General features: G+C 42.6%; 2 protein-coding genes across 16 annotated transcripts; both read right to left on the reverse strand.

Annotated features, from left to right (window-relative positions):
* Nucleotides 1-22,517: 22,517 nt before the first annotated feature.
* Nucleotides 22,518-33,578, reverse strand: NXNL2 (nucleoredoxin like 2). The gene is made up of 2 exons (XM_074954054.1): nt 33,046-33,578; nt 22,518-23,054 (listed from the first exon to the last, which is right to left on the reverse strand). Exons 1-2 carry the CDS (start codon nt 33,345-33,347, stop codon nt 22,886-22,888), a joined length of 471 nt encoding a protein of 156 aa, XP_074810155.1. The 5' UTR covers nt 33,348-33,578; the 3' UTR covers nt 22,518-22,885.
* Nucleotides 33,579-58,636: 25,058 nt separating this feature from the next.
* Nucleotides 58,637-182,395, reverse strand: SPIN1 (spindlin 1). 15 transcript variants are annotated; one of them, XM_074953114.1, is made up of 9 exons: nt 182,111-182,280; nt 124,021-124,124; nt 106,541-106,639; nt 96,324-96,431; nt 95,344-95,574; nt 81,137-81,185; nt 68,355-68,608; nt 66,905-67,138; nt 58,637-61,858 (listed from the first exon to the last, which is right to left on the reverse strand). In XM_074953114.1, the coding sequence occupies exons 5-9, from the start codon at nt 95,393-95,395 to the stop codon at nt 61,659-61,661; spliced, it is 789 nt and encodes a 262-aa protein (XP_074809215.1). In that variant the 5' UTR covers nt 95,396-95,574; nt 96,324-96,431; nt 106,541-106,639; nt 124,021-124,124; nt 182,111-182,280; the 3' UTR covers nt 58,637-61,658. The 15 variants fall into 15 exon arrangements, with proteins under 15 accessions (XP_074809215.1, XP_074809214.1, XP_074809221.1 ...); XM_074953113.1 differs by having other exon boundaries at nt 96,324-96,434; XM_074953120.1 differs by lacking the exon at nt 96,324-96,431 and having other exon boundaries at nt 95,344-95,478; nt 182,111-182,281.
* Nucleotides 182,396-288,358: the final 105,963 nt, after the last annotated feature.

Below are 288,358 nucleotides of genomic sequence, written 5' to 3' on the forward strand. Positions count from 1 at the left end.
CTCACTTAATGCTTTCCTGGACTCTGCCACTGAATGCCTCCATGCATTAAGTTGTGCCCTATCAGTGTGGGAGGACTGCATGAGCTCGGAAAACATGTCATCATGAGTGTGGTTTTTTTGCCTTTTAATCTGAGATAACCTCAGAGACAGAGATGATAGGGGGAGTCATAGAAACGTTTGCACCTGCGGGGGGATGAAAAGGGGGAGTAAAATTTAAGATGATACATTTCTGAGAACAAAAGGGAGACTCTCACAGTGAATCAAGCAATTCACAGCAGACAGCACATGTATTTTAGGTACAAGGTTGCATTTTGCCTTTTATATTTAGCGCCTGCCGATATGGTGACACATCACACACGGCTGGGCAACAGAATTCGGTTTCCAGGCAGCCACAGTAAGCCAAAGGGTACGCGGGTTTGGCTTCAATGCCTTCATAACATGGGGGAATATTTTCAAACTGCAGTGCCTTCCTTTCCCATAGCAAGCAATGCCGGTTGGGTTTGCCATTTAAAAGGAGGGGCTGTGGTTTTCAGGTGAATGTGCAGCACACACATTGCCCCACCCCTCTGTGTGGCTATTTGGGATGATCCCTTCCCCCCTCCCACACACTGCATGGCTATGGGATGATCCCTTTTAGCCAAGCGCAAACATCCCAGCATGAGCGGGGTCCTTTTACTGTTCTCTTACAAAAATTCCCCTGTTTCAACCAGGTGACCATGAATGATATCACTCTCCTGAGGCTAACGCAGAAAGACATAGAATGAATGTTGCTTGAATGCGACCAAAACTCAGGACCATTTGCTGCCATGCTTTGTGCTGCAATGATTCCAAACTACTTGCTACTGGCTTGGCGTGGTAAAGTGTCCTACCGTGGAGGACAAAATAAGGCAGCCCTCCCCAGAAACCTTCTGCAAAGGCTTTCAGAGTACCTCCAAGAGAGCTTCATGGAGATGTCCCTGGAGGATTCCCGCTCCATCCCCAGACACGTTAACAGACTTTTCCAGTAGCTGTATTGGCTGCGAATGCATCCCAAGTCTTCAGAACAAATCAAACATTAAACACTATTGCTTTTGAACACTGTACTGTAGTTACAAATGTGCACTCACCAGAGGTGCCTTCTCCACCTTCAGGGTCGGGGATCCTGCCTTGGGAAGGTATTGGCTCCAGGGTGATGAAAAGGTCCTGGCTGCCAGGGAGAACGGATTCACCGCTTGCCTGCTGCGCATTCTCCTCCTCCTCCTCTTCCTCATCCACAAAATCCTCCTCCGTGTTGCATGAGACTCCCCCCTTGCAGGTGTCCATGGACAGTGGTGGGCTAGTGGTAGGGTCCCCCCCTAGAATGCCATGCAGCTGATCATAGAAGCGGCATGTATGAGGCTCTGACCCAGAGCTACTGTTTGCCTCCTTTGTCTTTTGCTAGGCTTGCCTGAGCTCCTTGACTTTCACGCGGCACTGCTGTGTAGCCTCTGTCCACCACGCCCTGTGCAATTTTTGGCACATATATTAGCATTTCTTCTTTTTGATCGGAGTTCGGCCTGCACAGATTCTTCTCCCCATACAGCAATCAGATCCAATATCTCCCGTTTGCTCCATGCTGGAGCTCGTTTGCGATTCTGGGGGGACTGCATGGTCACCTGTGCTGCTGAGCTCGCCACGCTGACCAAACAGGAAATGAAATTCAAAAGTTCCTGGGCCTTTTCCTGTGTATCTGGCTAGTGCATCGGAGTTGAAAGTGCTGTCCAGAGTGGTCACATTGGAGCACTCTGGGATAGCTCCCGGAGGCCAATACAGTTGATTTGTGTCCACACTACCCCAAATTCGACCCAGCAAGGTCGATTTTAGTGCTACTCCCCTCGCCAGGGAGGAGTACAGAAGTCAATTTTAAGTGCCCTTTAGGTTGACAGAACGGGGTTGTTTGTGTAGACGCAGTCATTATAAAATTGACCTAACGCGGCTAAATTCGACCTAACCCTGTAGTAGCAGCCGTGTTAGTCTGTATCTGCAAAAAGAACAGGAGTACTTGTGGCACCTTAGAGACTAACAAATTTATTTGAGCATAAGCTTTCGTGGGCTACAGCCCGCTTTATCGGCTGCATAGAATGGAACATATAGTAAGAAGATATTTATACATACAGAAATAGATTCTGTAGGGGAAATAGATTAAATTAGTGAAATGACCGAGCCATTATTTCCCCATGTTAAGTATCCTCACACCTTAATGTCAACTGTCCGAAATAGGCCATCTTGATTATCACTTCAAAGGTTTTTTTTTCCCCCTGCTGATAATAGCTCCTCTTAATGAATTAGCCTCTTACAGTTGGCATGAGTACTTCCACCTTTTCATGTTCTCTGTATGTATAAATATCTTCTTACTACATGTTCCATTCTATGCATCCAATTAAGCGGGCAGTAGCCCATGAAAGCTTATGCTCAAATAAATTTGTTAGTCTCTAAGGTGCCACAAGTACTCCTGTTCTTTTAACCCTGTAGTGTAGATCAGGGCTAAGGATCTGATTCTGTTAAGCATTTAATGCTCCTTGGAAGCTACTGCATATGCTTAGCTCCCATGAAGTTGAGGGCTCTCTGTATCTTGCAGGGCTGTTATGTGGTTTAGAAAAGCCAGTGGGGTTACTAAGGCTGCTATTTACAGACAAGGTCTGGATGCTGACACTTCCCTGAAAGATGTTAGGGTCTTTGAATTTGCAGATTCTGTTAACTCACAATGAGACTACCTGGGGCAGGGAGAAAGCAGAGAGAGAGAGAGAGATTTTGGTACTCTAAAAAAAAAAAAATTAGCACACTGAGGTGGCTTTTTAGCCTTCTGAACTCTGTCATGAGGCACATTTTCTCCCCCACTCCTCCCCCCCGCAAGGATTCAAATACCTTTCCCCAGACATACACCAGCCACATGTAGTTAGGCTGTTGGAAGTCAAGTCTGAAAAGTAGTTTGTTGTTTTAAACACACCTTCCTTAATGCCAATTGGCAGATGTTGAACCTTACTCAGATTGCATCTCTTAAGAGAACAATTTGTACATTACAGGACAAGAGGGGATTTATCTGGAAACATATGGAAACTATTTATGGATTGTATTGAGGGATCTGGAAATTAAACTATGGAAAATAAATCACACTACCCTGTTTTTTGGAAAGCATGCTATCTCATGAAGCCCATGAGCTGTGATCTGGCAATCTTGGCACTATGCTCACAGCATATAGGAGTTGGAAAGCAGACAAATCTCCTTCGCTTGGGATTCCCCTGGCCTTGTGGAGGGCACAAGGAGCACAGAGCCAATGTAGCCAGTTCCTCCTATACCTCCCTGCTTCCCTATCCCAAAATCCCTCTGGTGCCTGGGGGGAGGGATAGGGATGGACAGGACTGAAATGCACTGTGGTTCAGAAATCCCTCACTGATGGATGGCTCTCCTGGGAGATGTTACAAGCTGCCATACTTTACAATACCATCTGGTCTGCTCGAAAGTAATCTGACGTAGAACCAGCCCCAGAATCAGGGAGCTGTAGCTGGTTCCTTGCAGGGCGCAGCTGGGAAGCTAGTTTTCCTTTTTTCATGTCCGCTTGAGAAAGCGTAGACTCAGCACTAGAGCACCCTCTGGTGGCTGGGCATGGCATAGCAGTTCTCTCCTGTGTAGTGGCCCCTGCCACTAGTCCGTCAGGTTGCCTCTTCTTGTGACTTGGCCCTCCAGCCAGCTCACATTTTAGTCAAAAACCACCTTGAAATTAGAGGTTTCAGAGTAGCAGCCATGTTAGTCATCCGCAAAAAGAAAAGGAGGACTTGTGGCACCTTAGAGACTAACCAATTTATTTGAGCATAAGCTTTCGTGAGCTACAGCTCGCTTCATCGGATGCTTATGTACTCCTTTTCTTGAAATTAGAATCAGTGTGGACTATATTGATTTACAAGCCTCCGCTCCACTTCCTGACTGAGGGAAGGAACTGGGTGTGCTCCTTTAATGAGGTCATGAGCAGGACAGTTTGCTTGCAAATAGCATCCCAGCCAGAGGCCACAAGTTACAGGATATGAGCAAAAAAAGGGAGTCTCCCTGAATATCGGCGTGACTGCTAATCAAAGGAGTGCAATAAGAAGAGCTTTAACCTCTTGAGCAGCCAAGGTTGGAAGTGTTGGCAGGAGATAGATCTGTCCACCTCCTTTCTCTGCCAGGAGCAGCATGCTTCATCCTCTTCAACAAGAAGCCTGTAAATGCTGATGCTGCAGGGGCCAGGAGTCAGGGAAAGGAGCTAGCTCTCCTCTGTGGTTCCAGCAACCTCTCCACACCCAGCATAGCCCCTTAGAAATAGCCACTCAAGCCATCAGTAGTGCTCTCTTCCCCCTAGGACACCACGTCCTCCTAGGACTCTTTGAGCCAGACACTTAAATGGGGAGACAGTGGGAGAAAATGTCTGTTACTTAGGACAGTGTTCCAGTATGGACTCTTGCTGGGACTCTGTCTTGATACCAGAAAAGCAGCCCCAGCCTCCATCTTCCGTTAAGGGGTGGGGAATGCTGTTAAGAAACAAAACAAAAAAAACCCGCCACAACCCTAATTTAAACCATTACATTTCGAGTTTTAGAAAGAATCCTATCTGAGGTTTAACTTCCAATGCGCTAGAAAAAGTAAGATTGGAGCTAAGTGGACTGTCTAACAGATTGATGCACACACAAAAAAACAACATTCAAAGAAATTGTCCTTCAGTTCAACATAAAGAGCAGAATGAAAGCATGTTGGAAAAAATATCTATACTCATTGTCGTGGATAGTGGATGCCTAAGAAACTAAAAGGACAAAACATTGTACTAATAGCAGGTGTACATGCAAGTCAGGTGTATCTAAATCTGGTGTCCAATGGAAACAGAAAAATGAGAACTGGTTCTGCACCAGAAGTGACCTTTGAACTAATTCTGGTCTCTTTTTATTTACATAGAAGTTGCATTGATTTAATTAAAAGGCATGATATTAAATTCATGTAAGTAAATCAGTGCAATTTGTGTATAGGCCAGGTCTAAGAGATCTTGTCATCCTCACTCTGTGTGTGTGGATAATGCAGGGCAATGCAGCTGGAGCTGCACACCATCTAAATCATAACATTACCCAGTTCGATACCTTTCAGTAACTGTAGTGTTCCTTTAAATAGTTTGAGAGTCATCTAGTAGCCCTCATTGTCTCCTATGTTCCTAAAAGCTCAAGACACCTGCCAGAACAGCAGTGTGTATATGTAGCTAGGCCTTCCATGTTCTATATCATTATTAGTTATTTGGACCCCACCGTGCCTTTATGGTTCCTTCGTGTTATGTTGTTGTGTATAGAGCAAAAGACACAACAACTACTTATCTAAATTAAGATGCTATGGTGTTACTGTCGCTTTAAAATGAAATTATCAGTACAGTCAACGACTTCACATCCTACCTGCACATTTCCTACAGTGTGACTGACAACATGAGTATAGCTGGCAATATGTTACCTTTGCAGGAGTAAACCTATTCCCTTCCCCTTATCCTCTCTCTCTGCCTTCACCTAATCACCTTCTCTTTAATAAATAGACTTACGTAACCATAGGGGCTGACGGTGGTTGTACGCTGAAAATAGCATTCTTGTAGAAACCTAAAGCAGAAAAAGCAGACACATGAAGGCAGAAATTGATTTAGCAATTTTTAGCTAGACCATATATATATCACACCATTATTCTAATCCTTCTCTTTGCAGAAGAGGAAGTATCGTATTGGGATTAAATCACAAAACTGGGGTTCTATTCCTAGCTGTACCACCAATAACTTCAGAGGAAGTGTATAGAACGGCACAGTTGGAATGATCCATGCCTGTCTTCCCCTTCTGGCGGTCAGATTGTTACATGGGGTTGCATCCCTGATTGTCTTGGCTAATAGCCATTAATGGCTCTATCTCCAGGAACTTACCTAATTTGTTTTTGAACCCACTTATCCATTTGGCCATCATCTTCACCGTGGATGAAGTAAAGAATTTAACTGAAATTAACAAAATAAATAGCAGAAACAATCTTTACAAAAATCCCTACAGCATCTGCAATTTTCTCTTGCCCACAGACTTCCATTGGCCCTGCTACTTGCTAATTTCACAGTAAGAACAAAGATCTACTTTTCATTCCTCTGTTATACAAGTCCTCAGCGGGAAAAAATTTTGCTCCTATTGTTGCTGCTTGTATTGACTTGCTCTCATTCCCTGAGTATTACATTCTGTAGCACTGTTGGAAGATTTCCACTCGGTGCAAAATACAAAAAAGACCATAGTTCCACAGTTGCAATATTTGGGGTCTAGAATCCCAATTGCCAGGCATAATAATAAAAGTGGTGAGTCTTGGCCACTTGGTGTTCAGAGTAATCCTTACTTTAGAGTTCCAGCCAGTGGAAGTGACCCTGCATATTTAATCTACAATACTATGGCTAATGACAATGTAAAGTCCTGGGGACATGCCCTCTGTGCTCCTGACCAGGAATTTGAAACACTCAGAGAAGATTGCTCCTGGAGGATACCTCTCATGGTTTATACTGTCCCAAGTGCACAGAGGAGTGAAATTCCTGATGTGCAGAGGGTCAGCCCCTAAGCACTATACTGCTTAAGTCTCATTTAAACTGTTTTGAGAATTAAATGGGACGTACATGGTGAATAGGCCTCGTTCTGGTTCTTTGCACCAGGGACAATTTCCCCATAGAGGTCTAGTCAATGCTGTGTGAATATTCATGCAGTACAGACATGATCAGTAAAGCAGAGTTAGATGTACTCATTACCATATCTCTGTGCTTGGATCTAGAAACTTTCCCTTACCTGAGACATAGTAGTGACATCATCATCTTCCAGACATGTACATAATGAGCAGCACATCATTGTGCATTCTGAACTAGAGAGAAAATGGGGGGAATGAAATGAAAAGGGTAAAATGCTAGTTTTATACTAAACGTACCAGCACTGTCATAGCTCCCCCTCTGTCTTACAAGGCAGTCATCAGATTCCCTTGCTACAATAAACTAGAAGGCTGCTGAACAATTCAATTTATTCACATAGGAATCAGACTGTTACCTTGTAGAGCAAGGCTCAGTGATATTGCTAAATTTAAGAACACAAGAACAGCCATATTGTGCCAGACCAAAGGTCCATCAAGCCCAGTATCCTGTCTTCTGACAGTGGCCAATGGCAGGTGCCCCAAAGGGAATGAATATACAGGTTATCATCAAGTGATCCATGTCCTGTCACCCAATCCCAGCTTCTGGCAGACAGAGGCTAGGGACACCATTCCTGCCCATCCTGGCTAATAGCCATTGATGGACCTATCTTCCATGAATCTATCTAGCTCCCTTTTGAAGCCCGTTATAGTATTGGCCTTCACAACACCCTCTGGCAAGGAGTTCCAGAGGTTGACAGTGTGTTGCATGAAAAAATACTTTCTTGTATTTGTTTTAAACCTGCTACCTATTAATTTCATTTGGTGGCCCCTTGTTCTTGTATTATGAAAAGGAGTAAGTAACACTTCCTTATTTACTTTCTCTATACCACTCATGATTTTATAGACCTCTATCATATCCCCTCTTAGTCACCTCTTTTCCAAGCTGAAAAGTCCCTGTCTTATTACTCTCTCCTCATACGGAAGCTGTTCTATACCCTTAATCATTTTTGTTGCCCTTTTCTGAACCTTTTCCAATTCCAATATATCTTTTTGGAGATGGGGCAACCACATCTGCATGCAGTATTCAAGATGTGGGCATACCATGGATTTATATAGAGGCAACATGATACTTTCTGTCCTATTATCTATCCCTTTCTTGATGATTCCCAACATTCTGTTCACTTTTTTGACTGCTGCTGCACATTGAGGGGATGATTTCAAAGAACTATCCATGACTCCAAGATCTCTTCTTGAGTGGTAACAGCTAATTTAGGCCCCATCATTGTATTTCTTATCGAGAGTCCAAAACAAGGGACAAGTAATGTATGTGTTTATAGAACACATTTTTATTGCAGCAATTTGAAATCAGAATTAGGAGAATCAAAAAAATAAGAACATAAGAATGGCCATACTGGGTCAGACCAAAGGTCCATCCAGCCCAGTATCCTGTCTGCTGACAGTGGCCAATGCCAGGTGCCCCAGAGGGAGTGAACCTAACAGTTAATGATCAAGTGATCTTTCGCCTGCCATCCATCTCCACCTTCTGACAAACAGAGGCTAGGGACACCATTCCTTACCCATCCTGGCTAATAGCCATTAATGGACTTAACCTCCATGAATTTATCTAGTTCTCTTTTAAATCCTCTTATAGTCCTAGCCTTCACAACCTCCTCAGGCAAGGAGTTCCACAGGTTGACTGTGCGCTATGTGAAGAAAAACTTCCTTTTATTTGTTTTAAACCTGCTACCCATTAATTTCATTTGGTGGCCCCTAGTTCTTATATTATGGGAACAAGTAAAAAACTTTTTCTTATTCACTTTCTCCACACCACTCATGATTTTATAGACCTCTATCATATCCCCCCTTAGTCTCCTCTTTTCCAAGCTGAAAAGTCCTAGCCTCTTTAATCTCTCCTCATATGGGACCCGTTCCAAACCCCTAATCATTTTAGTTGCCCTGCTCTAAACCTTTTCTAATGCCAGTATATCTTTTTTGAGATGAGGAGACCACATCTGTACGCAGTATTCAAGATGTGGGCGTACTATGGATTTATATAAGAGCAGATATTCTCCATCTGATTCTCTATCCCTTTTTTAATGATTCCTAACATCCTGTTTTCTTTTTTGACTCCGCTGCACACTGCGTGGACGTCTTCAAAGAACTAACCACGACAACTCCAAGATCTCTTTCCTGGTTAGTTGTAGCTAAATTAGCCCTCCATCATATTGTATGCATAGTTGGGGTTATTTTTTCCAATGTGCATTACTTTACATTTATCCACATTAAATTTCATTTGCCGTTTTGTTGCCCAATCACTTAGTTTTGTGAGATCTTTTTGAAGTTCGTCACAGTCTGCTTTGGTCTTAAACATCTTGAGCAGTTTAGTATCATCTGCAAACTGCCACCCCACCGTTCACCCCTTTCTCCAGATCATTTATGAATAAGTTGAATAGGATTGGTCCAAGGACTGACCCTTGGGGAACACCACTAGTTACCCGTCTCCATTCTGAAAATTTACCATTTATTCCTACCCTTTGTTCCCTGTCTTTTAACCAGTTCTCAGTCCATGAAAGGATCTTCCCTCTTATCCAATGACAACTTAATTTATGTAAGAGTCTTTGGTGAGGGATCTTGTCAAAGGCTTTCTGGAAATCTAAGTACACTATGCCCACTGGATCCTCCTTGTCCACATGTTTGTTGACGCCTCCAAAGAACTCTAATAGATTAGTAAGACATGATTTCCCTTTACAGAAACCATGTTGACTTTTGCCCAACAATTTATGTTCTTCTATGTGTCTGACAATTTTATTCTTTACTATTATTTCAACTAATTTGCCCAGTACTGACGTTAGACTTACCGGTCTGTAATTGCCGGGATCATCTCTAGAGCCCTTCTTGAATATTGGCATTACATTAGCTAATTTCCAGTCACTGGGTACAGTAGCTGATTTAAAGGACAGGTTACAAACCATAGTTAATAGTTCCACAATTTCACATTTGAGTTCTTTCAGAACTCTTGGGTGAATGCCATATGGTCCTGGTGACTTCTTACTGTTAAGTTTATCAATTAATTCCAAAACCTCCTCCAATGACACTTCAATCTGTGACAATTCCTCAGATTTGTCGTCTTTAGTTGCTCCTTTTGTATCTTGATCATCCAGGGGCCCCACTGGTTGTTTAGCAGGCTTCCTGCTTCTGATGTACTTAAAAAACATTTGTTATTACCTTTTGCGTTTTTGGCTAGCTGTTCTTCAAACTCCTTTTTGGCTTTTCTTATTACGTTTTTACACTTAATTTGGCAGTGTTTATGCTCCTTTCTATTTACCTCACTAGGATCTGACTTCCACTTTTTAAAAGATGCCTTTTTATCTCTCACTGCTTCTTTGTGGAGTTTTGTGCAACTGTTAGATTTATTTTCAAGTCCTTGATATTTCATGGAAGAAATTAGAACTCTTCTGGGAAGCATTTTTTCTCATGAGCAATTACCTGGCATGAAATAAGATTAGTGTATCAAAGCAATTAGCTAAAATCTAGTGGTATTGTTTTAGCATTTTAAAATCTCAGCAGCCAGGGATAAGGTTCAAGCTTTGATTCCACAGCACCCTCAGATGATCTGTACAGAAAATGTTTGAAAAGAAAAAGGAATCATAGATCCCTCTCTCTTACATATGTCACAGATGAGAAAAGTGGAAATCTCTATCCAAGAAGTCCAAACAAATGATCAGATCTCCAAAGAGACTGGCTCTCTCGGCAATGTCTTTCAGCCCCTTGTTCTACACTTTTGTTACAATTACCTTCTGAGAGTGGATAGATTAAGTTAGTGGCATACAAAAATCTTCAGTGTTGCTCTCGATTTTGAAATACAAGTTCAATTTTTCAAGATGTACCAAAAGACTCCACTGAAGTCAATGGGATTGCACCAGTAAAACCCAGTATGAGTGAGAAGAGATTCAAGCCCATTGTTGCTATTTTTCTTTTCTTTTTTTGGCTAAAGATACTGTATGTTTGTTGTTATGGGCAATAGGTACAAACTCTAAGTATAAACAGTATATTGTCTGATCAATGCACGTTTGAGTTTAATTATTATTACATATATTTCACAAAAGAGTATACACATTTATGTTTCAAGTAGCCATAATAAAATGTTTATTGAAAGAAAAAAAGTCTATGGAAAATCAGTGTACATTCCTGGGAAGATATAGGGAAATGCTATAAAAATACATCTCAGCAGGAATAAACAACTTCTTTGAATAAGCATACTGTTGGATAATTGCAGAGTACTGACAATGTTGTAAGGCATAATGATGTATCACTTAAGCTCCGTCTCGTGAAACAACCTATTTCTAGTGGAACGATCTGAACTCAAGCTTTATTCAACCAAATATGTATTTCTACCTGTTTAAAGTGTATGTGTGCCTCCCCACAACTAGATTGTACATGGATTACAATGATAAACTTCAACCCATTTCCTAAATTTCATAATTCACAGATATGACATCACACAATAATTACGCTCCAGCACAGGGACTTGAACCTGGGTCTCCCACATCTCAGGTGAGTGCCCGACCAGTAGGCTCTTGGCTATTCTGGGGGTCTCTCTCTCTTTAGCCAAAGAAAGTTTAATTGGAACCAATACCTTCTCAGGACATTTTTGACTTTGGCTAAGCTGCATTTTTTTTTTAAAAAAAAAAATAGTGTTGAAAAATTCCTGACCAGCTGAGAGATTGAGGGTACTAGAGAATGAAGCATTATTCATCCCCACAGAGATGCTGAGAGAGAAGCAAAAGAAAGCCACGGACAAAGCCAGAACAAGAACTAGGAACGTGGCCCTAAGAAAAGGCTAGAGAGAGGAGAAGCTTTTGGGCTCAGTGGTGGCTGAAGAGGGACAGGGAACTATGAGCAAAGAGACTGCCTCCTGCAGTTTGATTCCTACAGTGTTCAGGGAAACAGGACTTCATGTACATTCTTTGTAAATGGACAGGATTGCATCAGGGAAATACCTGACTCCATCACCAATTTCTCCTAACAGAAACAACCTGCTAGACCTTGAATTATGGCTAACTGTTCACATCAAAAGGTGGTAACATTAAGTATATTTGAAATGTCATGAAACAGCTTGATTTCTCCTTTAAATGCATGCTTTTCTCTTGCCAGTGTCCAAGGCCCTGAAGGATTAATCCCAAAACATGAACATGAGGAATGAAAAAACACAAGGAAAAGCAAAGGCTATGCCCTAATAACCAGCATGCAACTGCTGAGCTAGTCAAATTCTCCACCTTAGCTGAAATGATATCGTGTCTAGCAAAGGATAATGCCTATTGGGATTAAAATTAAGTGTTTTATTGTTCTTGAAAAAATAGTGTGTCACATTTGGGATCGCTTCCTCAGATAAGTAAAAACTAAAGGATTATGTAATCACTAAAATCAGCTTGGGATATAGCAACAGGTCATTTGTTACAAAGTACAGCCCTCAAACAGGAATGCACCCTGGCATTCACAGAAGGCACTTGATTGTTACAGTTTGGAGTATGTTCATCTTTCTTTGAGTTCTAAAAATGCAAATATGCCAGTGTACTTTCAGTACAGCCTCCAGTCACCCCAAAGCTTCCTGTTACTGTTCTGTTTTAGCAGTGTTCTGAGTGGGACTGGAAATAAATACATCAAACTAATAATCTTCTCCCAAAGGTCAAATGTGTCAAATCTTTTTAAAGCAAATCTGGTAAGACGATTACAAATGATTCCCAGATTTGTGACTACGGAACATTCTACCTGGCCTCCGAGTTCATCTAATCAGTTACTCTGAGGCTAATCCAAAGTACAGCACGGTACAGATTGCAGAGACATGGAATGAGATGCACTTAGTTTGCTAAAAGAAAAGGAGTACTTGTGGCACCTTAGAGACTAACAAATTTGTTTGAGCATAAGCTTTCGTGAGCTACAGCTCACTTCATCGGATGCATTCAGTGGAGCTTATGCTCAAATAAATTGGTTAGTCTCTAAGGTGCCACAAGTACACCTGTTCTTTTTGCGGATACAGACTAACACGGCTGCTTCTCTGAAACCTGTCATTATGCAAGGCACTTAGTTTGCTGTATTTCTTTATTCGATGCTGTTTATATTATAAAAAATAAGTATCCTATACTTTCGATCTATAATAGTGACATTCAGTTAAATACATTTCTCCAAAATACATCTATATTAGGATGAACATAATGCTGGTGAACGGAGAGAGATTGAGGGTATTAGAGAATGAAGCATTATTCAACCCCACATGAGGCACAGGACTGACAATGGCAATGCATGCTTCCCTGAAGAACCATGTCCAAGAGTCCCAGCCCTGACCTAGAGGGATCACCAACTCAGGGTTGAGGCCCAGAATAGGTTTCTCCAGGATTGAGATGGTCATTCGTTCATTTTCCATACCCAGCCAGTCACTGGCCTCTCCGAGGTAGCCCGAACTGATCCCCTTAGGAAAAACGGGTGACTTTGGTGTGGTGGACACATCACCTAGACACGGGGCACATCTACATTAGGGATTTTTGCACTTGTGTAACCTACACTCATGAAGATACCAGGGTGCAAGCCCCCCGTGTGGGGGAATAAAAGTGGTATGGCTTGGTGCTATCTAAGCAGTTTTGGAACCTCCAAAGCACTCTACACACAATCAGTCCTCAGAACACACAAGTGTTGTTAGCCCCATGTGACAGACAAGGAAACAGCAGCTGAGAGGCTGGGTGACTTGCCCAAGGGCACAGACGTGTGGCATGTCAAAGTCCAGCTCAGAACTCAAGAATTTCATACTCAGAACAGGTTTCAGAGTAGCAGTCATGTTAGTCTGTATCTGCAAAAAGAAAAGGAGGACTAGTGGCACCTTAGAGACTAACCAATTTATTGGAGCATAAGCTTTCGTGAGCTACAGCTCACTTCATCGGATGCATTCAGTGGAAAATATAGTGGGGAGATTTATATACATAGAGAACATGAAACAATGGGTATTACCATACACACTGTAACAAAAGAGTGATCACTTAAGGTGAGCTAAAAGAAAAAAAGAAAAGGAGTACTTGTGGCACCTTAGAGACTAACCAGTTTATTTGAGCATGAGCTTTCGTGAGCTACAGCTCACTTCATCGGATGCATAGCATATCGTGGAAACTGCAGAAGACATTATATACACACAGAGACCATGAAACAAAACTTCCTCCCACCCCACTCTCCTGCTGGTAACAGCTTATCTAAAGTGATCATCAAGGAGGGCCATTTCCAGCACAAATCCAGGTTTTCTCACCCTTCCCCCCCCCCCCCCACAGACACACATACAAACTCACTCTCCTGCTGGTAATAGCCCATCCCTCTTTGAAACCTCTCTTTATAATGCGCATGATAATCAAGGTGGGTCATTTCCAGCACTAATCCAGGTTTTCTCACCCCCCCCCACACACACCCCCCTCCAAAAACCACACACACAAACTCACTCTCCTGCTGGCAATAGCTCATCTTACAATGTGCAGGGGGGGGGGTGAGAAAACCTGGATTAGTGCTGGAAATGACCCACCTTGATTATCATGCGCATTATAAAGAGAGGTTTCAAAGAGGGATGGGCTATTACCAGCAGGAGAGTGAGTTTGTATGTGTGTCTGTGGGGGGGGGGGGAAGGGTGAGAAAACCTGGATTTGTGCTGGAAATGGCCCTCCTTGATGATCACTTTAGATAAGCTGTTACCAGCAGGAGAGTGGGGTGGGAGGAAGTCTTGTTTCATGGTCTCTGTGTGTATATAATGTCTTCTGCAGTTTCCACGATATGCTATGCATCCGATGAAGTGAGCTGTAGCTCACGAAAGCTCATGCTCAAATAAACTGGTTAGTCTCTAAGGTGCCACAAGTACTCCTTTTCTTTTTACGAATACAGACTAACACGGCTGTTACTCTGAAACCTGTCATTAAGGTGAGCTATTACCAAGCAGGAAAAAGGGGCGGGGGGGGACCTTTTGTAGTGATAATCAAGATGGGTCATTTCCAGCAGTTGACAAGAATGTTTGAGGAACAGAGGGGGGTGGAGGGGGGGAATAAACATGGGGAAATAGTTTTACTCAGAACACACCTTTCAATGTTGAAATCTGACAGAGATAAACAGTGACCAAAAGTGGTCACTATTGGACGGCTGTACACTGGCCTATGAAATGAGATGCTGAGGTGCTCCCATCTTACGGCTTGTTTACACTGCCCCACATTTCGGACTTTGAGGGTGTGAATAACAATGCACAACAACTCCCCCGTGTGAATACTGCAGGTATGAACTAAAAGGTCCCTAAGTTCACATTTCTTCTTCAGACAAGACCACATTAATGTGAACTAGAAACCCTTTAGTTTGCGCCCACATGGGGGAGTTACAGGACAGCACATTGGTGCACACTGCTGTACATACCCCTGCAGCCTGAACTGTGGGGCACTGTAGACATGCCCTTAGTGAACAGATTATCTCAGGCAAAAGCTACCATCCCAGTTTACACTGTCTTGTTAGTAGAGAGGGCAGGGACTGGAGCATGGAGCATTGGTGAGCATAAGGATTATGCTGATCCTCCCACTGCAAGAGGTGACCCTTTCAAGCATAGGTTGAAACACCTTGATATGAGTATTGCACTGCCACTGTCTGCGCTTTAATTGTTCAGCAGAAAGAGAACTTCAGTTTCCCATGCTCTCGACCACAAAACAAGTTGAATCAGTAAAAGCCCAGAGATTCTAGGATTTTGATCCAGGCTGATCACTGAGTCACTCTGACCCGAGACAAATTATTCTATCTCCTTGTGCCTCACCAAACCCTGCTGGAAAACTGGATTTTTAACAAGCAGAAGTTCCCTAAAAAAGCCCAGGTGGCTGTCAAAGGGGTGCTTCCTTGTGTAAATAATTTCTTTTAAAAAGAACTTTGATCTGAGCATAACACTGCTGATACAACTCTGTCTAACAGATCTTTACGTAGGAATTGTGTAGTTATATTGTCGTCATCAGAAAGACATTCTTTCTGGAAGATTTTGTTCTGTGTACAGTCAATGAATCAATTTAAACCATTTCTTATTCAAAAACCACTGTTTTATTGTTTTGTGGATCCGGGAGTCTACCTACAGGCTGGGCAAACCTTAGTAGGGGTTAGCTGACAAGTGTCACTAGAGTCAATTTAGTATCGGCACAGTCCAAACCATTTCCTGTGCAGCACATGCACCAGCTTACAACATCCCTGAGCAGTTTTCTCTGTCTACTTGAGATGCCGGCACATGCTTGAGGGTTCACATCTGGATTCCCTCTGCTACAGCAACACTTGTGATGAATTACTCAAAACTGCATTCAAACCATTTACGTGGGAATTTACTATGGTGCTTAAATTTGGGTTTCAGTTCAGGCGAGGAGGGCCTTACCTTAGCAACCTCCGCAGCCTGCAGTGCACACCCCCTGCAAACATCCATACCCCACTTAAAGTGAAAGGAAAGCAACAGGTAGCCATTCGTGTTTCCCAGTACATCTCCCTTCATATAGCAGAGTGGTTGCTTTGAAATAATTTAAACAAAATGGAGAAGATGGAGAGTGTAAATCCCGCTCTATCAGGGATTCACCCATCTACACATTTTTCTTCATGGCACTCAACAGCGAGACTTTAAGGTCACCCACATATTTATGCACCAAGTAACATCTAAAACCCTTCATCCACGCACAGTACAGATAACTGCTTGAGTTAACACTTTTCAACATCAGCAGTTGAAAAGCAGCGCAATCACACTATGAACAAAAGCAACACATCCTGCAATCTGACAGCTGCACTCACCTGTGTTGTGGAAAGGGGAATAGGAGGCTGAAAAAGGTTCCTTACTGATCAGATCCATGTGACCTAGACAAGCTCTCAACTATTCCTTATCACAAGAAAGCATCACTTCTTTTAGGTCTTGAGTTTTACTCCTTTCTACAGAGATCTGCTATTTCACGTTGTATTACTGTAAATCGAGATCAGAAATGAAAAAATAAACTGATATTTAAAATATATGTTGAAGACATTACATCATGTGAAGAATCTTTAGGTTTTGCCTATTTTGGATCTTTGTCTCACAGTCAAACACTAAAAATCACACATTTGGGCCTTCAGAGCTCATTTGTAAATCTGTAGTTTTCTATTTCCCATGGAAATGTACAAACTCCAATAAATGTCATTATTTTCTATCTAGGTATTTATTATGCACCCATCACTCTGGCATATGAATGGTAATTTTCTTCCCACGGTTTCCCAGGGAGTTTTCTAGATAAAAGGCCCAAAGGCGAAAATTCCTTCCAAAAATTTTAGTTATGTGAAGGAGTAAATACAGATCATTTTACTTCTCTCCTTTGAAGTTTATACACAGAACAAGCTTTCAAAATGTACATGAAACAGCCTTTTAAACGGGATACGATTAATCTTGGAAAGCAAAAAAACCCCAACCCTACTTTGGACCTGGTCCCAAAAGAAAAACATAACTTTTAGTCAAGTTTATATGGTAAAATTGGTGCTCTCTTTGTAGTGCCCAGGCTTTTGCACATATACACTACTGCTTTTTAGAAGAAAGAATGTTAGATCTACTCAGATATCTAGTGGCACACCTCAACAAGAGACTATAACTATGGTGACCAGATAGCAAATGTGAAAAAACAGGACAGGGGGTGGTGGATAATAGGCGCTTATATAAGAAAAAGTCCCCAAAAAAACGGGACTGTCCCTATAAAAGTGTGACATCTGGTCACCCTAAATATAAAAAGCTCATTGCTGTTGACAGCTAAATAAGTTCTCCTTTAGCCCAACTGAATGAGACCCATGGTTATGGAACTAGGTTCATGAGTTCTGTTTTTCCATACTTCACATGCAGTTAAGATGTCCACAGATAGATCCTGTTTGGCTGTTAGATTGAACTCATGCAAATGATAGATATGCAAGGACAAGCTTGGCCTTTACATGGGGAATAGGGGGAAGAGCAAACATTCAGTGCTGTGGTTCTTAGGTATGTCAGACCTACTGAAGGAATATGTTTTGTCCTTGTCCTCCTTGTCAAATAAATTGCTCTTCCCTTTCTAGCCTTTTATATATCCTAAAATATTGTTTTGAAAGAAATTTTCCATGTCTATTATACACCACCTTATTTTGCTTCCTTATGCAGCATTTTGAAACAGAGTGAAATCCAGTCCAGAATCAGTGGAAGAATGCACATCATTAGCACTGACTCTGTCAGTTCTTTCTTGGGTCATTTTATTGTTATTTTTCAATCAGTTATTTTAGTCTGGCTTTATATTTTCCCTCTTTAGGATTACTTTAGATTGCATCATGGACCACATTTTGGCACATGAAATCTGCCAGATTAAAATGAAACATGGTAATCTTCTGCAGCAATAATCTTCAATGATTACATATGCCACCTAGACCTGTTACAAAGACAATGTCCTCCAGTTAGGCCCTCATTCACCAAAGCACTTAAGCATGTGCTCAAATCTCATTGACTTCAATGGGACTTAAGCACATGTTTAAAAGTAAGCGTGTACTTATGTAGTTTGCTGAACTATGGATTGATATGCCAACACTACTAGTAGAATACATTTATTTTATTTATTCCAGATTCTAATTTCTGAGAGAATGGCTATTTGTATAGGCAACTTTCCAGGTACCACAATGTTTTATACCCATTTCATTTCTGTTAATTTTCAAATGTCTGGTTTTATATTTCCCTGATCAGCCAGTTTTGACCATTTGCAGTGATGACATTACAAGAGAAAAGTGGGACAGAAGTATGAGTCATTTTTGCACAGCACAGATGACTGTTGCTGTTGGATCATATTAAAGAAGTTCTGTATTAAAATCACAAATGAGTTTGATTCCCCATAGTTTAAATTCCAGGGTATTACTAATTAAGAGGTCTCTTGGTTTTTGGTATTGTTTCTCTCCCTCTATGTGTGAAACTTGCAAGCTGCTAATTGCGTTAGTACATTCTAAGACAGAGTCTGTTCTCAAAGCAATTCTTTGTAATAACAACTACTCACACAGAGAAAGACTCAAAGTAATACTCTGTAACAACAGAAACAACACCCAGAGACTCCCTGCCTTTTTGTTGTATTCATCTCGCTTTGTTAACAATTGTGATTAAAATAGAGATAGAGGACGTATGTGGATGGATGCTTGGTGTGGATAATAACTGAATGATCAGGGAGGTGCCAGCCTAAGAATCCAGTGTCCATCGGCTGAAGAAGGCGTCAAGTGGAAATAACCAGAGGACCCCCAGAGGGCAGACTGGAATCCACCCAACAGCTTCAAGAATGGGAGAACCAAAGAACAAGATAACATCTAGCAGCACGGAGCCGTCAGGAATGTGCTATCTGCTGATTGATTCAGCAACAGCATGATGAAGCAATTCCCATAGACTGGCATAGGAAGAAATTCCTATAAAAATGGACTCTAGAAAGTGAGAATTTTGGGGTCTGATTCTGCAAACCAACTTCCAGGAGCATCAGATGAGCATCTGACAAGGCCCTGCTCCCTCCTCATGTCCAGGCCACCTGGCCAGTGCTTGACATGAGCAACTCTAAGGCTGGTAACTGTGATAACAACCTTGCAGAACGTGTGTGTGTGTGTGTGTGTGTGTGTGTGTGTGTGTGAATGAATGTGTGAATAAATATGAGATTGAATGGAATGTTATAGCTATAACTAACTGCTTACTATGATTCTTTCTGTATTCACAATAAATGTGGTATTTTGCCTTTTCCCCTTTAATAAGATCCTGCTGGTTTTTATTTTATTGGTATAACATTGCTATCTAGAAGATATATACACATAAATTAAACCCTAGAGGATGCTAACAGGTTGGTATCTGCAAACAATAGAAGGATCCTGTGACAAACTGTATTATTCAATATAGACATGGTTTTGGCTTGTTGTGGCAAAAGGTGACAAAGAAATCAAGTCCTTGAAGATTTAGAAATTAATCCATGTTCCTCTCCATCAGTTGACATTGCCAAAAGGAGGGGGATGAGGAGAAAGAGTCACTGTTAGTCTTAGACATCCTAAAGAAACCAATTATATTCTAAATGTGTCTACTAAATGCATGGCAAAGAGATATCTTCTGAAAGATCAAATTACAATATCGACAGGCAAATATTCCAGATAAGAATCTTATTAACATAATGGAGCATTATAATGTAACACTACTTCTCTCATTAAAAATCCTCACACAATATATACACAACAGCAACTCTTAAGAAGGAACTAAAAATACTGAGATGTGCAGTGGAGTTTCGGGGCATTGGAGGGTGAGGTGGGGGGGGATTGAGCTCAGCTAATGAAAGATGAGCAAGAGATTCACTGTAGACCTCAAACGCTGATTTCACTTGCATTTGTATTGTTTACTTCATTAGTGAATCTATCACTCTTTTCCTCTGAGCTCTATGCTTTGCTTCTTTCCAAATGATATGTTCAGTGGTCACAAGAGAGCCTGCAGCACTGATTTGTTTGAACATAAATGCTAGTTCTTCTTCCTCAGAATTATATTATGGATCAACTCATAATGCTTGTATATCAGCATACAAACCTTGCCATTTTTTTGCTCGTGAAATGTGGTTGTAAATTGCGTAATAACTAGAGACTGTACAAGATTGCTTAACACGTGTTGTGCCGTAAATTGGCCCATAAATCAGCTACTAATAAAGAGTAATATTCTGTCTAATCCCAGCAGAGCCTCACCTTACCTCAGTCAGTTTTTCGTTAATTTCCTTTTGAGTGAGTAATTATCTATCAATAACATTCATGCTACTGCATATAACTGTATCAGAAAACAGTATCATTCCTTCTCATCAAGAAACAAAGCTGGCCACCAATTAATATTCATGGCATTTCACCACAGAAAAAAGGAAGAACGGTAGAAAAATTGTTAACAAATGCAAGACATACTTAAAGTTTAGGTTTAAAGCAAAAACAAAGGTGTAAAAAATCCATGATTTCAAGTATAACATGCAAATGAGTTTAGTCCCCTATCAATATATGAGGGAATGACACATACGGCTTCCTCTGTAGCCTCAATGCAAGTTATTCCTTTAACTTCTCTACGTATAGTAGGAGCTGTTGAAGAGAGTGTATTGCACTATGCTATTTCCCTTTACCCCATATTTCCTATATTTGGAACATGAAATACCATGACAAGCATAACGAACACAAGCAGGGGTGGTAATTATTTTTTTTAAGGCACTCAACATACTGATGTGAGAATACAGTGGACCCCACAGGGCAGGAGTCCATATACTTCTTTTTAATACTTCTTCTACTTCATCACAATTCTATTCCTGTTAACTCCCATCTGGATTTTAATTTGAGACTGGATTGGGGGACACACTGATTCAGCAGCCCATTTTACCACCCCCATTCAATGCATTATTCACTGGCCCCCTAAAAGAATCGAATTTTAAGTAGTGTAAGTCTTTCATTTACATATAGATGCATATATTGTACACAGAGTCAGGCAACCAAATGGCCATCTACCTTGAACTGAACATGAAATCTAAATGAGGAGATACCCATTAGGCTACAACTGGTGTCTGTGCCATTAGGAGTTGCCCCATATTTCAGGCAACATAACTGTATAATACGTAAGGACTGGAAACATTTTCTATTAATGCCTTTTCAGTTTCTGATTGAACTGTTATTTCAAACTACATTCATCATTAACTGGTCACAGAACAGCAGGTAGTGCTTGCATAAAGGACTTTCCAAAAAACTCATTCATAGCTCAGTATTCTTTAGAAGAGCACTCAACTATGAACTAACTGGTTAGATAGTGAAGATCAGAAGCAGGCTGCAGTATTGCCTAATATCACCTCAAGAACCCAGCTCTCAGAGCCTCTGACTCACAAAGATAACTTAATCACCTCATTGAGCTAACATTGTTTTTCTACTCAGTATCTTTGGAGCTCGTTTCATGGCTTATTTTTGAGGACTAGATACGAACCCTCCCAGATTACATACTCTGAGGAGAAAACATCATTTCTTCCATTACAAGAAAATGAATCAGCAAGTTCAACAAATATTAAATATTACTCCCATCTAACTCCTTCCTGTTTATAGCATGGTAAATTTAGCTTTCCAAATATTCATGCATGTTTATGGTAACTGTGTATATTTCATTTAGAGAATGGGCTTGAGAGTCCTGCAGGCAAAGTGCCTCATTTTCTGTGAATTACCTCTTACCCTGACAGATGTGCTTAACAATCCTCATCCACATCTGCAGTTCATCCAGAATTGGGCTCATAAGGCCTAAAGGACAGATTCTCCTCTCCTACCAGTTTTGCATGGACTCTGCTGCATGTAACTCTGCTGAAGTCAAAGGTTTACACTGATGTACATGATGAAAATCAGATCCATAGTTTTATGCTCTAAATACTAGACACCAGCCTGCTTAGCATCTTTGTTTAACATGGCCACTTCACCTATATATCCACTGCCTTTCTCCTCCTTTCCGCCACTCCTCTCCCCATTGCAAACACACAAAACACTGATATATTTTAGAAAGCCTGATTGTGAATTGGAGATGTTGACTCTCACTACGGTATTGGGGAAAAAAATCTGGGGATAAGAAAATGGAGAGGAAGACTGTAAAGTGTAAAGAAACCCACTCGAAGCATAGACAAAAAGGGATTTCTTATTCATGGGCAAACAGTGCACCCGATTTAACAGCCATATCATTTTCTGTTCAGATTTACGTGTAAGATATCAAAGGAGACATCTGAAGGCATGCAATGCATAAATAGTACTTTATTAAAGCAAGTATACTTCTGTTTTATCCATAAATATAAATTATGTGCTAATCACCAGAAAAATCTTGTGGTTGAGAAAAATATGTATTTTTTTTACCTGTACACATCTGCAAAAATAAAACATTTGCATAGATTTCACAGGGCTGCCCTTCTATCTGTCTGGAAGAGCCCTACAACACACAACTCTTGAATATTATTACGAATGCTTTGGTGGTCATACTAACTGTAGTAAACAAGACAACACGAATAAAATGATAAGTGCATTTATTCTGAACTATGTTAGCCTATTGGCATATTGCTTTCTATAGTTTGGAATAAAATTAAATGGCTCCTAATCAATAACGCCCTTTGTTCTAACCAAAAAAGTTATAGTTTGGGAACTCTGCAAGTTCCCCCACAAGCTTTGTCTAGCTGTCTTGCTTGTATCTCCCAATTTTTGTTCAGTTAGAAAAATTCTGAAAGACATCTGCCCCCTCGAGCCAGTTTCGGAAGCAGCTTAGCCCTCTTTCTTTGATCTGTTTCCTTCCCTTGTCAGTAATGACTTCTCCAGTTTGTTTCACAATCACCAGTTTGGGAATGGCCGTTATATTGTATTTCTTCTTCAAATCACTGGAAACAAAACACAAAGTTAAACACGCTGTTAGAAACATTTCAGGAAGCCGTCAAGTATTTTTAAAGGAGTAGTCTACGTAATACAAACTGAAAACACACACACAAGGGGTGAGATTCTGTGCTGCATCTCTTAGAGGTGCAAATACAGAACTTGCAACATAGGGAAAGCTTTAGCCCTCTTTGCACCCTCAAGATTCTGGGCTGCTCTGCAGCCCTGGAGGACCTAATCTAAGTTACAGCAGTTTCCCTTGGGCTTATATTTGGGCTGCAGTACTGCTTGGAGCTTCCATAAGCACGGCTTGCTCCAGTCTCACCCCAGCATGCCGTTGACTTACAAGAGGATCCTCAGAAGGCAGCCCTCTTCCACAGCATACAGGCAAGAGGGGAATTCTCTCTTAGCCAGAACAGTAATTCTTAGGACCTGTTATACTGCCCTGGCCCTTTTACTATTTTTGAAGCGGTTGGAACACTCAGGAGTTTTCATTCTCCAAGGTATAGTATAAATTAGCATTATACAATGATGGCTACTCCATTTCTCCTCACGAAGGGATATTAAACTGTGCCAATTTGTATTAATGAGACTTTAAATTCCTCATTGAAACAAATTTCATAATCCTTCATCATAAGGAAAGACTGTACTCTAAAAAGTACCTAAAATTAACCCAAAGTGACAGAATCTTTCAGTTTACACAGGAATTTAAGTGATACAACGATACAGACTGATGGCCAGCTGACCAAATCTGAGGAAATTGAAATCTAGTTACTACAATGTCCTTTTAACAAAAGGACAGAAAACCTACATTTCTAATATTCAGAGACACGGCAGATGTAGGGGTCCCTATAAATATATGCATTTTCACACAGGTGTCATCAAATTCCAGGAATAAAACTAGATTTGTGTGTGGATATTTTCTGACGTGAAGGATTAACAGCCACAGTGATTAAGGCTGCCTCCCAATCCAGTTGAGGCTGGACATCCCTACCCCCTGATAAAAATCAATGCTAGTTCCTTCCCCAGTGCAATGAATGTTGGTCCTCTCTTTCCCTCAATACAATCAGTGCTGGCTTGGCTCTTTGCTGCTACTGGCACCTGAAGGCTCTTTGCTTTGTTTTCTTTAAAGGAGTAGCAAGGCGCCTATGAGGGAGGGAGCTGAGTTACCCAGGAGCCAATGGTTGTTTGTGGGTAGGGGAGAGCCAAGCCAGCATCAAGTCAAGGAGAGGTGGAAAAGAGACAAACTGCAGAGCAGTGCAGGAAGCCACTTACTCTGTGGAACCCGAAGCTCTGCAGAGCAGCGAGAGCAAGGGATGGTTCCACTTTGTAGAAAGAGACAAGGACGGAAGAGGGGAGCCTGCAGAGATCCTAAGCTCCACTGAGCAAAGACAGGAGATGGCAGAGACACTGTGGCACTCCACAGCTCCTCAACAGCCCCATAATTTTAAATCACAAAAACGAAGACAAAAGACTGCATTACTTTGATTTAAGGTTGCTAGTTAACGGTAAAGTTGGAACCTATGTGTAACCATGGAACATCACAGTTAAAAACACATCTAAGCATTTAATGTAATGGCAAAGAACAGTTAAGTGAATGGAAAGAAATACTCAAGATATCCTCATGGAGGGTACCATCACTTAAGACAACTATATGCCTGTAAAATGCCATTTTATACACTCCAGGAACAAACATTTCTGCCAGCCATCTGCCCACCTTTTGTCTGCTGGACAGGCTTATTTATCATAACCTCAAATTTCTAATCTCTGGCACGAAATGAAAATGCAACACATACCACACATGTCAACTCTCTTCTCTCCTGGATAAAATAAATAAAATTAAAAACAAAGTAATATGCTGGCATGATCTGATGACAGGGTACTTTAAAGTCTGTGACCTAGATATTTACAGTGTATTGCGTAGAGGTATAGATGTGATCTCTTTCTAGATCAGGAGTGGGCAAACATTTTGGCCTGAGGGCCACATCTGGGTACGGAAATTGTATGGCGGGCCATGAATGCTCATGAAATTGGGGGTTGGGGTGCGGGGGGGGGGAGGGCTCTGGGGTGGGGCCAGAAATGAGGAGTTGAGAGTGTGGGAGGGGGCTCCAGGCTGGAGCAAGGGGATGGGATGCGGGAGGGGGTGAGAGCTCTGGCGTGGGGCCAAGGAGCTCGGGGCTGGGGCTGAAGGGTTTGGAGTGCGGGAGGGGGCTCCAGGAGGGGCCAGAGGTTGGGCGGCAGGGGGGTGAGGGTTCCGGCTAGGGATGTTGGTTCTGGGATGAGGCTGGGGGATTTGGGGTGCAGGAGGGTGCTCTGGGCTGGGACCGAGGAGTTCGGAGAGCAGGAGGTGGATCAGGGCTAGGGCTGGGGCAGGGGCATGGGAAGAAGTCAGGGGTGCAGGCTCGAGGCTGCCTTTACCTCAAGCAGCTCCTGGAAACAGCGGCATGTCCCTCCACCGGCTCCTATGCAGAGGCGTGGCCAGGTGGCTCTACGCGCTGCCCCGTCTGCAGGCACCGCCCCTGCAGTTCCAGGAAGCAGCAGTATGTTCCCCCTCCAGCTCCTATGCAGAGGCACATGGGCAGCCAGGGAGGCTGTGCATGCTGCCCCATCTGCAGGCGCCGCCCCTGCAGCTCCCATTGGCCGCAGTTGCCGGCCAATGGGAGCTGCAGAGCCGGTGCTTGGGGGGGGCGGGGGGCAGCATGCAGAGCCCCCTGGCTGCTCCTACACCTAGGAGCTGGAGCGGGGACATGGCGCTGCTTCTGGGAGCCATGTGGAGTGGGGCAAGCCCCCAACCCTGCTCCCTGGCAGGAGCTCAAGGACCAGATTAAAAGGTCTGATGGGCCAGACACGGCCTGTGGGCTGTAGTTTGCCCACCTGGTGTTCTAGACGGTGGGGTCTTCAATCCAAGTTGGGGAGGTGAATAAGGAAGATACAGTGAGATTTTCAACCTTCATAGAAAGGATGGTTGGGGCAGATTGGGATGTCTACCCCAAACTGGAATATCAGTGTGAGATCAGAGGTAACACAACCAATCACAAACCTGATTCTACAACTAATCTTCATTCAAAACAATGTCATTGGTCGTATGAGGGATACTGCACAGATGGTGGATTACTTGGCCCAACTGCCTCACCCCCTGCGACAAACATGGGCATTCAGCTGCTAATAAGATATAATGCTCTCTTTGTTCAGTGTTTCCAAGCACTACAACATCTGTACAAACTTATGGCACCTACACTTGACCAGACTGTAGGCTGCCACACATTTTACTAAATTGGCTGTAGCTATTTCTGACAATGATGCTTCATTACAAAAAATGCTTTTACTGCATAAGGTGTTTTACTCAACTACCTGTCTTTGTGTTTCCTAATTTTTCATCCATTATACCAAAGACTTCAGCAGATACCTCTGATTAAAGTGAACAATAATGAAAAATGAACTCAGTTTAATTCACCTAAGAGCAGAAAAGACTTCACAGACATTAATTATTTTTCAGTTTTTCTAAAATATAAAGCTAGTGCATTCACAGGGAGCACAAAGTTAATGGAAACAATAGCATGTATATACTATAATTCATAACAGGGAATTATAGGATATATTTCTCTCCATCTGGGAGGGTAGGACTTGTTACTCAAAAGACAGCTATCCTTGTAAATGATGGCAGTCTCACTAACCTTTATTAGCAGTGGTAAATAGAATAATGCACAGCTCCTGTTTATTCATACTATTTATTGTGTATTTCTAACAAATTTAAGAACTGTCTACATTATTAAATGTTACAGACATATCCTCAAGAGTATCACAAGTTAGGAGTCTAATTTCGACTGTAGGGGGCTGGACTCTAAAATTCCAAGGAAGGAATGGACAAGTTTTATTTCTGAGTTTTCTTCAGCTATCAACTCAATCACTTGCTTAAAAGTAAGTAAAGCCCCTCTTCCCCTTTCCCATGCATTCCCCCTTCTTCCCTCTCATGTGCATTTATTGCCTCATTCATACGTACTTATATCTGTCATTCTCTCTTCCCAGACCCATACACCTCATACCACAGTGAGGAGCTTAGTATAAATACATAGCTAGTTTTACCCCCTCCACCATTCTCTGTGTCTTCGGACCTTCCACCTTCCTTTTTTCAGGGACTTTTTGGGATCCTACTCTCCCCACTCCAAAGGCCTCAACTCTCAAAGGCCTCACACCAATTAAGGTGGACTGAATATGGAGTCAGTCAAAGCTGGCCTGCCATTTAGCTAGAGGGAATTGCCAGAAAGCAATGCAAACTGCTCCATCTCTCCAGGGGCAGAATAAGCTTTTCTACAGGTGTTTCAGGCCTGCTGACAAGTGGAACAAGAAACTTAACTACTGCATATTAAGACCGCAATCCTGCACTGTGATCCAGATGGGTACACTGCTGCACCCCCATGAAGTTTGCAGGGACACAGCACAGGCATAACAGTCTGCCCGTATGGATCACAATGCAAAAACAGGGCCTAATTTGTTGCTCCTACGTTCATAGAATCATAGACTATTAGGGATGGAAGAGACCTCAGGAGGCCATCTAGTCCAATCCCCCGCTCAAAGCAGGACCAACACCAACTAAATCATCCCAGCCAAGGCTTTGTCAAGCTAGGCCTAAGGATGGAGATTCTACCACCTCCCTAGTAACCCATTCCAGTGCTTCACCACCCTCCTACTGAAATAGTGTTTCCTAATATCCAACCTAGACCTCCCGCACTGCAACTTGAGACCATTGCTTCTTGTTCTGTCATCTGCCACCACTGAGAACAGTCGAGTTCCCTCCTCTTTGGGAACCCCCTTCAGGTAATTGAAGGCTGCTATCAAATCCCCCCTCACTCTTCTCTTCTGCAGACTAAATAACCGCAGTTCCCTCAGCCTCTCCTCATAAGCCATATGTCCCAGCCCCCTAATCATTTTCTGCATGCACAACATTCAATTCTGAAAAATTCTGCATTGCACAGTGGTGCAGAATTCCTCCAGGAGTAAAACACATAATCAGGAGTTATACTTTGTTGTTGCATACACCCCTACTTATGTCCTAATTCAGAGACATGTTTAAGATGCATAGTCCTGGGGGACGCTTGTGATCCTGCTTTGATTTTAAATTCTTGCACCTAAGAGACTACAGTAAGTAATGAGCTCACCAGATAAAATACTGTAATAATAAAGATATTATAGCACCTTGTTGCATGCTCCAAAAATGAGCAATTAAATTATTTATCTATAATTTCTAAACACCTAAAATAAGACACATTATGATTAAATATTCATACATGATTTATTAACACTTAACAATACTTCTTTGCTGTTTTTATATTAGCCACTTAAGACTCTTAATATGCACTAAGAGGATTTCAGAAAATATGACAAAACATCAGCCTTCCCAGTGCTCCCATGAGGAAGACGTAAACGTAATTCACTACCTCAATTTCCTCATCTGGAAGATGGACACAGATAAAGTGACTTGCTCATATCACAGAGCAAGACACGGAGTCAGGAAAAGAACCCAGATCTCATGATTGAGATGGGAGCTTTAATCACTAGACTTTCACCTTCCCATGGCACATGCTGAATGGCTTGTGGAATACAGAACCTTTCTCCTTTAGGTCACTGGTCTGAATCCAGCCAATGTTGGTAGCAACCAGATATTGTTACTACCTAGGGACTGTTCAGTAAAATTATATAAAATGACTTTGAGACCTCGATCTAGTTCTAAGTAGAAAGAAACCAGTATTACAAAACCACCACCAAAATTAGCATTACTTGGCAGTGGTCTCAACAGGCAGATCAAGGACTGAACAGGCAAAAATCAAACTACTCTCACCGCTAGAGAATGTTTCCCTCCAGGTCAACATCAACGCACACTGGCGAGGCAGTATGGGGAAACATACTATATGGGCTGTATTAGTGTATCGTTCTGTGGTTAGAGGAGTTCATTTCTTAGTGTCATGAATCACATGTAAACCATTCACTTTTTAAAACAACCTAGTCCTGGTTATATTATAATATAGCATCTAGGGGCCCCAATCAGAATTGGGATTGCATTGTGCTCATAGGTGCCGACTATGGGAAAAAAAATGGTGGGTGCTGAGCACTCACTGGCAGCCCCCCTACCAGAACATCCCCCTCCCCACAGCGCCTCCCTCTCCCTCCCAGCACCTACCGCCTGCTGTGGATCAGCTGTTTCGTGGCGTCAGGAGGGGCTGGGGGGGAGGGGGGAAGGAGCGAGGGAGCAGCGCACTTGGGGGCAGGAGCAGAACTGGGCGGGGACAGGGGGGGAGAGGCGGGAAGAAGCAGGGTGGAGGTGGGGCCTTGGGGAAAGGGGTGGAGTGGGGGCGGGGCCTCAGCAGAGCCAGGGGGAAGCACCCCCCAGCAGATTAGAAACTCGGCACCTATGATTGCGCTGGACACTGTATTAACATAGAGAAAGATAGTCCCTGACTCAAAGAGTTTACAGTCTAATTTAGGACAAGAGCCTACACGTGGCTGTAACAAAACAAACAAACAAAGGAGGGGAGAGTGAAAAGGATACTGTCCACTCTAAATATAGCCTAGCTATGCAAATGAGATCATCCGTTTGTGCACACAGAGTAGACCATCAAATTACTATTCACCAACAATGCAGGTATTCTATGTTTAATAAACAGAGTGGAACTTTCTTTATATGAATTCTATTCTAGCAAATTTCTACCTATAGTTCAAGTCCCAAATCATTCAATTAATTTCAATAGACTTTTGCTTCACTCTGCTTACAGTGACCCTTGGCTTCTCTATAAGCAGGTTCTACCGTGCTAGTGCTATTGGAATGCCACAAACCATCTACCAGATCAGTTTTGGTGTTGCATTCATAAAATAGTAACACAGCTCCATCCCCTTCTGCTCCGAGAGAGTATATGAGGAAAAGGAGACAAGAAGCCACCACTATCCCATGGAGATAGGGGTGAAGAGGAAATCCTGTTTCAGGGTCTTACTGCAGCTACTGCACAACAACTGTTTTCTCTATGATGTAGGCCTTGCATGAACATTGCATGAACAATGAAAGAAAATAGATGTAAGGAAACAGGGTTAACAATGGATAAAGCATGAATTCACAAATGGCTTCATAAATAATATGTAGCTAGTACATAAAGAAATATTAAGAAGAGGAGTACTGTGTGATAAGCTTGCAGCTTTGCTTTGCTTACTATCACACTTTGTAGTGCATGGATAGCTCATGATCTATATGGGGACTGGTTCACAAAATTAGTAAGCCAATCATAAAGCATGTAACGTGTGTGTTAAGTCTGTTTCAGAATCTGTGTATATTCTGATTTATAATTATGTACTCTGGAGTTGTGGTGCACCCTAACCCACACCCCTACACCTGAGCCTGATCACCTCAGGTGTAGCTTTATGAAATGCCAAATAAAAAGCCTCAGAGACAAGGCCAGATTCAAACCTAGTTTTTGGATTCCAGAGAACTGGATCAAGTGTTCTCCCAGAACTGGACGAGATGTTTCAGATAAGCCAAGTGGAAAAGGTCTTGGAGGGAATCCCAACATATAGAAGGGACGTTTTCTTTTATATACCCATCCCATTATTGCTACTCATTGTTCATAATATTGGGAGCCTTTATAGACACAACCCACCAGCTGTCCACATAGTTTTAGGCACTATGTCAATTAGACCTGCTCAAAGCAAAACCCACCAAGAGTTTTGCCATTGACTGTGCCTTGCCCTCCTGCAGGTTCACCATCCAACCTGCCTGTCTATTCAACATGTGAGAGTCAGGACTAGACAGAGTATTAAAATTTAGATAAATCTTTCTATCAGAAGTCCTAACAGAGCTCAGTCATTTTTGTTTTTAAAAACTGTGTTAACAGTTAAAATATATCATTGGTGTAATACTCTACATGATTTCAGCTCTCAGAATTCACCCCAATTTAAATTTCAATTACTTGTTATGCTTAAACCCTTCTAAATGTGGTGTCTTGTGGTATTGCTAGTTTAATACAGAAACATTAAAGCTCTCTGGAACTTTTAAAGAGAAAGACCTTAATTAGCCATGTTAGAGGCAAGAACTACTTTAGTTGTAGAATCTTGATGGAAACGGTGACTTGAAACAATCAGGTCAATTAATTAACTGCAGATAATATTTCCTTTGTTTAATAAATCAGCTACTTTTAAATGCAAAGCATGTTTTGATAAACTTTTAAAAATGTATCCAGCACTTTTAAAGTAGTTTTATTTAATCAAAAATTTAAATGCTGGTTTTCTGCATTAATTGAATTTGAATTTCTATTCAAATAGATCTTGACACAAATCACAAGTAAAAAATTAATCTAATACATAAGAAATGCATCATTCACCATTTTCTGGCATAATAAAAATATAAAAATAAATAACCTGAATAAAAATAAATTAAGCTATACAATTGCTTAAACAAATATATACAGATGTAGTGTATCCTCTGGGCTAGCAAAAAGGAGGACCAAATTTAGCGTAAATGCTATATTCAGTTTAAATTATATGTTTTAATAGTTACCAATTAATGAGAATAAGCATTTCTTTAGGAAAATAACTACAAAAGTACAAATGCAAAACACAATTAAAATTGACTATTTAAAACAAGTTTTCCGGCTTTCTGATTTAAATCATGATTAAAATTGATTATTTAAATTGCTTTATTTAAATCAATGCACCCTGTCATGATAGGAATAAGCCAATTAATCAAAGTAACATCAATCATCAGACTTGCAAGCTAACTTTAAAAGATCACTGCCACACTCCAGCAAACTTTACAAAATGTTACCAAAGACTTCTTTAAAAACAACACTGATATTTTTCTGAATTTCCTTTTTCTGGCCCCGTGTAACTAAACAGGTTAGTGCAGTCACAGTTCCACTGGGTGGAAAATTGCTACAACATGGAGCAGCAAAGACAGATACATTTCCAATGGATTATTTTTCATGGGAAATTTTTTTGTTTTGTTTTTTTGTTTAAATTGACCTGGCTACTGTGATACCTATGTCACTTTCCTCAGCTGATATAATTAGTTTAGAACCCTGTAAAGCACACCAGTTAAAATTTTTTTTTACCAAAATGCATTACCTTACATTTGTCTGTATTGAACTTCATCATGCTGTCCAGTCACCTAGCTTGTTTATGTCTCTCTTCCATTCCTCTCACTGTTCTCTGGACTGGAATAATCTAAATAACTTTGTGTCACCTTCAAAGTTGGCTATCTCACTACTCACTCCCCTTTCCAGGCAGTTAATAAATATATAAAACAATACAGGACCCGCAGGGAAGCCTTGAGGCACCTTGCTGTTAACCTTTTGCCATGATGAAAACTGATATTTTTTTCCCTAGAAACAAGGTGGGCGACCTTCTATTGCACCAACTTCGGTAGATGAGCGAGACAAGCTCTCTAACTACACAGAGCTCTTCTTCAGGGGTCCTGGTACAACTGGAGTGCTGGAGCATCTACTCTTGTTCTCTATTTATGTGGAAGAATTGGGGGACAAAAGCAAACACTGGCCTGATCCAGCAGGATCCAGGTTTTGGATCTGGTGCTGGGGTGCCAGAGTGTAGTATGGTCTGGGTTTCATCGGTGCAAGTCAGAACAGGGACAGTTCTTCTAGAGTTCCACCTTAGAATTTGGGGAATTGGGGCCCAAGATTGGCTGGGATCCAGCAGGACCCAGGTGCCCGCTCTGGGGGTTTGCAGCAGGGGCGCCACCAGACTGTGCCGGGGTCTAGGTGCTTTGGGCGCTAGAGGCACTTACACGTTCAGCCAGCGGAACTCGGGTGCAAACTTGGCACGTTCTAGCTTGGATTTAAACCCAGCCCGAAGCACCTGCTAGGGAATAGCAACAGCTCTGGTCCTGGCCATCCCACCCCCGGATCGCGTAGCTCCCCCAGGGCAGGGGGCTCCCAGCTGGCGGGTACCAGGCTGCTGCTGCTGCTAACCCCCTCGCGGCCTCTCGCCCCCTCCCCCAGCACTCACTGCTTGTAGGGGTCGTGGAAGGGCAGCGCCAGCCAGTCCCCGTGCATGTCGCGCATGTACTCGGCCATCTCCTCGGGGCTGCGGTCGGACGAGACGAAGACGATCTCGAACGGGGCCGGCGGGCGGGCGCCCTCCAGCAGCTCGCTGTAGAAGTCGCACAGGACGGGGGTGAAGTCCCGGCACGGGGAGCACCAGCCGGCCGAGAAGTACAAGCCCACGATCTTGTTCTGCAAAACCTCCTCGGGATCCACGGCGTGCCCGTCCCGGGTGAGCAGGGGCCGCCCGCTGAACACGTCCACCATCCTGCCCCCGGAGCGCGGCGCCGGCCGGGGCGGGGCGGGGCAGTCCTGCCCCTGAGCTAGGGGCAGGGCGCACGGCTAGGGCGGGCAACACTCTGCTCGGAGGGGCGAGGGCTTGGCTACGGCACGCGGGGGGCAGATTCCTTCCCGAGTGCCCGCGCCCGCATCTCCCCGCCCAGGCACCGGCGGGGGGACTCAGCTCTGCACGGAAGGCGCCGGCCCGGTCCCTGTCCGCTCGCTTCTTCCCTGCTGCCGCCGGCCGGCCGGCCCCCTCCGAGCGCCTCAGGGCTACTAAGGGAGAGAGAAGAGAGAGCGCGCGTTGTTATCCGGCACCGCCGCGGGCACAGGCACCCGAGCGCGGGCGGGCGGGACCCAGCCCTTCCCCCGGGGCGCAGGGAAGCGGGCCCAGAATGGTGTCCTCAGGAACCTGCCCCGCTCGGAAGCGCGCGCACAGCCCCGGGGCCGGGCAGAAGCGGTCACGGTCCCCGCGCAGCTCAGGCACAGAGCGAGAGCGGGAAGCACCAGACCCTGCCAGCCGCTGGCGGGACTCACGCTCCAGGCTCCGCCCTGGCTCAGCCTTTGGGGTCGAACAGGATTAAAAGCTGAACCGGCATCTTAGTGAGAGAAAAAAAAAAAACTCACCCTCGTGCAAAATCTCATTTCTTCTCCGCGCTCAGCACGGGACGGGGTGGCTGCACCCCTGCGCTGGCGGCCCCGGAGTCACAGCTACAGCGCCCGCAGCTCCCCTCCTTCCCCCTCTTCCCTGGAGCTCCCCCCGCCCCGCAACTGCCCTTAGAAACACTCGGCTCCTGCCCCTGACTGACAGCAACATTTGCCAACCGCTGCTGCTGACCGACACCCAGCGCTCACACACAAGCTGCTCTGGGCTCCGTTTCCCGTGTAGGGAAGACGCTACTTACAAATCCGAGGTTTCAGAGTAGCAGCCGTGTTAGTCTGTATTCGCAAAAAGAAAAGGAGTACTTGGGGCACATTAGAGACTAACAAATTTATTTGAGCATAAGCTTTTGTGAGCTACAGCCCTCTTCATCGGATGCATGCAGTGGAAAACGTCAGATGAAGAGGGCTGTAGCTCACAAAAGCTTACGCTCAAATAAATTTGGTAGTCTCTAAGGTGCCACAAGTCCTCCTGGTCTTTTTACAAACCCAACTCACTCTGGAAACAGAAAAGGCCCCCTTTTAAAGCACAGCCCTCTTCAAGTTCCATTGTAATGCCCCAATATTTCTTATTCACTCACCTGATAAACCAAAACCCCTAGACAAAACTTTGTCAGAAGAGGAACGAGCAATTTCTGGATGCCCTTTGGTGCTAGAATAACTTTCAAACAGTGTAGGGCTTGTGTTTCCTTAGAACTTCAAACTTTTCCCAGATCCACCCCCTCATTCTGTACTAAGGAACGGATGGTCTATGCGAGAGCCATGGAGAAGTTTGTGCATGCCAATTCTAGATGTGTGCATGCAAATCAGGTACTTACACATGGCCAGTCAGCTGACCATACACGTGCAAATACCTGATTTTGCAACACACACCTCTAGTGCTTGTGTGCATACACCTACATTTGAGCATCTGTCCCTAAACACCTTAACATTTGAGAACACTTTGGAAACATGTTCAATGTCTGAAAATTGTGCATCATGCTATTTTCTTCTAGTTTTATTATTATTATTAATGAGAGAGGGGGCCCAGGATCACATGTGCACACCTGGATCATCTCACATTTAAACAACATTTCCTTGTCTCCAGTTCAATTAGGACATATCCCAGTTTTGAATCCCACATCAGACAGTCAAACACAAACTAGAGAAGAGGTGCCTATACTGAGAGGAGTAACTTTGCATCCCATCCAGGGTGCCTGTTCAAGCTGCACCTTTCAAATACCCATTCTTTTATTAGACTTTTACATCAATGTCCAGTCAATCACTCTCTTTTCTTTCCCCCAACCAAAGACAAAATGGAAGTTATGCCCCAAAGTTTCAATACTGAATGGGTGCCTAAAGTTAGGTGGCTAATTCTGGATTTGGGCACCTAAGCAAAAATGGCCTGATTTTCGCAAAAAGCAACCTGGTAAAACAAACACTTTAACAGGAACTGGAGGTGCTCAGTACCTTTGAAAAGCAGGCCACTTTTGTTTAGATGCCCAAATCTGGAGGTGGGAGGCTAACTTTAGATCTCCAACACCTGACAATTTAGGCTCTAATTCCTAAAATTATATTAACAGTACACCATATTAAGTGTGAGATTTAATACACACAAAATTTAGTTTGGGGATTGGTCCTGCTTTGAGCAGGGGGTTGGACTAGATGACCTCCTGAGGTCCCTTCCAACCCAGATAGTCTAGGATTCTATGAAAAGGAAATCAAAAGTTCTGGCTCTCACAGGAAAGGTAATGCATAAAAATAAACACCATAAGCAGGAATACAACATATCAAAGTGGCCACCACTGCAGTCTTACCTTTTCAAACAGATAACATTCTCACAACACTCCGTATGTTGGAAATGCTGTGGGGATGTCTTTGCACATCTGTGCATATCAGATTTAGATTAAATCTCAGGAAAAACTTCCAAACTATAAGAACAGTAGGACAATAGAACAGACTGCCTAGGTAGGTTGTGGAAGCTCCTTCACTGGAAGTTCTAGGGTGACCAGACAGCAAGCGTGAAAAATCTGGACGGGGGGTTGGGGGGTAACAGGCACCTATATAAGACAAAGCCCCAAATATCAGGACTGTCCCTATAAAATCAGGACATCTGGTCACCCTAGGAGGTCCTCAAAAGGAGGCTGGATGATAGCCATCTGTCTTGGCTGGTTTAGACACAACAGATCCTGCATCTTGGCAGGGGGTTAGACTAGATGACTCCTGTGGTCTCTTCTAAGCCTTTGAATCTATAAGGGGGCTGAGCTGCAACTGCTGAATTTCTGCCATTTTCACATCCAAAATCTCAGCTGTTTTTCATTGAGTGTTTTTGCATTTTGCATATATAAATTTACAACAATAGCTTTACTGATATGAGTTCTCCTCCCTAGCACAACAGGGTGTATCAAGGAAGTAGTTAGAAATGATTGTCTAGTGTTATCGCCATTGCATCACTTCCTACCCTAGGGAGCACAGATGGATTTATTCAGTATTCTTTTGGTTTGACTGTAATAGCTGTTTTGTTATTATTGTTAAATTTTCAGACGCAGGATGAATCTGTTTTCCAAAATAAAAAAAAAATCTTTTTGGATTCTAGGAGGTAATATTTTCTAAGAAGGACCTTGGCCAAGTTAAATAATTTTAAAACAAAGATTCTTTAGAGGCCCAATCATGCAGGAGAAAACCTGATAGATAATTTCTGTTTACTCTAAAGTGAAGAGATGGGTTTGCAGGGTATTCTTTTAACACAGGTTTTTAAAGTGAATTTATTGGGAAGAGGTGAGATGTATGTTTTTGTTTTTATCCTGCTAAAACAGACAAATAAGATTAATAGATAAGCAACAATGAAATCAGGATGGCCATACCATACATACAAAATCAGGAGGTTACCTCAAGGACAGCCAAATATTGGGGTCACTGTGAAGGTTATACATTTTCTTGTTTGTATAGGACACCAAAAACTCTCAAGCCAGTACTGAATACTTAGATAAATAATTGAGTTTGTGTGTGTTTATGGAAGGTTTATGCTAAACAATACAAACCACACACTGAAGTGCAAGCTGTTTTGTTTCCCCTCTTGTAAAATATACAGAAAGCCTTTATACAGTGAATGTTTTGATTATACTATTTGGATATCATCCAACAAATTAATGCCTGATGTAAACTGTAGAATTATTCCACAGCTTGCACCTCTCAATCTTTTTCTCAGTCTCTTTGTTTGATCGTTCTGTAAATGGACATCATACTCTTTCAGATGCTTGATTTACCAATTATTTTTTAAAAAGAGTTAGGACTTAGTCCTGACCTGGCTGCTCAGCCACTCTCCCTAACACCCGCTATGGCTGTAGCAAGTGCTCTCTCTCTCTCTTTTTCTCATTCAGTTGACCCTAACCCTAACCCAGCCCAAGACTCAGCTATTACTAAACTGAAGTCTCTCCGAATGTGGGGTAGAAATGTTTTCAGGCTCAGTATAATACCGTTGCTTTAAAGTATATCCTGACTACATAAATTGTAAGCTCCTTGGGGCAGGGGCTTTCTTTTTGTTCTGTGTTTGTACAGCGCCTAGCACAATGGGGTTCTATTAAACAACAGATTCTATATATGCAGAAAATGGATCACTCTTTACACAGTTTGCATGTGGAAAAATAGTTATTCTTGGAACAAAAATGAGACTATTATATGCTTGGGCTGAATAATGGGTCAGTTGTTCCTGCTGATCCTAACATATGAATCAAAAGATCATCAATATACATTTCCAGCACCACATTTTGAGAACTAAGCAATTATATCTTGACTGTGGACACTTCTAATTTGTTCTGCTCAATGTAGTGCAACCTACATATGAGACATCAAAGTAAAAATCTGCTACAGCATGATCCTGACTTCTAAAATTTAATGAAATATGATAATTTAATTATTCTGATTGCCTCATAAAATACATCATCTCAATTCTGTGAACATTTCAGAGGCTCTCACACAAATGAACCTGATCACAAGTTAGATTAAAATAAAGATAATTGACCTAAGCGTACCTCATTCCACAAAAAGCAGGTACGATCATATTGTGTATAATGGATATCATAACTATTACAGAAACTTTACACATGGAAAAGACAACTTCATTTCAAGTTTTCCCCTCTATTGTTTGTTCTTTCCCTTTTTGGGGGTCTGTGTCCGACATGTTATAAGGTTTAGGTCACATTTGATTTATTGGAAGATTGAGAGCTATGCCCAATGAATATCAGATAGAGATTTAAACATTCGAAAACATAGCGTCACCTATAATAAGATGGAACACAGTCCGTAGTAATAGAACATGCATTTTCTAGAGATTTTTAGACATCTAGAGCCAATTTCTGGGTACCAACTATACAGTTTGAGCTATATAAACCACAAAGCTAGATATCTATTGAAGAGCAAATATAATTTATAGTACAGTAGAACCTCAGAGTTACAAACTGATCTGTCAACCACACACTCATTTGGAATTGGAAGTACACAATCAGGCAGCAGAGACCAAAAAAAAGAAAAGAAAAGAAAAGAAAGCAGCAAATACCATACACAACAGTACTGTGTTAAATGTAAACTACTGAAAAAAGGGAAAGTTTAAAAAGATTTGACAACGTAAGGAAACTGTTTCTGTGCTTGTTTCATTTAAATTAGGATGGTTAAAAGCAGCATTTTCCTACTGCATAGTAAAGTTTCAAAGCTATATTAAGTCAATGCTCAGTTGTAAACTTTTGAAAGAACCACCATAATGTTTTGTTCAGAGTTACAAACATTTCAGAGTTACGAACAACTTCCATTCCCTAGATGTTTGTAACGCTAAGGTTCTACTGTATGCGCAAACTGAGTTGAAACCAAGCAGTATTTTAAATATTTCTGGCGAGATTTCCTTTTTTCCCCTTTAGTTCTCTCAAAGTTCTTTCATTGGGCTGACCCAACGTTCTAGTTGAGAAAGGACAGACACACATCTCTCTCTGGAGGGTGCTACCATCACTTCTGGGTGGGAGAGAAAAGCAAGGTGGGTCTCTTTCAGAGCCTGAGAATGTCAGGGCAACTCCAAGACATAGTTTTGGTTATTACCATGGCAATTTTTTGGGAAACATGGTGGTATGTTCCTGATACTCTTCATCAAAGATAACTGCATTGGTTTGTATTATATAGATTTTAAACAAATGATGTTAAAGTCATTTTGATTTAAAGAGACCTTATCTCCTGACGTTCGCGTCCCTCCCTCCCTCCCATCTTTTATGTGTTACCGGAGCCGTGTAGCCCTCAACATACTATTGATAGAGCTGGTGCTTGTTTTCTACATGCCAAAGTTCACCCCTTTATAGCAAATGTAATCCACACTTGGCTGCAGCCAATCTTTTGCTTTGATAAGAGGTTTTAGATACACAAATTAGTCATCAGTGCAGTTTCTTTCCAAGCACTTATGACTAATCATAATAGCGGATTAGCACCACTATAGCGGAAAAATAATTTATTAGGTGGTTAGAAATGTTTTGAGTTCAAGCATAATCATTCTCTAGTTTTGTCAGACTCTTGACAACCAGGTATCCTACTTTTCTGACCATAAACCTCTAATCCTATAGGCATTACTACCTGCTTCCAGTGGAAAACAGAGTGATTTTAAAAGGAGAATTTGATAACATGAAGAAGGATGCATCCGATGAAGTGAGCTGTAGCTCACGAAAGCTTATGCTCTAATAAATTTGTTAGTCTCTAAGGTGCCACAAGTCCTCCTGTTCTTTATGAAGAAGTAGCTCTCCCATGCCATCCATGCTTCACTCCTCCACACTTCTGACCATCCTATTTTTTCCCATGTCCCTTTTACTCTTTCATCCCGAGCACAAAAGTGGGAACAATGGAGCAACTGATCAAGGTCGACATGCTTTTCTTGTGCTTCAAACAGCCCAAAGGGAGCTAAGCCTCCGAGACATACATTTCTTTCAAAGCCTCCAATCTGTCACACTGTCTCCACAGGAGATGGCTTGCGGTAGAGAATGGGCATCGTGGCCATGTGCCTTAGTAGCCTGGAGACAGACAAGGAAATGGAAGGAAAACCCTATGGATTTCAGGCTCTATGGGGGTGGTTCTGCTCTTGCCCATGCATCTAGCTGACCTGTCCGTCCAGCAACGGACACCACAATTTTCAGAGGTATCGTGAGGCCATTGGTTGGTGATCCCACAAACCCACAACCAACCCACCTCTGCAAGGTGGAAGAGGAGTGATTGCTGCTCCTTTTTGCATTGTCATGAGTGGGGAATAAATATTGTAGACTAACTGTTCTAACTCTTCACTCCTTTCTTCTGGTCACGCAGAACAGAGTTCCCACATTGCTGCCACATAAGTGGGGGGAAAAGAGGTTTGAGTTATCATGCACTCTACATACAAGTACCCGCATGAGCTAGCTGGTAAATAAGACATAATAAGCAGTAGAAGGAATTTAAAATTTGTAGCATAAGTAGCTAAGACACTTGGATGCTTTTGTTTTCAGAGTTCCACAACTGTAAATTGCTGGAGTTCTGTGTGCACAGACAGCAACCAGTTCGCTCTGAGAGCTGCAGCAGCCTAGATAGAGGAGAATCACTCATGAAAAATTGGCTTTGTTTTCTTTCATCTAAAATAAAAGTAAATTTGGATTGAACACAGATGGTTACTTTGTATGTATGGAAAACAAAGGGAACAACAAGGTAATTGTTTTAGATCTGGTCTGGAGGGCTGCGTGGCTCAGACCATCCTGTAGATCCATCTTGTTCTTTCTAAAAGTTGAGTTGAAAGTAAGGCTGTTGATTAATCGCAGTTAACTCATGTGATTAATTAAAAAAGTAATCACGATTAAAGAAATTAATCATGATTAATTAGTTTTAATCACACTGTTAAACAATACCAATTGAAATTTATTAAATGTTTTTGGATGTTTTTCTACGTTTTCAGATGTCATGATTTCTATTACAACATAGAATACAAAGTGTACAGTGCTCACTTTATATTATTTTTAATATAAATATTTGCACTGTAAACATTATAAAGAAACAGTATTTTTCTGTTCACCTCACACAAGTACTGTAGTGCAACCCCTTTGTTGTGAAAGTGCAATTTACAAAATGTCCTTTTTTTTTTGTTACATACCTGCCCTCAAAAACAAAACAATGTAAAACTTTAGAGCCTAGAAGTCCACTCAGTCCTACTACTTCTTCAGCAACTTGCCAAGACAAACAAGTTTGTTTACATTTACGGGAGATAATGTTGTCCACTTCTTATTTACAATGTCACCTGAAAGCAAGGTATTTATGTGCCAGATATGCTAAACATTCTTATGTCCCTTCGTGCTTTAGCCACCATTCCAGGGGACATGCTTCCATGCTGATGACGCTTGTTCAAAAAAATAATTCATTAGTTAAATTTGTGAGTGAACTCCTTGGGGGAGAATTGTATGTCACCTGCTCTGTTTTACCCACATTTTGACATATATTTCATGTTATAGCAGTCTCAGATGATGACCCAGCACATGTTGTCTGTATTAAGAACACTTTCACTGCAGATTTGACAAAACGCAAAGGTACCAATCTGAGATTTCTAAAGATAGCTACAGCACTTGACCCAAGATTTAAGAATCCGAAGTGCCTTCCAAAATCTGAGAGGGAGGAGGTGTGGAGCATGCTGTCAGAAGTCTTAAAAGAGCAACACTCCGATGCGGAAACTACAGAACCTGAACCTCTAAAAATCAACCTTCTGTTGGTGGCATCTGATTCAGAAGATGAAAATGAACATGCATTGGTTCCCACTGCTTTGGATCATTATCGAGCAAAACCCGTCATCAGCATGGACACACGTCCTCTGGAATGGTGCTTGAAGCATGAAAGGGCATACTTCAGGTGACATTGTAAACAATAAGGGGGCAGCATTATTGCCGGAAAATGTAAACAAACTTGTTTGTCTGGGCAATTGGCTGAACAATTAGTAGGACTGAGTGGACTTGTAGGCTCTTAAGTTTTACATTGTTTTGTTTTTGAATGAAGTTATTTTTTGTACATGGTTCTACATTTGTAAGTTCAACTTTCATGCTAAAGAGATTGCACTACAGGGCTTGTATTAGGGGAACTGAAAAATACTATTTATTTTGTTTTTTACAGTGCAAATATTTGTAATAAAAATAAAGTGAGCACTGTACACTAAGTATTCTGTGTTGTAATTGAAATCAATATATTTGAAAATGTAAATATCAAAAATATTTAAATAAATGGTATTCTATTATTGTTTAACAGTGTGATTAATCGCAATTAATTTTTTTAATCGCTTGACAGAGCTAGTTTAAAGTGAAATTAGTTAATTGATCTCAGCTCCTTATTGGCTGACCAATATTTCAGCTCATGAACCTCAACCATAGTTTGGACCAGCTTCGTATTCCCTTTACAAAAGGTTGTGATGACCCTCTAGCCAGTACATTGCAAGGTATTGACAACACAGTACTGAGTCACAAAAACTTAGCTTGCAACAACTTTTGACCTCAGTTGACTTTGAGTACAACTCTCCATGACATTAACATATGCTGGTACAAAGAGGTTTCATTTTCATTTACAGCCAAAACAGGAGACTGCGGTATTTATTGAATGATATTGACCTTTGTTCATGGCAAATATTGTCTGGGACTCTTCCCTTTTTATTTTCATTAAGGGCATTAACATTATTGCTTTACTTAGTTCTCTAATCCTCTCTCAGATTCATAATCATGGAGCTATTTATAGAGAGTCCCTGATCCTTCCTCAGGAGAATATGTTAGCTTTAGATGGAGATGACACTGCCTCCCTGAAAACTTGTAAACAATACCTGGTTAATGAAATCCTCTGGCAAATATCAGATTTTAACACAATTCAACGTAAGACACTTTCCACCCTAAAATGTGCCATTCAGATTTTTTCCCTACAGATATAAACATTGAATATTAAGTTGACCATATGGTGGGTGTTTTTGTTTGGTTTATTTTAACATAATGGCAAGTCTAATATTTTCAACTAATTCATACCACAGTGGGCATGATCCTGCTCCCTTGGAAGTCAATGGGAGTTATACCTTTAACTTCAATGGGAACTGGAACAGGCCCCAGGCTTGGGGAATGCAACAGGAATGTCAAAGTTATATTAACAGCTCGCCTCAGTAACATCTTATCTTAAATCCCATCTAAGACAGCAGTTTAAAGCCAAATCATCCCTCTGCTTGAACATAGAAGAAATGAAATGCAAGCAAATATTGGCCAAAATTGACTAAAAATTTCCTAAGCACAATGCACTTAAGTGGTATCATTCCCCTGCCCTTACATTTGTAAAACTACTGTTCCTATAAGATACACACACAAATTAAAGAACTAAGAAGTAGTACATGATGAAAGCATATTATATTTTACTCATAGTTCTTGTACTTTCTAAACATACCCTGCGCTCCCTCCTCCACCCTCTTTTTTGGCATCTCTTGCTGTGTCCCATGTAATAAAGGGCCTGATCCTGCAAACACTTTCAGTGCTTGCCTCTGCAAATAGCCCCTCTGAAGTCAACAGGACAGCTCACAGTAGTAAGCACTATGTCTGGTATGTAAGCAAAGGTTTACATGATTAGGCCATAGATTGTACATATCTCAGAACAGGGATGCATCTTTTTAATTTCCTTGCAAAGCAGCATGCAGTATATAGGAACACAGGATTGGGCATATTATGCATTAATTGGTAAAGCCATCCCAAAATGAGTGCCAATAAAATTTTTATGCCATGCCTCACTATGATGTATTTTGTACGAGTATTACAAAAAGGTATTTTAGGATTATTTAAGAGAGAGAATTAAAAGAATTTTTGGGATTTTTTCTGTACCACTCCACCTTTAAACTCAGGTGTTAGTTACCATGAGTTCAACTATACAGATCTCTCCAGAAAACATAAAAGTCTCTGAAGATAACTGAAAATAACTTTCCTACACTTAGAAATGTCACAACTCTGAAGGTTGTAATCTCATGGCCCTGTAAATTTAGGAGAAAGAACTGGAACTCCATCCACCCCACTGGCATAAAAGCTCCTGATTAGAGCTCTGCAGATAGCAAACTTTGAAGTTGTGTCCTATTTATATAATTGGTTTAGGACTTTCTGGGCCTGTGCAGGTGTAGATTTTGGCAGGAAGTTCACATTTGGAGGAAGAAGCACCTCTCTGGTAGGCTAATTTAGAAGATGATAAAAGACAGCTGTCTGAAGCTATTCAGAGGGTTCAGAACGTTAGAGTATGTGCCAAGCAAGAGAGTAGTTTAAGGTGAAAGCTCAGTACCTCCTCTGGTAGGAGACCAAGCCACGTGAATGTGGGCCCGTGCAATACGGGTGTAGCAAACTTCCAACACTGATCCACACACTGAGAAACCTGAGTAGTAGTATGTTTCAATTCTTCACTTCAGATCTAATCCATTGAAGTTGATGGGAGTCTATTGACTTCAACAGACATGGATCAAGCCCTTGGAGAGGTGTGAGTAATTGGAAAAGCAAACTTTTCTGTAGCAACTTTGGTTTGACAGTCAATGGGAACACCTTAACACACCAGCACAATATCAAAATGAAAGACTAGCAGCCACCTTGAAAAGACACTTGTCAAACAAAATAAATACTTAGAGAGTGGATTATAGCAGAGATTCTCAACCAGGGCTGGCTGGGGGTTGTCAGTTATGAATGGTGTAAGGGATCACAACCGCATTGCCCTTCCATATTGCTAAATGGAAGGAGAGCCCTGCCCAGATCCCAGCTAGATGGGAGCACGGGTTCTGGTATGGAAGAGGCAATCCCAGTATGGAAAAAGTTGAGACTCAATAAATTACAGAATACATAATGATATTTGATCAAAAACAAGACAGACAGGTCAAGTAATAATAAATAATATATAATAATACCACCACCATCTAGCTCTTATATAGCACTTTTCTTCTGTAAATACCAAAGCACTTGACAAAGGTCAGTATCATTATCCCTATTTTACAGAGGGGGAAAATGAACCACAGAGAAGAAAAGTTGTTTGCCCAAGGTTACACATCAGGCCAGTGACAGAGCTGGGAATAGAAGACAGGTCTTCTGAGTCCCAGCCCAGTCAGCCCGCCCACTGGTTCACAATGCTCTGAACAGAAACCACAGTACAGAGCAGAAAGACAAGGGAGATGGAAAATATAAAATTTTACTACAATGCAAAATAATATTTTAAATGAATGACATCTCTCATACAAAGTTCCCCACCCTATTTGTACATGCCATATCTTACATACTATTTCCCAGTTAGGGAAGAGGGGGAAGCCGGACATATACAGTGAATTTACTAGAGTCACTTTCTTGTCTAATGAGTACAAAGACATAGTGCCCTCTGAACATGAAACGGTAAACAACATATTAGTCCAATGTTCCTAGATAAAATAACTAGTGCAAAAGTTTTTTAAATTATGTCCCTTTCAGCCTTTTTTCAAACTGCGTGAGAGTAGCATACTGTATCCATAAAAGGCTAACAGCAAGTTAACTGGGTGTACATTCCCTTTCCCTGGAAAAGATAGATTTTTGGCCTCATCCTGTAGTTCTTACTCAGGGGGGAAAAAAATAATGTCAAATAAGGAATGAGCATGGACTGTAGGATTTGGCCCTTTACCAAAGTACTGCAGGATGGTAGAGCTGTTCAATGCATGTAAATCACATCCATTCCTTTTGAACAACAGATTTTCTGCAACTGTGATAGCACTACGGAATTTACTTTGCATCATCTCCTACATACTAACTTTACCCCAAAACATTGTTTGAAATTCAATAAAACAATTACAGAGGAAAAGAGATGTAAGGAAAGGGAGAAAAGAATGCTACTATAAAAATTTACAAACCATCTGGATTTGATATGTTGGAAGGAACAATTTTTTTTTAAACCAAAAAGAAGTATACATAGAGGCTAAATAAGCATGTAGCATACTTTTATAAAGCATAGTGAGACTCAGGACTGAATTTCAGAACTACTAATTAGTGTTTGAAATTACAGCATTGACTTTCTGAGCCTCAAGATAGCCTTGGGAAATTAGCTGAGGTTAGCACATTCTCCCTAGAGAAAATCTGGGCTAGTAAGGGCGTTTCGATAACGATGTCCTACGCTAATGTACATCAAGCTGCCAATTACTGTTAGGTATGCTAGACTTCAGAAGTGAAGAACGCTGATGCAATGAGCAGGTATGATTAGGGAGCAACTCGGAATGATTTAATACAGCCTTAGCATCATGGCAACAATGAAAAATGTGCGTGCCTGCAGCAATGGAAAAACACTGGCATAAAATTCTGCACAAGTTCATTTGCCTTCACTCATTCTCTTTTCCCCTCCACTCTTTGTCCTTATAGCAATTTGCTGTAATTTCTTTGTGATGTTATCATGTGATTGCGCCTAACTCTTCTCTGGTTCAGACACAGGGTCCTGCATTCCTAAAACTCTTTCTTGGACACAGTTTTGGAAAAGGGTGTGGTCTGATGGATACCTATGGGGGCAGGGGCATACGAGTTCTGAGAGGAAAGTTCTAGGTGTTTTAGAGATGGAGTTTTTCCTGGGGTTTGCTGCTTGTTTTGGTTGCATTGTTCCTTTAAATAATGCCACGGGTACCCAGAGTGATAGATGGGCTCCTTTTTAAGGTTGTTTATATAGTTTTATTTATAGCAAATGAGAATTTTGTCTGAGAAAGGATATCAGGATTGGCATAGGTGAGACCTTAAGGTAAATTAGTCCTTTCCTCTGCATTGTAGGACTGAATTTCATTTTTTCCTAATGGCTCACATTCTATATAGATTAATTTAAATTATGCAGAATATGACTATTTTGCTGCATAATCCAGAGCTCAATTAATATGCTTCCTATCAATTTAAAAAGCTTTTTGTTTTTTTTTAAAATATTCAAAGTATGGTTCTCTTTCCACTGTTTCTAAATCAGGTAATTTATCTGTTGAACTTTTTCACTGGGTCTTATATTTCTTAAATATATAGACTTAAGTCATAATCTCCCAGTTTTGCCTAACAACAGTTCATCATGTGTAGTGTCTGCATTTGCTGAACAATTAGGCTGGATCAGACAACTCAGTCCTCTCAGTAGGCCTTCTCAAATTAAACACTATGGGAAACATGGAAAAGAAAATACCTTGATAACCCGCTGGAGGGTAGTCCTCCCATGTAAATGAAGGCTGATGTGCTTGGATAGAGCTATGTAGAGAAGTCTGCTTCACTCCCTCCCCATTAAGAACATGTTGGTTATGCGTTCTGGTAACAGAAAAAGGCCTTTTGGCTCAACAGGTCTTCTATTTCTACATCTTTTCTTTTGTCTTTAAAAAAGAATTTTGGTGATGAGAGAGAGCAAAACCAAGTAGGTAATGATGTAATTTGCTAATTTCAGCAGATGAGGTGGTTATATTGTAGAACAAAAATGTGCACAGTGATTTAATTGGGGATCGGTCCTGCTTTGAGCAGCGGGTTGGACTAGATGACCTCCTGAGGTCCCTTCCAACCCTGATATTCTATGATTCTAAGATATACTCTAATTATAGTTAACATGTCTCTGGAATAGTCAAGACTGCTCAATGTCAAAATGTTTTCATCCTCACTACTAAATAAAAGGCTCACTTAATTGCAATTCAGTATCTTTACCTTCATTCGATGTGTTCGTTAGAGAAAATTTCCAATTTTAGGCAAGATGAGAATGAGTAACATCTTTCCAAATATTCAGTTAAGAAATGACCAGAACCCTTCAGGTCATGAAGGGGGGGAAAAAAAGAGATAATTTGCATTTAAGAATTTTCTTTAAAGAAATGTTTTCCTTAAGAACAGTTTGTATGTGTACATATATATATATAATTTATTATGATCCCTGGATGTTGAGAGTTTAGATTTCCCAATGATTAAATAATGAAGAAATGTGTTATTTCTCCACTGAGAGGCTAAATTTATAGAGCAAAGGCCATTTACTCAATTATTTGACAAAACTAATCCTGTTGAGAGAACGCATTTCGTGCAAAACAGTCTTCACAGATCCTAGGATTGTGATTAAGCTCTGGCTTCAAAGGAACATCAGATGAAGGACTAAAGCTATATCAAATAAATATTATCTCAAGTACGAAACAGTAAAATAAGATCATCACCAGATTTACTAAATTATTAAATCTTGTTAAATGGATTCTGCACATCATTTGTTGTTCTCATGGACAGTTAATAAACCTGCTAAAGGAATCATGCATTGTACCTCAGGGCAATATGTTCAAAGCATCTTTGCTATTTCATATGTGTATCCTGGGGGATGGGAGCAGGAGAACAGGGTGCAGTAAAAAACTGAGGCCAGTTCAGGATGCTATATTCAGTATTTCAGAAGGTCAAAGACCGTGTGTATTTTATAAGACCTCCATCAATACATTGTTAATACACGTACATCTCTACCTATCTATGTTTGCATATTGCCCCCATCACTGTAGAAATCTGAGCACCATCCCTCTGGGAGATAGAATTCACCATTGTAATACATTCCACCATGTAGCTTAGAAGTTCACCACCTATGAGTGACCATTTCAATAGGACCTACATAAAACAGTATCCATGATGGGTTTCCTTTGCTGTTCACTTTTCAAGTTAGATTAACTTTATAAACAATAAAAAGGTGAAGCTGTAACCTTTCCTTCCCTAAATAAGCACACCATTAACAACACTTTATATTGGAATGGTATTGCTTTAAGACAGAGGAGTACTCATATTAGGCAGAGTGGCTGGGGATGCTATGTGCATCACTCTGACCACAGGAGGTAGAGCAGAGACCAATCAGAGAGACAGGAGCAAACCAGCAGTAAGCGTAAATCCTCCTGCAGGATCATGGGGAACAAGAGTTTGGCTGTTGCAGGAAGATTTGGGAATGGAGTGAGCACTACTGGACTAGAGGATTGCTCCTCTGTTTTTATTGCGCCCTTCATCATCATTTGGTTGACTTTATTCACAGAAAAGCTATCATTGCCTGAACACTGATCTCTTGCAAAAATCTACCACTTTCTTGTTCTTGAGCATCATAGTTCTTCAAGTGAACTTAGATGGGATGGTGAACCTGATGTTAAGATTGGCCCTGTAGTTACACCATGGAAATTTAATGTGTTTGGGTTTTGGCAAAATAAAATAATAATAATTATAATGCAATAACTTTCTAGACAGTCTTTAGCAAGGCTTCTAGCTACTTCGGATGAGTTTATACTAATAAAAAAGGCAACAAAGTATTTAAAGACCTATTTTTGCAGAGCCCCAAGGAGAGAGGTGTGCTGCTTGAGGGGATGCCAAGCCTCCAAATAGCATTTGTAAGTATGCTTTTTAATTTGTATTTTTGGGGTAATTTTCATGCCTGGTTATTTATGGAGACATCAAAAAGTTCTGATGAATACAAGATGAAGAGAAAACAAACATGCTCAAGAGTAACAGGTATTGGATTGATTGCTTAAAATAAAGCAGTTGGTGGAGAAAGAGACCAAGCTGTCTCTGCAATACTGTCTTCTGCAAAGCTCACATTTCTGGCTGGAAAAACAAGCAGGAATTAGTGCTACTTGAAGCATCAACTGCTGTACTGTGCAGAAGCATGTGTTTTTGCAGGGAGGAGGTCTCTGTCACTGGCTATGCTACTGAGTGGGGGGCAGAGAGGAAGCCAGTGCAGTAATATGGAGGGAAAGAAAGCCTTTCCAGAGTAAACTAGGTTCCCTTCCCAGTGGACACACAGGATCAAGAGGCTGCACCCTCTGCCTCGTCTGCAAGCTGTCAGACCTTTCCACTTGAGGGGTGACTTAAGGTAATTTCCTGGGAGAAAATGTTTTGGACCCTTGTGTTGTAACTTGCTGTATCTGAAGCAGGTCAGGAAGACCATGTGATCCCAGCTCAAAAATAGTACATTTAAGTGTGACTATTTTTTCCCTAGTTATTTTTCTCCATTAGTTTTAATTATGCTGGTGGCAGGCTAGCAAGCTTACTCTAGCATCAGTGGGAGTTTCACAGCTATACATTTAATTTAAGATTTGCTTTTAGAGAAAGCAGTAAAAATAGTTACTTCTTATCAGTTCCAGATTTCAGAAATGACTACTTGTTTGATTCAAACATGCACCACAGTAATTTAGGACTAGATATTTTAATTATGGAATAATCTCTACAAAGATCACTCGACATTCCCATTACATCCCATGTTAAACAAAAGGATCCAAAACATATCACTTTTAAATAGAAAAAGTACATTTCAGCCATTTATAGCTGGGATATCTGTTAAAACACGTGCACTTTAAATGACTAACCTTGCTTTACAGTTAAGACACAATAAGGTCCCTTTGATTCCCCCTCCTGTGGTTGGGCTCAGACTTATACTGGGGAGAATGAGGGGCACCAATTATGTTTTGGGTTGACTTGACCATTAGGCCCTATCTATAGTATAATTGCAAGGGAATCAAGTTACCACAGAGTGAATAGTAGCAGGGCGGGCAGGACCTAGCAGCAGCGCCGTAACTGGACTAATGCTTTTAATTATTCTAGTTGCAGGGGAACAGTTAGATTCTATCTATGTTTCAGTTCTTAATTGTGCTGTCATGGGGTAAGCAGGGCCAGATGAAGACCAAGGCATGAAGACATCCTAAGGCATAGAATCCTGGGGTCACACAATGACATCAGAATCTCAGCTTTTTTTTTTTTTTTTTTTTTTTTTTAATGCCAGGTTTTAGCCTGTATGGCTGTGAAAAATGCTTGAAAACAAACCCAGCATAACTGCTGCAGTGATATTTGCCTGAGCCTGCAGACACCATGAAATGGTTCTGAATAAAATGCCCCTTCATCTTGGTGGTTAACTCTGAGACCTGCTGCTCTTGGGGTCCTATGCCAAGATCACCCCAGCAGAGAAATCTGAAGGGGACCTCAAGAGAAGTTGGGGTTGCAAATACCCCATAAAGGCTTTGTTGGGGTGGTGGTAGCAGGGCCACTTGCTAGTCCTCTGCTCAGGTGAGTGTGCGTGAGTTCTCTCTCTGGGATAGACCCCAGATTACCAGAAGGCAGGGAGTGATGGGATGGGATAGGGTAAGCCTCATTCTGCCCAAATAAGAGAGTGGTGGTGACTTCCTATGGCCCCAGCCACTGTCACCCCAAGCAGGAAAAGAGCCATGACTAGGGGCCCAAATTGTCCAAATCCAGCCTGGGGATTAAGGGGACTCTTGTGTTCTGATCAGGTGCTCTGCCCATTACTACTGAGCTATGGATGGGGCCGTTAATAGGTTGTCCTCTTTCTGACTTACCTGCTCCTTTATTCTCTCACTTGCCCCCAAGCTGGCAGTCACCGATCAGGCAGTTTAGAATTTTAGAGAACTCTAACACTTCCATTCCACTTCCTAATCTCTGTCCTGCCACAGAAATCCCTGTTAAACTGTCCTGTTTAATTCTATTTGTATTCAAGGCTGTTTCCAATCCAAAAGACAAAACAAGATGATTATATGTTGTTTATGGTACTTTTTCTAAATTTGACTTATTTTGTGTCTTACATATTTGCCTGCTATTTAACCTAACAGGTTTATGGGAAAATGTAGCAGAAATTTCAGTGACAGTGACGGCACACCCTTTACAGGATTTAAACTCAACTCCTTTGCAATATGATGCGGACCTTCCTCTCACATCAGACAACAGAGATCTAGGAAATGCAAGGTGTTATGCTGGAAGGTATTAATGGCTGTCCTTAGTCACAAACTAAGTTATGGCTAAAGGGTATACTCAGCACCCTTTATCAGGCTAAAAGGAAAGAGCAATTAAATGCCAGTTGGCATAATGATAGCTGAAACAGAAGCTACTGTTCAAGGCATTGACCAGCATGGCAAGGCCCGAGCAGCAGCTAAGCCATGTGGAAATAGTGTTAAAAGACAGAATTCAACTAGTCAAGTTAACAGTAAGTCTGTTCCATTACGTCTCTCTCTGTGATCACAATGCCAGGCAACATCACATACTGTTTGATAAAAGGTGATCATCAAACTTTTAAGCATCAAGCTCCACTTTTATCGAAGTCAATGAACTTACCTCATAACTGCCATGCTGCGTGCAGCTCCATATGTGAAATGTTTCACCAGTGATAAAGACGCAGATGCCCGCCTCAGTGACACATGTATGTGGGAGGCCAAAGCCTATTCTTTGCACCATGCGAAAAGGAAGGAGGGAAATAGGAGCAGCGAGGGGGCTGAAGCAGCTGAGCCTGGGAAACCTCAGAGATCAAGATGGAGAAGGAGGCAGGAACAGTCTCTTTAGGGATGGAGAACATGGAATAGCCTGGAGGGGTTATTAGCAGAGGGAGAACACGGGGAAGTTCTGGGGAGAGCCTGGAGTGATTGATTGAACTCAGATCCTGGAGAAACATCTCCCTTTTTGCCCCTGCTTCCCACTTCTCTCAGCATGTTCCCCTTTGAGCCTATCCCCTTATTCTGTCCCCTTCACTTCCCAGCTGGCTGCTACCTCCAGCAGCTCCACTGTGACTGTATGCACAGGGACAAGAGGAAGGGTTCTTCAGTGGTTAGTGCACTAGCCTAGAACTTGGGGGACTAGGGTTCAACTCCCTCTCTGCTTCCTCTGTTCAAATCCAAGCTTCCTGTGTGACCTTAGGCAAGTCACTTAGTACTTCCCCTTAAAGGTTTTGTGTGGACAAATACGTCATAAATTGAGAGGCACGACAGTAATGGGGCCCTGTAAGTACTGAAGATAGACAAAAGAGTTTAAGTGCTGACACCAGACCAGACCCATTAATTTAAACTGAATTAACAAGATTGTATGCCTCGTGGTAGCTTTCAGCATATGTTCCATGGCTTCTTCTCAACAGAAATATACAGGGACATGGCATTCTAGCTTGGTCCCAAGTTTTGCCATAAACAGCATGGCTACTTTTAAACTCCCTTACAAACCGTTTTTGTCTTTCCACTCACTGTAGCACGAGCAGACATTTGTCATGGGGTCCAATCACTGCTAGTGCACCTCCTCCTGGCTGTTCTGGGGATTAGCTCCTTCCAGGCCCAACCCCCAAACTCCATCTGCTGCTCATTTGCACGCCCTTGCTCTCTCTGTGACTCAGGGTGCTCTCTTCATGGCTTGGCCCTCCAACCAGGTCACTGTAGTCCTCCCCTTTCGGGGTATCAAAGTCTCTCCATCCAGAATGGCAGTCTTCCCTTCACTGGCCAGACCCTGCTGCTTCCCCAAGTGGTGGTAGGGGAACCTGAGTCTGCCTTCTACTCCAGATTTCCAGTGCAGGGACCTATGTCTAGCAGTGGCAACCTGCTTTCTCCCAGACCCTGTTGCTATTTTCCTGGACTCCTTCCTATGTCTTCTGGCTTCCCACATTCTGAGTTTACCAGCCCAAACTCCTTCCTCCCAGGGAGTAACTGAAGACTTCTTAACTCCATAGCCCCAAACACACCTCCCTTCTCCCAGGGAGGGACTGCAGACTACTTCCCTTGCAGCTTTGTTCTGCTGCCAACATCTTGGCTTTCTACTATCCCCACCTGTTCCATTTCAGCCATGCTCAATCATTCGTCTTTCCCCATCCATGCAGTCCATCAGGTTAATTAACTTAATTTAACCTGCTCTGCTTTGAGTGGGGTGGACACCCCATCACATATGGAGTGAATTTATACTATTATAACAATTATGCTATTGATCCGAGTGAATTCTTGGCAGGCACAGAATTAATACACCTGGGAAACGGTGCAAGACCCAGAGAATAGATGAACAAACTCATGTTGGTGGGACTCTCCACAGAGATAAAGAATTTTTTGAACCAGTTACTGAAAACACTATTCCTCGATGCAATGCACAATAACATACCACGAGCAAAAATAACTGTATGCTTCCCCTAGAAGTGAATTTGGTCAGCTGCTGCCATCCTTTCCTTAGAGTTGGGCATGTTCTTTGGGTTCCTGATTCTATCCTTTGTTTTGACCCTTTTAGGCTACAGGCCTACAGGCTTTTGTGGCAGATTTCTTGCTTATCAAGCAATGGCAGCTTATGGCTTTGACAGATGAGGTACAAACCCATAAGATATGTATTTCCGTACCCATCCAATCTATAATTTAATAGGTATTAAAAACTTACCTTCTTTACGGTGAAGAAGCAGCAGGCTGACCCAGGAGCTGGAACCGCCACTGGGCTTGGCAGGGGTTCCTCATGCATATGCAGGCATGCACTTACCCCTTGGGGAAGGGAGGCTGGGGAGGTGCAGGGCCTTTGCAGACCTGCCTAACTTAAATCCCACTATGGCCTCACCAAGCAGGGATTACCACGTTCTTATAAAGTGACTCCTGGGCATGGTAAATTGCCATGTGAACAAAGCAGCTTCTTGAGGCACTCTTAGCTATCCCAAGATTTGAGCCTCATGCAGTACTACATTCTTCAAACTTTCTGGCGGTGTGTTTTGCTACTGGAGGGAGTTGTGATATTTAAATCAAATCACAATTTGTCCTTAAATCTGTGTGTCTATCAATGCAATAAAAATATACAAAATGTACTTTGTAGCTTTTGGGAATTTTGTTAGATTTTGCCTCACCTGCCTGGGCTGATGAGTTGCCCATCAAGTACAGTAATATTTAGCTCTTTAGCATTTTCCCTCCATATATCTCAAGAGCACTTTCAAAAAGATAAGCCATTATTCTCATTTTACAGACAAGGAAATGAAAGCAACTTGCCCAGTGTCATACAGAAAACCAGTGGCAGAGATGAGAATAGGACCACTTTCCTAGTCTAGTGCTCTGACCACTGGGCCACGCTGACTCCCAAACAAGCTTTCTTTGGACATCATAGGTCACATGATGAACTCACATTTTACAAGTATTTCCTTAACATGATGTTTATAACAACGATTTTTTAAGAAGTTCTCCTTATTTTCTAATTGATCAAACTTGTGAAGAGATTTAAAAATATAAATTGATTCACATTTTCAAATGATTAAAATAAATACCTAGGGAAGAGTCAAATCATCAGAACACAGTGAAATCCACTCAAATGCCAAACTTAACAGACGTGCCTAAGTTACAAAAAACCTTTCATCACCACAAGTGGCAACTTCATTGGCGAGCAGGAATAGAATGGGTACATGTCCCTCATGTCCCAGGGAGATGGGTCCACAACTCAGCTCAAGGTGAGTACACCTTCATCTTTGGTCAGTGAATCTAATGGCTTTATACCAAATGCCCACTCAACTTCTCCTTTTTTGGTAGGTTAACAAACCTAGTGAATAAAAAAGCCACAGTCATTCAGGGCATCTGATACAACACTACAGGGCAGTGTGACAAGCAAACTTAAGTGAGATAATAGGGACACGCATTAAAAAATTCTGAGGGCTTGTCTACACAGAACTGTGCTAGTTTACACTTAAAATGTGCTATTAAATTACTGTAAAAGGCTGTGTGATACTCATTTCATTTGAGTGGCTTATTTTGGTTTAAATTACATCAATGTGAAACAGGTTTAAAAAACCAAAGTAAATGTTCACACAGAGGTTTGCACTTATTTAACCAAATCGCTTTTAATAAAACCAGTTGAAGTTTGGATGTAGAGAATGCCTAAGTAATGGTTAGTGTTAAGTTGAATGGAGATGTTCCCAGAGGTCTTACAAGGGTCAGGTCTTAGCTATAATTAATGACTTGATGGGTAGAGTACAGAGTATGCCAAATTATATCTATGTTTCTGTGCATTTGTTAATCTGCGAGAGATTGTTTTGTCGAATAAGATTTAAAATCTTTAAACCAGAACAATGGATTGAAATCAATAAAATTAAATTTAAAAATTTAGCAAAATTTCACATGCGGTAGGGAAGAATAATCAATCGTATCAAAATGGAATGGGAGATATTAACTTGACATCAGCTTATTTTGGCACTGGTTAGTGCCTTAACTGCAGTATATGTTATTTGGATTGTTTTTATACTCCAAATTTGGAAGAGAAATTAATGAAATTCAAAGAGAGCAACAACACTAATAAAATGATGAGAAAAGAATTTAAAGAAAGCTTACAGGAGTAGCAATGTCAATCTGAAGAAAAGTAACACAGGGAAAACAACTCTTTTCAAATATAAAATGGGATGTAAGAATAGACAGGGATCGTTCATTCTTATTTAGTCATCCACATCAAATTGGAGTTATGGGCATCAGCAAGGAAAACAAACAGAATTGACAGTGTGTCATGCCCAGTGAGATTACAGAATCACCATCACTGGAGAGAAGGCTGAATTAGACACATCTGTTAGATATGGCTGAAGAATTGAAATCTATCCTTCGACAAGACAGGAGGATGAAAAAAATCACTTTTGATTTCCTCAACTCCAAATGATTAGTCATTCCTCCTCAAAATTAGAGAGAGGCCATAAGGGGGAACAGCACAAAACTTAAACACCAGCTACTCCAATTCACTCCTCGCAAGCAACAATGGATTACCTGGTGTTTTTGCTGAAGTAATCAGTAAGGTAAATGTTAACAAGGATGCCATTTAAATGGCTATTAGGCTTTGAAGCAAACACATCAGAGCTAAACAGGAACAAATTATTCCTTTCTGAGATATTGTTTTAGAATGTTTGCAGACACATGAAGACAACCTTGCATCAGTGTAAAGCCAGTTCATACTTGGAAGGCTATCCTTCCATTCATAAGAGGTCTAAAAAGACCTTTAGCTACAGTTAAGCAGTTTTAGGTTCTGCAGAGAATACATAGAGCCCTACACAATATAAATGACTGTTTAGGGCTGTGATATCTGCATCTTCAATGTTTACACATTAAACAACTATTTGCTAGCTTTATGTATATTGCCCTCAGATGGATTAACACATCTGCCTTCCTGAGTATCATTCTCTCCCTCCCCAAAGTCTTAATCAGTTGTGTAAGGATGGTTGAAGGGACTTAGTACCATGAAGAGGGTTAACATTTCTGGGGAGCTGGCAGAGGGGAAGCTAAACAACCCCCCAGGAGTTCTGTAACTATCCACTCTGGAAGCAATTAAGCAGTTGGTTAAATGTGATGAAAAACGTAGAGTATCAAAGACACTGTATTTTAGTCCTGTAACTGGCTGCCTGATTATAAATATAATCCAGGGGTTTGAACTGGTTGCAATGGAACAGATAGTAAACATTAAAATAAGTCAATTACTTAAAGTAATTTTCACTCAGACTTATTTCTCAGGCAGCATAATCCAGTCAATAGAGCATAGGATGGAATCAGAAGGATCTGGGTGCAATTCCCAGTGCTGCAGCTAATTTGCTGTGTGACCTTGGGCTAGCCTCTTAATTAGCTTGGTATGAAAAGTTCATCCTTTTGAAAATCAAGCCAAATATTTGGATGCCCAAAGCGCTGAGTACCCAATAGCTCTCACTGACTTCAAAACGCATTCCTGTATGCTCAGCACATTTGAAAAACATCAGACCACTTATTTTAGGTGTCTAAAGATGGGCTTACAAGCTTACCTTTAGGCACCCTATTTTTTAAAAATATTGTCTTCACGTATACAGTGGGAATAATACTTACCCATCTTCATAAAGCTGAGGTGAAACATATTATGCCTATAATTGAAGCAGTTTCAAACCTCCAATTTTCAGTCTTTTTTGTGTTGTGAGTGAAATATAAATTCAAGTTTTATTTTCTTATTTAATTATGAATGTTGATTCAAAGCAGGCATGGAAGTAAGTGTCTACAAACTGACAAATGCTTCTGGAGTTCACAATTTCCGAGTCACTGCTTTTAAGAGTGCAAACTATAACGTGCACTGAAAATACAATAATTTACAGGCTCCTTCATGCATGTGCAGAATTCCCTTACACAGTGTTTTGAGAAAGTAAATTTAAGCACTATGCTTCACATCAATCAGATTTCATCTACTTTAAATGCCATCTTATCAACATTCATACCTACTTGGCAAAAGAGAGAAGAAAGATTTGTTTTAGCAAGCAAAGAGGTTTCAAATGGCAAATTATTATACCAGCATAAATGGCTCAAAGTCCTTTTTTAATTATAAAACTGAAGAAACTGCTTCTTCACAATTTTAGACCACACCACTACATTTTGCTCGTGAGAACAAAATTTACAGTCATAAGTTGCACATAAAGGGTTTATTTTAAATGTTTTAAGGATAGAGTTACATCATAATTATAAAAATTACTTACAGAATTAAGTAACAGATTTAAAGTGTTTATACTTCTAAATGCAGAGAACAGGGAACTGTCTACATTGTTCAAAATAAAATAAAAATAATGAAACCAAGCTCTAAAGATGAAGTCATTACCTAATTTTAAAATGTGAACACGAAGACCTTTGAACTATACACATACCAAGAACCATCCAAATTGCACTAATGATGTAAAATACAAAAAGCACAGCATTTTAAAGGAACAAGAAACTGTTTTAACTATAATTCTCCTTCCCTGTATTGATTGTAATTGCTGCTGTCCTCGAAGAAACCTTCAGTTTTAAAATGAATCAACTGAAAAAAGAAAAAAAAAAAAAAGACTTTTATGTATTGCGATTTATGAAGTTTAACAGGGTTTTCCCCAATGTACTCAGGTCTTTATGTTTTCTATTTCAACTTAATTTAGGGTTTGGCACTCAAAAGAAAAAATGTGGTGTTTTAGATTCAACTGTGATTTTATTTACTAGTGAACAGAATACATGGTCCCTTCAAATGCTGTGACACATACAACTGGAAAATTACCTTCTGTTGGCACTATGCTCGCCTCACCGGTGCATTTAGTCCTACTAACATCCATTAAAACAGCACAATAAGCAAATTCACAAAAACTGAACACAAAATAAAACAAAACAAAAACAAAAAACCTAAACATTTTTAACATGCAACTTTAGTTTGTTACATTGAACATTCTACCTTCTAAGCATGCAAAAAAGGATGGTCTGCATTTAAGATTTTTTTTTCTTTTTTAAATTTTACATGGCAGCCTGACATCATACACACACACACACGCACACACGCACACACAATATACAACAATACTACAGCAGGTAAATGAGAAAGGCCAATAACTTTTATACACAGATCCCGGCTTGTGCTGTGACAAGCCCCATGATAATTTTGGAAAGTAATGTTGAACCCCTAGAACAAGGAACCAACATTTAGTTACCAGGGTAACGCAAGCACTGCATGCAGATCTGAAACATGAGCCTAAAACAAAGCCCAAAGCAGAAGGGCAGGAAGTGGAATTAGTGTCAAGCCACAAAAAAGGTGATTTAAGCTATCAAAAAACAAAACAAAACCAAAAAAAAACCCAACCCAAAAACCAACAAAGCAACAGACAACAGGGGACACTTAAAAGGCCATAAAAAATTACAGATTATACTCCACTAATTGGCAGATTATGTGGTATATTAAAGTGGCTTGCAGAAAACCCACAAATGCAAGCCTTTAATGCTAAAAATGTTTCAGTAGACCTAAACTTCAAATATTTCAAAACAAACCTTGTTTTCCTCAGATGTATAGCCCAAAATTCACTGTACTACGTTATGCACGTATCCTGTGTATAATCAATACACTCACTCATTCTTGTGCCACAAATATCAACTTGGGCTCATGGAGCCAGGCTCAGCTTTGAGATTTACATGCAGGACTCTTAAGAGTCAATAGAAAACACATAACAGATCTGCAGGATGAAAACACTGTGTTGCAAATCTGCTCACTTTGTTCAAAAACACAAGGAACATTTATGATTCAGGTACTTAGTACTTAAGGACTGCATTGAGAAGCTATTCACTGAAAGACAATGGCCTGCCTTTGGTTGCCCATGATGAAATATTGGACATAATGCAATAGTAGCAATGGACAAAGAATTAAGGTACTGTATTTATATGGTGAGTATTTGTTATCATTCAACAGCATAATGAGGCACAAGCCTTAAGGCTAAAATATGAAGTCAGGCAAAAATGGATAGAAAGGGGCTTAAACCACTGAATCTTCAATGTCAAGGACATCCATAGTAGAGGTCATCTGGGCCTCAGATCTCTGATTAACAGCACCTTTTTCTAGTCTTCTGTGTAAGGTTGGGTATCTGGGTGTTCCCCCCCTCAACAGTGATAACTGGCTTCACATACTAGCCTTCTGTGAAGCAGTGCTTTCAAACTTGCAAAGCTCTGCCCTAATGTGACATGACAACTTAGTTGATGAACTGACCATTTTTGCCATTCTGATTACTTTTAAAAACTGCCAAATTTAAAAAACTACCTTGGTTTACAACTATCTTGCAAGATTAAAACCGTGAAAGGATTCTTCTGCTGTGGGCTGCTATTTACATCCACAATCTAATGCAGATGACCAAACCACTGAGGCTGCCTATAGCTTTCATTAGTTAGTACACCACTGGCATGCAGAACTCTAGTGTTCATTGAATGAAATTCACGTAACAGCATACCTCAAAGCGAGTACAACGTACACCACAAAAGGCGACAACAGGTTTAAGCTGTAGATGATTTGTCCGGACACTCGTAGAAAAGCCAGAAAGAAGAGCTAAGAAAGATGTTTTCTTGGGAGAAAATAATAATAAAAAAAAAAGGAATGCAGCAGACTGAGCAGAAGGCAACAAATGCTTCTCCTTCTCTAAAATAAGTCTTTAATGAAAGAGGACTGTTCTTTCATGAGGTTTTTGTCTTTACATGTAACAGATAAACTATTAGGCTTTTAAGTCCACACACAAACAACCAGGTTGCTAATTTTTATATTAAATGAGAGACTACTGATTGCCAATGTGTAGTCTAAAGATCTTTCTGAAGTAACATATAATGTTATGACTGTTGTGGCACCACGCACTTGGGTTTGTTAAGACGTGTGTATAACAAAAATACAACATTTAGAATTGAAGGCAGCCTTGTTTGGTTTAGTTTTACTGGTTCCTACAACTTGTAAATGTGGGCCATTAACCTGCATTTTCTAATGAACAGTTTATATAGATGATTAAACCTTTTATAGTTTAAAGCCTTTTCATTGAAAGGTGCAAGTCAAACATTTGATGTTGTACTGTCTTGTGTCTACTAAGATGCACAAATATTCCCATGTACTGCTATTTCTTAAAAAGCTACCTTGAAATAAGGTGTAGAAACACAGTAGATTGATGTTAATTGGGTTAGGCACTCCTTAAAACTGCACAAACCAACCATTTACCTTTTTTTGAAATCATCTCAACCCCAACCCTGAAAACAAGGACTGCCAGTAGCCAAGAAATTAGATTTAATGTTACATAAGAAGGCAATATTGAAAATATCAAACTACACTTGCATGTGGCAGTTGAACAGGTGAGTGCGAGGTTGAAGAAAAAGTTAAAGGCTATGAAAAAATTTTTAGATTAATGATTACAATACTAGATCAACTTTACACAGCTTGAATTTGCAGCTGTTTACTTTAACTCCCTCTCCCCAAAAATATAGTGACTTCCTTCAAGAAAAGGAGTTCCCTTTCACAAAATGTGTCATGTTCACACAAATTTGTTTGTATTATTCAGAACAATACAGTTTTGTTGGCAGAGATTGTGGGTTCGCAGGGACATTTAAGCTTTCATTAAACTGGAAAGCAGTCAAGTCTTTGTGTCTACAAATTTTACATTTAATAGTTCCACAAGTTTGGCAAAAGTTCACGATGATGTCTAAGATGTTTTCACCAAATCATAGACATAAATATGGAAATCATCATCAAACTTGATGAAATAGACAGAAGGTTTGGCTTCAACTTGATGAATGACCATGCCAGTCCTTTTAGAGCCATCTTCTTTGGCATATTCCACTTGTTTGCCTACCAGGCTGTCCACAACTTCACCTGGCTCCCGTTCTGCTGGAGGCGAATCATCTGTAACACAAAAATAAGATGTGTTTAGTTAGGAGTTTAAGGATTTTCAATCCACGTAACAACTGCAAAGATGTCTTCAGAATTTATTTAAATATCAGGAGTGGTGAGAAGAGATGAATTACATTGTTTGAGAAGAACATTTTAAAAGTTGTAGTCCATTCAGTCAAACAGAGTTCATCAGTTCCACAGTTTACAATTACAGGAAAAAATTTAATTAGGTAACACTGCAACCAGAATTTTAAGAAACTGAAATCTTATACTAGCCTCCTAGGCTTTCTGCATCTATTAGCTCCTGTGTAGGCACATGCACATAAAGCAAAGTAACAAATGAGGAAGTTCTTTGAGATGTGTGGTTCCTGTCTGTATTCCACTGTGGGTTACGCATGGAGACTGTGTGTCTGGAGCCAGAGAATTTGAAAGTAGTGTCTGTGTATGTGCCCTGGCTCACCTCATCAGTTCCTTCTCTACCATGAATCAGATAAGATCTGAAGCAGAGGGGAACGAGGGTGGGAAGAGGAATACAGATAGGGACCACACATCTTAAGAACCTCCCGTTACAGGTAAGTCTTTTCTTATTCCTGTCATGGTCCCTATTGTAGTCCACCGTGGGTGATGGACAAACAGTACCTAAACAGGAGGAAGGTGCGAGGATGTGGCCGGTATGGCTGAGCGGACTACCATTTTCCCACAGGAGGCATCAGCAGAATAATCCTGCACCAGTCTTACAAATGGGTGAATGGAACTCCACATAGCTGCTTTACAAGTGTCCAGGAGGGTGCCTCCTGAAGAGATGCTACCGTTGTTGATTGCGCTCTGGTGGAATGAGCTCTTAGCCCCAGCGTGAAAGGGGAGGGGTTTGAGAGCTGACAGAGTAGAATGCAGCCAGATATCCATTTGGAGATTCTCTAGGTGGAGGTGGCCTGCGCTCTGACTGTTGTTGATACAGAGACAAATAGTCACAGGGATTTCCTGATTGATTTTGTTCTCTGCAGGTAGAAAGCCAAGGCTCATCAAACATCGAGGGAGTGGAATCTGCAGTAGCGTGTGGTTTTGGGAACAACACAGGTAAATTAATGGACTGGTTAAGGTCAAATTCCAAAACTACTTTAGGGATGAATTTGGGGCGTAGATGTAAGGAAACCTTATCCTTATGGAATACGGTGTATGGAGGGGCAGCCATCATTGCTCCAAATTTCCCAACATTTCTTGCTGATGTGATGGCTACAAGAAAGGCAACATTCATGGAGCGGAAGGACATGGAGCAAGTAGCTAAAGGCTCAAAGGGGAGTCTTGTTAGCACTGAGAGAACAAGATTCAGGTTCCACTGGGGCGCAAGCCTCTGAGTAGGCGGGAAGGTTCTTACCAAGCCTTTCCAGAATCTATTAGTCAGTGGGTGTGCGAAACCTCAGTAGTCTTGAGAAGGTGAATGGTATGTACTGATTGCTGCCAAGTAGACTCATAAGGAACTGATGCAAGGAGCCATAACTCCCTGCACATGACAACAGCAGTTGCCATAACTCTAGAAGAGGTATCAGTGGCACTGACTGCAGATTGGAGGGTGGTCCTGGCTATCAGTTTGCTTTCGTCCATCAGAGCTAGGAAATGAGCTCTGTCAGTAAACTTCACAAACTTGCCATAGTTTAGGGAATCGTATTTAGCCAGCAATGCCTGGTAATTGGCTATTCTGAACAAGAGGCTGGATGATGAGAAGAACTTTTTTCCCAGTAGATCCAGGTGTTTATCCTCCTTGTCTGCAGGAGTAGACCTGGCATGTTGCTGTCTGGTCCTTTCAGAGATGGCATGGACCAACAACGAATTAGGAGCTGGATGAGACAACAAAAATTCTGCATCTTTAGCCAGCACATAACAATACTTCTCTGCTCCTTTGAGGGTAGGAGCACAGGTAGCAGAGGTGGCCAAACTGTGCTAGCTTGCTCCAGTATAGTTTTGTTAACAGAGAGAGCTATTCTCTTGGGTCCGGAGAGGTGCAGCATGATTAAGGGTTTGCCCTGGGAATTCTGGAGCTTACTCAAGGGGAACATGAAGCTCTCCAGCAACTCTGCAAAGAAGGTCCTGGAAATCCCTCTTCCTGAAGTCATTGGGGGGGGAGGGGGGGGAGAGAGAATGTATGTATGTATGGAGATGTAGAAGCAACCGCTTCATCTGGGGAAGATGATAGCAGTCTTGCTGGTTCTGGTGAAACCAGCACATAGTATTCTTCCTCCTATGTCAGATCCAGAGGTAGATCGGAGCAAATAGATGCAAGAATTAGGAGTGCAGGGAGTGATGCTGCACCCCCTGGCTTGAAATGGTTTCCATCATATACAAGGTTATAGTTTGGTTCAATGGCTCTCAGCACCCCAACTACACATATTGTTCCAGCATCCCTGATCGGAGCATTTCCTTAGAGATGAGGCAAGGGGTGACTCCCTAGTAAATCTGATAGACTCTGCAGGGTGGTACTGGTCCTGAGGCCCCCCCCCCACAATATGGACAGCAGGAGGGGTCAGTAAGTGGTCACAGGGGCCCCTGTAGCATGGAGTACCAACGGCTCTAAGTCAGATGAGGCAGAGGTTGTTCTTGAGCTTGTGTGGGTCTTTTGGGTAGTGGAGGATAAGTATGGTAAGCGAAGTTTCCAAACCTCAGGAAGACTGACTGTTCCTGGAAACACAGTGACAAGTACAAGAGGCTCCAACATCAAGCCCAGGAGATCAGAGTATCAGAACTCATTAACTCAATCTGTAACTATGAAAAGTATATACACCTTGTCTCCTCAGCTATGAGGTGGGGTGGCGGGGGAGGGGGGCGTAAAGGAGGGAGAGAAGGGAAGACATAAAACCATGGCCTCAGTCCAATAAAAAGCCATTTGTCAGAGCTGGGATCCTTTTCTGCCCTTAAACAGAAAAAAGGACCAGGGACATTTAAAATTGCTTTTGGTAGAACACAGATTTATTGATTCATGACCCCATTTCTGAAACAGTACCACTGACTTGTTTAGGAACAGGTACAATTACAGCTTCCATCGTCTGTGATTCATGCTGGTGGCGCACAGGTTTTTTTCCCCAGTGCCAGATGGAGAAGCTGGGTTGATCTGACAATTAGCATATCACTCCAAAGAGCCATAGGCTGTAACCATGAGTATATCCTGGTTGTTCAGGTACAATGACACTGGTGTGATACTGTCTACTAATAACTGTACCACATAGTTAAGAAGCCAATGAATGGATTCCAGCAATAATGTTTATAGAAAGCTTCATCCATCAAGGACTTCATCCATCAATGAACAACCCATTATAAAGTCAAAGCATCTGTCACAATTCATTCACCTAGGTAGAAGGGTAAAGGGGTCCACTCTTGAAAAAAATTTTTTTTAAAAGGAATTTTCCTGTTTGTTTTCTATATTTGTAATTCAATATTTTCTACCCTGGAAGACACTGTGAATACCTGGAGATCTACTATTAATATAACAGCACAAGAATCAAGAACCTCATTCACTGAAGGTGGGGGTATGTCATTTTTTTTCAGACTATTTAAAACACTGTTTTTTGTTTTTCCTCTGTCTCATTTTTAAAGATTCAGTACTTCTCTCCTTCAGTTAATGGAAGAGAAATCTTCTAGTACCCATCTGATGCTCCTTCCCCTTGCCAAAGCCACAGAGCAGCCAAGGGGGGAAAAGGGGAAAAAAATCAAACTAATAGTTTCACTGCTGATCATTTTAGCAGAAATGCTGAGCTAATATGCTTAATAATCATAGCTGGATGTAGGGGTATATATGCTACAGTGAAGTGAGGGAGACAATCTCTTTCCCCCCAAAGTTTATACAAAGTAACCTCTATTCCTGGCCAAGAGGGACACAAGAGATACAGCCCCCGCTTCTCCTTTTCCCTAGTGCCAAAAGCTTCAATTGCCACCTGAATCTAAAAAAAAAAATAAAAAAAATCCAAGACATACAATCGCCCCTCTACCTTCCTGGATTTCAAAAATCCGTCTCTGAAAACCTCCAGCCTCCCCTTGAATAACTCCTGTAACAGACATGGTCAATACGAAATCTGCACCACACAGAGCACAAAGTGGGGGCAGTGTAAAATGAAATTTAATCAAAAAGGGAATAATATTAAGACAAGGGTAATTTTTAATGAACTAACATTCAAGTCTTTTAGGGATGTTTAAAGAATTCCATTATATTCTTTTTATCATACCAACTTGCAAACAAACTGGTTGTTGTCATCTACAGTTACAGGGCTGAAAATTAAATTTAGGGAAAAACCTTCACGATGTGTGTGCATGTATGCTCATTTCATTGTGTATTATAATGTTTGAATGACACATGTGCACACACATCGTTTTCCCTTACCATCTTTCCTATAGTGCGACTGACTCAGAAACACACATACCAAAAGTCTTTAAGAGTTATCAACCAAAATTCCCATGTCCTGATATGATCATTTAAGAAAACAGTGTTTAATTGGGTGACAATGATTCTAATTTGTGTAAAATCCTTTGAAAGAAATTCCAAATTCCTTTGTTATACTTGCTGTATATCTGGTTTAGATATACAGACTGTCAAGGACTACAAGTGTTTTCCTACATGCATTGTTTCATTTTAACATGAACACTTATTTCTCTCTCCTCCGCTCCCCCAAAACACACACAACGTTTAATTAGTGTACATGAATTCATCTAGTTTCACTTTCACCCTTATGATCTGTTATATTTAGTTAAAAGGTAACACAATGGAACAAAAAAAGCCTAATTTTGCTTCCCCATCAAAACTGTGCTATGATTAAACCAATATTTTTGAGGGAGAATACCTATACACATGGAAAAGTGGATGGTGTTAGTATAAGCTAATACAATAACCATTTTATCCTTGTTTCAGATTACCACCATTTAGGAGTCATCCCTAATATTAAGATCATATGAATCTTTTGCAGTTCTTGCAGTTTGTCAGCTCTTTCATTTCAGTAAACAAACAAACCCAATGTCTATGGAAACTGAGCTGTCATTTTAGTTTTAGAAGGAAAAAAAACATACTAGCGTACTTACTGGAATCAGGCATAATGCGGAGGTCACCTTCTTTATAGTCATCTAAGAGCTGATACATGTACAAGACAGGATCCTTCTCATAAGTAATATAAAACCACGTGTTCATTATAGGAGCTCGAGCCAAGACCATCCCCCTCCACTCATCTTTTGAGCCATCCTCTGTTTCAAACATATGTTCCACAGCTTTGCCAATCATTGTGTCTGCCAGGTGGGCATCACTGATTCGAGATGAAGCTGAAATACGTACACAATATTGCATAAAATTCAGGACCACTTGGAAGCCTGCATACTACATCTTCCGTAGAAATCATAAAAAGGGCTTCATTCAAATTGTTTTCTTTACAAAATAGACAAAATAATTATATGATTTAACTGGTAGATATTTTTATTCTCTGGGTATATCCAGATTACAAAGATATGGAATTCTAGCTATGATTATTAACTAAGGGCTTGTCGACATTGTCAATTATTCTAGAATAGCTATTCCCGGTTAAATTCCATGTGTGGATACACTTATTCTGGAATAAGAGCATTCACACATGGAGCTAATCAGGAAATTAATCCACTTTAAACTCACACCCTATTGTATTCCAGATTAATTTTTATGTGTAGACAAGCCCTAACTCACTGCACTCAGACTACAGAAAAGTATAATTAGAAACACTAAGGAAAACCGATTGTGGGTTACAGAGCAGATGCCACAACATCTTTGTTTCTATTAAAAATAAACTTTTAGCAAAAGGGGTGAGGACTGATCATAAAATAGCCTTAAGAGTTTTCTACTGTCACTGAATTTTTTTCTTCTTGAAGCACTGCTAACTCCTTGCAGCCAATAAAAAAACTGATCTAGTTTGAGAGTCAGTGACAATTTGCATGAATTCTGAACTTTAATAAATGTTTCAGACATCCTACATGTTTTAAAAATTCAGACTGAGCTATTGAAAACAAAACACATTAATTCAATTATTTCATTTTTAAAGAAATTTCACTTTATTTTTATTACTTCTCAGGAAAGGCATATGAGAAACACTTAATACAGGACCATAGAATATGGAGTACAGCAAAGAAAATTCTCATGAAATTGAATTGTAAAATGTGAACTCTCACTCAGCATCAACAAATTAGCATTTAGCAGAAATATCAGTCTAAGCACTACATAAGCTTTTTAGAGAGCAGTCTTGGCTGTGAATAAGGTTGATCAATATTATATCATATATAAACATGCCGATTAGATGACTGACAATTTACAGTACTGAACTTCTATAGCACTCAATGTAATATAAAGATAAGTTATTTAATTTGTGAGAGTAAAATTCCCTCCTCACTCCAAAATAGGGAGAACATTTACTAATAAAAGTCCACAGACTTGACAAAATGCAATGCAGCAGTTCCATCCAGCATCCTGTCCAGAGCATGCAATATATATGTACATGCATCAAAAAGCACTTACCAACTCTGTCTGGAAGGACTTCAAGCGCTGACACTCTTTCATCTTTGTGCAGTTCTAGTCCATAGACGCAATCAAATCCATCATACTTAATAAGGTAGAGAGAAGGATTTACAGGAACCTGATCAAGAACTGTCCCCTTCCATTGTGTTACAGGTCCACTCCCTTCTTTCCATCCATGCTGTATTCTGCACCCTACAATATTTCTTCGGGGCTGAGAAATGGGTTTGCTAGGTCCCACGTTGTTTCGATGCTTTCTGTATATAGATACAAACAGGATTACGCTAGTGTGCAGAAAAATTTCTTTTATTCTGTTTATAACCCAATGTAGTTCAATGTTTTATTTTAATACAAGTATTCCTTATTTTTTTATTTAATACCTTTATGATTATTTAACAATGTTGGACACGTTATAATGTAGCTTGTATTATAGTGCACCTCTTTCTGAATAGGCCAAATTACTGTACTAATTGCCTTAAATTATCTAGGAAACACACTACTACAATGCTGAAAAGAAAAACTATGGTCCTGTGATCAGTTGCTATGCTGCCAAATAATTTAAAACTAAACAAGCTGGTCAAATTTTTGCCCAACAGATTTTCAGCAAAAATGCAGTTTTATCAAAATAAAAGTGTTTTGTAAGAACGTATCCATTTTAACAAAATTGACAGAAAAAGATCCAAAAGTTGCATTTCAATAGTGTTGTCTGAAATCATTTATTTTCTACTTTAACATTAAAATATTATATTCTGTATTACACGTCTGGGATGGTTTAGGTATACTTGGTCCGCCTCAACATGGGAAGCAGATTAGGGTGACCTTTCTAGGTCCGTGCCAGCCCTACATTTCCATGATCCTACATATAAAATATAATATAAAAAAGTTCAAACATTTCTTGAATCAAAACTCTGCTGAATTGAAATTTTTCTGAATTTTCAATTTGTGGGAAATTTTGAACTTTCAGATTTTTGCTCAGATTTGGAATGAAATTTTTTGAAATGTCAGAATTTCTTGCCAATTTAACTTCCTGAAAGCACAACTCACCTGTTTTAAAAGCTCAATTCAGTCATCAAAGGAAAGTTAATTAGAGCCATGCCTATATCTCCTATTAACAAGGCATCAATATTTGTCAGATGCTTAACTAATCAGAGGCCAATATGAAGGATGCCTCTCACACACAAGCAGGATAAGAAACAGCCATGAGCATTTGTTGGTCAACAGCTGTTTCTGTAGTAGTGTGTTTATGTATTTTCTCTGTTCTCCATGCCTATGCTGGAGTTCAAGTAACTTCTCAAACTATCAGTAAGTGCAGCATCACTTGAGAAGTGCTCATCAAATATGGGTGTAGCATGCCAACAAGAAAAGCACTCTTTTGATGTTCCTTTTCAGTACAACGCCACTAGGGTCAGATGCAAGGAAGGAGCAGTATGGAAGATTCTCCTTAGAGTGATCAGTGAGGACTAGCAATCTACTTCTGCTCCTCTCTCTGTCTCTCTCTTCAGTGGTTTATTCTTTCTTTATGGAACCTGCCACCAAAAACAAATAATTGCCAGCACAAACCACTTGCCACTGGTTAATATCACCAAGTCTTCCTCACGTTATGGTTGTGAGAGATCTTACTTTTGCTATCTGACAAAGTACCAAACTATAACTAGCAGTATTTAAACAGTTAAAAGTCTTATTTTTGTAATTCATTAAAACAAGTTAAGTGACCATTTATAGCATCTATGTAGGAACTATATAGTTACCAATATATTGTAGCAATTCTAAAGAGATAGAAATATAAGTATTAAATTATTTCATATATTTATTTTAGCTTGCAATAATCTGCACCATTAATATACTATTCACATAGCTATCACATTAAGATAAATTGTTTTTTCTTATGATAAACTTGAGATAATTTTAGTACAGTTTTAGAATAAATACTGTTTGCTGCAACCTTGCCAACTTCATTTAACCTGGAACAAATATTTACACAGCATTAATTATTAGAAACGGAATGTCACAAAAAGCAACCTATATCATTCCCAGAAAAAAGTTGGCAACAGTGTAAAGTATTCTCAGCAGTAGCGAGCAGCCTCTCAGAAAGGAAGGTTACTTACCTTACAGTAACTGAAGCTCAAGCTGCATAGTCCCTAATGGTATTTTTGCCCCAGGGACCAGAGACCAGAAGATTTTTCAGTAGCAAGGTCCATTGATCCAGGCCTGCACCCTACACCACCTTGTGCTCTGAATCAAGGGCATTAAGGGATGGTACAATCTGACCACCTCTCCAGTTCCTAACTCTACCCTGAATCAAGAGAGGATGTGAGAAGAGTGGAAGGAGGGTGGGTTGTGCAATACCCATAGGGACCAGACATCTCAGAGAACTCCAGTTACTGTAAGATAAGTAACCTTACTTTCTTCGAGTGCTGTTCCCTATGGGTATTCACTGCAGTGGACTCCCAAGCAGGACTCACTGGAGGAGGAGGGTGCAAGCAAATATGCTGTGCCATAGATCACAGGACAAAAAGTAGGCATCAGATGGTGAAACTTGAACAAGGGCTTGATGTCCAATAAAAACGTGACTCGAGCCCCAGGGTGCCAGTCTAAATATTTTTGAGATGAATTCTTTGCAGGGAAGGCCTGAGGTAGCTTGTGCTCTGGATGGGTGAGCCCTGACACTCTGTAGCGAAGGGGCGTTCATAATCCCATAGCCAAGGAGGATGCAGTCCAAAGTCTATTTACAGAGTTTTTGCAGAGACTGCTTCTCCTTTCATTCTCTTGGTGATGGAAACCAATAGTCTCAGCAACTTCCTAAAGGACTTTGTCCTTTACAAACAGATGAGAACTCTGCAGACATACCTGTTATGTGGGATTTGTAGAAGAAAATAGGCAATTTTGATTCAAGTGAAATTCAGAGGGAACCTTTGGATGAACCTCAGATGGAATCTGAAGGGGACTATCTCTGTGAAACACTGTATAGGGAAGGGTCCACCATGTCTGAATGCTTGAATGGTGGGCTGAGAGAACCAGGTTCGGGTTCTAGAGAGATGTAGGTTTTCATAAGAGAGAGAGAGAGAGCGTGTGTGTCTGTGTGCGCGCGCGAGAGAGAGATTCTGATAATACCTTTTAAGAATCTCACAGTTGTAGGATGGGTGAAAACCAAGCAGCTCACCACCAGAGGATGGAAGAAGTTAATAGCTGCTAAATATACTCACAAGGAATGAATAGATAGACCAAATGTCTTTAAGGACATATCTTTTACAGACTAAACAAACTCAATTTTTAAAATCTTCCCTCAGAGGTCATGTTTTCTAGACCTTTAATCATTTTTGTTGCTCTTCTCTGGACTTTCTCCAATTTGTCCACATCTTTTCTGAAATGTGGCACCCAGAACTGGACACAATACTCCAGTTGAGGCCTGATCAGCACGGAGTATAGAGGAAAAATTACTTCCCGTGTCTTGCTTATAACATTCCTGCTAATACATCCCAGAATGATGTTTACATTTTTTGCAACGGTGTTACACTGCTAACACATATTTAGCCTGTGATCCACAATGACCTCCAAATCTCTTTCTGCAGTACTCCTTCGTAGGCAGTCATTTCCTATTTTGTATGTATGCAACTGATTGTTCCTTCCTAAGCTGAGTACTTAGCATTTGTCCTTATTGAATTTCAACCTATTTACTTTAGGCCATTTGTCCAGAACATTTTAAATTTTAATCCTACCCTCCAAAGTACCTGCAACCCCTCTCAGCCTGGTATCGTCCGTAAACTTTGTACGTGTACTCTCTATGCCATTGTCTAATCACTGATGACTGTAGAGGGTTTCCTGCTGTTAAGGATGGTTTGGACCTCTTCTGAGCACGATCTCTCTAATCTCTTTGTCTATTCAAAAACCATGCTGCCAGATGGAGGGACCCTGGCTTGCAATGGTGGTTGTTCTGGCCTCTGTTCTGAGACCATTGATTCAGGAATGGTTGTAAGCATATGCATGGGTAAGAGGTACAGGGGGTCAGTCCGATATTTCAGCGTGCTCTTTGCTTTTGGTATGGTCAGTGCAGATACGTGCTCCCGTGAGCTCTAGACACACCCCTACATGGGTGCTGAGTCTGACTAGATGGGAGAGTAGGGGAGAAGCAGTCGTTTTCGTCAGGAACTTACAAGACTATTTATCCTGCTTCTTATGGGGACATTTACCCATACCCTCCTCATGTCTCTGTTTAGAGAAGTCCTCAGATCTGATCAAGGATCCTGAGCTAGGGAGTGCTAGTGCCGGAGGGGCACTACTTGGTAGCTCCAGTCGATGTGCCGGGGAGCTCAACATCCAGGATCAGATTGGGGACCCATGGAGAGCTCAATTAAATATCTGCAAAGCTAGAATTCACAAGACTGTCTAGTTCATGGGGGAAAGAATGGCAGTTCTCACACTTAGAAGGAATGTGTAATTCCCTGAGATAGTACAGGCATCTCGTGAGGATCACTAACCAGGAAGACCCAGAAGGCAAACAATTCATGCCACCCCTTACACACTCAGCTCAGAGCATGAGGTGGTGTAGAGTGCAGGCATGGACTGCTACTGAAAAATCTACCTGTCTGAGGTGCATGGAGCACATGCTCATCCCAGTGAATATCAATAGGGACCTGCACTCAGAACAAATAGTGCTTGGCAGAGATCCAAGAAATGACAGATAGCAGTGAGATCTGGAAAAACTGTTTATAGAATGCTTCCATCATTCTATAAGGTTGCTGAAGTAGGAAATGTACTGCTCCATCAGATACAATTATAACTATACATTCACTGGGAACTGCAATTCCTCTACAGTTTCTCTCACTCCAGCCTTGCATTCTCCACAACGAACTTCTTGATGGGCAGTATCTTCTTCATTTTCAGATTTCACTTTTGTCACAATTATATGCAGTCTTTAGCAGTATTTTCTAGAAAGGCTTTGAATGGCCACCTTGGCATCACAGATTATAACACATACATAACTTAAACCTTTTCCCAATTAAATACAGCAGAAACATGAAGTTCAGTATTTCATTTTTATAAGCAACTTTTCAAAACATGCGTGTTTAAGAGATATAACAGGTCTCTGCTAATTTCTCTTGTTAAATTTGCTTACTAAATATATCCACTACAATGTCAGCAATATTTCATTAGGAAGGTATCAGTGATGTGAAATTTGTTCCTGTACAATGAAAATAATCTGATTTTGTAAGCAATAAGTTTACTTCAACAGAGTCCCACGCTAAGTCATCTTTTGATTAACTGTCTGGTGAATAAGCTTAATTCTTTCTGAATGCTAACTGAAAAAAATCTATTAGGACAAGTGTTCAAAGAGACACTGCCAAGTTTAAATCATTTTAAACAAGTTTTCGAACATGTTATCAATACCTTAGAATTAAATTTGAATTTTTAAAAATATCTCCCCTGCATCATTTATGCTGTTTATGCTTTGCATTTCACTCATTTTAGACATAGTGAACCACTCTGTTTCAGTTTTGTTTATAGTCCGTTTCACTTTCTGGTCATAATGCATATAATGCTTCAATATTGGGACTGCAAATAATTCAGGGGGATATTTAAATAAAAACCGCTCGCTATTTTCAGTGAAATAAAGTTCCACAATCACTGTAACTTAAATTTTGGGCCTGAACTATCTTTAAAATAACCAACAAGCTTCTAGCTCATAGCTACTTTTAAACATATCACTGCCTAAAGAAAGCATCATGAACGCAAACTTACAAAGTAAAAGTGAACCAGTATCTCTTCCAAAAGATACTGAATTTAAGAATAACTATTTCCAAAGTGTTTTACACTCAAAGAGACGTCAAATAGTTTATTATACTGAGATTTACAATTTCAAATTAAGGTCATACATCAGGAAAATATTCAAGTCAATGAACAGATGTAATAACTTAATTCTAGTTTAGCGCTACTTAAAAAAAAAAAAGTTTTACAGTACAATTAAAGTTGTTTGGGTGCCCTAACTGTGCTTTTCCAAACCTTAACATATTTGGATTTTTAAAATTTAATCTTAACTCTCAATTTCCTTGTCTTATAATGCTTGTTTCTGGGGTAATTACAAAATCCCTGTAATATATTTTACCCTAAGTTAGTGATATGTATTCTCAACCTTAACTCCATTTTAACAGTTTGTCCCAGAATAGAGCCCAGAAATCTTAGTTCCTCCAACATGCTGATATCCATCAGATAATCATCTAACTCACTGGCAAAGTGTATCATGACCATCTCTACCAACCAGAACAAACAGAGCATTACAGATGAAAAAGTAGCTGTCTTTAGTAGAAGCATGCCACCCTGCTGAAACAGTAGCCTTCTTTATTCAGGGCCTGGATAGCTTCAATCCCATTGGAAACCTTCAGTCTCATAGTAAATTATGCAAAACTACAGCCATTATGAGTGAAGACATTCCCACCTTCTCCATTATATTCACAATCTTTAATAACTGTACTTACTTGGAACCTAACTTGAAATGAGTTATCTATTTCGAAGGTGTAAAAGTTAATAAAAATGAGCCATTTATTATCAAAAGCAATCTGAAAAAGTGAGATTTCTTCTTAACGGTTCAATTTTAAACTAAATTTTAACTCTAAGTACGCAATTTAGTTGAAAACTCCTGCAAGTTAAATCTTTATCCACCGGTTATCTCCTACAAATCTGTGGATGATGCTCTGTATTCTTTGTATATTATAAAGATGTTTACTCTTTCTTCAGTCCAAAACAAGTCCCACTTTGACGAAGGCGCTACCATCCCTCATTAGTATTGCTGAGAGTAGGCTGTCCTCTTAGAGATCCTCCTTGAAATATGACAGAGCCGGTACTTTGAGTTATCAAAGTGAAAGGTGAGAAGCACCACTATGATTGCTCTACTGCAACTGCTATACTTGCATTTCCTGTCTGCAGTTGTACTATAATGATGCAGAGGCACCTGTTGCAAGACACAATAATGATGTAAATACCTATGCCTTGTGTTACAACACTTGTTGCAATGCCTAATGCTGTAATGTAGCAAGCTGTCAGGCAGCCAAGTCCCAAACAATTAAGGGCTTTATAGAGGGCACTAGAATAGTATAACCTGATAGGTGACCAAAAAAAAAAAAAAAAAAAGGTAACTGGGGTGGTTTGCCCTGGAGATGAAAGGTCAAGTCCTAGCTAAGCACAGATAAAGTGCACTTTTGGCTACTGCTGCTACTTGATCATCTCACCATAGCCTAATACCTAATAAGATTCCTAGATTTTGCAGCTTGCTAATAAAAGTCAGAAAGAGGCCCCTCAGTCTAGGGATTTGTCCACAAACCTTGTTAATCCCTTCTTGATGTTTTCCCCAGCTAATCATCTCCATCTTGTAAGGCTTAAGCAGCCATTAACTGACATCATCCAAACCCTAGTCTTAGTTAGGCACCAGAAAAGTAAAAGGGGAAGTTATTTACCTATAGTAACTAGATTTCTTAGAGATGTGGTATTTACATGTGTTCCATTTTGAGTGCATATGCCCGATGTGCTGGAGAACAGAATGCTTTAGTCAGCAGTATCTGCTGATTGCACCTGCTCCCTTGATTACCTTAAGCCCTTCCCCCTCAAGTAGTGTTGCCAGTTTTGGTTGGACATATTCCTGGAGGTTTCATTATATGACATAATCTTTAATTACAGACTAGTCTTTAATTCCTGGAGACTGCAGAGCAATCCTGGAGGGTTGGCAACCCTATCCTCAATGCTATAAGGGTGGGTGGAGTGACCAACCGATTCTCAGTTCCTGCACCACTATCAAGAACAGACTATTAGACTTGTCAGTATCATGGAAAGGAGGGTGGGTTGTGAACACATGGAAATATCACTGAGTTTACTTAAGACTGCAATGCAACCCTCCCAAACTGGGCATCTGAACTAAGGAGTAATGGCTAGTGAAAGTATTACTCCAAGCAGCAGCCGTACAGAAAATCAGCTATGGGTATTTCCTTGAGATGCTGCAGAAGTGACCTTTGGTCTGGCAGAATATAACCTAACATGATCTGGAAGTTCTAAATTGGCCACCTCGTAACATACCTTTATGAAGTGTGGCACCCATTTAGATATTCTCCGAGTTGAGGGTGCCTGACCCCTGGATTTCTCGGCAATAAATAGCATAGGGGGCTGCCTGAATGGTTTTGTTCTAGTCAAATAAAATGACTTAGATATTAAGTCTTATATATCGTAGATAATATAACATATTTTATATGTTAACCAAATTCCCTTTAATGCTGTGCAACTATAAATTTAGTGCCCTCTTCCTATTGAAATTTCTCTGACCTTCAGTTGAACCTTAGTGGATAAAGGAAATATATATTCAATAATGGAATGTGTAATCTTTTCCCCTGTTTTTTCCCCTTACCTTGCTAACATAGCCCATATGTCCAGGAAGGAACCCTTGGAAACTAATAAGGATATCTATTATTATAGAAGTGTGTTATAATAAACCAGCCTGATTAATTGATATGAGGTTCTTGTAATCTAATTATGTTCTCTGATAAGAGGTATTTGTTATCACAGATATTTTCTGTGATTTATCAAATGACCCACTGAAAGACGTTTTTAACTCATTAGGCTTGTTTCAACAGGTATTCTTAAAAATGATTGCAATAGAAATCCCTTTAGTTTATCAATCATGTAAACTGCGATATCAAAAGAAATTCCATAAGTAATTAGGTAAATTGAAATATTAAAAACAAAACACATGGTTTTGGGGAAAGTAACTTTTCCCTCCCTGCAAAGAAATTTCTTTGTTTCACATCTTATAAAGGAAAGTTTTGGGTGTTAGTTTGGGAGTGAATAAACTGGCATCGTTCTGCCAGTTACAATGAGAAATGTAGTCTTCATAGACAAATGAAGTAATGAGCATTAGTCTAATGGCTCCAATGGAGGTTCCATCAGGCTAGTAAGCCTCACATTATGATTCCAAGATGGAGGGGGCTGTCTTATTGAAGGAAAAGCTCTAAAAATACCTTTCACAAACTTTAACAAGTATGAGAAAAAAACTGGATGGTCTTGAATTGGGGGAGGATATGCGGAGATAGCGAACACATAATAAGCTTAACAACAAACGAGAGGTTTATAAGGATAATAGATATTGAAGGATATGAGAGACTGATGTCTCTTATGGAGAAACATTATGCTGGTATGCCCAGGATGAAAAACGATCCAAGTTTGCAGTATAATTTGTCCTTGTGGATTGCCTTCTGCTCTGAATCCATATGTTGCATATATCACCAGAACAAGTCTTCTCCAAGTCTGTTAGCCAGACAGTTTCCATGCCATGAGGTGTAGTGACAACAAATCTGGATAAATGTTTTCCCTGTTATGAGTAATTAAGTCTAGTAGAAGTGGTAAGTGATATTGGCAATATCGAGAATTTCTGATTTCTGTGAAACAGTCATGCGTGGACCAATCTAGAGCTATTAGGATGATTGAGGCCTTCTCCTGTTTGAATTCCTTAAAACATATGGGATCAGAGGAATTGGGAGATAAGTGTATAATAGACCGTGAGTCCAAGGGATTATGAAGTTATCTCTTTGAGAACCCAGACTCTCGTCCCTCCCTGGAATAAAACGCTTTGCATTTCTTGTTCTGTTCAGTGGCAAACAGATCTGATTGAAAATGGTTTGAAATTGAAACTGATTTTTTTATGAACCATTCATGATTCTGAGAAAAATGCCTACCTGGATGCTCTACCTGCCAGCATGTTGTATAGGTCTGTAAGATGCACTGCAGTTAGTGTTATGTTGTGCCAGATACACCAGTTCCATAGAAGGACTGCTTCCCTGCACAAGAGCATTGGTTTGGTTCCTCACTGTTTACATAAAACATCACGGTGGTATTGTCAATTCTTACCTGTACACTCATCTTTGATATGAGGTAGAAAGGCCATGTATCAAGCTTTATTGCTCTGAGCTAAAGGGTATTGGTATGAAGGCATGCCTCTCTGACTCCATTGATCCTGTACTGTAAATGTTGTTGAGATGGGTTCCCCAACCCAACAAGGAAGAATCAGTCACTACTGACTCGTGTAAGGTGCTGGGAAGAACGATGTGGATCTTTCCATGAGCTGAGGGAGTTCATAACTCCTTAAGAGATGCTTACCCCATATCTGTTTTGTCAACAGCACGGAAATGGACAATCCAAAAACAGTCTTGACCACAATGAAAATGCAGTCTGGTCAATAGGGTCACAAGTGTACATGAAGCCATGGGACCTAAAAGCTGGAGACATATCCTTCTTGTAGTACATGGATTTTTATTAAGTTGATTGATCAACTCTATAATGTTCTTGAATCTGGTTGTGACAGGCATTCCATGGAGGTTTGAGCATTGAGTAGAAGCCCAATAAATTCTATCTTGTGTGTTGGGATTAAATGAGATTTCCACATTCATTCTCTGTCCCAGTTTGGAGAGCAGATGTACGAGGAAATCTGGTCTTTTGTGTGCTTTTACCCTACACTATATAGATTTCACAGGGAAGACCAGCGTTTCCCAAATAGGGGGTCCTGACCCAAAAGAGAGTTGCAGGGGGTCATGGTAGTGCCACCCTTACATTTGCACTACCTTCATAGCTGGGTGACCGGAGAGTGGTGGCTGCTGACTGAGGGCCCAGCTCCGCAGGCAGCAGCGCAGAAGTAAGGGTGACAATACCATACCATGCCATCTTTACTTCTGTGCTGCTGATGGTGGCAGCTCTGCCTTCAGAGCTGGGCTCCCAGCCAGCAGCTGCCACTCTCCAGCTGCTCAGCTCTGAAGGCAGTGCTGTCACCAGCAGCAGTGCAGAAGTAAGGGTAGCAGTACTGCAACCCCCCTTACAACTCATTTTTGCGACCCCCTTACAACTCATTTTGGGGTCAGGACCCCTACAATTACAACACTGTGAAATTTCAGATTTAAATAGCTGAATCGTGAAATTTACAATTTGTAAGATCCTATGACTGTGAAATTAACCAAAATGGACCGTGAATTTGGTAGGGCCCTACCAATAATATATTCTTTTTCTTGAACAGTCTGAGCTGGTAGCTCTACAAAGCTTCGGCAGACCATTCAGCAGACTAATTCTTGAAATGACTTATAATCATCTAATGAAGACGTCTGAGGAACAGTCAGCCTCATTCTGTGAAGAAGATAGAATATTCTCTGGGAATGTTTCAGAAACTTGTTGCTGAAATATATGTTCATGCAGAAACTGACGAAGAAGAGAGTCCGGTTCAACAATACTTGCAGATTGCTGTGGTTGCTTTTGCATGACAGGCAGATCTGGGTGTGAATGAGATTTAACCCTGGAAACTGAAGCTGAGGAATATTTTGATTTAGGATATGACCATGGCGCCAGCGAGGCCAAGCAGTCTGTCCATATGGATAAAATGAGAGTGGCCAGGATGGAGGAGTACCAGCTAGGGTCTTTGAACTAACATGCCTATATTTTCCCACGCCTGACCTGACTAGCAAACATATATGGGTCATAGAAAGGTACCACCTAAAAGGTAAGAGAGTGAAACATCCCCACTATCAGAAGACGAATACCCATCCTCCTGTAAGGTGGGAGGCTGCCCCTGAGGTGCTCAGAGAATTACTCACTGAATGGCCTTATCAAAACTATCATCCTTAGAAAGCATACCAGCTGACAGAAACACCTAATAAGGGGGAGTCAGGCTGCAGGGAAACAGCCAAAACACTGTGTACTTTGTACATTCTGTTTGCATATAAAAATCAAAGAGTCCTGCCCAAGCTACTACTAATTTTTAGTTCTGTGATCCATTCCTCTATCTGTTTGAACATTGGATGGAACACCGAGGAACACATTTGAATGTATTTAAGAAATTATTAATGATAACCAGCAACCTTGGATTGTCACATACTATTTTGTAGAAGAGTGTACACTGAAAAAGAATGAACCGGTTTTTGCACTTAGAAAAAATGTTTAATAGTCATAAAATGCACCTGCACTCAGTTTTTGTCTTTGAAGTGTCCCATCAGAAAACTAGCCAGACCCAATCTATTTAGCTGTTAAAAACAATGAGATCAAACATGTCCAGACTATACCTTCTCCTCCCTCAGAATAGCTCTTTCCATCATCTACTCCCTCTTAAAATCACAAGGTGAACAACAAATTAATTCCCTTTTTCTGGGAGTGATGAGTGTGTGGAGGGTGATGAGATACCCCTAACAAAAAATAAAGCATCCTTATAAAAGTGTTGAATTATTCTCAATCACCGCATTTGAAAAAATACATATGGGAAATCTCCATGACAAAAATGTATTTGAAATGAAATTACTGAAACACAAGTAGTAATAAGAAATCTATTATATGTCTGAGGTTATTTTCCAGATGCAGTTATCATTAAAAATACTTGATGAGAATAGCTTTATACTGACCTAGTCACAACGTACCACTTAGGCAATGAAGTTACTACAGTCTTTCCTTGCCACTTCCCTCTCCCTAAAGTCTTCAAGCAATTTATACCATTTTATTCACATGATCTTGTTTCTCAAGTGATGGTGCTATTCAAACATAAGTAAGTTTAAAGAGCAAGCCTTTGAGCAAAAGCAATGTAGAAAACAAATGTATATCTGCCAGTGGATATATATTACCTGAACACAATCCCACACTGTTCGTAGAACAAAAAGTAAAGGCTGGAACAGCAGTAATAAGAACAGAAACACATATTTCTAACAACGTAATTCTGGGTAACAAACCCTACACTGGGAAGTACGAACAGTTGAAATTTATAAAAATAAGTTTTAGAAATCGCTTACTTGTGAGAAGTTCTCTTCTTCATCATGCTGGCAGACACTCCTGCATGCCCTGTAACAGAGAACACAGCACATAAATGACTGAGAAATGAACATATTACGTTCATGCAGAGTGCTAAGAAAGGCTGCTGTTTTGAATGCCAAGATGTAGATGAAGTGCTGCAATTCTATGGGAGTTAAATATCGAACAAAAAAACCCCCCAAGAATGTAAGTATTCTGAATAAAAATCCTAGAATTAATATACTTCTGGAGCTAAACTTGCATGAAATACACTTTTAATTTCTACTCAGATGTCAGATTAAAACAGATAGTGGTTGTGGTCAAGATCACCTGTATGTTCAAATTCCAAACACAACAACGGTGAGGGAGATTCCCACACTGGAGCCATTCTTTTAAGTGACAAATCTGAGGAACTGTCCCAGAATGAGGTGTCAAGAGAAGTAGTTTTGGAACAAACTGATAAATTTATCAGTAATAAGCAATTAGGACCAGATGGTATTCACGTAAGTGTTCTGAAGGAACTCAAATATGAAATTGCAGAACTACCAGCCATGGTATGCAACCTATCACTTAAATCAGCTTCTGTATCAGATGACTGGAAGATAGCTAATGTGACGCCAATTTTTAGAAGAATCTCCAGAGGCGATCTGAGCAATTGCAGGCCGGTAAGCCTACTTTCAGTACGAGGCAAGTTGGTTGAAACTATAGTATAGAACAAAGTGATCAGATACCTAGATGAACACGATTAGATGGGGAAGAGTCAACACAGCTTTTGTAAAGAGAAATCATGCCTCACCAATCTATTAGAATTCTTTGAGTGGGTCACCAAACATGTGGATAAGGGTGATCCAGTGGATATAGTGTACTTGGATTATCAGAAAGCCTCTGACAAGTACTCTAAGCAGCCGTGGGATAAGAGGGAAGGTCCTCTAACAGATAAGTAACCGGTTAAAAAGACAGAAAATAAAAGTAGGAATTTCATGATATCATTTTTAAGAAATCGTAAGCAATTCAGAAGTGGTACAGACAGAATGCCCAATTCGCCACTGCCTCTATGGCTTAATACACTGTCGTAAAACCAGTATAAAAAACCTACACATGTGTTTCCTTTGAGGGTGACTGCCACACATTTGTTCTCTACCTTTTTCATCGCCTTTCCTGAAAGACTCCAAACTATAAGCAATTCCAAAACAATTTAACATTTAACTTTCAAAATCGGCACAAGTGAAAGGCTGTAACCATCTGATTGATGGATCCATCATTTCCTAAGCTCTTTACTCCTGAGGAGAATTCTGCACCACTGCGCATGTGCAGAATTTATGTCCCCTGCAGATTTATTTGCTTCCCTGCAGATAAATTACTTTCTGACGGGGAAGGCACAAAAGCAGTCATGCGGCCCTCCCCAGCGGTATGTTTTGGGTGCTCCAGGAAGCCAACAGAGAGGTAAATCACTGTGGGGCAGGAGGCAGGACTGGGGAAGACTGGGCTGGTGGCTCCTACCCTGCGCTGGGCTGGGGAGGATGGGGCTTCCTCTTCCCCTGCATGGCATCTGGGGCTGGGTCAGACCCACCCCCATATTACTCCCCCGGCTGCAGGAAGCTCTGCAAACTCCCCTTCTCTCCACCCCCCGATTCCTGCACCCATCATTTCTCAGCTGCAGGGGGAAGAATCCCTGTGCAGGGAGCTGCTCCCACATTCGCCCGACCTCCGGGCATCCAGACGCCTTCATACCCATACCCTCCCGCCGAGCCTTACCCACCACACTCAAAACCCCCCTGATGAGCCCCACTCCCCCTATTCCTGAACCATCCTGACAAGCCACCCGCACCTGGATCCCCACCCCACCTAGCGCCAACCAGTTGCACCTGGATCCCCACCCCACTGAGCCTCTTTCCCCCAGCATCTGGGCCCCAAACTGAACCCCCGCACATCCAGACTCCCCTGCCGAGCTCTATCCCCAACACACCAACTCCCACCCCCTGCAGCATCCCATTCCTGTTGCATCCAGAACCCGCAACAAGTCCTGATGCATCAAGATCCCACCCCCAGATTCCCCCACTGAGCCACCCGCACCTAGACTGCCCCACTCAGAACCCTCTTAACCCACACCTGGATCCAGTCACATTAAGCCCCACCACACCTGAATCCTGCCTTGCTGAGTGTGCCTGCCCACACAGAGGGGCAGGGCCCTAGGGTGTTTCTGGGGCAGGCCAGGTCCTTGCACTCTGTCAGGGTTGGGTGCAGCCTCACTACTGAGTCCATGTCCCAGGGAGGAGCTGCACAGTGATCTCCCACCTCTGTGCAGCCAGTGGCCTGTTCTCTCCAATTCCATGCTGGAGCCTCCACATTTATTTGACAAATAAAATTCGCAGAATTTTAAAATATTGTGCGCAGAATTTTTAATTTTCTGGGGTAGAATGCCCTCAAGAGTAGCTACTGGAGGAAGAATTCTCAGTATTTACAGCCATTCTCCATTTACAGCATTTGGTTTTATCCTTACATAAATAAGACCAGAACCACTATTAGCTTATTACTATAATGTTATCAGTCTGTCTGAATCTTTTGTTGTTCAACTGAATTAGGGAAGTTACAGTTGCTAAACTACCTAATCTTAACTATCAAAATATATCCTGAGTTCTGCTAGCATCTTGCAGACTTTCATAGTGTTGAACAAGTTTCAGAGTAGCAGCCAACTATTTGGGGAGAAAAACACTTGAAACCACTCTGTTGACACATTGCCCTCCCCCACTATGAAAAGAGAAACACTTTTCATTACCACCACAATACATCTAAAGAATACACTAGCTGTGCTAAAAGATTAGATACTAATAATCCTTACAGATGTATATCAATGCAAAATACAAAAGTGTGCACACATGTAGGGGTAGAGGAAGGAAAGGAAGTGTTAAACACACATCCAAGTGATTTGCAACCACATTTTTGAACCTTTAGAAAAAGTTGATAGAGGTTTACCAACTTCTTCCCCCAACCGCCACAGGAACATATTTTTTTTGGTGAAATGGTAAGAACTAATCAATCAGTTATATGACAAACTATTTTTTCCATTTTACTAAAAAAAGTGCTTAAAGTATCCGGGATCTTAAAACATCAATTTCATAATTTTAAATTGACAGTAAAAATTAAGATGGATAATTGCCATATTCCCAGCTTGCTTGATGTATTTATGAATTCCTAGTGGAAGATGGTCCATATGCTTGAATGTGAACCAATGTACTATGGTCTTAGATTGAAAATTGATCTAAAAAGGTGTGAAGGGAACCTATTTTCTGTTATGGTTTTTTTGTACTGCAGTAGCATGTGGGGGCTCAATCAGGGACCATGTCCTGAAGCAGCTGGCATTGGCCACCGTCAGAAGACGGGATACTGGGGTAGATGGACATTTGGTCTGACCCAGTATGGCCATTCTTATGTTGGTAAGTAAGTGCTAACACTGAATCCCAGCAACGTAATCAAGGGCCAGATTTTCAGACAGACATGCAAATAGGCTGCCTTTGCACATGCAAGTGCTGCACAAATAGGGTAAGTGACTAATAAAATCAAGAGTAGATATAGCTGTTGAATTTTCCCCCTCACTGGAGTGATATTTAATGTTTAGAAGGTAATTTGTCCCTAAGCAGAATGATAGCTCTACGAGCAAAACAATAATATCCAACAGTCCTCCAATTACGTCAAGCATTGGTCCTTCAATTTTGCCCAATTCACTTTGGCAAGCTCACACTAAGTGTGTGAATAATGATAATCTTCTCTTTGTAGTGCACATTCCAGGACAAATTTATTTAAAATACTTTTAAATTGCTCTGGTGATATTTTGAGGCATATTTTATTTCTGTGTAAATCTTTTCTTTTTGCAAATTTGCCCTTTAAAAGTACTTATGAATAAAAAAATTGATGAAATAATTTAACAGGATCTTAATCCTACTGCACTCATCATCACTTAAGGAAGACCCACAAATCTTGTACTGCCAGAGTGTCAAATAAATTGTGCAGAAGAAATAATTTCTATAAATATTAATCAAATACTACTTCTCTAGCTACTTTTGGATTATTTTAGATATAAACCTATTTGTATAGGTTTGTATAACATATGATTTAATGAGCCTGATAAACGCTTATAATGCTTGAAGCATTTTACTGAAAAGCATCTTTAAAAATTGCACGACAGTCTTCTTGTTTCCCTGCAAAGTATCATTTTAAAAACATTACTGAAAATTGGTTGGCTTTTGGAGAGCAAAGGATTCGATAGTACCTGATGTTTGTGGGTAAAGGTTTGAATCAAGGCAGAGTTTTGCTAGAAGCTGATGCTGTTTTAGTTTTGTTTCTTTAGGCACCTTTGACAGAAGTGTGTTAGATAGGTTTTCTGTACATTTTACTAGAAATCAAACAAGTGTAGTGCAGTTTGATCCTGTACAAGCTTTCTCTCACCATTCCCAATCCTCAAATTAACACAATTCCTAATCCTCTCTTCAGCAGAGAGACTTTCAAACGCACTAAGTAGGGCAGCAGTTTTGTGGTGTGAACAATTTACATGTCAGTCACTGACGCTACTTTCGGTTTGTGATCTAAACAGAATTTAGAGGATGAACAATGAGTGGCTAATTCATTAAAAGAAAAACACTTTGATAGAAATTTCAATATCAATATTTCACCAGACATTTAATAAGTGGAAAGATCAGTGTGTATGCTTTTTTGGTATAAGTAAAGTTTGATCTCAGGTAGTAATTGGTATTAAAGCAGCCAACATTAATGAATTTATCACAAGGGAGCTGTCAGATTTCACAACACATGAATGCTATTTCCATTAAATGTGAAAAGGTTTAGATTCACATCACTTGCTGCAGTTTCTGTACTACTTTGATAATTACAAAAAACAGCATATTACTGTTCCACTTGAGATACTGCTTTCAGGATAAGCTTCCTCCAGCTACCTACATAAAGCTTTCAGAATTTACTTTGCAACTGGAAAGCCTAGAAAAAAAAATCTCAGCTATTTATTATATATTCAGTATAGTTTCACAAAATGAACATTCAGCAAAGTTAATAAAATCATACGGTGACAAGGGACACTCACCTCTCGTGAGTTCCTCCTGTCGGTTAGGTGTGATACTGCAATCTTTCCTGGTCCTGGCACCTCCCCTATAGGTTGGTACCTACCTGCTTGGTAGGTCTGCAGTGGCTCAGCCCTCCAGCCAAGTCACACAGTCAAAAAGCAAACCTCTCCCAGCGGCACCAAAGTCCAACAAGCTACCTGCCCTCACTAGGGTCTTCAGCCCCGTCTCTTGGTCTTTTAAATCCCACCTTTCACTTGGGCTTCTAAAAGAGCCTCTTCCCCTTCTCGGGGCATAGGTCACTTTCCCAGTGGTGGGAACTCAGGCCTGCCCACTACTCCGAGTCCCAACTCAGGGACCCTATAAACAGCAGCCATGAACCGCTCCTCTGTTTGCTGCAGTTATTCCCTGGGCTTTTTCCCCCATGTGGTCCTGTTCCTTTCATTGGTTACCTTAGGGTTTCAGTTTTCATGTCCTCTTTCCCAAGTCTGGTAAACGCAGCCTGTTAAAAGCCTTTGGTCATTCCTTGCCCCTCTGGTCCCACCCAGGAACTGACCTGATCAAGCCCTGCAACTCCTTTTATCTGAGCCTGCTCTGACTGGTTGCTTCTATATAGCCTTTTTAGGAAGCCCTGGAGGATCAATTTTAACCGCTTTTTCCTGGGGTGGGGTGGGGTGGGGTAGGAATGCAGTGCCTCCAGCCAGGGGGCCTCAAAGGACCTGGTACATCCCATCACATACCTCCCCCCACACCCAATCCCAAAGAAGGGGCTTTAGGTTTGTGAGCCTATCTGAAGGTTAATGTCCCCTCCTATGTAGTCTTTGCCCTGCTTGCTCAGGGGCTCCTCGCCCAGGCCTGTCTATGTGGGGAGCTATTTGCAGTCTCTGCCCTGATTTCTCAGGATCTTCTTTCCTGGGTTGCTCTGCCTGGACAGCGTTTAACAGTCCTTTGTCCTGATTAGACAAGATTTCCCACCTCTGACCTCTTGACATGGAGAGCTTTTGCAGTCTCTTTGCCCTGCTTTGTCAGGGTCTTTTCTCCAAGGCTTCTCTGCCTGGAGAGCTATTAGTCTCTGCCCTGGTTGGTCTGGGTCTTCTCTCTCAGACCTCTCTGCCCAGAAATCTTTTACAGTCTCTGCCCTGGTTTCTCTGGGTCTTTCTCCAAGTTCACCCAAGGGCAAGCCGTTCTTAAAATATCCCATCTGTCCACAATCATAACATCTTCTTGGCCAAGTCTCAGGCTTCCAGCTCACTGGATTCCTCTTATCTACCCAGTACCTGTTACTGCTTCTTTCCTGCAGGATCCGTAACAGGTAATGCTGCAGTTCCTTTAGCCTGCTGTAGTTCCAACTACACCACCCACCACTCTCTAAGAGCCTCACTGAACTGCTGAAGCAATACCCAGATCGGCTTCACAGACCCAGTCCTCCCCAGAAAAGGATGTGTGAATTTTGGTGTCCAGGTTTGTCATGGCTATCTGGCTCCTTGTTGCCCTCCAGCTAGCACCTCCCCCTGTGTTTTCAGAAGAGCCATGCTACTGCTGGGCTAAAGCCTTTTTAATTCCTCCATTGTCTCCTTGTTTCAGGGGCTGGTCCGAAAAGACCCTACTTCTGGTACCAAGGAAAGATGGTGCTGCATTGGCAATATTAGGACTTCTGCTACAAGCTCCCTCCATTTTTATTGTGGTTGACCAAACAAGGAAAATTTGCCCGACATCCTCATTGCAGGGAACCTTGCATCCTGTTAGTTCACTGCAGAAATTTAAATGAATTACAGTTGTGTGCACAATTAAATAAGTAGAAGCTTTTCGGGGGGGAAGGGGGGAGGGAGGGAGGGAGAGAAGAAGAGGATGACCATGTCCTCCTTTCTTTATGGCATCCAGCTACCAGAAGGAGAAGATTAAGGAATTACCCATTTGCCAGAAGATTCAGCAAACAAGTCCTTGGAGATAACTGAAGGAGCAAGAGAAACTGTTACGGTGCAAAGGGGATCTGTAAGGGTACCTGAGGAGAAAAGCTTTGTGATCCAAGGAGTATTCCTTGGATTGAGTGCTTCCACTCTGGAGAACAGAGCACCAGGATAGGAAAAGTTAAAGTGAATTCTTTAGCATTCCCGCCTCTCTTTTTCCCATGGCGCTATCATGTCAGGTGGCAGACTCTTGGGAGGTTCCGTGATCCATGTTGTAAAATGCCCTGTTAGGCACCATTTCCACCGGTGGCCGACAGGGAAGAGCATACATACACAATGCTGAAACAGGGAAAGCCCAAGGTGAAGAGGACAAATTGGGAAGATTATGGAGGCTGAAAAAGCGGTGTTGCAATTAGTTCACCTCTTCAGAGTTGTTTACTGAAGTCTTTTCTTCCATTCTGATATAGCAAAGGCAAGCTGAGACTGCAAATCAGCCTGAGGCTCCACTTATTAATACTCTACGAAGTGGAGAATAAAACATTGATCCGAATGGGAGAAAGGGCAGAACCAAACAGAAAGACCTAAATTGTTGAAGTGACCATTGATTTTAAGTGCCCCAATTCTTAAATCTCTAAGGTGCCAGACTCTCAGAAGGAGGGTACTCAGTACTTTCTGAAAACTAGATCCTTTAAGGCATGTAACTTTATACACCCAAAACATATTTGAAATAATAAGTGAATGCTTCTGTATCTGGACTGACTACCCCTTTCTGCCTGCCTGAGAAGAGAGTGCCCTTTGTCTGTATTGGTGGCAGTTAACCTTCACTGAAAGTTAACTGCCATTTCTTAGACTGCTGCTGACAACCATCATTGTGTCAAAAAACAGGCATTCTGCCATAGCCAACCGGGGGAAAAAAACCTAGATTTATTACCTGAGACAAAAATACTTTGATTTTGAAACACTGATGTTACTTTTCTGGATGGCTAAGAGTCTTAGAGCTGCATGAACATATGATAGGTATGTAACTGCTGGGTTTAGCCATGCTCACATGCAGGTTGGCAGCAGCCCTTATGCAATGTTTTTTGCAATCCTAACACGACCCTAGAAAGTCTCCCAGGAACTTATCAGTTTAAAAATATTTCCAAATCTACGAGAAATGAAGGACAAAAAGAAGAAGAGGAGGAATACATCAGCCTGACAGATATTCACTCACAGATGATCACTTTAAAGATAAGATAATGTCTGATTCTCCAGGAAAAATGTCAAACTTTCCAGGAAATAAATATCTGTCAATCATGTAGCTGCTAGGAAGTGACAAGCAGTAGAAATAAAAAGAAAATTAAAAAAAAAAGGGGGGGGGGAGGAAAATACCTCAGGAAGAGAGAAGAAATTATATAGAAAGAACTGCCTGTACAATCTGGCAACCACAAAGCTTGACAGACAATTCTCTGCTAAAACTGACAAAAGGACCATATGTGAGCATTAGTATACAATTGTTCTAATAAGCTAATATTGTAGGCTGGAAACTGATTTACAGTCTTATACGTCGTCTTTTAAACTGTCAAGGGTCACAAGTCAGGTCACTTGTTTTTTTAATCAAAATAGCTTCAACCAGTAGATGATTACAGTTAATGCCAATTTTAACGACTATCTTCAATGTTCAATACTTGCCTAATTTATTAATGATGAACTCTCAGCATCAGACTAAGCAAGCGGGGTACATCTTCTCCCAATATATGTTTTCTGCATTAGTTTTAAGAAAATACACGACAACATGATAAATTTTAAGGTCAAAAGGATCACTATATAATCACCTAATCTTATCTTCTGCACAACACAGGCCATAGAACTTCATCGATTAATTTCTGCAGTGGAGGCAACTCTTACCTACCATGTAAACAAATATTACTAAACTTAACTTGCAGCTGAAATAGAGTGCCTCTCTTAGATATCCAACCATGATTTCAGGACTTCAAATGCAAAACCATGCTCTGAAGTGTCTCTTGCCTCTGTTTGCCAGAAGCTGGGAATGGGCAACAGGGGATGGATCACTTGATGTTTACCTGTTCTGTTCATTCCCTTTGGGGCACCTGGCACTGGCCACTGTCGGAAGACAGGATACTGGGCTAGATGGACCATTGGTCTGACCCAGTATGGCTGCTCTTATGTTCTTAAATGACAAATTTACCCTCTTTTCTTGGAAAGTTGTTCCAATGATTAATTGACCTCACTTTCATGTGAGTCTTATTTCCCATCCAACTATTTGATCTAATTATGCCTTGGTCTGCTAAATTAAAGGATTCCTTACAGGTCACATTCAACTCACGTTATTTAGCTTAAGTCTCATCGTAAGGCATGTTTCCAGACTTCAATTCATTTTTATAGTTTCTCTGAACCCACGCTAATTTTTTAACGACCTTTTCAAAGCGTCAACACCAGAACTTGACCACAGTAGCTGGTGTTTTTCTTCCAATATGAATAAAAATGAGGTGAGAGGATAAGATCTAGTTATAGGATCAGTTCAATTTAGTAACTATAGATAAATAAATGTTATCCTTTGTTAAATAAATGTTTTGGATAAACTTTTTCCATATCTAGTCTTATGTATGTACACTTATGGCAGTTTTATTTACCTAATAAAAAATTAAAATACTGTTTTTGTGCATTTTAATTGAACTGAATTTTCTGCCAACTGTAACTTATTGCAAATCTTGAGTAAATAAATAGGATTGTAGTAAATAATAAATGCATCATTCACCATTTTCTAAACAATTATATATGAAACTAAAGAAATCAAAAGAAAATGTTACCATGTGACATTTCTAATGATTTAAACTTATGAAGTACTCACTTTTTTTAAAAAAAAGTTTTAAAAATGGCTTCTTTGTCCTATTCTGGAATAGCACAAAGCAGACAGAGCATACAGGTCAGCTAAACTGGGTTTACAGCTGCTTTGATCTGGCAGTGCATAAAAGACAGCTGAGTGCACACTCCGTTTCCCCCCCTTTCTCCCATCTTCCAAAATACCTCTGCCTTTTACAACACACATTCAAACTTCCCTGTCCTTCCTGCAACCCCTCTTTTGTGCATGGTATATATCCCCATTCTGTAATTTCCCCCTCCTTCTTGGCCTACCCATTGAGTAGATGTAGTGCTACAAAATCGCTTCTCAAAATATATTTATGATTTTTTTTTTCCTAGTGGAAATTTTCATCTGTCAAAAAGAATGGCTTTCTTTGAAAATGGCCACCATCTCCAATTATTCTCAGCAAGACTGAAGCCACAAGTTACCCTCAGGGAAGATGGTTGCTTTCCATGCTGTAAGCAGGCCAAGACACACAAAGAGACCCTTTCTCAAAGTGGCCACCAAGCGAGGGCAGTGGAAATTGTGGAATTCTCTGTATTAGACCACTGTAATCTTCAGCCTATGCTGAAGGAGAAACTTTACCTATTATTCTTGATAACAAACACTACCAATAATCCTAAAATAAGTTACTCAAATGTAGCACATGAACAAGATTTTAGTGAATTTTCACTTTAGAGGAAGTTTGACAAGTGTTACTCTGTTAATGAGATCATTAGGGGCGACAAAATAATAATATTGGGTGTTACATTTCTTAAGGATTCATTTTTAAACTTCATTTTAAAGCATAAAGAAACAGATTTACTTTTGGTTTTGTGCCAAGGGACAAGTACCAGGTTCTCTTTGAACTCCTGATAAACCTGTAGTGGGTCACGGAGTCTCACCCAACATAAGAATGGACTGGAGAAGTCCTTTTCTTAGATGAGGACCTAGAGGAGATTGCTCACATTTATCCTTGTAAGGGTGCTTATTCTTACCCTCTTTGTGTCTTCCCTGTTTTCTGCTGGTCCCTAATTCTGCTTACAACAGTCTCAGAGCCAGAGACAACTGTGTACCAAAGGCGGATTCCTGGTGCCTCTGACTGATGTACCAGGGTAAGACTCTGGTCTCAAACAATCTACCAGGAAAGTATGAAGTCTGAACTCATGGGATTGAGGGGTTCAGCAAGGGAAAATCTGGAAGATACAACACTTGAGGGGATATGTGCTTCCCTGAGGCAATACAGATGGGTGTCATGACCTTCACTGATTGGGAAGGCCATAGTGCTTAAAACCTGGGGCCCTGGGCATGATAGGCACCAAATATAGGTAGATGGCTGGGGTTGGGAAGAACCCCCCTAAGTTTTCCAAAACTAACACTGAAACTAAGAAATAGGTAGAAAAGGAGAACTATTTACAAGCAATAAAACAAAAAACGCTAGCTAAAGCTGTAGACACTAGAGAAGTTTCATCTCAGACCACAGATGGTAGAAAGGAATCATGGAAGTGACTGGTCTGCACTGCCCCATATCCTCTCAGCTGGGAGCACAAGGAGATGGGTGCAGGTGCAGACCAATGGACACCACTAATGAAAAAAAAATCTTCTGGTCCCAGGCATGTGGAGTACATGCACACCTCAAGTGGAATAGACACAGAAACCACCACTTGAAGAAACTTTGTTTATAATCATTTTGATTGAGGCCTATCCATACTCCTCTTACATCTTCATTAATGCATTTTAACCTCTTCTCTTGCACTTATATGACATGAATGGTTTAGACATAGGCTTTGTTTGATTCCTGCTGGTTGGCCAGCCAAGCCTTCCATAAATTTTTAGTTTTTACTCATAGATTGACATTTGAAAACTTTCACCCACTTGTCCCTCAGGTGTGAAGATTAATTTCTGAAAAAAAAAAAAGGGGGGGGGGAGCAATTCTAAAATCTCAGCCAATGAACAAAGTTTAATCAGATAATTATGAACTGAATTGATAAAACAATCACCAAACTGTGATTTCTAGTTACCAGAAACATTTCCATACTGAATGACAGAAGAAGATGCAAAACACTATTTTTAAGTACCAATTTAAAAAAAGATTTTATAGTTTGCCATATCTGAAATTTACTTTATTATAGTTGAATACAGATTCTTAGCTCAGCTCTTTAAGAAACTGATTCATCTGTTTCTTCCTAACCCTCCCAAACTTTCTAGGTAGCTTTCCTGTACCTGTAAAGCAAAGTTAGAAAACTGCTTTTAATAGTAACCAAAAAGTTTATAATTGCAAAAGAGAAACTAAGTACTGTAGCATTACTATGAATTTGATCAGTAAAAATGCGAGTGAAGCAAAAGCAACCTTTCCAGAACTATTTTCCTCCAACGGTAGTTTTTACTGCCTGACGCTCATTGGACAATCATAACGCAGGTAAAGATATGCTAACGTGAACCATATATGAAATAAGATGCACAATATCCCTCAAATCTCATTGAAAAGAATGCCTTCAACACCAGTTGCTCCTTTCAAAAGTTGTCACTAGCAATACAGAAGATTAAAAAATTATTGTATTACTACTGGAACTGAATACTTAACACACACCACACTGGAAGACAATTATATTTCATAGCCCAGAAGGAGTTAGTGTTGTGCTGGTTGCTTCTATGGGTCTAATATTAAGGGATTAGGTTATTGAATATGACAGACTTGCAGCCTTTCATGGAGATTAAAGACTTTTTGTAATTTATTCAACAAATCTGAACGATGAGCTGGAAACACAAATGGAAGCATCAATATGGCCTGTATGGTTAGTTTCATATCAATTGAGCTTTCCCAATTTTATATTAAATCACAGGAGCTTCCCATAAATCTACTACAGTACATGCACCATACAGCGTACTTAAATACTCTTTTATCCCTCCCTTCAGCTCATTAGCTACGTTGTATGCTTTACAAAATAAACATGATTTTTCTCTGCTGGGAATGAAAAGCTTAATGGAATGACTCTGCAGCACAGGGGGGAAGGGGGGTAGGGAGGAGCACAAAATAAAAAAACCTCAACAAAACAGAACAGTTGTACCAAGCAAACTTTTTCTCTCAAAGAAACTATTCTGCTTTTTTTAATGAAGGTTTATCAAACAGATTAAAACAGAACTTCCAGCTTGTGGTTCAACAGTTTTCTAAAATGCCTGGATGTGAAGTTCTATGTCCCAAAGCCATTCTCCCCCCAACTCACAAGAAATGACTTAGGGCTTGTGTATACTAGAAAGTTAGTTTAGATTATTATAGGTGGAAATTTAAAATACAATAGCTATTTCTCTATGGCTCCATGTGTACGCAAGCCCTTTCAGACATCCCCCCTTAGCACCCAGTGCAAGGGGAAAGCTGAATTAGTTAGCTTTTGTTCACAGAGACCCCAGGCACTTAATTAGTTTAAACCTTGTTAGTTTACACTTGCACTGTCCTTATTTCTTCTTGCCCTCAAAGCATGGAGTAAGTGCTTGTCTTCAAGACAAAGCTGTACTGGCTTAATTATATGTGTAATTTTAAACAGCTTTAGTTAAATAGGTGCATAAGGCTGCGTGAACACTTATTTTCATATAGTTTAAGTTAGTCAGGAGTTGATTTAAACTCAACCGAAATAAGACATTCAAACCAAGATAAGGATTGTCCACATAAAAAGTTGCACTGGTTTAACAAAAGATTTGTCCACAGTGGGAGTTATTCCTGACTAACTTCCTACATGGATGCTCTAGAAATGGATCAAGTTAATTTAGCATAAGGCACTCTTATTGTGGAAGAAGAGCACCCACATAGAGTTAATCAGGAATAGCTTTAACTTCACACACTACCTTAATCTGAATTAATTTCCCTACCTAGATGACGCCTAAATCTCATGTAAACAAAGCCAAAAAGTCTTACTGATGCTCCTTTACAGATATTGGCTGATCAGCTTCTTCAGAATGCTGACATTTTATAGCAAGTTTTAAGTAGCACCTAATGAATATATCATGTTCCAGAGTTCTCTTTACTAGCACTGTGGGGGATCGCTGATGAACAGCTTATGTTCTGAAACTGACAGACGCTAATCTTGTTGCGAAGCATTTTCCCCTTCCTTTCAAAATTTCATGCCTGTGTGCAATATGAAAGCTTCAGCAAAACTAAAATATAACAACAAGATATTTTTACATATAGGCCTCCACTGGATTTCTGACAAGCTGCTGTCATACTACAACAAAATAAAGTCAACGAGGTTGACAGGAGCAGAACACACACAATTTTAATACCAAGATGGAAAAGAACTGAAAGTTACTAAAAACTTCACAAAAACATTACAGACACTTTTGTGTTTTAATATTTAATTCAGTATTTCACCACCCAGTTTAAAAAAAAAAAGATTGCCTACCTGCATCAGCTCTGGATCGCTGACCTGGTGTCTTTCCGAATGGGGTCTTCATTCATCTGTGTTTAAGTGAGCAGCAAAGCTGCTGGACTAGGGTGAAAATCCAGTTCTTTCCAACTCTTAAAATTTCCTCTTAGCCTTAAAATGATAAAATTACTACTTGTTAATCCACCATTCAAACGAGAATTTGCTTGTCCCAAGATTAGCTGAAGAAGTATTTTCAATTATATTTCTCTGCAAAACAAAAAGAGATTTTAGTTTAAGCAGTCAAATTTGAAGCGTGGTCAAGATAAGCAATGTAAAAATTAAAAACTAAAATTATATTAGCAAATATGTTAATTTTCATGCTCAGGGAAATTATATTTTTTATTTTAATGTTTTAGCACTGTGTGTAGTAAAAACAATGGAATAACCTGGCACAAAACCAACTTGGACCGACAATATCTGGTAGGGTTTGTCCCTTAAGTTAATTTCTGTATAATATACAGTGCCATTCTATAGGCCAGTATTTAAAGATATGGATCAGAATTATCTGAAAGCAACACGGAATAAAATGATTAGGTATCAATAAACTAACAGTTTGTTTTCAGCCAGGGTAGTGCAAGGTGTTACTGTAATTTTTAATTCTTAAAATGTAGATGTTTGTATGAAAGTCTTTGCTTTAGAATAAGAAACTATATATCACTGTATCTGCACAGCAGGAGGTAGTGGCAGTAACCAAATACTTCTGTTAGCTGATAAAACACCAGATTTACTACTCAGTAGAGAAAACCAGCTCTACAGAGAACAGTGATTTGAGACTTTTAGAACACATTACTGAAAAAATCATTCAACTATGACAAAAGGGAGAAGAGTTCTGCAGTGTGTGAAATTAATAATCACAAATTTACAGAAATTTTGCAGAAAGGGTAGGTATTTGAATAAAGTAATTTGTAAAGACAAGTGAAAAGAATTTAAACTTCTGAAATATTTAATCTCATTACATTTATCTACATCAGTTGCTACATGAGCTCTTCATAGAAATCTGCATGGAGCACTCTTATCAAGCAGTTTTCTCCTGAGAGTTGGCAACATCTTTGCTAAAACAGTTCCTGCTAACCAAAGAGAAATCACAGTAACTGATCTGAAACAACTTTAAGCTTTTTTAGCTTTATTCACTTTTTCACACCACAAACATCTGCTGTCCTGGCTTAATTAGTGTTTACCAGTAGCTTTGCAATTTCATGAGGTCATGGAAAATTGAGACAAGGAAGTTAAATCTAAAGAAAATAAAAAGCGTACTAAATTGGTTTGTTCAATGAAACCAGGGGTTAACATTTTAGAATACCTGACTTCTTGCACTGTGCGGGGAAACAAGCAAAAGAATCATCAAACTGGTGGTAAGAAGTCAAAATCATTCATTTTAATTAAGAAATTTAGAGCCCCTTAGATCACTTGACATTCTTGGGACTCTATGATTTTCATCCTTCAGAGATCAAAATCCTACCCAGTATATTAAAACTAGTGAGAGTAAAACTATGTTGCAGTCTATTAAAAAATGTAGATACTCAAAATGTTTAAATTTTCCATTGACTCAGAAGAGTGCACAAGACATGTAGATCGACATTTTGCTGACAAAGGAAACTTTCTTTGTTTGGAAGAACATTTAGTAGAAAAATCTATCAAGATACAGTCTTATTTAGCTAGCTTGTTCTGCTGCTACTTGTGGATATGAGTCAAAAAATCAAGACTGATATCAAAGTGAACAAAATCAAGATCTAGAATACTTCAGTGTAGCCATACAAATATAATAATTATCTCCAATGCCATTTTGACTTAAGTCTGTCTTGCACAATTTATTTGTAATTTCTGCTCTAAGCTGGAGGCTGTTCCAAGTCCCTGCAGTGCAGCTCTGTACCTGCCTATCACAAGTTATCTCTGCCATTCCTTCCTTAACACTCATATTGGACCAAAAAAAATCACTCCACTACTACTATATTGGGTCTTCAAGACCCCAGTATGTCAACATTGGAAAAACACATGGGATGATTTAAAATTGATGTTATGATCAGTTAACTATAAATCTATGAACAAATTAAAACTTTTCTAGATTCAGAAGCACACTACACAGTACTTGTGTGGGGATCTAACTGACCCCATGAACACACACACCTATTTAAAAAGCTACGCTATGCAGCTTTCAGCATTTAACTGACCCCACATTTAGACAATGGAAATAGCAATATAAAAAGGCACAAACACAGCAAAGTGATAGTGAATAACCTACTACTTTGGACAAATGGAGCAAATAGGTGACATATGTTCTGAACATATTAAGTTTTTACACTTTACACATTCTTGATGCATTTTTCTGTCGTATTCTCTGGAGCAGATGTAACATCCTTCCTGTTTCTTAGGTTCTGGATCAGTACTCCGCACACTAGATGCTGCTTCCCTAGAAGCCTGAGGCAAGGTTGCAATGTTCCTTTTCTATTCCTGGTTTCACCATTTCTGTACCCAGATCCCTGAGAAACATCCATCTCTTACTCAAAGATTATGCCATGTGCAGTTCAACAAAATCCAAATAATATATGCATTCAGACAGTCAACGTACATGTGCAATGTAATAGCAAGTCTTTGCCCCAGCAACAGAATCTGTCAAGTGTGGGCTGCCAGCAAATGCATCTGATAATTGTGACTTCCCCAGAAACTCTTCCTAGCAAGCACAGGCTTCCCAGAAAATCAATTTGACAGTGTTATCTTAAAAAAGACCCTCAATTTTCTGATATGAGGCAAATGTTATCTGGAGACTCGATCTGCAAGAAAACCCTTTTAGTGCATTTTTTTTAAAAATAAAAAACAGAAACTATGGTAATAAAAACAATCATCATAACTGCTGCTTCAAAGGGATAGCTCAGTGGTTTGAGCATTGGCCTGCTAAACCCAGGGTTGCGAGTTCAATCCTTGAGGGGGCCATTTAGGGATCTGGGGCAAAAAAAATTGGGGATTGTGCCTGCTTTGAACAGGGGGTTGGACTAGATGACCTCCTGAGGTCCCTTCCAACCCTGATATTCTATGATTCTAAAATAAAAATCTGATCCAGGAATACCTGCATAATTAATATGAGGTCTAAGTGACCCCAATACCTTTTGAGTGACATTTTTCTGCTACACAAAACCCCCAACAGGCTATATTTAGATGCATATCAGGAGCTGCCAGAGCCTCTTCCTGCTGCTGGAGCCTTTCACAGCAACATGTAGCTACACATGTAGTGCCTTTACCCCACACACTGTCCAAGTGTAGACATAGGCTCACAGTAAGGCATTTTCATTAGACCTCAAATAATTTTTGTGGCTGTTTAATACACCCTCTCCAATATTCAAACATCCTTTAAAATATGTTGAATACTACGTACAATTCTGGTGTCTAGGGGCAGTCTTATTAATGCCATATACTGCGGTCAAATCACCTCCCTACTCCTCATCACTCCTCTACCATTTATACATCCAAGGATCACATTACTTCAATTTTTCTATATCACACTGGGAGCTCATATTCAATTGGTTTGTCCACTATGAGCAGGAAGTCCTTTTCAGAGTTACTGTTTTTCAGAATGCATTGCATCCATTATCTCAGCCTCAAATGAAGTCTGCAGTTACAACTAGCATTTGGCTTACATTATTCCTCTCTCTCATTCACTTTCCCTCTCCCGGAAAGCATGACAAGATCTTGGCACAAAGCACTCCCTCTGCCTCTTGTACCTGGGAGTTAATATACAACATAGCTCCCAACATGGCTGGTTGTCCATGGTAAACAAGCAGCAGGGCTAAGGAGAGAGGAAGAAATGCTGTTTAATGAACTTCCGGCAGGCAGAGAGCTCGAGAGTTACCCTCCCTTGCATTGTAGGGAGCAGGCTAGGAGGAATAAAAGCCAGGTCGGAGGAAAGCAATATACATCATGTAGAACCCACAGTGGAATACCTCCGACTTCAAAATGTGCAAATAGGGCCGTGTACATTCACTTGGTTAAACCACCACTTAACATTTACAAGAGAAAGAAAAATACCACTGTAACCGATTCAAAATTTCACCAGATCAAAACACAATCTGCATGAAATTACAGTTACACCAATCAGTTTTATGAAATAGCACTATTTCTCTTGAAAGTAGCCAGAACAATATAGAATTACAGCATTTTGCTACACCAGCAATACTTATGCCTATATTTTATATACAAAGGGTTAGGCTCTGCAACTTCTTCACGTCAGCAGAGCCAAAAATGTACACCTTAATAGAGAGCCAATGATTTTTTTTCTGAAAACTGGCAGTGTCATAGAACCAGTAATACAGCGTTTCGAACAGAGTTTCGAGAGCTATCAAAAATATCTGGGGGGGGAGGGGAGGAGAGGCTGATGGTTCCATGGCAGTTGGGAGAATTATGGGGGAAGGGTGTGTGAAAAAGGAGGTGATGGGTTGTAATTATGTTTTCAGCAAAATTCCCAGAATGGCTGTTTTAGGCCTTGTCTTTACAATAAAGTTAACTCTGGTTCTTATTTGAGTGTTGCCCCGAATCTGAGTCCTGTCCATGCACAAACACCTCTCACTTAACACTTGGGTGTAAAGCACCACCAGACAACTAGCTTATCAGTGGTATAGACCAAGCGTGGCCAAACTTACTGACTGTCTGAGCTGCATACGATATCTTCAGAAGTTTGGGAGCTGCAAGACATGAACAACCTTTACACATGCATTTTTTAAAATATTAACATCCTACTTACTGTATCATGGCTAATTACTACTAGAGCTAGAGACTTTGTGGGTCTCCATCCTGGTCCTAAGTCTCTGGAAATCTGGTTGATATGTTGTTACGGTGGTATGGAGGAACTCTGTCAGATGTTGATTTGTACGGACTGCACGATGTTTTGTTTTTACTAACTTCATTACAGAGTACTGCAATTCACAGCAGTATATTGTGCCAAAAATTGAAAATGAGTCACACACTAGTCTTTTTGAGTTGAGGATACTTCATTCCTGGCACTTGCTTCCAGAACTTGATTGTTGACTGTGATTTATGCATCATCTTTAGAACCTGGTCTTTCTGGAGTTGATCATGAATGGGTTTATAAGAAAGTCGAAGCAGGATCTCAGCTTCTGCAAGTCTTCAAACTTGGTCTGAAAGTCATCATGCAGTCCTTGTAATTTACCTCCGTATTCCTCAAGTTTGTGATCTTCTACTTTGATTTCAGGAAATGTGTTTAACCCTACTCTTGAGACAGGGAATGTGGTTGAAGTCTCTTGACGCTATGTCTCTTTGCAGAAGCTTTAACTTGTTCTAGAAGCTGAAGACTGCCTGAGTAAGGTCAGAAATAATCTTATCTTTCCCTTGGAGTGCCAAATTGAGTGTTTGCAGATCTTGCATAACATCAGTGAAAAACCATCAGATCCTGCATCCATTGCTCATCTTTCAGTTGTGGATAGGACTTCTCCTTTTCTTCAAGGAAAGCACTGATCGGCTCAAACAGTCCCACAAACATATTGAAGACATCGCTGATTGATAACCACCTCACAATACAGTAGAAAGAGACATCGTTAGGTTTGTCTTCATTTTTGAACTATTGATGAGTCTTCCGATTCAAGCGGATGAAATTGATAATTTCCAGGACTGTTTTCATACCATTTTCATATTTGAAGTATCTGCCTGTGAGATGTTCATGATGGATGATGCAATGAACAAGGAGAAACTCTGGAAATTTGGGACTGCTTTTCAAAAGTCCAATAAGGCCTACTTTTCCCCTCCCACCATTGCAGGTGCTCCATCCGTTACAACACTGACAAGTTTATCCAGCGGTACATTGATATTTGTCAATGCTTTGTCAAGTGCATTCTTTATGTCAACACATTTGTTTCCTTTAGCACCATTAAGTCCAACATTTCTTCTTTCACAGTTAGATCTGAGGAAACATAGCAAACAAATATTGCTAGCTGTGCTTTTATCTTGAATGTCTGTAGATTCGTCAACAGCGAGGCTGAATGCTAGAGCATTCTTTAGATTGTTTTGCATCTTGCTTGCAACATCAGCACTGATCTGGGAGATCTGCCTCTCCATAGTGTGGCATGAAATTGGAGTTTGTTGTATTACTTGTTGAAGTTTTGTGTTACTTGGATCTAAAATTGCAACAACTTCCGCAATATTCTTAACAAATTCTCCATCACAATACAGATGTTTTGCACAAGCGATATTCCATGCCATAACAAAACTAGCTTCAGTCACCATGTCAGTTTCCTTCCTGAATGCCAAAAGTAGGGTCTGTTGACAGTTGAGGTGTAATTTTAATGCAGTTAGCTTGTTTTTCCTTAATTCTGATCCAGGTGGGTATTTAGAGGAAAAAAGTTAATGTGATTTGTTTTATAGTGATGTTTCAAGTTGCTGGCCTTGTGGTGAGAGCGCGATGCACTGCCAGATAAGGCACAGGGGTTTGCCACCTTTACTAGTGAATGCAAAATCTTCTTCCCATTGTGACTGAAAAGTTTTTCTTCATACTTGCGTCTCTTACAATTTGAAGATGTCATTGTCATCCATGAAATTAACATAGGGTTAACACTTAAATCTACAACTATTCAACTGCGACTTATGAACAGTAAACACAGCCTGTAGTGTGCAGAATGCAAGATAATAGCACACAAGGTCTGCACAGCACTACAGTGACGCAATTTCCTGTTATAATGAGCACGTGTCACTGAAGCCCTAAGCAGTGGCTAGCCAGAGCCTGCGGGGCTGAAATCCCAAGCAGTGAGTTGCCACCCCCACGTGGGGTTGAAGCCCAGCCTCAACACCCCCACACAGGGTTGAAGCCAAGAACACCAGCTCACTCCTGCGGTACTGAAGCCCTAAGCCTTGGAGCCCCCCAATGGGGCTGAAGCTGCAAAACACCGGCTTACCATCCTGCAGGGCGAATCCCAGAGCTTGGAACCCCAACCCCCCATGTGGGGCTGGAGCTGCGAGCACTGGCTCGCCCCTCCCCCCACAGGGTCAAGCCCCGAGCTCTGCGAGCCACAGTTGACCCCTTAAAGAACCTCATGCGGCTCATAAGCCGCAGTTTGGCCCTGCCTGGTATAAACTATAGCCTATAGTCAAGCTGCTAACCTGACAACTATGTCATGTGGACACAGGCCTAATCTGAAGGCAACCATGATCTATAACTAAGGCTAAGTTTGTGTCACGGATATTTTTAGTAAAAGTCACAGACATGTCATGGACAACACACAAAAATTCAGAGAAGCCAGTGACCTGTTCCTTACTTTCACTAAAAATATCCCTGACAAAATGGGGAGGCGGATTCAGCACCCACTGCTGCTGGGTTTCCAGGGTCCCCCACCACTGCAGTGAGTGGGAGCTCCGTGGTCTGCCAACTGCCCACCATGGCTGGGCAGCTGCAGGGGGTTCTCCCACCAGGGTGGGGGCTGGGATCTGGGGGGGAGGGGCCAGTGAGCTGGGAGCTCCAGCTGGGAGCTCCAGCCCCAGGGCAGAAAATTTCACAGAGATCAATGGAAGTCAGATTTGTATATCTAATTTGTTTTAATGGGGTCCTGATCTCACTTTCATAGAATCATAGAATATCAGGGTTGGAAGGGACCTCAGGAGGTCATCTAGTCCAACCCCCTGCTCAAAGCAGGACCAATCCCCAATCAAATCATCCCAGCCAGGGCTTTGTCAAGCCTGACCTTAAAAACTTCCAAGGAAGGAGATTCTACCACCTCCCTAGGTAACGCATTCCAGTGTTTCACCACCCTCCTAGTGAAAAAGTTTTTCCTAATATCCAACCTAAATCTCCCCCACTGCAACTTGAGACCATTACTCCTTGTCCTGTCATCTTCTACCACTGAGAATAGTCTAGAACCATCCTCTCTGGAACCACCTCTCAGGTAGTTGAAAGCAGCTATCAAATCCCCCCTCATTCTTCTCTTCCGTAGACTAAACATTCCCAGTTCCCTCAGCCTCTCCTCATAAGTCATGTGTTCCAGACCCCTAATCATTTTTGTTGCCCTTCGCTGGACTCTCTCCAATTTATCCACTTTCTGGAATACTGCATTCAGTTCTGTATATAATATCTAAAGAAAAGGCAAAACTAGGAAGGGATGGGGGGAGGGAAGAGGATAGAAATGTGGAGAAACAAAAAGATTTGAAATGTTTCATTTAAGGAACAGGACATGGTAAGAGACATATACAATACCCCATCTGCCTTCTCTCATAAAACAATGACAAGAGAACGTTAATTTAAAGTGAAAAAAGGAAGTATTCTGTACATAATGCATAGTTAGCCTATGGAACTCATGGCCACAAGACATCACTGAAGCCAAGAGCTTTGCTGATTTCAAGAAAAAAGAAGATTAGGTGTTTACAAGGATAAACATTTAGAAGCAATATGTACCTCCACGCTTCCAAAAATAAGTCAACTACCAACTGTTATGAAGAAGTTTCACCTATAGGCAAGTTATTCTATACTTTTCCACCATTAGACTTCTTGCTTCTTTCTATGAAGCACCTGGTACTGGACACAGTCTGATAAGATATTCAATTAGCTTAACCCTGGGTCTGATCAATATGGCATTTTTCTAAGTTTCTAAATTTGTATTCCTCCATGCAAGCTAGCCATCTGTTAAGCAAATCTTCATGTTAATTACATGGTTGGGTCTGGCTTTCTTTCAGACTTAAAATATTATAGTAGCAATTGCAGTTTTTAGCATAAAACAGCAAAAAAGGACAGGACAGATGGATACAAAATGTACTGTTACAATGTGTAAAACCCACTGTCAAATTTTTCTTAACATTTTAGGAAGAACCACCATGAGGTTGTATGCAAAACGTTGCATTATAAAAGTAATGTAATGCCCAAAAATGTTGTCAAACGTCAAAATTTAGAAAACCTACTTGTAATAGTCCTTGAGTTTAAATATTGATTCAACAGTTAACCAGTAATATTAAAGAGAGTCATATCCAAGGAACCCTAAACTCCAAAAAGTATACTATTGTAAAGTAACACTTAAATATGGAGTGAATACGGTGTACATGGAAAGTGTACTAAGTAGCATTACAAAAAAACATCCAACTGGTTTCTTATCTTTTCTTTATCTGAATAGTGTTATATGTACTGGCATGTATGATCATGATAGAACTGGCATAGGTAAGAATACGTACATGACAAATATAATGTCATGTGTAATCTTTTACCCTTCATCTATTGGCATCAGACCTTACTGCTTGGGAAAACCCTGTGGCACCAGTTTACAACAAAATATTATACTTGGTCATATGTGTCTTCTCCACCAAAGTATTACTATCTTAAGTGTTAACGTGAGAATGGTAAAATCTGTGAAACAAACTAATGGTTCCCTTCCGGCCATGTAGCATGGCTCTCATCCTGGCACTTCCAACAGCGACACTGGCTGGGAAAAGGTTTTCTGCAGACCACCCAAGGCTTGAACCCTTTGGCATAGGCCTTCCCAGTAACAGGTAGGGGCCAGTGGCCTGCTAAGCAAACTTCAGCACATGGAGTGATGGAAGTTTCTCAACTCTGGAGGGAGGACTGACTTATCAGTGACCTCTTCTGAAGTTGCAACAAAGTATCAATTGTGACTACATGTGCATAGCCATACAGCTGTCCACTAAGAATTGGACAGGGATCATTAAATGGATTAAGGTAACTCCTCGTTTGCTGGATTTTACCTAGCAACAAAAAAGATTTTTTTTATTAAAAAGAAAACAGCTGTACATAAAATTAGTTCATAGCTATGAAAAAAAGAGCTGAATGCCATCCGATCAGATTTAAGAACCTTTAATATTTGTATAACAAATAATTCGATCAGTTTTCAACGCATGACAAACATTTTTCTTTATATTTACACACCAGTTAAAATTTGGATCAAAGATTTATATATTTAAAGAAATTTGATATCTGATACACCTGGAGCATTAATACAGCAGAAAATAAGAATTACTAGATATACCACAAAAATTTGTTTTCAGTAGGATTCTAAGACACTGCAGCAGAGGAATGGAGAGGAGGCAAAGCAGAATGAGTCATGCCTTCCCAACACAGCATAGATCATAAGAAATTTTCCCATTTCAGCAAAATAATTTCATTTTATCCATAAATCCTTTAGTTGTGTTATTTTAATGAATCAATAAACACTTTCCTTTAGACAGACATTTTTAAAATCAATCTAAATAGACGTACATTATACTTAAATTAATTATGCAGATTCACTGTTCTCTGATTAACATACATGCCTACTTTGAGCCCCACTGTAACAATTCAATAATAGCACAGTAATGCAAGAGAGTTGCTTACTGCATTCCAATTTCTGCACTTTTCAGTAAGTGTCGAAGTGGAATTACACCTAATTATTCAAGAATAGGCCTTTTGGCACCCTCTAGTGGCTTCCTCCCTCTTGGACTTTTCTAGTTTGGTCTTCCAAAACCTTTCCCCTTTCTACAAGTGATTAAAGTTGACCACAGTTTAAAACTATAGATGTGAGATGTTTCATTAGAAGTTGCAGGTTATAAGTTAAATGTCAAGAGTCCATAATATTCATTCACATTTTTTTCTGGAGTCATTCTGAACTGAAATATACCTGATGCAGAATATGAAAGTTTATCCATGCCTTACTCCAAGAAAGTAAATTTACAAGAAATGAGTTATGGCTTTAGGTCTCTGATCCATGCAGCCTTGGGGGCAAACCAGATCTGTTATTCTGTGGCAAGGGAGATATGGCTCCATCTCTGTTAAGCCACCAACTGAAACACTTCCATGGCCCAGGAAAAAAAAAAAAAAAACTAATTATACTAGTAAGCACTGAGACGAAATAGAACAATCCTCCAAAAGAGCATGAAATTCAATTTAAAACAAACAAACAAACCAACAAACAAACCACTGAGTGACAATTAATAATACCGTTACCTTTCCCCAATTGACAGCCTATTTGGGGTGGGTTAGATCTGTGGACTTCATTACCTGAAAAACTTTTCCTTTGTTGTAATAGAGCAAAAATAAAACTGTATTTGTATTTGTAATGAGGTCACAGACCCAGGACATTGGGATTTTCATAGCAGTGTTCACTTGAGACAAGAGGGGGATATACTATACATATAGTTATGTAGAGCTGTGAAAGGGGGTAACTTATTTCTAAAAATTACTGGAATACAGTGAGGAGTACCCACTTACCAAAGGCAACATCAGATGATTTTTACTCTTATGCTTCCGAGATACTATATTTTAGCCCTATGTAAATGGAAGATTTTGAAGCCTTCTTTCCTCTTGACACTGGATAATAAAAGAACAAAGAAAGCATTTGTCTTTCTGAATTGACCTGTGCAGTGAGTATATACTTTGGGAACTCTACAGAAATCCAGCGAATATCACGTTGTATTTAGGGTACTCTACAGAGCCTGGAGTTAGTTTTTGGTACAAAGACACAGTTGGTTCTGAGTATCACTTAATCTGTATGGAAAGATGAGTGTCAAAGTTGAGAGCATTGAGGTGCCAGATACGGTGCTCCTAGTTCTGATACCCTGTGAACTACCATGATTGTTATCAAAAAGGCCACATTACTAGAAAGTAATAGAACCACCTTCATAAGTAGTTCAAATGGAGGACCTGTGAGGGAACTGTTAACCAGGTAAAATCCCAGGAAAGAACTCTGTACTTTGGAAGGATGCAGAAGTCATACTACCCTCAAAAAGGCACACTAGACATCTAGGAGGCATGAAATCCACTAATTCTCTGCTATAATTAAGAATCTGCCAGATGCAGCAACTTGATTTTCAAATGTCTGAACTATCAGGCCCAGCCTGAGTCCATCCTGAAGAAATCAAAGAGCCTGTAATACTGACACAGATGTAGGAGAGAGACCCTTGTCCTGGTACCAATGGGTAAACGTCACTCAGGACCTTGAATGTGTTGTGTTAAATAAAAAGAAAAGGAGCACTACTGGCACCTTAGAGACTAACGAATTTATTTGAGCATAAGCTTTCGTTAAATGTATTTCTGGAACCTTAAAACATGGATATTATCTCTGCTGAATAACCTCTTTGGCTTTAGAGGTTCTGTTCAAGAACTAGGCAGCGAGGCTCTGACTGTCTGGATTCTGATGTACGACTGGTCCTTGTAATGCATATCCCTTCTGGATGGATAGCAGAGGAACATGGCCAGAACAGGGCTACCAGAATTAGGAGTCCTGCTTTTCTTCTGAAGCATTCTGATGAAAGGAAAGGCATATTTTAAAAAAAAAAATTAAGTCCCTTTTAGACATCTTTGCAACAAGACATCTGTTGCCTTGACTTTATAATCTCACTGGCAAGAGCAGAACACTGAATCTTTGTGATTCAAATGGGATGCAAACAGATTTATTGCTAGGAAACCAAAATTCCTTTACCAGTACAGTAACTCCTCACTTAAAGTCATCTGGTTAACTTTGTTTCGTTGTTACATTGCTGATCAATTAGAGAACATGCTCATTTAAAGTTGTGCAATGCTCCCTTATAACATCGTTTGGCAGCCGCCTGCTTTGTCCACTGCTTGCAGGAAGAGCAGCTCATTGGAGCTAGCTGGTGGGGGCTTGGAACCAGGGTGGACTGGCAGTCCCCCTAAGTTCCCTGTGCGGCAGCCGCCCAGCAGCCTATCAATTGCCAGCAGTTCAGCTGTCCCTCCCCACACTGCCATGTGCTGCTCCTTCCCTCTGCCTTGGAACTGCTCCCGGGAGCCTCCTGCTTGCTGTGCAGGGTAGGCGTCGGGGGGAAAGAGGGGCACTGTCAGGGTGTCCCCCTCCCCCCTGCTCTTGCACCCCACTTACCCCATCTCCATGAGGGAGCTTCCTGGGAGCAGCTAGTGTCTCAACTTGCTGATTAATTAACAAGGCAGTGTACTTAGAGTGGGTTCAGCCTACTTAAAGGGGCAATGCGCATCTCTCTCACACACACGGGGTGTGGGTCTCTGCCTGCCATGCTGTCTCCCCTCCCTCCATTTGTCCTGCCTTGCGGAGTATGAGGCTACATTAACAACAATGGGTTAACCCTTAAGGGCTCAGCCAAAAGCTAGTTCACCATTTAGCAGTAAGGCATTCCCTGGGAAATATCCCACCCTCTTCCACCCTCTGACTTCACCACCTCAACCAAGCTTCACAATCATCATCGCTGTGTACAGTATTAAATTGTTTGTTTAAAACTTGTACTGTGTACGTGTGAAAAAAATTTCCCTGGAACATAACCCCTTCATTTACATTAATTCTTATGTGGAAATTGGGTTCGCTTAACATTGTTTCGCTTAAAGTCGCATTTTTCAGGAACATAACAACAATGTTAAGCGAGGAGTTACTGTAAATGGAAGACCTCTCGATATAGTGCCCATTCTGTATGATCTACCTTTTGCCTGCTGAGTCGTTACATTCACTTTCCAGTGGACGCAAAGGGAGCAGACTGACTGCAGATTCTTCTCAGCTCAAGTCATAGGACATAAGCTTCTCTTTGACAGTCTGTAGATTTTGTTCCCCTTTGTCCGCTTACATACGACATGGCAGAGGTGTTGTCTGTCACAGTCAGCATGAGGGAAGTCCAGATATGGGAGCAGAGCCTGATATCATATTGGACTGTCCTGCTCTCTCACCAGTCTACACTGTGCTTGTTCTCATTTGGACCAGCTCCCTTGAATGGGCCTTGACCCCGTCCCTCCAGCCTTGCATCTGTGGTGATAAGTGTCCTGATGAGTTTGCTTACTGGAAATCCTGACTTGAATCCTCTCTGACATATCCACCATCTGAATGACCTGAGAATCCTCCTGGGGAGAGATGCTTTCACTGAGGGGAGGATAAGGGGAAGTTCCAAAGCAGCCTCAAGTCAGCATGGGTCAGCTAAGAATATCCACAAAGGAGATCACTAATGAAGAATAGACAAAAAAGTGTTTTAATGGGACTTCCCTTTGATAAAATTTCTCAGCTCCTCTTGTATATCCTGCAGCAAGAAACTTCATCCTCACCCACAACTACTTCAGGTTTGGGGATGATTTATACCTTCAAGTCAGCGGCACTGCTATGGGTACCCGCATGGCCCTACAGTATGACAACATTTTTATGGCTGACTTAGAACAACGCTTCCTCAGCTCTTGTCCCCTAGCGCCCCTACTCTACTTGTGCTACATTGATGACATCTTCATCATCTGGACCAATGGGAAGGAGGCCCTTGAGGAATTCCACCAGGATTTCAACAATTTCCATCCCACCATCAACCTCAGCCTGGACCAGACCACACAAGAGATCCACTTCCTGGACACTACAGTGCAAATAAGCGATGGTCACACCACCCTATACCGGAAACCCACTAACCGCTATATTTACCTACATGCTTCCAGCTTTCATCCAGACCACACCACACGATCCACTGTCTACAGCCAAGTCTTAAGATACAAGCACATTTGCGCCAATCCCTCAGACAGAGACAAACACCTACAGGATCTCTATCAAGTGTTCTACAGTACCCTCCTGCTGAAATGAAGAAACAGATTGACAGAGCCAGAAGTGTACCCAGAAGTTACCTACTACAGGACAGGCCCAACAAAGAAAATAACAGAACACCATTAGCCATCACTTACAGCCCCCAACTAAAACCTCTCCAGCGCATCATCAAGGATCTACAACCTATCCTGAAGGACGATCCCTCACTCACAGACCTTGGGAGACACGCCAGCCCTCGCTTACAGACAGCCCCCCAACCTGAAGCAAATATTCACCAGCCACTTCACACCACACAACAGAAACACTAACCCAGGAACCAATCCCTACAACAAACCCCATTGCCAACTTTGTCCGCATATCTAGTCAAGGGTCACCATCATCGGACCTAACCACATCAGCCACACCATCAGAGTCTCGTTCACCTGCACATCTACCAGTGTGATATATGCCATCATGTGCCAGAATGCCCCTCTGCCGTATACTTTGGACAAACCGGACAGTCTCCATGCAAAAGAATAAATGGACGCAAATCAGACATCAAGAATTGTAACATTCAAAAACCAGTAGGAGAGCACTTCAATCTTCCAGGACACTCAGTAACAGACTTAAAAGTGGCCATTCTTCAACGAAAAAAAACTTCAAAAACAGACTTCAATGAGAAACTGTAGAACTGGAATTAATTTGCAAACCTGACACCATCAAATCAGGCCTGAATAAAGACTGGAAATGGCTGGGTCACTACAAAAAATAATTTTCTCTCTGTTGATACTCACACCTCCTTGTCAACTGCCACATCCACCCTGACTGATTTGGCCTCGTTAGCACTGACCCCCCCCTTCCCCCCGCCCGCTTGGTAAGGGAACTCCCATCTTTTCATGCGCTGTATATTTATACCTGCCTACAGTATTTTTCATTCCATGCATGTGATGAAGTGAGCTCTAGCCCATGAAAGCTTATGCCCAAATAAATTTGTTAGTGCCACAAGGACTCCTCGTTGTTTTTGCTGATACAGACTAACATGGCTACCCCTCTGAAATTTGTAGACGTGTGTGTATCTCCACCCTGAGGAGAGGTAGATAAAGGCCTTGTTCCCTTTTCAGAGAAGGGACAGGCTGTATTACTCCCATAGATGGGATGGCTGTTTGCATGCCCAGACTCCTCTTCTCAGGAAGAAGCCTTTAGGTAGCGCTTTTTTTTTTTTTTTTTTTTTTTTAAATAGGCTGAGAGGGACAATACTCGCAATACTGTCCACCCAAGTTAGCTTTGCGTGTCAAAAAAACATGCAAGAGATATTTAGGGTGTCAGATAACTGTTCTTATTTTAGTTATTTATTCTTGTTTGCCTGATGCCCCCAGTGGTTTTCATGCCTGAAGAAGAGGGCTGAGACTATGCCTGCCTGGATTTGGCTGTCCAGTGAGGAAGCGACTCTTTCAGAACTCTCCCAGTTAGAAACAACACTCTGACATCAAGGAAAGTGCAGTCTTGTCATAACAGCTGTGCTGGTCACAGATATTAGAGAGACAAGGTGGGTGAGAGTATCTTTTATTGGACCAACTTCTGTTGGTGAGAGACAAGCTTTCAGAAGCTTTTAACTTCAGAAGAGCTCTGTGTAGCTCCAAAGCTTGTCTCTCTCACCAACAGAAGTTGGTCCAATAAAAGTTATTACCTCACCCACCTTGTCTGACCAGGGAAACGCACATTATCTATCATAGTGATTACAGGATAAATTTTGACTGGTGCACAGCAAGGAGCCTTTTGGCCTTACATAATGGAGATTGGGGCAGGGGATGATCATGCAGTAGAAATGAAGAAGTAGTGGTCAAGAAGCCCCTTCTTGCCTGCCAGCCCTTCCAGAACTGGGTTGTTGTCCATCATTCCATAATCATCTACTTGGGGTGGGAAGTGGAGGCAAGGCACGGCAAACTGCAACAGAAGTTGGGGGCAAAAACCAGGACATTAAACCATGGTGACCCCCCAGCAGCAGCAGTGAATTACAGTCTCATAGTTAAGGGCATGGTGACCCACAGCTGAGGATGGACAATTCAAAACTTTCACAATCTTTTCAATGTGGCAGGAACACTGTATCCCACTGTTGCACTGTGGAAGGGTGTATGAGGCATATATAGCTATAGCTTTTATGGGCATCTGTATCTCAATGCACCTCAATCAATTTACATTACTCAAAATACTCATAGAATCATAGAATATCAGGGTTGGAAGGGACCTCAGGAGATCATTTAGTCCAACCCCCTGCTCAAAGCAGGACCAATCCTCAACTAAATCATCCCAGCCAGGCCTTTGTCAAGCCTGACCTTAAAAACCTCAAAGGAAGGAGATTCCACCGCCTTCCTAGGTAACGCATTCCAGTGCTTCACCACCCTCCAAGTGAAAAAGTTTTTCCTAATATCCAACCTAAACCTCCCCCACTGTAACTTGAGACCATTACTCCTTGTTCTGTCATCAGCTACCACTGAGAACAGTCTAGAGCCATCCTCTTTGGAACCCCCTTTCAGGTAGTTGAAAGCAGCTATCAAATCCCCAGTCATTCTTCTCTTCTGCAGACTAAACAATCCCAGTTCCCTCAGCCTCTCCTCATAAGTCATGTGTTCCAGTCCCCTAATCATTTTTCTTGCCCTCCGCTAGACGCTTTCCAATTTTTCCACATCCTTCTTGTAGTGTGGGGTCCAAAACTGGACACAGTCCTCCAGATGAGGCCTCACCAATGTCAAATAGAGGGGAACGATCATGTCCCTCGATCTGCTGGAAATGCCCTAACTTATACATCCCAAAATGCCATTGGCCTTCTTGCCAACAAGGGCACACTGTTGACTCATATCCAGCTTCTTGTCCACTGTAACCCCTAGGTCCTTTTCTGCAGAACTGCTGCCTAGCCATTTGGCCCCTAGTCTGTAGCAGTGCCTGGGATTCTTCCGTTCTAAGTGCAGGACTCTGCACTTTCCCTTGTTGAACCTCATCAAATTTCTTTTGGCCCAATCCTCTAATTTGTCTAGGGCCCTCTGTATCCTATCCCTACCCTCCAGCATATCTACTACTCCAGCCAGTTTAGTGTCATCTGCAAACTTACTGAGAGTGCAGTCCACGCCATCCTCCAGATCATTAATGAAGATATTGAACAAAACCAGCCCGAGGACTGACCCTTGGGGCACTCCGCTTGATACCGGCTGCCAGCTAGACATGGAGCCATTGATCACTAACCGTTGATCCCGACAATCTATCCAGCTTTCTATCCACCTTATAGTCCATTCATCCAGCCCATACTTCTTTAACTTGCTGGCAAGAATACTGTGGGAGACCATATAAAAAGCTTTGCTAAAGTCAAGGAATAACATGTCCACTGCTTTCCCCTCATCCACAGAGCCAATTATCTCATCATAGAAGGCAATTAGATTAGTCAGGCATGACTTGTCCTTGGTGAATCCATGCTGACTGTTCCTGATCACTTTCCTCTCCTCTAAGTGCTTCAGAATTGAATCCTTGAGGACCTGCTCCATGATTTTTCCAGAGACTGAGATGAGACTGATTGGCCTGTTCTTCCCAGGATCCTCCTCCTTTCTTTTTTTTTTTTTTTTTTTAAAAGACAGGCACTACATTAGCCTTTTTCCAGTCGTCCGGGCCTCCCCCGATCGCCATGAGTTTTCAAAGATAATGGCCAATGGCTCTGCAATCAGTTCACTTTCACCTGAAAAAAAAAAAAATCTATCTTCCACGTGTTTTTTTTATTGTTTGTTTTGTAACTATTTTACTATTTGATCCTCTAACTCTGATCTGGAATGCTGGCCCTCCTCCCTTAAGCAAGAATTTCCTTTTGCAGGGTTGTGAGTATGCACACCTAGAAAAATCAGCACATGTATATGGCCTGGGTTTTTCTGAACTAATTGCCTTGCTGTACACCATGAAGGTGAACAGGGAAGCCGTGACTGATGTTCATTTGCCCTACTGAACTCTGCAGATGTATGCGGCTTAAGAGAAACAGATTCCACTTTGTGCCTTTAGAAGCATCTCCTGGAGGAATCCCCTGAATCAGACTCTTCAGAAGATGGAGGATATGGGGACCTTTTTTCTTCTCTTAGTGCTTTATATGGGGGCAACCAGAAGAGTCTGAATGTCTAACATACTTTTCTTAGGTATTACTTGATCTTCCTCCTCCTCAGATGGAGAATGAAAATTCAGACAGAGTCCCCTGGAAGAAAGTTATGGTGATGGTGAGAATTCTGTGGTTACTCTTTCAATCAGTTTTCTTGCCATGAGAAAGAGGAGGCTCAGACTGAAGGGTTGTGCTGGACTGGGTGAAGAAGTCTTCCATGGTCCCTTTCTCCATTCAAGGGAGATACTCAAATATGGCATGGACATAGGATGAGCTCACCCCAGGGGCACCAGATTCAAACTTTGGAAGTTCAAAGGGAGTCTTTGGTTCGTTTGCTGAAAGAGAGAGCTGACACTGCTGGCAAGGAGTAGCCAGGAGCCACTGCAGAGCTGATATGGGGCATGCTTTAGGAATAGAGGAAGGGGTTCGGTCCAAGGTCCCCTTACCAGACTCTCATGCTGAGTGCTCTGAATCCCTGTTAATAGCTCTCTTCCAACACAGCAAATGTGGAGGATGGGATGGGCAGCTGTTCCAGTCAGCCAGGTCTGAGAGCAGGCTCAAGGGGCTGGGCATTTCCTGGCCCTTTGATATTGTGCTCCATCCTGTATTGCACCACCCTCCCACATAAGGGGAGGAAGAGGGACCAGCCACTTGTGCAAATCTCAGGGCTGTGGCAAATGCTGCTGAGGTGTTGCCACTGCTTTCAGGGACTCCTGTGGTCATACTGACATTTGACCTGCCAGCTCTTGTTTGGAAATGTTTGGATCGCCTCCAGGTTGATCAGTTCTTCTCTCCACCTGCAGGAAGGCGTTCAGTAACACTGATTCGCATTTTGACATCCCTCCTCAAGTATTTTTAGCTGTGTGTGCCACCTTTTCAGTTGTGTGGCCCTTGATGATTTTTTATGCTGTTGCATTGCAGCTAGGAAGTTTTTTCTGCAATTTCTAGTAACTAACTGCCAGAACTAACAGGAACTTAGTAACAATATTTCAGCTACAAAATATCATGGGTTTGGTTATGAGAGATGGGGCAGATAATGGTTACAGAGACAGAGAGGCTGGCGAGCAAGGATCTTAATTTTCCACAGAAAAAAAACAAAACCAAAACTGATTTAAAAAATAAAAAATAAAAATCCGCTGTTTTCTGCGACTAAAATGAAATGCTGAACTTTAGTTTCTCTAGCCACAATATATATATAGATATCAACTGAAAACAAATGTTTTACTGATATACAGTAGAACCTCATTTATCCAAGCCTCCATTATCTGGCTCTCCGTGTTAACCAAACCACCATCCACCTGGGCCCTATTGCTGGTGGATCAGTTAACATGGAGAGCCCGATAACAGAGGCTTGGATAAACAGGATTCTACTCTATGTAAATTAAAAGCGCATTCAAAAATCAACCACAAGAGGGGAGGTTACACACATTGAAACAGTGACACTGGTTCTTTCAGTAAAATGTAGTTAACAGTTAATATGTTAATTTTTTTTCAGAAAATGTAAAAAACTAAAGGTTCTCCGTAAAAATAAGGTATAAGGAGGGCCAAATCGCACCTGGAGCTGCAGCTAGCAAGAGATGTCAAGAGTAACAAGAAGGGTTTCTTCAGGTATGTTGGCAACAAGAAGAAAGCCAAGGAAAGTGTGGGCCCCTTACTGAATGAGGGAGGCAACCTAGTGACAGAGGATGTGGAAAAAGCTAATGTACTCAATGCTTTTTTTGCCTCTGTTTTCACTAACAAGGTCAGCTCCCAGACTGCTGCGCTGGGCATCACAGAATGGGGAAGAGATGGCCAGCCCTCTGTGGAGATAGAGGTGGTTAGGGACTATTTAGAAAAGCTGGACATGCACAAGTCCATGGGGCCGGACGAGTTACATCCGAGAGTGATGAAGGAATTGGCGGCTGTGATTGCAGAGCCCTTGGCCATTATCTTTGAAAACTCGTGGCGAACGGGGGAAGTCCCGGATGACTGGAAAAAGGCTAATGTAGTGCCAATCTTTAAAAAAGGGAAGAAGGAGGATCCTGGGAACTACAGGCCAGTCAGCCTCACCTCAGTCCCTGGAAAAATCATGGAGCAGGTCCTCAAAGAATCAATCCTGAAGCACTTACATGAGAGGAAAGTGATCAGGAACAGTCAGCATGGATTCACCAAGGGAAGGTCATGCCTGACTAATCTAATCGCCTTTTATGATGAGATTACTGGTTCTGTGGATGAAGGGAAAGCAGTGGATGTATTGTTTCTTGACTTTAGCAAAGCTTTTGACACGGTCTCCCACAGTATTCTTGTCAGCAAGTTAAGGAAGTATGGGCTGGATGAATGCACTATAAGGTGGGTAGAAAGCTGGCTAGATTGTCGGGCTCAACGGGTAGTGATCAATGGCTCCATGTCTAGTTGGCAGCCGGTGTCAAGTGGTGTGCCCCAGGGGTCGGTCCTGGGGCCGGTTTTGTTCAATATCTTCATAAATGATCTGGAGGATGGTGTGGATTGCACTCTCAGCAAATTTGCGGATGATACTAAACTGGGAGGAGTGGTAGATACGCTGGAGGGGAGGGATAGGATACAGAAGGACCTAGACAAATTGGAGGATTGGGCCAAAAGAAATCTGATGAGGTTCAATAAGGATAAGTGCAGGGTCCTGCACTTAGGATGGAAGAATCCAATGCACCGCTACAGACTAGGGACCGAATGGCTAGGCAGCAGTTCTGCGGAAAAGGACCTAGGGGTGACAGTGGACGAGAAGCTGGATATGAGTGAACAGTGTGCCCTTGTTGCCAAGAAGGCCAATGGCATTTTGGGATGTATAAGTAGGGGCATAGCGAGCAGATCGAGGGATGTGATCGTTCCCCTCTATTCGACACTGGTGAGGCCTCATCTGGAGTACTGTGTCCAGTTTTGGGCCCCACACTACAAGAAGGATGTGGATAAATTGGAGAGAGTCCAGCGAAGGGCAACAAAAATGATTAGGGGTCTAGAGCACATGACTTATGAAGAGAGGCTGAGGGAGCTGGGATTGTTTAGTCTGCAGAAGAGAAGAATGAGGGGGGATTTGATAGCTGCTTTCAACTACCTGAAAGGGGGTTCCAAAGAGGATGGCTCTAGACTGTTCTCAATGGTAGCAGATGACAGAACGAGGAGTAATGGTCTCAAGTTGCAATGGGGGAGGTTTAGATTGGATATTAGGAAAAACTTTTTCACTTGGAGGGTGGTGAAACACTGGAATGCGTTACCTAGGGAGGTGGTAGAATCTCCTTCCTTAGAGGTTTTTAAGGTCAGGCTTGACAAAGCCCTGGCTGGGATGATTTAACTGGGAATTGGTCCTGCTTCGAGCAGGGGGTTGGACTAGATTACCTTCTGGGGTCCCTTCCAACCCTGATATTCTATGATTCTATTCTATGATTCTATGAAATGCAAATTCCATGTTTTTCTGTGGCAAATGGATTTCTAGGATCCCTGCTGGTCAGTAAAGAAGCAAATCAGAGCAAGGTGTTCTGCATAATCATTTGCATATTTAGAATCCTGTTAGCTCACAAAGATTTATTATGAGTGATAATGTTTAAGGCTACGATTATGTCACAGAATCCGTGACTTCCATTGACCTCCGTGACATTTTCTGCTCTGGGACTGGAGCTCCCAGCCAGCCCTTCTCTTGCAGCTCCCAGCCCCCAAGCTGACAGCGGGACCCAGCGCAGCTGCCCAACCACAGTGAGTGGGCGGCAGGACCTGCTGTGGCTGGGGGACCCTGCAGCGGAGTGAGGGGACCCCACAGCAGCGCAGCCTCGGGGGCAGGGGGACCCCGGAGCTCGCATAAACTGCATCGGTGGGGGACCCGGGAGCCCCAGGAGCAGTGGGTGCTGAACCCACCTACCCCTTTTGTCAGGCATATTTTTAGTGAAAGTCAGGGACAGGTCATGGGCAGTCATGAATTTTGGTTTATTTCCCATGACCTGTCCATGACTTTTACTAAAAATATCCGTGACAAAAACTTAGCCTTAATAATGTTGGATGTCTGTGAACAAAGATTTGAGTGCCCACAGAGCTTTTTTTTTTTTCTCCCTCTTTTCTACAGTATGCAATTTGCAAGTGACAATGGCGGAGAGCTTTACTTTTCAATTGTAGATTCATTGGTTCACAGGGCTCAAACTTAAGCATTATCTATATCTCTTCCCTTACCCTTTAAGGTTTGCCTATGCAATTTTTTCATGGGTGTAACTATCTGTTTAGAATAATGACAGGTTTCAGAGTAGCAGCCGTGTTAGTCTGTATTCGCAAAAAGAAAAGGAGGACTTGTGGCACCTTAGAGACTAACCAATTTATTTGAGCATGAGCTTTCGTGAGCTACAGCTCACTTCATCGGATGCATCCGATGAAGTGAGCTGTAGCTCACGAAAGCTCATGCTCAAATAAATTGGTTAGTCTCTAAGGTGCCACAAGTCCTCCTTTTCTTTTTATCTGTTTAGAAGCTTGTCAAAACAAGCCATGCAGTTATAAACGCTTAAACCATTATAGTTGTAACCATGTGAGGGATAACACCAATTAAACTGCATTGGTTGCTAAACAATTAGTTAAACCAATGCAAAAATCTGTGCATAGATCAGGGGTGGGCAAACTATGGCCTGGGGGCTGCATCCGGCCCTCAAGATGTTTTAATACAACCCTCAAGCTCCTGCCAAGGAGTGGGGTCCGGGGCTTGCCCCGCTCTGTGCATGCTGTGGCTTCGTGTGGCTCCCGGAAGAAGCAGCATGTCCTCCTACGTGTAGGGACAGCAAGGAAGCGCCGCCCCTGAAGCTCCCATTGGCCAGAGTTTCCTGCGGACAGGAGAGAGCACAGAGCTGCCTGGCCGCGCCTCTGCGTAGGAGCTGGAGGGGGTACATGTCACTGCTTCCGGGAGCTGCTTGAGGTAAGTGCCGCCTGGAGCCTGCACCCCGACCCCCTCCAGCGCCCCAAACCCCTGCCCCAGCCCTGATCCCCTCCCCCCCCTCCGAACCCCTTGGTCCCACCCTCCTGCACTCCAGAGCCCGCACCGCCAGCCGGAGACCTCGCCTCCCCACCCGCACCCCAACCCCCTGCCCCAGCCTGGAGCCCCTGCCCACACTCTGAACTCCTCATTTCTGGCCCCACATCAGAGCCCACACTCCAAACCCCAATTTCGTGAGCATTCATGGCCCACCATACAATTTCCATACCCAGAGGTGGCCCTCGGACGAAAAAGTTTGCCCACTCCTGGCATAGATTGACAGTTAGCAGTGTGTGTGTGTGTGTGTGTGTGTGTGTGTGTGTGTGTGTGTGTGTGTGTGTGTGTGTGTGTGTGTGTGTGTGTGTGTGTGTGTGTGTGTGTGTGTGTGTGTGTGTGTGTGTGTGTGTGTCTATAAGGTATGTTCCAAGGCCAGGCCTACCTAATTTGACTTCCTTTCATAACAGAAATAAAAAGCAGAATTAAGACAACTTACTACTGCTTTCACTGAAAAATGAAGTGTTTGACTGGCAGCTAAATACTAACCCATTCCCCAGCTATTCCATCCATCCCTCGCTCTCCACCTGGCTTGAGAACTTTTTAATAAAAAGTTAAATTCACCTTACCAACGTTAGCTATTATCCAGTAATGGGGGGGGGGGGGGGGGAAAGAGGGGAATGCCCATCCCATGATTACAACACATTATATATAGCTACCCACACCCTTCAACTCCGCCCCTTTCCCCCGCACCGCCAAACACACACCAGAAGACAAAAATCTCTCCAACCCCAATGCTGGAGTGAGACAGTGGGTCAAAGTATGGCCAAAAGTTTAACAATCCTTGGCTTGTGTAGATGGGGGAGTGTATGTATGTACGTACACATGCAGTAAATTCCAGAACAAAAGGATCCCTTCAAGGAGGATGTCTCACTAGCAGCTCCCTTTCATTTATACCTAAAAGAGCGCCACCCCAAGTACCTCCACTGATTTCAAATGTAGCAGTATGGCATGGGGCAAGATGAAATCAGATTCCAAATCTTTGAGGCTTTACAGATCAAAAACACCACCTTGAATTCTATCCAGATGCTTTCTGGCAGCCAGTAACAGATCCCAAATCACTAGCATTACAAGCTTCTGGTGTGAAACTCCACTTAAGCGAGCTACTTAGATTTTAGTTACAATTTTAGTCTTAATGGTAGCAAACATGAGAGGGCATCATCAGTGATCCAATCTGAAGATAAAGGCAAAAGGTAACCGGCAAAGTGCACATTAGGCATATTTCTCACAAAGTGCATGTTCCTACAAACAATTGTGAGGAACCCAAAGTCTAGTAACACACTGCATTACAAACATATTATAGTTCAGGAATGTCAATAAAATCCTCATCAACTGGCAGCTTCCCTTTGCCTAAAAATGTTCCCAATCTTAATGGCATTAAATCACAGCCAGGTAGCCCTTATCAAAGCCCTACATCCATCTAGGCATTGAACAATTTCTTCCACTGTAGCAGCCCAAACTATACACGCCATGTGACAGATCTACATGTTGTCAACATATGAACTCCATCACAGCCCATGTTTCCTAATTAACTTTCAGTGTGCTCATGTGTGAGGACAAATGATCCCTATGTACTAAAAGAGGAGGAGCCCCTGAGGCAGAGCAGCAATTGTTCATTTTCATCTCAGACAGAATGGAGCAACACTCAAGAGCAATACCATCCACTTCTGCTAGGTTCTGCAGGCAAGTCAACAAGAACCTTGTGGTCAACTGTGCAGCATCAGGTCTAAAAGAATTAACAAACACACTACTGCTATGAGGTTGTGTTAGTTTCTGCCTCAAACCCAGTTCTATGTCTGGAACCATTGAACTTCCTTGACCCAGTAAGAGAAGCCTCCAAACCACCTTTTCAAACCCCGATCCCTTTAAAGGAGAGATGAGAAACTGATGAACAGTTGGTAAGTTTGTTTCTTGAACAGAAGTCAACACAATTTAAGACTAGCTGGCACCCTCTACCTTCCTACACTTAGACAAGGGGGTGCGGGGTTGGGGGGGAATGTATGTCCAACCTCATCCTCTTGGAGTTCTAGAGCTGAGAACATATACCATTAATAGAAGCTGCATTCCCGGTATAGTTCACTGAAATGTCAGAACAGGGAAAGACTGAAAACTACACCTCTCTCCTTAGCTATTCTGGAAATGCTGAATATATACTTCAATCCCTCCGCTTCTGTCCTGAATTCCAGTAAGTCCAGCCTATTCAAACTGTCTTTTGACCAAAAGGGATACTGTTCAAAATTCATTTAACATCTTTCTACTCCATACAGTATATGGATGTAGAAAAAGTGTAACACTCATAAATTAGGTATACAATAGGAAAAAATGTTTATTAATATTTCAATACTGCAGCATGAGACTGACATTACATAAAAATGTTTTAATTTTACAATAAACTTATTTCTATTTATCCCTTGGTGAGGACAATGAGAAGTGGGCTGGAGAAGTGACTTCCTCCACTTCAGCCTCCAGTTCCTCCTTTGCCTCTTCGGGGTTCAGAAGCCCTGAAGGCAGCAGCTACAGGAGAGCGTTTCCTCAGTTGCTGTAGGTCACATTAGAAGTAAGGGATGCTTGCTGTCTTTGAGCCTGCCAAGGATCCTAGTATGGCCATTGCGATGGGAAGGGACCAGGTGGTCAGTACCATGGTTGGCCAAAGCAGGGAGGCTCTGGATCAGGGCGACGATAATCATGATGTCTATAGTGAAACTGAGACCCATATGGCGGGTGAGAAAAATAGCGGGACACCACATCCTCTTGCTCACTTTCTGACTCCGCCGACAAGAAGGGCAGTCAGTGGCAGGAAGATGTTGGCAAGTCAAGGGCCCCAGTACTGAGCAGAGGAGAGTCCAGTGTGTCAGACACCAAAAGATCTGTTGCGCACCGGAAATCTGAAGGTATGGACAGCATCTGTACTGGTGGTGGTTGTCAGTGCCAAGAGGCTTGTATTGATAGGGTCAGAGATGTGGACCTGGTAGGAAGATCCTTCGGTGCCTGGCATTCCACAGGTGGTGCCGATGTTGAAGTCGGACCAACAGAACCGTCCCTATGGCAAATCTTCTGTTTTTCGTGCCCCTGTAGTACCGGTGCTTCCTTGCCTGTGCCCATTGGATCTTTAGGCAACCCAACTTGCTCTGTTGGCTCAGTACTGAGCATGCCCTGGGTACCAGATTTAGATGGCATCAGTGCCATCTGTACTTGATGATACTGATTGAGATGGAGATCATTTTCAGCTTGATTGGGGCTCACTACAGGGACTCTCTTTTCTTACAGGCCTTAAGTGAGTGGCTCATGGGCATCTCTCTGGGCTCACCTCCATTCAAAGTAGAGGGCTGTGGTGAAGGCTCCCATAGGGACTCTGGAGGTTGAAGGGCTGACTCCATGAACTGGAGTTTGAGCCCTCCATTCTCTGTCTCTCCTGGATCTGGACTTCAGTTACTGACACAAGCCACACTTCTGTGGCGTGTGTTTCTCTCCCAGGCAGCAAACACGCAGAGCGTCCATCAGTCACCAAGATAGATTCCTTGCAACTGAGGCACTTTTCGAAGCTCAGAGAGCTGGGCATACCCTTTTCCAGGGGGGGTCGCCCTGCACAGGGGCTGATGGGAGACTAGTCCTTTCCTTTTTTCTAAGCATGGCCAACATAAAATGCAAAAGAAAAAGAAAAAAGGCTTCAAAGGAAGCTAAAAATTAGCTATTCTAAAAGAGTTAACCATCTACAAATGGGTAGCTACAGCTCTGTCTCTATCCAGAGGCAGTTGAGAAGGAGCTGAGGAGGGTTCCCCCGTGCATGCTTGCTAGCCTCATGGCAGGTGAGGAGCGGCTCATGTGCAGGCTGAACAGACACTGCTACCAGAGTTCTCCGATCGAACGGCACACAGACGCAGACAACTACAGTGTAGCACCCACAGGGCCACTACTCAAAGAAGCAGCTGACTCTCACTGGGAGTCGTCCCCCGTCCCCCAACAATGTAATTTAATTTTGGAATTCCACATTGGAAGCTTGATTACAACAATGATCAGCTATTTGATAGATTACCCTAGCTCTTCTTTTATTTTCCCATCAAAATTTATCCCAGCAATATTGAAGACTTTGTAGCTCAGTGGGTTTACAAGAGAATAATCTTCCCATGAACCAAGTCTCCGAGCAACTCATATGTTCCAACTTTCTCCTACCACATGCATTGCTTAGCTGTACTAAGGTTAAAAATAAATTAAGTCATCTTTTGTGAGAAATAATTTTTTTTTAAAATGTTACAGTTCCATGACTTGCAGCTTTCTATGCAGCTTTACAAAGTTGTGGTATGTATGACAATAAATATTGCACTTTTAAAGAGAACATGTCAATGCTGGTTAGAATCTAATGTGCAACCATCACACTGAAATTCTAATGTTAAAGTATTTCCATTATCTTTCCTTGAGACATATATAGAATGCTCATCTCATAGCTGTCAGTGTACACAATGTAGAATCAAAGAGTAAATATCATCCTTCCTTATCCACAGAGCTTTTATTTATGCAGCAGAGACAATTTGAAGAAGATGTAAATAGGGATGATCTGTGTCTGAATAAGTTTCTGCATTCAGTTCACTCTAAAGGTAACAATAAGACCCGCATTACAAAAAGCAAGCTTAAACACCTTGAAGGCATCAGTACTATGAAACTAAGTGCTTTGGTGTGCTTGTTCAAATGTCAAGGTCCAAGGACTCCTGACTGATAGCCTCATTACAGCTGAAATAAATGAACACATGATAAAGACTGGATGTGGTTCTGCAGTTTATCATAAACCTTTCATACCTCATCTGCACCCTGACCAATAATCGCTCTTCAAGACTAGCATCCAAAATCTCCACACATCTTTCGAACAGCTGTGATTTCATTTTTTTTAAAATGGTTTTAAAAGACTGTCACAGAGAGGTTTCTTTCAATACCTCCAACATGCATAGGATTTCCCCTTAGAAGTTGTACTGGTCCAACTTCTCATTCTGAGATTTTTATATAGTGTAACTAACAGCCAAATTGCTGTTCCTTCAGACACCTATGATTTCTATCTGGAGTGAAGTGCTTGAAGAAATAAAACTCTTCATACATACAATTGACTCAGTTACTCTGGGAGATGAAAGGCACAGGAATTTTGTGAAGTCAGTCTTTGCTTGAATTGACAGAATCCATTCATCATTTGTTATGCCAGTCCAGACTGTAATAAAAACAAAACAACAAAAAAACGTGTAGGATTTTCTATTAACTGTGAAGAAGAGCAAAGATATAGAATGATTACATTCCAGACTACCTGCCCTGGGAGATTACAAGAACTTTTTCTCCAGAAATACCATTCAAAAAAGTATCCAGCTTATGATTAAAATAAGCCTCCCCAGCTAACAGGGTCGTCCCTATGGAGGCACAGGGCCTGGGACATAGGCACCGACTTTCAAATCTGCCAGGGGGTGCTCTCCCTCGGTTCCACCCAGGCCTTGCCCCGACTCTACCCCTTGCCCCAAGGCCCCACCCCCGACCTGCTTCTACCCACCCCCACTCTGCACCCGCCCTGCCTCTTCCCACCCCACCCTTTTCCCTGCCCAGTTCCACCCGTCCCCTAAGCATGCTGCACCCTCGCGCCTCTCTCCCCCCCACCAGCGCCTCCTGACGCCACAAAACATCTGATCCACAGGAGGTGGTAGGCACTGGGGGGGAGAAGGGGAGGTGCTGATCGGCGGGGCCTGCCAGTGGGCAGGAGGCACTGGGGGGAAGGGGAGGTTCTGGTAGGGGGGCTCCTCCTCGCCCACCTGCCTGCTGCTCACCTGCCCGTTCGCCTCCTCACCCCACTCGCCCACCCACCTCCTCATGCCCGCCTCCTCATGATTTTATCGAAGCGCGGGGCCCAGAGTGGTCGCCCCAAGTCGCCGTGCCCAAGGGACAGCTCTGCCAGCTGAAAATGGTCAGATTACCCACATGTTCTCTTGATCAAAAACATAGTCAAGTGCTTTCACTAGCAAATCAATGGCACTGTAGTCATTTGACCAACTTGCCATCCACATCTAACTCAACTGTCCACGCAATTAGTTTTTGAAAGAGACTTCCCAACTTCCCTCAGAACAGGAAACTCAGGCCAAACTTTGCAACGATGAGTGGCCCGAAAATTAGGCTCTTACATGTATCTTACACTAAGCAATTAAATACAGAGTTGCTTGACTTTTGAGTGCTGCGCTTTCACAAATCCCATAGAGGTCAATGAGAGCTGCAGGTGCTCTGCCTATCTAAAAGTATGAAAGTTTGAAGATTACAGCCTTCATTACCTTACTTGCATGTGGCTGGTTAGCCATTCTACAGCAGCCCTAGAAATGTAAAAAGGATACATTGTAGCACCTAAGACAGTTGTAGAAAGTTCAGCTTCAATGAACTCTGCAGTCCAAAATATTCCTTGGGTAATTTTGTCTTCACTTGATATTGAAGATTTCATGCAATTTGGCCACAGATGGACCTACATAGGGAGCAGTTAACTAGGTATCCTTAGTTAACTTGTAATGTATGAATTTTTCCAGAGTAGCCCAACAACTACCCACTAGTTCAGGGGTGGGCAAAGTACGGATCCGGCCCGCAAGCTGTTTTAAGCTGGCCTGCGAGCTGTACCATGCGCCTTGGCCCCACTCCAGCCGGGGTGCTGGGTCGGGGCCGCACCACATGGCTCCCGGAAGCTGCAGCATGTCCCCACTCCAGCTCCTACACACGCCAATGGGAGCTGCAGGGGTGGTGCCTGCGGATGGGGCAGCGTGGAGAGCCGCCAGGCCACACCTCCGTGTACGAGCTAGAGAAGGGACATGCCACTGCTTCCGGGAGCCACTTGAGGTAAGCACTGCTCGTAGCCTGCACCCCCTGAGCCTCTCCCCACGCTCCAAACCCCTGCCCCAGGCCTGATCCCCCTCCCACTCTCCAAACCCCTCGATCCCAGCCCGGAGCACCCTCCTGCGCCCCAAACCTCTCATCCCCAACCCCACCCCAGAGCTCACACCCCAACTCCAATTTTGTGAGCATTCATGGCCTGTCATACAATTTCTATTCCCCGATGTGGCCCTCGGGCCAAAAAGTTTGTCCACCCCTGCACTAGTTAGAGGGGGAAATCTTGGTCTGACTCCTTTTTTAGTGTCTTCCATGTAGATAGTTACACACTATCTTTACCCTGTTCAATTACAGGTTAAAATTTTAAGGGTGCCTAGTATGTGCTTTATGCATGATGCCCCAGGGTTCTACACATCCAAAAACTCTGCTTTTATCTTCAGTCAGGTAGAATAAAGGTTTCTGCACAAATTCAACTCTCAAAGCACAAGATCAGAAACACAGCGCTGGTCCATCACTGCTACATAGATACCCTCTCAGGTGTCAGAGGGAAGGCCTGAACAAAGCAGGAGACATTCTGTCAAGGTAACCTCCTTCCTAAAGAAATCTTGTTGAAATCACATTTTGATCCTGGATACAAGAACCTGTCTTACTCTGCTGCTCCTAAACTGATCAAGTCTGCATAACTCAGGTCTCTATTCCTTATTCCTCAGGAAAAGTTTTCTGTTATACCCACATACACAGCAAGGATGACCCCTCATAATGAGTTAACAGTGGACACTTCCTTTGAAGATGGAAGTACCAAAAGATGCTCCCCCAGTTGTGCAAGCAGGGAAAAAGATCCTGTTATAGAAGCCTACAAAACCAACAGAAGATTAACATTTACAGCCTTGTTTCTTTCTAGTGGGCACTTTTTTTACCTGGAGATTTCCTTTTTAGCATAGCATTAAGAAGTGTACAATATACAAAGTTTAAAGATTACTTACTGGATAGCAAACAAAAAAAAAAAAAAAAGCCTTTGTTTATGCAGCATGGAGTTTCCCAGTGCCCTTACAGAACATAAAGTTCAGGAAAACTCAAATTTCAGAAAAAAACAAAAACCAAAAAACGGTTACTTACCTCTTGTAACTGTTGTTCTTCGAGATGTGTTGCTCATGTCCATTCCAATAGGTGTGTCCGCGTGACTGCCACATGGACGATCGGCAGAAGCCTTTCCCTAGTGGTACCCGTCGGGTCGGCTGTGGAGACCCCTAGAGTGGCACCTTCATGGCAGTGTATATATATCCCTGCCGACTCGCCACCTGCTCAGTTCCTTCTTGCCGGAGTACTCCAACAGTGGGGTGGCGGGCAGAATTTGGAATGGACATGAGCAACACATCTCGAAGAACAACAGTTACAAGAGGTAAGTAACCGTTTTTTCTTCTTCGACTGATTGCTCGTGCATTCCAATAGGTGACTTCCAAACAGTTACCCCGGGGGAGGGGTTGGAGTTCACCAAATTGCCGAGTGCAGGACTGCCCTACCAAACCCAGCACCATCCCTTGCCTGCTGGGTAATGGCATAGTGGGAACTGAAGGTGTGGAATGAAGACCAGGTTGCCGCCTTGCAGATGTCCTGGATAGGAACCTGCGCCAGGAAAGCTGCAGACGCCGCCTGCGCTCTGGTAGAGTGCGCCGTAATCGGCGGGGCTGGAACTTTAGCCAAGTCATAGCAAGTCCTGATGCAGAACGGGATGCATGACGAGATGCGCTGTGATGAGATTGGGAGCCCCCTCATTCTTTCTGCAAGAGCAATAAAGAGCTGTGGTGACTTACAAGGCGGCTTTGTGCGTTCAGTGTAAAAAGCTAAGGCCCATCTAACGTCCAAGGAATGGAACATGCGCTCCCTGTTTGTGGCATGGGGTTTAGGGAAGAACAGAAGTAAAAATATGTCCTGGTTCACATGAAACTGGGAGACAACCTTAGGCAGGAACGCAGGGTGGGGGCGCAGCTGCGCCCTGTCTTTATAAAATACCGTGTAAGGCGATTCGGAGGTCAGTGCTCTGAGTTCGGATACCCTTCTAGCGGAGGTTATAGCCACCACGGAAGCCACCTTTCAGTGAAGGTAGGAGAGAGGGCAAGTAGCCCTGGGCTCAAAGGGGGGCCCCCCCCATGAGCGATGACAGGACCAGGTTGAGATCCCAGGGGGGGACGGGCAGACGTACTGGAGGATAAAGTCTGTTGAGGCCCTTAAGAAACCTGCTCACCATGGGATTACCAAACACTGATCCCCCCACCGTTCCCAGGTGGAAGACCGAAATGGCCGCAAGGTATACCCTTAGGGATGATATTGCTAACCCTTGGTGCTTTAGATCTAAAAGATAGTCCAAAATAAGGGGAATTAGGGCTGATTGTGGCTCAGTTCCCCTTTGTTGAGACCAAATGGAAAAACGCTTCCACTTAGCCAGGTACGTGGCTCGAGTGGAGGGTTTCCTACTCCCCAACAGGACCTCCCTAACTGAGCGAGAGCACTGAAGCTAAAAAGGGTTCAGCCATGGAGCTTCCACGCCATGAAGTGGAGTGACTCCGGGTTGGGGTGCTATAGACAACTGTGGTCCTGTGATATTAGGGTTGGACATAGAGGGAGCACTACTGGTCTGTCCGCTGAGAGGTTCAGTAGCATGGTGAAGCAGTGGTGGCGGGGCCACGCTGGCGCCATGAGGATTAAGGAAGCCCTGTCCTGACGAGTCTTGAGGAGCACCCTGTGTATGGGGGGAATGGCGGGAATGCATACAGCAGGTGACCCATTCATGACAGGTGAAAGGCGTCCACGGTGGAGCCTGGGCTGTGGTTCAGGAAGGAGCAGAATCTCTGGCAGTTCCTGTTGCTCCGCGTCATGAACAGGTCCATGTGGGGAGAGCCCCACCTCTGGAAAATTGAGTGAGCGATGTTCAGTCTGAGAGCAGAATCTCTGGCAGTTCCTGTTGCTCCGCGTCATGAACAGGTCCATGTGGGGAGAGCCCCACCTCTGGAAAATTGAGTGAGCGATGTTCAGTCTGAGGGACCACTCGTGAGGCGGTCTGCCAGCTCGATCTGAACCCCCGGAAGGTGCGATGCCTGCAGGTGTGTGGAGTGGGCAATGCAAAAGTCCCACAGTGCGAGGGCTTCCCGACAAAGGAGAGAGGAACAAGCACCACCCTGTTTGTTTATATAGAACATAGCTGCAGTATTGTCCATGAGCACTGATATGCACATGCCCTGAAAATGGGCATGAAAAGCTTGGCATGCCAGGCGAACCGCCTGCAGCTCCCTCATGTTGATATGCAGCGATAGCTCTGCCTGGGTTCTGACATTGTCCAGATGCACTCCCCAACCAAGCGCCGAGGCATCTGTGACAAGGGAAAGCATGGGCTGCAGTTTTGTGAAGGGTACTCCCGCACAAACCAGCTGTGGTTGCAGCCACCATTAGAGAGAGTGGAGAATTTGAGGCGGGAGGGTCACTATTGAGTACAATGGGTCCCTGCCCGGTCTGTGCACCTGCACTAAACATGTCTGGAGGGGCCGAAGGCACAGCCTGGCATGCTGTACCACGTATGTACAGGCTGCCATGTGCCTCCATAGTCTCATACAATTCCTGGCTGTAGTTGTGAGGAAGCGGAGAAGGGTCTGGATAACGTCCGTGAGTGCTTTGGAACGCAGTTCCGGAAGGAAGGCCCTTGCGCTGAGTCCAAGAGAGCACTGATGAACTCTATTCTTTGTGTGTGTTGGGGGGGGGTCAACGTGGACTTGGGCTCGTTCAATACAAGTCCCAACCTGTGAAACGTAGCCCAGGCCAGGGATATGTGCTTCACCACCTGTGCTTGGGACTCGGCCTTGATGAGCCAGTCATCCAACTATGGAAACACCTACACCTGGCGCCTACGGAGGAACGCTGCTACTACCGCCATATACTTGGTGAACACCCGTGGGGCCACTGAAAGGCCAAATGGGAGCACCCTAACCTGGTATTGCTGGCCACTGACCACGAATCTGAGAAAGCATCTGTGGGCTGGGATAATAGCAATGTGAAAGTATGTGTCTTTCAAGTCGAGGGTGGCATACCAGTCTCCCGGATCCAGGGAGGGAATGATGGCGGCCAGAAAGACCATGTGAAACTTCTCCTTTTTTATGTTTGTGTTGAGGTCTCGTAGGTCCAGGATAGGCTGAAACCCATCCTTGGTCTTGGGGATGAGGAAATAGCGGGAGTATAACCCCTTGCCCCGGAATTCCTGAGGAACCTTCTCTATTGCCCCTAGAGCTAAGATGGCAGGTTTCAGAGTAACAGCCGTGTTAGTCTGTATTCGTAAAAAGAAAAAAGAAAAGGAGTACTTGTGGCACCTTAGAGACTAACCAGTTTATTTAAGTTTATTTAAACTCATTTATTATTATTTAAACTCATTATTTAAAGTTTAAGCTCATGCTCAAATAAACTGGTTAGTCTCTAAGGTGCCACAAGTACTCCTTTTCTTTTTCCTAGAGCTAAGAGCGATTGTACATCTTGTGAAACGAGTTTCTCGTGAGAGGGGTCCCTGAAGAGGAACGGGGAAGGGGGGTGGGAGAGTGGAAGGGAACAATATTGGATAGAATATCCCGCCTCCACCATGCTGAGGACTCAGCGGTCTGACATGATCTGAGACCAAGCACGGTAGAAGCGGGAGAGTCACTTCACAAGGGGGGGGAAGGGGAGGGAAGATCCAAAAAGGCGACTAGTGCGCCGTCCTTGTGCACATCTTCAAAAGTTGGGCTTGGGGCCAGGGGGCTGTTTGGTTGAACCCTGGCCTTGGCCCGATGAGGATTGCATTGGGCACCTCCTGTTATTTCTGCCCCTCCTCCTAGGCTGATCCTGCCTAGGGGGCTCCAGGTAGAAATGGGACGGGGGCTGAGGTCTAAGGGGCTTTCTCTGAGGCGCTGGGGTGTGCAGCCCCAGAGATTTCAGAGTCACCCAGGAGTCCTTCAGGCTATACAGGTGCGTGTCTGTATTTTGAGCAAACAGGCCCTCACAGTCAAAGGGGAGGTCCTGTATTGTGTTTTGGACCTCAGGTGCGATCCCCGAAACCTGAAGCCATGCACTGCGCCTCATAGTGATGGCCATGGTTGTAGCCGCAGAGTCCGTTGCACCTAGGGCTGCCTGGAGGGCAGTCCTAGAGACAATTCTACCCTCCTCAAGGGGCGCACCGAACTCCTTGCGAGAATCAGCTGGGATTAACTCCTGGAACTTAGCCAACGAGCTCCAGGAATTAAAGGCGTATTGGATAAGCACTACCTGCTGATTCGCTACCCGAAGCTGGAGCCCCCCAGTCAAATAGACTTTACGGCCAAAGAGATCCAGCTTCTTGGCGTCACGTGACTTAGGTACAGGGCCTGGTTGGCCCTGCCACTCCTTGTGGTTTGCCACATCAACCACCAGAGTCCCTGGCTGGGGGTGGGTAAACAGGTGCTCATAGCCCTTTTGCGGCACAAAGTAGAGTCTCTTGACCCCTTTAGCCATTCGTGGTATAGAGGGCAGGGTTTGCCAGAGCACCTTTGTGGTGTTCTGAATTGTCCTTATGAGGGGCAAAACTACTCTGGAAGTACCATCGGGTGTGAGGATGTCCACCATCGGATCTGAGTCCTCCATAACCTCCTCTGCCTGGAGGTTGAGGTTAACTACTACCCTCCTATGCAGGTCCTGGTGGCCTTTGGTATCCATTGGTGGTAGAGTGGTGGAGGTGCCCGCAACCACCTCGTCCGGCAAAGAGGAGGAAGAGGTTCCCGGGACAGGGTCTTCCTGCCCCTCGGGTCCTCTGGAGGCCAGGTCAGGTACCTCGGAGCACCCCGTGACTGGAGGTTCAAGTGCCACCAACGTCAGTGGAGGAGGGGCTGTGCTTGTCTGCGGCCGCTCAACAGCCCTGTCCCATAAAGGATCCTCGGGGCCCTAGGGGTGTAGCGTGCCATCGATGTCGCTGATGGAGGGATATGGGGGGACCAATAACACCGATACTGGCCTAGATCCCTGACCTTGAGCCTGGTGGTAGGCCAGGGGGTCCAAAAGGGCCATTACACTGGGCCCTGCAACTGGGGTGGCCAAGTGGTGACTGGTGCCGGTTGTTCCGCCACCCTACGGTGCCGGGATTGGTGCTGGTGCCAGAACCGGGAGCGGTAGTGGCTGCGTAAGGACACAGATGATTCCGACTCCAATGAGTACTCTGTACCCAACCACTGGGGAGCGGAGCCCGACGGTGCCAGGGAGCAGTACTGGGGAGACAGAGATCAGCACCGCAACATCATGGGCTTCCTGTGATGATGAATCAATGGTGGCGCCACCGTTGGTGTCGGCGCTGCCGATGGTGCCGCCATAGCCAACGGTGTCATGACTGACAGGAAAGAATTTTCTGTAGTATCTGGCTGATGAATCTTGCCCATATCAGCTCAGGGTTTAGCTGATCGTCATATTTGGGGTCGGGAAGGAATTTTCCTCCAGGGCAGATTGGAAGAGGCCCTGGAGGTTTTTCCCTTCCTCTGTACCATGGGGCACGGGTCACTCGCTGGAGGATTCTCTGCTCCTTGAAGTCTTTAAACTACGATTTGAGGACTTCAATAGCACAGATATAGGTGTGAGGTTTTTTGCAGGAGTGGTGAGTGAAATTCTGTGGCCTGCGTTGTGCAGGAGGTCAGACTAGATGATCATAATGGTCCCTTCTGACCTAAATATCTATGACTGGTGTTGTAATCGCCTGCGGTGCCGGGCACGACGCCATAGTCGGTGCCGTTGACGGTGCTACTGGCGGTGCCCGAGTTTGAGAGGCCAGGTTCCGCACCTGCGGGGCAAGGTACTGCGCCGTCATATCAATGAGGTCTCGAGCCACCTCATATGTGTCCAGAGTGGAGGGGAGGTAAAGCTCTTCCTCCAAATCATCACGGGTAGGAGAGTCCGTTCTCGCCAGACTCAACGGCTCTGCAACTGGGGCCAGAGTCAACGGCACCAGTTCTTGGGGACCAGACCAAGGGTGTCATGCAAGAGGACATACGCCACTGGAATCCCCCCTCGGCTTCCTGACATGCGAACGTCCTTGTCTGGTTCGAATGTCCCATGTCTGGTTTCTTTCTCTTATGCAGCACCGGGGACTGTGAACAGTGCCTCCGTGAAGCACTTGCCTTGTGGGCCGGGGAGCAGTGCCGGTGCTCCCTGGCAGAGTCCTTTCTCGGTGCCGAGACATCCCACACCATGGCCGGTGCGCTGTGCACCAAGGATGCCTGTATCGGCTCAGGCTGTGGCTGAAGGGTCGACTCCATCAAGAGGAGCTTCAGGTGATAGTCCTGCTCCCTCTTAGTCCTGGGTTTGACGCTCCTCCAAATAGGGCACTTATCTGTCTGATGGCCCTCCCCGAGGCACTTGAGACAGGCGGTGTGGGGATCACTTGTTGGCATAGGTTTTGCACACCTCTTGCATGCTTTAAACCTCTGCGACCAAGGCATGCCCCGGTGCCAGTGAGAGTAGAACGGGGGGAAACTCCCCAAAGTAAGCTAAACTAATCTACAACTAACAAACAACTATTTACACAGAAACAAGGGAACCACGAGGTAAGGCACTTGCAAAAGCAAGAGACTAAGCTGTTCCAGCGACTGTCACGGGCGGTAAGAAGGAACTGAGCAAGTGGCAGGGTATATATATACACACTGCCATGAAGGCGCCACTCTAGGGGTCTCCACAGCTGACCCGATGGGTACTGCTAGGGAAAAGCTTCCCGTGATCGTACATGCGGCGTGCGCACACACCTATTGGAATGCACGTGAGCAATCAATCACTCAAAGAAGAACTAGGAAATACAGAGCTATGGTACATACCTCTGTAACCTTGACTCTGACTTCCTGGAGCTGACAGCAGCCACTGGGAATTATCACCATGCACTGTAGCAGTGTTCAGTGTGAGAGCTGTAGCAGTATTTGAAGCGTCTGAATGATGGAAGCAATAGTTGAGGCAGGTTGGTAGAGGTGTGTTTGTGAGCTGAGGAGACGAGGGATTAGTTTGAGGACTCTCAAAGAGCTGTGACTGTGATATGAGATCAGATTTCTGTCCTCTCCATGTGTGCAAGTAAAGAAAGGACAGCATGTGTACCCTGAGGAGCTAGTCTATCATACTGAAATATTGTGTAGGCACTGGGAGGTGGAGGGGGTCTTGCCACAGAAAGTGTTAGTAATAAAGTTGGATACGAGATCAGTCTGAGTTTATTGATGGGCAAGGGAAAGTATAGGTTTAGAGGGCATCCTGTGAGTACACAAAGTGGCTGCTAAATTTCATAACTGTGGAATTCTGTAAGGAAAGTAAGCTAAGTATTCAAGAACAGGGCCAGTGCAAGTACAGCCTTTCTTGTACATGAAAAGAGTGAGAGTATATGTATGTTATGGGTGTTTTGGGGTAAAGAGGGCAGAGTTAAAGTTACGTACTGTAACTCTGTGTTTTCTGAAATTTGAGTTTTGCTGAACTTAATTTCCCCTCTTTTAAAAGCGGTGGGGGGAGAAAGAATGAATAAAAGAAAGCTTGCTGGTAGGGGTTAGTGGTCATTGTAGCAGTTATAGATAGCATGCAGTTCAAGTGGACTACTGACTGATCCTAGCCCTATGCCAGGGTTTCTCAAATTGGGGTCCACAAGGGGGTCTGCAAGTCATGTCTGGGGCCACTGGCCCTACTGATCAACTCCTCCCACTCCCTTCTAGTGCCTCCTGCATGCTGCAGAATAGCTGTTCAGCAGCGTGCAGGAAGCGCTGGGAGGGTGGGGGAGGAGCGGGGTCAGGGCACACTCGGGGGAGGAGGTGGAAAGAGGCAGGGAAGAGAAGGGGCAGGGGTGAAGTGGGGCAGAAAGAAGTGTGGCGGTGGTGAGTCTTGGGGGAAGGGGTGGACTGGGGCAGGGCCTGGGGCTGAGCAGGGGGCCTTGGGAGTCTGTGAAAAGTTTTAAACCAAAATGGAGGTCCATGGGTTGCTAAAGTTTGAGCACCACTGCCCTATACACCATTCTCACCCTGATGCTCAGCCCCACAAACCAGCCTTTCCCCTTCCAATCCAGCTGCCCGCCCACCACTCTAATTTTATCTAGGCTTCCCTCTCACCCAGCTCATACAGGGGAGTAGGGAATGGGGATCAGACTCCCGAGCAAGGCAAGCCCCCTCCAAAACCTGGATCACATGAGGTGACACATTGAGGGGGATCAGACCCCCATATATGGGCAGGGGTCCCCAGGTACTGGCATACACAGGGATGGAAAGCAGGACTCAGAGACCCCCATAGAGGCAATCCTTTCCAATATCCCATTTCACATGAGGGGGACAGGGAGCCGCCCCAGAGAAGCAAGAGGCCCTGTGATCCTGCCACATGCACAGGGTAGCAGGGAGTAGGGCTCAGACACCCCTTGCGGGCAGGAACACTCAGATGCCTGCTCACATGGGGGGTAGGGAGAGGGACTCAGACCATTCTAAGATCTTGGCACACACCCAGAAGGGGAAAATGTGGGGCTGACCCTATTCTCCTTCAGTCCGTCACTCAGTACCCACGTATCCCTCTCCCTCACCGAAGCCCCCATTCCTTCTCATTTTGCCTTTCACCCATCCCCATCTATCCCTCCTCCTCCTGGATGCAACCCTGAATGCCTCTCCCCACTATTCCTTCCACTTCTCTACCCCCTAAAATGTCTCTCCCTTGCCAGCATTTGCATTTTTAAAGGGAAAAATACTTGATTATATTCCCCAAAAAATTAAAAACAAGTGACAGATTTTCGCAATAGGCTATTCCACCCCTTCCAAATTTCTGACCGAGGTAGAACCTGAAGTGACAATGGCTGGGTGGGTCAGTTTCAAAGCAGTATTTTTTAGCCACCCGACCGATGAGAAACTTCGAAGACTAAATCCTATTAACTTCTTATTCCACACATGCTCAGTATAACCCATTAGGCATTTGAATAGCCTTGTAAACCTTAGCATGCCTAACTGGAAAAGCACCATCTTTTTTCAAACAAAATTTTAATTTGATTTCCTCCAAAGAGCATCAGGTCCTCAGATGTTTGAAACCCCGATACAATGATCTGAGACCTGATTTGATCTCTATCTATAAGGAAAAATAGGTTGTAAGAACCTGACAACTTTAAGGAAAGCTTGTGTCCTCCCCAAACCAATGGTTGCATCTTGGGGTGCCCCGGGGTTAAATGGCCCCAAATTTAGATCACTAACAGGACCCCTCGCACCTGAGGCACATCAAATTTGAAGGCAACCCAAGTAACCATGTAGATTAAGAGCATTTAAGTGTCAAGTTTTAAACAGAAAGCTGCTCTTAATCTAACACTATAACAATCTAACACTACACCATCAATCTGTTTTAATAAAGCAAGCCATCTAAATAGAGCTGCCTCTGTATGCATGTTGTCTCTGCAAAGGCAGACAGACAGAGACACTCAGAACAAGAGCAGAGGGCTACTTTTGGAGGTCATCATAAGTACTCCTACTGTTTGCCAGCTGTTTAACTCAAAGTGCTAAACACAATTACCTATCATCCTTCACTTGTAGCAATGTGGGTGCAAAATTCCATACCACCACACACACTGTGAACACAGAAAAACCCCTAAAAATCACATCCTCTATGCCAGTGGTATCCAACCTTTTTAAACTCAAAATCACTTTTTGAATTCAAGAGCAACCAAGGATCTACCCCACACATTCCCCGAGGCCCCTCCCCTTCCCCAAAGCCCCGCCCCACTCACTTTATTCCCCCTCTCTCCACCATTTGCTCTCCTCCACCCTCACTCACTTTCACCGGGCTGGGGTAAGGGGCTGGCATTCGGGAGCGGGTGTGGGCTCTGGACTGGGGCCGAGGGGTTCGCAGTGTGGGAGGGGGCTCTGGGCTGAGCCTGGGGCAGGGGCTTGGGGTGCAGGAGGGAGTGAAGGGTGCAAGCTCTGGGAGAGAATTTGGGTGCAGGAGGGGGCTCCGGGCTGGGGCAGGTAGTTGGGGTGCAGGAGGGTACAGGGTGCTGGCTCTGGGAAGGGGGTCAGGGCTGGGGCTTGGGGTGCAGGCTCTGGGAGGGGGCTCGGCTGCCAGAAGGAGTTTGGGGTGCTGGCTCCAAGAGGGGGCTCAGGTCTGGGAGTTGAGGTGCAGCCTCCCAATAGGCAGCACTTACCTCCAGCAGCTCCTGGTCAGCGGTGCAGCTAAGGCAGGCTCCCTGCCTACCCTAGCCCCACACTGCTCCCGGAAGGGACCCACACACCCCTGCGTCCCCGGAGGGGGAGGGCATGTGTGGCACATGGCTCCACGCGCTGTCCCTCTTTGCAAGCACCACCCCCACAGCTCCCATTGGCCACAGCTCCCCATTCCCGGCCAATGGGAGCTGCGTGGCACTGCTTGAAGGCAGTGTGGGGCCGGGGCATGCAGGGAGCCTGTCTTAACCGCAGCCCCGCTGAAGATCACAATTGACCAGTTGATGACCACTGCTCTATGCACAAATTAAATTATGCCCTCTGTCCCCAGCACATAGTGACACCAAGGCAAATGTATAGCTATAAAGTAATTGGGGAAGGGGGAAAAAAATGATAATTTTGAGATTGGTAAGTGTGATAACTCAAAGTGATATTGTACGTGAGTTACACAACTGAACTTCATTACTCAGGTTAGATTACAGAGCAAAGTCCTTCCATTACTTTGTACATTCAATTTGCTTTAAAAATACTGCTAAGCAGGGTGGATAACAATCAATGATTTAAAAAAAAATAAAAAAACTCAGATCTTTTAAAGTTAAATCTGAATTTGATAAAATGCTTTTTGCAGAAAAAAACCTATCTAAAGAAAGTTTTAATTAAGATACACTATAGCTCAGATATCTCATCATGGAGTAGGGATTATAAATTCTAATTCTATAGTATGAGACAATATATTCATGTAAATGTTTAAGAAAAGTCTTGTAAATGAGTGCCAATAGTTCATGGATTAGGGACCCAATTTTATGGGGTTCCAGGGGCTGCCATATAGATTAATTAGGTTAATCGTTCTATCTACACAATGGGACTCAGTGCTCAGTCTAGAAGATACCATCAAACATGCTTAGTTTTGCAGTTCTCAAACGGTGGATTTGTGTCTCCAGAGATAACATGCTTGTTAACAACAAAAATGTTTTTAAATAAATATATAGAGGTGAGAAATAACAGACCTCAACCCTAGTGTCCCTCTGCAAATTTGCGTACACAGAGTCAATCCCTTACCGCTCTCTAAAAGTGCAACGTTTCAAAACGTTCAATGAATAGAAGATTATTGGAGGCAACACAGATCTGGACAAGGAGATGATAAATGTGAAAAGGGAGGGACAGGCAGTAGAAACAAAAGTGAATCTGTTTGAGCAACATATTCCAGAAGTCTTGAGGTCTTTCTGAGTGTAGCCTTCATTGATTTGAGATCCACCATACCATTCTCTCACTAGAAGGGAAGACCTGTAATGGCAGCAGGCAGTAAGAGAGACCCAGTTTGGGAATATTCTAATGAAGTTCCTCTACCTGTGGGTAAGACAGGCAAGCGTGCGAACAGTGCAACAAAGAAAAGCAAGGCCTGGTTGCCTGAATGAAATAACATCATGAGAAGTGTTGCTTCTCAGGAGAAAGCTGTGTTGAAGTTGATGAAAGGAACACGTCTGAACATGCAGGATCTTCAGGTTGGTAAACTTTTTATTTCATACTTTTTTCTTAAGGACTGCCTGTCTTCCTTCTGAACTATTCTTGAATTCTCACGTTTAAGCAAAAAATATAGTTGTTACTCTATGGTACTATCATTTTAGATGCAGTTGTGATAAAAAATAAATAGCTGAAATAGGCAGATCTTCCTTTTACAATTTCACCATTAAAGTAGTACTGAGTGTCAGTGAATGCAGTGAGTACTACTAAATGAGCAGTATGGTAATAATTAAATAACTGCACTGACTTATTTTGTTTAGGAGAATCCATCCTCAACATACAGGATTCTGAAGACTATCCACCTTCAAGATCACCATCATTTTCTACAGTTTCAGAGTTATCTGCCAATGATAGCGTTTCAGGTCAAATCATGTATGTCACACAGCCACAGTACATATCACCTGTAGCAAAAAGAAAAAAAAAAAATCTCCGTCATCCAGGAACAACCACAGATACATTTGTGATAAGAACCAGCAGATTACAAAAAGAGGTAATTGATGAAAAATTTGCCTGGTTTGCTTATGCAATAAACTCTCCTTTCCATATGATTGAGAACCCACACTGTTTTAACAGGGTTCAGTCATTAAGACCAGGATACAGTCCACCGAACAGAGCAGATGTCACAGGCAAATTGCTGGGTAAAGTGTATGAAAGAGAAATTGAGCAGTGTGCAAGAGGTCTAGAGGTTGAAATTGTTAACCTGAATCTTGATGGGTGGAGCAATGTCTACAGTGATCCTGTTGTATGTGCTTGTGTGACAACAGAAGAAGGGAATGTCTTCCTGACAGAAACAACTGATACTTCAGGAAATGCACACACAGCAGAATACTTACAAGAAGTAGCAGTAGAAGCTATAACAAACTGTGAAAAAAAAAATCCAATGTCTAGTATGCAGCTTGATCACAGACAATGTTGCAAATGTATCCAAGATGAGAAGAAATTTAGGAGAGAGTCCCAAGCTAACAACATACAGTTGCAGTGCTTGTTTCATGCACCTCCTAGCCAAAGACTTCAGTGTTCCAGAAATAAAGGATAATGTTGTTGAAATTCCAAAATACTTCCGTAACAACCACTTTGCAGCAGCTGCTCTGAAAAAGTGGGAGGAACCATGCTAACTCTCCCACAAGACGTGTGATGGAACTCAGTAGTGGACTGTTTTGAACACAGTATCAAGAACTGGCCTAATCTGATGACAGTTTGTGAACAAAATCATGAAAAAAATAGATGGCACGGTCACAACCAAAGTTCTCAACATTGGGCTTAAGAGAAATGTTGAACACATGCTGAGTACCCTGAAGCCTATTTCTGTAGTCTTGAACAAAATGCAGGGAAATAGCTCTTTTATTGCCGACGCTGTTGAAATTTGGAAGGAACTGAGTGAGATCTTAAAAAGAGAAATATGCAATGACCAAGTTAAATTACGAGCATTAAAAAAAATGAATGGGACAAGCACTGTCTCCAGCTCATTTTCTTGCAAATATTCTCAATACTCTGTACCAGGGTCAAACCTTAACTGCTGAAGAAGAGGAGTTGGCTATGACATGGACATCCAGCAATCATCCCTCTATAATGCCAACTATACTAAACTTCAGAGCTAAGGATGAACCACTCAAGAAATACATGTTTGCTGATCATGTTTTAAAGAAAGTCACACCAGGGAAGTGGTGGAAGTCACATAAGCACTTGGATTCAGAGACTGCTGAAGTGATAATCTCACTTTTAACAGCAGTAGCTTCTTCTACTGGTGTAGAAAGAATATTTTCTTCCTTTGGACTAATTCATTCCAAATTGAGAAATCGTTTGGGACCTGAAAAAGGAGGAAAACTTGTTTTTCTTTTCCAGATTATGAAAACAACAGGAAAATGAAGGTGAAGACGACTGAGTTAGCTGCAGGAGCTAATATTTTATATTTCTCATGTTGAGCTGGCTGACACGGTTGGTTTAATGTTTTGGGGTTTTTTTTAAATACTTCATTTAACTATTTCAGTTAAAAACAATTTTAACAAAAACAAACCTGATTTTAAAAAAAATTTGAATGTTGAACGAAATTCAAAAATTCATCTGCTTGTTTTGTTAAAATAGTATATGTTTGCTGTTGAAGAAGAAAAATCCAAAATACGTAACGTTGTTGTTTTAGTTAAATAAAACAATATAAATGTCTGTCTGGTGATGTTCTCCTCCTAATACAGCGTGGCAAGAAAATCCTCCAAATATTAATGATTAACCTGTTGAATTGGAGATATTTATGAAGTCATAGGGAGGTGAACTATCTGCTTCAATTACCTTTGTTTGGTTATTTCATTTTACCAATCATTTAATTTCTTATATAGCTGTAATACTAATCTGAAAAGTTTTCAAAATAAATCACTTTAAGAAATGTATAGTGTGTACCTTCTAAAAATCAAACCTACATCTATCTCTGAGTTGTGAAGAATGTAACAACCAACACTTTTGGAATGCACTTTTATGTAGAAATCCATGATTAAATCGAGTCTTCCTGACTAGTGATTTAATCAATTTGATTTAGATCAAATCCACCCTACAGCTAAGAATCTTAAAAATCTTCAATAAAAGCTGTTAGAGAAAAAGAAAGAAGACAAGGCTCCGATTTCTATTAGGTCAAAGATAGGCGTTTCTGGGGGGGAAACAAGAACACTTTCTCCCTCCACCCATGCCTTGATCAGAGAAGATAGATTAGGCATAGCCAGATTCAGAACACAAACTTTAGAATAAAGAAGAATTTCCCCTTTGATATTTTTTCATCTCAGCAAGTTCTGCATTTCTATTAACTCTGTAAAATACAGTGTAGGAACCAATAATTATAGAACTGCAACCTGAACTTGTAATTTGTGTCACTGAACTCTTATAGCATTGTAATGAAATTGCTGGAGAGGCATGGAAACAAATAATTAGATTTTACTTTAGGTTTTCCATTATTTTCTCCAGTAGGCACTATAAAAGCTTTTTGTCAATATGTCGAGCAGTACAAAACAGAAAAAATGCAATACATATTTTCTGACTGGTATGACATCAATATATTTAAATATACACAATAAACTACACTAAAAGAACACTAAAGTTCCAAAGTTAAGTGTTCAATAGTCTGGAAGGGCCAAAATTAAGGTTGTCCGCACATAGGCACTCTTAATTCTGGCATTTTTTTTACTGTGTGCTTGAATTTTCCACCTTAATTGTGTTTTTACCATAGTTTGTGTGCACTGAATTTCCTAGGTTCTTAAAAAAGAAAACTGAAAAAAACAAGTATGTGGCATCACAAACCCACATGGCTCATCAGCAGGGTTGGAACACCTTTAGCTCCACAGCACAGATCTCTACCACTTGAGGTACCAGAATAAATGATAGCTGTAGTAGGCTGTCATGCTCTAGTGTCCATCAGCACTAGAGGGGAATGAGAGTTCCCAGGTATTTGCCGCCGCACTGGGTTCTTTGGTTCAATCTGAAGTTTGTAAGGGAGTGTGCTTGTAGGGGCATCACAGACCTTTCTGCTCTGGCCCCTCTACAGCCTGACACCTCTGGCCATGTCCTCTACAGTACCTTCCACAAACTCCTTCCCAGTCTTCTGCACCTCCAGCACCCTTACCCAGTCACCCCCTCTTAGGTCTCCTCATCCCAAACCTTTTGGTGTAGTCTTTACCCAGCCAGTCCTAGTATTTACGCACCCCTGACTCTGACTGCCAGTCTTCCCTTAAAGGCTCCTTGTCCAAAAACTACTCTCACAGCCCTCTCAATGAAACTTTAACGGAGGTACTCTGCAATCCTCTCCTGAAGGTTTTTAGAGATGCAGTCAGTGTTTCCTCTAATTTTTACCACAGGTGTGGAATGAATTTTGTTAGGTGCACCAATATGGAGATGATGTGTGACACATCACCTTCATACTGGTGCACCAAACAAAATTCATGTGGTGGGGGTGGGGCCGAGGGGTTCGAACTATGGGCAGGGGCTCAGGGCTGGGGCAGAGGGTTGGGGTGCAATGGCTCCCGCCGATGGTGCAGGCTCTGGGATGGGTTGGAGATGAGGGGCTCTGCGCTGGGGCAGAGGGTGAAGACTCTGCCCATCTTTCTCTCCCCACAGCAGCACCTGGGCTGGAGGGGAAGATGCACCTCTCCCCACCGTGGCAGCTACAGGGCTGGGGCCAAGGTAGGTGCCCCTTCCCCAGCCGGTCCTGGGCTGGGTTCAGGCTGCCCCTCCCCCAGCTGGTCCAGGCCTGAGTTGGAACCGAGGGACGGGTGCCCCCATAGGTGCTAACGTAGTGGATGCTCCAGGGCTGGAGAAAAATATGGAGATGATGTGTGACACATCACCTTCATACTGGTGCACATAAAATTCATGTGCTAGGGGAAGGGGCTCAGGGCTGGGGCAGAGGGTTGGGGTGCAGGAGTGTGAGGGCTCCAGCTGGGGATGAGGGCTCTGGGGTTGGGCCAGGGATGAAGGGTTTGGCGTGCATGAAGGTGCTCCAGGGCTACAGAGGGAAGAAGGCTCCGCCCAGCTCTCTCTCCCCGCTCAGCAGCCCCCACCAGCAGCCAAGCTCCCCCTCTCCCCAGCAACTCTCACCTGTCAGCTGCCCTACTGACCAACTCCTCCCCCTACCTCCCAGTGCCTCCTGCCCACCGCGAACAGCTGTTTCGTGGCAGAGTAGGAAGCTCCGGGAGGGAGTGGGAGGAGCGGGGACGGGGTGCGCTCAGGGGAAGACGCGGGACAGGGGCAGGGGCTGGGACGGAGGGCAGGATTGAGCACCCCCCTGGTTAGAGGGGAAGTCAGCGCGTATGGCATGGCCCTCCCCCGGCTGCGGCAGGTTGGGGCTGGGGGAGGGGCACCTCTCCCCCAGCTACAGCAGGTCGGGTGGACGGGTTCCCTGAGCGCCTGCACAGTGCTAAATAGACTGCTGCACAGCCGTGCAGCTTACAGGGAACTTAGATGGCAGCCTTATTTCTTCCTCCATGGTAGGACCCTTTCCCACACCAGCTGACAATAACTTTGGCAGCACTACTGCAGTACACAGGCTAGCAGCCTGTGGGCCTGGGTGGCTTCAGTAGCAGCTGTGCTCTCTCTGCCTTTATTATCCTTAGAGTGAGATATCAGCTAAAATCACTATCGCCTGTGGAAATGGTGACAGTATTCAGTGCCTATACTCAGTTTCATGCAACCGAGTAATTCCCTCCTCATTTCCCTCACCATTGGCAGACCACACACACCAGTGCTGGTGCTCTGAGTGGCGCAGTCCACAAGCACCCCGAAGCAGAAGTGTCAATAAACACGTCCTGTTGAAAACTTAAGAGGAGCAATGGAAGGGAGTTCTGAATCTTAATGTTCACTTTCCGTTGTGACTATATTGACAATGGTACGTTTTTGTGTTTTATCTGTAACTGCTATCGTTGCAGCCTTGAGGGGTTCCCCCCCATACACACCTGTGGAATGCCTGAGCCAGATAAGGAAGAGAAAGAAAATGACTCGGGATGACATGTTCAATGTAATCCTGTCAGTCAGTACGACACAGGACCATGAGCAAAGGGCCTGGAGGGTGAACACTGCAGACAGCTGGGAGAAGGAAAGAGTGGACAGGAGAAAGGTCCAGGAGTCCAAGCAGGAAAAAGGAGAAGGAGATGCACCAGGACATAATGAGGCTTCTCCAGCAGTACAAGCAGGTGGCTCCAGTCTCTTGTGGACCTACAAGTTCAACAAACATGGGTTCACCTCTCTTTGCAGTCCATGGAGAACTCCATTACAGCACCTCCCTACACTACTCCCTCAACATTCCATGTGGCATCAGGGGCTGCATACCTACCTCTACAAGAACTCCCCAGGAGACATTAAAGACAAACATCTTCACATACACTGATTTGTGAAAGCTGCTTTTTCTGTATGTATAGGTAGAATGGACAAGAATGTTCTTTCCCCTTGACAATATATTAATAGAACAGAAGTTAAGTTTTTAATGTATTTGATTTCAAATTGCAGATTTTATTTTGCACTGGTTTTGTTACATAATAAAATTCTATTTGAAAAATTAATCATCTTTATTAGTTCACAACATATGCTGCAGAGAGCACCCACTTGTTACGCTACAATGAGACAATGCATAGGATCAGTGACAAAAAAGCATAATAATCATAATAGCACCACAAAAGTAGTATTTGCATTGACAATGTTATAGTCAAATGTACACCAAGCACCACACAATTCCCAACAGGCAGAAAACAGCACAGTACACCATAATGCATTGTGTGGTTTGATGTTAAAGTGCTCTTTCAAAGCCTCCCTGAGCTGTATAGCTCCACTTGAGCTCTCCTAAAAGCCTTGTGGCTGGCTGTTAAAAACAGACAGCAGCCAGTCTACCACTACCAGCCATGCCAGCAGCAACTTTTCCCCCTTTCGTTTCACTGATATTACGCAGGACATAGCATTGTGATTTCCCCCTCTCAACTCCAATCTTGTGAATAAACATCAGTGTCCTTTCAATCTACCAAAAGCACACCCAACTGTCATTCTGCACCTGCTGAGCTGGTAGTTGAAACTTTCTATGGCCAGTGTACAGCTTCATGAGCCGGGGAAGGCTGGGTCCCCCAGGCTCAATATTGGCATTTCCACATTGCCAACAGTAATCAACCAGTTGGGAAAGAACATCCCTGCTTGTAGCTTTCTGAAAGATTCAAGTGCCATGCACCTTCCCTGACCAGCCCACGTTGATGTCAGTGATATGTCCCCAGGAATCCAGCAACACATGCATAACTATGGAAAAGTAAGCCCTTTCTGTTGATGTACTCTGTGGCACGGTGGTCTGGTGCCAAAATAAGGATAAACATGCTGTCTGTTGCTCCACCACAGTTTGGGAACCCTACTGATACAAATCCATCCATTATGTCCTGCATATTTTCTGAGAGTCACTGTCCTGCATAGCAGGAGGCTCACAGATTCTAAAACCAGAAGGGGCCATTGCAATAATTTAGTACAGCCCAGACCATAGAAATTCCCAAAAATAATTCCTCAAGCAGATCTTTTAGAAAAATATCCAATCTTGATTTAAAAAATTGTCAGTGATGGAGAATCCACCATGAACCTTGGTAAACTGCTCCAACTGTTAATTACTCTCACCATTATAAAAATACTTTGTTTCCAGTCTGAATTTTTCTAGCTTCAACTTCCAGCCCTTGGATTATGTTATACCTTTCTCTAGATTGAAGAATCCATTTTCAAATATAATGGCCTTGCACACTTTCATGACAAATGCCTCTAGAGGGGATTTTCCAACTCCAAAATTATTTCCCACTAATTGGTAACAATTTGGTGATGGAAGCTTCCACAGGGTGATCACCACTCGCTTCTCCACCGTCAGTGCCAAAATGAGAACTGCATTCCTGCGCTGGAGGACGTGGAAGAGCTCAGCACACAGATCCAGGAACATGGCCTTGCACATCCGAAAGTTCTGAAGCCACTGCTCACCGTCCCAAAATTGCATTACAAGACGATCCTACCAGTCAGTACTCATTTGTCAGGCCAAGAAGTGGTGCTCCACCACCTGCAGCAGCTCTATGAATGCCACCAACAACCTTAACTTGGTTCTCACTATGTCCCACAGCAACTTGCCCTCCAGGAAACTGCCATGTTCCCCTTTGATTTAATTCTTCTTACGGTTCTGCAAATACCAGATGATCTGGCAACCTGTGCTTGCAACGCTCATGACAATAGTGCAGAGTTGTGCAGGAGCCATGCTTCTGTCAGAGATGACAGACAATGAAAAGAGCAGCATGGGTTTGTGGGATTTTTAAAAAGGCACAGATGGAATATAGATGTCATTATGGGATGGAGACAGTTACTCTGGGAAGTTGACCCTTTGCTCCCACTCATCCCTACATGACTTGTTTCTGCTCCACCATGCACTGCCAAAGATTTCCAAAAGACAGTGCACTGGAGGGTGGCATATTGCAAACTGGGACACCTACCCATGGTGCACCAGACTGTGCATTGACACAAACCACTTCTGGTGAGCGCATGCAACACCAACGCAAGGAGCAAAGTATCCAAGCGTATAAATGTTAAACTAACTGCAGTGGCTCTATGTCAACTTAACTTGCGTCAACCAAAGTTCGTAGTGTAGGCACAGCCTGAGCTCAGTTCTAGTACTCATTATCTGCTGAAATAGTTAATTCTTTTAACACTGGTATTACATATTAGTTTCTCTCTTGTTTATAGTTTTAAAGCTTGAGAAAACACGTTAACTAAGTCCCCTAGGTCAGTGTATTGAGCTAGATAAAATCTCCCAGAATACGTTGTACTCATACTAAGCTTTATTTTGAAACTCTTGTGGTTAAAACTGTTCATTTATGCAAACTTTGTCAGAAGCAATATTATGTTACAGAAGTTCGTCAAATATGGCTTGCGTGCTCGGCACAGCTAGAGTAGATGTCTCCATGGTCTTATGAAATCTGGAATGTTATGTACAAAATCTAGATAAGGAAAGGCGTATAAGGTATGTGGACTCTAAAATCTTCTACCTGTTGAAAACAAGAGAGAGATAACTATATTGCTACTATACAGTACTTTATAACTCAAGCTGGTCAAAAAATGGAAAAAAAATCCAGTTAAACTCAAAAAAAAAGTTTCCTTTTCTTCAAATTATAAAATGTGTTGACCAACTATTCATAATGCTGCTAAAAATAATACCAGTCAATGAAAACAAATGTAAAGGTTTAATTTAAAGCTAGTCATGATCATAACAACTTTTGCATACAACTATTTTAATGAAGGAAAGTTGGAAGATTTTATTTTTACTTTGACAATCATTTTCAATTTAAAGCAATCTCTACCCTCTTCAGATGCCCCAATTTTCTTTTTCCTACTGTGCGTGGCTTGGGATTTGGCCCCTTTTACGATAAAGATATACCAGATTTTCAGCTTGCAGTCTCTCCCTATAGTTCTGAGTGGATACCAGTGTATTTTTGCTACCTGTTTAGCAGAACACAGACTACTAAAAATTTATTCAATTCTCACATGCATAAACATAAAAATATTTATGGATAGCCCTCCAGTAATTATATGGCTAATCCATATATGGAACTACATAAACCTCCCTCAGACCAAAAGGATGCATCTTAAGAAGTTGACCAGCAGTAAACCTCAAAGCAATTCAGCTCTGTATTAATTACACTGACGTATGTTTATAAAAGACTATCTTAAACTTCTGAACACTATTTATTGTTTTAAGCATTTAGTTAAATAGATAAGACAAAGGAAAAAATGTAATGATAACCTATGTGATAGCAGTGATATTTGGTGGTTTAATCTTTGTAGTTTTCAGAGCAGAATCGAAGTATAATAGTTTCCATTAGTGCTACCATATTTTACACAGACACAAACAATTTGATTATAAACCTATTACCACAGGTTAATTCCACATATTTTCAATCTACTAATTCACAGCAGGAGTTCTAGGGAGAACAAAGAGTCAATCACATGTCCTCCCCAATCTCCCAACTTCATCCTATAAAAAACAGCTTGGGAGAAACAAGTTTGAATTCCTTAAAGACAGACCTCGAAAGATAAAGACTGATGACATCCTTCAGGTATCATTTCCATTTAACATGTCTTTAGAGTAAGCTGTCCTAGGTTGTTTTTCTTATCTCACCAATCATGAGAAGCATGACAAATCACTTTATAAGGTCTAGGTCACTGGGCTAACAATGCAGTAACATCGGTTTTCTCCCCAGAAGAATGCCAACAACTGCAAAGTGTTCCAAAAAGCAAAGAAACTTTATCTTATGATTTTAGGAAAAGAACATATCTACAAGATGCATGGTAATTCAACTGATTTGTGATATAGTGCCAAGGACCAAAATTTCTACCCATATAATAAAAAGATGAATGAAAGATTCATTCAGCATGTCTTCCACATCTGTCTGATTTATCAATCACCTGAACAGGTGAACAGAGGCATATTCAGCAGTTTCAGAATCTTTACTAGAGTTTCTAGACTTCTTAGAAGGAAGCAACATACTTGCCAAGTTTAGTTCTGTCTCTCATTAGTTAACCACATGGATTATTTTCAAACCTAAATGCATAAAAGCTTTACTACAATACAGTTTACAGTTCTCAAAGTTCAGAACACACTGAATAATAGAAACCCAACCTCTATGAATCTGGAAAAAAAATTCAAATATTCCACCGTATTCTTAAAAATTATTTTCACTTTTTACAACATGCATAAACTTTTAATCCATGTGCAGTCATTTTCTTTAGCAAAGCAAGCACTCCACACTCACAAACTTTTATCCACATATTCTCAGGACTCTTTATTAAATAAAAAGACCATTTATGCTCAGAGGAACAGGAACTTCATTAGAAAGCAGTGGCAGGATATATCCCAAAATTTCAAGACTACACCTTATAGTGCTTTGTGCCAATAAAAAAAAATGAAAGATTCCCTTATTGCTCTGCAACTACTTCACTATGCAGGAATGCAGCCAGTTAAAAGAACAGATGTGTAAGGTCATGCATTTAGGGATTAATAACAAGAATTTTAGTTATAAGCTAGGGACGCATCAATTAGAAGTAACGGAGGAGAAAAAGGACCTTGGAGTATTGGTTGATCATAGGATGACTATGAGCCGCCAATGTGATATGGCTGTGAAAAAAGCTAATGCGGTCTCGGGATGCATCAGGAGAGGTATTTCCAGTAGGGATAAGGAGGTTTTAGTACCGTTATACAAGGCACTGGTGAGACCTCACCTGGAATACTGTGTGCAGTTCTGGTCTCCCATGTTTAAGAAGAATGAATTCAAACTGGAACAGGTACAGAGGAGGGCTACTAGGATGATCCGCGGAACGGAAAACTTGCCTTATGAAAGGAGACTCAGGGAGCTTGGTTTGTTTAGCCTAACTAAAAGAAGGTTGAGGGGAGATATGATTGCTCTCTATAAATATATCAGAAGGATAAATACCGGAGAGGGAGAGGAATTATTTAAGCTCAGTACCAATGTGGACACAAGAACAAACGGATATAAACTGGCCACTAGGAAATTTAGACTAGAAATTAGACGAAGGTTTTTAACCATCAGAGGAGTGAAGTTTTGGAATAGCCTTCCAAGGGAAGCAGTGGGGGCAAAAGATCTATCTAGCTTTAAGATTAAACTCGATAAGTTTATGGAAGAGATGGTATGATGGGATAACATGGTTTTGGTAATTAAATATTCATGGTAAATAGGCCCAATGGCCTGTGATGGGCTATTAGATGGGGTGAGATCTGAGTTACTACAGAAAATTCTTTCCTGGGTATCTGGCTGATGAATCTTGCCCATATGCTCAGGGTTTAGCTGATCGCCATATTTGGGGTCGGGAAGGAATTTTCCTCCAGGGCAGATTGGAAGAGGCCCTGGAGTTTTTTCGCCTTCCTCTGTAGCATGGGGCACGGGTCACTTGCTGGAGGATTCTCTGCTCCTTGAAGTCTTTAAACTACAATTTGAGGACTTCAATAGCACAGATATAGGTGTGAGGTTTTTTTGTAGGAGTGGTGGGTGAAATTCTGTGGCCTGCGTTGTGCAGGAGGTCAGACTAGATGATCATAATGGTCCCTTCTGACCTAAATATCTATGAATCTAAGAGTCTACTTTTGTCTAAATAACTTGAACAGAAAAAAAATGTTTAAAATCAAAGTTTGAACTGCATGAAGAAAAATTTCAATACCAGCAGCTTGCCTCAGGGAACTGGAGACAATGAAAAAATTAAACAGCAAACAACTGGTGAAATAAGACACCATAGTCTTAAAAAGCAAATCAACTCAGAACAACATGTTAAACCATCATAAATCTCTTCAAAAATTGTTTTCCAAAGAATGAGACTCAAATACACAATCTACTGAGGACTGCCGAGAAAGCAGGGTGACCATTGCTGATGCCATATCTGGCATCATGTAGTAAGTTTTCAGAGCTGGTTCAAACCTGCAAATCCATGAATCTCTGGGGTGGCCCTGTGGGAGGCACCAGATAGGGTGATAGAGTGGGCATTCCTCCCCCTTTACATGTCAATGAAGAGTTTGAGAGCACGGGGTGGTTTGTCCATCCTGGCAAGATGGCCAAAGAGCACACAACACTGCTTTTTCATATGGTGAGTGACTGAAGGAAATCCAGATCTCTACAACACTTTGCACTAAGTCAAACCTTTTATGCTCAGGATTCACCACAGACAGCACATAGGAAATGTTTCTAGCCACTTCAAGCCTGTAAGATGGTCCACATAACAGGCAGTACAGGGGTTTGATAAATCCACAACTCTGTCTCAGTTCGAAGACATTTTGTCCACAAATGAGACATGGACTTCATGCACGAGACCTATTCATTGAAGAACACCTGATTTCCTAAAACAGATGAACTCTGCTTGCATGCAGCCTAGCTAGATGAACTCACCAACGCTCTCCACAGGACTTGATCCCACCTGAACCATGGGGTTCTGGCAGCCCAGTTCTGAGGTTCTGGACCTTTGCCTTCTGCCATGAGATGTGCAACCCCACAGTACTGACGGCATCTTGGAGATTTTAGAGGGCAGAGCTGAAATTCTCCAACTTCTCCACAAAGCAAGGCAACATCAATGCCATAGTCTTGGTTGGTGAACATGTCTTGACCAAAACTGATTCCAAACCATGGAGCAGCAAGTCTTAATATTCAGTTTATAGCTCAACAGAATAGTGCCAGCCAAGAATGCATCTCTACAACACGTGAAGTTGTGAAGAAATGTGGTGAAAGCCATGAACCAACACACACAGGGAACCAGTGTGAAGAATGAGACTCAGAAAATGGTCAAATAGTTAGTTTACCCTTAAGTAAATGCAACACATGGTGCAAAAAATGTCATGAGGATCTATAGTAATAAGCCTATTCTAGCCTACCTATGCCATTGAAAGTCATGAGGTCATACAGTCAAAGTTCTCTCTGTAGAAAGAAACAGAGCATAAACTCCTCAGACAGGGATCAAACTTTTTGTATAGCATAACATTGTGGGTGCTATCTGAAACATAGCTCATGAAAAGACTACATGGACAAATAAAATTACTAGTACTAGCTCACCAGTGAGATACAAATAAGGTTCCCTCCTAATTCTGAAGTTCTGCAGCTCACTGATGCTAGTCCCAAGTCTCAAGAAGAACTATGTCCAACTGGATGTTCTATCTGGAAATCGGCTTGTCCCAGCACAAGATTATGCTTCTCAACCACAAATTGTTGATCCAATGCTGCTGGAACTGTCAAGATACCATCCACTAACTCATTGTAGTCACCTCAAAACAGGGCGGATAAAAATAGGAATTTAATTTTTTTTAAAATAAAACTTGTTTAAAATGAAATCTCAATTTAATACAAAACATATTAAGGTCTAAACTTATTACAATCTCTTAAAACATTTAAACAAAAAAATATGCTGAATCCATAAGCCTCTATCAAAAATTAAGTCAATGACTGCTTTTCTACATAAAGAAAAATTCAGGGGGAAAACCATCTAACTTTTGAAGCCAAGCTTTATAAATATGGTACAATAGGTTATGTACTATATTACAGGCTTGATCCTGTGGAGGACCCAAGGACTGTGCTACCGGGAGGTGCAAGAGACTGGCAAAGTTATCACAGACATGGGGACCCAGCCTCTGACTCCAGGTGACATATTCATGTATCTCATCAGAATCATCTGCTGAGATCACCTGGAAGTCTCATACTCTGTGCTACAGCTTATACCTACCTAGCTTTGATCAGCTCTGTTCTCAAGTTATGAATATTTATGACTCCGCCCACCATGGACACAATCTCCAGCTCATGGGAAAAACACTGATCTGACCAGTAACTACCAGCATTTGCTTCTGGATGGTTCTGGGCATGTCAAGTAAATTACTCTGCTCTGTCTACTTGCATGTGTACACAGAGGAATCCCCCTTTCCCCAATATCTATTAATTGTGTAACTGTCTCTAAATAAAACACTGCAGTGCAAAATGCATGTAGGTTACACAAGCAGAAATTTTGAATGTTGTTAGTTCTTTTGTTTATCTGGGGTAGGGTTTCAGATGTGGTGGGGCATGGGTGATATCTCAGAAAAGGCAGAACGTGTTACCACAAAGTAGCAACACTGGTGTCAAAACAGGACACCGTGGGAAGAAGGGACAACATTCTTCAGAGTGCAACCTCTAATGTTGACTTCAACACCTGGGAACTGAAGAAAAAAATGCCATAACTGTGTGAAGGGTTCATGTTTAGTTCATCCACCTGGAAACAGTCAGGGCACACCCTGACTGTTGTGTAGGAGCAATGCACACATTGCTCTATCCAAGGACATGGACCGGACATGGACCATGGGAAGTCAATTAAAGGACAGTAACCGTGGGAAGCTTCCTTGGCCTGGGCTCAAGGCCTGAGAACTAGGATTGTAGTAGATAGAGGCTGGTAAATAAGAATATTAATCAAAGTCATATTTCCTTTGTTGTGTCCTTTTGCGGTTGAAGTATATAATGCGCAGGGGGGAGAGATATAATAAAAGGGAAGGTGGAAAGCTGACAGGCAGCAGCCCGTTAGCAGACCAGCTCGCTTGCTTGCTAAAAGCTGTGTTCCGTCTTGTCATTGAACCACCACAACTGGCGCCCAACGTGGGGCCCTCAGCACTCACCTCGCCCGGCAAGCGTTTCAGATGCGTCACTCATCCGCTTCACGGATCCCGGTGAGTATTTTTCGTTGTGGTAAGTATGGGAAGCTCCCTCTCTGCTTTGCAAGTGCAACACCGCAATGAGCTACAGTATTTGCTACGTAAGGCTCAGCATGACTGCCCCACTCAAGAACTCACTCTCCTGCTACAGGAGGTGACTGCCCAATGCCCGTGGTACCCTGAAGCCGGAACCCTTAAGCTAGCGGACTGGGAGCGGTTGGGCCAGACATTGCACAAAGAGCCTCGGGCGCCCGTGCAGGCTTTACATGCCTGGCACCTCTGCCGCGACGCGATACAGCGTGTCGCCTCGGACAGGCCCTCCCTCGCGGGGCTGGTGCTCTCACCGCTCCCGTCTGCTCCTGCAGCCACCCCCGCTCCTACCGATGCGACTGTGTCGCCTCGGAAAGACCCTCTCCCGCGCCAACAGAGGGGCTGCCGATTTCGCCACCCCCGTCCGCTCCTGCAGCCATCCCTCCCCCTGCTTCACCCCCAGTGCCTCTATTACCACCGCCTCCCTTGCCTTCCCCACCGGAGCCGGTGTGTGATTACCGTCCTCTCGCGGGGCCCCATGCTCCGGGGCCCCCCGGGGGGTCCTCCGCGTCTGCTCAGGGGCTTTCGCTGGTGCAACAAATGGTTCACGCAGCGAAGACTCGCTCAGATATTACAGCAGAGGAGCTGGCTGATCTGGTCTCAGTTTGTCCGGTGACCTGGCAGGACGATGGCCAGGCACTGGGTCAGTTTGCCTTACTCGGTGATCAGAGAGGTAAAGAAAGCGATTAGCGAGTTAGGCCTGACTAGCACGTATGCGTGTGGTCTCACTGAAGGGCTAGGTTCTGGGTACTCCCTGGTCCCTGAAGACTGGAAGGCGCTGTTGCGCATGATGCTGACACCTAGTCAGTATGTTATTTGGCTTAGTGAGTATCGGCAGATGGCGGAACGCCAAGCCCAGGTATATAGAGAGCAAGGTATCATTTATGAGCACTTGGTAGGGGAGGGCCAGTTTGCTACCGTGCAGCTGCAGTCTCAACTCCCTCAAGCCGTCTTCTCCCTTATTTCCACCTGCGCCCAGCATGCCTTCCGGAAGGTCCCGGATTTGGGCAGGCCTACTAAAAGCTTTGCCAGTATCCGTCAGGGTGCATCAGAGTCCTTTATGGATTTTACCAACAGATTGCAGGAGGCTATCCTCCGACAGGTGGATAGCCCTGCAGCAGCTCAGGAGATCCTGTTAAAAATGGCGGTTGAAAATGCGAACGAGGATTGCCGCCGTGCTCTCCAGGCGGCACAAGCCTCTGGAATTCTAGAGCTGTCGGACATGCTGCGGGCGTGCCAAAACATTGGAACCCAAGCCCATAAGGCTGGAGTTCTGGCTGACGCCCTGCGAAAAACCGGAAAGAAGGGGAAGCGTTGTTACCGCTGTGGTAAGGAGGGTCACTTTCAGCAGGAGTGCCGCTCATCGACGGCGCCCGCTTGCCCCTCAAAGAAGTGCCCCAAGTGTCGGAAGGGCTATCACTGGGCTAATCAGTGTCGTAGTGGGTCGGGAAACCGCACGACGGGTCTCCCCCGAACCCAGGGCCAAACGGGGGTGTTTCCCACTCAGACAACTGTTCCTCTGCCTTGCAATCCATAGACTCCATGAGAGCGGCGACTGCCGGAAGTGCAGGGCTTGATTTGATTATGCAAGAGGACACTGATTTTCGGTTGCTGGGAGAGGTTTGCGCCATACCTACGCAGGTGATGGGACCTCTCCCTGACAGCTTTGTGGGTCTCGTTCTCCCTCGCTCACATGCTGGGAAACAGGGCTTTTTTGTCATCCTAGGGGTCATCGATGCCGATTACACCGGCATTATTAAGGTTCAGGTGTGGACCCATCTTCCACAGTCGCTCCCGCATGGACGCTCAATTGCACAATTGATTTTAGTCCCCTATCAGGTGCCAGCCGCAGAGGATCGAACCCGGGGCAGAGGCGGCTTTGGATCAACGCTGTCTCACTTGCCGTCTCATAACACGTCCTCTCCACTTGTTGCTCTGACAATGTCGGTCCGCCCCTCGAAATCTCAGTTAACACTTCTCTTAAATAATGTTCCTTTTACAGGGCTGGTGGACACTGGAGCTGACGTTACGGTGATTCGTGATCCGGAGTGGCTGGTCAGTTGGCCAACAGTTCCTTCTAAAGAGTTGTAGGGGATCGGGGGTAGTAAACCCGGGCGCCAAAGTTTGTCTTGGGTCACGGTCTCTAAACCAGGAGGCCGTGCCCTTGCTACAATCCGCCCTTTTGTGCTCCCTGTCCACCTCAATATTTGGGGCCGTGACTTACTTACAAAGCTGGACACCACCCTTGATATTAATATATAATGGCCCAAAACCCTCCCTCACCCACCTTGCCCTCCACATTACCATTGGTATGGCAATCTTTAGAGCCCGTATGGATTGACCAGTGGCCCCTCCCTCTAGAAAAGCTGAAAGCGCTTCATTCGCTTGTGCAGCAACATTTGCAGGCACAGCGCTTGGAGAGTTCCACTAGTCCCTGGAACACCCCCGTGTTCGTTATTAAGAAAAAATCTGGTGCATGGCGGCTGTTACATGATTTAAGGGAAATAAACAAATGCATACAACCCATGGGCCCCTTACAGTTTGGCTTACCGAACCCAAATTTAATTCCTCAAACCGATCAGCTTTGTGTGTTAGATTTAAAAGATTGTTTTTTCACCATCCCCCTTTGCCCACAAGATCGCGAAAAATTCGCGTTTACGGTGCCACAATATAATAATCAGCAACCCTCTCAAAGGTATCAGTGGAAGGTCTTGCCCCAGGGAATGTAAAATAGTCCAACCTTGTGTCAGCTTTTTGTGGATCGGGCCCTCGCCCCTTTTCGTACCCGATATCCCACGCTAAAGGTCTACCATTATATGGATGACATTTTGCTTAGTGGTCCCCAGGTCACGGCACAACAGCTTGAATCTTTGTCCCAGATTCTCGGCCAAAATGGCCTGTTAGTAGCACCAGAAAAAATCCAACGCTCTTATCCCTACCACTACCTCAGGCATAAGGTTTTACAAACCTATGCCGCTCCGGTTCGCCCGGAATTAATTCTACCTCAACCCCTAACCCTTGTTAAATTACAACAGATTTTGGGTCATTTAAATTGGATTCGACCCTACTTCCGTCTCCCCACCTCAATGCTGCAGCCGTTGTTCGAGCTCCTACGTGGAGCTCGGGCACCGGGCGCAGTTATTGCCATCACTGAGGAGCACACTGCCTGCATTTGGCAGATCAATGCAGCGTTGAGTCAGCAGTTTGTGGACAGACTCACTGAGGTCCGTCCCCTGCGGTTGGTTCTTCTTGCCACCCCTCATACGCCCACTGCGGCTCTGTTTGTACCTCGTACGGACACAGCCGTCTCTATCATAGAGTGGATACATTTGTCATCCACTCCTCCCCAGAACATTTATCCTTATTTAGACGCCCTGTCCGATCTTGTTCATAAAGCCCGCCACCATGCAGTGCAACTCACTGGCACTGATTTAGTTGCCATTGTGTTCCCCTTGTCCCGTAGTGAATTTGATTCTTTGTGCCACACCTCCTTGGCCTGGCAGGTTGCTCTTTGTGATTATGTGGGAGAGATCTCTTATAATCCCCCGAAAGATTCTCGGTTGGTGATTACACAAAAGGTGCCCCTAATCGTCCATCATCTTAGCCGCTCTCGACCTATTGGTTCAGCTGTCACTCTTTTTACTGATGGCTCTCCACGTCGAGGTGTTGTCACCTATCAATTAGGTGACCCCCCTCGTTGGCATTCTCGTTTCACGCTGCCTCAGCGTTCCGCGCAGCGCTCAGAACTGGCTGCTGTTATTTTGGCCTTTCAACTTTTTGCTGGTTGTCCCTTTAATTTGATTGTGGACACCCATTATGTTTATCAGGTAATTGATCATTTACCCCTAGCCCTCATTACCCCTCAGGTCGATGCGGACCTCCTTCGCCTGTTTCTGTCTTTACAATATCTCATCGCTACTCGTAATTTCCCTTATTTTGTTGCTCATATTTGCAGTCATACCCCTCTGCCTGGGCCACTCACTGACGGCAATGCGCGCGCCGATCGCGTGTTATGTGGTCAGATAAATTCCCTTTTTTCTGACCCCATTGAAAGCCATTCCTTTTTTCATCAGTCTGCCTCTGTTTTGGCCCGACAGTTTCACATTCCTGCTGATCATGCACGTTCTATTGTTCGTTCCTGTCCCCACTGTGCCGCTGCTGCCCCTACCTTTTCTTACGCCGTTAACCCCAGAGGTACCGCAGCGAATCAGCTGTGGCAAATGGATGTCACTCACGTGCCACAATTCCGCCCCATTCGTTTTTACATGTTTCCATTGATACTTATTCGGGGTTCCTATGGGCAACCCCACAGCGTGGGGAAGCCACTCCCAAAATTATTCACCATTTGCTAGCCTGTTTTTCTGTTATGGGTCGCCCGAGCCAGATAAAAACGGATAATGTCCCAGCCTATTGCTCCACAGCCCTCTCCACTTTTTGTGCCCGATGGGACGTCCGTCTTAAACACGGGATCCCTTATAATTCCACGGGCCAAGCCATTGTTGAACGTGCCAATCGCACGCTAAACACCTTGCTCGACAAACAATTAAAACAAGGGGAGCTGCGTCTCCGAACCTTAGGAGACATTCAGCAACAAATGCATGTCCTTTTGTTTACTTTAAATAATTTAAACGCTGAACGCAGATCAGCAGACCCCCGCGGATCGGCATTTTCACAAATCCGAGGTACTGGAAACACCGCGTGTCTATTACCGTCAGCTGCCCGATCCGCAGTGGCTGGGCCAAGTACCTCTAATCACTTGGGGTCGGGGATATGTTGCTGTGTCTCTCCCTGCAGGACCGTTGTGGGTTCCGGCCCGGTGTGTGCGACCAGCACTGAAACAGCATGGCATGGCACCAGGGGCTGTCGAACCCCATACCGGAGTTTCAGCTGACCTTGGAGGAGAACGCGGTGCCTCCCAGGTCGACAACGGCGGGACGGAAACGGAAGAGGCATAGCGTCCCAAGCCAGCCCGTGACATGGGGAGCGGTAAAAGCATTGGTCGCCGCGGCTCAACGAAGACTGGCAGCAAATCAACAGCCAGAGACTCCTGAGACCTTGTTTGTGGTGATTCTTGCCCAAATCACTGCTAATTCTGTACTGATTGTATGCCTTTTTGCCTGCTATTTCCTGTAGGGGTTGGCTCGGGAGCGCTTCCTCCGTTACGGGCCCGAATGACATATAACCTATGGGAAAGATTGGCTTCAATAGCAAATGTTACCCACTTTTGTTTATCTGATTCTGTAGCAGCCGGAGAATTGTTAGGTACATGCCTTATTCCAGTATGTCATCACCCTGAGGAAATAGGGAATGAGACGATGCTCGCTGCTTACGCGAATCTCTCTTCCCAGTACTCTGGCATGGCTGATTGGGGCCCGGCCAACTATACTTTGCCTCACACGGCTATATCCCTCCACACACCGTACCCGGCCGGGGCCAACAATGTCACCTGTGCGCGTGTGGTTAACTGCACTAGTACAAAGATGCCCTTGGGCTGTTGGCAAATTTCTCAACCCCTTTTAAATTGTTCCCACGCTGTGAATGTTTCGTACAATTATGGCCATATCATCCTACCATCAGAGTGGTTTTTTTTACCTGCGGCTCACGCACCTTTAGTTATATTCCTGCAAATTTAAGCAATGGCACCCTTTGCTGTCTTAGTAGAATGACACTTATTTTGCCTTTTGCCGGCCAAAAGCACAGTAAAAGAAGTGTACCCCTTTCAGAAGATTGTGTTGCAGATGTCGAGCTTTTTAGCCGCGCTGAGTATACCGCCTTAGCAGCCTCTATTGTTGGGGTCCCCGGGCTTGCCACTTATACAGCCAGAACTTTGAATGCCCTGGCGTGCTTTGCGGCAAAGGCAATTAATACAACATCCAAGGCAATTGCCCTACTTAATACGGAGCAACACGAATTAAGGGATGCAATTTTGGATAACAGAGCAGCCATTGATTTTCGGCTCTTGAAACATCATCTAGGCTGTTCCACGTTTCAGCATATGTGTTGTTTTAATTTAACTGATAATAGACGTTCCATAGAAACTAGACTGGCCGAATTGGCCAATCTTACAGCACACATACGCCAAGATCTGGGGTTCGAGGGCTTTTGGAATTGGCTTACAGGTTGGCTGCCCTCTCTAGGATGGCAGCGACAACTTCTCAGTTATGCTGTGTTTGTGATTGTTGGGCTTATTTTTTGCTGCTGCTGTGTACAATGTATTCCCTCTTTGCTAAGGCTTTGTAGAGATCCGCCCTGGCAGGCTCCCCGAGTTATGTCCTTGTCTGTCCGGGAGTTAAATTGCTTGCAAAAGCAAATTGATGGCTACCATGAGATGGCCGAGCATAAATAAACAAAAAACGGGGGGATGAAGGGTTCATGTTTAGTTCATCCACCTGGAAAGAGTCAGGGCACACCCTGACTGTTGTGTAGGAGCAATGCACACATTGCTCTATCCAAGGACATGGACCGGACATGGACCATGGGAAGTCAATTAAAGGACAGTAACCGTGGGAAGCTTCCTTGGCCTGGGCTCAAGGCCTGAGAACTAGGATTGTAGTAGATAGAGGCTGGTAAATAAGAATATTAATCAAAGTCATATTTCCTTTGTTGTGTCCTTTTGCGGTTGAAGTATGTAATGCGCAGGGGGGAGAGATATAATAAAAGGGAAGGTGGAAAGCTGACAGGCAGCAGCTCGCTTGCTAAACGCTGTGTTCCGTCTTGTCATTGAACCGCCACAACTGCGGATCGTAAAAAAGACCCTTTTGGGGAATAATTCAAGAAATTCCTGTAACTCCGGGTAAAAAAACGAAACAAAAAACATTTGCCAAATGGCTGCCCAGGGCGGACAGCCCAAACCCAGCCACCCAGTTTGGTTAATACGGAGAACCAGATAATGGAAACTTAGATAAATGGGGTTCTACTGTACTTAGCATGTTAGTTTCTTGTGGGAGTATTTATCAATTACGTTTCTACTGTTACTGCTGAACTTCTACACTGATTTTTTTATTGTTCGATATAATCAAATGACCTGGTGAAAACGTCCTGTTTAAAAGTTTTATTAGGCACTTATGAATTAACTTTTAAAACATGTATTATTATTTTCCCTATAAAACTGGGTTTAGAATAAATCATATCATTTCAACAGTAGCATAAACAATTGCAGTAGGAGGAATCTTTCATTTACCATCTCATTTTTTAAAAGCAATGCACTGAGTAATATACTCAGCAAGTGAAAGTGACTTTTTAAAAAATCATTCTGTTTCAGGGCCCAATTTAGAAATAAGGTGTTAAGAATATCCATCATCTGCAATATCTACAACCTCAGAGTAATCTGCTGGTAACACTAGCAGTGCTGTAACTAAACATGTCAGACAGTAAATTACCTGTATAAAAACAAAACAAAAACCCTCTTCCATCATCAGTAAAATCATGGCTGAGCTCGTAAATCAGGACCAGCAAATTCCAGCAAGACTCCACAGATGAGAAGATTGCTTGGTTCTTATATTCAACAAATTCTCCCTCTTGTCTAGTTCAGGTCCAAAGATTTCATTAACATTGTCAATCATTATGACAGCCCAGATATTGCTGGATGGTTCCTGGGCACAGTGTATGAGAAGGAAATTGAATGGCATGCAAAAACATTAATGGGAAATTCATTAATCTGAGTCTTTATGAGAAGGGCATTGTACACAATGATCCTGTAATTTGTGCTTGTGAGACAGAGGATGTGGTTGTCTATCTTACAGAAAAAACGGATACATCAGGAAATGTTCATACAGGGGAAGACTTACAAGTAGCAGTAAAAACTATAATTTTTGTTTACACAGTTTGTTAAAGTGTCAAGTGTATGGCTTTGTCACAGACAAGAAATCTACAAAGATAATGAAGGGAATCTGAAATGTATGACTTGCATGAAGTGCTCATTTGACACATCTTTTAGCTAAAGCTTAAGTACAACTCTAGGGTTAAAGAAAAATGTTGAAACTACAAAATACTTCCATAGCAACCACTTCGCTTAAGCTACACTGAAGAGAGCAGGAGAATCCAATCTAATTCTCCCCCCAAGATGTACAATGGAATTCAGTGCTTGATTGTTTTGAGCTATTTATTAAGAACTGGCTTATTCTGATGATTTGTGAAGAAAATCATAAAATAGATGGAACTACTACCACAGCCAAAGTAATCAACATCAGACCAAAGAGAAACACAGAAGATATGCTGAATATTCTGAAACTTATTTCTATAGCCCTGGACAAACTGCAGAAAGTTTGGTTCTGTATTGCTAATGCTGCTGAAATTTGGAAAGCACTTCAAAAATACATTGAACAAAGTAATACCCAACAACTCAGTTAAATTGCAGACAGTATATGGATCAAACACTTACTCCATCTCATTTTCCTGCCAATATTCTCAACCCAAAGTACCAAGAAAGATGCCTAACTGCTGAAGAAGATGCTACTACTATGACATGGGCATCTAACAAGTACCCATCAATCATGCCAACCATAATAAATTTCAGGCCTGGAGATGTGCCATTCAAGCAGTATATGTTTGCAGATGTTTTAAAGGAAGTCATACCACTGAACCGGTAGAAGTCACTAGCTAAGCACCTGGAACCAAAGCTTGTTGAAGTGTTATTCCAACTGTTGACAGCAGTAGCCTTTCCTGGAGGCACAAAAAGAATATTTTCTTCATTTGGACTAATTATTTCAAAGTTGAGATTAATTATTTGGGAGTTGAAGAGACAAAAATACCTCTTTGTCTTCTAGTCTATGAATATAAATAAGGAGGGAGATCTACTAGTTTTAAAGGTTTGAAAGACTGCCTAAGGAACTTGGGACAGTTGTCTCATTTTCAAGAGACTTAGGCAAGTAGGAACTTAAAACTTCAGTCACTTGAATTTAGGCTTATTTGAAAGTTTTCCCAGGCTGACCTGAAATGACCAGTTTAAGTCAATGACTACAGTTAATCTCTCTGTTCCTTTAATAAATCATTTAGTCGTAAAGGTGAAAATTTTTGGTAGGAGAAGTTTATATATCCAAAACATTTAAGACTGTTTGTCTAATAAAATATGTATATATTTAACTTCCCATTACCAACCTAATGCAGCTTGACACAAATCATAAGCAAAGAGTTAATTATCTAGTAAACAAAATATATAATTCACCATTTTCTAACATACTAAATATGTTCAATAAGAATCTGAAATATATTAAGCAATATAATTAGATTGATTTAAGCAGAATTATAGTGTATTCCCCAAGATAGCAAAAAGATGTACCAAATCTAGTGTAAAGGCTCTATTTAGTTGTAAGTCAACATGATTTAATCATTAAATATCTGCCAATGCAGGGTGGATAACAATCAATGATTTAAAAAAAAAAAATAGGTTTTTTTCCTCAAAAACCATTTTATGAAACAAAATCCGATCTAAAGATATCTTTGAGCTATAATGTATCTCACCATGGAATAGGGATTATAAATTCTAATTCTATAGTAGGAGACAATATATTCATGTAAATGTTTAAGAAAAGTCTTGTAAATGAGTGCCAATAGTTCATGGATTAGGGACCCAATTTTATGGGGTTCCAGGGGCTGCCGTATAGATTAATTAGGTTAATCGTTCTATCTACACAATGGGACTCAGTGCTCAGTCTAGAAGATACCATCAAACATGCTTAGTTTTGCAGTTCTCAAACGGTGGATTTGTGTCTCCAGAGATAACATGCTTGTTAACAACAAAAATGTTTTTAAATAAATATATAGAGGTGAGAAATAACAGACCTCAACCCTAGTGTCCCTCTGCAAATTTGCGTACACAGAGTCAATCCCTTACCTCTCTCTAAAAGTGCAACGTTTCAAAACGTTCAATGAATAGAAGATTATTGGAGGCAAAACAGATCTGGACAAGGAGATGATAAATGTGAAAAGGGAGGGACAGGCAGTAGAAACAAAAGTGAATCTGTTTGAGCAACATATTCCAGAAGTCTTGAGGTCTTTCTGAGTGTAGCCTTCATTGATTTCAGATCCACCATACCATTCTCTCACTAGAAGGGAAGACCTGTAATGGCAGCAGGCAGTAAGAGAGACCCAGTTTGGGAATATTCTAATGAAGTTCCTCTACCTGTGGGTAAGACAGGCAAGCGTGCGAACAGTGCAACAAAGAAAAGCAAGGCCTGGTTGCCTGAATGAAATAACATCATGAGAAGTGTTGCTTCTCAGGAGAAAGCTGTGTTGAAGTTGATGAAAGGAACACGTCTGAACATGCAGGATCTTCAGGTTGGTAAACTTTTTATTTCATACTTTTTTCTTAAGGACTGCCTGTCTTCCTTCTGAACTATTCTTGAATTCTCACGTTTAAGCAAAAAATATAGTTGTTACTCTATGGTACTATCATTTTAGATGCAGTTGTGATAAAAAATAAATAGCTGAAATAGGCAGATCTTCCTTTTACAATTTCACCATTAAAGTAGTACTGAGTGTCAGTGAATGCAGTGAGTACTACTAAATGAGCAGTATGGTAATAATAATTAAATAACTGCACTGACTTATTTTGTTTAGGAGAATCCATCCTCAACATACAGGATTCTGAAGACTATCCACCTTCAAGATCACCATCATTTTCTACAGTTTCAGAGTTATCTGCCAATGATAGCGTTTCAGGTCAAATCATGTATGTCACACAGCCACAGTACATATCACCTGTAGCAAAAAGAAAAAAAAATCTCCATCGTCCAGGAACAACCACAGATAAATTTGTGATAAGAACCAGCAGATTACAAAAAGAGGTAATTGATGAAAAATTTGCCTGGTTTGCTTACGCAATAAACTCTCCTTTCCATATGATTGAGAACCCACATTGTATTAACATGGTTCAGTCATTAAGACCAGGATACAGTCCACTCAACAGAGCAGATGTCACAGGCAAATTGCTGGGTAAAGTGTATGAAAGAGAAATTGAGCAGTGTGCAAGAGGTCTAGAGGTTGAAATTGTTAACCTGAATCTTGATGGGTGGAGCAATGTCTACAGTGATCCTGTTGTATGTGCTTGTGTGACAACAGAAGAAGGGAATGTCTTCCTGACAGAAACAACTGATACTTCAGGAAATGCACACACAGCAGAATACTTACAAGAAGTAGCAGTAGAAGCTATAACAAACTGTGAAAAAAAAAATCCAATGTCTAGTATGCAGCTTGATCACAGACAATGTTGCAAATGTATCCAAGATGAGAAGAAATTTAGGAGAGAGTCCCAAGCTAACAACATACAGTTGCAGTGCTTGTTTCATGCACCTCCTAGCCAAAGACTTCAGTGTTCCAGAAATAAAGGATAATGTTGTTGAAATTCCAAAATACTTCCGTAACAACCACTTTGCAGCAGCTGCTCTGAAAAAGTGGGAGGAACCATGCTAACTCTCCCACAAGACGTGTGATGGAACTCAGTAGTGGACTGTTTTGAACACAGTATCAAGAACTGGCCTAATCTGATGACAGTTTGTGAACAAAATCATGAAAAAAATAGATGGCACGGTCACAACCAAAGTTCTCAACATTGGGCTTAAGAGAAATGTTGAACACATGCTGAGTACCCTGAAGCCTATTTCTGTAGTCTTGAACAAAATGCAGGGAAATAGCTCTTTTATTGCCGACGCTGTTGAAATTTGGAAGGAACTGAGTGAGATCTTAAAAAGAGAAATATGCAATGACCAAGTTAAATTACGAGCATTAAAAAAAAATGAATGGGACAAGCACTGTCTCCAGCTCATTTTCTTGCAAATATTCTCAATACTCTGTACCAGGGTCAAACCTTAACTGCTGAAGAAGAGGAGTTGGCTATGACATGGACATCCAGCAATCATCCCTCTATAATGCCAACTATACTAAACTTCAGAGCTAAGGATGAACCACTCAAGAAATACATGTTTGCTGATCATGTTTTAAAGAAAGTCACACCAGGGAAGTGGTGGAAGTCACATAAGCACTTGGATTCAGAGACTGCTGAAGTGATAATCTCACTTTTAACAGCAGTAGCTTCTTCTATTGGTGTAGAAAGAATATTTTCTTCCTTTGGACTAATTCATTCCAAATTGAGAAATCGTTTGGAACCCGAAAAAGGAGGAAAACTTGTTTTTCTTTTCCAGATTATGAAAACAACAGGAAAATGAAGGTGAAGATGACTGGGTAAGCTGCAGAAGCCAATATTTTAAAGTTTCTCATGTTGACCTGGCTGACACGGTTGGTTTAATGTTTTGGGGGTTTTTTTAAATATTTCTTTTAACTATTTCAGTTAAAAACAATTTTAACAAAAACAAACCTGATTTTAAAAAAAAAACTTGAATGATTAACTAAATTCAAAAATTCATATGCTTGCTTTGTTAAAATAGTATATGTTTGCTGTTGAAGAAGAAAAATCCAAAATACACAATGTTGTTGGCTTAGTTAAATAAAACAATTTAAATGTCTGTCTGGTGATGTTCTCCTCCTAATACAGCGTGGCAAGAAAATCTTCCAAATATTAATGATTAACCTGTTGAATTGGACATATTTATCAAGTCATTGAGAGATGAACTATCTGCTCCAATACTTTTGGTAAATGAAATAACCAATCATTCATTTTTTGATATAACTGTAAAACTCATCTGAAAAGTTTTCAAAATAAATCAGTTAAAAAATGTATAGTGTGTACCTTCTAAAAATGAAACCTACATCTATCTCTGAGTTGTGAAGAATATGTATTAAGGTTATAACAACCAACAAGAATGCACTTTCATGTAGAAATCCATGATTAAATCGAGTCTTCCTTACTACTGATTTCAATCAAATCCACCCTGTGCCAATGAGAATGCACTTTTTTTTAGAAAATAACTGAAGCAGAAATCAAAAGGATGATTTAAATTGAGGATTTCCACTTGCTGATTTAAATCACTGATTTAAATCAATTCACCGTGCCTAAAAAGCTCCAACAGAAACTTTCCTGCTGAGCATAGAGCAAGAGCTGAAAATTTAGCTTATCGTTTTCCAGGCCTTGTCTAAAAATTATAACTGATCCTAGAGACTTGAGAGTTTGACTGACTTCTTCTACATTTCTCCTTGGATTGCACAAGGGCCTAAGCCTCCTACAAGCAGACACTGAAGATAACTTTACCAATAGTTGTGAAATGGATACTCAAAAACAGTGCTACTGAAATAGCAAAGTAAAGAGAAACCGTGGACATAGTACAAGGCTTAAATCAAACCACTATGAATAATTTGTGCACTGTGGGCACTTAGTTCAATGTTATCCCACTGGTTCCAGTTATCAATAGTTTAATTCTCTCGTGTAGACAGCACTGAGACTATAACCAGTCACTGCCACATAAAGTCTAATTTGAAAGGAAAAAAAGCTGGATGCCAGCACAAAAAAGGAAATGAGGCCGGAGGATGGTAATGTGAGAAAAAAGAAAATGGATAACATGGATGAGGATGAAAGAAAAGACAAACAGATCCAAATACAATGAGGGAAAGAGTGAACTGCTTAATTTCAGCACAAGAATGACAGCCTCCCCGTCCCCTCACGTCCAAGACAGACATACAAAACTTATCCATTAATTTTCAGGAACCCACCCCAGATGTCTGGGGGTGTATGACACCAAAAACAAATGCAATTCCTGCAAAGGATGTGTCCCAAAAAGTGTTAGTTGTTTGAATATTACTTTAAAGGATCATTGACAGTAAGCCAAACCATTAACATTTAGGTAAAATGAAAATTTAATAGTTTCCTATTTGCTTTAGGTCCCTCAAAATTAACACCACAGCCACATTCAAGAAGATTTGGCTAAGGCACTGGACAATTTACCATCTGCTGTCCCTATGGAAAAGTGTCTTTCTCCCAGATTAAACCAAGGATTAAATTGGAACAGAATGATCCAAAGAAAGTTAATTTGAGGTTAAATATTAAAAAAAACAAAAACAAAAAAAAACAATCCAGTGGAACAACCCACTGTTTAAGAGTCAGCTATAAGAGAAATAAAGAGCAGACTGCTGTCAAACAAAGCTGGATAAAACTTAAAAGTCATCTTTAAAACAAAGAAGTGTATTGGTATCAACCAGTATAAATATTTATATTATGTATGTACAAATACATGTAAATTTCAAAAGAAATTCACTCAAGCTCCTAGTCTGTTTCAATCTGACAATCACAAGGACCTCTTGAAACGTTCATCTGCATAATGACCTTTCATAACCATATCACTGATCCAAAGAACAGGAACTTTTTTTTTTTATAAATTATTGCAGAATAATTATTCATGCACCTTGGGTACTAGAACACAACCACACATTCCACACATCCTTTTCAGCATTACTGCCACCTAGCCAGTTATGGCCCATTTTGTAGTAGCACATTTGATTTTTCCTTCTTAAGTGAAGGAAAGTTCACTGGTCTTTATTAAATTTCATCTTGTTGAATTCAGACAAGTTCACTAATTTGTCAAGACCCTTTTTAATTCTAAAATCCTGTCCTCTAAAGTGCTTGTAATCCCTCCTACGTTGGAGCCATCTGCAAGTTTTATAAGCATACTTTCTACTTCATTATCAAGTCACAAATGAAAATACTGACTAGTACTGGACCCAGGGCTGACTCCCATGGGACCCCCTCAGATATGCCCTCCCAGTTTGATAGTGAAACATTGATAACTACTTGGAGTACAGTCTTTAAAATAGCTGGGCACTTCCTTATCGTAATTTCATCTAGAGCATATTTCTTTAGTTTGATTAGGAGAATGTCATGTGGGACTGTGTCAAAAGCCTTAATAAAAATCAAGATATATTAGGTCCACTGCTTCCCCACATCCACTAGACCAGTAACCCTGTCAAAGAAAGAAATCATCATCTTCAGTATCTTGATGAAAATACTTGAAGAAACATCAAGTTCCGTCTCAGTTCGTTACTTTGGCTCAAGTAGGAGTTAAAAAAGTTTCCTTTTCTGTATCACAGTAACCATTCCACCTCAAATTCTTTCACTTAGCTGTGTCAGGCCTACTTGGTACTTGAATAAGAGGCCAAGAAGAGACCAAGACTAAGAAAAAAAAATCTCAATGTTTTAAAGGACACTGCATGTACCGGACCCAGTAGGTGTCACTTTCTTCTTAGAGTACTGAGGATATATTAATAATCTTTCAGATCAAATAAAATCCTAAACCATAACCACTCATGTCATTAGTATATCACACTCCACTATTCTCAGGAGGGAATTTGCTAGTCAGATTTCAAGTTGGCTACTCATGATTTACCTACTTAGAATGAATCCTGTAATTTCAGTTAAAGAAGTTATACTTAACTCCTCTCCTCAAGTTTGCGTACTGCTACCATGTTTAATTTCTATGTGTATAGTCAACTATAAAGCATGTTTGAATGTTTCTGGATCAAAGGTGCTATATAAATGTAAGCTATTATTAAGGAGTTACAACTCCCTTTTTATAACCTATTAATATCTGGCTGATCAATTTATAGTCCAACTGATAACACATTTATCATTAATGGCTGACAACTAAAATCCTATTTTCATGTTCTAAGAGTTCTACAGCTCATTACAAGCAGCACTGAATGGATAAAGCTAACCATCTAGAAAAGAAGTCATATTGAGTATCAACTTTATAACCCATCCCCTTCTCCCTCCCCCCAAAATCAAGTAAAGTTAACACTACCAACAAGGAAGAAGTCTCCTTCAGTTTTTAGAGACTAACCAAAGTGATCTTGTTAAGTATTATCAGTAGTGACAAGGCAGACATTTTTTATTATGCAATTCAATACATAACTGAACTAAAGAGATTCCAAAGATTGTCCAAAGGCAAAGGGGAAGTTATCAGTACTACCTGCAGTCTTGAGCCTGTAAAAACTTACATATGTGCTTAACTACTAAGTAAGTTTTTACAGGATCAGTCCCATGAGAAGAAAAACAATGAATAAAATGAACATGGAAAGGAACTCTTGCACCCACTTTAACTGTATCTTTGCAGAGATCAGAGGAACAAATCATCTCCAGGTGAACTTAACTCATGCATTTTTGCTAGTCTAACAGTCATAACTCACTATTTGATTAATCTTAACTACTTTAGATAAACGTAGATTTTTACATAAAAACAACCCCCACTGTGAAAATGTTTTACTTGACATATCTGAATAAAAAGTTTCTAGAATATGAAATACCATGGTTATAAATAGCATGTTCATTGTGTAATCTACGTTTCTGCCAAATTTAGAGAATAGCACAATAGTCCGCTCATTGTAATCATAACATTTAACACTGTTCCTCTGAACCCCAATGCTGCAAAGACTTACACATGTAAGTAACTTTAAGCTTGCAAGTAGCCACAACAACTTAGCATGTACTTAAATTTTTGCAGGCTCAAGGGACAGAAAATGAAACCTTGAACAGAAAGATTGTGTTGGTATTTTCAGAATTTGTAACAAGCATACATCTAGCTTCAGTTAACAAAAATTAGTTTACTGGATAAACTTGGAATGTGAATGGAATACAGTTTTTGAACAAAAATTTAATGAATTGTAGATGGAGAACAGAAAGAAATGAACATTCTTAACTATTAACCAGTATTACAGTCCATAAAGGGTAAGAGAATTCAAATCAAAACTATTTACTAATTAAACTCTGAATGTGTTGTACCAATAAATTAAAAACCAGCAGGATCTTATTAAAGGGAAAAAGGCAAAATACCACATTTATTGTGAATACAGAAAGAATCATAGTAAGCAGTTAGTTACAGCTGTAACATTCCATTCAATCTCATCTTTATTCACTCATTCATTCATACAAACACACACACACACAGGTTCTGATCATAGTAAGCAGTTAGTTATAGCTATAACATTCCATTCAATCTCATATTTATTCACACATTCACACACACACACACACACACACAGAGGTTCTGCAAGGTTGTCATCATAGTTACCAGCCTTAGAGTTGCTCATGCCAAGCCACTGGCCAGGTGGCCTGGACATGAGGAGGGAGCAGGGCCTTGTCAGATGCTCATCTGATGCTCCTGGAAGTTGGTTTGCAGAATCAGACCCCAAAGTTCTCACTTTTTTAGAGTCTATTTTTATAGGAATTTCTTCCTATGCCAGTCTATGGGAATTGCTTCATCATGCTGTTGCTGAATCAATCAGCAGATAGCACATTCCTGACGGCTCCGTGCTGCTAGATGTTATCTTGTTCTTTGGTTCTCCCATTCTTGAGGCTGTTGGGTGGATTCCAGTCTGCCCTCCGGGGTCCTCTGGTTATTTCCACTTGACGCCTTCTTCAGCCGATGGACACTGGATTCTTAGGCTGGCACCTCCCTGATCATTCAGTTCTTATCCACACCAAGCATCCATCCACATCCATCCTCTATCTCTATTTTAATCACAGTTGTTAATACAACAAAAGGGCGGGGAGTCTCTGGGTGCTGTGTCTGTTGTTAGAGTATTGCTTTGAGTCTCTCTCTGTGAATTGCTTTGAGAACAGACTCTGTCTTAGAATGTACTAACGCAATTAGCAGCTTGCAAGTTTCACATACAGAGGGAGAGAAACAGTACCAAAAACCAAGAGACCTCTTAATTAGTAATACCCTGGAATTTAAACTATGGGGAATCAAACTCATTTGTGATTTTAATACAGAACTTCTTTAATATGATCCAACAAATGCTCCATAAAAGCGTTTATTCTCAGGAAAATGAGAAGCAGCGATAGTGTATGGTTACTTATTTATTGTGCCTCAAGTTATCACATTTGCTCAGATTACAAGTAAACAGTTTTCCCCTAGGGTTTGGAAAAAAAAAAAAAAAAAGTCAACATGTCCAGGATGAGTAAATATTCTGACCAGGAAAGTTAAGCTGGAGAACCAATTGCTCCTTCTTGGAAGGAATGTAGGGAAGCAAGGAACAGATAGGCCCAAGTGTTGCTATTTTTTGTTGAGGAGTTTGGGGGGCGGGGCAGCAATAACTTCAGAGCTAGATGGTGGAGGATATACATGCACTCAGGAAGACAGTGGTAGCAAAACAGTCCAACAAAGATGGTAGGTCATGAGCGTGGGGCAAAACTGTTTAGAAATATTTTGTGGGAAATGATTTATTGAACTGTGAGGAGAAGGAAAGAAGTGATTTATTTAGGGAGTGAAAATATTCCCATGTAAGTTTAATATTGAAGTATATGCATGGCTTCACTAATACACATCAGGGAATTCCCTCAAGGTTTTTGGGGGCGAGAGCAACAGAACACAAACTCCACCTGTGATCAGAGGCCCAATGCTGTATTAAACTCTGACTCTGGATGGAGGTGTAAGGCCAGAAGAGATTAAGGATATGTCTACACTACCCACATCGCGTAGCATAGACGCGCTTTATTGAATGGCTCCTGGCAATAAAGCGCTGTCTATACTGGCACTTTTCAAGACTAAAACTGGTAGCGTAGACACAGCCTGTTAGATCACTAGTCTGATCTCCTGGATATCACAGGCTACTAACCACTCAACAACCCTTCGCCCCACTAAACCCAATGACTGAAGTTGAACCGAAGCATTACAGAAGACTGTTATGTGCCATGAGAAAATACGTGGGATCAAGGCGCACAAACGCCTGCGTCCCCTGCAATGGCAAGGAAATGATTAAATAAGATATACACAGATAATCCTGGCAAATAAGCTGCATTCACACGCTGCAGAGGAAGGCGAAAACCCCTCAAAGTCACTACCAAGCCTGACCTGGGGAAAAATTCCTTCCCAACCCCACATACAGCAATCAGTTAGACCCTGAGTGCATGAGCAAGAGCCAGCCAACCAAACACCTGAGAGAACGCACACAGAAAAAGTGCAGTTTTTCAAAAAGCAAGATACCAACTTTCATGGACTACATTAAGTCTTCATGAAACGTAATTACATTTAATAGCCTTTTCCAACAAAACAATACTTTATAAGACGCTAGACTTGGACACTTTTTAGCATGCTGTAACTTTCAACTTCGTAATCTTTCCAAAAAAAAAAAAAAAGACAGTTTGTGAATAAATTGTCTACAGAAACAGCTCCTCAAGGACAAGCAGAGTAACCAAAAGCCTGCCTGCAGTGAAATAAATTAAACCTTTAAGAAGTGGACTTGAAAAGGAAAAGAATAAAGTCAAGGACTCAACAATTGGAGGGGGTTCTCCATTCTAAGAGTGTTGTTTTCTCTGGAATTTTTTTCTGGACAAGGTCAGAATAAGAAGGAGAAATGTGCATTCCTTTTCCCCTTAAAGTTTGTAGTTTTTCTCCCTTCCTGCTTCTGCATAACTAAGGCTATGTCTTCACTACAAAAAAAAAAAAAAAAAAAGCCAACCATGTAAAAAGGCACCTATCTCAAATCCTAGAGGAGACAAAAGGCACGGATAGTTTTTACATCATTGTAGGGAGCTGAGGTCAGTTTTGTACTCCCCAGCTGGAATTGACCTCAGCTAGGTCAAAACTATCTGTGCCTTGTCTCCTCTAAGATTTTATATCAAGATAACTATCTTGATGTTAAAAAGACCAAATACCCTTTTTGTTGTTGTTCATCACTTTCGGGCACTTGAAACAAAACATGTCCTACAAACTACTAGGTCACAGAGTACTGGGGGAGGAGGGAAAAGGACTCAGAAGAGGGAGAACTGGACAGTCTTTCAAGAAAATTGTACTTTAAAAAATAAATAAAAAGAGTGGTTCCCTTTTCCCATAAGCTTGTGAGTTTTCCCTTCTCCCTCTTTTCTCAGGACTTCTGCAGGCTCAGCCTGAGTGCACACAAGAGCAGGCCACTGCTTCACCAGTCCCATGTACCCATTGCTACCTTGGTGAAGTCAATTGCTTAATTATCTATATTACAATAGTGCCTACAAGCCCCAAATTGAAATGGTTCATATCTGTCTCACAGGCATCTCTCTATACATTACAGTAAGGGGGGGGGGAGGGGAGAGGGGGGGAAGAGAAGTCTGGTTGAAAAAAAATGCAGAAATTCAAGTTTTGTGAAGACTGTCAATTTAAGGCTGTATTTCAATCAATTAGAAATCTAGTTACTTAAAAAAATTCAGAAGTTGTCTCAGGTATTATGTTCCCCTTCAAGCGCCCCCGCCAATTTCTGTGTGCTTAAAAAAAAAAGTGTGCTTTTCTGTGTTGTTTGTGCAAGTCTGATACAGCAGCAACACAGGAAACAGTGAAACTGACTGTCCATAAAACAGTGTCAAATGGAAAATTAACCAAAAATATAGGTAAGTATGCTCCCATCTTTGTTACAGTAGGTTCTACGTAATCATAAAGGGGTAACCATTCAGAAAGTGAATAGGTTTCAGAGTAACAGCCGTGTTAGTCTGTATTCGCAAAAAGAAAAGGAGTACTTGTGGCACCTTAGAGACTAACCAATTTATTTGAGCATGAGCTTTCATGAGCTACAGCTCACTTCATCGGAAAGTATGTTTTTTGTTTTGTTTTTAAAGCTGTGATCTTCCGTTTAATCATCTGTAGTAGTAAAGTTATTGTGGTGCAAATTCTGTACTTTTTATATGTAGGCAAGTCAATGCCAGACATAACTGAGGGACAATTTTAACCCTGGAACTGAAGTTAACAATTCTGTTTACCCATGAGCTAGAATAGAATCCAGCTCACACTTCTGTTGATGTATTGGCTCTACAATGCCAACAATCATAAAATATTTTTAGTCACCAATGGCCTGATTTTCAAAGATGCTGAACACCTGACGTTCACATGGACTTCAACAGGATTTGCCAGTGCTCATGACTATTGGAAGTCAGGCCATAGAGCAAGCATATGCATCCCAAATTACAAAACAGAGAACTTTCTATTAAGTAGGTGTCATTCTTACATTTTCACTTTTCAGAGTTCAACTGGATTTAGTATTATTTGGGACACAAAGTAAAAGGGAAAAAAGGAGTTCACACCTCTTGCCGCTATGTACTACCACTTGTCAGGATGTATATTCAATAGCCTGGTCTACTCTGCCATTTTTCTTTAGATTTATCACACAGGAAATGCAATGATCAGCTTGGCCACCAATGATTTTTACTACCAAGTTACTTAGGTCTACTCTAAGCTTGATTAGACAACACGGTGGTTATGCAACAGAAGATGTTAAGAAAGTGACCAAAAATATGACGTCTTACATTAATAAACCTCTCTAACCATAGGGTTTTGAGAAGAAAGGTGTGAATTCATTTCTAAAAGGCTATCAAAACTCATTTTTAGCATCAGATACCTCTCTCTGCCCTTTGATTGTGTTTCTGAGGATGGAAAGAAAGACTGAAATGATATAGTAAGAGTTATTTTTACATTTTTGTAGGATTCAAAGTTGAGAGAAATTGTCTGAAACAATATAAAGGAGACAGAGAGCTACATCTGTTTCAGAAGAAAGAATCCAAGGTATGGTGAAAAAGCAAAAATGTGGGATTACAGAAAAAACAAGAAGGCAGCTATGTTAGTCCAGGAAAGCTTCATATATAGTTTAGCAAAAAGAAAAGGAGTACTAGTGGCACCTTAGAGACTAACCAATTTATTTGAGCATAAGCTTTTGTGAGCTACAGCTCACTTCCTCATGCATCCGATGAAGTGAGCTGTAGCTCACAAAAGCTTATGCTCAAATAAACTGGTTAGTCTCTAAGGTGCCACTAGTACTCCTTTTCTTTTTGCGAATACAGACTAACATGGCTGCTACTCTGAAACATATATAGTTTAGAACAAACATGATGAATTTTACTGTAAAGTGCTCAATTTTTTCACTTTATGGGTGACTACCAAGTTTGTGCAAATAAATTCCATTCTCACTAGGCGGGAGGAAGACACCTATGGCTGATGTTCAGGTGCAATACAATAATCTAATACAGATATGTAATTTTATGAGTACAGAATGTTATCTAGTCTGTGAGGTAAAGTTACTGTATAGTTAACCGGGTTACCAGTTTCCTGTGTCAATGTATTTGTCCAGCTCAGTAGCTCCCAAACGTTATTGTTTCACCATCTTCAACTGCTGAGAAGTGAATGGATGGAATATCAAGATCACTTAACATAGTTTCACAGGGAGCTGCTGGAATAACAAGCAGGAAAGCAACATAATGGATCTAGATAAGCAACCTCTCAACAAACAGTTTGGAGGAGGAATAGTTCCACAACAATTGTGTCAGGTTTCAGAGTAGCAGCTGAGTTAGTCTGTATTCGCAAAAAGAAAAAGGAGGACTTGTAGCACCTTAGAGACTAACAAATTTATTTGAGCATAAGCTTTCGTGAGCTACAGCTCACTTCATCGGACGCATTCAGTGGAAAATACAGTGGGGAGATTTATATACATAGAGAACATGAAACAATGGATGTTACCATACACACTGTAACAAGAGTGATCACTTAAGGTGAGCTATTACCAGCAGGTATTTCCAAGCTCTATCTAAATGGGAACCAATGAGACCAATGGTCACTAAATGGGTACCATCCCTGCCACTACTTCTGAGGAGCGGAACTATAGGTACAGAAAATAACTCTGGCCTGCTGAGGTAACCATGGTTTGTACTTTGGACTGACACCTAAGGCCAACTCTGTGTGGTAAAGATCACGAGTCTATCCAGAGAGAAGTGAAGGTGAGATCGGACACGAGGAAAACTTGGAGATCAGGAAAGGTCAGAGATGCAGATAGCCCAGTAACTGTAACAGCACATTCCTCCCAGATTTAAGTGTAATGATGTCACAAGTCACTATCATGAAATCACTCAATGAACAGAAAAGGCCATTTTATAAAAAACAAAAACAAAAATTAAATATGCCAACATCATTCTCTGCCTCTCTGATATGGGGGGAGGAGGGTGCAAAACCAATCCTTTCTCCAATGAGATTACAATCTAAGTGCCTCAGCCTGCACACATTTGCTATTGAACGCAGTGCTGCATTGAAGTTGAGGAACTTCTCATGGCAATAAGTACTACACTTGTCGGTAAACACTTTCACGATCAGGCCCTAAACTGTACACATCATTCAGCAATGATGGATAATACAGAAGCATTACAGAATAGTTTAATAAAGTTTTATTAAAGTTATTTTAATTCTGTCAGTGGTTCTTCACCTTAGCTTCTTGAATAGTAAGCTGTAAATTCTATTTATCTCTAAAAAATTTCCAACAATGTAACAGTTAGTTGAAAAATACATAATTGAAAACACTGAGAAGTCTTGTTTTGCCACCTTCCTTCACAAACCCAAAAAACTTCATCTACAACTCTATAATGTCTCAAGCATGCTTTGGGAAATAAATACTGTAGCAGAGCACTGTTGCTCTTTATAGTTCACTTACAACTCCCCACGTCTTTTCCAAAAATTTACTCATATTGATGTAAAATGATTCTACAGACATCAATAACCATCTTGCTAAGATCTGCAGACACTGGGACCTCATGTCTAAGAATATTCTAAAACAGGGATCAGCAACCTTTGGCACGCGGCCCACCAGGGTAACTGGCCAGGCCAGTTTGTTTACCTGCTGTGCCCACAGGTTCGGCCGATCGCAGCTCCCACTGGCTGCGGTTTGCCGCTCCAGGACAACGGTGGCTGCGGGAAGCAGTGCGGGCTGAGGGATGTGCTGGCCGCCACTTCCTACAGCCCCCATTGGCCTGGAGCAGCGAACCATGGCCAGTGGGAGCTGCGATCAGCCGAACCTGCAGATATGGCAGGTAAACAAACCAGCCCGGCCCACCAGTGGTCTTACCCTGGCTGGCCGTGCGCCAAAGGTTGCCGATCCCTGTTCTAAAATGTAAGCTTTTGCCACCATCCATTCCTGTGATTAATGCACTGTGGCAGCTGGATGTACCACCACACTTAAAAAATAAGTAAATAAATAGTTAAAAGGTAGATGGAGGGAAATATGTATGATCTCACTTAGTATGGAATTACACCAGTTTCAGACCATCCACTACAGAAGAGGAATATAGAAAGAGTCTCCAGTCAGGAAAACACTTTCAGCACTTGTCAATTTCACTTTTAGAAGAGTCAATTACATTCTTAAATTCAGAGTTACACTGGCTTAAAGGACTTTGCTTCCTGTTTTGGTTTAATACATAACATTCATCCATATGATAAAAGCGGTCCTAGATACTGCTAGTAATTCAAGTAAATGCCTTGGTTGAAATTTTCAAAGTAGTCTAGTGGTTTTAGACACATCTTGTATTAAACTTTAATGGCATATCTGACAAATCCCCAGGCTTTAAAAAAAATCTCATTCTTCACTGTATGTTGAAGGAGGAGTAGGATACAAACATTTAGTCATAAAATGAATTCTGATTCTTCATGTTTTTGTTATGCAATATGTTGTTGTTTAGGTAGGTTTCTTTGAGTTAAAGAATGTGCAGAAACTACTAGCTAGTAACAGAATAATAAGAAACAGGACTGCCACGGAGCCATAACCAGAGATCTTTTAAATCATACATAAAAGCAAGTTGAATGATTAACATTTTTCTTCTAAGTACAAGCTACATGTCTATGCCAACTACTTAAAAGAAAGAGAAGATGAGAAAGTAAGTCAACTTAACTTGACTTTTACAGAAGATTTCTTTCACATCCAATATAGTAGCTGGTTTAAAACCATGCAAAGTGACACAATGAAAATAATATAAGAACAAAGAACAAAGAATAAAGATGAATCCTTTCCATACGGTGTGAAAAAAATTGAGCCAATCATAGCCATTTTGATCTGAAATACCTCTCAGGTATTCTAAAGCACCAACACATTTTTACAAGGTCAGCTAGACGCAAAATAAGCCTCCATGTTAGTCATTTTTCAGATAACATCCTTTGGACACATTGACATTAGGATATTTTGGCTATGGTCTAAAATTGTTAATACAATAACAATTTTAATTGTTATTGTATTAACAATACAATAATTATTGTTATTTTAATTGTTAATTGTTAATTTAATTGTTAATAACAATAAAAATTGTTAATTGTTAATATTGTAAAATACCTTCCTGCCCATACTAGCAAGCAGAGTCAGTTTGATCTCCCTAATAAGTTTGTGAGTAAAACCAAAAGCACAACTTTAATGGCAAAGAAACTATTCTGTCTTGTTCTTTAAAATCTTAATCCTATTTGGCAAAACAAGTTCAAATTTAATGAAGTTATCTATAATGCATTAAAATATTCTAAAGCAAGTTTGACAGACATTGCATCACCAAGATTTTTATAAATCTCAACATGGCAAGAAGGGTTTGGCAGCTATTACTGGGGGGAAGGTACCGAATAAGATGAATGATGGAAGGGTATAGTCACACACCCACATGAACAGCTAAACCAGAAGAGCTGTAGGAGTTCAAGTGTACACGAACTAAAACAGCCGATTACCTTCAGAATTCATTTAATCATTTGTGAAGCTCTGTGCTAAAATGAAGAATCTCACTCTATTACGGTTTCCTGTTTGTACCAAGATCCACTGATAAAAATGTTAATAGAGAGTAAATCAGTTTATAAGTTTCCCACTTTTCACCTCCTCCTGCTAGCCTACCTGTAACAATAGGTGTTTTACATGTTCTTCCCCTTTCAGTCTTGTTTTACAATATTGTTATATTATGAGTAATTTATATTAAATCTTGATGCACATTGTTCTGTTCTATGCTTTTCAGTGAACACCATACTTTGCATTTTAGGCACAATAACCTTGACAGCTTCTTGAATTTTATATTTCATTGCCTCCCAACCCCCAATATGCAAGAAGTGGTCCTCCAGTGGCACCCACCTGCTCTATTTGTACTTGAAAAAGAGATGAAAATTGAGAGGATTCTCTGGGCAAATCCCTAGGTCAGACCAATTCCCTATGCAACACTACTGAGAAAAATCAATGACTTCCATTCTGGGCTAGGACTCATCTGTACAACTAAAAAATTAATGTTGTAAAGTGTACAGGGTATACAAAAAGACTTATAGGATACCTACAACAGTACCAAGCAACTGTGAACTAAATTTATTCAACTGCAAGAAAAGTTAGTTTCTAGCTTTATAGAGTAAGATCCAGTTCCAACATAAATTATATGGGTAAACATTTTGACTTCACATTACATTGAAACAGTTGCAATGTAAGTCCATCATTCAAGTTAGTTTTACTTCTGCAATGAGATTGCAGCTGCGTATCAACAGGACAAAGGAGGAGAGGGGACTTGAACACACACAGTACACGTGCAGGCTTTTAATATAAAAATAAAAAAATTAATAGCAGTTTTGAAGTGTGGTTGATATATAATGTACAGCTGTCTTCTGCGTATTTACCTGCTACTACTAGAACATTTTAATGGTTCCACAAATATTACTATAAAGAACCTTGTGAGGTTAAAGGAATAACTGAATTTTGCAATACTGCCATTGTATGAAGTATAGAGGACAGAAATACCCATTCCAAAATGATCTTCTAATTTGGACCTCACCTCTACTCAACTGACATTTTGTAACAGAGATGCAAATGGTAGAATATTTATACAGCCAGTATGACACATCATACTTAATTCCAAAACAAGAAATATAATTCCACTAAACTATCTCTTAAAACCTATACAAACGCAAATATACCAGTCTGTTTCTCTTCCAGAAACTACCAGAAGCTTCCAAAGCAAAGCAGGCCATCAAAAACTACAAAATCTAAAATGTTACCTTGGAGCACAACTCAGATATTTATTAATGGAAGTTAGGCCTATCAGTAAGTTACTGCAATGATTCCACACAAATCTGCAGTGTATGTTACCCAAGTAGTGAAATAATTTTAGTTTCACCTACGTTAACTTCATTTTAGACAATACACCAGCAGCATTATACTGTTAATTTAAGCTTTGGAAATGAAATGTTTACCACTAAAGTCACAAAACATGTAGCAAGAGGCCTAGAAAACACTAAAAAGTGACTATTAAAAGGCTTTTGCATCTTCATTTTCCTAGGTTCAAAATAACCTAGGAAAAAAATTCAGCTCTACTCCCAGTCACTTTAGAATGGGGAAAATGTGCACAAGAAATTGCCTTCAAACAGTATTACTTTGGCATCTAGTTTAGAAATTCATCATCATTTATACACTGACTTGAGGACGTTGTTCTGGAAGCCAGAAGGGGGTGCTGTGAATAACTGAGGCCTCAGGGTGTGGGACTGAATGTTAGCCAGTGCTAGGACTCCATCCAGAGTCCAAGAGCAAGTAGGAAGGAAACATGCTTTCTTGTTGCAGTTCAGCACAGCACACTGAAAGTTCACAGTTCTTTTCAGATTTCTGGCATACCCAGCATCATGTTTCTTTTATAAAGGAAACATCCTTCAGCCATGATGTGGTCATCACAAGGGCAAACAGGTTTGTACAACAAACCTGGCATTGCAAAAGAGAATTCAGCAATCCTCCTTTCCAGTTCTGGATCCTATGGTATGAAAGCTCCTCAAGATATTGATACTGTATTAGAGAAGATACAACCAAAAATTCCAAGAGCCTACAGTATGATTTTTATCCACCCAACACCCATTCTGACCTAAGTGATCCAGTTCTTCTTTCAAGTGACTGTATTGGTTGATACCTTTATAATGAGCCACATTCTTTAAAAAAAAAAAAAGAAAGAAAAAAGAAAAGAAACTGCTCTAGAGCATTCTGCAAGTGCAATACAGAGTATTTCATCTCTGCCAACATTTTGGTGCATCAGTTTCCCCCCCACCCCCACCCTAAAGAGAAAAAGACACGCACATTCCAATCAAGCCTCTCTCAGCAGGGCTCACCCCATTCACCTCCCTCCCCCTCCGCCCCAGACCTCGCCAGGCTCCCTCTGATTTTAGGTTTCATTTTGTTGTAAACAGCAAAGCGAAAGGAGAAAGCTTCCAAAGCAAGGATCCTTACCCTTGAAATCCCGCCATGCGCGCAAGGAGGGTGAATTGCTTTTCCTCCTTTTTTTGGGGGGGGGGGGGAAGAGAGGAAACGGGGAAGGAGATTAGGGATGGGGGGAGAGACAGAAAAGCACGTACGACTGAAACATTAAAAAACGGAGAGAGACAGAGGAGGAGAGCCTGGTGGAAGAGCAGGGCGAGCGTCAGCCATGTTGTGTGTGTGTTGGTCCAGTATTTACAAACCTGCAGCTGCAGCAGCGCTTGGAGTCTGGGAGAGAGGGGAAGGAAGGGAGGGAGGGGGAAGGGCGAGGGGGCGGGAGGGAGAGAGGTACCGAGAGAGGGAGGAGGGGAGCGCGGCGGCAGCAGCAGCAGACAAAGGAAGCCAGCAGCGCCCGAGCCAGGCGCGCTCACACACACGCGCACACGGAGTGTCTCAGACAGCGGCAGCGCCGTGTGTCGCTCCGGTGCTGGGGGCCGGGCGCAGTCCCACCGCCACAGCAGCGCCCCCACCCCCCGCGTGCCCTAGTGGGGCACCAGCCCCCCGTGCGGCGCACCCCCTCGCCCGGCCCCACGGGAGGGTGGCGGGGAGAGACACACGCGCGCTGCAGCACAACTGGGAGCGGGGCTTGACTCTGGGGCTTTGCCAGCGAGGGGGACCCCTCCCCCCGTGCAGGGCCCCCCGCTTGCAGCCTGGTAGCGGGGGAGGAAGGTGCAGCCCCGGGGCGGGGTGACGGTATTGGGGGGACGGCAGCGAGAGGACCCCTCCCCGGATCCCGAGGTCACACCGGGGCCTTCCCCCGCACACCCCAGGACAGAGCTGGGCCCCGAGGCTGAGGCGCAGCAGCCACGGCGGGGAGGGGGCCCTGGGGCGGGGCGAGCTACGAGTGAATAACTCAGGGCAGCCCCGGGGGAGGGGGAGGCTGGGAGCGGCGGCTCCGGCTCCCCCCACAGCGACTCCCTCCGGCTCGGCCTGGTACTGGGCCAGGCCAAGGGCGGCGCGACAGGCTCCCCCTCTCCCCTCGTCTCTCGCTCTCACCTGCTGGCCGGGCGGGGCCCGGGGGTGCCAGGCGGGCGGCCTGGGGGTGCCAGAGCTGCAGCTGCCGGAGCCCCCCTGCCTCGCCAGGCCGCTCAGCTCCGCCGCGGGGACAGCTGCGCCCCTTCTCTCGTGTGCCCCCCTCCTCTGTTGCCGCTGCCTGCTGCTCTCCCCTGCCACATTTGGAGCCACCGCTCCCCGCCTAGGCTTTGCTGCCAGGGTAAAGGCCTCCTCACCTTCCTGCCAAATACTGAGCCACCCGCATCCAGCCGTTCAAAATACAGCCCCGCCCTCCTCCACTTCCCCAGCGCGCAGGCGCACTCAGCCTGCCTAACTGCGACAGGAGGACAGAAAGCTCCCCTCCCCGTCTCTCCAGGCCCGCTTGCTGCCTGTGCTGGGCAGCAGTGCGCCTGCGCGGATTGAGCCGGTCTCCTCCGCCGCTGGCTGTGGTCCGCGCTCCCTCGAGGCGCGGGCACCTCTGCCCGCTCGAGACGGGACGGTGGGGCCCGGCTAGCGCCACGGCCCCCCAACACGTACCTACTGCTGGGTCTCCTGGGCATCACCGGGCCCTGCCTGGCCCTAGCGGCCTAAGGAGGTGGCACGTGTCGGGCCGGATGCCCCCACCTTTGATGGCAGTGGGAACTTCGCCGCTGAGCTGTCCGCTTGCCAAGGCAGCAGCGATGCTAAAGCTTCCTCACGTATCCCATTGCTTAACGGCGGTGATGCTAACTCCCTGCAGAACTGCATGAGTCGCTGGGGAAAATCCGAAACGTCCACCAGTGTGTGGTGGCACTATACCTATAGGGCTAGATCTTGTTCCGAGCTGAAATGAAGGGCAGAATCTCTAGTAATTTCAGTGGAAATAAGCCAGAAACAAAATATATATATAGGAAAATATAATGGAAAAATAAGTTGCACAATTAGAGAAATACAACCCTACAATAAAAAAGCAAGAATTCCCCTTCCTTAAAAGGGCAATGTTTCAGCATCTCCGTTCATTAATGTCTAGGACACAGTGTGAACATTAGATGTGTGCAAGGCTGGCTGCAGTTTCAACCAAAATGAACTGCCATGTAATGTTCACATCATAAGAGTAGACTTAATTCAGTGCTGTAAAATATGACTGTTAAATTATACAAATACACTTGCTGCTTCTCAAGACCTATGAAAGCAACTGCTTCATTTCTGGTTAAAAAACTTCTCTACACACATACTTTTGAAGTATATTGATGTTGGCCTGTTATTTCTAGTTCCCAACTCTGTTTTCACTTCCTGATTCTAATGCAGCTGCATATATCACATTCCAATACAGTCACTGATGTAATAGTATCCCAAAAGTACTGGACGCAGGAAGCCAAGAATTATGTTGTGAATATAAAAATCTAAGTTTAAAACTTTTTCATATTCATTATTGCATTGAAAGGATGAATTTTACATAGAAATTGCTCAACTGGGGAGTGCAGAAATGTAAGTCTATTCCCAAAACCAAAAATCTTTATTTTTATTTTGAATTTTATTTATTATGAAGGTTCTGAATATTGACACTTAAAATAACAGCAGAATGTTTTAAAAGAAAATCTAAATGCTAGAAGCTCAGGAAATTTGCAGGTAAGTTTCCCTTACATTTCTGTTCATCTTCCACAAAGAGGTTGAAGACCTTCATCAAACACACCCTATTCATGTCATTCTTTTGAACCCTGTATTAGGCTATTAAAGTCATATGCAGGGAATCAAAGTAGTATGGACCCCGGAGTCCAAGGGTCAGCTAACAAGGAATCCTAGCTTTCAAACTCAGAGGTTGAGAGCTGAATGAAGGGGGTGTTGAACAGTCATATTGAGTTTGGTGTGGTCTCTGCATGAGAAAAGCTCTTGGGACATGGAAGTGGTTTCTTACCTGGAATCCCTGCAAAAGGGAGTTGTCTACATGCAGTTTGTTCCTACTACTGTCCAAAGAAACAGGGCTTGTGTAAATTTTTAAAATAAATTAACTACGAAATTTCTTACTCCACATCACCAATTTCAGCTCCAAGTGGGAAAATTCCCTGTGAAAGCCTTGAATTTCACCTGTGACTCAGACAAGAGGCAACGCCTCTTGTGGAAAGTGACATATAATCCAATGGATAGGACCATTGTTTTACATTTCACTAGATTCACAGGGAAAAGTGTCGCCTATTGAATCATTAGCATCACTTCCTGCAGCACCTCCAAGCAGGGCCATCCTTACCCATACGCAAAGCATGCAGCTGCGTAGGGCACCAGGAAATTTGGGGAACCAAATTTCCTGGTGCCCAGCACAGCTGCGTGCTGCTCCAGCCCCTGCTCCGGCTCTTCCCTAGGCCCCCGCCCCTTCTCTGCCCCAGCCCCTCCTCTTCCCGCCCCTTCTCCACCCAGCCCCTCCCCCAGCCCCCTGAAGATGGCAGCCAGGCCCGACCCTGCACTCACAGCATGGTAAGTGGAGCAACTCGGCCCCAGCCTGCTCCGTTCCTGTGGCTCCCATCTGCGCCACCGGCGAGTGCTGCAGGGCGGTTCCCCCCTCCACCAAGCCTGGGAGCCAGGGGAGCAGAGCAGGCTGGGGCCAGGTCCCTTCACTCCCTGCAGGAAGTAGCCAGCCCCGATTCCCCACAGAGGCCTGGGGGGCTGCGTAAGGCACCAAAATAGCTAGGGACAGCCCTACCTCCGAGATCCCTGAAAATCACTCCAAACATTAGTATGACCCGTCTGTTTAATTTATGAGATCTGCAGAAAGTAGACAACTAAAGGCATGGTGAAAGGTTCCAAAAAAAGTTTTCAAGAGGACAAAATTCAAGAACATTTACCATGACTGAAAAATCACTCAGCATAAACCAGTGTGAAAATGTAATCCTCATACAGCCAGAAATGAAAATAAAGATTTCAGATGAAACCGTATACAAATAAGAACACATTATCACCTAATCATAGTTAATTTTCCCCTGCTAATTCATCCAAGGATATAACCTCAAGACCTTTTCACAGCCTTACAAATGCAAACAATACATGGAGAACACCAGTTGATCAAACATACTCTTCTCTTTCAAACAACCATTGTTCTAATAATGAAACTGGGTGAATTGTTGAAGCAGTAATCTGAACCAGCCACTGTGATGGGATCCCAGGGGTACAACCTGGAATTGTGGGATGGCTGTGCCCCCTTAATTCTCCAGCCTGGGCTGTCTCTCACAATGATTTGCCAGTGACAAGCAGCAAACCCCTCCAGGCACTGTTATCACTCAGCCACCAACATGCAGAAGCAAATCCAGCTACATTGCATGAACGCTTTCCAAGCCACTCATGAACTATACCAGGAAGTCTCCCAAGCCCGCATCCTTGTACCCAGAAATACACCATCTAGCACTGCTCAAGACCTTCTCTTGAACACTGCAAACTTATTAATTAGTTTGCCACTTCATCAAAGGAAAGTGGACATGTACCAGCCTTTGTAACCTGAGCAGATTCCCCAAGCACTTCAGACAAACTTACTGGTAAGGATAAAACATTAAAATAAGTTTATTAACTACAGAAAGATAGAGTTTAAGTAATTATAAATGGTAAGCATAAAGGTCAGAGATAGTAACCAAAGAAAATAAAAAGTATGTACACAGTCTTAATCCTAAACCTTATTAGATTTAGCAGTGTTTGGATCAAGCAGTTTTTCTCACCATACTAGATGTTGCAGGCAGGTTACAGTCCTTAATACATAGGCTGACTTTCCTTCTCAGCCTGGGACCAGTCTCCTCAGCTCAAGTCTTTGTCTTCCCACTGTTCTTGTCGCCTTCAGCGTAGGTGAGGGAAGAGAAGTAATCTCATGATGCCACTGTCCCTTTTTTTATATCCTCAGTCCTGGAAAGTACTAGTCCAGACATGTTCTGTTGGGCCTTGCTGAGTCAAAGAGTTGAGAAAGCCCCATTGTGTGATGCTTGCGGAACTCTGTTACAGAATTATAAATCTCTTGTTTACAACTTCCTTGCTGATTAATAGTCATTTAACGTCCGCCTGGGTGTGGGTTGTTGGGATGGTACCAAATTGGTGTGGCCACGCTGAATGAATGAGGAGAGCATAACTTGACATGACTTAAACGTGGCTGAATGGCTGCAGAGGATGCTGGGAGCAGGTTCCCTTTAAACAGAAGCAAATTTGATAAAGGACTAGCAAAGTCTGCGTGTATGATCAATATTGAACCTATTAGTCAGCAAATATGGGCCCATGCAAAAGTAAATATTACACGTATAAAGTTCCAACATGGAGCACAGGTCGACCTGATGATAGTGACCTTACAGCAGGAACATCACACAGAGAGATAGAGTGAATGATTGATCAGTGAGTAAATGTGGGGTGATCTTCGTTTGGTACCGCCCCCCACCCCTTTCTAAAATACTAATCAGGTAAAAATTAGTGACCACATGGCCACCGGGCATGCTTTTAAGATATGTGACTCCTTTGGGGAAAAAGTGTATAAGAATCAAGCAAAGTAAATGACTGTAATTAACGCTTGCAGAATCAATGCTGCTAGACAGAGTAGCCAAAACTCTGCTCTGTGGGCTCCAGTAGGACTATGAACCAGAGGGGTCTCAAGGCAACGAGGGCCTTGCCTTTAGGGAATCCGAGACAGATCAGAGGGCTGAGAAGAAAAGAAGCCGTGTATAAAATTGGTAACCACCTTCTCTGTTTGCCAAGCAGGAACTACATGAGGCTAGAGCAGGGCCTGTTTGTGAAAGAGAGACTCATTAAGAGGAATGTATAGCTCATAATGTATAGCTCTTAATGTCTAACATCAGAGTTATGTGCTTAATATAACCCTTTATGCTTCTGTAATTCCTTCTCAATAAACTACTGTGTATTGAACATAATTACTGTGGACCTTTTTATGGTATGAGAGTAATCTGCTCCACCAGGAGCCAGTAAAGATCCATTTCAGGGGTAATAGCGCCTCCTGTTGTCAACATAGGTCACTCCCTTTGTTGTCACTGAAGAACTAGCATTGGGCAACTCCCAAACTCACAGCATATTTCAGTAACAACCACACAACAACTTCTGATAATTTCATACACACTAATGATATACATATTTTGACAGAACAATTGGTTTCAGCAGATCATGACCTTTCATATGATATCTTACAAGGCATGCTTTGTATGAAATATCACAACCACATTTGAACGATGACGCGTTACAGGGTACTACTTCGAGGTTTAGTGTGTCACAGCCTCATTCTGCCTTATCTGAACTTTCGCAAGCTTGTGTTTGACAGAGATAGTATGGAAAAATTATTTAGATGGTGTTGACACTGTAACACAAGCATCAAGGCACAAAAGAAGCTCTGTCGCATCTCAGGGGAGTGAATGAGAGCATGGGTTAGGGGTCAAATTTACTGAAGTTTGAGGTAAGAACCCAAACTTAATCTAACTAATAACAAGTAACAAGTAATAACTTTAACAAGTCTTCTTCTACATCATTAGCCAGACAAATATATATCCAAGTCCCTGTTAGTGTTTGAGGTACATACAAGGTTTGGATGGGAGAGGAATGGCTGAAGTCTTCCAGAAGCTCCACACATAAGTCTTGAAGGGTAAAACTAAGGGTAAAACGTGAAAAATGGACTACCCGACAGTGGGTATGCCCCACCTTGCTGATTTTAGAGGAGCCTTGCTCCATGCAAAACAAAAATTTAGCACATGCTACTGGGATGAATTGGATAATAGCACCACCGAAGTATACTGTGATGGAAAGAATTGTGTTTGTATTATTGGATTGGGAAAAATTGTGCGGCAGGAAAAGTATACTCAAAGGCCACCTGTACAACAATGTATGTGCAATGTAACAATATTGCGAACTCCCACCATGACTTACTATTTTCCGGTTCATGAACATACGGGTGTTAACCTAGTAGATGCCAATAATGCCCTGAGTTTTAATTTTTCTTTGTGGACCATTGGTACAAGTTGCTATCAGGTAATAAGCGAATTAGTCAATTAGCTGCAGCAACCTGGACAAAAGTACTAACTGGAAGTTTTGCACCAGAGAACTGAAATTCTAAAAGTATCCACACAAGCTCAACAAATGACGGTGCATCATTGGTATGACATTTTTAGAGGCTGGTCCCCCTCATGGATATCAGTTTTAAATATTATGATTCATCCCATAATTGTTTTCTTTGTACTAATTGGAATAATGTTGGCATAATGTGTTTTATGTGCTGTTGGATTAAGAGAATGTACCTCAAAATAAAACCATAAGCCCAAATTGCTTCGCAATACATTGCCTTAAAGCAATTACACAAGATATGATCCATTTAATATATTGATATTAAAGGGTCAAAGGGGGGACAATGTAGGCCAAAAGCCTGATGGGAAGAAATTGTCTCAAGTCAAATTGTACTCCACTTTGCTTATTTTGCATTATACTCCATTTTGCTAGCTTTGAATTAGTAAGAAGAAATTGTAGCTTTGAATTAGTAAAAAGAAATTGTTCTGAGTTTATTTTTTGATGATTGTGTTAACATTTGTTCTTAGAAGGATAGAAGTTTTATGGCTGTAATTGCCTTATTTACTGTTTGGTGTGAGTGAAGAATGTATGGTAATTAACGGAGAAAGGACAACTGGGCGGGATGGTCAAGTAGGGAGTGGAGGAGTCAAGAGGCACCAACTTTATTATCAATCACCCAGAATGCAGACTGACGACCCTAAAGCAAAGGCATACACCCCAAGGACGAGATAAGGAGTTGAGCCAAAGGGATGAGATAAGAAACAGCTGCGGAACCTCCGGGTAACAACTCAAAATAATGCTAATTAAGAGCAACCTTGAATACCTCGTGATTGACAGCGCCGCTGTGACACAGCAAGGTCCATACACTTATATGGGAACTTATCACTATAAAAGAAGGTTTCAGAGTAGCAGCCGTGTTAGTCTGTATTCGCAAAAAGAAAAGGAGTACTTGTGCATCCGATGAAGTGAGCTGTAGCTCACGAAAGCTTATGCTCAAATAAATTGGTTAGTCTCTAAGGTGCCACAAGTACTCCTTTTCTTTTGATAAAAGAAGGGTGTATTGCCATGGGACTTTGGGTTCATTCTGCATCAACATCGGAGCTGTGGACAGAGGCCCAGCTCCCCTCGCTCATGTGCAGTTTCAGCTAGCCACTGGAACTGACCGAACTGACTAAGCTGGTAACTATAAATCCAGCTGCAGAACCTTTTGTGTGTGTGTGTGTGTGGGTGTGTGTGTGCGTGTTTCTTATAAGCATAACAAAACAGAGTCCGACATGGTGCCCATTTGCACTACAAAAACGTGTCTACTACCAGCATGGATATTACATGGCCTGGTTACAGCATAGTTACGATATGTCCTGGGGGTAGAGCCTAACTGTGCTATACCAGGGTTCCCTGATTCAGTTGTTTTTGGTAGTCTATACAGACCCATTAAGTGGCACTGTGGCAGGCTTCAGAAATAATACCTCAGTGATATGAACTGAGCCAGTTGATATTTCTCTAGTATTTTAGGATATCAGTCTGCAAATTAATGGAAATTAGGAGCCTAAATACTTTGCGGATTTGGGGCTTTTTTTTTTTTTTAAAATGAGATTATACATTCTGCAGAAGCAAGCAAATAAGGCCCAACTTGCAAAGGAAAGTGCCCTATTTGCTATTAGGGTTGCCAACCCTCCCAGTTTGGCTGGGAGTCTCCCGGAATCTGGATTGATCTCCCGAAGGTGACTGAAGCCACTAAAAGTCTGATGACGCAGTGAGGCTAAGGCAGGCTCCCTACCTGCCCTGGCTCCACACCACTCCGGGAAGCGGACGGCATGTCCAACAGCGGCTCCTAGGCTCGGTGTGGCCAAAGGGTCTCTGTGTGCCTCCCCACGCCCTGAGCGCCAACTCCGCAGCTCCCATTGACCAGGAACAGGGAACCTTGGCCAATAGGAGCTGTGGGGGCAGTGCCTGCAGGCAGGGGCAGTCTGCAGAGCCTCCTGGACACCCCGAGCCTAGGAGCCGCTGCCAGACACGCTGCCGCTTCCGGGAGCCACACAAGGTAAGTACCGCCTGGCTGGAGCCTGCACTCCAAGCCCTCTCCCTTACCCCAACCCCCAGCCCCAGCCTCCTCCTGAACCCAAACTACCTCCCAGAGCCCACACCCCACACCCACTCCGGCACCTGGGTGGCTCGTGAACCGCTGGCTGGGGGAGGCTAGCTCCCAGCCCTGCCCCTTCCACCCAAGGCACTGCCCCTTCTGCACGCCCCAGAACCCAGAGCTCCCATACTGCAGCTGCTGGCCCCTGCCCCAGGCTGGCTAGTGCCAACAGCCCCCCAGCCCCGGAGCGCCGGGAGGGAGAGCATGCAGTCTTGCCACAGCCCCCCAGTCCCTGAAAGTGGGTAGCGTGGCCCAGCCCCTGGAGCCGAGCGGCACTGCTGAAGTGGGGCCCTGGGGGTGGAGTGTGGGAGGGTCCATGCTTGGCTGTTTGAGGAGGCACAGCCTCCCCTATCTGCTGCCCGTGCTCCCGCACGCCAACACCCTGCCCCAGCCTGGTGAAAGTGAGTGAGGGTGGGGGAGAGCGAGTGACTGAGGGAGGGAGGCTGGAGTGAGCAGGGGTGGGGCCTCAGAGAACTGGTGGGGCATCAGTGTTTAGGTTTGTGTGATTAGACAGTTGGCAACCCTATTTGTTGTGGATGAGCAAGTGTGTTTGTAAGGCTCTGCCTATTTCAAAATCTCTCTTCTCTGTCAGAGCACCAAATGACTTCAGATCAACAGCCTCAGCCCCCAGAGAAATAAGGTTGCAAAAACTCACTGCCTTATCTGGAGTGAAAAACAGAATCCCTGAACCTGAGGAGGGAAAAAAAATCAACTAAAGATGACTCACATTTAGAAGCTGAAACATACACATTCATTCTGTGTTGGCCTAATTCATCCATCAGTAAGTTAAGACTGGCGTGAGTTCAAAAAGTAACCAAATGCCAGAGAAGTGGTGGATTTATAGCAGAAAATATACATTGTATAGGGCCAGATCTTCAGTCCCATCAAGGCCTGGTCTACTCTAGAAAGTGGTACTGGCAAAACTAGCCATTTTGCCATTGCTTATTTTGTCTCCTACTAACAAAATCCTTAACTTTTTCCAGCACAGTTATTCCGTTATCCCCTTTTGTAAATAAATGTAAGTGTTTAGGCTCGTTAACTTTCTCCAGCACAGTTATTCCGTTATCCCCTTTTGTAAATCTTCTCGTGGCCTTAACAGATACCAGCTAATGACAAGCTAGTGAAGAAATAATCTAATAAAAGTGTCAGGCGAGAAAGTCATTAATATTAGCCAGACACCCCTTTGAAACATAAGTGACTATTCATCATGCAGAGGAGTTTCGTCTCTAAGGTGCAAAAAAAAAAAAAAAATCATGCAGAGGAGTCTCATCTTTCAATAGACTTTCTCCACTCATAGCAAGAGGTAGTCCTGAATGAGTGACCCTTGTAATGCAGGTATACTATACATTATTTGCTTGCTGGCAGACAAATTATGGCTTTTGATTTGGTGGTTTCCACGCAAATAGGGACAAATTCTGTAAAGAACAAAGTAGGAGTATATTTCAAGTATATGTATCCTCTTCCTTATTTCCTTTACAATGACCTTGTAATCTTAGCAACTTAATTTTCACACAGATAACATTCGTTTCCACCTTGAGAATTTTTGTTGAACACCAAGCTAGGAAACATTTGAGAGATATGTACCTTCTGTGCTTTGTGTTTTATTGCTCCCCTGGGGAGCCTAACAGTTATAATATAAAAAGAAATATAGCAGAAAAAAACACTGGTAAAGAAATCTCAGAGAGACAGAGATGACATCCTACTTCACATCCTAATAGTTCCAAAAGAAAATATGAAAATTATTTTCTTTCAGAGACACACTACTATGATGGAGAAGACGAGAGTCTGAAATACTGATAGAAGTTTCTTGACAAAAATTGTGAGTGAATTTTTCCCTCTATAAAGACACAGAGAAAAACATCTTTACAGATAAAGCTTGTGTGTTTTTGCCTTCAGTGACTTTTAATTAGTTTGTAACTATTTCAGAGCACTTTAAAATTATAATAAAACGTATCATACCTCATTAAATTGTGCTTTAATCTTGTTTTTGTGTGTGTGTGTTGAACAATTTGCTCTCATTTATTGCTTATTTACTGTTCCTGTTTTAGGATCTTCTTTCCACATTATTAAGTTTTTGCAGCTCTCTAGAACTACTATAATTAAGATGATATAATCACTTCTGGTTAAGGCCCATTTTTTAAGATTTATGTCTAGGCTATATGCAAAGAAAATAATCGAAGCATCAATCCATTTTGAGTTGACACTGAAGGAAAAGTACATACGTGCTTGTAGCGAGGTGCATAGGCACCAACTTTCCCCGGCGCTGGTGGGTGCTTGTGCCCCCCCGCCTCAACTCCACCCCTTCCCCGCCCCCATTCCAACCCCTTCCCCAAAATCCCCACCCCAACTCCACCTCCTCCCTGCCCCTATTGGACCCCTCCCCAAATCCCCGCCCTGGCCTCCCCTCTTCCCCGAGCGCACTGCGTTCCCCCTCCTCCAACCTCCCTCCCAGCATTGCCACGAGAAGCGGGACGTGGCACGCTCAAGGGAGGAGGCAGAGCGGAGGTGGAGGTGAGCTGGGGTCGGTGGGGGAAACTGCCGGTGGGTGCAGAGCACCCACCAATTTTTCCCCCTGGGTGCTGCAACCCCAGAGCACCCATGGCGTTAGTGCCTATGGCGAGGCGGTGTGGTCCCCTGGTGCTCCGGAGAGGGACGAGCCCCCGTGGACACCAAAGTGAGGGGGGAGCCAGCGAATCCTGTGCCCACCCCCCAGAGGTCAAGGCACAGGACAGGCATAGGGGCTGACTTCTGCTCCTGCCGGTGGGTGTTTGACTCCCTCTGTCCCCAGCCCCACGCCGACTCCACCCCTGCCCTGCCCCCATTCCAACCCCTTCCCCAAAGTCTCCGCCCCCAACTCCACCCCCTCCCTGCTTCTATTCCGACTCCTTCCCCAAATCCCTGCCCCAGCCCCGCCTCTTCCCCACCTCCTCCCCTGAGCGTGTCGTGTTCCCACTCCTCCCCCTCCCTCCCAGCATGCTGCCAAACAGCTGTTTGGCGGTGGCAAGGCGGGAAGCTCTGGGAGGTAGGCGGAGAAGCAGGGTCATGCGTACTCAGGGGAGGAGGCGGAGGAGGAGGTGGGGCGGGGGGTGAGGGGAGCTTGGCTGCCGGTGGGTGCAGAGCACCCACTAATTTTTCATAAGAGGAAAATTTTTTCCCTATGAGGACAGGAAGTATAAAAGCCCAACCCCAGAGCTCACTGGAGAAGCAGCCACCAGAGAGGCCAGATGCCTGCGGCCTAGCTCCCGGTTGGGAGACCCCAGCAACCGGTGGCGGACCGGAAGATTGGCCTGCCTGACCAATGCCTGACGCTGACCAGAGCTGATGCTGACCAGAGCCTCGAGGAGCTCCCATGTAGGACCCTCACCAGTTACCCAGAAGAGCTGCCAAACCTACCCCTTGCCAGTTACCCAGAGGACCCCATAGTGCTTGACTCCCCTAGAGACACCGTCTGGACCCAGGTATCTCTAGAGGGGGAGTTAGGAAGTGGCCTGGGGGCAGCTGATCCTACTCTGACTGCAGCACTACCAGAGCCTATGTCAGTCTGTTGCGGTCAGGATCCCCACTGACTCAGCAACAGGCTTTCTGCTGCTGCTAGGGCCCCAGGCTGGGACGCAGTGGATTGGGAGGGCCTGCGTCCCCCTGCTACCCAACTTGTGGGTGGCAGTTTCCCCTCTGGGCCCCTCTAAGCCAAGAGCTTGGGCGTGTTGTTTACCTGCCTTTGCTCAGCCCCTGCCTGAGGGCCTGAGCCATTGACACTCTGCTTCCCCGCCCTGACCAAGGGCCTGGACCTGCTAATTATATAACTGTTTGCTCAGCCCCTGCTTGAAGGCCTGAGCCATTGACACTCTGCTTCCCCGCCCTGACCCAGGGCCTGGACCTGCTAATTATATAAACTATTGCTCAGCTCCTGTCTGAAGACCTGAGCCCTTGACTCCCTATTGCCGCTGACCATGGGCTGTCATGAATAACTGTCTGTGTTTGCCTTTATTGCTGCCGTGGTGAGAGACTCCTGCAGTCAGGCTAATTCCCGGTCAACAACTGGAAGGAAGTACCGAGGTGGTGTGGTCCCCCACACGAGCCCCGGCCAAACCTCTCTACAATGCTTAATTTGGAAAAGTGACTAAGGATTGGTCTACTCTACAAAGTTAGATTGGTGTTAGTCACCTTGCGTTGACCTACGTGTGCATGTGTCTACACTCAAATTTGTCTCCAGACGACATAAGCCGTTATGACACTCTGTTACAGTGACACAGTAAAATCCCTTCCCCAAATGGCGTAGAGACATGGACAACTTACCAAAATAGTGTAAAGACTGATAACCTGTGTTAACCCTTATAGTCCTCCAGCAGCTGTCCCACAATGCCTGATTCCCTGCAACAGTGACTGTTTGAGGCACTTTTTAAATTCCATTGCCCAGGGATCACAGAGACCAGAAGCTACTCGCACATTTTAAATCCTCACATGTTTTTGAAATGCCTTTTCCTGATTGCCCACATTGGTAAGCACACCTAGCAGCTTGCCCTCGTTGTATGAAACTGGCCTAGTGACCATCAGAGGTGCTGGAACAATTTTTATAGTGGGGATGCTGAGAGCCATTGAACCGAACTGTAAACCCTGTATATAATGGCAACCACTTCAAGTCTGGGGGTACTGCAGCACCCCCCGCACCCTTAGTTCCAGCACCTATGCTAACCATGCCAGCTCCATGCACTAGATGCGCTTCTGCTTGGAATAGACAGGAAGTGTTGGATCTCCTAGGCCGGTGGAGAGAAGAGGCAATGCAGGCACAACTACAGATCAGCCATAGCAACGTTGACATTTACAAGCAAATTGCCTGGTGGATACAGGCAAAGGGGTATAACTGGGATCAATAGCAGTGCCATGTGAAAGCGAAGGAGCTTCTTCAGAGATACAACAAGGCCAGAAAATGCAGCAACAGATCTGGTGCTGCACTGCAGACCTGCCGCTTGTACAAGCAACTGTATGCCATACTTGGCAGAGACCCCACCAGCACCCTGCCTACTACTGAGCCTGAGACAGAAACCCCTGCCATGAACAGCAAGGAGAGGTGGAGGAGTGGGAGACACAATGCTGTGAACCAGGACCTGTTTGAGACTCTGCCACAATGTAGCCAGTCCCACAGTCAAGTGCGGATAAGCCTTACAAAGGAGGCGGGAATTCAGCTAAGTGTGTGCGTGCATGCTTTTTTCCGTTACAGTGCTTAAAATTTAAAGATGGTGCCCATTTCCTTCCCAAGCTAACAAGACTTGGTATTAACTTTTCGCTAGTTTACTCATATAAGAAGAAGTAATAGTACAACAAATAGAAGTACAGTTGGCATATGCTTTTCATTCCCCTGTTGGGATAAGTATACAGAGCACTTTGTTTATCTGAACAGGAATGTCCATTTTATCCTCCTGTAAGATCTGAATGAAACTTTAATGGAGATGCTCTGCAATCTTCTCCTGAAGGTTTCTGAGGATGACTGCCTTATTTCTTCCTCCACAGAAGAACGCTTTCCCATGCAACTCTGCAATGAGTTCAGCTGGCAACATTGCAGTAAACAGGCTGGCAGCATATGGGCCTGGATGGCTTTAGGATGCCAGTATCAGCTGTGTTCTCTGTGACCCTCAGGAGTGAGATATCAGCTCAAATTATCACCGGCTGTGGAAAATAGTGCCAGTATTCAGTGCCATTGCCATATGCTTGGATCAGGGACAGAAATTTTATAGCTTAATGCAACAGAAAATCCTTCCCCCCACTTGATCCTGGCAGGCCAAACTCACAGTACCAAGGAGCTCCAAAGCTGAAGTGTCAATAAGCATTTCTTATTAAAAGTGTTTATGGGGGGAAAGAGAAGGGAGTTTTTAAACTTTTCTTTCCTGTATGACTGTAAATCTAATGTAAATCTGTCCATTTTTTTTAGCAGCTTCTGGTGTGGCAACCCATGCCCACAGTACTTCTGAACCTCATGATGAGAAGGGGCGGGGAGGGAAAGAAGGATATGTTCTGTGAGATCCTGCAAGCCAGTGCTACATTGGACTGTGAGCAAAGGGTCAATATGACTGACAGCACAGAGAAAGACAGACAGGACAGGTGAAAGGTCCAGGAGTCCAGGCAAGACATGGAGAGGGAAATGCTCCAAGACGTAATAGGTTTTCTCAGACAGCAAACCTGAAGGTCAACCAGGGTCTGCAGCATTTAAGTCCAATGATCACAGACTCTCCACTCTTTGCAGTGCTTGAAGAATTCCAGGGTCACTGCTCTTTCCCCACTCCACAACATGACATCATGAGGCACATTAGTACCTCTACCACCTCCTGGGGAGGCAGCAAGACAAACCTACTGTGACTGACTGTGGAAGGGTTCTGCATAAATCCACACTGAGCTCTTGTAATGGCCCTTGTGTCCGGCTGTTCAAAGTCAGCCGACAGCCACTCCATCTCCACCATCCATCCTGGCATGCTGTTTTTTCCCTTTGGCCTCACAGATATTATGGAGGACACAATGGGAAGCTATAACCATTGGGATATTTTTTTCATTGAGCTCCAATCTAGTGAGTAAAACCACAAGCATCCCTTCAATCTGCCAAAAGCACATTCAACTGTCATTCTGCACCTGCTGAGATGGAAACTGGATCTTTCTTTGGTGCTGTTGAGGTGGCCAGTGTATGGCTTCATGAGCCACAGGAGCAAGGTGTAGGCTGTATCCCCCAGAATCATTATTGGCATATCCCTGTTGTATGATCTTGGGCTTACTTAAATAACAAACCAGTGAATGAGACAGGAAAAAGCTTCAATAAAACAACTGGAGAGCTGCTGAGGTGAACTGCTGCACACATCCATGTGGTGTTCCCAACCCCTGCCTCCAGACCACGTCTCCAAATTCCTATGTTCCTTATGAGGGAGTGCCTCTAAATTATAATCTGCTACAAACATATCTCTATATCTTCCCTCTAAAAGAAAAACAAGTTAATTCATATACATATCTATAAACGGCTAACAAGTATCTAATAACACATACATTTAAATTCTTAACCCATGTAGTATATTTCCATAAACACAATGTGTCAACTGCTTAGAGAGGAGAGGTTACCAGCACATCACTCTCAAGTGAGTCTTTCCCACTCACTTTCCTCAAATGCCCCTTCTCCAGGCAGGTTAGCAAGTCTGTGAGTCTTTCAGGATGTTACATCTCATGCTCTGATCTTCTCAGTACCAACATTTCATTAGAGTCTGAGTTGTTCTCATGTTTCTTGACAGTTTCTCTTTTGTGCACGGATGATAAAGGATCAGTCAGATGGGAAATGCCAGAGTCCACATCTACTGTCAGTGTGTTGCAACTATCTGGGATTACTCATAGATCTCTTTGATTATGTTGAAATGTGTTTTCCTGGTCTGTCTGAACTACATAAGATCTTGGATGCAGCTGTTCTTCATGGTACCCCTTTGGCCCCAAGTATTAGAGGTGCGATTCCTCAGGCGCACTCTATCACCGAGGTTAAGAGATGGGAGACCAAGGGCCCTTTTGTCAAAATAATATTTCTGCTTCCACGTCTTATTTTCCTTCCTCTTCTGTATGGTTTCATTGTTATGAGGTTTCGGCAGATATTGGTAAATTGGTAATTGGTAAATTAGATGTGATCTTTCTTCCCATTAACAGCTGAGCTGGAGAAAAGCCATTCTTCAGGGGTGTACTTCAGTAAACCAGTAATGCTTTATACAAATCACCCACACTGTCAAAGGTCTTTTTCATAAATTTGTTTATTGTCCCTATAGACAATTATACAAGTCCACTTGATTGTGGGTAATTTGGATTTGATGTTTTGTGATGAAAATCCCAATCTATGGCAAATAGTCTAAAATCTACACTAGAAACTTGCAGCCCATCATCGCTAAAAACTTCATCTGGAATTCCATGTCTGGAGAAGATTCCCTTCATGCCAGCTTTCACTGATTTACTATTAGTACTGTACAGTGTGCAAATTTCTGGATACAAAGAATAATAATCTGTAACTATTAAATAATCCTTTGATTGCCAGGTAAATAACTCAACGCCGACCTTCTCATAAGACCTTTGTAGAAATGGATAGGTCTCAGTGCTTCTGCCTAGTTGGTATTGCTTGTATTTCAAGCATGAAAAGCAGTTTCCTATCACATTAGTGATGTTGTGATTGATCCGTGGCCAATATAGTGCTCGTTGTTTGCACTTCTCAACTCAAATCTTTGACTGTAGCATTTCCTTCCAGAGGCTCATTGGAATTACAATCTTACTGCCCTTGAAAATCACTCCATCTATCACAGTAAGTTCATGTCTGCAGTTCCAATAGTCTCTTATACTTGGATACCAACTGCTTATTTCTTCAGGCCACCCTTTAATTATCTTTTTTTTTTTAAGGATTCCCAATTATTCATCTTTTGCAGTTTCCTTTCTTATTTGTTGCAGTTTCCTGTTAGCTATGGGAATTGACTTTACAGTCAAATCTACATAGGCTTGCATTTCTCTCTCTCTAAATTCTTCTCTGGTTCTGTGGGAGCCACTGTTCTGGGAAGTGCATCTGCAGTAAACATGAATTTACCAGGCGTGTGGGTCACAACCGAATCATACTTTTCCAGCTTTATCATCGTTATTTGAATCCTTAATGTACAGTCATTTAGAGGTTTGCTAAACAACGCTATCAGAGGCTTGTAGTCCATTTCAACTTCCATTGTCTGTCCATAAATATACTGATTGAATGTCTCACAGGCAAACAATATTCCTAAAATCTCCTTGATCTGTGCGTATCTGGTTTCTGCTTTAGTCAGTGATTTGGATGCGTATGCCACTGGTTGCCAACAATTCTCATGCTTCTGTAAAATCACTGCACTTAACTCAGACTGAAGCATCTGCTGAAATTTTAATAGGCCTTCCTGGTACATAGAACTTCAATACTGATTCTTGTATCAGTTGTTGTTTTAGACCTTCCCATGATTCCTCCTGTTCTGCACCCCAATATCATTCATTTTAATTCTCTAGGAGTTTTCTCAAAGCTGCTGCTTTGGTAGATAGATTAGGTATGAATTTTCCAAGATAATTAACTGTTCCCAGGAAGCGTTGGATATCTTTCGTTGACTGGGGATGTGGCATCATTTCAATGGCTGAAATATTCCTCTTATCAGGTTTTACACCTTCTTTGGAAATAATGTCCCCAACAAAAAAGTCAGCTCTGTAACCCCTAAAACACATTTCTCCATATTTCGTTTGAGATTTGCAGTTCTAGTTACCGCCAGGATTCCTTAAGTCTACTCTCCTGTTCCTCTTTCATTGAGGTATCAACACCATTAATATGTTAATAGATCATATGTATGGTTTCGTGGTACACTTCTGGTGCTGAAGCTATGCTGAAGGGTAAGCATAAGAATCTGTATCTTCCTAATGAGGTATTAAATGTGCATAGTTTTAAGCTTTCTTCAGTTAATTTCAGCTGCCAAAAACCTGAAGATGCATCAATTTACTGAAATGTTGAGCATTTGCAATTTGAGCCATAATCTCTTCTCTGGTTGGTAGTCTGAAATGGTTTTTTTTGTATAGCCTTGTTGAGGTCTCTGGGATCTGCACACATATGTAGCTGGCCATTACTTTTCTCCACAAAGACAAGGGAGCTCACCTATTCTGTTGGCTCCTCAACTGTTTGTATAACTTGCATTACTTCCAGCCTTGCAAGATCAGCCTTGAGTTTATCATAGAGTGCAAATGGCACCTTTATACATGGATGGATCACTGAGGGGACTTGCTTGTTTATTCTGATTGTATGTTCACCCTGCAGGCAACCCAACCCTTGAAACAGGTCATGATATTTCCACTCGCCGAGGTGGAATACCAGCAGCGCTGTAGCTGCTCACACTGCTTGCCTGCCCCCCGCCTCACCTCCCCGCCTGCCTTCTCACCCAAATATTGAGACAAATGGCGTCCTGATCATATATCGGTCGGGAGGTGGGACAGAAGGCTAAATATCGGGACAGTCCCAATTTTATTGAAGCGCGAGGCCCCCTCAAAGCACGGGGCCTGGGGCGGTTGCCCTGATTCACCCTACCCAAGGGATGGCTCTGCACGCACCAATGTGGTGTTCCCAAACCCTTCCTTCAGGGCACATGTCCAAATTCCTATGTTCATAATACTGTCCCTTAGGAGGAAGCGTCTGTAAATTATAATCTTCTACAAACATATCTCTACACCTATTGCCAATGGTAATCCGCTGATTGGGAAAGAATGTCCCTGCTTGCAGCTTTCTGAACCGTCCTGTGTTCCCAAAGATGTGTCATACATCTTTCCTGAGCAACCCACATTGATCCACCAGTGCTTGCATCACCATAGAAAAGTAGCCCTTTCTGTTCATATATTCTATGGCAAGGTGGGCTGGTACCAAAATAGGGATGTGTGTGACATCTATCACCCCAGCACAGTTCGGACACTCCATTGCTGAAAATCTATTCACTATTTCCTGCACACTGTCAAGAGTCACAATCTTGCATAGCAGGAGATGATTAATGGCCAGGCACACTGGGCCCCACTATGGGTTTTCCAACTCCAAAATGATTTCCCATTGACCTGTAGCAATCCAGTGTTCCAAAGTGTGATTGCCACTGACTTCTCCACTGTCAATGCAGCTTTCATTCTGGTGTCCATGTGCTGGAGGGCAGGGGTGAGCTTGGCACACAGATCCAAGAATGTGGCCTTTTGCACCCAAACGTTCTGCACCCACTGCTTGTCATCCCAAACCTGCATTACAATGTGATCGCCTATCAGTGCTCAGGCCTAGAAACAGAGTTCTACTATCAGCTGCTGCTCCATGAACATCACCAAGAATCTTGAAATTTTTTTCTCTAGATCTTTCAGAAACTGTCCTCAGAGAAATCCTCCTGTCGCCCCTGTGGGTTGCAAATACAGGAGACTCGTGTACCCTGTATTTGCAATGTTCATGAGAATAATGCAGAGCTCTGCTGGCTCCATACTTCTGTCAGAGATGGCAGACACTGAAAAGCGCCTCATGGCTTTGTAGGATTTTTTAAAGAAGTGCAAAAATTATGGGGATATGGGTGGCATTATGGGACAGAGAAAGTTGCATGCTGGGAATTTGATCCCTGGCTCCGAGAGATCCCTGAGCAGGACATTACTATCTCACAAAGTGTTGCAAAAAGTATTCCAAAAGGCACTGTGCTGGACAGCAACTCATGGTACACTGGAATACCTACCCATGATGCACTGCACTTTACATAGACACAAGAACTCCTGGTGAATACATGCAGTGCTGACACAAGCAGCCACGTATGCAAACACCTGAGCAGTAGACACACTTTGATGGCTGTACACCACCACAACTTGCATTGACCAAAGTTTGTAGTGTAGATATGGCCTTACTGTAGCTGAGGCTTCTTGGAGGCATGAATGCTTATCTAATGCTTTTCAAGGTTTTTTCATACTTCCAAACATGCTTAACGTTAGATCCAAGTGTGTCTCTTTTTTCACATGGTAGAGATGTATTTTCAGACAATAGATTGTGCATCTCGAGTTTGTTTCATTTTAGTAGAACAAGTTATTTCATATATAGGATGGAATAATTAACTCTTAACAGTCTCCTCTGAGGTGGAACCAATATGTTGGTATTGTAAAAAAAAAAAAAGTTCATAATGCAAATTTCAGTGCAAGGTGAGGGGCTCATCACTTTACAGAAGGTCCTCAGCACCACAGGCTAAGTATTTCTATTGCCTTATATCAGACTCATGAGGTTCCAGTTCAGGAAAACATCCCTACTCAGGACAGTACTTAAGTGCATGCTACAGATTACTACAGGTACCAAAAAAACATTTATGGTATATCAAATAACTCTTTCATATTTAACTAAGTAAATACTGCAGTAATATGATTAAACAAAATACAGGGGTCACATGAGGCACTTGTTCCAATAGATGTGGTCAAAAAGAACAAGATCCGCTCTCCCTCCCCAGAGAGGTTGATCTAAGTGCGGGGAGAAGATTCTGTTATGGGGATGTTCTGTAGGAAATTAGGCAACCAAGGCAGAAGCATTCTGTGTGGGCCAAAAAAACCCAATTAGAACACACCAAAGGATTTGTAACCAGGGCTCATATGAATGCAGAATCATAGCAGAGTGGATGCTCCATGAGGGAATCTGCTGTAGCACTGTCTACCTTAGTAGGGTCAGCAGATCAGTCCACCCTCTACTCTGGTGCTGGCAACCCATCCCCCAACAATCAGACAACTTCACAGATCCCCCCTGAACCCTTTTACAGTAACCTCCACCTTCAATCTTGCCACTACCAGATGTGGCTAAGGACAATACTGCTGGCAAGTCTCCAAGTGATATATATGCCTATCCCTGCAACTTGCTGACAAAAGTACACTCTAAGTTGGTCTCAGACACACACATTCTAAAAGGCTATGGGAAAAAATAAGAACTTCTACTATCCCTTTCATTGGAATGCTCTTTTCCTTGAACTTCCTGGGATTTTCTTCTATACCCCAATATGGTTTTTGATAAATTTCACATTTATATTACACACACACTTCACTTTTATCTTTTCTTTAATAAAGCTTTTTAAGTTAATAAAATTACAGATGGGTTTATATTGAATACAAAATCCACAGCCCTCCAAACTTTGGGGAAGTTGAAATTCAGATCTAAGTTCAGACCTGAAGTTTGCAATTTGAACCCACCTTTATTTAAAATATGCCCTGCTAATTTGCTCCTTTGTCCAACTCCCTGCATCCCACAGAAAGATTAGTAATTTATAAAGCCATTAACAATTTTGGAACAAACTTGAATGGCTGCTACATAAAAGTCTTGTTGAGGAAGGCATATTACAATCTAACCAAACTCAGAATGTGCTTTGGGTTCTTGGAATTCGTCTGGACATAAAAAAAAAAAATAATAAAAATCTGTCTTTAACATTAATATGATTTTTCAACCCATCTCTGCGGTGGTGAAAAATCTTGCCTAAAGTCAGAAAAGATGAAAGTTGATTACAAGGTTAATAAAATCCCATGAAACTTCATGGATATTAAATTAGTATTGAAAAATGTGAGCAAATTGATTAAAAAAATTTCCAACTGCTCTGTTCAGTTCTCAATGAATCAAGCAAATCTGAATTAAAAAACCCCATTGTGTACATTGTTATTGGCCTATTTCTAGGTTTTAAAAGGTTTGACTATCCCAAAATACAGTCCCCACTTTATTTCGTTGCAAATAGCAGCAAGTGAACCAACTGCAGCAATGGCAGCTGATACTAAGCCAATGGAGGAGCAAAACAGATAAAAAATATTGAGACAGATTATTCCTTTTAGGCATTGACTCACAAGACTTCATCTTCACTAGAAAAGAAAAAAAGGCACGTTCTTATCACCTGGTAATTAACACTGAGAAAGATTCAGGAGGCATTGTGTCTCAGGAAGGCATAGTTCCTCTAAAAGCTCCCTTGAGCACTGTAGAACTGTGTTCCTTGTCCCACCCCTGAAGGAAATACAACATATCCTTCCTTTTACAGCCATTAAGTTTCTTTTCCCTGCCCCTTTTTAGGGCAGACCTATGCTATGGGGCTAAGTCGACCTAAGTTACACAACTCCAGCTATGTGAATAACGTAGCTGGAGTTGACATACCTTAGGTTGACTTATTGTGGTGTCTACACCGTGCTGGGTCGACAGGAGAAACTCTCCCCTCGACTTACCTTATGCTTCTCGTTCTGGTGGAGTACCGGAGCAAACGAGAGAGCGATCGGCGGTCGATTTAGCGGGTCTTCATTAGACCCGCTAAATCGACCCCGGTGTATTGATCACCGCACGTCGATCCCCTTGTGGAAACAAGCCCTTAGGACGGCTTGCAAGAGGCACTAACAGAAAACAGTCCCTGCTCTCAAGAAAGCATGGCTGTAATTATGGTCAGTGTTGCAAGATGTAGAGAGAAACTCCTTGTATACCTCCATGACCTGCTGTTTGCATCCCAGCATAGGGGCCAGCCACAATCTGGCCCTACACCTTCAATTTTATGAACGTGAGCACATAGCTGGGTTGATAATGATTTTTAGGAAATACACTAATATAATGGAAAGTGAGAACTAGACAAGTGAATTGTACAGAAAGTCAAAGAACAGTAGTACTAATGCATTTCATTCACAGATGTTAAAATAACTCCTGTTATTTCACTACTGGCAGCCTGTCACATCCAAATCACTAGAGAAGTTTGTTGAAGAAGCTATATCTAAGCAAATAAGATAATAAGTTTGGTGGTTATAAAATTCAACCATACCCTTATTAATATTTGTAATATATTATTATTCAGCCTACTTCCATTACCAGGAATCAGGATAATACTGTGATCAACAGGGCTTAGTAAGTACCACAGAGTCATAGGACTCATGGGAGCCTGAATCCTGCCAGAATATCATAGCACATATGCCTTAGCAGTACAGGGCAGCCTACTTTGCTGTGCTTTAGAAAGGCAAGCATTCTGTTTCTACATTGTTTAAGACCCAAGTAAAAGAGGTTTTAAGTGGTTATGCATCCTTAAAGAACAACTTGAATTTGTTTTTGAAACTGATGTATATCTAACTGGGTTTAGCCCTGAGCATGATTTGTTTTAACAGATCTTCCAAAAAAAAAAAAAAAAAAAGAGACGGCCAATGCTAGACTCATCTCACAGAGGCATACCAGAAAGGGCAAATTTTAAAAAGGATTTCTTACTTTATTGTTTTCAGTAACTCACCAAAATTTTCCCCTTCTTATTGAAGAAGATCTTCAGACCTTTTTAAAGATAAAAGTGACACTAAGAACAACAAAGAACAGCAGTCAGCTCAGACAGTATGCATCTGATGAAGTGAGCTGTAGCTCACGAAAGCTTATGCTCAAATAAATTGGTTAGTCTCTAAGGTGCCACAAGTACTCCTTTTCTTTTTGCAAATACAGACTAACACGGCTGTTACTCTAAAAGCTCATACAGTGTTACCGATTACTTTGTTGAAATCCCAGAAGACCTTGAAGCAATAGATTGCTGAGCAGAGAGTAAGAAAACAGACTCATAATGAATATGCAGAAGACAAACATATTTAGTGTAAATGTTGTGAAAGAAAAGATCACATCTGATGAGAAAGAATTAGAAGCTATTAAGACAGATGTCTGCTTGGAGAAAATGATATGCTTTCCCCTAATTTGTACGAGGAGGTAAAGAGAACACACAAGGGAGAATCTTTCAGAAGGATGAATATTACTATGAACTGCAAGATCCCTAACTGTGGATCAAACAGGTTGTCATAACAGTGTGGTTTCTTGACCCATAGTGCAGAAACAAGGGCACTTACGAAGAAAGTGATTCAGAAAAGCTTAACTATGAAGTAAAGAGAGGCATTATAGAGAGAGCGAGATCAAAACAAAAGAACAAATAAATAGCAAGTGAGCCAGCCAATGTAAAGGACATCTTTACAAATCTGAACGTTCTGAAGTGGCAACGGACTGGTTGTGTCACAAAAAGAAATAAAAGGTGGGTCTCACTACTTTCCAATCTACCCATCACCAAAAATTAAGATTATGTAAAGCAGACAGTCAGTCTGAAAGATTATATTCTCCACTCTTTCTTCATATTATGCCATGACAGTGCTCATAGATTTAAAAAATATTTAATGTATTAGTTATATTCAGGAAAGTAATGCCAAACCATTCTTTAGGACAGTTATTGTGTAGAATCTATTGTGAAGAGATGTCAGTGAATGAATGTTTAGTTCAGTGATGGTTACCAGTAGTGAAAATGGAGGGTAGGAGATATCACAAAAAAAAAAAAATTGTAATGAAATAATTGTGAAATGGCATTGAAACTTCTTTTTCTAGCTCAGTTTTGTGGAGGGAACTGTCAGGGAAGGCTTGTGTGGCTGAGCAAGGGGAAAAAAATTAAACAAGAGAAAAAAGGGGTAGGATTTCAGAAGCATTCAGCATTGTCCTGACTGCTTCCATGGAAGGCAATTCCTATTGAGCTGGAATTGTACCCATGCAATTTAAGTCCATTCCCATTGTCTCTAGTGGGAGCAGAGTTAGGAACAACGCTGAACACTTTTGGAAAATTCCATCCAAAAGCTATTACTACTGCAGGGCTAAACAGAGACAGAAAAAGACAAACGAGTCTTAGAGAATATAAAGAAAAAGACTGGCTTGGAAGTGAACAAGAGGTAGTGGGCCAACTTATGCTTTTATTTACATGTCCCACTAAATTAAGAGGGACAAGTTGAACAAGTGGGACAGAACAGAATTTTGCTCATTTTTTTTTCTTTTTTCATATATGAACATGGAACCAAAACTATAAAAATAAATACCCACATATGCGGTTGCACTGGATTAAAAATAGAAATACAATTGCTGGAATTTGGGGGTTGTTGTACTATATTTTAAATTTATATATTTTTTATTTAAAATGGGGATATATTAATTTTATCCCCAAAGGGGAAATAAAAAGCTTAAAAACAGATAGAAATAGAGTTACGTGCATTGCTTTTCAAGAATATTTGTGTACAGGTATTCTGCCTGTCTTTTATTAGTCACAAGTCAGTTTCATACAGAATAATCATAATTCATTGACCCATATGGCTGGGAAATACCTTTGACAGACACCGCAATTTAAAAATGGCAATAGGAAAGAAAGGCATTCTATATTTGAAAGTGAAGACACATTTTGATATGGTTTTTACATGGGGCAATTAGGACACAGTTCACAGACCACAAGAACAAGTCATGGAAGCCAAAGGAAAAACACTATTGCCTGGGATGGAGTACACTTTGTGACTTTGAGCAGTCCTTGATTTCCAAGGATAGCTACTATTTTATCTGAAATTCTCTTTTGCTCCAGTTTAATCTGACCAAAGTGATGATCTGTATTTCTTCAATCAATTTCAGTTTTGCAGAATTGCTCAGAGAACAGGATGAAACAGTCTTGTCTTACAAAGCTACCAACTCCTCATAAGATGGGAGAGAATGTGCAATAATAAGAGGCATACAAATGCAAAGACTGGGCTAAGTATTCTGCTACTGAAGTCTGTTTTACAAGCCATTTCAACCACTCCTTCTCTAGTCCTAGAAGAGATACAGGATATGGCCCCAAATCTACAAACACATTCATGGGTAACTTAATGCACGTGAATAGTTCCTCTGTCAGTGGACTACTTACATGTATAAGCACTTGCAGGATCAGGGTCTATAGTTCTGTATTTAATCATTTGAACCAATCCTACTCTTCTTACTCTTATTGAAATAGGACATCTTTCCTGAGTGATAAGTGCAAGATCATGCCCTATTACTTTTAAAAAGAACTTGTGCCTCTTACTGAAAAAAGAGTTTGGTCTGAATCAGGGAATGGGGAGAGAATCACTATGTAGAAAAAAAAAATGATCGCCCTCCAATGAAAGAGTTTTTCTTGTTTACAATGTGAGATGTTCTTCCATGATTCATAATGTAGGCATATTTTTAAAGGACTTTATGCTAACACCTCAGAGGTTTGTAACTTACAACAGTGGAAAAAATAGTAGTTATGGGGGTCTGGGAAATTTGGATGAAGAATGAAGGAAGTCCTGTCTGATTAGGAACAGCTGAGATTTTATTGCCCTGTCTCGCATAAACATTTGTTACAGAAGGAACTTGAGAGAACTCTATTCCCTTTGGGTGAAATAAAATAATATTAAGTTGTCACAGCTGTACTATTTAAAACCACAATGTTTTTTATCCACCTCACTTACATAAATGTAACACTATTGAAGTCAACATTCACATGGATACATTTGGACATTTTTCAAGCAATGGCAGAGCACAAAATATTCCTGTGTTAGTGTTTATTAAGGCTACTCTGTGGGTGCCAGCATAAAGATCTGTGCACCATTTAAATCTCATTTAAGCCCAACTAACACTCTCTCTCTCCACCACACTCCCTCACACACACACAATTTTCAAAAAGTTAATACAAAGAAAAATGTTTTTAGGACAATTCAGTATATTTTAATGTAACCCAGGTGGCTTTTTGTTTGTTTGTTTTGCTTTATTTATACTTTCTGTGGTGTTGTGAACCCAAACAAAATGGCATTTAGCTGGTGCGCAAGATTCAGCCTTGCCAGTTTCACTATCTAATTTTGTAAAAAATGTAGTAGAAACAAACCCAATAAGTTTGTGTGAAGTTTCTCAAATCTAGACATACCATTGGGTTTTTGTTTTTAACCTTGAGTGAATGGATTTCCAGTTAACTCAAGCTAGTTAGCATGGTTATAAGGTTAGTGTAGACACATCACAAATGTTTATTCCAGGATACAAATATTTGTTCTAGGTTGAAACCAGTCTTTTGTGGAAGTTCTAGGAAGTTTTAGGCAACTTAAGTATTGGGGTCATTGCCACTCCCCCACAATAATGTGTGTAATATTATCAGCTTGCATTAAAAATTATCCTGCTTCTTTCAAGACTCCAGCAAACATATATCCTACTGACTGACAAACTAAATGGAGTCAATCACTTTGCATTGATGTACTTGGAAAATGTAAAGGAAAAGCACACAATATAATAATTTAACCTAAAAACTATTACTGTTACGGAATTATATTCAGGTCAACTCACATTTTTCAGCAATAGTAAATTAAGAATCTGAGACAATTACATAGAGAGATTTTAGATTTTGCACTTACCATAGACCTCTTGCTCATATTTTGCCAGCTCAAATTATTTAAATATTCAAAAGGGAATGATTCAGACACTTTTCCAAATACTGACGTGGAGAATGAAGGAGTTATGTATATGATTTTTTATAAATACCAGGTGCACCTCAGTTTAGCTGTATGCTATTATCGTGCCTGAATGCATAGAGTTAAATCAAAAGCAGGCTGCAAGGAGGATAACAAGGGAGAATATTTGTACAATGTAGTGAGAAATTTACATCTATTTGGTTATGGGAAATCTTACTTATTGTGTGAAGTTTGTAATCAGAAGAGTTTATAGTGGATGCTCCATCCAGGAGGTAGGTGCCAGAATGTCTCTCGGTCACTAAAGAAGTGACCCTGCTTAGTTCTTTCTTTAATACAGGAGCAATGTGGATGAAGGACATGCTTTTGGGTTGTTGTTTTTTATATATATATATCATGTGCACCTCAAGTTCATCTGTGTGCTACTATCTTGGCTGAATGTTTTTGAGTTAAATTAAAAGGAAGCTAAAAGGAAGAAACCAACAGGAAACAAAATAAGGGCAAAGGTCAGGTGCTATCATCGGGAATATCAAGGAAGAAGCTATCAAGTGGGAAATATCCATAGCCCAGCATCCACTAGACTGGCAAAGTTTACTCTTCCCAGCCCAAACCTAGGATCAGAGGAAGTATTAGAACCTTAAAGATGCTAGTTTTGTCAGGAAGGTGTGGGGTGCTCGGGAAGATTAAGTGAGTTGTCAGCAGGCTGATAGAGACACAAAGACTGAGGGAGACACAGTGAGCATGTTGCCACAGCACAGTTTGCTTCTCCAGCCCAGACATGAGGTAACGGGGCTGAATGGAGATAGTGTGCTGAGGAGAACATACCACAGCTCACAAAGCAAGATTAGGGTTTAGGTAAGGGGAAAAATATACAGACAGGCTGTTATTGTTTTAACTCTTGACTGACTGCTAGATGAAAGAATATATAATGCTTTGTTTTGAAAATGCTTTAATCAGCCACTGTCACAGGCTTTCAGAGGAAGAGAGCTCACAGGTACCAAACACAGCTGGGTTTGATGGGTTAACACAGCTGGGGAACAGGTGGGCTGCAGCCTAGTGCTCCTGTCTAAGGGTAAATACACCACGTTGTTCCATCCTTGAAATATTGTGCAGGAAGCCAGGTCGGTCATCTGAGAGGCGCCCTCAAGAAAGGCTAAAAGGAGCCCGAAATGCAGCTCAACTGGTAACTGTGTTGCCTTTTTGCATACTCCCCACCCTCCATCGAGAAACTACTCAGGATAATTTACAAGTCAGCAGTAGTCCTAACAGTTCTGGAAATAAACAGCAGTTCAAGCTGTAGGGCTGACTCAAGTGTCTTGATTCATTATCCTAAATTTGTTTTTTGTGTGGTACCTGGAGCACTTTGTTGTATTTGGTGTGTGTGAAATTCACCCCTTAGCTTTCCTAATACAATATGATGGGGTGTGTACCATACTCAGGCCCTGAAGGGGTTAATGTGGGCCTGAGGGGCCAGACAGGGTACCTGGTTGCACCTGGTGGGAGATCCAAGTTTAACTGAATAAGAGGCTCAGCTGGGCTGGAGTAGGCTGGATTATAAAGCCAGGAAGTTTACGCAAAAAGAGACTGTTGGGAGAGAGTCTATAGTCAACTCTCTGGGAGCAGAGGGGAGGGAAAGTGAAAACCCAGGAGGGAGACTAAGCCCCAGGGTTTAAGCCCTAGAAGAAGGGCCAATCTGAGAGGAGCTGTGGGGAAAGGAAGCCTGAGAGGACTAGGTAGGAAGAAACCCAGGAAAACAGCAGCAAGGAGTAGGACCGTGCCTTGGTTTCTAGTTGTTGTGTCCCTGGAACCCTATCAGATTGGAGATGACAACCAGACAGTTGGTCCAGAGAGACATTTACCCTGGAAGAGGAGGACTATGGTGACTTGGCCGGAGAATCAAGCCACAAAGGGAAAGCAGTCGAGTCCCAGGGAAAGCCACACAGAGAGAGTGATGGAGTGCAACCGCAGGAAGGAACATAGACCTGGCAGTGCTAATCCCTAGGCATGGCCAAAAGGAGGTGCTCTAGCAGTGAGTGAACCCTGTGAGAGACAGTAGTAACTGATGGTTAATACAAATACATTCTATCTCCTGGAGGAGTACAGAAGGGTTCAGAAATAATGACTATGATGGGCAATAGGCAGTCTACCCCTTTCTACACTTCATGGTATAATTTGAGTAGCTAGGTAGTCCAGGAATTGCATGAGCGGTTACCTCTTTTGACCTGAGCAATTAGCAAAAGGTCAGGCCCTGTGGATTGCTTCCGTTAGGAGGAGAAACTGATGAATATCTTTGATGAAATCCTGTTTATTTACAAAGAACACACAAAGTCCTGACTATGGAGGGAAGTAAACAGGAGACAGAAGCAGAGAAACTAGCTCCAAATTCCTTCAGCCAGCACTCAGCCCAAAAGCTCTCTCCAGGCTTTTTTGGGGGCCACACTCTCTGTGCTTGTTCAGGGTAGCTGGCTTTCTGCTTCTTCTCTGTGTCTGTTTCTCCTGCTTTTCTCTCTCTCTAACCCCTCCCTTTACTAAAATCTAGTCTCCAGGTTTGCAATGAGGGCCAGGACCCGGTTGCAGCAACTTCTGTGCAGTCGAAAACCAGCTTGCTCCTTGGGTAGGCTGGCATCCACATTGGATTCAAGTTGGTTCAGAACCACTTTGAAGGTGATGCTCAAGAGGGAGACTGGACTAGATGGGTAATCTGCAGGTTTTTCAGGCTTTAGGAGTGCAATGACCTTGACTTCTTTCCACATGCTGCAGATTTCACCAGTCTCCAGGATGTTGAGCATCATCCATTATTGTGCCAGTGGACCCAGGTTGTAGAGGAACTCAGGATAGACACCTTCTTTTCCTGCTGCTTTTCCCAATTTTGTGGCTACAATGGCTTCATAAATCTTCTTACTTGCGAATGGTCCAGACCACTGGGATGATGGAGCACATGTGGACATCACCTGCTGGAACTGGTGCTGGACTTGGCTGCAATACTGTTTGTCCACAGGCTGTTTTGATGTCCATAAAAGTTTAGCAGCAATGGCATTGGTTTTCACCTGCAGCCTAGTGGCATGTGTGAGATTTGCAACACTCAGGTGTCACAGCAGGCTCCAAGCACATCTTCTTGAGCCACCGTTTCCACCCTGCTGCGTCCAGTGATGCCAGGAGGGCTTTTCCAATTTCTGGGTCTCTTCACTCATCATATTTGTGGAGGAGCTCTTGACTCTCTGCAGTCCATCAAGGAGTGTACAATGACACGTGTTCTTCTTTGTGGAGGAGATTAGGAGTTCAGTAAAATGGTCCAAAGTCTTCTGTGTTGGGGGAATTGAGGAGGCTGTATTGTCCACAGTCCTAGTGAAAGGGCCCAGTCTGCTTTTTTTGAAGTTCCAGTGTTTTGAGTCGAGAACTGGGATTTGAATGCCAATATGGTCAGTACTGGTGTGTGCTGGCTATTCAGGAAGTCATAGAGGATGATCTGCGATGTGCGTATCGGTGGCCCTGTAACATCTTTAGATAAGGCATTCAGGAGGGCAGTACCCTCTGCCCCATCTTGCAGACTGGAAATGACATGCCGTTTCACATGAAAAAGGAGGAACATATAATCTGTGGATGCCCAGCATGTCAGTTCTTCACCTGCAATGTGGTTTGCTGCATAGCCCCACTGGGTGAGGTGACTGTTACAGGCGCATGCAAATACAGCTGAGTCCTGTGCATTCTGCAGAGCTGGCTGAGGGCACTGAGCCCCAGGTGGTTTATATATATTAGTGGTGGTAAGCTTGCCAACGTGTTGTTTGTTTTGTGTGCTGTTGGAGGCAGAACCACATTCACTGATCTCCTGCTTTATGTAAATTGCCAGCCTTTATTTTGGATGGTAATTGCTGGAGATGAGTTTATAGCCATTGATTTTGTAGCAACAGGCTTTTTGTTCCTTTGGAACATGAGTCTTCTGGAGGGTGCGGATGTCTAGGCTGGTGGTCTTCAGCATTTTCTCCAGGTTGTCACTCTTGGACTGACGGAGAGAGGCCTTCAATATTCAATTGGCAGATCTTTACCTCAGGTCCAATCTGCCTAGAACATTGACCCTGAAAAGGTAGACTTATTTTGTTGCTTTTTTGACTTGGAGGCCAGATGTTCCATCAACAATTTGATGATGTTAGTCATTGTTTCCCACTTAACAGGGTGGATTGTGTGAAGGTCGTCATCTTCCACCCCAAAAAAGCAAAATAACCATGAAACAACTATATTGTCTTCATGTCATCAGCAGTGTTTCCTCTAATTTTTTACATCCATGTGTGGAATGGATTTTGTTATATTCACCAATATGGAGGTGATGTGTGGCAGGGGTGGGGCCGAGGGGTTTGGGCAGAGGGTTGGGGTGCGAGAGGAGTGAGGGCTCTGGCTGAGGGATGGGGCCAGGGATGAGAGGTTTGGGGTACAGGAAGGGGCTCAGAGCTAGGGCAGAGGGTTGGGGTGCAGGGGAGGGGGGTTGAGGGCTCCGGCTGGGAGTGCGGGTTCTGGGGGAGTGGGGATGAGGGATTTGGGGTGCAGGCTGCCTTGGGGCTGTGGCAGGGAGAGAGGACTCCCTCCAGCCCTCTCTCGCCACAGCAGCCCAGGACCTGGTGAGAGGCACCTCTCCTTGGCCATGGCAGCCCCATGCCAGGGCCGGGGGAGAGGCACCTCTCCTTGCCACGGTAGCCCCAGAGCTGGGGCTGGGGGAGAGGTGCTTTTCTCTGCTACAGCCCTGCACACTCCCTACCTTTCTCCTTTCCACTCCAGACCCCTGAGGCTGCACGCCTGCATGACCCTTGATAGCCTGCTGCATGGCCGTGCAGCTAAGAGGCAACTTAGGTCATCAGTTATTAGCTCTCCTTCCTTGCCAAATAGAGGCCCTATACTTTCCTTCATCTTTCTGTCGCTCCTAATGTATTTAAAGAATCTCTTCTTGTTGTTTTTTATATCCCGTGCTAGGTGTAACTCATTTTGTGCTTCAGCCTTTCTAACTTTATTTCCCCTTGCTTGGCCTAGTCTTTTGTATTCCCCGTTAGCCATTTGTCCATGTTTCAATTTTTTTTGTAGAATTCCAATTTGATTCAACTCATTAAAGAGCTTCTGATGGAGCCATATTGGTTGTTTATTATTCTTCCTCTCTTTCCTTTGCATCAGGATAGTTTGCAGTTGTGCTTTTAATATTATCTGTTTGAGAATCGGCCAGCTTACCTGAACTCCTTTTTCCCTTAGATTTTCTTTCCATGGGACCTTACTTACCAGTTCTCTAAGTTTGTTCTTCCCTTTTTTTCTTAAAGTCTATTGTCCTTATTCTGCTCTTGTCATTGGCTTCCTTTCTTTAGAATCATGAAATCCATCATTCATGATCATTTTCACTTTCAGATGTGCTACCAATTCCATCCTGTTGGTCAAAATCAACTCCGAAATGACTGTCCTCCTAGTTGCTTCCTCTCCTTTTTGGAACAAGAAGTTATCCCCAATTCATTCCAAGAACTTATTGGAAATTTGGGGTTTTGCTTTTACCATGAACGTCTGGGCAGTTAAAACCCCCCATCACCAGGTCTTGCATTTTGGTTATTTGTACTTGAAATGCCGCCTTCTCCTCGTCTTCCTGATTTAGTGGACTTTAGGAGACCCCTGCCATGACAGCACCCTATTTTTTACCCTTTTTATTTTTACCCAGAGACTCTCAACTGGACCTCAGAACAAGTACATATATTGATGTATACTGCAACACCTCCATTTTCACCCTGCCTGAACAAGCTATACCAATATTCCATGGTAAGGGTATATCATTTCCCTCCTGCAGCTTCCTGCTGCTCATCATAGGAGAATCAGCTCCTCAGCACCTAGCTTGTTCTACTAATTGAACTCTACACCCCATCCCACGTGGGGCAGGCAAAGTCAATTGTATGGGGCTGGCCAGCTCCAGGCCTCTGGCCCTCAAAAAGGCTGGCCATCCTGTTATAAAAAGTGAAGTGTGTTCTCTTCGCATCAAATTCTAGTCCTGATGCTCTGTTCTTAGCACAACGCGGGAGGCAGAGGGATTGAAGAGGTATCTTTGAACTGCTTCTGATCCAGTTTCCCAACATAAATCAGATCAGCCCTAGGGCTGCTCTAACTTGTACTGGCTACTAATAGTCTGAAGAGCCTGTTACAGCTATCAGGGATCACCAATGTGCAGGTGCATGCCATCCATGACCCTGGACTGACCATGAGGTAGAGGGGTGGCTTAGGAGTGTTATGATGCCACCTGAGGAACCCCCTACCCTGGAGCGATCCTCCTGTGCCTGACTGAGCTAGGTTTAGGGCAACTTTTGTGCTGGTGGAAAGTAATGCATATTTGCCCTAATGGAGGGTATATTCTGGCCCTTGGTCTTTAGATACATTACATATAAGCAACAATGGGAGTTGTCCATGCCTATCTGAGGGGATAAGTAGGCCCATAGATTAGAGAGTACATGCCTTAGGGTATAGGTAAAATAAAGAACAGTATTACATGTGGCGGTTCAATGATGAGACAGAACACAGGTTTATCCAAGCAAGCAAGCTGGTTAGCTGAAAAGGGCTGCTGCCTGTCAGCTTTCCACCTTCCCTTTTATTATATTTCTCCCCCCTGCGCATTACCTACTTCCACCGCAAAAAGACACAACAAAGGAATACATGACTTTGATTAATATTCTTATTTTCCAGCCTCTATCTACTACAATCCTAATTCTCAGGCCTTGAGGCCAGGCCAAGGAAGCTTCCCACGATTACTGTCCTTTAATTAACTTCCCAGGGTTCATATCTGGTCCTCGTCCTTGGATGGAGCAATGTGTTGCTCCTACACAACGGTCAGGGTGTGCCCTGACTGTTTCCAGGTGGATGGACTAAACATGAACCCTTCATTCCCCCGATTTTTGTTTAATTATACTCGGCCATCTCATGGTAGCCGTCAATTTGCTTTTGCAAGCAATTTAACTCCCAGACTGACAAGGACATAACTCGGGGAGCTTGCCAGGGCGAATCTCTACAAAGCCTTAGCAAAGAGGGAATACATTGTACACAGCAGCAGCAAAAAATAAGCCCAATGATCACAAACACAGCATAACCGAAAAGTTGTCGCAGCCATCCTAGAGATGGCAGCCAACCTGTAAGCCAATTCCAAAAGCCCTCAAACCCCACATCTTGACGTATGTGTGCCGTAAGATTGGCCAACTCGGCCAATCTAGATTCTATGGAACGACTATTATCAGTTAAATTAAAACAACACATATGCCGAAACGTGGAACAGCCTAGGTGATGTTTTAAGAGCAGAAAATCAATGGCTGCTCTGTTATCCAAGATTGCATCCCTTAATTCATGTTGCTCTGCATTAAGTAGGGCAATTGCCTTGGATGTTGTGTTAATTGCCTTCGCTGCAAAGCACGCCAGGGCATTTAGGGTTCTAGCTGTATAAGTGGCAAGCGCGGGGACCCCAACAATGGAGGCCGCTAAAGCAGTATACTCAGCGCGACTAAAAAGCTCAACATCTGCAACACAATTATCTGAAAGGGGTACACTTCTTTTACTGTGCCTTTGGCTGGCAAAAGGCAATATAAGCGTCATTCTGCTAAGACAGCAAAGGGTGCCATCACTTAAATTTGCAGGAATATAACTAAAGGTGCGTGAGCCACAGGTAAAAAACCACCCTGATGGTAGGATGATATGGCCATAATTGTATGAAACATTTACAGCGTGGGAACAATTTAAGAGGGGTTGAGGAATTTGCCGACAGCCCAAGGGCACCTTTGTACTAGTGCAATTAACCACACGCGCACAGGTGACATTGTTGGCCCCGGCCGGGTACGGTGTGTGGAGGGATATAGCCGTGTGAGGCAAGGTATAGTTGGCCGGGCCCCAATTAGCCATGCCAGAGTACTGGGAAGAGAGATTCGCATAAGCAGCGAGCATCGTCTCATTCCCTATTTCCTCAGGGTGATGACATACTGGTATAAGGCATGTACCTAACAATTCTCCGGCTGCTACAGAATCAGACAAACAAAAGTGGGTAACATTTGCTATTGAAGCCAATCTTTCCCATATGTTATATGTCATTCGGGCCCGTAACGGGGGAAGCGCTCCCGAGCCAACCCCTACAGGAAATAGCAGACACAAAAGGCATACAATCAGCACAGAATTAGCAGTGATTTGGGCGAGAATCGCCACAAACAAAGTCTCAGGAGTCTCTGGCTGTTGATTTGCTGCCAGTCTTCGTTGAGCCGCCGCGACCAATGCTTTTACTGCTCCCCATGTCACGGGCTGGCTTGGGACGCTACGCCTCTTCCGTTTCCGTCCCGCCGTTGTCGACCCGGGAGGCACCACGTTCTCCTCTAGGGTCAGCTGAAACTCCGGTATGGGGTTCGACAGCCCCTGGCGCCACGCCATGCTGTTTCAGTGCTGGTCGCACACACCGGGCTGGAACCCACAACGGTCCTGCAGGGAGAGACACAGCAGCATATCCCCGACCCCAAGTGATTAGAGGTACTGGGCCCAGCCACTGCGGATCGGGCAGCTGACGGTAAAAGACACGCGGTCTTTCCAGTACCTCAGATTTGTGAAAATGGCGATCCGCGGGGGTCTGCTGATCTGCGTTCAGTGTTAAATTATTTAAAGTAAACAAAAGGATATGCATTTGTTGTTGAATGTCTCCTAAGGTTCGGAGACGCAGCTCCCCATGTTTTAATTGTTTATCAAGCAAGGTTTTGAGCGTGCGATTGGCACGTTCAACAATGGCTTGGCCCGTGGAATTATAAGGGATCCCGTGTTTAAGACGGACGTTCCATCGGGCGCAAAAAGTGGAGAGGGCTGTGGAGCAGTAAGCTGGGGCATTATCCGTTTTAATTTGGCTTGGGCGACCCATAACAGAAAAACAGGCTAGCAAATGGTGAATAACTTTAGCAGTGGCTTCCCCACGCTGTGGGGTTGCCCACAGAAATCCCGAATAAGTATCAACAGAAACATGTAAAAAGGAATAGGGGCGGAACTGTGGCACATGAGTGACATCCATTTGCCATAGCTGATTTGCTGCAGTACCTCTGGGGTTAACGGCATAAGAAAAAGTAGGAGCAGCAGCGGCACAGTGGGGGCAGGAACGAACAATGGAACGTGCATGATCAGCAGGAATGTGAAACTGCCGGGCCAAAACAGAGGCAGACTGATGGAAAAAGGCATGGCTTTCAATGGGGTCAGAAAAGAGGGAATTTACCTGACCACGTAACGCGCGATCAGCGCGTGCATTGCCCTCAGTGAGTGACCCAGGCAGAGGGGTATGACTGCGAATATGAGCAACAAAATAAGGGAAATTACGAGTGGAAATAAGATATTGCAAAGACAAAAATAGGCGAAGGAGGTCCACATCGACCTGAGGGGTAATGAGGGCAAGGGGTAAATGATCAATCACTTGATAAACATAATGGGTGTCCACAATTAAATTAAAGGGACAATCAGCGAAAAGTTGAAAGGCTAAAATAACAGCAGCCAGTTCTGAACGCTGCGCGGAACGCTGAGGCAGTGTAAAACGAGAACGCCAACGAGGGGGGTCACCTGATTGATAGGTGACGACACCTCGATGTGGAGAGCCATCAGTAAAAAGAGTAACAGCAGAAACAATGGGTTGAGAGCGGCTAAGACGATGAACAATTAGAGGCACCTTTTGTGTAATTACCAACCGAGGATCTTTTGGGGGATTATAAGAAATTTCTCCCACATAATCACAAAGAGCAACCTGCCAAGCCAAAGAGGTGTGGCACAAGGAATCAAATTCACTACGGGACAAGGGGAACACAATATCAACTAAATCAGTGCCAGTAAGTTGCACTGCACGGTGGCGGGCTTTACGAACAAGATCAGACAGGGCATCTAGATATGGGTAAATATTCCGAGGAGGAGTGGAGGAGAGGTACAGCCACTCTATGATAGAGACGGCTGTATTCGTACGGGGTACAAACAGAGCCGCAGTGGGCGTATGAGGGGTGGCAAGAAGAATCAGCCGTAGGGGACGGACCTCAGGGGGTCTGTCCACAAACTGCTGACTTAATGCTGCATTAATTTGTCGAATGCAGGCAATGTGCTCTTTAGTGATGGCAATAACTGCACCCGGTGCTCGGGCTCCACGTAGGAGCTCGAACAACGGCTGCAGCATTGAGGTGGGGAGACGAAAATAGGGCCGAATCCAATTTAAATGACCCAAAATCTGTTGTAATTTAACAAGGGTTAGGGGTTGAGGTAGAGTTAGTGCCGGACGAACCGGAGCAGCATAGGTTTGTAAAACCTTATGGCCGAGGTAGTGGTAGGGATAAGAGCGTTGGATTTTTTCTGGTGCCACCAACAGGCCATTTTGGCCGAGGATTTGAGACAAAGATTCAATCTGTTGTTCCGTGACCTGGGGACCACTAAGCAAAATGTCATCCATATAATGGTAGACCTTTAGCGTAGGGTACCGGGCACGAAAAGGGGTGAGGGCCCGATCCACAAAAAGCTGACACAAGGTTGGACTATTTTGCATTCCCTGGGGTAAGACCTTCCACTGATACCTTTGAGAGGGTTGCTGATTATTATATTGTGGCACCGTGAACGCGAATTTTTCGCGATCTTGTGGGCAAAGGGGGATGGTGAAAAAACAATCTTTTAAATCTAATACACAGAGCTGATCGGTTTGAGGAATTAAATTTGGATTTGGTAATCCATATTGCAAGGGGCCCATAGGTTGGATGCATTTATTTATTTCCCTTAAGTCATGTAACAGCCGCCATGCACCAGATTTTTTCTTAATAACGAACACCGGGGTGTTCCAGGGACTAGTAGAGCTTTCCAAGCGCTGTGCCAGCAAATGCTGCTGCACAAGCGATTGAAGCGCTTTTAGCTTTTCTAGAGGGAGGGGCCACTGGTCAATCCAGACGGGCTCTAAGGATTGCCATACCAAGGGCAATGCGGAGGGCAATGTGGGTGAGGGAGGATTTTGAGCCATCAGATATTAATATCGAGGGTGGTGTCCAGCTTTGCGAGTAAATCACGGCCCCAAATATTGAGGTGGACAGGGAGCACAAAAGGGCGGATAGTAGCAAGGGTACGGCCTCCCGGTTTAGAGACTGTGACCCAAGACAAACTCTGTCGCCCGGGTTTACTACCCCCGATCCCCCACAACTCTTTAGAAGGAACCATAGGCCAACTAACCGGCCACTCCGGATCACGAATCACCGTAACGTCAGCTCCAGTGTCCACCAGCCCTGTGAAAGGAACATCATTTAAGAGAAGTGTTAACTGAGGTTTCGAGGGGCGGACTGACATTGTCAGAGCAACAAGTGGAGAGGACGTGCTGTGAGACGGCGAGTGAGACAACGTTGATCCAAAGCCGCCTCCGCCCCGAGTTCGATCCTCGGCAGCTGGCACCTGATAGGGGACTAAAATCAATTGTGCAATTGATCGTCCACGCGGGAGCGACTGTGGAAGATGAGTCCACACCTGAACCTTAATAATGCCGGTGTAATCGGCATCAATGACCCCGGGGATGACAAAAAAGCCCTGTTTCCCAGCATGAGAGCGAGGGAGAACGAGACCCACAAAGCCGGCAGGGAGAGGTCCCGTCACCTGGGTAGGTATGGCGCAGACCTCCCCTGGCAGCCGAAAATCAGTGTCCTCCTGCATGATCAAATCAAGCCCTGCACTTCCAGCAGTCGCCGCCCTCATAGAGTCTATGGATTTTAAGGCAGAGGAACGGTTGTCTGAGTGGGAAACACCCCCGTTTGGCCCTGGGTTCGGGGGGGACCCGCCGCGCGGTTTCCCGGCCCGCTACGACACTGATTAGCCCAGTGATAGCCCTTTTGACACTTGGGGCACTTTTTTGAGGGTCGGGCGGGTGCCTTTGATGAGCGGCACTCCCGCTGGAAGTGACCCTCCTTGCCACAGCGGTAACAACGCTTCCCCTCTTTTCCGGTTCTTTTTAGGGCGGCAGCCAGAACTCCAGCTTTATGGGCTTGTGTGCCGATGTTTTGGCACGCCCGTAGCATGTCTGAGAGCTCTAAAATGCCAGAGGCTTGCGCCGTCTGGAGAGCGCGGCGGCAATCCTCATTTGCATTTTCAACTGCCATTTTTAACAGGATTTCCTGAGCTGCCGCAGCGTTATCCACCTGTCGGAGGATAGCCTCCTGCAATCTGTTGGTAAAATCCAGAAAGGACTCTGATGCACCCTGACGGATACTAACAAAGCTTTTAGTAGGCTTGCCTGAATCCGGGACCTTCCGGAAAGCATGCTGGGCGCAGGTGGAAATAAGGGGGAAGAGGGCCTGAGGGAGTTGAGTTTGCATCTCAACGGTAGCAAACGGTCCCTCCCCTGCCAAGTGCTCAAAAATAATACCTTCCGCTCTATGAATCTGGGCCTGGCGTTCCGCCTCCTGCCGATACTCACTAATCCAAATAACATATTGACTGGGTGACAGCATCATGCGCAACAGCGCCTTCCAATCTTCAGGGATCAGGGAGTATCCACTACCTAGCCCTTCAATGAGACCACGCACAAACGTGCTAGTCAGACCGAACTCGCGAATTGCTTTCTTTACCTCTCTAATCACCGAGTAAGGCAAACTGACCCAGGTTCCAACCGGGTTGCCCTGGTCATCGTTTTGCCAGGTCACCGGACAAACCGAGACCAGCTCAGCCAGCTCCTCTGCTGTAAGATCTGAGCGAGCCTTCGCTGCGTGCACCATTTGTTGCACCAGCGAAAGCCTCTGAGCAGATGCAGACGACCCCCTGGGGGGCCCCGAAGCATGGGGTTTCAGGGGGGGATGGTAATCACAGACCGGCTCTGGTGGGGAAGGTAAGGGAGGCGGTGGTAATAAAGGCACTGGGGGCGAAGCAGGGAGAGGGATGGCTGCAGGAGCCGACGGCGGTGGCGAAATCGGCAGCCCCTCTGTTGGTGCGGGAGAGGGTTCTTCCGAAGCGACACACTGTGTTGCATCGGTAGGAGGGGGGGTGGCTGCAGGAGCCGACGGGCGTGGCGAGATCACCAGCCTCGTGAGGGAGGGCCTGTCCGAGGCAACACGCTGTATCGCATCGCGGCAGAGGTGCCAGGCATGTAAAGCCTGCACGGGCGCCCGAGGCTCTTCATGCAATGTCTGGCCCAACCGCTCCCAGTCCGCTAGCTTAAGGGTTCCGGCTTCAGGGTACCACGGGCACTGGGCACTCACCTCCTGTAGCAGGAGAGTGAGTTCTCGAGCGGGGCAGTCATGCTGAGCCTTACGCAGCAGATACTGTAGCTCACTGCGGTGTTGCACTTGCAAAGCAGAGAGGGAGCTTCCCATACTTACCACAATGAAAAATACTCACCGGGATCCGCGAAGCGGATGAGTGACGCGTCTGAAACCCTTGCCGGGCGAGGTGAGTGCTGAGGGCCCCACGTTTGGGCGCCAGTTGTGGCGGTTCAATGATGAGACAGAACACAGGTTTATCCAAGCAAGCAAGCTGGTTAGCTGAAAAGGGCTGCTGCCTGTCAGCTTTCCACCTTCCCTTTTATTATATTTCTCCCCCCTGCGCATTACCTACTTCCACCGCAAAAAGACACAACAAAGGAATACATGACTTTGATTAATATTCTTATTTTCCAGCCTCTATCTACTACAATCCTAATTCTCAGGCCTTGAGGCCAGGCCAAGGAAGCTTCCCACGATTACTGTCCTTTAATTAACTTCCCAGGGTTCATATCTGGTCCTCGTCCTTGGATGGAGCAATGTGTTGCTCCTACACAACGGTCAGGGTGTGCCCTGACTGTTTCCAGGTGGATGGACTAAACATGAACCCTTCAATTACACATTGTAAATTAACTGTAATGTTCCTGCATATAAAAGGCAAATGAAATCAGACTTGAAAAACATTTGATATATGTGCAGTAGTTGCCTTCTAAAAAAGGATTAGCAGGCTAGTAAATACGAGATGAAAATGTTTTCTATTATCCTGCTCCCCATCAATCCCTCAGTTACCGCCCTACAATTTATTGTAGTGTCAAATGCATCCGTGATCTATGTTACAATTTATTCAGCTTTTTCCACCATTACACCTTTTCCTAGCACCATGCGCCCTTTCCAACATCCTCCTGGTAGTCTTCGGCATCGGTACTGATGTTGGTTCTAACCTGTAAACACCCATCCTGAATCTCTATAAGCAATTCAGTATGGATCAAGTAACCAGCCACAGCGGTACCTGTAGCTACATTTTTAGCACAGATCCATAGCAGGAAGCAGTTCTCTGTGTTCTTACTTTACTTTTTAAAAAAATCATAGCTCATGTGAAGAAAATGTGAGCTCATTAGAGCAATTACAGTATGAATAATGTGCTGGCCAATATAGGTCTCAAATGTGAGATCTCACAAGATTAAAGCCGAAGGCATACGTGGGTTCCAATTACTGTGTGAAGGAGTACTGGGGCCAGACAAAGATCACTGCTTTATGCTTTATCACTTAATCATATTCATCCTTTCATGTATCCTAGTTGGAAAAATGGGATATTTAGGCTTCAAGGCCAGAAGGCTTGTGTAGGTTTGTTCTGTCCTTTGAGTTAGCAAAGATACCCTGCATTTCCCCCTGAAGTTATTTCCTTTTTAAAACCTGCTTAAAATTTTAACTTGCCCCTATTTGTTTCACTGATCCTATTGCTGCCCTTGCTACTTGTAATTGTTATTGTGTAAAGCAACTCCACCTTCTTTTGTGCCCACTTTTCCTGAGCTATAGCTGCTGCCCTCTCCCTTTCTTGTAAGTGAGAAGAGTTGGGAGAGAATCCTGTCAAGAACCCTAAAGTGATCAAAACATGTCTAGGGATCGTGTGGAAATTGAAAAGACCTAACAAAAGAGTCATCCTTATAAATGGAAGTAATGCACAGAAATGCTAAGTAAAAGACATTCAAATTGTTATGAGAAGTGGAAAGAGGTTTCAGACGCTTTTGAATACCCATCAGAGGAACATAAAGGACTGTTGCTCACAGTTATCTCACTTTAAATCCACTACAATAATGTTTAGCTTTCTAGTTCCATATGCAGATATGCTCACTAACTACATCTGCTAGTTTTGATTTCATTTAGATGAATGGACTGTTATTCAAATCCCATTTTTCTGTATATGCCATGAGATCAATTTGGAGCAAAACTCTTAAGCTGTAATACTATTAAAATGCAGACAACTAAATTCACTGGGTGAAATCCTGGCTTCATATAAGTCAATGGGAGTTTTACCACTGACTGTAGTGGAGCCAGGATTTCTGTCACTGTACTACATGATGGCAGGAAAGTGAAATAAAGGACAGGGAGAGGGAGAAGAGAAGGAAAATAATAAAAAAAAGTACACTTATCTAGTGCCTGTCATCTGATCATGCCAAAATAATTTACCAACATTAATAAAGCCTCAGAACACCCCTATGAGTTATACACATTTTATAGATGGGGAAACCAAGGCACAATGAGGCACAATTGACTTGCCCAAGGTCACCTAGTGAGCAGTGGCCCCACTGAAAAGGGAACCCAGGAGTCTGGGCAGGTAGTTCCTGGGGCTAATCACTAGATCAAAGAAAAGGAGGATAAGGAGGAAGTTGATGACTAGCTACTCTACTTCTGTCAAGTATCAGGGGGTAGCCGTGTTAGTCTGTATCCACAAAAACAACAAGGAGTCCGGTGGCACCTTAAAGACTAACAGATTTATTTGATCATAAGCTTTTGTGAGTAAAAAATCTCACTTCTTCAGAGCTTTCATGGGTAAAAACCTCACTTCTTCAGATGCATCTGAAGAAGTGAGGTTTTTACCCACGAAAGCTGATGATCAAATAAATCTGTTAGTCTTTAAGGTGCTACTGGACTCCTTGTTATTCTACTTCTGATTTCACAATCTCATCAGCAAGTAGTATCTGTTCAGAGGGTGGCAGTAGAGATGAGCGGGGGCGGGGGGGGAGGGAGAGGAGAGAGAGTAGGAGGAAGAAAGTGGAACAGGAAGTATAATTGCCTGTTGTTCTAGATTTTTACAATGCAGGACAGTGTGTATATGCCTCCTTTCCTCAGTTATAAATTACAGTTTATTCTTTTACTCTGTGATTTTTAAGACAAGGGACCCCATCTCTGCATGGTACAGGGGTATAGGTAAAGAACTGGATTATTTGTACTCCAGATAATTTACTAATCCTTAAAAGAAATTGTTTAGTCTTCAGCAAAAGAAATTGTTTAATTCCCGGAAGGATTCCAGTTTCCTCCAGCTCCATTTTAACCAAAATCATCTACAAAACTATATATAAAACTTTTCTAAATGATGAAGTGCAAGGACAGGTCCTTAGAAATACTTGAATGGGAACATGTTAGAAAGAGTTTTACTAATTAATTATAGGGCAAGGCAGTTACAGTTGAAAGTACAATTAGACGAATTGTAACCAACACACCTTGTGGGTGTGGTGTTCTGTCCTATCTAGTGGCACTGAGACCACTTAGAGAGATAAAATGAATTTGCTCTACAGCCTTAGCTAACAGGCAGTTGGCTTTTAGCTCATGCAGTGGAGGCTCATGCACTAAGCTCCACATAGTCACCAGTTCGATCCCATCCACTGACAATTAGGGTCTGTGGGCGTTACATAATTAATTTAGTTAGCCCGTAAACCCTGCAAGTACAGAAGTGGTCTTGTTAGAGTTTCTCTAATTTATATTTATTAGAACATAACAGGGGCACTTTAGTACCAGCTGTGCTTCAGCTAGAAAATTTCTTCACAAGCACAGCCTACTGGTTTTAAAGAGAAACTGTCACAATCAGTTGCTTGTTAAACAAGTTTAAGGCCTGATCCAAAGACCACTGAAGAATATAGAATATGTATATGAATTCATTGGCCTTTTCCCTTCCTTTCTGTGTTTTTGCATATTCCCCTTCAATCACTTGTATTTATTTTACAATTTTAATAAACCTTAACACACAGAAAATAATCCAGAAATCAGTGTCGTTACCTCTGGCATATGTGAGGTGTTTGGTTATGACTTTGATAAGTCACAAATCTAGGAAGAGGGCACGATGGAAGTGGAGCTGCTCTGAAATAATATACGAATGCTATATGTTTACTGAATGAATATATTAGTTTAGTTCAGTAGGGTGCAGCTAGAAAAAACAAGCAAGAAGAGCAAAAAATAGCTCAAGTCAACCCTTTAGCAAACACTTGAATGTTAAGGGACAATGCCCCAACCTCTTAACTGTGAACATTTTACCTTCATTTTACCTTCTCTCCAGCCAATGTGCATAACCAGTTTTGTCAAGAAGGGCCAAAGCTCTGGAACACAGAAGAATAAAATACTTCTGGAAGTTTAAGGAGGATCTGTTTCTTAAGCGAGGGGGTAAATTGTTCAGGGGAACAAGACAAACACGCTGAAGTATCTGATGAAGTTAACCCCTCGAGTTTACCATAAGAGGATGGTAATCCTAATAGATATGCCAATAGCATTGTATACCACTGCTCGTAGATTCCTGAAGGGAAGAAATGCAGGTATCCAAACTCAGTTGGACCTGCAGGATAAGCATGGTTGATACACAGGGTACAGTAGCCAAAAGCCTGGTGTAAGAGTGTGAGAATTGTGGAAATTCACCTTGACAAAGGTAAAGTCACTAGGGGAGGGTGAGAGGGGGGACAGTGCACTATAGAGAGCAAAAAGAGGACAGAGGTGCAGCTAGCCCTGAGCCATGACAGAGGGGAGCAGAGAAAAAATGGTGGACAGAATGTCAAAAGGAGAAGGGCTAGAGGGGGAGATGGCAGAATAATATCAGTAATACCCATTTGGGGATGGGTTACACCTAATAACATCCAGATTTATAAAACAAGGAAATGGGAAGTTTGAGTATGAGGTGTAAAAGTTTAACATGGCTGCATGGACTAACTTTTCAAACTATCAAAACAGAGAGGTTTCACCCAGCTCTTCATCATGTGGCCCTGAATTCTACGTCTCATTAAAAATATGATTTTTTTTTTTAAAAAAGGGAAAATTCCTTACTAGTTAAACAATGGCAGCACAGCAGACTTAGGGCGAGAATCACGCACAAAACCCGCTGTAAACATGGAGTTAAAATTGCTGCCATACAGCAAAGTGTTGCCACCTCCTCCCCCTGCACTTCCTGAATGGGAGAGATTAATTCCTCAAATTTAAACATTCAAAAAACCAGGAAACACAGAGTCACAGCTTTTACACAAGAATTACAGTATAAGAAACCCGACCGACAAACCCCTTTACAAGAGCATTGCAGCTACATTAAAAAAGAAACCTCAGATTAGAAAAAGAAAAATACAAAGTTAAGATATTTCTCTGGCTAATCGACCACACTGATACCGGAGGGCTCTTCAATCTAATAGATTGAAGGTCAAGAGCTAGTGACTAGAAGTTGAACTCAGCAATGTTCAAATTGGAAATAAGCTGCTAAGGAAGGGAAATTAACCATTGGAACAAATTATCAAGAGATGTGATAATTCGGAGTCTTTAAATCAAGATTGGATACATCTGTAAAAAAATAAAATTAAATCGAACCACAGGTTGTTGGACTAGATGCAGAAATTACTGGATGAAATCCATGGCCTGTGTAAATCAGGAGGTGAGACAAGAGGAGCATAATGATTCCCTCCTAGCCTTTAAATCTATGATGATGAATAGAGTCTTTTGCTCTTTACATCCCAAATATGAAGGAATCACGCAGGCACAAGGGGGTCCAAATAACTCTGTTTATTAAACATGTATAATATGCAAGGCCTAGCTACGTATACACACTGCTGCTCTGGTAGGTGTCTGGTGGCTTCTGGATCACAGAGTGGGCGCTCACGAGTTATTTGAAGGAATACTACCCAATTCTTACACAGAACAGTGTGTTGAAATTGGGTAGTATATCTGAATTATAGAGAGATTTGAAAATTGGCTTTAAACGCTATTGCAACCTTACTACAGAGTTGCTATCACTTATCCATAATTCTCAGTTTGGGGCTTTTCAACTGTGTATCTCCTCTTAGTATTAAGGAGTATTGCCTAGTTAAATCTCTATCTTGAGCAGATAACATCCATCTACAATGGACAATTAAGAAATTTTATTAATGGCTTCTGAAGAGGATGTTTCCCTTTATGATTATTTGCTTGGAGATAGAGGCTAATAATCAAATTTAATTCCTGAGGATTCTTTTCCCATTAGTCACACTCCATGCTGGGGGAGGGTGTACTATCCTTCCCATTAAGCAACTGGGGATCAGTACTGTTATGTAAAAAGAGATCTTTTGTTCTCGTGTCTCTCTCTCTCTCTCTCTCACTCACACACACTTTTCTCCATGCACATTTTAAAGTGAAATAATCTTTTGATCCATTGAAGAAATTAAACTGCATAAGAACAAATGAACTAAAAACAGTTTAAATATAATTGGTTACTAATGATACATTAGTAGAACATTATGATGATAGCAATTTCACTGTCATAGAACTCCAGGATTTCTTATTATTACCTGTAATTTCTACTCTATTTAAAGTAGCACAATATTTTTGCTAGTGTTAAAACCATACCAAACTACTTTCTTCATTTAGGGCCTGCTCTTGCACCAGTGAAGTCAGTGAAAGTTTTACCATTGTTGCCATTTGGAGCATGCATATCTAAAGAAATTCTGTGCTCATTTACACTGGTGTAGATCTGGAGTAACTTGCCTGAAGCCAATAATTATTCTGAATGTATGCCAGTGTAACAGAGCAGAGTTTGGCACCTGATATTCACTGACAAGGGCTTCAGCTTAATAATTCTATTACCATTAAAGTTTCCAGTTAACAATTACAGTGTAAGCATCTGTTGGTGTTTCTGTGATAAACTCATATTCAGGGACTTATAAGATGGCTGTACATATTAAATATATTCTAAAAATCCAGAAAAAAAGAGATCCAAAGTGTTTCAAAGTGTAATTTTAAAAATTGTGTTGCTCATCTAAGTGATAGGAAGCAAGAAATTAAAAGTGAAATGAATACCAACATGTATTTCTGTACTCACAGCCTAAAATAACTAAAAAAAGTGGCATTTTACATCCATAAATGAACTTCACCATTTTAATATAATTAAAAATATGAGTGAAGGCAGAGGTTCAATATAATTAAAAATATGAGTGAAAGCAGCGGTTCATATACTAAACCCAAGTGATTTGCTGAGGGTGAGATCCTCACCGCAGCTCCTTTATGCTGGAGGTAAGGACCAGAGCAGTATAAAGGGGCTCTAAAAGTCCTGGATCCAGTCAGGGGACAATTCCCAGGGTGAAGGGACCAAGGAGTCATCTGCTGTTGATGTCCTTGCAAGCACCGGCCCAGGGCCGTGGCTGGGGACAGGAAGACATCTCAGGTGTGAAGACATGGTTTTGTGGCTATTCTGAGCAGTGCTGTTACCCACAGCCAGGAAGGAACAGGATTTCATCACTTGGCCCAGTGGGGCAGTGTAAATTATGCCAGTGGGCACTCAATCCCAAGGAACAGCCCGGAACTGGGAAGGTGCTAACTTGACTTAATGCCTCCTTCTCCTGACTGGTGAGTTTTTTTTCTGTGCCTTAGAGAAGGAATTAACCAATGTAAATGCACTGTTGTAGGAGTAGTGTAAAAAGCTAGAAAACAAAAAGAAATGCACATACTACTGATCCACCAGGAGTCTATGAAAATACTCGTTATAGGAGATATAGTTTTGGGTAACAGCCCCATGGTTAATTTTAACCCTCTAGAGAATTTGAGGTGAGTCCCTTATGCTTAGCAATTTGTCTCACCTTGTATTTAGCTTGGACACTCTAGTTACCTTCTTCAGACCCTGAGGAAGAGCTCCGTGAAGCTTGTCCCTTCCGCCAACAGGAGTTGGACCAATAAAAGATATTATTTCACCTTCCTTGTCTCTCACAAAACGGAAAGGGGTAAGTTAATCATAGGCTTCTCCCTAAGACAAAAGGTTTATGTGAACCCACACAGGAGTTTTGGACTGTGGGGGAAGAAGGACTTTTCCAAAGTATTGTTTTGGGATGGGGGGCGGGGGGGAGGAGAGAAAGAGAATAGCCGGAATACAAAGGACCAGACAATGACACAGACAGACAGGAAGAGTGGCTGAAAACATGTTGTCTGAACCTGGAACAAACCGGCAGAGAGATTTTTGGGTCAGGGGCACAGGCTGAAGAAAAAAAAAAAAAAAAGGGCTCGTGGCACGGTGAGCAAACAAAGCTTTTTCATGCTATTTAATTCCTTAGGTATTCAAAAGCCCAGGACTTTGCACATTCTTTGTGAAGAAACAAATCTGCATCAAACACATACCTGACTAACGCAATCTCTATGCCCAACTGGGACATTCCCATGGCCCCAGACTTCCACTAGCCAAGAGGTTGAAAAAGGGGCACCACTTCTTTTGCAGTAATTTAGTGGGAAAGCTGGTGAATAGTTTATGGCTATGTCTTCACTGCAAGAAAAATGTGTATTTACAGAAAGTGAGCTATTTGATGTAAAATTCGAGCTGAGACAAGGCTCTGTAGTTTTTACTTTGACACAGTTAGATGAGGCCAGCCCCAACTGGGGGAACGGGAGGACATTGTGTTGACTTTAACTAGCCACATCAAAGTAGTATTCACATGTGCCTGTCTCAGCTAGGATTTTACATCAAGATAGCTAATTCAAGTTAGTTATCTTGATATGAAAACCTTTTTTATTGCACTTTGTAGCCTAAAAGCATCAGGGGAGCTATCCCGCAATTTTGAGGATTATAAATAACAACTCCAAAACAAGGAAAAGGGTGAAGTGGGTCATGGGTTCACTGCTTTATGAGTCAGCAGGCTAACCAAATCCAAGAATGATGCAGGGAGAGATGACAGACCCGACCAGAAAAAGCCTGAAGCACAGGCAACCACTGTTATGGAGACAAAAATGGGAAAGAGAGCCTAACAGCTCAGCTGACCACCAGTTACTGTCTACCACGATATCCTGTCTGGAAGGAAGAAAGACTTTGACATACTCATGCCCATAAACATGTTCCTAGCTGCAGCTCTTATTCAACTAAGAGCCAGAATATTAACTTTGAAACTGCTGCAGTTTGATTCCTGCCTGTGAGAGTAGTCTCCATGCAGGTCGATGTTAGTATTAAGATACTCTGTACCCATAATAGGCAATTTTTTAGCTAAAATTAAGACTAATATTTGTTGATATGTCTTGTTTTCTGTAACTATTTTAATATATTTATATCTAATTACTTATACTATCTTTTTAAACATTTATGAAATGTGTTACTGCTTGGGTAGTTGTCTCAGGATGTAGTATATGAGTTTTCTAACCAGAGAACAATAAAGAGACTATATTTTGCTTTTTGCTACTTAGTTGCTAGCAATGAATTGGAACTTGGTTTTTATCTTCATATAGAGTCTGGCGTTCTTTTCCTTGAAAGAATAGCGGTAGTGAAGTGATGGTTTTCTAAGGTCTTATTGAATTTGATTTAAAGCAGCCATTGCACTACAGCTCTCTCCTCTTTTAACTTTTCTCCAGTCTCATGCGGGCGGTCTCATCACATCACCACCTAGTACCCAGTCTGGCTTCAGGCTAGCTCCTACCTCACCTTCCCCTCACTCAGGTTGGATCTCCTGACCTTCCAGCATGGTTTGGTTTCTGCAGTGACTTGGTCCTCTGGGTAAGACATTAAAGAAAGAAATCCACCCCGCAGGCTATCCAGGTCCAAAACAAATGCAAAAAGAGTCTTCCACATTCACCCCCGGTCTTAAACTGGGCCTACTCCCTCCTAAGGGATTGATTTTTCTCCTCAGCCCCTCCTGGGCATCTTGAAGTCTCTCCCAAGCTCCAAACCCCATGCCATCTTCCATGAAGTATCACTTTGACTCTCCCTATGCTTTTCATTTATCTCCACCCCAGAAGGCCTGATTTGGTTACATGACCTGCCTGTCATGTGTCTTTACTCATTTTCCCCACCTGGGGAAGTGAGTTAAGCATGTTACAGGTGGGGCTGTGCCCAGCTCTCCTTAAAGGGCCAGTCAGCCTGTGACAAGTTTATATCATAACTACACTGAGTTTAAGTGGAAGTCATCATGATTCCAGGGGAGTCAGTTGGAAACTTTACCTTCCAGTTCCCTGCTTGGCATTCTTCTTCTTAGGAGAGGAGGAACCTGGCTGATGGTGGGGTCATGGCAGAAGCAGCTGCCACCATGGAAGGAGACTTCTGGGAGGGCTCTTGCCCTTTTTCCTACCCTGGTCCTTTTTGCTAATTGAGGGGGGCTCCCTTGGTCATGGTAGAACTTTTAGCAGCAGGGTCCCTGCCTGTGCCTGCCATTGTCCCAGTGCGGGTGCTGATGGTATCACAGCAGTGTTGGTGGTGGTAGCCACAGGGGTGAGTGGGAGAGAAAACAAAGATGGGGCAACAGTGATGACCAGGGAACCTCCCCTCTGAGTCTCCTCCCTCTCTTTCCCCCATGGATGAAGCTGCCAGCGCAGAAGCCTTACATGTGGCAGAACTGGGATCCACCATAGAGGATAGGTGATGGGAACAGCCACAGGAGTGGGGGTTGAGGGGAAGAAATTATAAAGGGAAGGGGGGATAGGGAAAATGGATGCTAACTATTCCTCCTCACTAGGCTACGAGTGGCAGCAGGACGGTGCAAACAGAAAATGTTGGTGAGGGGAATTAAAACAAACCAGCAAAGAAGTTGGGGGGTCACAGCAGGCAGTTTTGGGGAAACTAGCTCCACCTGCTGCACTGGAAGCAATGGGCAGATGTAAGTGTGAAGGATGCAGTGGATGGGGGTTGGGGGGATGAAAACAAAATGGAGGTGGAGAATCACAAGCGCTGGGAATGCGCGGCTGCATAAGGCAGGTGAGGACAGCGAAGGCAGAGAACATATAGTAAGGGGGAGGGGCTTGGACAGGGCAGGCAACAAAGTAGCAAGAGGAGGGGGGCTGGGCAGGATGGGAGAGGTAGGTAACAAACAATAAAGGGGAAACACAGGTGGGGTGGTGGGCAGGGGAGGTAGGTAACAAACTGGAAGGCAGTGAACTGCGAGGTGAGGGGGACCATGCAAGATGGGGGGAGTGAACTGCAAGGGGGGAGGCCACAGGGGGACCAGATGACATGGGGGAAGCAGCAAACTCCAAAGGGGGGAAAAGGATAGCATGGTGGGGAGGCAAAGTGAGCATGAGGGGGTGGCCCACCAGCCTAATGCTAATTGACAGAAACAGGGTGGGGAGGGGGAAGTCCAAGAGGTCAGGTGATCTCTGTGTGTCCTGCTGCTGTGGTTGCCCAGGACGGCTCCAGACTCTCCTGCGGCTACTGGTAAGCTGGAAAGCTTGGGAGCAGCCTTGTCATACAGATGGCTGGGGGAGTGAGGATCCAATCGACAGTTCATTTTTCACTCCAAATAAAAAGTGGAGTGGGTAAAGAATGTGGTCTATTTTCTTGGTAGCTGCTCAGGCGGTGGGGGACAGTCCCTGAGATTTCATTGTCTGAGGAGGAATTAAGCTCCAGTGAATTCCTCCTCACTGAGCTGATGCCTGTGCCTTCTACAGCTGCAGTATAATAACAATGTATCTTATAAATATCTATTTACTCAACAGCCTCCTCTCAGATATATCCCAGCATTCAAATAGCAAAATACTCAGAGAGACTGAATAGCACCTTGTTTAGTTGTGGGGGTCAAGTGCTATGGCAACCATTTTTTATGCTATTTGGAATTTGGTATTTACACATACTAACAGAAAGCTGCTTTAAGCTATTCTGCTTTGAGGGACTCATTACTGCTTAACTCAATTGGCAGGCTAGCTTTCTGCAAGTCATTGAGTCAGATTGTGAAAAATATCCTAGCAGTCCTCTACTTCCTTAGACTGACTTACTCAGACTCACCCCCACTTACCAACATGTAACTTAATTGCAACACCTCCTTTCACAACACCTCTGAATTTAGGCCATCTGGGTCTGAGGGCTTGGCTACACTTAAAATGCTACAGCGGCACAGCTGCACTGCTGTAGTGCTTCAGTGTAGATACTACCTGTTGCCAATAGGAGTGGTTTCCCCATCAGCACAGATAATCCATCTCAAGAGCAGTGGTGATGGGACAATTTTTATAGTGGGAATGCTGAAGGCGGAAACCATGTATTCGGATTGTTATTACTACTTCAAACCAGGGCCGGATTAAGACCTTTAGAGGCCCTAAGCACTGAAAAGATTATGGTGCCCCCCATATGTAATTCAAAATAAAAACAATACTATTTTATGTTTCGAAATGACACAAAACTTACATGTATGCTGAAATTAAAATATCTTCTTTCTAGATTTTCTGATTGAAAAATTCTGGATAAGTTCATCGAAGCTGACTCGATGAAGCATGTCCACTTCCATACACAATAGGGAAAGTGAATCAAGTCTGTCCTGACACATTGTTGTTCTCTGAGGGTTTTTTATTCTTTTCAGCTGAGAAAAACAGCATTCTGCGGAGCAGTTAGTAATCATCAATGTTAGAAAAATATGTAGTGCGATCTCTACATTTGGAAATACATATTGTATTCCGTCTTTCAGTATTGTGTCATGAAGATGAACGTGACTGAATTTAATTTTTCCTGTTTCATTAAACTTTGAACGCATATAACAGTGGAACTGCCATACTTCTCCACAGAGATTCATGTTCAAATCAACAGGGTATAAGTCAACTAGCTTTTGGGAACCTTGTGAATATTGTTCGTCAGATAAGTCCATATTGTTTAGAAAAGAAAATCTACTTGATACTACTTTGTACACTTCACCTCTCCTCTTCATATGGGCTTCACGTGTATCAATTTTTAGCATAGTAAGTAGATACGCGAAATTTGTCTCTAGGATTCAATGCTGTTTCTGTTGCACTGCTATCATTTGCTTGTTTTTTCCTGATTTGCTTGCGGGACTGGGCTTCTTTGTAGTAAGTATCAGGCAAGATATCTTTTGATATGTCTTCAAATCTTTCGAAATCATTCCTCAAAGTGTGTATGTGGTCTGCTAATGATTGACAGAGGTCTGCACATGTTTTCAAATCCAATTCTTTTTCTTGGAGAGCTTGACTTGTGTGGTAAAAGTGTTGTAAAATTTCATTCCACATGGTCAACATGAATACAAACTCTAGTTCTTGCATCTTGTTTGCAATGTTTTCTGCCTCTCGTATAGTTTCTCCCTTTTGTGATTGGTCTTCAGCTACACTTTCTAATGCATCCACAATCTTTGAGTAGGACTCCAGAATTGCGCTTGTTGCCACTGCATGTGCCTCCCAGTGAGTATTAGAAAGAGATTTCAACACACGATCATTGCCCAAATATGTTTTAAGAACTGCCAGGGGCGGCTCTACCAATTTTGCCGCCCCAAGCAGTCACCACTGAATTGCCGCCACTGCAACAGCACCGGAGCTGCCGCCGAATTGCTGCCACGGGACACGGATTGCTGCTCCATTCTGAATGCCACCCCAAGAATCTGCTTGGAAAGCTGGTGCCTGGAGCTGGCCCTGAGAACTGCCCATTGGTTTGTTGAGGCAGAGAAAAATGTATAAAGTAACTGGACTGTTGAGAAAAAACTTACTGTCATTGGACAACAATCAACAGCATTGCAGCCAATAACATTGAGAGAGTGCGCAGCACATGATATGAATATGGCATATTTGTTCTGTTCTAAAAGCTTCTTCTGCTTTCCTTGATAACGCCCTGGCATGTTGGCAGCGTTGTCATAAGATTGACCTCTGCACTTTGAGAAATCTATTTTGCAAACTTGGCACAGATAATGCAGTACTTGAGTTGCCATTTCTTCACCAGTGTGGCTTTTCAAATTGAGGAATGTTATAAATTGTTCAAATGGTTTTCCATCTGTAGGAGACACATATCTTAGTACAATACTCAATTGATCAATATGTGAAAGATCAGGTGTAGAGTTGACAGATAAACTGAAGCACCCAGCAGTACTTATTTCATCCACAATAGCTGAACAAACTTTGTCACTCATTAGATCAATGAGTTCATCACATATTGTCTTGGATAAGTATGATGGGTTACCTTTGTGTCAATCCAAAGCCCTGTCTTTGATTTAAATATGTCAACATTGAATCTCTGTGAGTAGTGCTATTTTCATGTTGTTCAATTAAAACAGTATTCCGCCAGTCACTAAATCCATCTGCAGCAAACCGGGATTTTGAAGGTTTATATGCAAAAAGTTTGAAAACAAAACAGTACACAGACCCTGTTGGTGGTGAATACAGTAGCCATTCTCAAGTGTATTTCTCACCATTCGCTTTCATGCCGAAAAATATTTTTTGATTTACAACCTATCTTGAAGGACGACCCATCACTCTTGGGAGACAGGCCAGTCCTTGCTTACAGACAGCCCCCCAGCCTGAAGCAAATACTCACCAGTAACCACACACCACACAACAGAACCACTAACCCAGGAACCTATCCTTGTAACAAAGCCCGTTGCCAACTGTGTCCACATATCTATTCAGGGGACACCATCATAGGGCCTAATCACATCAGCCACACTATCAGAGGCTCGTTCACCTGCACATCTACCAATGTGATATGCCATCATGTGCCAGCAATGCCCCTCTGCCATGTACATTGGTCAAACTGGACAGTCTCAACGTAAAAGAATAAATGGACACAAATCAGACGTCAAGAATTATAACATTCAAAAACCAGTCAGAGAACACTTCGATCTCTTTGGTCACTTGATTACAGACCTAAAAGTTGCAATTCTTCAACAAAAAAACTTCAAAAACAGACTCCAACGAGAGACTGCTGAATTGGAATTAATTTTCAAACTGGATACGATTAACTTAGGCTTGAATAAAGACTGGGAGTGGATGGGTCATTACACAAAGTAAACTATTTCCCCATGTTTATTCCCCCCCGCCCCCACTGTTCCTCAGACATTCTTGTCAACTGCTGGAAATGGCCCACCTTGATTATCTCCACAAAAGGTTTCCCCCCCATGCCCTCCCCCGCTCTCCTGCTGGTAATAGCTCACCTTAAGTGATCACTCTCCTTACAGTGTGTATGGTAACACCCATTGTTTCATGTTCTCTATGTATATAAATCTCCCCACTGTATTTTCCACTGAATGCATCAGATGAAGTGAGCTGTAGCTCACGAAAGCTTATGCTCAAATAAATTTGTTAGTCTCTAAGGTGCCACAAGTACTCCTTTTCTTTTTGCGAATACAGACTAACACGGCTGCTACTCTGAAAAATGTCTTGTTTGTTTGCCTTTGGTAAAAGTCAGATGTGATTTCTCAAATGGCCAAGTGTGGTGTTGACAGTCATTTTGTCCACGATCTATCCAGTAAGCTACATCATCGGTACTGAAATCAACCCGCATACCAGGATCTTTTCTACTATTATTTACAGCATGAGCAGGTTCCGTCTCTAACACATCCACACCTTCTAGAACAATGTCTGTTTTACCACCAGGAGTAGGATGATCAGTTACAGTCTCTGACACATCCACATGTTCTGGAATGGTGTTTGTTTCACCAATAGAAGAAGGGTCAGTCTCTGAAACACCTACACGTTTTGGAATAATCTCTGTGCTACTGAGAGAAGATGTTGCTTCTGATGGATTCGCTTTGAAAAATGATGTCAGCTTTGGAAGATTTTGGAAAATTTCACTAGTTTTTTGTTTCTTTTCTTCCACCAGTTCACGTTTCTGTGCTCCACTCAGTTGGTTACGTTTCATCCTGCCCCTTATCTCAGTTATCTGAACTTAAAAACAACAAAAAACAAATTACACAAAGTACTGTGACAAAGTTCCTCCTTTGCCTTGGTGGGTCCTGCGCTTATTGGCGGATTTGCTTGCCTCAGAGATTCACGGCAGCCCTCAGTTTGGCCACTTTTGCTAGTGGCTCAAACCTGCCATTCACTCAGCTAACCTCATCACTGGCCAGCTTGGGAAAAAGGAAGGAGAACAATCCCTGCAATCTCTGCTGATCCACCATGTGCGTCAGGGAACAGCCCAGAGACCTTCCCCTCTGGTGGAACCCACAATCTAGGTCAACTCCTCCTGTGTCTGATCAGGAGTTGGGAGGTTTGGGGGGAACTCGGGCCCACCCTCTACTCCGGGTTCCAGCCCAGGGTCCTGTGGACTGCAGCTGTCTAGAGTGTCTCCTGGAACAGCTACGTGACCGCTACAACTCCCTGGGCTACTTCCCCATGGCCTCCTCCCAACGCCTTCTTTATCCTCACCACAGGGTCTTCCTCCTGGTGTCTGATAATGCTTGTACTCCTCAGTCCTCCAGCAGTACATCTTCTCACTCTCAGCTCCTAGTGCCTCTTGCTCCCAGCTCCTCGCACGCATGCCACAAACTGAAGATTCTAGCAGCTCCTTCATTGGCTCCAGGTCCTAATTAGCCTTCCTGTCTGAATTTGTTCCAGAAAGTTCCTTCTTGTTCTGGAACTGCCCATGTTACCTTAGCCAGGGAAAATGGACCTTCTTAATCTGGGACTACACAAAGACATACGTTGGCTTAACAATGCCACTCAAAGGTGTGGACTTTTCATACCCCTGACTGATGTAGTTAAACTGACCTAATTTTTTAGTGTAGACCAGGCCTGAGTTGATACCTTCATGCCAAGGGGACCATACAGAAGTGTACCAAGAAAACCAACTAACAGGAGGACATAAGAATGCGTAAGTTCAAGTAGGACTTCTCCCCTACTTTTACACACATTTCCTTTCTTCACAGTGTGTAAATTGTACCATCTTAGAGTCACTTACGCTTTGGGCATGAATGTACTACAGCATGAGTGTAAGGAGGCCTGACTTCTACATCCCCTCTGAAATTGGGTGTGAATGTTACTAATATGGTGTAATACTTCCAACTTTTCCTGCTACAAACACTGACAATTTGTCTGTTGAAAAAATGATTTTTAAGATGTGGGGTAATATAGTGCCAGCAATTTTTCAGCAGAACTCCCCACTGATTTCAAACACCAGTGAGTTCTGCCTGAAATTGATGGTATAAAGCAGCCCACTGAAATTTAAAAAGGAGAAACATTTTAATACAGAGAAGCAGATGACTGAAATAACTTTCCTTTTCATGAATCAAGTTGAAAACAAAATGCCTAAAATCTTTGACAATTCCTCCACACACAACAAACATGATTTTTTGCCTTATTACTGTAAGCTGTTTAAACATGGTCCATATTTGGTCCCTCCAATGCAAAGCTCAGTTTCAAAATTCTGTTCTTAGTTTCCCCCTGTATTAATTCAATGTAACTTCATTTCAGTCAATGGACTTGTTCTTCGGTTACACCAGTTTAATTATAAGCAGAATCTGGCCATAAAATATAACCATATTATCCTAGTTGTGGTTTCTGTCTTCTTTCCCACTGTTACAAAATATTTAACTTTTTTTTTAAAAAAAACAAGAATGCCCTACTTGACAACCACGCTCTTCTTTTTGCTGGTATATGAATGACATCCTAATCTTAACCGCGTGACCCTGAAATAAAACTCTGCAGGTCCAGCTTTCATAGCGGCAGCCATAGTGTTCTGCCTTTTCTTCTTTTTTAAGCTCAGACAAGGCAAGGAGATAATTCTTTAAAAATCTGAAAGAAACATTGAATCAAAATGGAAAATGCAGGAAAGGTAGTGGGTGGAAATTTAATTGAGATATCATTCCAGTGCTCATGAGAAACCTAGGGAGATTAAAGTCTTTTTCACACTAACTGAATATGGTCCTTCAACATGCACAGTAACTGGATCTTTTTTATATTAGTATATAAGAGCTCAGTTGTTCAAGTAAGGTTGTATGTTGCTATGATCCTGATCATATGATTCAGGTTTTATTCAGCAGGCTGGTCACATTCCTTTGAACTGTTGCATAATAGAAAGCAGTTGCTGATTGCGCTGTTGAACATTTTGCTGTTCTTCTTTTAGCCTCTCCTGATCATGAAGAATCTCTTCCTGCAAAAAGCAGGAGACCAAGCTTTAGATGAAACATCCAGTCCTGGCAACTAATATGAAAAATGAATTAAAATGTAACACCTCCTCCCCACCCACCTCTCTCCAATCCAAAAAACCCATAAGTGCTAGAGATCCACAGCTATGACAAGACTCTCTTTCAGTCAAGTAAAATTCAAGAACCAAAGCAAACAAAATCCAACTAGCTCACTGCCAAGTGGAAAAAATAATTTAGGGTCAGATCAAACTGAAAATTCAAGGGCTTGCCATATAGGTTGCAGGAATTTGTCCCTTCTCGTGGCAGGGGTTTGGGGCTTGGAGTGGGCAGGGAGTGAAACCTCTCTACTTAATAAATCCAATGGATCACAGGAAAAAATACTTCCAGATCCCAAGTGGCAAAAAAAGCCCAGATGGAGGGCTGCTTCCTGTGTTTCTCTATTATCCCTTCCCCTCAGTAACACAGTTCTAGCAGGCTAAGTTCCCCTGAGGCTACTTAGTAGAAACCTCAGAGGGGACTCAGCAAGAATTATTACGTTTCTAACAGCATTACCTCCAACTCTAGTTTCTGTGTGGAAATCTATGGGCTGAGCAGAGGATGATTCCAATTTTCCACACAGAATCTAGTTCTCATGAAAGCTATTGAATAGCTGCTCTTTACCTACCAACTAACTCCCTCTCATGCCTTATCAGCAGGGCCAAAATAATCCCTTCAGAAACTTTCAGCCAAATGGGTGACATTTGCTCCACGCTTTCTGAGCATGAGTGGGCCTTGTGCAGGATGTTGTACAGCAGAATTTATAACTGTCATCTATTATTCCTTAGTCAAACTCCAACTCCAGTGGGAGTTCTGTCTGAGTAAGGGCTCAGAACCATGTTCTTCCCAAACTGGTTTTTTATCTCAGTAGCAGGAGGAATCTCCAAGTTTCAGCTGTGGAGTTTCCCCCTCACTGTAACTTCAGAAGCCTAGGCTTGCTCTCTCCTTATGTAATGTTTGGAGTGAGGATTTGGTCTCCTGACTTCCTGAGATTTCCAGAAGCCCAGGGTCCCATGCAGCCAATGCACAGGGCTCCCCTCTCCCTGCTAGTTTCTTATTCAGGAACCATTCTACCACTTCTGACACGCCCTGTAGCTTCACAGTAGTAGCCATGAAGGAGAATCCCTAATTATTAATGTTAACGCCTGATTGGATAATCCATAGATTCAGCATGGCAGCACACTCCAGACTGCACCTGCTCCCTAGTTCTATCCCTGGCCCTACCTCCAAATACTTCAGAGGCCTGACCTGGCACAGTCTAGGAAAAAGGCTTCTGCAGTTTTCCTAGTTGGGGGAGGAGAGAAGAACATACTGCAGAGCTGGTGCTGTTGTGTTCTGTGGCACTGGCCCAGTTATAATCTGCTTGCACTCCTCTCTACTCAAAGCACAGGGGAGAATCTGGCTCTGAGTGAGGACGGCAGGACTGGGCCACTGAGGAGGAGGATTAAAAGAATGCATACATTAAAAAACAAAACAAAAACAAAGCTACATTAATAAGGAAAATCATTGTGATAATAATTATTAAACCTGGTTCTAGATGGACAAAATAATGTATTTTAAGTTTTAAAAACAAACAAGTATAGGGCAGGGGGGGTTGTTAACTTTTTTAAAAGTCGATTTTTTTTATTCAGTTCTTACCACAGGAATTCTTAAGGTAAATCAGAGCTAAAACAGAGAAATAGTGAAACAAAACATGTTTATCATTCATGCAAAAATGTATTGTTTGTTGCTGGAAACATGTCTATGTATTTTAGCTGCCATAACTAAAAAGCTGAAGGAGAAAACAATTAACATCTTTGAAAGCAATTTAAAAATGTGATCCAGAACTAGCAGTTGGTGATTCATTTAACAGTTCCTTCTAGAATACTTTGATAACAGTGGTTTTGTTGTTGTTGTGTCATCTTCATATGCTGTGTTCAAGAAAAAAAGAAACATTTTGCTTATTTCACTATTGCTACAAGAATTGTGCCCACAGGACATATAGAAAGAATCCAAATGGACTCTCCAGTTATGTATACAGTTGTACGTTACTTTGAAGAAGTTTACCTTCAGTTTACATATTGCTTTTCTTTCCTTGTCATTTTCCTCTGCTCTGGCTTTGAGCCAGGCTTCATTTTGGGCCTTGTGCTTATCTAGCATCTCTTGCAGCTCCTGGTTTAAAAACAAACAAAAATTAAAAGATATGCTAAGTGGTACTGGCTTTAAAGTTGTCCATGTTCAATTACATACATTAAAAAACAAGCCAGTATCTAGTCCAGTGCATCTTTCAGGAAACAGCTGTCAAAGGCATACTCACATCCTAGGACTCTTCCAAATTTCAGAACGTTTAAATTTCTTCAGTCTCCCTAAGCTGTATTTTGTTCAGTTTTCTGTTTAACCAGTGATAATACAGAAAATTGTTGACTTTGACAAATGCAGTAATTTATTATTTCTGCAGATGTTTACTCATTTAAGTAAGTCTTGGTCATGTAAATAATAATACTTAGCAGGCCTATGCTTGCACCTGAATGGTGCTACTTGTGAGTAAAATGCAATACCCCTTTTGGGGACTTCTGTCCCACATTGTGTAGGGCTAGCCTGGAGACCGCTTCTGCATCGCAGAGGGGAAGGACAGGCTGGCCTTTCACGTCACTGACAGGAGACACCCTTACAGACACTGTTCAAGACTGAGATGGTCCAAGTAAGGACTACTTGTGTGAACTGGGTTCTGCAGTACAGGGCCTGTAAATTGCACTCCAGCTCTGAAAAGTGCCTATACAAAATGGCACCTTCTTACTTAATGGACCTGATCCAGTGGATATTTAGTGTCACATCAACTGAATTTACTGATAAATCTGTACAACTTCTTACTCCTCTTAGTCCTGCAGAGCTAACAAAACTAAGAGAGAATGAGCTGAGTTTATTCTGGCTCATGCATCAACAGAGTTGTTAAATAAATTCCAATTATAGGATCTCTGTGGCTTAGCCAGTATGAGCTCAATTTGATTTTCAGGTTAAAGGCTGAGTTTGCAGACTTGGCAATTAGAACATATTTTTCTATCTGTAAATTGAACAGATTTGTTATGGAACAACTGAAATGCAATAAATATGAAGGCTCATGATCAAACACAAAGTCAACTTCCAGTGTAGCACAACAATTTAAAGACAGAGCTGAATTTGGTTTCCTCTGAAATCAATAGAGTTGGGCCAGCTTATGCCAATGGAGATGCCAGAAGTGAGGGCTGAAAGCTCTGAAAAAGAAAATAAATGGGGCTGGGAGATCTGATGTCTGCTGCCCCTGCTCCAGGAAAGTTGGGACTTTTGTTACAGCCTGGGAATTGCGGTTTGTCTAGGGGAAAGAAGAGTGGAAGAGAACTCAGAAAAAAATATTGGAGAAGCCAGATAGTTGGCTGAGCACAAGACTGTCTGAATGAGGAGCAGGAGGTCAGAAGGAAGGAAGGAAAATTGCTTTTCAGTTTTTCACAAATATTAGTTAAAAATACTGTGTACAACACATATGGATTTGATCCTGATTCAGGGTTTTACTCCTGCACTTTAAACTTTCACATTAAGAAAATCTACATTTCCTGGGATGATTTGCTCTTCAATAGTTGGTCCTACCTGTTACCTAAAACACTGTGTGATTTAGAAACAAAGCAGCTACTGGGAGTACTTGTGGCACCTTAGAGACTAACACATTTATTTGGGCATAAGCTTTCGTGGGCTAAAACCCACTTCATCGGATGCATGCAGTGGAAAATACAGTAGGAAGATAGATATATACAGAGAACATGAAAAAATGGGTGTTGCCATACCCTAGAGTTGGAATGGCAACACCCATTTTTTCATGTTCTCTGTGTATATATATATATCTTCCTACTGTATTTTCCACTGCATGCATCTGATGAAGTGGGTTTTAGCCCACGAAAGCGTATGCCCAAATAAATTTGTTAGTCTCTAAGGTGCCACAAGTCCTCCTTTTTTTTTGCTGATACAGACTAACACAGCTACCACTTTGAAAAGAGACTACTGTGCTACTTGCTAATTAGTTAATCTTGTAAAAGGTTAAAAGGTGGATATTTTGTCTTCGTGTTCAAATAGACTCAAGTAATAGTTGTCTGAGATCTAAAATATCTATCAAGTATCCAAGTATAACACCATCCTCTGCTTGGGAGACAGGAATTTCTATATCAGATGGGTTTCAGAGTAGCAGCCGTGTTAGTCTGTATTCGCAAAAAGAAAAGGAGTACTTGTGGCACCTTAGAGACTAACAAATTTATTTGAGCATAAGCATCCGATGAAGTGAGCTGTAGCTCACAAAAGCTTATGCTCAAATAAATTTGTTAGTCTCTAAGGTGCCACAAGTACTCCTTTTCTTTTTATATCAGATGACGCTTTGTCCAGTTTCTTCCATATCTTTCCTGCTACCTCTTCTCTTTTCTCTTTCTTCCTTTGCCTCTTTTTTCCTCCTCTCCCACCTCTATTTTTCTTTGCTTTGTATAGTTGCTGCAGGATAGCACAGTCTAATAAGTGAGCACTGCACTTTATCACGATGGCGATGAGATTTGAGCTCATTCTTAGCTCCTCCATTAATGAGTTCCAAAGCTTTGGGCCTGTTGCTAAGAAATCCCTCACTCTCACAAGCTTCACAGAGGGTGGCAGAGGAATGTAGTAATTGAGGGAGGTTGTGAAGAGAAAGGTGTTCTGTGAGGTACAATATCTTGTACTGTTTCACTGGAGAGTTGCGATGGACTGAACATGTCAATAAAGTAATATTTATAATCTGTGGAGGGGGGGAGTTTCAGTTTTAGAAAGACTCTTCCTCAGCCAGACCTTATTCAGTGAACAATTTGTATTGCCCATCAGAAGCCACTTTACTTGATGGGCAGACTGCTCTGTGAAATACAGTCTTTCATCTTAATTAATTAGCCTCTTACTCCACTTTTCATGTTCTCGGTATGTATACATATATATATATATATCTTCTTACTATATGTTCCATTCTATGCATTCAATGAAGTGAGCTTTAGCCCAAGAAACCTTATGCTCAAATAAATTTGTTAGTCTCTAAGGTGCCACAAGTACTCCTGTTCTTTTTGTGGATACAAACTAACATGACTGCTACTCTGAAACCTTTCAAATGGGTAGTTAAACTTTTGAAAGGCAATGATTAAAGGCCATTGGATTCTCAATAGGACATTTCTCAGGCATTAGCTCAACAAAACCTTAGAGAAAACAGCAAGTCCAAAACCTATTGGGTAAAAAACTAAATAAATACCTAAAAAGTTCTTAGGGGAAGACCTGAAGAAGAGCTCTGTGTAGCTCGAAAGCTTTGTCTCTCTCTCCCAAGAGAAGTTGGTCCTATAAAAGATATTACCTCACCTATCATGTCTTGCCCATTATCTAGGGCGGCTACCCCCATTCTCCAAACAAGTCTTCCCCTGATAACTCTTTAGGTATTTAGTTTTTTTACACAATAGGTTTTGGACTTGCTGTTGTCTCTAAGGTTTTGTTGAGCTGACGTCTGAGAGATGTCCTATTGAGATTCCAACAGCCTTTAATGATCACCTTTCAAAAGTTTAACTATCCATTTGAAAGACTGTATTTCAGAGAGCAGTCTACCCATCAAGTAAAGTGGTTTCTGATGGGCAATACAAATTGGAAGTATGAAGCTGCCACTCTCTAGAGTGAAGTCTTTCAGGTCTTAAAGAAGAGCTCTGTGTTGCAGCTCCGAAGTTTGTCTCTCTCATCAACAGAAGCTGATTCAATAAAAGATATTACCTCATCCACCGTGTTTCAGGGACTGACATGGCTACAGCAACACTATTTGATGGAAGGCATCTCTAGACAGGCAAGCTGTAGGGCAGGGAAAAGAGACGTCTCTGGACACAGGGAAGGGAGACTCTCTCTTTCACCTTAGAACAGGGTGGGGGTGGAACTCTGACTCTGGGCTCCGAGCCACATAGTGCTTTTTGGAACATGATGCAGAGAGCATCTTATTTGGTTTATCTTGTGCAAAGCGTATGTCTAGGTATGTAACCCAAACAATTTCTTTTTTGTTCTTACTCCATTTTCTCTCTGTTTTAATCAATCTTGTCCTCATTAAGAAATCTGCTGCTGTGTGTGGGGAAGGTTCACCCAGTCCATCCTGGTCCTGGACATGAAAAAGCATGCTGCAAACTCCAGCAAGGGATATGGATGGAAAAAAGGGTTCTGGAACCTAACCTCCCCACTCTCACCTCAGACAACAAGGCACGGGTAAGGGTTTCCACTCCTGTGCTGTGTTGCAAAAGGCAGTGGCAGGCAAATACTTGGGGATTAGCTAACATAACCAAGAAAGAGAAAAGTGGTAGCACTGGTGTAAGGTAACAAAGGTCTTAAAGGTTTCCACATTCTCTGTGAGACAATATAGTGAGCCGAGCACTGCTCTCAGTTGCCAGTCACGCTGAAGAAGAGGGCTACTGCATTCTGGACTAACTGAAGCTGTTTTAATATTGGAGTAGTGAGTTGGAATACTCCATTGTGGGGTGACAAAGTCATGGATTCCTATCGCCTGGTTTATATTAGGTAAAATGGGATGCAGTCTTACTGCTAGTTTTAGATGGATAAAAACATTTTTGTGGTTATCACTATCTCCGTGTCCAGCACTAGTGAGGGGCCAGGAGGAGCGCCTGAGACTGCAGACCAATTTAACAATCTGGGGTCGGGCGATAGGATTTCTTTCTAGGTCTTCAGAGTTTCCCCTTTTCCCATCAGCATTCCCTTATCTTGCCCCAGTTCAGCTTCACCCAGCTGCCTTTCAGTCGTCTCAGCCAGACAGGATATTTGGGAGATGGTGCTATTTGCATTGAAATAAAGACAACATGGAGCTGAGTACCATGTACATTTTGCTGGCATTTCAGGCTCTGACTATCTTTGGGTCTATGGCAACGGAGAGACCAGGAGTTGCTTAGGGCTGGTCTACACTGAAAATTTACATTGGAATAGCTCCGCCTTTCCACTTCCCTGAGAGACATAGCTCTGCCAGTCTAATCCCTGGTGTAGCCAGTGCTAGGTCAATGGGAGAATTCTTCCATTAACCTAGCTACTGCCTCCTGGGGACGTGGATTAGCTACAGCGAAGCAGATCCTCTCCCATCGTTGTAGTGAGGGTCTACACTGAAGTGCTACAGCTGGAGCTCTGCTGCATTCATGCCGCTGTAATGTTTTAACTGTAGACACACCCTTTGATTGTGAGCTCTTTGGAGCAAGAGCTGTCCTTTCTGAATGTTTGGAAAATGACCAGTATATAGTAGGCACTAATCTATCATAAATAAAGAATAAGACATGCACAGGCACTGACTTCTGCTCGTGCCGGTGGGTGCTCGACCCTGCTTTGCCCCGGCCCCGCCCTAACTCCACCCCTGCCCCACCTCCTCCCGCCCCTGCCTTACCCCCATTCCAACCCCTTTCCCAAAGTCCCCGCCCCAGCCTGCCTCCTCCTCTGAGTGCGCCACGTTCCTGCTCCTCCCCCTCCCTTCTGGAGCATGCTACACTGCCAAACAGCTGTTTGGCAGTGGCAAGCACTGGGAGGTAGGCGGAGGAGTGGGGACGTGGCGTGCTCAGGGAGGAGGCAGAGGCAGAGCGGAGGTGAGTTGGGGTGGGTGGGAGGGGAGCTTGGCTGCGAGTGGGTGCAGAGCACCCACTAATTTTTCCCTGTGGGTGCTCCAGCCCCAGAGCACCCACAGAGTCAGTGCCTATGAAGACATGAAAGGAACAGAAATTGGGAAGGAGGGACTTACAGATCCAGTGTGGTGTGGGTAGGGGTACTATGGAGACTGGGTGCTGAGGACACTGGGCACTACTCTAGGTAACTCGGGAGGGTGGAAGACCACGAGTGTTGATGAAGGCCTCCTGCTCTAGGCCCAGGCAAACCTCAGCTCCTCCATTCCTTGAACTTTCTGTAACCCTGCAAAACTATGCGGCAGCTAGCACACAAATAGACCTGTCTGCACATAGCTCGCTAGCCAGAACCAGCTTCGGCCGGGTAAATGTATAGATAAGGAAGGGATGTTTAGCTAAAACTAGTGGCAAGTATAACCATATAAGGCACGGTGTGAATAATGCTAATGAGGAAAGATAACTGGCTGCTTTAGATGATTGGCTGTGCTATTGTACGGGGCAACAAGTAATTGGTTGTATATGCTTGTATAGCTAAGTAGGGAAAAAGGCATAAATTGTACGGTGTAACCTGTCTCTGGTGCGCAGGATTTGAGACAGCTCAGTCTCCCTGTGTCCCTATTTGAAGCTTCAAATAAAACTCTCTGCTTCTCCACCCCGTTGTGGTCATTGGCGTGACGTACACCAGGCAACGAACCCCACTGTGGCTTGCCTCAGGAACTCTGTGCCGGCAACACAATGATATGAGTCTCCTTCAATTCCAGTCATCGAGGAATGGGCATTGGGCAGAGGAAAGACACAGATCAGTTTTAATGGCTTGCAAGACTTGTGGAGAAGGCAAATATTATATATCAGGAGGTCAGTTCAGGCTTCCCACCAGCAGGCAACAGCTCAGATCTCCTCCCTTCAAGTAAAGCCATTGCCTTGAAAGGCCTTACAGGACTGGAGTGAGGAAGTAGTTGAATACACAGTAAATAACTTGCTTTTCAAGCCAACCGTGTTTGTCAAGTTTCTCCTAAAATTTTAAGTCATCTCCATGCTGGATAAAACTGGGTGAAATAATCTGTTGCAACCAGGCTGGAGGCAAGAGATTCTGAGCACGACTTCATCATAGATATGGGAGAGATTCTTGGATAGATCTGTGCCTGGATTGCCATAAAGCACATGAATTTGTTGCTGCCTGCAGTACTTTTCTGGAAAGGATTGGATGTGGAGAGCCTTGATTAGCAGCTCTAGGTTAACAGAAAGAGCAGACAAAGGAAAGAAAATGCTGTGATCCACTCATTACCAGGAATTAGGAATCAGGGAGAGAGCAGTTCTGTCAAGATCTAGAGACACCCTACAGTTTAAATGTCCAAAACCAGGAACCTAAACTCTAAGTGGTAGGTGAAAGCATCCTTTATAGTAAGCTATCAAAATGAAATATTTCATCTAATAGCAAATATATGTAGATGCTGCTACATGACAGAGAGGAATCTGGATCCTACAAAAGAGGAGAAGCAGAGTAGAATGTTACAGGAAAAACAGACCATTAATCTTTCAGAAGAACAGCAGGATGTCTTGGAATTTGGTAGCCAAGGGACATAACAGCTGGCTAAGTTATGTAGAGACATATTACAATGCCTGTGTAGATCTAACACTTTCCCACAGAGTGTAATTTGATGGTTACTACGTTTTCTGTCTTACCTCTTGCACATTTACAGTAGGGACAGTGTAGCAGGGTGGTTAGCCGCTCCTGCCCTGTGGGGCTTAAAAGCCAGCCCTGGGAGAGAGCCAGGGCTGAGGGTAAGAAAAGCTAGGCTGATTGGGGAAATGGCTGCAGCTGGGCCTGTAAAGGCGTTGCTAGGCTGAAGCTTTGCCAGTCTTTCTCTGCATTCAGAGAGGGAAGGGCCTGGCTGCAGGGACCTAGGGAGTACCTAGATTGGAGCAGAGCTGAGGGGGAAAGGCCAGGGAAGCAGGGGAGCTCTAGCCTGGAAACCCCAGGCTGCAAGGCCTAGATTAGGGCCTATTAGGTACTGGGGTTGCAAGGGGGCAGCCCACGGGTAGACAGAGGCAGCAGGTCCAACCCCTTTGCTTGTGATACACTGCAGTCCGCCCAGGGAGTGGGGCTAAGTGAGGACTGGAAGTAGCCAAGACTGAGGTGAAGTGGGTATAGAGAGTGGGGGGTTCCCCTGGGTGGGGAGACCCCGAGACTGAGTGGTTGCTGCTGGAGGGGCAGCACCCCAGACAAAAGGGTACTGGGTCCGGGAGGGACACAGGGGTGAGTGACAGGCGGATCACCAGAGGGAGCTCTGGAGGCTGGTGAGCTAATTCCCAAAGATGACCAGCAGGAGGCGCTGCCGGGTGAGTCTGGCTCTATTACAGACAGATTCACTCCTTTGAGGATGGGGTTGGGGTGCAAAACAGGTGCCTACATGTCATGGTGATAAAAACATATATAGGAAAGCTCATCCCTTACATCTGTACAAGCAGCAACAATGGAGGGGGGATTTGCTTTGCAAAGGTAGGCAGCAGTGCAACTGCTATCCTCATCAGTTCTGTTGGAGAAAAACAGCTTTAAATTACTGTTGGGGCAGTACAGGAGCTCCTCTGCAGGAAACTGCTTAGGAGAGACACTGAATCCATGCAACTCTCAATTGATCTGTCCCTGCTCTCTGCTGTAGTGGCCATTTCCAATTTCAGGGCAATGTTAGTTCCTGAGAGGTGCTGTGCCCCAGCTCCAAGTGGACTTTCTATTTTTAGGGGCCTGCAGCCTGGTGAATCTGGCCCAAGATGTTTTGTGAACTTGCCCGTTTCCATTCTTGAAAGTAAAAGAAATGATGCAGTCTCCATTTCTGCTTTATTACCAGCTAAGATTTTTATAGCTGGGAAAATTCAGTAAGGGAGAGGGCAGCTCTTCAGGCTAATCCCCATTCCCTTTTCTATCCTGCAACTATCCATTTAAAAAATGATGAGGTTGTTCCCCATGTAGGTACTTTCTAGACTGTAATCAAGTCACCTCTTAACCTTCTCTTTGTTAAACTAACTAGACTGAGCTCTTTGAGCCTATCATTATAAGGCATGTTTTCTAATCCTTTAATCATTCTTGGGGCTCGCCTCTGAACCCTCTCTAATTTATCAACACCGGAGTTGTGCAAGTTGAGCCTAGTTAGCATCAAGAGATGTTTTAACTTTTGTGTCCCCGTACTTTGCTAATATGTAATTGCTAAAGAAATAAATTCCATCTATGAACATGCAGCCACTTTTTCACCATATTTTTTATAAATACAGAAACCCACCTGCTGTTGATATCTGAACTGTTTGTTGTAAACTTCTTTTTCTTGTTGGAAAGCAATTTTGCCCTGAACTAATTCAGCTTTCTCACTGTAAAGTAAATGGGGGGGTATGTTTAGTAAAAACAAACAAGTCGTGAATTACCAAATTAAAAAGGCCTGTTTTCAAAGATGTTGGTGGCTTCAGTTGTTTTTAAAACACAATATGCCATTTTAAATATATATTTCAAATGTAGATGGGATTATTTGATCTGTGCTGGAATACCAGGTATTAGATATCTGTTGTTTAGGAGGGCACACTTCTAGAGCAGCCTCTAAACATGCCCAGTTTCCCTCCTAACCACACAAATTTCCAAGTGGAAATCTGCCCAGGAATTAATGTTGCTCCAAACTTCCTTCCTTCACTCCTTTTATCCCCTGGGGTGGAGGTATGTGGGGAGACTGCAGACTCTGGGGAGGAGAAGCAATAGCAGAAAAACAGCTCTTAAGGAATCATACTACACAGAGCTGAGGATCCAGGATACTCCAGGGAGGGTTTATCTTTCCATGCTACAACACAGTATCCACAGGATTGCAGCCTGTTTTCCCTGAGGAACCCTAAGTGAGGCCTCAGTAGGCCTAATTCAATTGTCAGGTTAGAGGTCCATTTCCCTTGAGGCAAAAAGAGAAAGAAAATGCCTTAAAGTGAACATGGTGGAGTTTCTAGCAGGATAAGTTTCAAAAATGTGAATTTAGGCATTTTCCCCAGGTCTCATGGCAATATTCTCATGCGACCTTGCTGATGTAGGCCCCAAGTCTGCATGTGCTTAACTTTACTACTTTGAATAGCCCTTTATCTTCAGTAGGGCTACTCACGGTACAGTTAAATTGAGCACGTGCATAAATGTTTGCAGGATTAGAATCTAAAGCCGCAGTTTCACAATGAACTCTATGCAGGTGTGTAGCGAGGTGGTGTGGTCCCCTGCCACCTCGGAGAGGGACGAGCCCCTCTGGACACCAAAGTGGGCACAGCCAGCATGTCCTGCAGCCACCCCCCAGAGGTCAAGGCGCAGGACAGGAAGTATAAAAGCCCAACCCCAGAGCTCACTGGAGAAGCAGCCACTAGAGAGGCCAGATGCCTACTGCCTAGGTCCCGGTTGGGAGACGCCGGCAACTGTCGTTGGACCTGAAGACTGGCCCGCCGAACCAACGCCTGACGCTGACCAGAGCCCAGAGGAGCTGCCAAGCCTACCCCTCGCCAGTTACCCAGAGGAGCCCCGGGAATTGATCCCCCCCCAGAGACACTGTCTGGAACCAGGTATCTCTAGAGAGGGAGTTAGGAAGTGGCCTGGGGGCAGCTGACCCTAGTCTGGCTGCAGCACTGCCAGAGCCTATGTCAGTCTGTTGCGGTCAGGATCCCCACTGACTCAGCAACAGGCCTTCTGCTGCTGCTAGGGCCCCAGGCTGGGACGCAGTGGAGTGGGAGGGCCTGCGTCCCCCTGCTACCGAACTTGCGGGGGGCAGTCTCCCCCTCTCCCAGGCCCCTCTGAGCTGAGAGCCTTGCTTTGTTGTTTACCTGCCTTTGCTCAGCCCCTGCCTGAGGCCCTGGGCCATTGACACTCTGCTTCCCTGCCCTGACCCAGGGCCTGGACCTGCTAATTATATAAGTGTTTGCTCAGTTCCTGTCTGAGGACCTGAGCCCTTGACTCACTATTGCCGCTGACCATGGGCCGGGTGCGAATAACTGTCTGTGTTTGCCTCTACTGCTGTCGTGGCGAGAGACTCCCGCGGCCAGCCTAATTCACCGTCAACAACTGGAAGGAAGGACCAAGGCGGTGTGGACCCCTGCCACCCCGGAGACGGACGAGCCCTGGCCAAACCCCCTCTACTTTCCACAGTATGCATCCGATGAAATGAGCTATAGCTCACGAAAGCTTATGCTCAAATAAATTGGTTAGTCTCTAAGGTGCCACAAGTCCTCCTTTTCTTTTTGCGAATACAGACTAACACGGCTGTTACTGTGAAACCCTTCTACAAGGTGGATCCTCATTAAAGTCAATGAAGCTCCTCACATGGGCCAGGGTCCATCCACAAAGTCAACGGCAGGATCAAAGCTAGAGGCTTGAACTACAGCAGTCCCTTACAGGTGCTCTGACAGTTACAAATACATCTATATTGTTGATTAAAGTAGAATCTATGCTTTTATAGTTCCTTGCTTGAATTCCTTAAAAAAACAAAGCAAAATATAAAATAATAATAATAATCTTTTTAACGGTCTCTTTTGTGTGCAGTAACAAAATAAGTGTAGTGGGTACACACAGCCTATTCAAACTCTTGACATATAGTGATAAAGATTTAAATTTTTGCAAGAAGAGTAACCTTTATGTATTTCTAACTATCTGATGAAAGTTACTGTCATACTTCTGAGAAACTCTGCATTCCAAAATGAAGGATCTTAACTCCAAAATGAACAAGAAAACTCTCTCTCTGTTCCAGTGCTTTTTCTGTCCTCATTTTTATTTTTCCTAAAAAGATATTTTGAGAATATTAAAATCGCTATGAAGTGTAAACCAATTTTAATGGTACAGCATTTTTAAAAGCCGATTGTAGTTTTAAAACACATTTTTAAAGTTACTTTTAACAATATTTTTATTTCTTTCTGTGACCTCATTTAGAAAATGGGATGTTTAAGATATATTGTTACATAAAAGCTATAATAATCTTGTAAGGGATATATAGAACAGATATCCCTTGAATGATCAATACTTACTGATTCCTTCTGGCCCTCAGAATTTAAAAAAAAGCTATCCACCTCCTGTTTATTCCAAAATAGGATCCACCTAAGAAGTACAGACACTAAGCAAATGGTTCACATCATTTGAGACACTTTATCTAAGCACCCACAGATCAGCCTTGGACAGGAGTTCCTTTTGCCAAGAATAGAAACTAAAATGGCTAAATGAGAGTATTGTCCTGGTGATTAACAAGAATCTTTCATACTTGGCATATAAATAAAGCCTCTCTCTCTCTCCCAACCTAGCTAAAAAGAACACTAAGGGCTTGTCTACACTGGCACTTTACAGCGCTGCAACTTTCTCGCTCAGGGGTGTGAAAAAACACCTCCCTGAGCACAGCAAGTTTCAGTGCTGTAAAGTGCCAGTGTAGACAGTGCACCAGCTCTGGGAGCTGTGCTCCCAGCACTGCTAGCTACTCCCCTAGTGGAGGTAGGTTTTTTTAGAGTGCTGGGAGAGCTCTCTCCCAGCTCTCTGCTGCGACTACACATGCCACATTAAAGCGCTGCCGCAGCTTTAAGTTACCAAGTTGTATGCAGTGTTGTAGCTGTGTTGGTCCACACCCGAGTTTGCATAATTAAGCCGACCGGACCTCTAGTGCAGACAGCGCTAGGTCGATGGAAGAATTTGTCTGTTGAGCTAGCTACCGTCTCTCAAGGAGGTGGATTACCTACACCAATGGGAGAACCTCTCCTGTCAACGTACGTAACGTCTACATTGAAGTGCTATAGTGGCACAGCTGTGTTGCTATAGCATTTCAAGTTACCAAGGAAAGGTAACTTCCTTCTTTCTTACGCAAAGTGACCCTCTGCCCATTTTGAGGGGACAACGGTTGGGTGGGGAATCTGCAAGTTAAGCAAACTAGAAATGTGGCTGTAAGATTGAAGGTTGAATTGGGCAAAATGCCTGTTACCCCAAGAAATACAATTCACATGTTTTAACCCCAAATTATAAACTATATATCATTTTCCTTGTAAATCAAATTATCAGAGATAATCTGTCTTGCATCCCAACTTGGAAATTGCACAATTTCTTTGCCTTGTGAGTCAGATCTACATCCTTCTATATGTAAAAAATATCTCTTGTTCTATTGTAAGTCATAAATAATGTGAAACGCTAATGTATAATCAAAGAATGTTAGTTTTCATCATAAATAATTTTTACATTCTCAAAGTAATAGGAATTGTCTGGCACAAGGAAGAAGGAATATTAAAAGATGTAAACCAAGGTATACCTTTGAAATATAGAGAAATTCATAGGTTCTAAGGCCAAAAGGAACTAGTCTGACCTCCTGTATAGCTCAGGCCACATAACTTCCCTAAAATAATTCCTGGAGCATATATTTTAGAAAGATATCCAATCTTGATTTAAAAATTGCCAGTGGTGGAGACTCCATTGCAACCCTTGATAAATTGTTCCAATGGTTAACTACTCTCTGTTAAAAATGCAGGCTTTATTTCCAGTTTGAATTTGTCTTGCTTCAACTTCCAGTCACTGGATCGTCATAGACCTTTCTCTGCTACACTGAAAAGTCCATTATTAAATAGTAAGTACCTGCATGGGGAATAAAAGGCTGTAATCAAGTCACCCCTTAACCTTCTCTTTGTTAAGCTAAAAAAGATCAAATTCCTTTAGTCTATCACTTTAAAGCATGTTTTCCACTTATTTAGTCATTCTTGTGACTCTTCTCTGAACCTTTTCTAATTTATCAACATCCTTCCTGAATTATGGGAACCATAACTGGACACTATTACATCAGCAGTCTCACAAGTGCCAAATACAGTAGTAAAATAAACTCTCTATTCTCTTTACTTGAGATTCCCCTCTTCTATGTATCCCAGGATTGCATTAGCTCTTTTGGACACAGTGTTATGCTGGGAGCTCATATTCAGCTGATTATCCACCATGACCCCCAAATCTTTTTCAGAGTCACTGTTTCCCAGGATAATTTCCCATATGATAAGTATGGCCAATATTCTTTGTTTCCAGCTACATTCATTTACATTTAGCTGTATTAAAACACACATCATTTGCTTGTGCCCAGTTTACCAAGTGATCTAGATAGCTCTGTATCAGTGATCTTTCTTCTTCATTATTAACCACCTCACCAATTTTTGTGTCATCTGCAAACTTTTATATTTTCTTCCCAGTCATTGATAAAAATGTTAAATAGCATAGGGCCAAGAACTAATCCCTGCAGGACCACACTGGAAACAGGCCAGCTCAATGACTATTCCCCATTTATAGTTACATTTTGAGACCTGTCAGCCAGTTTTTAATCCATTGAATGTATGCCATGATGATTTTATATTGTTCTAGTTTTTTCATCAAAAATATTATGTGGTACCAAGTCACAATCCTTACAGAAATCTAAGTACATTATGTCAACACTATGACCTGTATCAACCAAACTTGTAATCTCATCAAAAAGATATCAAATTAATTTGACAGGAACTATTGCCCATAAACCTATGTTGATTTGCATTTGTTACATTACCTTCCTTTAATTATTTATTAATCCAGTCCCATATCACTCCATTATCTTGCCTGGGATTGACATCAGGCTGACAGGCCCATAATTACCTGAGTCACCCTGTTTATCCTTTTAAAAAATTGACATAACATTAGTTTTTTTCCCATTCTTCTAGAACTTCCTCAGAGCTCAAAGTCTTATTGAAAAGGAACATTAAAGTTCAGTGACCTCCTCAGCCAGCTCTTTTAAAACTCTTAGATGCAAGTTATCTGGACCTGCTGATTTAAAAATGTCTAACTTTGAAGGCTTCAGTTTAACATCCTCTAGAGATACTAGTGGAATGGAAAGAGTGTTATGACCATATAATGACACTGCATCATCTTTTTTCCCTTCAAATACAGAACAAAAATATTTATTGAGCACTTTTCCTTTTTTTTGCTTTTTATGCATTATTATTGACAGTTCTTTCATTTCTATCTAATAATGAACCAATATCATTGTCGGGATTCTTTTTGTTCCTAATTGTGACAGGGTTGGACCAGATGGCTACAGGATAGAGGGCAGATATATTAGCCCCAGGTTGAGTAGGTCCCTTTTCCCTGGTAACAGGGAAGGTTCCAGAACAATCAGGAACTTTCTGGAAACAATTAAGACAGGCTGATTAGAACACCTGCAGCCAATCAAGAAGCTGCTATAATCAATTAAGGCTGGCTAATCAGGGCATCTGAGTTTAAAAAGGACCTCTCTTCAGTTTGTGGGGTGCATGTGAGGAGCTGGGAGCAAGAGGAGCAAGACGCTGAGAGTGAGAACGAGAACGTGTACTGTTGGAGGACTGAGGAGTACAAGCATTATCAGACACCAGGAGGAAGGTCCTATGGTGAGGATAAAGAAGGTGTTGGGAGGAGGCCATGGGGAAGTAGCCCAGGGAGTTGTAGCTGTCACACAGCTGTTCCAGGAGGCACTCTAGACAGCTACATTCCACAGGGCCCTCGGTTGGAACCCGGAGTAGAGGGCGGGCCTGGGTTCCCCCCAAACCTCCCAACTCCTGGTCAGGCACAGGAGGGGTTGACCTGGACTGTGGGTTCACGAAAACGGCCAAACTGAGGGCGGCCATGAATCTCCGAGGCAAGCAAATCCGCTAATAAGCGCAAGACCCACCAAGGTAGGGGAGGAACTTTGTCACATAATATATTTTTAAAACTCCTTATTGTCCTTGTCTGTTGACAATACATTTCTCCTTGTGTTCTTTGCTTTCCTTATCAATTTTCTACAATTCCGAACTTCTGATTTATATTCATTACTATGGACTCCCCCTTTTTTCCATTAATTATATATTATTTTTATTATTTTTATAGCTGTCTTCACTTCCCTTCTAAACCAGGTTGTTGGTTTTGTTTTGTTTTTTAAATCAGCACAGCCTTCTTCCTCAGTTGTGGGATTGTGGCTTTTTGGGTATCTAGTAAGGCATTCTTAAAGGATGTGAATTATCATGCACGTTTTTCTGATTAAATTCTTTCTACCAGCTGAGTTGGCTCAGCTGTATTAAAGCACCATAGATATATATATTTCTGGTCTGGACTTTATTCTGTTTGCACATTATAAATATGATCAACTCATGGTCACTTGTACTCTCAGCTACCAATAACTTTTAGTTCCGTGGTCTTTTCCTCTTTGTTAGGACAAGGCCTAATATAGAATTCCCCCATGTTGGCTGTAACACTTTCTGAGTTAGGAAACTGTCATCTATAATGTTTAGAAATTCCAAGGATTGCTTAAAAGGGGTAGGGAGAAGAAGGGATTGCAATTAATAGTAGGGGCTAATAATGAAGAACAATCCTTGAAATGAATCAAACTTAAAAAGCCTCCGATAAGAAAAGGATTACAAAAATTTGTTATACACCAGTGCCATCTACTGGATGATACCAATGAAAGCAGCAGAGAAACTAAGGGCTGAAATCTGAGAACCTACCTGGCATGTGTTAGGAATTAGAGAGTGGCCCCTTCCAATTTAGTCCTGAAACTAGGGTATATAACCTGAGGTCACCATGTGCTTAAGAGAGTTGACTGAACCTAACAAGAAGCTTCGGAATCCTAAATGTGACCTATGTCCAGACCAGACCAGACCAGCCTTGTGGAAATGACCCTCCCCCATCCCAGGGCTAAAGGAATAAAAAGTGGTGAGATTTCAATTCAGAGACTGTATTACTCCTATTTCTTTAACATAAATAACTGTATATAGTATTACCGAGCCTACACTGTCTAATGGTTTCTCTCAAGCAACCATATGTTTAATTTTAACTCCTCTATAAACCAAGTGAGATTGAAAACAATAACTTTAAGCAATTGCTTTTAATATTCTAAACTTGTCCTTTTCAGACCAATCCATTTGTACCATACTACCCAAACTCTTCGAAGTGCCTTAAAGACAAAGTGTATCCTTGGAAGTGTGATAAATGTGTTAGGTATTAAATAATTGAGTAAACATAGTAAGAAATCTTGGTCATTTGCACTGTTCCTCAATATAACTGCTGAGCCTCAACTCTACTCGGTGATATTTTTTTGCAAGACTGTATTGTGTACGTAGTACACACCTAGAATACTGGATTGTGTCTACTTTTGAGTGGTCAACTGTTGATTGTATACTAATGCAGTTCTGGGTGAATTAATAAATTATTGGTTGGCTAAGAATAAGCAAGTGTGAAGTGTCCTGATTTAAGGAATACTGTTCAAGTTAAAAATTGACCTGGAAAGAACCCATCATTAAAACTGGTAAGCTAACACTCCCTGGATTCAAGAAAAATAACTTACCCAACTGGCAAACCTAGTTTGTTAGATTTCAGCTTTAAAATCTAATTGGCACCCTGGCAAATTAATTAAAAATGACCCTTTTTCATGCTTACAATCTAGACATGTCAGAAAATAGAGACCGAAAAGATCTAATTGTTACCTTATCTCTAGTCCAGCTCCTTGTCTGCGCAGGATTGCTTCCTATTGTCCACTCTAAAAAATTATACTAAATGTGCCAAACTACTTTCCACCACTTAAGTTGTGTTTACGCTAGAATACTTTTGCTAAAATGTCCCCACTGTTTCAGCCTCACTGAGTAGCCCATAGAGCTAGCCTAGCCTTATTATACGAAGTTGTAATGCAAGAAACTAACAGGCCTGTGTACTGTAAGATATTCACTTAAGCAAGTTAGTGAAAGTATAGTCAAATATAGTAGGCCTGTGACCCTGGGCATAGATAAATTGGCCTGACATTTACTCTTAGATTTTTAGGGAATTAGGAATAGCTTGCTCAATAGCAGAAGTTGGAACCTAATGGTACCCAGTAACCATAGGGACACAGAAGCGATATTGAGCTGGGATATTTTAGGATACAATCATTAGATGTCTAAACACAAATTTGCTTGAGCAAGAGGTGATGTATAAAATAATGAGTCAAAAGGTATGAATATGTATTAATATGCTAACCTGTAGGATAAGTGAACCCCAATATTTTGAGGGTGAGGAAATTAGATTTGGAGATGGAAGGCTGAGCATTAGAATGAATATTCATGCTAGTGCTCAGGCCCTATCATTAGAGCCTTGCGCAGATACATATTCATAGCTGCAGATATCTGCAGATATAAATGGGCATCGATGGAACTGCAGGGCTCTCCTGGGAATTGCAGCGGCGAAAGGAGCAGAATGTGGGGCACCACTCCCAGGAGCCAGTGCCCTGCACTGGCAGCCCCTCCAGCGTGGCTGTACTGCCCCCAGCGCTGCCCACGGGGGCGGGCACAAGGCTCACCGGCAGCTGTCCCTGGTCACGCTCTTGTGTTCAAGCAGTGCGCACGCCCCCAGACAGGAGACGCAGACAGTTGCATGGAAGGGACGGGGGCAGTACAGCTGCACTGGAGGAGCTGTTGGAGCGAGGCACTGGCTCTTGGAAGTGCCTCCTTTCGTTGCTGTCGTTCTCGGGAGAGCCCTGCGGTTCCACAAATACCGATTTATATCCGTGGATTCCGCATCCAAGGGTATAAATTTGTATCCGTGCAGGGCTCCACCTATAATAGGGCAAACCACCGTGTGGAGGGGGTTAGCTTTCCATCATTTGACTCTTCATCTGAGGAACCTGGACCATTGGACTCATTTGGCATGCCATAGACAGGGCTGGTCCTTTGTCTCTTACCATTAGTTCCTCAAGGAAGGGTATAAGTATTCAAATCTAAGAGCATTTGCAAAGAATGGTACCACAAATATTCCCAATACTGTATTATTCCTATCTGCTTATGTGCCTCAGAGCTTTTCTGGCTTTATTATTGATCCTCATAAAAATCTTTAAGGCTTTACTTTGCCCTCAGTGTGAGTGTCCTTGCCAGACACCTTGAGGTTCCCTACAAGATATCAAACTGGTTGGTTTAGTTCTGTGTAGCCTGATTGATTCTGGGACAGGAGCCCTATTACCCTCAGCTCATTAATCAGATCAACTGGCAACCAATCCAAGCATTATTAATAATTGAAAAGGATCAGACAACAACCGGTGTTAGTAATAGTGATGACACTAGTGTAGACAGAGCATGATACAGGCATCAGCATTTTAAGCACATGTTGTCTAACAGAGCTAAATGACATATGGTTTAAAATGAGAGCTGGTCAGAAATTTTCTGGAACATTTTCTGTCAGAAAAAAATGCCAATTTGCCAAAAGTGAATTTGTGTAGATTTGTGTAGATTTCAACAAAATTTCACTTAAAACAAAACAAAACAAACCAATGGGGCATTCCAATAAATTTCCAGTTTTTCATTTTGAAAAGATTTTACTGTTTCAAGTTTTTTAATACAAGTGAAAATTAAGACAAAACATTTCAAATGACCTGAAAATGAACTTTTCAAAATGTTGTTTCCTGGGAGATTTCAAATTTTTTTATTATTCTATTTCAAAACAGAAAAATTTCAGAATTTCCCATGAAACAGGAAGTCAGGTTCCTGCCCAAGTTTACTTAAAACGCTGGAAATTGAGGGCAGCTTTGCGTACATCGTCACCCCTGGTGGAGCTCAAACACAAGGAACAACTATAAGACGTTTTAGCAAAAGTTTCCTACTATAAGACCTTGATCAGTGGAATAATCTCAAGGTAATGAATTTCACTGGAGCAGATCCAGTTTAGACTGGGAACTGTGGGCTTCATTGTGCACTGCTGCAACAGGGCTCCTGGAAGCACTTTGTCTTCATCACATACTGTCAGAGCTGTCCAGGAAACCAAATTTTAGTTCTGCAAAAAAATTTGTATTTTAAAAAATATTTTTCATCTCAAATGAGAATGAAAAGCCAACTACTCAAAACTTTTCACAGAACTGAAATCCCACAGTATTTCATTTTGCAAATGGACCTATGGAGGCTGGAAGTCACTCATTGACATTGACACAATCCTTGTCAGTTTCATACTAGTCACTGCTGAATTGCAACAGTGAAATAGACCAGATTTATTGTCAGGTGAACATGAGACTAGTCACTTTTACACCTGCTATTCAGTGGTGAGCAGTCACGAGATGGACAAGAATCAAGGCCCTTGTTTCAAGCTCTCACAGCTCCCCAATTCTTTCTCTGCCTGGGGAGCTCTGTTTGTCCCTCTCCAACCTGTGGGCCCCTCTAGTAAGAAACACCCCACCAGGTCTTTTCCTGGCACCAGTCCCTGGGCTCAAATTCCTCTTCCCTTTGGGATAATGTCACCATAGCCCTCCTTCTTGGGGCTGTGTCTGAACTGTCAGGCTCCCCAATCCCATCATCATGCAGTCCTACCCCAAGGTAACATCTCTAGGTTCCTCCTAACTGACCTAACAGCACTACTTTTTAATCCACATCAGATGATCACGTGCCTCAGGCACCAGTGCCCTATTCCCACTTTGGTCTCATGATCCTCCCCAAAATACCTTTTCGTAAAGGGGCCATGACTTGGAACAGAGTTGGCTGACCCCGGGTCCCCTTTGCCCTTAAAAGGAACAGGCTGTCTACATAGACACCTCTCTACCTGCCCTGTCTCTCTTCCGGCGCATTCCTACACAATCAAACCGTACTTTACACAGGGCTGTTATAAGAAATCCCTGTTTGTATTACATTAACAAGGAATTAGCAGATGGGTCAGAGTTAAGGTTTCCAACTTTAATCCTGCATTTCCTCTCCTCTGGAGGTCTGATTTCCCAGTTTCAGCAAGGCATTTATGCTAGTTTTGTGTGCACAATTTCCTTGTGGCTTTATTTTGAAAGAAAAAAAAATAAAATATTGGCAATGGGATATGTAGTATGATCTTGAACTATTTGACTTGATGTCTACTGAAAATGGCTGCACTTGAACAAGGCCTCTCAAAACCAGCAGGGAGCTGCTGAACCTTAGCAACCAGTACCTGCCCAGACACACACTACTCACAGCAGTAGCAGCTCATTCACAGAAGCCCAGCAGCTATGTTATAAATCCAATGGCAATTTGAGCACTACAACTCAGAGGGAAGAGAAGCAAGTAAGCCTCCCTCGGGCCCTTTCCCAACACAATTATCACTCATCTCTGTACAGTGATTCTGGCTAGGACAGCAGGAATCAGAAAACCCTGGGAAAGACTTTTTGTGTGCTATTTCTAGCCAGGCTAAAGCTGTAATAAATACTGGAAATCCTGCCAAAGCTTGATCTTTCAAGGTTTTCAGACCAAAAAGATTTTAGAAAAGCTTCAGATAGGCATCAAACTTTATCCTGTTGATCTGAACCTCCAAATTTTGTGTGGTTCACCCATTGCTACAGAAGGGTCTAAAAGGAAATTAAACATCCAAAAGAAATAAGCCCTAAACAACACTGAAAACAAAACCAAAATGTAGGTAACAAGGCAATTAGTGCAAAGACAAAAGGCCCTTCAACTAATTATCTCTATGTGGGATGGTACATACCCTAAGAACTGAGGGTGGTTATCCCACCTCTAGGAAGAAGGAGGGAGAAATTGGGTAATATTCCCCTCATCTTTACCACATGAAGGGCACTCTGTGGGCACAGGGCTGGAGAAAGGAACAGAAAATAGGTGGACCTGGGTGGATCCCCCTCCCCCAGTATAGCCCTGCAAAGATTACTGAGAAAATACAAATTGGGGCTGTATTATCTTTTTCCCAGGGGCAGCTGCTGGCAAGGCCCTGATAACATAGCTACGGTGGTGGTGTGCTGCCAGGGATGGGGCACAGGATTCCACTGGGGGCTCAAGCAGCTGTGGAGGTACAAGTTATCCACATGGATGACTCTGATGTCTCACAGATCCCCAGGAATCCTTCAGATTTGTGGGTCGGTCCTGCAACCTGTACCACAGGGGATAAGCTCACTCCCCTAATGAAACAACCAGAGGGAAGGATCTCTGCAAGAGGATCCGGAGAGAAATTTCCTCCCTCTGAGTCCCTTTCTGTATTTTTTTTCTGCCAGAGGGGGCAGTCGGGCTCCTGAGAACTAGAACTAAGCCTAGTAGTCACTCTTCCATGTTTCTCTGTAAGTTGCTTAAAATACTTTGACATTCATGATATAATAACTAACATCCAAATTTTAATATACATACTGTAGATTAAACTTTAAACAAATTGTGAGCAAACAGTACAGCAATTATGCCCTTTGCAGGTTTCTGAATATCACATTACCTTTTTGGCAGCAGCCACAGCCATATGATGCATACTACTGTTTAATGATAATGAAGCTTGCAGCCCTTTATTTAAAAAGTCGAATCATCATGCTGAACTTTTACATTTGTAGACATGTCTATCTTATTTTTTGCTAGTAAAACATTGGTTCCCATAATAATCCTTATCCTTGCCCCCTTTAAGAAATTTTTACCCCCAGCCCTGTCTCCCACAAAACATATAAAGAACATTTCTAGAGACTCTAAGTAATACATACGTGTCTAGCTTTTGAAACTCCAAGTCAAGCAAGTCAAAGGCCCTTGTGACCATGTCCATTGCTTGGTTACGCACAGAAATGAAATCTCTGAGTTGAGCTGCCTGTGTAGAAAGTCATAAGGTAACACAGCTTGAGATACCATAAAGAATCACAGAAGAAGATAAGGCATTTAATGGTTATTAGCATCTCCCCTTAAACCTACAATGGTCTAAGTCATCTATGAGTTTTCCCATCAAGACCCACTGTTCTATCTACCAGTTTTTCCCTTGGTGATGGTAAGAGATGATAGATTTCACTACAACACAGACCCATGTTGATCATTATTTCATAGGGGGATGCCAGTTGTGATTTTTGGTTTACTCTAGTCATTTATTTGCACATTTTTCCACCTTGTCTCTCCTCAGCAGTGATTTTTACCTTTTCTGTTCTAAATAACACATTTGTTTTGCTATGAATTTTCCTCATTTAATCCTGTTGAAAGCATTAGTTATTAAGTTCCAGTCTCTCCAGGAGAGTGGCCTGCACATGTTGGCTTCTACCACTGGTCTCAGAGACAGGGCTGAAATTCTTCTGAAGGCTGGTCTCAAATCATCTGCAGAGGGGATGGAATTCTACATAGAAATTATTAATAGTAATAAAATAATGCATCCATTCTGCAAATACTCTGTAGTATAATGTTTAGTAATTGAAATTAATTCCTTTACTGAGCAACGTATTTACTTAGCAATTAAATCAATAATTAAATATTTTACTACATAAGTTATTTATTTGCTAAGTAATGGTGTTATTGGGTAATCTGGGAAATCTTTATATGCAAGTGATTCAAGGAACATGTGACCCATTTAAATTGTTCCCAACAGCAAATAGTTTATATAGTAATTGTATTGTAGCAATAATTTTCAAATTATATCCCCCAAAGCAGGTTGCATATGGAGCTGGCATACTCAATTTTTTCATGTGATACCATAAGAAATACATAAAATTGACCTGAATGGCTTGTACCAAATTAAAAGAGTCTATTAGCCCATAATTTGAAAATAACTGCTAAAATTACTATGTAAGGTACAGTGATAATAGAAGGAGCAATTTAGGCCCTAATTCAGCCATCCAGCCCTATTCAGCAAAGTATTTAAGCATGTATTTAAAAGCTTTACTGAACTGGGACCTTACAGAGCCCTCCCCCTCCCCCCAAATAACCCCAACTCAAAACCTTAGAACCAAAAGAGATGACTCAGAGTGGAGGCCATTAACCTGATACACCTGTCAGGTGGGAAAGATGAGATACATTATGTCCCCCCTGAGAACTTTCTCTCCAGTTTATTTATTTAATTAATGGCTAGCTCAGTGGTTTGAGCATTGGCCTGCTAAACCCAGGGTTGTGAGTTCAATCCTTGAGGGGGCCATTTAGGGATCTGGGGCAAAAATTGGGGATTGGCCTGCTTTGAGCAGGTGGTTGGACTAGATGACCTCCTGAGGTCCCTTCCAACCGTGATATTCTATAATTCTACTCCTCCTGGAGACAGTCGAACACTTTAAGCAGCTTCCGCCAAAAAAGAAAATGTTCAGTGTTTAACCCCCATTTCTGCTAAGTCAAAGGAGAAAGGAAGAGAAACCTCTTTCAGAATTAACAAAATGATTAAAATAGGTTCTGGTTCTGTAGATCCCTTTTTCTTACTTTCATGCTTAGTATAAACAAAGCCAGGCAGAAGCCCTCGGCCTTGCTGCACAGAAGGGAGAGTACTTCCTCTGTTGCTCCATCTCCCTCTCCTTACCGAATGTGGATGCTTCTTAGGGTTGCCATCCCTCCAGCATTGCCCTGGAGTCTCCAGGAATTAAAGATTAATCTTTAATCAAAGATCATGTCATGAGATGAAACCTCCAGGAATATGGCCAACCAAGTTGGCAACCCTAATGCTTCTCTGCTGCAGCTCTGCATCATGGATGGAATCCTGCTGAGTTTATGGTACAAGACAAAGAAGTAGAAGAGGGGAAGTGTTGCTTTCTGAGGCACTGCAAACTGCCTTGCAGACAGCTAGGTGAAAGCACTATAGCTGAGAGCTATCTTGCTTCCCTCTGAGTCACCTCCACTACCGGATTTACCATGGCGCCGGGCCCACGCTCCAGAGGGGCCCCGGCCCGGCCCACTCTTCTCCACCCCTGCTCTCTCCTGAGGGGGCAGCGGCAGAAGCTTTTTGATTTACATTGGATTTTTGAGGAAAAAATCTATAAATATCTGCTTCAATTATCTTTGGTAAATGAAATAACCAAACAATCATTCATTTTCTGATATAGCTATAAAACTCATCTGAAAAGTTTTCAAAATAAATCACTGTTTAAAAATAGAGTGTGTACCTTCTAAAAATGAAACCTACATCTATCTCAATGTAGGTTTTATATCTATCTCTGAGCTGTGAAGAATATGTATTAAGGTCATAACAACCAACAAGAATGCACATTTATGTAGAAAACTATGATTAAGTTGAGTCTTCCTGACCAAATCCACCCTCAGCGCTGTGCTCTTGCCCCTAGCCCCTTCATTCCCCAGGGGGCCCCTCAAATATGTTTGGCGCCAGGCCCACAAAAAGTTAATCTGGCCCTGCTCACCTCTGCAGCAGTTACTGAGCTGCCAAGGGAGACCCCAGCCAATAACTTCAGAAATTATGTTGCTGGGGGTGGGGGAGGGCTAGGAGAAGCAGCAATGCAGCAATCACCCCTGTAAGACAATTCCTGTTCTCAGTACAAATCCTTAAGGGCTGGTTCAAGAATATCTCTGCCAGGGTCACCTCATGGAGTTCCCCTCCCTCTTGGGCATTCCAGTCAGAGTGTGTGTGAGAGAAAGATCTGGCCCTTAAAATGTTTATTTCTGTGACTTTTTTCCCTCCAAGTGGAAGGATCTATGTAAAATTCACACTAAAAAACCAACCAACTAAACCCCCAAGCAAACAGGAATAATTTTTCTTCCACAAAGCCATTTTGTGATTACCCAGAGGCACTATAAGGTACAACATCATGCCCAAGAGATTCAGGACACTTGCTTTAGCTTTGTTCCTCACAAGGCACCTGAGGGGTAATGTTGTACAGCATGAAGCATATCCTGTCATGTCTTACTGCTTAACTTTCAGGTGAATGCACATTTCCTAAGTGTTCTGGATAAAACCACAGCTCCAATGTTACACAAAGAAACAAACCTCCTTAGATCTAGTGAAACTGAGGCGAGATACTTACTGGGATTGCAGGTGGGGACTCCATTCTGGCAGATAAAGGCGATGCCATTAATTCATATTTCACTTTGGGTATTTTGGTGGGAGTAAACCTACACACACACACACAAAATCATGGTATTAATAAAGAGCCTGAAACTAAACACTTTTCTAAACAAATACAAATGGCTGCAAAGGAAATTAATTCTCTTTTTCTCTTGGTTGTTCTGGAAGTTATTTGAGGTCAGGTACTAGAATATTAATTTAGTTCAAGGGGACAAAGCTGTTAAGCACAGAGCTATATGCTACAGTTGGCTGAATTAAATAATACATTTCGAAAACAGTAGCAATATTTGAGAAGTCAATCTTTCAGCATTAGTGTCATCTTTGACTCTTCTATTTTTCTCTCCCCATATCCAGTATCTTCCTATTTGATATCCTCAATCTACTATTTCAGGTCCTCCCTCCTTAAGTCTTCAGGAGGTAAATGAATATCACTGGCATCCTTGCTGAGAAGACAGATAAGTGACTTTGCCCACATGGAGACCAGGGTGGCAAAAGATGTTCTCTGAGAGTATGTTTACATTTCTGGCTTTCTGTGTGTCAAATTGCTAGTCATTGCCTCCAATGTCCCTATCATCCACACTCAAATCCCTGAGATGTGTGTTCAAAGGTGTGTAGAAATGGAGTTGGGAAACTTGTCTGGGGGCCTGGGTAAGGTTGCACATTGACACATGACCCACTTCTCTACCTGGTCACTGTGTGGTGTGGTCATAGCTATGACATGGTGACCTGTCCTCGAGTCTACTTACTCTTTCACCGTCATTCACACAATTCCCTGTTCTTCTATGGAGAAGGATGTTATGTTCTGGGAACAAGTTTGTTTATCCTGAGTGGAGGGCAAGAAACTCTCGCCAGGCACCTTCCCTCTCTCCAGACCCCCTTGCTCCAGCTGCCACTACCACCATGTGGTATCCAAGATGATGCCAAGCTGAGAAAAGTTTATTTTTGAACACTCTGTTATTGTTTATAGTGGTCAGAAGGAGGTACATAAGAGACTCCCATAAGGCATCCACCCTGTCCTCAGATTTCCCTCCTCACCTGGCTGACACCACATGGTATCCACGATGGATGCATGTGGTCCCACCACACTATGCTAGTTGTCCTGCACCAGAAATGTCAGTCTATACATGGAAAATAAGCACCAATTGTGGCATTCATTAGCTGTGTCCAGTCTGCTGTGAATGAACCCTCTTCCAAGTTTAGCTGCTTTCTTTGTCTCAGAAAGTGCTCCTGAAATGCCATCCAGAGTCTTGCTGAACGTCTGCCCTCCTACATAAACCATTAATATGCAAACAGAAGCAGCTGATCAGCTGGTCCCCGGGCTCTTCCCGGGATGGATTGGACAGAAGTGAACAGCATTCACAACTTGCAAGTGCCTCACAAAAAACCAGCATTTAAAATGTGGTACGCTGAAAGCACCTCTGCACAGAGGTCTCCCACAAACCAATACTAGGGCCGCTTCAGATGGTGAGGACACTCAGGACTATGAAATGCCATGTAGCTAAACTGTTGGTATGGACATGGCTACATGGGGTATGGTGTCTGTGCAGCTCTGCAGTGTGGACTCTGGTGGTGGGCTTAGCTAATACACGGATGCATGCACGCGAGCCAGGACTTGGATACATGCCCAGTGTAGACATAGCCTCAGATACAGCAGAGAACGAGAGGAGTAAAGGCAGGCAGCCTTTGTATTAATGGTCCAGAATAATAGGACCCACATCTGAATATCAGCCTATTCCTTTATCCCAATGAAATGCTGTTCTCTGGGTAGCAAGGGAATTGATTTACCTAGCTGGGCCATCGGCCATTGTATTTGTCACTGAAATGTGGGCAATTATTAGTGATGAGCCAGATTAAAAAAATCAACTAATCACATATTTATGATGATTTATACACAGAAAATACTTTGTACTGCATGGAGAGGCCAGCTCAGTCAAAGGCAGAGCCAATATGAAAAATATCACAAATATTCAATCTTCCCTGCCTTTTCCCATCGAGGGAAAGAAAGCAAAGAAACAAAAATATAAAGAATACCTGCTGCTTACTCCCTGGATTCCAAATTCTGAGAGAATCTCCTTCATTACTGAAATTAAGACACCAATTTGCTGTTAGTCCATTAACACATTTTATGAACAAGGAGTGATAGATCAGAACCATTATGGGATCCTTCTATTATATTTATAATGTATTTTGGCCAAGACCATATAATTACAATAACATGTGTGTAGCTTTTTTAACTGCTATGAATGTAATCTGCAAGACAAGTTTTGAAGTGATAAAACATTAGCACAGCAAATCACACACTCAAGATCATTTGGAAGCTTCAGCTGATACAGAATGTGGCTGCCAGCTTGCCACAGTGGCAATGGGGTATGCTGCCTGGAACATATTATACAAGACTCCAAAGACTATCCCTATTCACTTTTAGATGCAGCTTAAGGTATTGATATTGAACTCTTCAGGACATGGACTATGTCTACATCTTGGTTTGTATAACGCCTCGCATAATAGGACCCTGATCCTCTTTGGGGCTTTTGGGTACTACTGTTATATAAATATTGAATAAGAGTAAACCCCTATATTACTTGGATTCTAACTATCTCAGGAATTGCCTCTCTGTACCAGCATGATGGACTGAGAAGAGCTGAGATGGGCTCTTGCTTCTCTCTCACTCCAACTCTTCATTTTCTTTTCTTGCATTTCATTACACAACACTTGGAAACATCTGTACCTCAGCATACATGCAAGATGGGCCTTGGTGAACATGCACATGTCCCAGACTCTTAGGGCACTTGTTATAGTCCTTGAGCCTTTTAAAACTGTCAGCTGCAGTGGCAGGGCACATGACTAGTACCAAATATGTAACCTACCGGAAGGCAGATATAATGCTTCCCGCTTTTTAGGGTATGTCTACAGTGCAATTAGACACCTGCGGCTGGCCTGTGCCAGCTGACTTGGGCTCCCAGGGCTCAGGCTGCAGGGCTGTTTCTTTGCAGTGCAGACTTCTGGGCTCGGTCTGCAGCCTGGGCTCTAGGACCCTGCGAGGTGGAGGTTCCCAGAGCTTGGGCTGCTGCCTGAGCCAAGAAGTCTACACAGCAATGAAACAGCCCTGCAGCCTGCATCAGTGGGCATGGGCGAGCTGCAGGTTTTTATTTGCAGTGTGGACATACCTTTAGACAAGGACAGCAGACAGGTTTGAAAATAAAGCCAGTCCTTAGGAAGGGTCTTGGCCTAAATTGTTGTTGGGAGCTTAATTATACCTTCCACAGCCAGAGAATATGCCCAGTGGCTTACAGCCTTATTTGTTGCAGCTTTCTTCCAGCTTCCTGACACTGCCAGGCTTTACTACTAACTTGAGTCCCAGAATGCAGCGAGCATGAGATTTCAGTTGTTCCCTGACTTGAGAAGCACACATCGTGCATTCTTGGGTGAAAGCACAGGAAATGCCACAGCGTCATGAAGCATGAAGAGAAATGCATCACTTAGACCCCAGGGTCCTGCCACCTAGCTACTGCCTCCAGTGGGAAGATAGAGGCCCACACCTCAAATTAGATCCTGCTGCTAGTTGAGGGGAGATGGGGCTTCTTGGAGGAGGGACTGTGTTGCAGGGAAGCTGACAATTGGGGACTGTCCAAGGGATACTGGAAAAGCTTCAGAGCTTTGAATGAAAACAAAAATTTGTAATGTTGAACTAAACCCTGTCCCTGATGAGAATTACCTATTGCTAATTATAAAGAGGGACAGTGAGGATGTATGCAGCTGAAATGGTCACCAGTCACACAGTGTACAAGTGAAGCTGGAGCACATTACTAGGCTGACACTCACAAAGTGGGTTAGTGTGATGACATCTTGTGGTAATTGTGAAAACAACACTACTCGCTCCGTAACATGCTGTCAAGTTTGGAAATATGGTAGACACATATTGCTGGGAAGCTGGTAATTAAGACCCCTAATTCACAAAATAAGCACTGTAGGCATTAAAGATTCACACCACTTTTTATGGGTGAAAATAATGTATTCTCTCAGATATTTTAAAATAGCTTTTAGTAACATCATGAATTAAAATCAATTCAGCATTATTAGTTATTCAAATCCACTGATCATGTTTGTGTGTTTATGTCCAGAATACTAATATCACTATATGTATGTGCATTTCATTTTTGGTGTCCACTGTAGGAGTATTACAACTTGGAGGTACTTACTGTTAAAGATATTTTGCATGCTAATGAAATTGTTTCCTGCCTTATCCATATGCTCTGGATTGATGATAGCCAGTGGTCAGAGGAATGATAGTACAAATGATAAAAGTATCAAACTTTATTAAAATGAAATTCCACTCATATGTTGGACACAAAGTTTAGCAAACAGAGAACAGGAGGTACAAAGGCACCATTTATCAGAACTGATTTTTTCTTTGACTGATTTAACAAAGCTTATCACAAGGAGGCAATAATAACTTTGAGTTACTCCCTGTGGTCTTTTCTCAGAGAAGAGGTTCCTAATGAAAGAGCTACACAGAATAGTAAATTACTCTTATTTGCTCTTAACTTCAACCCTTTATTATTTTAGGACAATCGTGACCTATTAAAATTGTTTGTTTCATCTCTAGGTATTGCAAGCACTGTGATCGCACTAGCACAACTTTATGTGAAAATGACATTTCTTCCAGCTTTATAGCTTTACTCCTATCTCATCCACCCCGTACACCATTCCATTGTGCTGCTCTTTTAAGTGGCTATTCCACTGAAATAAATCAAGCGTTACAGTACATATCAAAATCACAGGAAGCATTTTCTCCTCATATGTACTGTACTGTGTCTGGTATGCTCAATGCAACAGGTAAAAGCGTGTGCAGTGGCAGGTGGATGGCTCTGTGCAGTGTGGCCAAGGGATTCAATTCAGCAAAGCATTTAATGACGTACTTAAAGTTAAGCACATGCTTAAATTCCATTTACTTCAATAGATTAAAAGGTGCTCAAACACCTTGCTGAACTGGGGACTTAGATTATTATTTGTGGAGTCTTCTCATTATACTCAGTACTATCTGAAACACTGAGGAAAACAGTTCTTGTAACCACTGTAATCAAACGCTTATATTAACTGTTAGACAAAGTCTGTTATGCTTGGCAACGTTTTGTGTAGTCAGCAATAGGCCAAGGTTGGTTGAAGGGCCATTTTAGAGTCTTTTCTAGAACTTCCCCTGATTGACTTGGGGCTTTTGTGCAAGAAGAAAAATCCCACCTGTAAGTGACACCAAGATCATGTGGTAGGATTGCCTTAGGACTAGTGCCAGTGTTCCTTTTGTTGTGAGGTACTGTAATCATTTTACTTAGACATTTAATAAGAAACACATTTCAGATGAACTATTACTTACTGTGACAGCGTGATGAGAACCAGCAGCTGAACCAGCATTCTGGTCAATTTAAGTCCAATTAGTTTCCCCAAGGAAGACCTGACTGATGGAAGCCATGGAGGATAGGTCCATCAATGGCTCTTAGCCAGGATGGATAAGGATAGTGTCCCTAGCCTCTGTTTGTCTGAACCTGGGAATGGGTGACAGGGGATGGATCACTTGGTGATTACTTGTTCTGTTCATTCGCTCTGTAGCACCTGCATTGGCCACTGTCGGAAGACAGGATACTGGGCTAGATGGACCTTTGTCAGTGTTTACAAACCAGAGTTGTTACAGCCATTTGAACAAGAAGACAAAAGTGAGCAGAGGGCCGCACCCTGTCACACTTACAATATTTTAGTTGGATCTATGACTACAACTAGCTGATATCACCATTATTCTTAATTTTAAAAAGGCTAAAAGTAAGAGTTTAACTTTATACCATGTGTGAAGTGACATTAGGAATAACCCAATAGGTAGAAAACCAATCCTATGGTATTAAGGGACTAAGTACATTTTAGTATACTATTTTACAGTGTAAAATAAGGTAATACCTGAGCATGTAATCCTACCAGGTGATGAGAGCTCTTAACTCTCACTAAAGTTAACTGAAAGTTATTTTCTTCAGAAAATATGCACACTCCTATTTGATCTTCAACTCAATGAATGTCAAAGGAGTTCAGTTCCTCGCAGGTGGCACTCAGCACTTCAGAGGACTGGGCCCGAGAAGACTACATAGAGTGTACGTTTTCCAGAGATCATGCCTGTCAGTTTAGGTGATGTATTAAACAGCATTTTAAGGAGTGAACAACAGCTCTGGAAGCCTATGTTAAACAAACATAATAGTATTGTCTTTCTGTAGGCATATTATCACAGAATTTGGCATAAGATGGGAGTGGTAAAGGACAGAGACATGAAGAATTGGCTTCAAGTTAATTGTAAGTTTAGAATTTACCAAATGCATAGTAAACTTACTTGGTTGTCTATCTGAAGGGTTTATCAATTTCATCCCCATTACATCATTGAGTTCTTCTTCCTCATTCATGCCACCAAAGATATAGAGCTGGGAACAATGAAAAAGCAAGCAACATCAGTAGCAAACCAATATAATGACAGGGTTACATAATCACATTAATGTATCAGTTAATGTTTGCAGAGGCCCTTTAGTATAGTACATTCTGTATTTACGGTTCCTGGTGCTCACTTCAATCAAACACAGTAAAACTCTTCTTGAAGAAAACTGTATAATTCCATTAAATGGAAAATGCCTGACTGTGTCACTGCCTGGGATCCCCGCACAGAAGACTCTGACATAATCTGCCCGCCCTGCCCCAGAGGAGGAGAGGAACTGCTCAGCCTGGTCTATGCAGGACCTTGCAGAAGTTGCTCCCTAATTCCCTCTAGAGAAGATGTTTCCAATCTCACTGCCCCTCTGAAAGAAGAGGAGCAGCTCATCCCAGAGAGTGACTTTATGCTCAGTTTGGGACTTCCAGTAGTTCAGAAGAGAGCCTCCTTAGCTGTTCCAAAGTCCTTGTGTCAGCAAGGGAAGAAGACCCACTACCATCTAATCTCATGGAGGAACAGTCCTGATTAATTTCTGTTGCTCATCCAATGCATTGGCAACACTGTTGGGTGGAGAGTGTTAAATAAATAAAATAAAACAAACACAAAAACCCTTTTTGGTTTATATTTACTACCTGAAAAAGAAAGTTTACAGCCCACACGATAGAGCTGCCTAGTTAGCAGCTTCAACAGGCTAGTGCTGCTGGCCTGCAATCAGTGCCTTCTACTGCAGTCTCTCGTGTGGAGGATTCCTCCTCACCTGAGAAGCTGGAGCTCAGAACAACTGACTTCAAAGGCTAAGGGCCTGATCCTGCACCACTGGAGTCAATGTGAGCTTTGTCATTGACCTCACTGCACGATCAGGCTCCGAGACCCTGCGAGTGCATTCAGGAACCGATACTTAGTGGAATCCCCCAATGCTACAGAAGACGGTGTGGGCCACTTTGAGGAAAAGGCTACAATGGACTTGCCATAGAGAAGGTCGGTTTGTACCAACACAGCACCAGTGCTGGGTCCTAGTGCTCAGGGGTCTTGGCCAACTCAGTTTTATGCCTTGAGGGTTTAGCCTGTGATGTGACACACCCTGACAGCCTTGTTTTGGACTTAAAGGAGTATCCCAGGGGTTTATCAAAGAGTGCTTGGAGTCATTCTGCACATTTCTTAAGTTCTTTGGATAATATTTGCAACAAACCTGTCACCCATGCACGTTGTGGTTAACGCCAAGATAGGTGGCACAAAGATTATCAGTCATCACAGACATTGGTTGTGTTTCACTCACATGAATTGCTACTGTGCAACCTTCCTTCCATTTCAGAAGTTACTTCCTGTGAAAAGGAAAAGGGTGTAGGCTCCTCCAGGGAAGCACCCACCATACCTAATAGACAAACTGCTAAATTAAGTGGTGTCCCAAAGAAGCAGAAGAGTGAAGCAAATGTTAAATGCCAAGATGGAAGCCAAGCTGAAATGCAAAGTTTGGTGTTAAACTATTGAGAAACACTGGTGAGGTACTGCAGTAGCACTGAGTCACTAGACGCACAGGCCCTGAGATGCAAAGAAAAAAAAATGCAGCTGCACCAAAACAGCCATTGAAGTGCAGAGACAACATCAAGCACAAGAAACCAGGAGTGCCAGAGCTTCAAGCAGATGCCAGAGTCAGCCACCAGAGCAGTGAAAAAAACAACTGATGAACAGCAGCAAAAACGTATTGAAATGCTCAAGGCAAAGACCTTTGAAATTTAATCACTGAAAAAAAGGTAGAATCTGAGAAAAAGATATCCAGAGATACTGCTGGGATGTGAAGAAGAGCTGGAGCAACAGCCTTTGTGGTGTAGCTCCTGTGGAGAACTCTTTCACTAATGACAGTCAAAAAGATGCTGAGTGGAATACTTGGAAGTCTGCATTAATACTCCAAACAGTGTGGTGAGCGACGACAATCCATAAGAAGCGTTGCTCGTACTTCACTCTGCTGCTACTACTGCCCTTAAGGGTGGGAAAAAACCTTGATTTATTGGACTTTTGGTACATTGTTTCATGTATTAATAAACTGTTTTTACTTTGTTAAATGCAACTATTTAATTGTTGTAAATTGTGTTTTGAAAACAATGATTAAAATCAACATGGGATTTAATAGAAAATAAAAAACTAATATGTGGGTCTATACAGTGACTACACATACGCTGAAGAACTGAAGAAACAGCTGAGCTGTATGTTGCCTGAATAAATAAAGATTGCGGGTAGGCTCTTTAAATCAGTAAAGATGAAACACAGTTAGTAAAGTTTAGGGATGGCAGAATTCTGGCTTTAACATTACATTCACTTACATGGCTATGAAGAATAAATGCTACATGGCTGTGTCTGAGAGCGGGAGGGATCCCTACATAAAGTGGCATCTTCCATTTCATCTTTGCTGTAAAATACAAAAGACAGAAATCAAAAATAGAACATGTCTACTGTCAATGCATTGACAAACGTATCTTTGCAGTAAATTAGGCCCGAGATAGTCTCAGTATTACACATGAAACATTTGCAACCCTCAGACATTTGTATAATTATAGGACCTGCCAAGTAAAGAACAGCAGTAGTGAAAGCCACAGGGAAAATGCAAACCAAAGAATTCTGGGTAATCCTCTAATGACAAAAGGAAAGGTTCTTTCAGACAGGTATCTTTCAGTCTTCCGAAGACTAATCACTGACCTCAGAAAGATCAAAATCACTAAAGCCAAACACATTGCAAAAAGAAATGTATACCCAAGTTATTGTCATAAAACAGATTTACTCAAAATAAGCAGCTAAGAAAAACATTCCAAGGATGGGAGATGATAGGGAAGTCTATTTGTAATGTCAAGGAGGATAATAATGTTAATGCAGTAAATCTGTTACATTTATATAATGGTTTTTAATCTCAAGTGATCCCAAAGTATTTTCCCACTTCCATATACAGGAATCTCTGCCCATCAGTGAAATGCAGCCATCTATGGAGTGAACATGGCATCTGTTTAGCTTCACACCATGAACTCAATTCACTCCCCTGTGACAAAGAAGGCAGCTCTGCTGTAGGGAGACACACGCCAAGTGTTTGGAAGCTTTAAACTTTCATAATTGCTATCTGGATCTCAAGGCCAAGCATGAGTTACAGGTGTCAATCCCACTTCCAGGTAGGCTTCCTGCCGCTAAAGGCTTTGTTTGCTGGAATAAGCTGATAGAAGTCAAAAATATCTCAGGATCGATTCAAGACCAGCAACTCTAAACAATAATTTAGGGCACAAGGGGACAGCCATAATAAAAAGTGATGATATGTATTGTCAAGCAAAAAGATATGTGGTAGGAGTGATTATATGTGACAAAGGACACAAAGAACACACAAGGTAGAAGTTGGATTCTGTGGCACTACTTGTGTTGTTACTCTGGTAGATCCAATAGAAAATTGTGTATAAACATTTCACAATATGGGGGTGTGCATGTGCAATAAAGCACAGTGAGTGATCCCTGTCTGATCATGCCCTTTGCCATACTGCATTATGGCCAAGAAGGTAGAACTTCTGAAAAGAATAAATCAGCACCAGCAGATCACAGTTTAGTCTGCTGTATGTAATCATTAGATCATGTGGGTTTTGGAAGGAACTTCCTCCAGCAACTTTGTCAAAATTCATGTGGATGAATTTTCAAGCAAAAGTGGCTTTTCAAGTTTTTGCAGTCTTCAGTGCAAATAATTTTCAGCCACCTGAAATCATGCAAAAAACCAACAAACCAACCAACCAACCAACCAAAACCTGGTTAAAAAAAGTTGCATGAATTTTCTTGAAAATATTTCCAATAGTTCCTTGCTCCCCCTAATTCTCATCAACACTGTGGCTTCATAATAAATTACACTTATAAAGTTCCTTTTTACTTTGTGTCCTGCAGTGATTCACCTGAAAGAAGACACAGAAAAGTGATCCAGTGTGATCCATATTTAACTTTTTTAAAATGTCATTGAAACTATTTAATTTTAAATATACTTTTTTATTTTAAACCAGAAAAGTTGGTTAAAAAAGCTTCTCTGCATAAAAACATGGAAAAACTAAACGACAATGAATTTATGAACAGGTCTAACATTTTTCTTCTCTGTTTAAGGAAAACAGTTAGAAAAAATCGGCTAAGCCGTTACTAATTGCTGCTCAACATGAGTACTGTACAACTCCATGGTATGGCCATTCTTTTTGCATGTCCACTGTTTAGAACAACAGGTGAAATCATATTTTAAATCTGACTTTCCTAAAGAATGGTGTTTTGCAGCCTTCCCAAATCACTAATCACAAATCACTTGGTCACATTGTGAACCTCCTGCTCCTGTTCTTGAATGGTTACTTGCCTATGTAGTCTCTATAGAACCACTTGGAAGGAAGGGGGAAGTTCAGAGGTTTGTATGATCAAAAGATAACAAAGGCAGCATTTTCTGCAATCTCTCAGGCAACAAAAAGCGTTGAATTAAAGTGATTTACAGAGCTTGTCTAGAGAAACATTGCAACCTAACGTAAACCATAAAATGCCGCGCAGCCTCACATTACAGATTCCAGGCAAAGCTGGAAGGTGTGGTAATATCTTTAAGGGGATAGACAGTGGTGTTAGATTTGGAGCATATATGTGTGTATAAATATTATACAACGTTTAATTAAATCTTACAAATTTTCAAGAAATTGTTAAGTGATTGATCATATATTGACTACAGAGATGCACTTGTGCATTTGGATGTATTTTTATGTAGCTCCACACATACTGAAAGATGTACTCAGGTTCATTTTATTACAAGACTATGCCCTTGTGCAGCCATCTTGCTTTAGGATACTTCTGGATAGTATCTTGTTCTATTCAGTGATTAAAAAATTGTGCTGACAACCCTCCTTTTGCATTTTTACTCACCTAGGCTTAATTTCATTACATCATTCTTTGGTGTTTTATGACCATCTTTAGACTCATATATTCCTCCAAACAAATAGATATCCTGTTGGCAAGAACTGCAACTGTAATACAATATATATGACTCTGTACTCCATTATCTTATGGAAAGTCTCTTTCCCTGCAATTTAGCTGTATGCATCTAGAAAAACAACATGAAAACTCCCCTCTCCTCTCAACACACAATATCCCCTGTCCCACCCTGCAAAAAAAAAAAAAAAAAAAAAAAGAGGGGGGGGAACCTAATAATTTATTAACTCTTATTACTAATGAAAAGAGAAGAGTAGACAATGTAATGAAATCTACTGGGGTCTCCCTATGTGGAAATAATTTACCTGGATTTACTGCTTGGTTATTATATTGATGAGGCTATAGAAAACTTTAAAATAGACAGATTCTTGGGCATTCTGAACATTTTCCATATATTAGTGAATGCAAAACTGCTGCAGTGTTTGCAAGTAAGAGGTGTTTCAGACTGCAGTGAAAAGGAAGAGAATCAGTACTGTCACTCCTCATCCAGGTTGTTGGATTCCCAGAAGGTAGCGCATATAGCGGGGTTAGACTTTAGAAGAAAAAGATATGGCATTCAGCACTCCTTCAGCAACCCGTGCAGGCTGATGTGCAGTGTGGCAACAGAGGAAACTATGAGACATAAGCAAGTCATGCAGGAAGTAATGATATTTTTAAAAATGAGCACAGTGTTTGCATGAAAGTTATTTGCTACGCTTGCCAGTATTGAAAACTGAACTCCTTCATTTATGTACTGCTAAAAAGCACTTGCCGTGCTAGGAATCCACATTGCTCTGCCACTAGTCCTGAGCTCTGTGCTGGAAAGAATGCTGCAAGGATTGTGAGGTTTGTTCAGCCTCCATGCTATTGTATCAACCAGGCAAGGTACTAACAAGCTTCAACAGGACTTTATTTTCAAAGTGGAAACCCCTTTACCAAGCTGCTGCTGCTGCATCCTCTGTAGCTTTCTCCCAGCCTCTCAACTCCTCCCCCATCCTTCCTGTTTCCTGTCCTTTCAGACTCCCAACAGCCAGTGCTCCCAATTCTAATCATTACAAGCAACATCTAAACACCACATTCCCTCCTCTCTTAAGAAACTCTCCCAATTAAAATAAACATTGTTGTTCTAACCACAGGCACAAATATGAAACAAGACACTGTACTGTTGGCAGAAATATTACACTGAAAACACTGTAGATACTACATAACATAGTCTCTAGTCCAGACAGGTGGTCGTCTGGGTCTGACAGGCCATCTCTCAAGCCCATGTTCCAGTGCAATGTCTTGTTGTGTTGGTACTACAGTGAAGTCATCCAATGCAGACTGGGTGTTGGCATAATCTCCTCTTGGTGCACAGGCAGGTGCAAGATAAGAAGCATTCCATACCCGCCCATCAGAAAGTTGATAGGTGTAAGGTCCCTTCTTCTCTATGATTTTAAGAGGAGCTGTGAATTTATGGTCCCCTTTGTGTGAAATTCCAGGTTTTCGCATTCTAACAAAGGAATCACACTCAAACTTTGGTTCCTTAGCACCCTGCTGCTTGTCTGTGAAAGCCTTAGACTTTGCTTGGTTCTGTTCAACTGTTTTTCTCACGTCATCCTTGTTTGGGGCATCTGGTCGTGCCTTTACGAATCGAGCAATGTTCAGTTTAGTATTCATCTGTTTCCCATGCAGTAACTCTGCGGGTGATCTTTGCATTGTGGCATGTCGTGTAGCCTGGTATGCTTGCAAGAAATCAGTAGTGAGGGGTATCCACAATCGCTCTTCCAGTTTAGCCGTTTGCAAACTCTCTTTCAAACTTCTGTTAAACCGTTCAATTTCCCCATTGGCTTGAAGGTAATATAGGGATGACCTTCTGTGTAAAATGTTCCTCTGTGCTAGAAAAGTTTCAAACTCTAGGGAAGTAAATTGACTACCATTATCTGAAACCAGTTCTTTGGGGTTATCTTCCCTGCTAAAAACTGAAGAGAGGAACTTAATTACTGTAGCAGAAGAGATTTGCCATGTAAATGCTACCTCAAACCATTTACTGAAATAGTCTATTAAAGTGATGGAATAACGGCAGTCAATTGGAGCAGTATCAAAGGGTCCTACAATGTCAATTGCCACTTTTTCCCATGCAGATTCAGGAAGAGGAAGGCTGTAATGGAGGGGTACATGTCACTGCTGTCTTATCATGCATTTGGCAAGTGACACAGGATTTTATGAGTGCTTCAGTTTGAGAGTCCATCCTTGGCCACCAATACAGATCCCGTAGTTGTTGTTTGGTTCGGACAATTCCTTGATGAATATCGTGTGCCAGGTGTATGAGTTTTGACTGTAATTCTTCTGGCACAAGGAGCCGGTGTGTACCTCGTAGCACACAGCCATCAAACAAAGAAAGTTCATCCCAAACTCTAAAATAAGGCAGCAAAACCGGGTCAAGGTTTTTAGGGTGACTGGGCCATCTCTTTGTCAGAAATTCCCGTAGTTTTTGTTGAATTGGACATGCTGAACAAGCAGCTTGAAATTGTTCTCTTGTAACTGCAGTGAGAGTGCTTGTAATAAGCACATCCACTACATTCTCATCCTCCATTGGACCATCTGGTGAAGACAAAGGCAGGAGAGAAAGGCAATCAGTGACCACATTTTGGTTTCTAGGCTTATATTCCAGTTCATAATTGAAAGAGAGTAGTCTTGCAGACCATCGAGCAATACAGTATCCTGCTGTTCCCAGTCCTTTCGTGGTGAGCAACGTCGTCAAAGGGCTGTGGTCTGTGCGCAACTTGAACGTGCGGCCCCACAGGTAAGTTCTCCATTTTTCAGTAGCCCAGACACAAGCAAGTACTTCTTTTTCGACTGTAGGATATTTTCTCTCAGCATTACTCAGTGTCCTTGAAGCACATGCAACAGTCCTCTCTGTGTTGTCCTCATGTAGTTGTGTGAGAACAGCCCCAAGTCCATAATCAGAAGCATCAGTCGTTACAATTGTGGGCAATGCAGGACTGAATAGTGCAAGTACTGGACTATGTACAATCAAGTCTTTCACCGTTTCGAAACTAGCTTGTGCATCCATTGTCCACACTAAGGTTGAATTTCTCTGTAGTAATTCCAGTAACAGTTCAATGACAGAAGCATAATTGGGAATGAATTTTGCATACCAGGAGATAAGACCCAAGAAGGAATGTAAGGTTTGCAAATCTGTTGGAGAAGGAGCATTTGAAATTGCCAGGATATGATCTGGATCAGGTTTTAGTCCAGCCTGTGAAATTGTATGCCCCAGAAAGGAGAGTTCAGTTTGTCTAAATTTGCATTTTGGACCTATTGAGCTGGAGGCCTGCTGTGCTGATGCAGTTTAGTACAGACTGCAGGTTACTGCCATGCTCCTCAGAAGTATTTCCAAACACGATAATATCATCCAGACAGCAATGAACTCCATGTTGATTCTTCAGAATCAATTACATCATCTTTTGAAAAGCACATGGCGCAGATGCGAGACTGTATGGAACATGTTTAAAACAAAATAGTCCCTCATGTGTAATAAATGCTGTGAGGTCTCTGCTATCTTCATGCAACATAACCTGGTGGTATGCACTCTACAAATCAAGAGTAGAAAACATCTTTGCTCCACGGAGTTCTGCAAATACTTCTTCTATGTGAGGAAGAGGATGGCTGTCAATCACAATAGCTTTATTTGTCTCCCTTAAGTCCACACAAAGGCGAATGCCTCCACCCTTCTTCTGCATCACTACTATAGGTGAACCCCATTCCGAGGAGTCGATCTCTTCAATAATGTCCTTTTGAACAAGTTTTCTAAGTTCCTCTGAAACAGCTTCCCTGACTGAAAATGGTAAGCGCCGTAACTTCTGTCGTACAGGCATCATATTATTCCGCATTTTAACTTTATGCAGAAACCCATAAGCACAGCTGAGTTTCTCCTCAACCTGGTGTTGGGTCCCAGGTGAAACTGGTACCGCAAGAGTGCTTTGCTGAGGAAGATCAATTCATCCATTAACTACCCTGAGATTTAAAGCAGCCAATAAATCTCTGCCAAGGATAGGAGTGCCTTTGTGGACAATTTTCAGAGTAGCAGCCGTGTTAGTCTGTATTCACAAAAAGAAAAGGAGTACTAGTGGCACCTTAGAGACTAACCAATTTATTTGAGCATAAGCATCCGATGAAGTGAGCTGTAGCTCACGAAAGCTTATGCTCAAATAAATTGGTTAGTCTCTAAGGTGCCACAAGTACTCCCTTTCTTTTTGCGAATACAGACTAACACGGCTGTTACTCTGAAACCTTTCTTACTTCAGAAATCTCTGCAGCACTGATTGCAAGCAGATAAATCTCAAACATATGGATCCAGGTAGTAAAAGCAATTTGAGGCTATCCTGGGCTTTGCAGAAAGGGTGCAGGTGGGTTCAGAGGCAGAAGATCCATCCTCGTCACCAAAATGTTGTATCAGCCAGGCAAGGTACTAACAAGCTTCAACAGGACTTTATTTTAAAAAGTGGAAACCCCTTTACCAAGCTGCTGCTGCATCCTCTGTAGCTTTCTCCCAGCCTCTCAACTCCTCCCCCCCTTACTGTTTCCTGTCCTTTCAGACTCCCAACAGCCAGTGCTCACAATTCTAATAATTACAAGCAACATCTAAACACCACACATGCCCATTCAGTCTAGAGCAGTGGTGGACAACCTGCAGCCCGCGGGCCGCATGTGGTCCATCAGGGTAATCCGATTGCGGGCCACAAGACATTTAGCTGACATTGACCGTCTGCAGGCATGGCCCCCTGCAGGTCCCAGTGGCCATGGTTCGCCATTCCCAACCACTGGGAGCTGCGGAGGGCTGTGCCTGCGGACGGTGAACGTCAGCAAAATGTCTCTTGACCCGCAATCAGATTACCCTTATGGGCCACATGCGGCCCGCGGGTTGCAGGTTGCCCACCACTGGTCTAGAGTCTCTCTGATGAGATTGCCAACTGTAATGATGTGGGCACTTGTCCACTGGGAACTGGACCAGGGACATCCACTCACTCACACAGACCAAAAAGCTAGAGAGCAATAACATTCAATCACTAGCAATCTGGGCTAAATTTGAACAAGTGATCTGTATGCCAAATGGATCACATTGTGCCAGTGATATTTATGAGGAAATCCCAACTGAAAACTTAGCACTTGCATATGTCTTTACATTTGAAAAACAAATATACTCCACATTCAAGCATTAATGAATATATTCTGACAGCACCTGTGTGGGGTAAGTTAGTATTATTATCCCTGTTTCTCAGATGGGAAACAGGGGAAGAGATATTAAGATCAACTTTTTCTAAAGCGGCCATTTCTATCAGATGCCTCAATTTTTTGGTGTTCAAGTTGAGACACTTTCAGAGGCATGGAGCACCCAAAATTCCATATGAAGCCAAATGAAGTCAATGGGATCTGTGGCTGCTCAGCACCTTTGAAAATGGGGCCTCAAATTGAGTAGACAAAAATTAAAGGGCATTTTTGAAAATCTGGGCCTTAATGACTCTCTCAAGCTCATACAGTGCCAGAGCCAGAATTTGAACTCGGGAATTCCTGGCTCCTACTCCTGTACTAGACTTCTTGATCATACAGCTGCTCAGAAAAACCTAGAGGTGAAATCCCATTACACCTTCTTTAAGAGTATATATCTGAGAAGTGTTGAGAAGGAGACATTCCTACTTCTTCCCTCCATACTGGAATTACAGAAAAAATAAACCAGGACAGAAAAATGACATTTGGTCTATACCTTGTCATGGTGTGCTGTAAATGTGTGATGTGTCCTTCCACTGGGTATCTCTCCCTTGACTTCACACTGCTGCCAGGTTAACAAACCTGTTAAAAAAGAGCCTCACATAATTATATATTTTCCATTGATTTCCCTTGCGATCTGAAAATCATAAAATTTACATACTACAGCCTTTTAAAGTGCAGCTATAATCCAAAAACTGGTTGCAAAAATGGACTTGTGGGGGATCCAGATTTATTCTCTCCCAATTTGTTCAATTCACCAGTTAGAAGATACTTTTTTGAACTGACAACACTGCAAACAATGTGTGATCTGAAAACCAAACCATCTTCTTTCTGCTTCTTACATTATTACCAATAATAAAGACTGCTGTCAGAACTTATTCGACAATTTTGTTGATGATGCCTGAGGCAGAATAGACTCTAGCTCACTCTTACATATCTTGGATGACTCTATGGTGCTAACAGTATTAAAAACTCATTTTTGTCAGGAAAGTAAGTGGACAGGCTTTGAAGCCATAAAGGACCATGGTATGTTGAGTGAGAGGTACCATTTTTATGTACAGGTTTCAGAGTAGCAGCCGTGTTAGTCTGTATTCGCAAAAAGAAAAGGAGTACTGGTGGCACCTTAGAGACTAACCAATTTATTTGAGCATAAGCTTTCGTGAGCTACAGCTCACTTCATCGGATGCATTCAGTGGAAAATACAGTGGGGAGATTTATATACACACAGAACATGAAACAAAGGGTGTTACCAGATACACTGTAACGAGAGTGATCACTTAAGATGAGCTATTACCAGCAGGAGCGCGGGGGGTGGAGGAGGGGGAGAAGAAAACCTTTTGTAGTGATAGTCAAGGTGGGTCATTTCCAGCAGTTGACAAGAATGTCTGAGGAACAGTGGGGGGCGGGGGGGAATAAACATGGGGAAATAGTTTTACTTTGTGTAATGACCCATCCACTCCCAGTCTCTATTCAAGCCTAAGTTAATTGTATCCAGTTTGCAAATTAATTCCAATTCAACAGTCTCTCGTTGGAGTCTGTTTCTGAAGTTTTTTTGTTGAAGAATTGCCACTTTTAGGTCTGTAATCGAGTGACCAGAGAGATTGAAGTGTTCTCCGACAGGTTTTTCAATGTTATAATTCTTGACGTCTGATTTTTGTCCATTTATTCTTTTACGTAGAGACTGTCCAGTTTGACCAATGTGGAGGGAGGGGCAGAGGGGCATTGCTGGCACATGATGGCATATATCACATTGGTAGATGTGCCCGTGAACGAGCCTCTGATAGTGTGGCTGATGTGATTAGGCCCTATGATGGTGTCCCCTGAATAGATATGTGGACACAGTTGGCAACGGGCTTTGTTGCAAGGATAGGTTCCTGGGTTAGTGGTTCTGTTGTGTGGTGTGTGGTTGCTGGTGAGTATTTGCTTCAGGTTGGGGGGCTGTCTGTAAGCAAGGACTGGCCTGTCTCCCAAGATCTGTGAGAGTGATGGGTCATCCTTCAGGATAGGTTGTAGATCCTTGATGATGCGTTGGAGAGGTTTTAGTTGGGTGCTGAAGGTGATGGCTAGTGGCGTTCTGTTATTTTCTTTGTTGGGCCTGTCCTGTAGTAGGTGACTTCTGGGTACTCTTCTGGCTCTGTCAATCTGTTTCTTCACTTCAGCAGGTGGGTATTGTAGTTGTAAGAATGCTTGATAGAGATCTTGTAGGTGTTTGTCTCTGTCTGAGGAGTTGGAGCAAATGCGGTTGTATCGTAGAGCTTGGCTGTAGACAATGGATCGTGTGGTGTGGTCTGGGTGAAAGCTGGAGGAAGGTAGGTAGGAATAGCGGTCAGTAGGTTTCCGGTATAGGGTGGTGTTTATGTGATCATCGCTTATTAGCACTATAGTGTCCAGGAAGTGAATCTCTTGTGTGGACTGGTCCAGGCTGAGGTTGATGGTGGGATGGAAATTGTTGAAATCATGGTGGAATTCCTCAAGGGCTTCTTTTCCATGGGTCCAGATGATGAGGACGTCATCAGTGTAGCGCAAGTAGAGTAGGGGCATTAGGGGACGAGAGCTGAGGAAGCATTGTTCTAAGTCAGCCATAAAAATGTTGGCATATTGTGGGGCCATGTGGGTACCCATAGCAGTGCCGCTGATTTGAAGGTGTACATTGTCCCCAAATGTAAATAGTTATGGGTGAGGACAAAGTCACAAAGTTCAGCCACCAGGTTTGCGGTGACATTATCGGGGATACTGTTCCTGTTCCAAGCTGACTGCTTGTAGTCCATCTTTGTGTGGAATGTTGGTGTAGAGGGCTTCTACATCCATAGTGGCCAGGATGGTGTTTTCAGGAAGATCACCGATGGATTGTAGTTTCCTCAGGAAGCCAGTGGTGTCTCGAAGATAGCTGGGAGTGCTAGTAGCGTAGGGCCTGAGAAGGGAGTCTGCATAACCAGACAATCCTGCTGTCAGGGTGCCAATGCCTGAGATGATGGGGCATCCAGGATTTCCAGGTTTATGGATCTTGGGTAGCAGATAGAATACTCCAGGTTGGGGTTCCAGGGGTGTGTCTGTGCGGATTTGTTCTTGTGCTTTTTCAGGGAGTTTCTTGAGCAAATGCTGTAGTTTCTTTTGGTAACCCTCAGTGGGATCAGAGGGTAATGGCTTGTAGAAAGTGGTGTTGGAGAGCTGCCTAGCAGCCTCTTGTTCATATTCCGACCTATTCATGATGATGACAGCACCTCCTTTGTCAGCCTTTTTGATTATGATGTCAGAGTTGTTCCTGAGGCTGTGGATGGCATTGTGTTCTGCACGGCTGAGGTTATGGGGCAAGTGATGCTGCTTTTCCACAATTACTTTTCTGATAATATCCAGACTAACTAAATTTCCTATATTATACTTCAGCAGAAAACTTAGTGGGACAGCATAGTAAATTGTTGCAAGAAGTTTTACTTGAAAGGCTAATAGATCAAAGGAAGTTACAGTTATAGTTCATGGGTTAGCAAAACAGAGTGGTGTAAAACCACCAACTCTCACTGCTGAAGAAACAATGTGCAGGAAAAATATTTTTTGCAGGTCAGCTGGAGTGAAACATTTTGAGATAGACTGTGGCTTTTTAGCCACTGTCCTGAAGAGAAGGCCATGTCAAATTGCAGTGCCTCAGAAGGAGCACCCGGGAGGTTGGCACAATCTTTCCGGTGATGCTCCTTGCCATAAGAGGTGAGCAATCTGCTACCTTTATGTGCTGGCTCCACTCCACAAGCTGATGCAGAAGGGGTGTGGGAGCACAGCCCTGCCTCCTCCCTCCTCCCTTTGTGGAGCTCTGCTTCCTGGGGGCAGGGGGTTAGGCTAGGCTGACCAAGGCTAGGCTGTTTTTGTGCTCCCCAAAGTGCAGGGAGCACAGAGACTGGTCTGTGTGTAACCTTTGCACAGCTGCAGAGAGGGGTAAATTGTCTTGCTCGCCCCTCTGGCCCCATGTAGTTGTGCAGGGGCCACACCTGGTCCCATGCAACCATACCGAGGCCACACCCAATTTGCCTCCCATGCAGTCTCACCTCAAACCTCTGATAAAAATAAAGCCGATTTTGCAGATGGAACACTCCCTTTACAGTGAAAAAGCCAAATTCTCTGCAAAAATGGCCTATTTCCATCTGGACATATTAAAATTCAAGTGCGAATTGGGAGAGGGAAATTTCAATTAATGTATCCCAGAGGACAAACAGTTCACAAGAGGGGCTTGAGATAATGGCTTGTTTCTTACGTCTTTTTTCCTGACTCAGGATAGGTGAAGGAAGCAGTTGTCTGCAGACAAATAACTTAATGACTGGCCCCTCCTAATAATTTGGGTTGTCCCTGAATCTGGTCTGCAGATGTAAATACACTGGGTGTATTTTCATGAGGCAATAGCCAAATGCATGACAAGGCAATACAGTTATTTCACATCAGTTA

The sequence above is a fragment of the Natator depressus genome, chromosome 5, assembly GCF_965152275.1.
Source record: "Natator depressus isolate rNatDep1 chromosome 5, rNatDep2.hap1, whole genome shotgun sequence".
In the NCBI taxonomy this organism is placed as follows: Eukaryota; Metazoa; Chordata; order Testudines; family Cheloniidae; genus Natator; species Natator depressus.

Coding starts and splice junctions, on each gene's coding strand:
- SPIN1 (XM_074953119.1), bottom strand. CDS start 95,395: ATGAAGACCCCATTCGGAAAGACACCAGGTCAGCGATCCAGAGCTGAT. Junction 68,609..81,136: donor AAGAAGAGAACTTCTCACAA/GTAAGCGATTTC, acceptor ATCTATATACAG/AAAGCATCGAAACAACGTGG. Junction 61,859..66,904: donor CCGCATTATGCCTGATTCCA/GTAAGTACGCTA, acceptor TTTGTGTTACAG/ATGATTCGCCTCCAGCAGAA.
- NXNL2 (XM_074954054.1), bottom strand. CDS start 33,347: ATGGTGGACGTGTTCAGCGGGCGGCCCCTGCTCACCCGGGACGGGCAC. Junction 23,055..33,045: donor TTCCACGACCCCTACAAGCA/GTGAGTGCTGGG, acceptor TTTTGTTTCCAG/TGATTTGAAGAAGAAATACA.